This window comes from Trichosurus vulpecula, chromosome 5 (assembly GCF_011100635.1).
Source record: "Trichosurus vulpecula isolate mTriVul1 chromosome 5, mTriVul1.pri, whole genome shotgun sequence".
Taxonomy (NCBI): Eukaryota; Metazoa; Chordata; class Mammalia; order Diprotodontia; family Phalangeridae; genus Trichosurus; species Trichosurus vulpecula.
The window spans coordinates 29,778,857-30,067,214 of NC_050577.1; the positions used below are offsets into that span (position 1 = coordinate 29,778,857).

Below are 288,358 nucleotides of genomic sequence, written 5' to 3' on the forward strand. Positions count from 1 at the left end.
CTCAAGAAGCCCTGGTTTCCTTCAAGAAGAAGCCCAAATGCCACCTCCTACACCAAAGCTCTTTTGATCTTCTCCAGGTGTTAATGCTCTCTTCCTCCCTCAACTGCTTTAAATTCTTTTGCATATGAGAGCCAGTGGGGCATATAGGATGGAAGGTTGGGCTTGGAGTAAGGACCACATGGGTTTAGTCCTGCCTCTGACACATAGGAGCATGGGATTGTAGATTGGGAGCCAGAAGGGACCTCAGACACCATTTAGCCCAATCTCTTCATTGTACCAATGAGACAACTGAGGTCCAGAGAGGTTGTGACTTGCCTGAGGTCACACAGGCAATCATATTGGGAACCTAAATAGCCATTCTGCTGTACTACCAAACAAGGTGTATAATCATGGACAGGTCACTTCATCTTAGTGTCCCAGGCAACCCTCTAAGATGCCAAGTTATAGAGAAGGAGCCAGTCTGTCCTGGTGGAGGGAGTTTCCATATTGGGAGTTCTTTGCATGGATGAATTCACAAGTATGGACTGAACAAGATTCATATACATAGGCATATGTGTCTATATATGCATTTAACATATATGTATTATACACAAAACTTTTTAATTTCTTTTGTACATGCTGTGTCCTCCCAACAAATTGTAAGCCTTTAAGGTTAGGTATTGTTTTATCTTTGTACTACTAGTGACTAGCACATAGTAGGTGCTTAATAAACATTTGTGGAATTGAATTCATTTAAAAACTTGTAAATGTCATCAAATCCTCCATGGTGGAGGAAAGGTAAGAGGACACCTCATTCACATTCAAGAAAGAATAGAAAGTAGAGTTCTTGTCAATCAGCATACAAGCTGTGAATTCATTTATTCCATTCGTTAATTCATTTATTCTTTCATTCAATAAGCCATATGCCAGGCCCTGCACTAGGCTCTCAGGACAAAAAGATGAAAAGGAAATATTCTTTGCTTTCAAGGAATCGGTATTCCTTTGGGTGGCATGGGGATTTGGGTTGTAAGAGAAAGGCGGGGGGAGATGGGACAGACAAGAAGGGATGGGAAAAGGACAAAGGAGGTAAATGGAACAGGAAAGCAGTTGGAGCTTAAAAAGCAAAACACAGCAAAACAAAAAATGTCTAAAACAATAAAGATACGCTGTGTGGGAGAAGAAAAGAGAGGAGAAATAGCTGCTTTTGGATAAGAAAGAGGTACAGAGGCTATGAAATAAGGAAAGAGAGGGTGTTACTTCTTAGGTCATTGATCTAGAATCTGAGAGGCCATCTAGTCCACTGATGTCATGTTACAGATAGAGAAACTGAGGCCCAGGGAGGGTGAATGACTTGTGCAAAGTCACTCGGGTGGCAAGTATCAGAAATAGGATTCAAACCCAGGTACTCCTACTCCAGGGCCAGTTTCCTTGTTACCATAGCATGATGTTTTAGCTTCAAATAGGAGAGAGGATCTCTAATTTCCCCATCAGATTTAACTGGATTTTCCACTGGTTTTCATCATTTGAAAATGTGTCTATCACAGTATGCTACTGATCAAAAACTAGGAATATTAGTTTTCTACATTCTGTATAAATGAAGACCCTTATTCAAGGCAGGGGCTTTATAAAAACTAAACAAACATTAGAAGGAAGCAGAGGAGATTAGCGGAGGTTTTCAATAAAACAAGTGTTCAATAAATGTCACAGGAATGTCATGGCACACAGGCCATAGAGCTAGAAGGTATCCTGAAGGTCACTTAGCCTAACACTTTTATTTTACACATAGGGAAACTGAGGCCACAAGAGAAGAAATAATACTAATGGGTCACTTTTCTATAGTGCATTCAATTTTGCAAGTGCTTTATCTCATTTGAAATGACTTGCTGAGAGCCACACTGGTAGGAAGTACAGGAGCTGATAGTTGGATTTAGGATTGTCCCATCTAGATCCCAACCCCTTCCCACTGCTAATACTTGGTAAGCTGTGCACATCTTCAGTCTTGCATGTGTTGGTTCATTGCAAAATGCTGATTCTAACCAAGAATAAAAGAACTACTCTATGTTTAAAATGTAAATGTGATTTCGGCTCTCAAATAAACTGTTTTCTTTATACTAGAGGCAGAGGCATGACTAGGACTGGGTGACTGGGATTTGCCCAAGGCCACTGACATCTGGGTGTAGTTGGACTGTGTTCCTAATGCCTTGTGGTCTTTTCCACAAGGCTGCCATCCTTGGATTTTCATCACAGTTATGCTTCTCTCCTTCGCCCTATCTTGGAGGGAAGGAGTTCGGTTGGAAGAAGAAATAGGGTTGGGGAGATCCCTATCCCCTCCTCTCCCCAATTATTTTTCTCCAGGAGCTAGAATACCTTCATATGGCCTTGATCAGCAGAGTTATACTTCGGACAGATTCTATGGGAGTCAATAAAAGTGGGCCGTGAGGAAAAGGATAAGAGTTAACTTCTATTGACATCTACCTAAGTCATTCTATAAGGAAGCTTGCCTCAGTTCCTTCAAATGGAGAAAACCAAAACTGCTTGGGTACCCATCACTACATGGGTTGAGTGGGAAAATGATCTTTCTTCCTCCCTCCCTCCCTTCCTTTTCTCCCTCCCTTCTTCCTTCCCTTCCTCCTTTCCTTTTTTTGTGCCAGAATTCTCAAAGATACAGATGGGTTGATAGAAACCTTTAAAATACTTTCATAATAGAGGAAAGACCTAATTCTGTATTTTATATCTTCTCCCATTCTCCAGTTACCAAGTGCCCAGGTTATTTACTTCCTGGGGTCCTTGAATTCAGTGAAAAATGCCCAGAGTTTCTCTCATGCCTACAGCAGAGGAAGCTCTTAGGAAAGGTGGCCCCACACGGTGTCCATCCATTGGCTCACCCTGTCACTCTCTGTCAGTGGTGACTGCTGTCACTATTCTCCTTGCATTTAAGTTATAGGGTAGCCTGAAAACCAATGAATTTTCCTTCACCAGCTGCAAAACAACCTTCTAATGTCCCTTTCTTTTGATAGTGCCTATTAAATCCTTGAGTACTAAAAGAAATAACCTTGTCACTACAAATGCCTTAAAGGGATCTCTCTTCCACACTGCAGAGAAGCAATAGGATTTGTTGACTGAGAGGAAGAGCTTGGTGAGGCATCTAGAGATGGCATCAAAGGGTGCAGCTGTAAGTGGGCCCAAATTTCAACGATCTCTTCCTGCCATCTCCTCACCTTGGTCTGTCAGCAATCCCTTGAGACTGCCTCACATTAAATGATCAGAATGATCACTGGTGGACTCCGGGGTTAGGCTCAAAGGATTTCACCAAACACCAAGGTGTTTTGGAAAGATAATACATAGCTCAGTTTTACAGTGTGAGCTGAGGGAACACGGATTACCAAAAGCTATGCATCTTGGAATCTGGTTGTCTGGACAATAGCTAGCTGGCCCTGGATAACTCAGGTCTTTACTGTATCCAACCGTTAAAGCATACTGAATTTCACCTCCCCCAATAGAAAGCCTGGAACTTAACCTCAATGAATAAAAATAACCATAAATACATCAATAATAATGATCACTCATGTTTGTATAGTTCCTCAAGGGTTATAAAGCACTCCGTGTCACAAAGACCCTATAAGACGGGGAGCACAAGAACTATTCTTATCCTTGATTTATAGATGGGGACACAGACTCCGAGAGATAAACAGAGTTGCTTGTGGATCCCCAGAATGGCCAAGAAATGGGATCTTTGGTTAACTTGGGAGGTTTGTTAGCTAATACTGGATTGGGGGAGATGGACCAGAGATAGTCATGTTTCAAGGAACTCAAATAAAAGAAAGTGCACTTAACCTACATCAGACCGGGCATCTTGTATTCCTTCATGGCTTCTCCTTCTGAACATCAGTTTATCATGGCACCACGCTACTGGGACACAGGATCAAAGACTTCAAGCTGGAATGGACCTTCATCATCATCATCATCGTCATCGTCATCGTCATCATCGTCGTCATCATCATCACTAACATTTCCATGGCTCTTTACATACATTGTCTGGCTTGATTCTCACAACAACACAGTAGCATGGATTATTATCCCCATTTTATAGAGGTAGAAACAGAAGCTGAGGGAGGCTAACTGACTTGCCTAACACTTGTAGTCAGTGTCTGAGGGAGGATTTGAATCCAACACCTGGTCTGCCTTGTTGGTCATGGGATTATAGGATAATAGGTTTAATGCTGGAAGGGATAATAGAGGCTGTTAAGTCAAACCTTTCAATTTACAAAGGAGGAAACAGAAAAGGCACAGAAATGAGAAGTGACTGGCCTGAGGTTGCATAGCTAGTAAGTGAGGTGTGATTTGAACCCAAGTATTTGTGACTCTAAGTCCATCTAGTCTAAATTATTTTCCAGATGAGGAGCTGTGACCCAGGAAGGCTCAGAAAGTTGTCCAACATCACATGTCCGGTTAAGTGTCTGAGGTGGGTTTCCTGCTCTGGCCCTCTGACTCCAAGCCAGCATGCTTTTCACTTTACCATCTTGCCTCTCAGATTAGGGTAAATTGGTACTCACCCTGTGACCTCCCATGGAAACTGATTTTCAATTAAATCCCTAATGTTAGTTTATTCACTTTTTTCTCTCTCTCAAAAAAACTTGAGTGCAGAAAAAATGTGATTTATTTGAGGTTTGGGGCTATTTGGATTATAGGAAAATTGGAATGTACCATAAGGATAACTCAATTAGCAAAGAAGAATCAATTCAATAAACATTTATTGAGCACCTACTGTATATAGTGTTGATAAAGTATTGAACTTGGAATGAGAAAAACCTGGGTTCTAATCTTGCCTCAGATCTCACTAGCTGGGTGGCCCTAGGAAAGGCACTTAGCCCTGTTTGCCTCGGTTTGCTCATCTAAAATGAACTGGAGAAGGAAACGGGAAACCACTCCAGTATTTCTGTCAAGAAAACCCCAAATGAGGTCACAAAGATCAGACATAACTGAAATGATTCAACAACCACCACAAATGTCTTGGTAGAAGGAACTCTTGGCATAAAAAGCCCCTCCACTGACACAGACCAGTAACTTCAATAACTTATAATCTGGTTGATTGAGGCCCAGAGATGCTGACTCACTCACAGTCAAACAGGTAGTAGTGTCAGAGGCAGACATGCATCATGCTCACATGATTGCAAGTCCAGCTCTCTCTCTCCAACATGGCGGCCAATTCTCATGCACAGATGATCAGCCAGCCATTAAGCCCTCGTCCACTATGTGCCAGATGCTGTGGTAGACCATGGGATTACAAGACAAGAACCATACAGTCACTGCCCACGAGGAGCTTATAAGAAGAATTTCTGCAGCTTTATGGTTTTCAAAGCACTTCACTTAAATTTCTTCTAGACGATAACTCCATGAGGGACTTTTTTTGTCAGGGTAAGGGGCATGCTCTTCACTTTACAGATGAGGAAACTGGAGCTCACTGAAGTTGTCACTCGTTAAAACTTGGCTGAGCCTCATCCTGGTTTTCTGACTCCTTGTCCAGTCTTCCTTCTGCAAGATCTGATTCCCTTTCGTGAAATGTAGTCTTGGTTCCTAAGGCCCTAACTATTGTCATCTCTAAAGTGTTTTCTTAGTTTAGGACCCCAAAGCACAGACAAGACAACAACGTATTTCTTTTCCCTAATGGAACCCTTTCTTCACTTTCCAGACACCCAGAGCAGTCCACCAAGGACAGGCTCTGAACTCAGGAATCCCAGCACACTGAGCCTCAGTTTCTAGAAGGGAGGAAAAGAATACAATTCAGAACCACCCATCCAACCTCCTTGTTCCAAGGAACACCGACCACCGTGGAGCCCATGATGATCTCAAAACAGACGCTGTACAAATACAATAAACAAAATGGAAACTTCCCTGGGCTGGATGCCCAGGAAAACCAGCCACACATGAACACACACAACAGGGGGAAGAAGAAAGAAAGGAAAAAATAGGTTCCAAAAACAAACTGACGAGTGAAAAAAGCAAATGAAGAAGCTGGCTCCAAGACTGGCTGGCCCCAACAGGAAGGGCAGAGGGACACAGAGGTGGAAGGATTTCATCAGATTTCTTCCACCAAGGGGCTTCTACCCCCATTTCATATGGAAACCAATGAGAGAGACTGAGAACAAATTGCCTGCTTATTGTGGTGTGAGCAGGGAGATGGCTCCAGGCCCAGGGTCCTGTTATTAATTGTTTTAAGAAAATCATAAAAGTTCTAAAGTATTTTAAATCATTTGTATGTCAGGTTTACATTTAACAAATAAGCTTTTTTGGGGTAAAACATCCCCCTAGATAAGGTATGTTTCCAATTATCCATTAAATTCCAGAAATCTTTAATTAAGTGCCTACAGAGTGTTAGTTGCTGGGGAAGGATACAAACAAAGACTGAAAAAGAGTCCCTGCCCTGAAGCAGTTTGCATTTTATTGACAGAATGCAATAAGTACATAGATTAAGGAAAGGCAGTATCCTCCCAGTGGTGGGAGAACACTCAGACAGAATCTCTTCACCTTTTTGGTGATATGGATCCCTTGGCAGGTGAGTGCAGCCTATAGGACCCCTTCTTAGACCAACCTTTTTAAAATGTATAAAATAAAATACATTAGACTATAAAGGAGTCCAATCATGTTGAAATAGTTATCTTATTTTTTTTTTAAATCCATGGACACCAAGTTAAGAGGTCCTGATTTAAAGCAACCAAGTCACTGATAAAACTGTGGAGTACAGATCCCTAGGGTACTCCACTGGAGACCTCCACCCATGTTGACACTGACCCCTAAATGACTTTTCTTTGGCTTTGGCCATTTAGCCCATCTTGAATCCACCTAGAAGAATGATCACCTACCCCCACATCCTCTTTCCCCATGACAATAACTTAAGAGACTTTGTTCAACGCTTTGCGAAAATCTGGATAACATGGACCTAGCCTTCCCTGACTACCCAGTCGGGAGTGTGGTTGTGAGATGTACCCAAATCTGACCATTTTACAGCTGAGAAAACTGAAGCACAGAAAAGTTGTGATTTGTCCAAGGCCTCCTATACCTATTTCAACACAGTGAAATACACTTGAAACTTCACAAACTTCACTTTCCTTTAAAATGCCCAAATAGACATTGGCACTGGTAAGTAGGCTGAATCAAAGGATTCATCTCTGGAAGGACCTTCCAGATCATCTGGACCAAACAACCCCTTTATTTAGCAGATGAGGAAACAGGGCTCCAAGGAAGTAAAGTGATTTGTCCAGGGTCACATGTGTGGGAGGCAGCAAAGCCATGATCTTAACCCTAACCCCTCATCCAAGGTTCTTCCCCCTGTACCCTACCATCAGCAAGCATTTCATGAATGTTAAACTTTGCTGAAGGCATCATGATCCTCCCAGTCTCCCCAGGTTCACACACTCCGTGTCTCTTTTATACTCTCTATCCCATTAGTTACCAAGTCTTATCAATTATTCTTCCTTGGGTACATCTCTTAACTTCACATCGTTCTCTCCACTTAAACAGTCTTTACCTGATTTCAGACCCTCATCATTTCTAACCTGGAGGCAAGAGGTTCCTAAAGCTACCTTAATGTAGTCTCTCCCCTCGCCAATCTGCTCTCCACCTTTCCAAATGCCTTAAGCAGGCTCACAATGAACATCATTGCCATCCTCCTAATCGATATTCCTAAAATACAGAGCCGACCACGTCCCTCCCTCTAAGCCTTCAGCATCGTTGTATTCTGTATTGCCTCAAGGATAAAAGACAGACTCCTCAGTCTGTCATTTAAAGTCTTTCCAGTCTGGTTCCCACCAACCTTTCCAGTGGCATTTCATATTATGAACTCTTCCTTTTAGTCAAACTATCCTGCTAGCTGTGCCCCATATACAACAACTCATCTCCCAACTAGGTAACCTTGCCTTGGTGGTTTCCCACATCTGGAAGGTCCTCCTTCTTTACACCTGGGGCAAGGAATCTCTGGTTTCTTTCAAAGCACAGCTCAGGTAACGACCTCCAGCAAGGACCTTTTATGAGTCTCCACTTTTAGGGTGCTCTTCCCCTCCCCTTCCCCTTGGAAGTACTTGCTATTTGCTTATTTGTGGACATGCTGTATCCCATCCCCTCCTCCAGCAAAATGCCCAGTGTGTACTAGGGGTGTGATAAATAGCTGTCGAATTGAATTTAAAGCTCTATAGGAATCAGTGTTACTGTTTCTGTGATCTTCTTTCCTTCTCTCTCCAGGGTGACTAGCAGTGATCTGGGCACAGAGGGTACACAAAGAATGTTTGTTGACTAATCGGCCATTTTAGAGGGAGGGTCTTGATCAACCAGCTGGTCAATCAGTCACTCAGCTGACAACTAGCATTTATTAAGCGTGTACTATGTGCCAGACACTGTGCTGTGTTAAGTGCTGGGGTTACAAAGAAAGGCAAAAGCCAGTTAAGAAAATGCCCAGAGTCAGAAGATGCAGAATGGCTAGAGTGAGGAAGAGCAGGGCAGCCAGTGTCACTTGATTGCAGAGTACACTGGTTATGGGGAAAGGAGGGAAGGTATAAGAAGACTGGAAATGTAACATTTATAAAGTGCCTACTATGAGCTGGCCGGTCAGTCGTTTCAGTCCCGTCTGACTCTTTGTGATCCCATTTGGAGTTTTCTTGGCAAAGATACTGGAGTGGTTTGCCATCTCTTTCCCCAGCTTGTTTTACAGATGAGGAAACTGAGGCAAACAGGGTAAGGGACTTAACCAGGTCACACAGCTAGAAAGTGTCTGAGGCCAGTCAATAAACATTTACTAAGAACTTCTTGCTAGAAAATGAGAATGTAAAGATGACAAAATGCTGACACATGCTTCCATCAAATGGTCAGCAGCTAGGCATGACTATCATTTTAGCTACTGTAGCTATTTAAAGGGAAGAAGCTAAGATCATCTGGTCCAGAAACATGCTTGGCCAAGTAGGCACTTGCTAAGAGATGAGTGTCTACCATCAGACGTCAAAGGAAATAGCCAGAGTCCAAAATCCTTCTGCCTGATGCTTCAACCCCAGTGGCTCCAGGTGAGTGTTATGACTCTGCTCACAGAAGGTCAGGTCCTTACTGGCAGCTAAAAAACAACATAGATTGGGTCATTTTTCAGAATTCCAATAATCCCCTTCCTCCAAATCATAAACAAAACAGCATCCACTTTAGAGTGTTTCCAGGTCTTAGTAATTTAGCTAATAAAGAAATAAACTTGGCCAGAGCAGATGACCTAAACCCAATATAAAGCCTCACTGCTGTGATTGTTCAGACTTTGCAGTGGGAGGATCAGTTTCACCAGATGTCTGGGCTGAGACTTGCCGCCTCTTCCTCGTCTAGATAAAGCATCCGCTTTTATTTTCCACTTACAAGGTGTATAATGATTAAGGATTTCAGTTGCCAAAGGTGAAATGTGGTAGAAACTAGCTGCTGCCTTGGTTAGTGCATTTGTAATTGTCCTCTCTCTCTGAAGAATGGAGGAGTCAGGCACCGATAGTCACAGAAATGATACAAGGCCCATGATAGCAGGGCCCCTCCGAGGCTATGGAATGATGTGCAGCAGAAAGTGGAAATGTTTCCATTGGGGACAGAAGACCTCCCATCACTCAGAACCAGCCCCTGTGCAGCTGCTGGTGAACATGGAATCTACTACACAGACTAACCAGACTGGCACTGATCTTTGGGGAAATCCCACATTTATCTTCACCTACTGAGTCATGAGAGCGAAGAGTGCTGCCTAATGAGCACTTGGTCAGAATATTTCACAACGGGGGTATATTCTTGGTCTTGTCAATTCAGTAATTCATTTTCGACCTGGTGATAGGTGCTTAGGCTTCAAAGATAAAACCAGACTCAGTCCTTGCCCTTGAGGAGTTTATAGTCTAATGGGAGAATAGGACATGTACACAAAGCAACACATAAGGCAGCCAGGAGGTGCGATGGATGAAGTGTCGGACTTGGAGTCCAGTAATCCTGAGTTCAAATCTGGCCTCGGGCACTTATTAGCTGCATGAGCCTGGCAAGTCCTCTTGCCTTAACTTCTCTGTGCCTCAGTTTCTTCATCTGTCGAATGGAGATAGTAATAGCATTTACCTTCCAGTGTGATTGAGAGGCTAAAATGAGAATATTTGTAACGAGCTTTGAAGATCTTAAAGCACTAGATGCTAGCTATTATTGTTGTTGCTTTTTTTTGGGGGGGGGGTTGGCAGGGCAATTGGGGTTAAGTAACTTGCCCTAGGTCACATAGCTAGTACATGTGTCAAGTGTCTGAGGCTGGATTTGAACTCAGGTCCTCATGACTCCAGGGCTGGTGCTCTACTCACTGCACCCCCTAGCTGCCTTGTATTATTGTTGTTGTTAATGAAAGCTGAGCGTAATAAGGGAAAAGAACAGGTCTAGACAACATACTCTTAAAACTGAGGGACGAGGAGAATCATGTGCAGCTGGGGACTGGGCAAGAAGAGTGGTGGAGATAGAAGAATTAGAAATCCATTAGGAGAATACCGCAATAATCCGGGCAAGAAGTAATGAGCACTTCAACTGAGATGGTGACAATGTGAGTGTGTGAGTGTGAGTGTATGTGAGTGTGTGTGTGCGCGCGGGTGTGCGCAACAGGGGAGGGATAGTATGTGGAGCTGATATAAAATATTATCATGAATTCAGAATTCAAAGAATTCAGAAATAAGATATGATGCCTAAGGGAGAGCTAAGAATCACTCCGAGGGTTCAGACCTAAGCAAGAGAGGGGAAACTAGCACCATGGACAGAAAAATGGGAAGTCAGGAAGAGGGGCAGCTTTCTGAAGGATGATGATGAGTTGAGTCTTGGTCATACCAAGTTGGTTACCACCTCTGTTTTTGATATAGGAGAGTGGCCAATAGTGTCAGATGGGGCAGCAAGATCAAGGAGGAGAAGGATTAAGAAAAGGGCAATGGATTTGATGAGTGGCACTTTCAAGAAAGCAATTTCATTGGAGTAGAAGTAAGACCATAAGTAATTCAGGCATGAATGGGAGTAGTGAGAAAGGGGAAGCAGAGTGTAGACTACACATCCCAGGAGTTTGTCAATAAAGGTCCGTGAAGCAGATTGGGGCAGAAAGGAGATCTAAGCATATTTGTAAGCGTGAAGGAAAGAGTCAAGGTGGAAGGAAATTGAAGATGCAAGAGGGGAATAATTGATGGATGAAAGTCTGGAAGGAGGGGAAAGGATAGGATTGACCCTCCCCCCCACCCCATGAGGGGAATAGGCTTTGAAAGGAGGAGAGGGAGTTTATTTATGCTTCAAAATGAAAAAGTGGTGAGAATTTTCCAAGGCAAATTTCCAACAACAGTACCCTATATTCAAATACACTCAATTAAAAATAGATTTTGATCAGGAGGAGTCTTTATTGAGATTCATTGATGTTGGTTGGTAGACAGTAATGCACCAAGCCAAAATGAACATTCAAGACTTTCTTGGCTTCTCCCCACCTAAAATCAGTGTTGACCCAAAGTATTCTTCTGTTTTCTACTCTTTTGATGAGCTATTTCTTTCTCATGCCATGGGTCACTTTTCTTCCCCAAAGCCTATTTCTATAATATAACTGCTGAGTTGGCACTGGAAAATGGGATAATAATAGCATTTATTCTAGTCACCTGACTCTAGGTAATTATCTGGAAGTTAAGGTCAATGTCACCTTTAGGTCTAATTTAAAAAAAATGAAGAACATAGGATTATAAATTTGGAGTTGGAAAAAGCCCAAGGGAAAACCTAATCCAACCCCTTTATTTTCTACAGATAAGGAAACTGAGGCCCCAAAATGTTAATTGCCCAAAGTCAGAAGTTTTAAGGTGGCTTATACAAATTTAATTATAGCAGGGTCAAATCATAGTATATGAATAACAATAACTCATATTTCTATAGCACTTTCCTCATAACAAACCTGGTATTCTTACTGCCATTTTCAGATGGAGAGATAGATGTCAAGAAGTGACTTGCCCATAATTACATAGCTAGTAAGTGTCTTGGCAATGGAAGTAGGGACTTCAAATTCAGGGCTCCTGATTCCAAATCTAGCATTCTATTCACTATACTAACACTCAAAACATAACTGTTACTTATGCTACTTATAGCTGTAAGAAAGCCCAGGAAGAATGCCATGAGTTCTTACAACAGGTATAAACAATTTACAAGAGTTTCACAGCCCAATGGAAATCACTTAGAAACCTTGATTTTTAGAGACTTTAGTGAACACCTCATCTAACTTTGTGACTTTACAGAAGAAAAAGCTGAGATTTGGAACTGGTAGGTGACTCATCTAAGGTCACAAATGAGTTTCCAACAGCTCAGAGATCATGGCTCCATGTGCATTCAGCAGAGGAGCACAGAATGAAGGCCATCTGGATTGCATGTTGGACCCAAAACTGGGAAGACCTCCCTTCAATTCCAACCCCCACTGGAAAGAGCTGTGGACCCAGGTCTGGTTTTAAGCACCTACTGTGTGCCACACTGTGTTGCTGCTGAGGATTTCTAAAGTGAAACAATCTCCTAGGAGGTTACTTTCTGTTGGAGAAATCAACACATGCTAATGTGAGTATATGCAAACTGAATATCAGGTAACTTTGTGGGGAGACTGCAGGAATGACTTCAGACAGGAAATAACTGTTATAAGTCAGGGCAGAGGAGTCCATTATGCATAATGCTCAGAGAGCAAGGGATGTGAGAACACAGGCCCTCCTCAGACAAGATACAGAAGGACCCAGTGGGCAGGCTCAGTGGCCCATTAGATGAGCAGCAGAGGAACTTGGAGCTGCTCTGTGAACCAGAGATCAGGACTAGAGTCCTTGATAAAGCAGTGAGTGGGTACCCATCAGTGTGGTACTGTCATAAAGCAGTGATATAGGTCAACTTGTGGAAGGCTGAATCTTTTGTGACCTGCTGAGGTTCTTAAAGGGCCAATGATTCAGAACTCAGGAGCTAAGGTAGGGTTAAAACCCAAGCCTCCCCAGAAACCCAGAAAAAGTCAGGTTTGCCAATGAAATTTTGCTAAAAATGTCAAGGTTCAGGAAAAGGTGTGAGGTGTGTTGGGTTTTCTGAGAAATAAGGGTGTCTATTTCCCTTACTTGAATGCTGGGATGACTCCCTACTCTCAGCAGTATGGGCATGCCCTTCAGGAATGCAAATCTGAACTCCTCTATGCCTGGATGATCCTTTCCATAAACACCCCTCTGAGAAAATACCTGATGTTTTAGGGGACTTCCTTTGGTTCTCCTTATAACATAGAGTCCCAGGGGTGGGGAGCTTGCAGCTTCGAGGCAGGTGGCCTTCTAGGTCCTTGGGTGCCACCATTTGACTGAGTCCAAGTTTTACAGAATAAATCCTTTTATTAAGGGGATTTGTTCTGTGAAGTTTGGATTCAGTTTAAACCTTAGACATACCAAGCTAGAACCCTAGCAATACTATTTACTACTTAATAATAACCTTTGTCAAATCACTATTTCTCTGACCCTCAGTTTCCTCATTTGTAAAATGAAGTTGTACTAGATGACTCACTCATCTGACATCTATTGAAAACCTGCTATGTGCTGGGCACTGCGCTAAGGCCTGGATGACCTCGTCTGAGGTCCCTTCTTGTGCTAAATCTATGAGCCTGTATTTGAAATGAGCATGAAATGGAATGATTAATCACACCAAGCCCATCCGTCTTCCAGCTGACATAACTGTTGACTCTTCCACTCTGGGCCAAAACCACAGAGAAGGACCATTGAGGCAGGGCTGGCCAGATGCGAGGTGTTCTCTTTCTTGTCTTCTCAAGAACTTAATCTTAAGATGGCGGCTGGAAAGCAGGGACTAGTGTAAGCTCCCCACCGAGCCCCTCCAAAAACCTATAAAAAATGGCTCTGAATCAATTCTAGAACTGCAGAACCCAGAAAACAGCAGAGGGAAGCAGGGCTCCAGCCCAGGACAGCCTGGATGGTCTCTGGGTGAGGTCTATCCCGCATGGAGCTGGGAGCAGAGCAGAGCAGAGTGGAGCAGAGCCCAGTGTGGGCTGCACAGACCAACCAGACCAGGAGCCGGGTGGAGCGGGCCCTAGCACCCTGAATCAGTGAGCTGCAGCAGTTACCAGACTTCTCAACTGACAAACACCAAAGACAACAGAGAAGGTTAGTGGGAAAAGCTGCTGGGGACTAAGTTTATAAAGGAATTTGTGGTTCGGCCACCACCCCAGGGGCAGAGGAGGTGGGGCAGCTACAGAACTACAGCTGCAGTTGCTTCTGGCCCCAGGCCCACCTGGTGGGAGGAATTAAGTGGCAGATCAGAGCAGGAGTACAGAGCCTGCTGAAGATCTAAGTCTAGTCTGGGTTGGGGGTTCTTGGGGAAGGAGGAGTGCTGGTGTGGTAGAGCTCGTGCATCCCCCCAGGCTTGGAACATGGTTCTCTTAACTCTACAAGCAGTTATACCCCGCTGAAAAACTCAAGGGTCAAGTTAGTTGGCCGGGAATGTGGCCAGGCAGCAAAAATGCACCCAGATTCAGTCTCAGACTTTGGAATCTTTCTTTGGTGACAAAGAAGACCAAAACATACAGCAAGAAGAAGTCAACAAAGTGAAAGAGCCTACAACAAAAAGCCTCCAAGAAAAACATGAACTGCTCTCAGACCATGGAAGAGCTCAAAAAGGATTTGGAAGAGCAAGTTAGAGAAGTAGAGGAAAAATTGGGAAGAGAAATGAGAAGGATGCGAGAAAACCATAAAAAACAAGTCAATGACTTGCTAAAGGAAACCCAAAAAAATACTGAAAAATATGCTGAAGAAAACAACACCTTAAAAAATAGACTAACTCAAATGGCAAAAGAGCTCCAAAAAGCCAATGAGGAGAAGAATGCCTTGAAAGGCAGAATTAGCCAAATGGAAAAGGAGGTCCAAAAGACCACTGAACAAAATACTACCTTAAAAATTAGATTGGAGCAAGTGGAAGCTAGTGACTTGATGAGAAATCAAGATATTATAAAACAGAACCAAAGGAATGAAAAAATGGAAGACAATGTGAAATATCTCATTGGAAAAACCACTGACCTGGAAAATAGATCCAGGAGAGATCATTTAAAAATTATTGGACTACCTGAAATCCATGATCCAAAAAAGAGCCTAGATATCATCTTTCAAGAAATTATCAAGGAGAACTGCCCTGATATTCTAGAGCCACAGGGCAAAATAGAAATTGAAAGAATCCACAGATCGCCACCTCAAATAGATCCCAAAAAGAAAACTCTTAGGAATATTGTCGCCAAATTCCAGAGCTCCCAGATCAAGGAGAAAATACTGCAAGCAGCCAGAAAGAAACATTTTGAGTATTGTGGAAACATAATTAGAATAATCCAAGATCTGGCAGCTCCTACATTAAGAGATCGAAGGGTTGGAATACGATATTCCGGAGGTCAATGGGGCTAGGATTAAAACCAAGAATCACCTACTCAGCAAAACTGAGTATCATGCTCCAAGGCACAATATGGAGTTTCAATAAAATAGAGGACTTTCAAGCTTTCTCAGTGAAAAGACCAGAGTTGAATAGAAAATTTGACTTTCAAACACAAGAAATAAGAGAAGCATGAAAAGGTAATCAAGAAAAAGAAATTGCAAGGGACTTACTAAAGTTGAACTGTTTTGTTTACATTCCTACATGGAAAGACGATGGGTATGATTCATGAGACCTCAGTATTAGGGTAGCTGAAGGGAATATTCATATATACATATATATATATATATGTATATATATATATATGTGTGTGTGTGTGTGTGTGTGTGTGTGTGTGTTTATGTATATATATGTATATGTGAGTGTGTATGTATATATATATGTACATGTATATATACATAGAGAGAGAGAGAGAGAGAGGGCACAAGGTGAGTTGAAGATGAAGGGAAGATATCTAAAAGAAATAAAATCAAATTAAGGGATGAGAGAGGAATATATTGAGAGAGGGAGATAGGAAGAGATAGAATGGGGTAAATTATCTCGCATAAAAGTGGCACGAAAAAAGAGAAGGCAGGTGAGGGGGAATGAGTGAATCTTGCTCTCATCAAATTTGACCTGAGGAGGGAATACCATACATACTCATTTGGGTATCTTATACCACAGGAACAAAGGAGGAAGAAGATTTCAAAAAGGGGGGGATAATAGAAGGGAGGGAAGATGGGGGTGGAGGTAATAAAAAACAAACACTTTCGAAAGGGGACATGGCCAAGGGAGAAAATTGGATAAAGGGGGATAGGTTAGGAAGGAGCAAAATATAGTTAGTCTTTCACAACATGAGTATTGTGGAAGGGTTAGGAAGAGGGGAGAGAATTTGGAACTCAAAGTTTTAAAAACAGATGTTCAAAAACAAAAAAAAAATTTGCATGCAACCAGAAAATAAGATACACGGCAATGGGGTATAGAAATTTATCTTGTCCTACAAGAAAGGAAGGGAAAAGAGAATGGGAGGGGAGGGGGGTGACAGAAGGGAGGGCTGACTGGGGAACAGGGCAACTGGAATATACACCATCTTGGAGTGGGGGGGAAGGTAGAAATGGGAAGAAAATTTGTAATTCAAACTCTTGTGAAAATCAATGCTGAAAACTAAATAAAAAAAGAATAAGAAAAAGAAAAAGAAAAAAAGATAATAGTAGGCAGCTTACTATAGTTCATACATGTGCTGTCATGTAAAATATTTCCATACTAGTCACAGTTATGAAAGAAACAAATCAAAAGGAAAAAAAAATGCAAAAAAGGAATAAAATGAAAAAAAAGAAATTAATCTTAAACTCTCTAGTGTTTGTTTTTTAATGAGGGCTATTGAAAAGAGATGATGCATCACATTTAAAAATGACACGTTGGGCATAGACAACATAGGGCGGCCCATACAAATCCTGCTTTACGACTTGTGGATGCCAAGAGGCACCAAGCCCCTATTTGCCATCACACAATAGAGCCAGTGATTGCTAGGCTAAGAGGTTCACTTCTGTGTGAAGACGGGGAATGAGAATGAAGAAAAGACACTGATTTGCAAACAATCTCAAACAGTTGTGATTTCTGGCACAGACGGCAATTTTCTCCCATTGAAATAGTGGAGGACTGTTTGGGGTTTTTATAGATCAAATCCAATCCAGCAATCAATCATTTTATGCTTATTCTAGAAGTCAAGTGGTTTCCCACTTTGAGGAGCATAAAACACCACTGAGTCTGCACTGGTTCAAAAAGCTCAGCTAAAGGTCGGAAGGATTTAATTATCATGGAATGTTGTGTGTATGAAATGCTTTGTGAGCGTTAAAGTCCTATATGTGATTAGCTCTCTTTTCATCTAGCGCTTTCCCCATCGAAAAACTGCACCTCTTTGGTATGCTTTAAGACAGATAAAGGGCAGTTAGTGCTTTGGATAGAGAGCCAGGCCTGGAGTCAGAAAGACTCATCTCCCTCAGTTCAAATCCAGCCTCAGACACTTACTAGCTGGACAAGTCACTACACCCTGTTTGCCTCAGTTTCCTCATCTGTAAAATGAGATGGAGAAGGAAATGACAAACCACTCCAGTGTCTTTGCCAAGGAAACCCCAAATGGGGTCATGAAGAGTAGGACACGACTGAATAATAATTAATTCCTGAGAGGTTGTTTCAGACTGTCCATTTTACAGATGAGGAATTGGAGGCTCAGAGGTTTTGTGACTTGACCATACTCACACACAGCTACTACATGCTCAAATTTATACTTGGAATTTTATCAAGTTCTGTTCATTTGTCTTCTTGATTTCAGTCCCATCCTATAGACTTTTCTACTTGCGCGTTCAGAGGAGAACTGACACTTGCCTCAGAGATGAGCCACCTCCACACTTATCATCTACTCTACACACTCAGAAACACTCTCAAAGGCCATCGTCCCTTGGGGCCTCAGAACTTCCTAACATCTTCTTAATTAGCTAGCTGTGAATATTCAGATGGCTAAGAACCTAAGACCCCATTACCCCAAGACTGCAGCCTTATGTGACAGCCAGTCCAGCCCCTGGAGGGGAGAGGCTGAGAACAAAGCCCAAATTCTTCCTTCAGCATGTCTGTCACATTCAGCAATCTTGGGGCTTCTAATCCTCAAAGGGAGGCGTGTCTCAGTGAAGTATTCATGCAGGAATTCTTGAGATAATTCCCCAGCGCCTGCACTGAGCAATCCTAGACATGCCACGTCCTGTTTCATTTCTAAAGTGTCACCTGTGTTGGATTCCCTCTACGGCCTGATGGAGAAGAACAGGGAGTACAACCCAATTGCCCAGAACATGCTGGAAAGGTGAAGGGAGACACACTGTTTTTGATCAGATGCCCACTAGCAATTCAGCCAGCTGCGGCTAACCTGCTCTAAGATGTGTGCAATGTAAAATTAACCTCTCATCAGCCCCTGTCACAGTCACACACAGACAGGGTTTCTGTTAGAACACAGGGTTCAGTCTTTCATGCTCAGTCCTGGGAAATCCAATCCAACCCAACCCAACCCAACCTAATCCAATCAGTCCAATCCAAATCCAAGAAGCATTTAAGCGCTTACTAAGTTCAAGGTCCTGTGTCAGGAGCAAGAGTCCTGAGAGTAGAATCACCCTTCAAATTACCAGTCTCATTCCCAGCCCAGTACTCAGAGGAATCATCTCATTAAGCAGCTACCATGGTGAAGGGCCTAGCTATCCCCATGAACTGCCAACTAACTCCTTCATGGGACAGGCAACTCAGCCCTGATTGTTGTCGTTCATTCTTGAAGAAGACCAAAATCCTCAGGGCAGGCAATCCAGCCTAGCTGAAGCAGAAAGGCAGCCCCAGGGGGAGAGGGGAAGCAGCATGTGCTGGGCAAGTCAGCTCCCCTCCCCAACCACGACCACTGTTTCTCCTCAGATACTGAAGGACACAGCTCTGGACCCAACCTAAAAGCCTTAGGAATGGCAGTATTCCCCAAGCCACCAGACTTCATTCTAGCATAGCCTGCTACAGACCAGCCCTCCCAGGATAGGCAAGCCAGTCTAGGTGAAGCAGCAAGGCATTCCAAAGGAGATACAAGGCGGTATGTGCCCAGCAGGTCAAACCAACACCACCACCTTGACCACCATCTCCTCTCAGACTCTGATAGAGATAGCCCAGGACTCTGAACACCCAAGAGCTTTTGGAATAGCTATGCTTCCAGCCTGGCACCTGCTCCTGTAGTTACATCTACTGAAGACAGATCTACAAGCCACCCTCCCCCTTCCAAAAATAAGTTCTTACCACCAAATTCCTAGGCACTGTCAAAAGGCATGATTTTATCAGTGTAAATGAATTACAGAAGAGGCATCGACATCTGCATTCCTGCCGCAAGCTAAGGACCAAGAGATCTTTCTCTCCCATTGGAGAACCATCTTCATTTTCTATTTGTACAGTGCTTTGCCCTTAGTAAGCACTTAATGAATACTTCATTCATTCATATAAAGACAAAAAAGAAATAATCCCCGACTGCCATTGTTCTTCCAAAATGAGTGGGGCCTAAGTCAGGGACTTTGCCCCCTAAAATATGGCACCAGACCTGTATTAGGTCCCCCAGAGCGATGACCCCTCTGATTCTTTTAATCAAACCCCATTGTTGGTTAGAGGATTCTGAGAATGTCTTTGCAAAATAGTGTCAGAGACTAATACAGATGGACCTCTTTTTATATACATAATAGATATCAAATTGACATGAAGCCAAGCTGGGCTTTGAAAGCATGAAGAGATCTTTTCTTGAGGGAAACCCACGCTCAGTTTCATTCAACAACAAACATTTGTTAAGTGACTGCTTCCTATGAGTCTCTGCCTTAGACTTTGAAAAGGCTGTGTGGGAGAGTGGGTGAGATGTGGGGCTCGTTTTCAGCAAGGCCTGGGTTCCAGTCTTGTCCTAGTCCTTCCTAGCTGTGGGAGCAAGGATGAGTGATTCAAGCTATCAAGGCCCCATTTCTCCATTCTCCTGCTGTGCTCCAACTATGGGCCTTCTTGTGGAAGGCTGTCTAAATCCCTCACAGGCTTTCATGAGTGGGCTGTTGGTGGAGATGGAAACTGACCTGACCATTCTGAAAAACAACCTAAAATTATACTAGAAAGTCACTAAACTCTATAGAACTTTTAGTGTGGCGAGACCCTTGGGAAAAGAGACTGAATGAAAAAAGGCAAAGAGCAGCAATAAAAACACCTAAAGATTTAAAAAAGGATGCTCTGTCAGTGTTCTCAAGAAACATGAATTATCAGTAATCAGTCAGTAAACATCTACTGTGTGCCAGACACTGTACTAGGTGCTGGGGATAAATACAAAGAATGAGATGATCCCTCCTCTCAAGGAGCTTACAATGTATTATAATAATATTTTATAAAACACCTTACAAATGCTAATATCTGTATATATACATGTACACATAAATTATGTAGATATGTATATATATATCTATATTCATAGATATACAAACCTTAAATGTGTATCTGTATATCTATGCGCACATTAATGTAAATTATATATGCATTAATGTATATAGGCACATAATACATTCGCATATATACAAACCTCATGTATATTTATATATACATGTGTGTATATATGTGTATATACATGTTTATATGCACACAAATAAATATGTGCATATGGATTTATATATAGAATGATACACATTTATATATGTAAATATATATACACACTTAAGATTTACGTGTATGCATATGTCTGTGTACATATGGATGGATACACACACATATACGTATATACGCACACACATACATACCTTCATTTAAGTCTAAGACAAAATTTGTCCAACACTACTATTAACCCTTATGGGTAGGAATATGTGGCTACTTTCAACTAGGTCTCATCCCATTCTAGAATTATGTGAATCTATAGAAAGATGGCATCAAAAAACAAGCAATATAGTGGGAATGATCAAAAAATAAAGAGGGGGGAAATAAAAATAAAGCATGAATCAGTTCGTAGAAGTGGAGGCAACATTGGGTCACGTGGTCGCCAGTTTGATGACTTTCCCGATGGACACAGACTGTGAGGTAGAAGGAGGGCAGATGTCAGAGCCTGGGTCCATAAGGCAGCCCTGGGTAGCATGTACCGTTATCGTCCATCTGCTTCCCATTGCCCTCCACGCCAGTGAGTGAGTGCCCACCGTCTCTGGTGAGAGAGCTTATTAGTGGGGCTCACCCTGTTGATGTATGACACTAACATGTCATTAGGATGACAGGCCATGCTGATGATGCATTGGCACGCGGCGTAATGAGGGAGCTCCGGCTCACTTCCATCAGGCGCCCACAAAAGGCTGGCTTGGGCTACCGAGGAGCTCGTCCACCAGCACGTAGCCTTTAATTAAAGGATGGAACATATGCTAATTGCAATGTCGAGATGTGCTTTGGCATCGAGTTTTTGGCACCTACCAAAAGATGATTTATACCTCTGCACCAGAATCTTAGGGAAGGCAGCGCGGAGGTGGAGACTTAAGCCAAGAAACAACACAGTCCAGGCCTCACCCGCTCTCTAAGGTTTCACAAGTGTAACTTCCCTATAGATAACTGGACTCACACACCTTCAGGATGCTGTAGGTAGGGCTGGAGTACATGGATTTTCTTAATTTGCTTATCTTAGAAACCACACACATGTACATAGATACATTATGTATGTGTGGATGGACACCCACATGTACATACAAATAAGTGCATGTGTGTGTATATATGTTTGTATATTTTTTTTTCACTTATATTTTTAAATTTATTTAACATTTAGTTTTCAGCATTGATTTTCACAAGAGTTTGGATTACAAATTTTCTCCCCATTTCTACCCTTCCCCCCCACTCCAAAATGGCGTATATTCTGGTTGCCCTGTTCCCCAGTCAGCGTTCCCCTCTGTCACCCCACTCCCCTCCCATCCCCTTTTCCCTTCCTTTCTTGTAGGGCAAGATAAATTTTTACACCCCATTGCCTGTGTATCTTATTTTCTTGTTGCATGCAAAAAAATTTTGTTTGTTTTTGAACATCTGTTTTTAAAACTTTGAGTTCCAAATTCTCTCCCCTCTTCCCTTCCCACCCACCCTCCCTAAGAAGTCAAACAATTCAACATAGGCCACATGTGTATCATTATGTATAACCCTTCCACAATACTCATGTTGTGAAAGACTAACTATATTTTGCTCCTTCCCAACCCATCCCCCTTTATTGAATTTTCTCCCTTGACCCTGTCCCCTTTCAAAAGTGTTTGTTTTTGACTACCTCCACCCCCATCTTCCCTCCCCTCCATCATCTCCCCCCATTTTTTTTTATCTTCTTCTCTCTTCTTTCCTGTGGGGTAAGATTCCTAATTGGGTATGTATGGTATTCCCCCCTTAGGCCAAATCTGATGAGAGCAATGTTCACTCATTCCCCCCTCATCCGCCCTCTTCCCTCCTCCCACAGAACTGCTTCCTCTTGCCACCTTTATGGGAGATAATCCATCCCATTCTATCTCTCCTTATCTCCCTCTCTCAGTATGTTCCTCTCTCATCCCTTAATTTGATTTTATTTCTTTTAGATATCTTCCCTTCATCTTCAACTCACCCTGTGTCCGCTCTCTCCCTCCCTCCCTCTCTCTCTCTCTCTCTTTCTCTCTCTCTCTTTCTCTTTCTCTCTCTCTCTATATATATATATGTATATATATATATATACACACACATACAAACATACATAGATATATACATACATACACATTCACCCATATATATACATAAACATATATGTATGCATATTCCCTTCAGCTACCCAAATACTGAGGTCTCATGAATCATACACATCATCTTTCCATGTAGGAATGTCAACAAAACAGTTCACCTTTAGTAAGTCCCTTGCAATTTCTTTTTCTTGTTCTTTTTCTTGATTACCTTTTCATGCTTCTCTTGATTCTTGTGTTTGAAAGTCAAATTTTCTATTCAGTTCTGGTCTTTTCACTGAGAAAGCTTGAAAGTCCTCTATTTTATTGAAAATCCATATTTTGCCTTGGAGCATGATACTCAGTTTTGCTGGGTAGGTGATTCGAGGTTTTAATCCTAGCTCCATTGACCTCCGGAATATCATATTCCAAGCCCTTCGATCTCTTAATGTAGAGGCTGCCAGATCTTGGGTTATTCTGATTGGGTTTCCACAATACTCAAATTGTTTCTTTCTGGCTGCTTGCAATATTTTCTCCTTGATCTGGGAGCTCTGGAATTTGGCAACAATATTCCTGGGAGATTTCTTTTTGGGATCTATTTGAGGAGGTGATTGATGGATTCTTTCAATTTCTATTTTGCCCTGTGGCTCTAAAATATCAGGGCAGTTCTCCTTGATAATTTCTTGAAAGATGATATCTAGGCTCTTTTTTGATCATGGCTTTCAGGTAGTCCAATAATTTTTAAATGATCTCTCCTGGATCTATTTTCCAGGTCAGTGGTATTGCCTTCCATTTTTTCATTCCTTTGGTTCTGTTTTATAATATCTTGATTTCTCATCAAGTCACTAGCTTCCACTTGCTCCAATCTAATTTTTAAGGTAGTATTTTCTTCAGTGGTCTTTTGGACCTCCTTTTCCATTTGGCTAATTCTGCCTTTCAAGGCATTCTTCTCCTCATTGGCTTTTTGGAGCTCTTTTGCCATTTGAGTTAGTCTGTTTTTTAAGGTGTTGTTTTCTTCAGTGTATTTTTCGATATATTTTTGGGTCTCCTTTAGCATGTCATTGACTTGTTTTTCATGGTTTTCTCGCATCCTTCTCATTTCTCTTCCCAATTTTTCCTCTACTTCTCTAACTTGCTTTTCCAAATCCTTTTTGAGCTCTTCCATGGCCTGGGACCAGTTCATGTTTTTCTTGGAGGCTTTTAGTGTAGGCTCTTGCACTTTATTGACTTCTTTAGGCTGTATGTTTTGGTCTTCTTTGTCAGCAAAGAAGGAATGCAAAGTCTGAGACTGAATCTCGGTGCGTTTTCGCTGCCTGGCCATATTCCCAGCCAACTAACTTGACCTTTGAGTTTTTCAGTGGGGTATGACTGCTTGTAGACTAACGAGTTCTATGTTCCACGTTTGGGGGGGAGGTGCCAGCTCTGCCACACCAGCACTGCTCCTTCCCCCAGAACCCCCAACCCAGACTCGGCTTAGATCTTTAGCAGGCAGTGCACTCCTGCTCTGATCTGCCACTTAATTCCTCCCACCAGGTGGGCCTGGAGCCGGAAGTAACAACAGCTGTAGCTGCCCCACCTCCGCTGCCCCCGGGGCTGGAAGCCAAACCATGAACTCCTTCTACTCCAGCAGCTTTTCCCACTAACCTTCTCCGCAGTCTTTGGTGTTTGTGGGTTAAGGAGTCTGGTAACTGCCGCAGCTCACTGATTCAGGGCGCTAGGGCCCCCTCCGCCCAGCCTCTGGTCTGGATGGTCCACGCCGTTCAGGCTGGGCTCTGCTCCACTCCGTTCCCAGCTCCCAGCTCCGAGCTCCGTGTGGGATAGACCTCACCCAGAGACCATCCAGGCTGTCCTGGGCTGGAGCCCTGCTTCCCTCTGCTGTTTTGTGGGTTCTGCCGTTCTAGAATTGGTTCAGAGCCATTTTGTATAGGTTTTTGGAGGGACTCGGTACAGAGCTCACACTAGTTCCTGCTTACCAGCCTCCATCTTGGCTCTGCCCCATATGTTTGTATATTTAACGTGTGTCTGTATCCATCTATATCATCCATCTATTTATCTATCCATCCCCATATCGATCCAGCCATCTATCAATCATCTGTCTGTCCATCTATCCATCTGTCTGGTCTGTCTGTCTATCTGTCGGAGGCAAATGAGGTTAGGACTTGCCCAGGGTCACAGAGCTAGCAAATGTCTAAGGCTGGATTTGAACTCGAGTCCTCCTGACTCAAGGGCTGGCCCTATGTGCACTATGGCGCCCCCTAGCTGCCCCACACATAACATTTCTTAGCACCCACCGTGTGCCAGGCCCTGTGCCAGGCACTTTACAGATATTGTTTCATCTGATCCTCACCACCGCCCTGGGGGGTATTATCATTATCCCTGTTTGACTGATGAGGAAAGAGAAAGCAAACAGAGGTGAAGCAACTAGCCCAGGGTTGCACAGCAAGTAAGTGTGTCAGAGGCTGGATCTGAACTCAGGTCTTCCCAACTCCTGGCCCAGCCCTCTATCCACTGCACTACCTAGCTGGACACACTTACACGTAAGCACACATGCGTACATGGGCACATATGTATACACATGCTTATACGCATATTAAATGCTTGTCAACTTGACACGGAAGAAACTCCTAGTGGGGCAGCCAGGTGGCGCAGTGAGTAGAGCACCAGCCCTGGAGTCAGGAGGACCTGAGTTCAAATCCGGCCTCAGACACTTGACACACGTATTAGCTGTGTGACCTTGGGCAAGTCACTTAACCCCAATTACCCTGCCGGCCCCCTCAAAAAAAGTTTTAAAAAAGGAAGAAACTCCTAGTGATGAACCTCCCTTCCCCAAATCAAATTGCAGTTCCCCTTCAATTTAGTAGACAAGTCCTATGGAATAAAGAACAATATGTTTTGACACAATGCCTTAAAGCCGGCAAAGTGCTTCATATCAATTACTTGCGCTGATCCTCATGACCACTCTGTAAGGAAGGTGCTTCTATCTCCACTTTACAGATGGAGAAATTGAGGTGCTGACTGGTGAAATGACCAGCCCAGAGTCACACAGCAAGTGTCCAAGGCAGCATTTGAACTCATCTTTCTGACTCCAATTCCTGTTATAACTGGTTAAAAAGAAGGGAAAAAAAACCTAATGGATATCTTAGACTAATTAGAAGTCTGGGATGCTGTTAGAAAAAATAAGAACTTTCCAAGAAATCAAAACATCCTGAGTTCTAGGCTAGCTTATACAATGTTCAGAGATAGGGAAGAAGACATTAGCCTCAAATACATTCCTTGTTGATTAATAGAAACTCCCATTTAGAATGCCGAGTTCTTGGGAGCATGTTGAAGGGACATGTCGACACGCTAGAACTCATCCAGAGAAGGACAACTGGTTAGCCGTGGGTCTGGAAATGTCAGAAAAGGCAAGGCTGAAGAAACAGGTGGTATTCCTAGAGACAAGCAGGTTTATGGAGATGCACAGGAGCAGCCTCGTCACATCTGATGGGCTGTCACTGGGAATAAAGGGGAATCTATTCCATTTCTCCAGAGGGCAGGGCTAGGATAAATGGGCATAATTAGAAGGAGGCAAATTTTAGCTCAATACAGGGAAGAAGTTGGTAATAATGACAGCTCTCTGACAATTGAACAGACTTCCTCATCAAGCAGTAAGGGGCCCACCTCTGGGAAGGGTATAAATAGGGATTGTATGACAATATACTAGATCTGGAATTATAGAACTATAAGGCACCTAGGAGATCACTAGCTCCAGTCTCTGGTTAGATGAAGAAATGGGCCCAGAGAGGCAATGGGAATTTCTCAAGGTCACATAGTGTGAAAGCGGCCCTGGATAGAAAGCTGGCCTAGACTATCACCCAAGTCATCGACAGTGTCTCGCATTTTGGAGGAGCTTAATACACCTAGTATTCTTCCATGTTACTTCTCTAATGGTTTTTACACCTGAAACTTAGAAAAAAAGTATCAGCAACACCACGGCATTTTCTTTTCTTTTTTGGTTTCCTAGAAGAGCCGCATTGCTGTTTTGTTGAAAAAACACAAGAGAGAGAGAGAAAAAGAAGAAAATTGCCAATTAGTCGTTCTCTGCTGAACGGAGCACGAGGGGAGAAGGGGTTGTCAATGTGACAGGCTTGGTTAGAGTTATGAAGATGCAATTCAATTACAATATTTAATTGATCAGTGCGAGTTTTATGAAATAGTTTAAATGCTTGATTTTCTGTTGTTCAAGATTTTCTACAAAAGGGTTCTTCTGTTGTGGAAGACAATTCTTAGCCCTCTTCACTGATCATCTTTGGTAAAAAAATGCTTTCTAGTTCCTCAGGTCCTTAGCAACATTTCCTCATATTAAAACAGATTTCAAAATATTTTATAGGCTTCTTTTTACTGTTGTTTTTGCTGCAGGGCTAGTTTTCATCACCAGTGAACCAAAAATAATGTCCCACTGATACCTACTCCACTTTATTGTATAGGATTGTGTGTGTGTGTGTGTGAGAGAGAGAGAGAGAGAGAGAACACATGAGTGAGAACATTTATTAAACACTTACTATATGCTCCGCACTGTGCTAAATACAGTAGATACAAATCCAATATTAAGCAAGCGAGATAGTCCCTACTCTCAGAGAGCAGGAATCTCAGAAGACAGTATTTAAAGGGTAGCTAGGGGTGGGTGGGTTAGGCTATAGGAAATGGGGAAGGAGTTTGGAAAGAGAGCCAAGGTGCAAGTGGGAGGCGCTTGGCTGGGGTTCATCCTAAAAGGGTGGTCCTGGGGAGGGATTCACCAATTAGAAGAGGAGGAACTAAGGGCAGAGGGTTTTCTGGGGTGGCAATGCCATTACTGTGCATGAGAGTGACTGAGGAAGGAAATATAAAGTATTAGAAAGAATCATGATCCTGGAATCTTACAATGAAGGTTCAATTTCTGGCTGTGTTTCTCATTACATTTATGACTTGGAGCAAATCACTTCATCTCTACAGGCCTTGGTTCCCTCATTTGCAAAAGGAGGGGGTTGGTCCAGAGGATATCTAAAATCTCTTCCAACCTGTGACTTCCATTACTGAATGTGAGATCCTTGAAGCCAGGGGCTGGTTTTGTTTTTGTTTGTATTCCCCCCACTTGGCACCATGAAGGCACATAGTAAGGGTTTAATAAATGCCTGTGGGCTGACTGATTGGTAAATAGGCACAGGGTACAGGCATAGAATCGCAGGGTCTCAGTTTTGGGAAGGCTTTCAGAGGCCATCTACTTCAGTCCCTAGCTGACCAAGACTCGTCACTTTACAACATCCCTGATGAGTAGTCATCCAATTCAATTCAACTCACTAAGAATTTATTAAGCAGCTTCTTGGTGCCAGGAACTCATTCTAGATGAAATATGAAGTGGTTCCTGACCCCTAGGGGCACTCATTTTCCTAGGGGGATACAACATTTCCACTGATAGGCAAGTGTAAAGTTATGCCAAGAAACACAAAGTAATTTCATTAAGAAGTAAGCACTAACAATTGGGGAAGATAAAGAAATAAACTGGGAAGGAATCAGCCCCCAAGCTTTGGTTTGTAGTGAGCGAGAAATTCTCCCAGGAAGAAGCAAAGACCTAACTTGGCTACCTCATTCCACTTTGGAATAGCTCTAGTCATTAGTAATGTTTTCCTTCCCTCAAGGGTGTTTGTCTCTTTGTAAATTCCACCCTTTGCTCCTATTTCTGACCTCTTGGGTTAAGAAGGGTAAGGCAAATTCTTCTCTGATAAGAGCCTTTTAAATGTTTGAAGACTCCAGTCCTATGGTTCTAAGTCTATTATTATCCAGGCTAACACTTCCCAGTTTCTTCCATTGATTCTCACAGTGCAGGATCTCAAGGTCCTTCTCCATTCTGATTGCTCTCCCCTGGGTGATCTCTTCTTTGGGGACTCTCCAGCTTATCATGTCCTTTAGAAAATGTAGAGCTCATAAATGAACATAGAATTCCCAATGTGGCCCAAATGGAGCAGAGTAGAGAAAGAATATCCCTTCCCTATTTTCAAACATTATTCATCTTTATATCAGCCAAAGGTTTTTGATAAATATTTTAGATCTTTAGAGGCTTTGATAGAGATTCCAAATTATAACAAAAGTATCAAGGAAATACTGTCCAGAAAACAGAACTTCATTTAACAATGATAAAAGTGGGCTGTTAGCCAAGAGGGCTCTGGTCTTGATGTCAGAACAAAAATGGAAGAAGGGACAGAGGCTTTCTTCAGCTTTCTGTTCTTTAGAATCAACAAAGCTAGCTGTTGGGTTTAGACCCAGCAAGAGAACATCAAGGTTACTCATTCTGAGATTTGAGGAGCTGAAAATCGACTGGATCCAAGAACAAGTCAGAGTTATGAAATACTTAACCAATGCTCTCCTTCTCTGCCATTTCCCTCCTCACTCTACATTACCTACAAGTGAAAAGGGTTGGAACTTGCAAAGAATGCTCCTCTATTATAAAAAAAATGTATATTTACATCTGTTGTTCTTTGAGCAAGTTCCCCACAGCAGAGCAGGTGATGGGAAGTTTTACCTAAAAGAGAAGGTAAGCCCCTTTCCTCGAGGTCTTAGCATGCAGGCCATAGACCAATCCCAGAGAGCAGGTATAGGGTTCTGGCTCAGGAATCTGATAAAAATTTCGATGTCTAAAATTCAGACTGTCCAACCTTCTGCCATGCACTGGGCTCTAGGAGCTGAGAGTGTGGAGTTCATGGAGGAAGTTTACCATGACTGACTGGAGCTATTGGCCCAGAAGAGCAAATACTCCATTGGGTGATAATGATACATTCCTCTCACTCCCCTATTCCTCAGTGGGAGGAAAAAACTTACTTTACAGAGTGGAAATAAAGTGACAAGGAAGGAACATGGCCTTGGAGTCCCTGCTCTGTTACTTATTGGTTAGGAGTATAAATATGTGGCTGAATTTCTACGAGCCTCAGTTTCCTCATCGGTAAGGTCAGGATACTAATGCTTATAATGTTTATCTCACAAGTTGTTTTTGTTAGGAGGCAAGCTCTACATAATGGGGAATTGTTATAATTATGTATTATTTTGAACAATATTTGTATATTGTTAATATCAGAATGCCATGTAAACTTTCTTCTATCTGTGGGCTAATTTGAGCTGATCCACTTTCAAAACACTGTCTCTTGGAACTCAGTTAACAGTGGAAAGCTCCATTAAAATTAATTTATGTGTTAAAATGTTCACATAGGATGGTCACATGCTGACGTTGAGGAACAGTAGCCAGCTTGGGATCCCTGTGCTATCAAGGGTATGAGGCAGGTAAGTGACAAATTGACTTGAGTGTAAAACTTGGAGTCAAGACCCGAGTTCCTTACTAGCTTATATTAACTAGCTGCCTGAGCTTGGGCAAATCACTAAACCTCTCTGGGTCTCAGTTTCCTCATCTGTAAAATGAGGGAATTGGAATCAACAGTTTCTAAGGTTCCTTCTAGGGTTAAGTCTATGTGATCTTATGATCTCGAGCAGGGGTCATGACTGCTTTGGCAGTCTAGTGAAGCCTATTGGACCTAGTACAGAATAATGTTTTTAAGCATATAAAATAAGACATAGCATTATAAAGGAAATTAATTAGATGGAGGTAAAGATGATTTTTTTCCCATCCTACTTCACAGACCTCCTGAAATTTATCCATGGACCACCACATAAAGAACCCCTTGATCTAGAGAAAGGCCCTCAGTATGTTGAGTAGAGCCCCCATGAAGGGTTTACAGGAGGAGAATCAGGACAAGAGTCAAAGAGGATGAGACGCATGGATGGGTTATAATATGCCTCCTTGGAGATAGGAGCCATATCCATGTGATCACAGATTTATCCAAGTATCAATATGCCCATTTCATTAAGAAGCTTTCCAAACAGAAAAATGAAAGAAAATAGAAAAAAAAATATTTCATTCTGCATTGAGCTACATGTAAAGGAAGAAAAGAAAAAAACCAAGTCTAAGGACTATATTTCACTGCTGGGCCACACTATTTCTGAAAAGGTGCAGAGGATGTTCCCTAGAAGCTGGAGTAAAACCACCTAGATCAAAACCCATGAGTGTCTCCCTGACCTGGGAAGGAAGCCCTGGGTGCTCTAATTAGGATGACTCCTAAGGGCTTTTGAAGCTTTTTTGTGTTGTACTAAAAAGGCTACTAGGAAACACCAGTTAAATTTCCTCAAAAAACAAAAGAAATAAAAATAAATTTTGGTGAATGATAATAATGAAAACTTCCTAAGGGGGAAAAAGACACAAAATGTCTAGGCAGAGGATCCCAGGCTTCCATTTTTGGGCAATGGTGACTAGTAATGGGAGAGCAGAGCTGAAAAGTCCCTTTGTGTCCCTCAATCCCAACTTTTCTCAGACAATCTCCTTGGAGGCATTAGGATGAGGGTACAAATCCCAGGTCTATCACTTTATATATGTATGTTCCTTGGACCTTATTTTCCACATCCCTAAAAGGAAGGGGTTAAATTAGATAATTGCTGAAGTTCCTTTCATCTCTAAATCGATGAACCCAAGACCAACCACCACGATTATGTGTGCCCAGGACTCAGGGCGAATGTGATGAGAACTTCCATCTATTATCCTCTATCTTGTATGTACACGGTTATTTACTCATCATCTCCCTATCAGAGCACAAGCTTCTTAAGGGGAGGGGTTGTTTTTACCTTTTTATCTCCAGTACTCTGGGCAGTGCTTGGCACAGAGTGCTTAATATTTAAATACTCATTGACAGCCTGATTGAGTGATGGAGACTGGAGTCCAAAGTTCTGAGTTCCAAGATTCACAAGTGTCCTCTCTTATCTTGTGGGTCAGAACTGGCAGGGGAAAGAAGTCGGGAGAAACTAAGCTGCACTTATCACCATCTGTGCCTTGCCTGACTCTTCTATAAGCCTGATTTCAGCCAGAACGCAGTACACCCATCCATCAAAACATTATCATAAGATACATTCACTTAAATTCTCCAATCTCTTCACTCTGTCTTGCTGCAAGAGTGTCTAGTAAATACTACCCTAGGGACTTGGAAGAGTTAATGTACCTTCTTTAGGTGTAACACACTCCTAAGGGAGAAGAATTACTTTTAAAAATCTGACTTATTTTAAACTCAGATGCCAAGATCTTGGCACTCAGTGAAATGAGATTTCCCCCGCCTTTGTCAGGTTTTAAAAAAAAGGAGGCTGATATAATACTCTCTGAATTAATACTCTTCAGGGTTATTGCAGGTTTGTCCTGAGGATAAAATGAGATATCTGTAAAACACTTTGAAAACTTCAAAACGCTACAGAAATACTAATGTTATCGTCATTATTATTAAATGGAGTCTTCAGAAACCAAGCTTAGTTCTTTAGAACTGAGGGGTGAAGTATATTTCCCTGTCCTCTACCAGAGCCAGCACCTTTCCCTGAAATTCCCTTTCATTTTCACTGTAAAGATAGCGTATGTACATAATTATTTGTGCTCCGACTGTCTTAATCTGTGAGTTCCTTGAGGGCAGGGAGAACCTTTCTTTCTACCCCCTCGTGCCCAGCATAGTGCTTGGAACACATGAAGTGCTTAATAAAAGCTTGCTGCAGAAGATGATGATGAGAATTTTCAAGGTATCATACAATTCTATTCACCAACTCTTCTCTCCAGTTTCCATCACTCTTACTATTTAGTAATAGATCTTAGATCACAGATTTAGAGCAAGCTAGAAGAGACTTTAGTCACCTAGTTCAACATCCTCATTTTACAGATGAAGAAACTGAAGCTCAGAGAGGTGAGGTGGTTTGTCTAGGGTCAAACAGTTTATAAGTGTCAGATGTGGGATGTGAATCCAGGTCTTCCTGACTAAGTACTGAACACTATCCACTAAAGCATTCCACAACAGACTACTGAGGTCAAGAACAATGTCCAGAGACAGTGGTGCAGTGGCTTGCAAGTTGGGCCTTGGAGTTAAGAAAACAGGATTGAATTCTGCCTCTGACAATACTGCTGCCTGACTCTGGGCAAGTCACTTAACCCTGAGCTCCGTATTGCAGACAATACTATCTAAGGTATAGAGCAGGTAGTGATTTGCATCTGTAGATGGAATTTTCACACCAGAGAAGGCTCTGTGTCAATGATATCATAAGAATGGTCCAAAATGTGATAATTAAAACCATAACATTGAAAATTTATTTAAATTTTTTAAAAAAAAACCCTAGGCAGGCAGGGTGAGAATGTGAAGGGCCATGTTGTCCATTCCCCTGAATGTGGATAGGACTGCTTCACATGATTCTAGATGACATTAAGACTAGATGACCTTGAAGAAACCTTCCAGATCTGACATCTTGGGATTCTGCAAAGCCCCAGTCTCTTCTCTTAAGACTTAAGAACAAGACTTAATATCCTTTAACCTTTTCCTTCTGAATTTCGCAACATCTGGCTTGAATTCCTCCCATTATTAAATCCATTCTTTTTCGGTCTTATTTCATCCTCAGTGGTAATCAGAGACAATTGCTCTCTCAAACCTTCATCTCGCAAGCCTGTACCCTGTGTGCAATGTGGGCTAGTATTTACACAGCAAGCTCACTCACATTTCTGTTTTTATTTTTTCTCTGGTGTTTGCTTTCTTTTAACATTAGAATCCTCATTGAAATGGAGCTTGTGGTCTACAAAGAGATGAATTTTAGACATTGACCTCCTCTGTTATGTGCGAATCATTCACTCATTCATCTACATATTCACAAGCATTTATTAAGATTCCATTATGAATATATTCAATATTAATTATTAATAATAGTGAGTAACTAATCAATGATAGAATTTGTTATTAATCTATTATGTGCCAGAGACAAATACAAAATAGTCCCTGAAGGAACTTATGGTTTATTGGGGAGGGGGGAAGGTAGTGGATACAACATGTTAAGTAGACAAGTAAATGCATGTAGAGACCAAGTAGAGGTAGAAGGTGGCAAGTCTTGAAGGAAACTAGGAATTCATAGAATTATAGATTTAGAGCCATTGAATCCAACTGCCTCATTTTACAGATGAGGAAACTGAGTTAAGTGACATGAGCAAGTCCATATGCCTAGTAAGACTTAGACATAGGATTAGGACCCAGATCTTCCTCAATTTAAACCCAACACTCCTGTAGGAGGTACGGGAGACAGACTGCACAAAGCTATGGAGATAAGAGATGGAATGACGTGTACGGGCACCAGCAAATAGGCCAGTTTGTTTGGAATGGAGAGGGCATTGGAATAAACCTGTGGTTTCTTATGCGAATTTTGGCTAAGAGAGCATTGAGTTGCTGTTTCTATGTGCCCTGGTCCTTAGTCTTTCTTTCATGTGGTCTTGATCTGTTCTCAGGAAGGGCTGCCTGGAGAATCTCACCTCCCCTCTACAGTATACGTCAATCAACCTGTCAGAGATGACTAGGATGACTTGGTGCTCACTCTTCAGAAAGGTGGGAAAATAGGGGACTTCTGAAGTCTCTCTGAGCCCCCAAACTAGGGCTCTGCAGACTGGCTCCTGGTTAATGTAAACTAGCTGGCCTCCTGCCCTGCGAAATCAGCAAAAGATCCTGTAGGGGTGTGGATGTGTGTGTGTGTGGGGTGGGGTGGGTGTGGGTGTGTTCCTTCTATATTATAGTAATATACCTCTGGACACTCCAAGGAGCTGTGCTTTGATCAGTGAGGGGAACTTTTAGGATGGAGAGTCCATCCACAAGTACAAATTGGTGCTTCTCTATGACTTAGTAAATGAGACCCAGGAAGTGGCTTGAAGTCCAGCTATGGACCCCACAAGTACGTTTACATATATAAAGTGGAATGGAAAAAGAGGATTATACATGGAACCATTGACTCACCATTACACAGAGCTTGCTTTTTTGACCAATGGTCCAGCGCATCATTGTTTCTTTGCACGGCAGAAAGTCCGCTTTTGAAAGGATTTAAGTAGCTTAAAATGGTCCCACTTGTTAAGAGATCACTGAATACTTGCCTAAAAGCATCAGCTCTCACAAAGCTGGGTTTCTCATTTCCCACTGGTCTCCCAAGAAGCTCTTCTCCTCTATATGCAGAGATCCCTTTGACGTCCACCCAGAAAAGTGCTATGTGCAGATGGGTAAAGAGAGGATGGCAATAAAGACAGAAGATACCTTGCCAAGTCCTTGCTTTTCCACTTGCCTGCCTGGCTCTGGCCACAAATGCCTGATCTTCAAGCTCTCCCAGGGTTACTGCTTGGAGTCGGGCCTCAAAATCCCTCTTTGAAGGTCACTTTATTGCATCTGTAGAAAAGTACTGCTACTTGTTCGATCAATCAATCAAAAAGCATTTATTAAGTGTGTCCTGGGTGCTAGGACTATGCTAGGTGATAGAGCCATAAAAACAGTTCTTACCCTCAAAGAGCATGCCCTCTTTTAAGGCTATGAAGGTTTTGGATTTCTTCCTTTGCAAACATCCTGTTTATCTGCTTTTACCATTTATCAATTGGGAAATGGCTCTTATTCTTTTAAATATGTATCAATTCCTTATAGATGTAGGAAATGATACCTTTATCAAACATATTTTTTCCCACCCCAGTCAACTGTTTTCCTTGCAATTTTAGCTGTACTGGTTTTGGTTTTTGTAAAAACTTTTAAAATTTTACTTATCAGGCAGGGCCATCTAGCTGGAGGGCTAGGGCACCCTGAGGGGCGTGGGGCAACATGCGCCATATAAGTCCCACCACCATTAATACCTTGACCCTGACTCTGATGGAGATGGCCCAGGATCCTGAACCCAAGATCCCTGGGAATAGCAATGTTCCAGGCCAATGTCCACCTCCATTATCCTGGGAACACAACCCCTGCTTCTTTAGTACTCACCATCTTCAACACATGTTCTCATCACCCATCCTTGGCACTGTTAAATGGTTCAACATCAGAGACTGATGTGATTTTATCAGTGGAAATAACTTTAAAGAGGAGACATTAACCACTTGGCTGCTGTACCCTCCTGTTTTGCAGATGAAACCTTCCCTATGTGTAATCTCCCTCATTAGAATGGGAGCCCCTACTTTTCTGTTTGTATCCCCAGCACTTAGCACAGGGCTTCACACATAGTAGGCACTTAATAAAAGCTTCATTCACTCATTCATTCATTCATCAGCCTGACAACAAAGCAAGTAAATGAGGCATGACCTATTTATTCATGGTTGGCTTTTACAGATCATTGCTTCTCTTTCTAAATTCTCACAAAAAATATTTTAAATATTATGTTCTAGAAACAGTTGCTGCACAGACAACTTGTACACACACAAACTTTATTGAAGGTAATTTGGAGGGGAGGGCTCTTGTAGAAGGAGTAGGGGATCTGGAAAGGCTTTCTACAGGGTGTCCCTAAAGTCTGGACACACAGGCAAAAATGCATATTTTGAAATATTTGGAATATTAACAGACCTTAGTCCCCTTGACTTCTTTTTTCTGGGGTGTGTTAAAGGAGAAGGTGTACTCAATGAAAATCATAGTTGCAACACACTTGATTGAATGCATGAAGAGTGAACGCGCAAAAATTGACAGCAATGTGGAGTTATTGCATCAAGTTCACATGAATCTTGCAAAGCACATCAACCTTTGCATCACAAATGATGGAAATCATATTGGAGATGTTATTTTTTAATATTCCAATTAAATAAAATGTTGTTGAAAATTTCATTCTTTTCATTTCTTGAAAATATGCATTTTTGCCTATGTGTCCAGGTTTTAGGAACACTCTGTATAAAAGATAGTGCTTCAGCTGAGTATGGAAGGATGTGAGGGAGTCCAAGAGATGGAAGCGAAGAGAGAGAACATTCCAGGCATGGGAACAGCAAAGGAATGCAGCTGAGAGATCTGTCTTTGCATTGAGTTTTGATAAGTCCATCTTTGGGGTGTTAAATTATCACAATTACTTCTAGGCCTAGCAATAAAAAGTTTTACTCAGGGGGGTGGAGCCAAGATGGCAGCTGGAAAGCAGGGACTTGCATGAGCTCCCCACCACATCCCTCCAAAAACCTATAAAAAATGGCTCTGAACAAATTCTAGAACTGCAGAACCCACAAAATAGCAGAGGAAAGCAGGGATCCAGCCCAGGACAGCCTGGATGGTCACTGGATGAGGTCTATCGTGCACAGAGCTGGGAGCAGAGCAAAGCTCAGCATGGGAGGCAGCAGGACCAACCAGACAAGGAGCCGGGCAGGACAGGCCCTAGCACACTGAATCAGTGAGCTGTGGCAGTTACCAGACTTCTCAACCCACAAACACCAAAGGCAATAGAGAAGGTTAGTGGGAAAAGCCGTGGGGGACAGAGTTCGAGGTTCGGCCACCATCCCAGGGGCAGCAGGGGAGGTGCAGCTACAGAACTACAGCTGCAGTGACTTCTGGCCCCAGGCCCACGTGGTGGGAAGAATTAAGTGGCAGATCAGAGCAGGAGCGCAGAGCGTGCTTAAGATTTGTGTCAGGTCTGGGTTGGTGGTTCTTGAGGAAGGAGGAGTGCTGGTGTGGCAGAGCTGGCTGTATAGAAATAGCTCTGAAATCAACGGCGCATCCCCTCAAGCTTGGAACAAAGTACTCTTTGCTCTACAAGCAGTCATACCCCGACAAAAAACTCAAGGGTCAAGTAAGTTGGCTGGGAACATGGCCAGGCAGCAAAAACACACCCAGATTCAGTCTCAGACTTTGCATTCCTTCTTTGCTGACAAAGAAGACCAAAACATACGCCCTGAAGAAGTCAACAAAGTCCAAGAGTCTACACCAAAAGCCTCCAAGAAAAACATGAACTGGTCTCAGGCCATGGAAGAGCTCAAAAAGGAGTTGGAAAAGCAAGTTAGAGAGGTAGAGAAAAAATTGGGACGAGAAATGAGAATGATGCAAGAAAACCATGAAAAACAAGTCAATGACTTGCTAAAGGAGACCCAAAGAAATACTGAAAAAAAATATTGAAGAAAACAACACCTTAAAAATAGACTAATTCAAATGTCAAAAGAGCTCCAAAAAGCCACTGAGGAGAAGAATGCCTTGAAAGGCAGAATTAGCCAAATGGAAAAGGAGGTCCAAAAGACCACTGAAGAAAATACTACCTTAAAAATTAGACTGGAGCAAGTGGAAGCTAGTGACTTGATGAGAAATCAAGATATTATAAAACAGAACCAAAGGAATGAAAAAATGGAAGACAATGTGAAATATCTCATTGGAAAAACCACTGACCTAGAAAATAGATCCAGGAGAGATCATTTAAAAATTATTGGACTACCTGAAAGCCATGATCAAAAAAGAGCCTAGATATCATCTTTCAAGAAATTATCAAGGAGAACTGCCCTGATATTCTAGAGCCAGAGGGTAAAATAGAAATTGAAAGAATCCACCTATCGCCTCCTCAAATAGATCCCAAAAAGAAAACTCCTAGGAACATTGTCGCCAAATTCCAGAGTTCCCAGATCAAGGAGAAAATACTGCAAGCAGCCAGAAAGAAACAATTTGAATATTGTGGAAAAACAATCAGGATAACACAGGATCAGGCAGCTTCCACATTAAGGACTGAAGGGCTTGGAATATGATATTCCAGAGGTCAATGGAGCTAGGATTAAAACCAAGAATCACCTACCCAGCAAAACTGAGTATCATGCTCCAAGGCAAAATATGGATTTTCAATAAAGTAGAAGACTTTCAAGCTTTCTCAGTGAAAAGACCAGAGCTGAATAGAAAATTTGACTTTCAAACACAAGAATCAAGAGAAGCATGAAAAGCACAAAGACATTAGCAGCGGGCTGGTTTCCTGGAACTCACTACATTGCCACATGAGAACACTGGCTCTTCAGGACTGAAAGAAACTAGAGACTGATTTTTTTTTTCCTTTTTCAAATCTTCAACAAGGAGTAATGTGAAGAGCAGATTCAATGTACCTGGAAGGGGTACTTGTAAATAGTAAATTGTTTCTATATTAAACTGAAGAAATGGTATTAGGGAAATATTTGATAAAACTTTTTGCAATAAATAATGCATGAGATGAGGAGGAAAATGATGTGAAGTGCACACGCAAAAACTCACTTGAATTTTAAATCCGAAGAATAACTGACAAAACTTCTTTTGATTGTGAAATTCTTATCAGTCCATTTAGACATAAATCCCTGAAGATCAAGACATGGGATGATGGCAGGAACTGTTAGACTTTTGTTTTTCATTTTTGACCTTCTTTGATTTTGTTACATTTTATGTTTCTTCCAATGCTTATGTTAGTCAGTGCAGATATGAGCCTTCTAAAATTACTTGAAGCTGTAAGTCGGTACAGCCAAGACCAAGATTTCCTAGTAGAGAGATAATGAACAACTTTGCATCTCCTGGGAATTTTTTCCCCCTAAAGCAGGGACATAGAATTCTAAATAGAAAGGTTTGCTTGTTAAGAAATATTAAAATTTATTTATTTAAAAAAAAGTCTTACTCAAAGATTGCATAGGACACAGGATTTGCATCTGAAAGAGATTTTAGAGGTCATTTAGTCCAAAATTCTCATTTTACTGATGAGAAAACTGACTATCATAATGGAGAAGTCAAGTTGGCCAAAGTCACATGAGTATGAAAGGCAGGATTTCAATGTATATCTTCAGACTCCAAATGAAATGCTCTTGCTAGTACACCATCCTGCTTCTTGCACCCTGGAAGTGGTACTGTGGATTCTTGAAGGTTATGCCACTAGAACACAAGTCCTGGCAGAATCTACTAAGCTGGAAAGGCAATGTCTACTGTCCCCACGAGGGACTTCATTTCTATTTTCTGAAGACAACCTAGGTAAGTTTAGGGAGGATCATCATTAGGCTAGCCCAAAGGGCAGGAATCTTCCAGTCATAGTTCTTTATAAACACTACTTAAAATGTTGTAGATGGACTCCTGTGTGTCGTTGGATGGAGTACCCACACCAATGCCATGCTGTATCTTTGAAGCATTACAGTAAGTATTTTCTTAGCATGTATAGATTCCACAAATACATGAAGGAACAGTGATTTCACCAGCAGATGGGACTTCCATTTTGAGGGTTACCTCCTGTCAATGCAGATCATTTTTTTCATTTTAATGGAATCAGGTAACTTAACTAGGGCCAGGCAGCTAGTATATGGTGGATGTGGGGTTGAAAGCCAGGTTTCCTTGAACCTAAGCCAAGAATGCTATCTACTCTGCCATGATGACCTGTGTGTGTATATGTGTGTGTGTGTGTGTGTGTTGGTCTAGATATGTTATTTCTTCACTGTTGGAAACTCCCAGTTTGGAAATGCCCTTCATAGTTGCAAACCTACAACTGGTAATTTAACAGTCTTAGAATATTGCTGGACACTGAAATAGGACATGACTTGTCTAAGGTCACATAGCTAATGTGTACCAGTGGCAAGTCTTGAACTCATGCCTTTCCAACAAGGCCAGCCCTCTCTCCATTATATCACACTGCCTCTCAGGCCAGCTACTAAGACCTGCTGACCACAGGATAATAGGATCATGGATTTAGAGCTGGAGAGGAAGTTGGAGACCATCAAGTCCAATCCCCTCATCTTATAGCAAACAATAATAGCTATAATAATTAGCTAATAATAGCTAATCTAGTACTTACTATATGTCAGGCATCGTGCTAAGTGCTTTACAATTATTATTTCATTTGATCCTTACAACAACCCTGGGAGGGCTATTATTATCTCCACTTTACAGATGAGGAAACTGAGGCAAACAGAAGTCAAGTTGACTTGTCCAAGGTGATACAATTACTAAATGTCTGAGGCTGGATTTGAACTCAGTTCTTCTTAATTCTAGGTCCAGAACCCTATCTGCTACACCAGTCAGCTGCCCCTTATTGTGCGTGTGTGTGTGTGTGTGTGTGTGTGTGTGTGTGTGTGTGGAAACTTAGGTACATAGAATTTAAATGACTTGCTTTGAATCATACCACTAATGTCAGATGTGGGATTTGAACCCAGGACTTCCTGCCTTTAAGTACAGTGTCCTATCCCTTTGGCCAAGAGTTCCCAACTTCTTCTGGTCTTTGTACCCACTGGTTTTTGGTAAGCCTTCCTATTTCCCTTATTTATTATGAAGAGATGTGAATTCTAGAGTTTACCATGGACACTCACGTCAGAAATAAAGATACCTATTGAATATGAAAGGATATAAATCCCCGAGTTAACATCATATGTCCAGACAAAAAGAAAACATTCCAACAGGTAACACAATTATATACATGACATTCCCTGTCCCCTTAGTAGGTGCGCCCCAGGCTGGGAATCCCTGTGCTATCCCATGCTGCTGTTTGGCAGAAGACATCTTTCTGGCTCATCCTAAAAACCAGTTAGATGTGTGGGAACAATGAAAGATGCCAGTTGAAAAGAATTTGTAACGAGGCACACATTCCAAGGAAGATTTAGAAAACTGAAGGAAAATTTAATAGGAAAATTTCAGCTTTCTTGACCCCACCTCTAATCAGCATGCTTTCATTTTTAAAGCATATATACAAACCAGCAAATGCTAAAATCAACATCTATGAGGCTTTCTGCTCTTGGGCTTGCCAGAGCTCTGCCTCATACAGTAATTCCCAAAGGTCTGTACTTTATTTCTTGATTTTGAGCTTTACCTTTTCAAATCTCAGGTTTAAAATCTAGCAGTGCCAGAAAGTAGGTCAAAGCTAATAGCTCTTTCTATTACCAAGAAAAAAAAAGAAAGTAAAAAGGATGGGCTATCAGATTTATTGCTATAGTTCCCGTGATAGTTCACCCTGCCATTAAGATCTGTACCTACCACATCTGCACCGGGGCTCCATCCTAGGCTCCCAATACCCTAGCCTTCTCCTTGAAGCGTGGTCCTCAAGGGCATCCCTGCCTATCTCAGGACTTTCCCAAAGCCAGAGATAACTAGTTGGAGACCTGAAGTTCCCTTTGGGAGGATACCTGCTTCTCGCTCACAAGAGAGACATTTCTATTTCTATTCACACAGAATCCTTCTCCAAAACAAAACACAACAACCTGATTCAGTTTCAAGTCCTTGTTTATCTACCACTAATCAGTAGAGACCTCTCCTCTTTGAAGTCCTTCTCTAAGACTTCTCTGCGCACTGGAGGCAAGCTTGGCTTCTTGGAGGTTATGCAAATGAGGCTCAAATTCCTGCCAAGCTGCAAAGGTTCAGGGGCTGGGGCTGCTGGTAGACTGTGTTGGTAAGCAAAATGGGCTCCTTAGCACTTAGTTCAACAAGTGCCCTTGAAGAGTTTGGCTTTTGTTTGCTTTGAGTAATTCAGTGTATTTCATTGAGTCTTACTAAGTGCTAAGCCCCAGGCCCAAATCCCTATTAGGTGTAAAACCTATGTGGGTGTGGATTGGCAACTAAGGTGGGGCCCAAGGTGGGGCTAACTCCAGGGAGGGCCTAGTTTACATGTCTGGGACAGCAGAGGCTTTTAGACCACGTAGGTTTAAGTCACCTCTTTGTGATGATTCTAGGTCACGTGGGTGAGTCACACATGCGACTCACCCCTGACCCTGAAAAAGGTATAAAACCAGGGGTTGGCTGTCTTTTCTTTGGAGCTTTTTCCCACAGCAGTGGTGGTGCTCATGACTCTGGGCCAGCCCTTGTTCTGAGCTCCCAGGCTGAATCTAGATGTTGGTAACTATGAATCTGTATTTGGTCTGCCTGTTGATGTTTGTAATTTTCTCTGAAGTTCAGTGTGCTGGTCTCTTCCCCTGAACTAAGTGAATGATATTTGTATGCTGAATTAAAGTAAGCTTGTCAACCCCTTAACCTTGCTTTCCTTAGTTAAGCAGATCAAAAAGAACCTGTGATTTTGCAGCGTGCTGGCAGCTTTCTGGGTGCTGGCTGTTGGTGGATCTTACACCCCCACAGCAGCTGCTAGCCGGATTGTTGAAACAGCAACCTAAGGCACAGTCCAGTTTAGTTCTGAGAGGTTCATCAGCAATAAGGCAGATCTGGTTTCAAATCCAATCTGTGGTGATCTTGCCAGGTCACTTAACTCTCTCAGACTTAGTTTCTTCTTCTGTAAAATGGGGAAAATATTATGGTTGTCACAAGGATCAAATGAGATAATAAATAGAAAGCACTTGGCAGACCTTAAAGTGCTGTGTAAATGTTAGTTGTTATTATTAATATTATTATTAGTTGTAGGGTGACAGATTTTCCAGTCACAGAAGCTCTTGAAGACTAGTTACCAAATTTTATAGGGATTGTGATCTGCATTGGTGGATTATCGATACCTGAGGTATAGAAATTTTTACTCTTAAAATAACATGAAGGGAAAAAAAATCTAAGAGAATTAACTGCTCTGAAGCCACCAACGACCTTCTTTATCATGACTGGTTTTTGAGGAGGGTATTTTCCATTGCTAAAGAATTTTGACTCCAGGGAAATGGTTAAATTTTTTTGTCATGGACCCATAGTAGTCTGGGAAGAGGAAGCCCATGGACCCTCACTCAGAAGAACATCTTTAAATACAAAAAAGTAAATTATGCAAGATTAGAAATTAGATTGAAATACGGACATCAAAATATTCAAAATAAAGTTCATGGAGTTATGTTAACCCCCACTCCAAAGTATGTAGCCATTAATGTTAATGTCAAACAGGACCTTCTAACGCTTCTCTTTTCTTTTAGAAGTCCTTAGCTTTTTGAAAAACATCACTTTCAGAGACATTTCATTCTGGGTGGTAGTAAGATTGTGTGTGAGAGAGAGAACGGAAGGGAAATCATTTGTAAATGATGGATTGGCGGTGTTTACAGTTAGCTTTCTTATCTTTCCAAGTTTCAGGTTTGAACACAAGGAAGAAAGACCCGGCTGTATCCTCACAGCACTGATTACACTCCAGCCTGTTTGTGCAGCGGGCATCGGAGTGGGTGGGCAGGGTCTTATAGTCGCTAACAGCCCCATACTGTCAGTCTAGGTGAGAGAGAAGGGAGATGACAGGCAGTGAATCTGGGAGAGAGGAGAAAGTCCAGACTGGGTCACCGTTCCTTTACCTCAACTAGCCTTAATGAGTTGGTTACCCCCTTAACCTCTTTCCTCCATTGGTTTAGATATCTCCAGGTGCCTTGAGAATTGTTGACGCCAAGTTGAAAAACCAGTGAAGGAGAGACTTAGTTTAAAAAAAAACAAACCCCCATGTTCTTTTCAAAATGTATGAAAAAAATAAAAGATGGAGAAATATCTTAGGAAAAAAACATACCTGTAGTCTCAATTCCAATTTTAATTAATTTTAATTAATTCCTAGGAGATTCTATCCACCCACAGCAATGAAATGCTTTTTGAAAAACAATAGAAAATGGCAATAACTTCTGGAAGCTTAATTTTTTCCCTGAAAAAAGAATAGAAATAAATATATTCATCATATTCACAGCATCTAAGAGTTTCTGTGGGGAAATACATTTCCATTTTCTTTTCTTACTGAGCGGCACAATGTCTAGTTGACTGGATGCTTCTACACTAGCATACAGAGATGAGGAAAAACATTCGCTGTTATCTGTATTGAAGGCATCATGTCATCCAGTGTCTACAATTAATTTACTAGATGCAGTATTTGCATAGTTGTGTATAAAATTTGCTTCATTGAAGCCTCTATTCTTGGAATTCCTAGATTCCTTCAAGGTTTAGCTCAAGTACCATCTCTTACAAGAGGTCTTCCCTGATCACTCCAGTTGTTACTATTCATTCATTTATTTCTCTGCCAGTTATTTACCTGTATATATTTATCTATTCACTCATTTGTCTATCCATGCACCCACCCATCCATCCATAACACTTTAAGAGTTGTTTTTCATTACAGACACAGGTTACTCCTGCTTCCTCAGGGTCCCTTGCAACAAAGTAAAACAGTTAGGTAAAAGTAGTGATGCTGACTGAGCCTATCATTCTATCGAATTGTCTTCCCTCTGGATCCTGACTCTGCCAAATAACATGTTAGATCATGCTCCGAGCATCATAACTGCCACAAATTTTACAAGTAAACTTTCATTCAAGTGGAAGATAAAGATGTTTATCAGAAGAGGGCCAATCCACAGGGCACGCTATTAGAGACCTCCACGCTGCCATACTGGTGACCCATAAATAACTACTCTTTGAAAGGAAACAAGAATTACTTAATTACCTACTATGTGTCAGATAGCGGCTAGATGGCATAGTAGATAAGAGTGAGGAGGACCTGAGTTCAAATATGACCTCAGACACTAGTTGTGTGATCCTAGGCAAGTCACCTAACCCGGCTTACCTCAGTTTCCTCATCTGTATAATGAGCTGGAGAAAGAAGTGGTCAAACCACTCTAGTATCTCTGCCAAGAAAACCCCAAATGGGTCGTGGAGAGTTGGAAACAACTGAACAGCAACTGAATCAGGCACCCTGCTAAGCACCTTATAAAACATGATCTCATTCTATCCTGACCACAATCCTGGGAGGTGCGCGCTATTATTATCCGAGTTTTGTAGTTGATGAAACTGACCTAGATAGAGGTGTGGGAAGCCAGATCTGAACTTCAGTTTTCCTAACTCCAGGTGCAGCACTCTATCCACTATGACCTAGCACCCTCCTTCAGATTTAATCCTTCAACCAGCTCTGTATGCACCTGGTCTGCTCCTCTTTCTTCATATTGTCTGTGAGCACAGCAGGAAACACTGTGTCCAATGGTTTGCTAAAAATCTTCAGTCCAGTACGAGAAAAGTGCCGACGCAGAGAAAGTGCTTCATAAATGCTTGTTGAACTGACTGACCTAACTGGACTGAAAACAAAGGAAATAAGTTAGTTAAGTATTACTATTTTAAAAAAAAGCTATGCTGGCTTTTAGAAATTACCACTTCTTTTTCTAAATGCTCACAAAGAATTTCTCTAATAATAGGTTAAAAGATTTTTTTTACCAGAAATAAAAGTGAAGTTCACTGGCCTCTTCCTCTTTCTTTCTTTGTTTCTTCCTTTCTTTTCACTCTTCCTTCTTTCTCCCTCCCTCCCTCGCTTTCTTTCTTGTAAATCAATGTGACATTTGCCCTCCTTTTGTCCTACAGCACTTCTCCTGCTCATTGGATGACCTTTACAACAATATGGCAATCCCATCTACCAACTCTTTCAGTAGTCTAGGATATAGTTTGGACCAGGCTGAAAACTTGAACCCACTGCATGCAACAAGGTGCTCTCTTACTCTTCCCTTAATTATCCTCAGTTTCAACTCTTTGATTCCCAGTTTTATTTTATCCTTCCTGGTTCTAGTACCATTTTCCTTGGAAGAGAAACCAGAAGAATCAATTTATCACCCTCTTCCTCTAATTGTTGTCATTGCTATGAAAACAGAGCATAGGATTTAAGGGACTTCAGAATTCTATTGAAGTCAACAAACACTTGTTAAGTACCTACTAGACACAATTCCTTTTTTTTTGCTGTGAATGAATGAATTGACAAGCCTTCATTAAGCACCTGCTATGTTCCAGGCATATAGGAGATATAAATACACTAAATGAAAGACTGCCTATTCAAAAGAGAATAATTCCAAATAACTACAAGGTGGTCTAGGGAGGGAGGTCACTAGCAATTGGGGACCAAGAACAGTTTCACTGAGAAAATAGTACCCAGAGTTGTATCTTGGAGGAACAGAGTCAATAAAGCAAAAGTGAGGAAGGAGGGCATTTTAAGCTTTGGGGCAGGCCAATGCAAAGACATGGAAATGGAAGATGGGATGTCATATGTGAGAAACAAGGGGAAGCCTACCCCATCCTGATCCACCAATCAATCTGATATACAAGTGACCTACATGGGATTGCTGCTGCACTAAGTAAGATGGAGAGTTCATCCAAAAAATTCAACACAATAAACATTTATTGGATACATACTAAAAGCAACTCTCCTCTCTGGGCACTGACCTCTTCAAATGGCCACCAGGTGCCCTTGATTGCCAAGGATCTCCATAGACAACCCAACATAAACATACATAAACAATCCATATTCTCCATAGATACCCCAACATCATCAAGGTTCTCCAAAGACTCTCCACAGACTACTCAAGAACCGAAGCAGCAAGTCTTGCCAAGGCTGATACACAGAATCCACTCTGAGTTGGCTGGAGTCATGCCTGAGAACCTGAGAGAATAGATCCCTACCCTGGATCCAGATAATCCAGATGAATATTGGAGAGTGGAAGGGAGAGGGCTGTCTTAGAAGATTAGAGAATCTTCTAAATCCTGACAGAGAATGGACTCCATCCATACCAGTCCTGATCAGTAGTGACCTCTCAGGTTGGTGCAGTGGAAAGAGGGCTGGATTTAGTGTCAGAGGACTTGAGTTCAAATTCAATTCAAATTTGACATTGGCCAAACCATTTCACCTTCTGGATGCTTCAGTTTTCTTTTCTGTAAAGTAAACTGAGTGGGACAAGATGAGCTCGAAATTCCCTTCTAACTGTAAATCTATGATCCTATTGGGTCAGGTACTGTACTGGTTGCTGAGGGTCCAAAGGTAAAAAGGAAGAATTCTTTCCCCTTAAGAGCCTACATTTCACTGGAATAGAATCCATTATGCAGAGATGCCCACATCTAATACTGTTGTAATAAAAGGTAAGCGTCCAAGTCTGCTTACACCACACATCATATCTGTTGGGGATCCTCTAGTTCTCTTATTATCTGCTTTCAAATGGCATCCTGAGACGCTAAGGTGTTACTGCTAAAAACTCAACTCTGGGAAGAGCAGCCATCTGGGGAAAATATTGGAGAAGATTGTAAAGGGGCACAATGGGTCAATTAAGTAAGACGTTATCCACGATAAAATGTCTTGAATGAGACTGTTCAGTTCAGCTTTATTTAATCCTGGGATTTTGGGCTATGCAATGGGACTTTGATGTTCAAACCAAGCGTAGAAACATGGCAGATGAGAGACTGCTGGGAGCCTTTCTCGACCCAGCCTGACAGAGCAGATGTGGGACATGTGTGTGTTGTAACGACTGTTACTACCCTTGGTCTATGAGATAAAAGCAGGAGGGCAGTTGTTAGTGGTGTCTCATCATCGTCTGTCTTGGTGCAAGTTTTTGGCTATAATTCCGAAGACTCCACCCCTGTCAGATTTATGCTGGAGTGTGTGTGTGTGCATGTGCATGCGCGTGCGAGCATGTTATAGTGGAAAGACTTCAGATAAAGAATTAAGACGGGGTGTGCTGGTAAATGTTTAGCACCCAGCTTGGGGTGGGGGAGGGGAGGAGGATTAAAAAAACAGACTTTTAAGTCAGCACTATTAACATTTCCTCCATCACTTTAGTCCAGACAATCAGTAAAACAATAAACCAAGCCATGTTTCATGGTGTTCACCAATTTCCCAGGTGTAAATGCTCACACTGAAAATTTAACAACCAGCTCTCTGAACCCGGCTCCAGCTATTTAAGGGAATTATGTTCTAGACCTAGTTCTACCACTAACAAGCCATATGACCTTGAGAATGTCACTTAATCCCAGTGGGCCTCAGTTCCTCCTCTGTCCAATCAGAGAGTCTGCATATGGTCGCCTGACCCGGGGTCTCCGTTCCCTAAATAGGACAAGGTCAGGTAGCCTCTGTTCACTAAGGTGGACAAGGTGCCAAATAGAATCACAGAATTTGAGTTGGTCAAGACTTAAAGGCCATCTAGTCCGGAAAGGAGAATAAAGTGATATTCTTGTAAGAATAACAAGAATAACTCATTTTAAACGCCTACTATTAAGCTTATAATAGGCTTTCCTCACACCAAGTCCATGAACCAATAATTAATAATAACTTATGTAGCTCTTTAAATGAAATGTTGAAAACGCTTTGCATACATTATCTTATTTGAACCTCACAACAATCCTGTGATGTAAATGCTAAAGGTATTATCATCCCCATTCTACAGATTTGGAAACTGAGGCTCAGAGAGATCATATGACTTGCCCAGTGCCATACAGCTACTAAGTGTCAGGGGCAGGATCTGAGGCCAGGTCTCCCTGATTCCCAGTCCACTCACTCTATCTTGATTCACTACACCAGGCTGCCTAGCATGTTCTACCATTCCATTCAATGATCCCCTTTTTATCTATAGAGAGAGTTTATGGGATCCATCTCACTTGTTCATCCATAAGGCACATCTAGCTCTGGGCTGCAGGAAGGTCAAGCAGCCAGAAGCATCTAGGAAGCCACAGACCCGTGTTTATGAGAGGCTCAGGCCCCCACCCTCTTATGTATTCATGGCCCACTTGACCTGCCACAGAAGGAGAAAAGGTACAATTTACAGTTAACTCTAAGTTCCAGTTTTGTCTGAGAAAAGAAGGATTTGCATTTGCTTTTCAAATATTTGAGCCCCTCTGGAATGCTTCCATCCTGATGTGCGCTGCATGCAAACCTTTGCCAAGCGCAGAGCTCTCCTCCGTAAGAGCAAAGACCTTCGTATGAACTCCAGTAATGGAGAAAGAGTTAGGCACTCTGCGGGGGGAAACCACTGACTCTGTGTACAGGTCACCATCCCTTGCTGGTTAAGAGGGGATACAAATTCTGCATCTTGGGGGTTTGGCAGACAAAGGCTTGAGGGGCTCAGTGTGATCCTGTCACATTATGCAAGGAGAGAAATAAATTTCTTCTGTAAAACAAATGAGGAAGAGAACCAGAAAGTGCCAGTTCTGTGGGCTGAGTTAGAGTCACTGCTCTGCAGGGAAGTTCTCCCTCACATCTCAGGGAAAAGAAAACAATTAAAAAAAGAAAGGGGGACTTGAGCTTTGTTTAATAAAATTCAAAGGCGTTGATTTTCCTCCTGCTACTGGCTCCAGAGAATCCCTCTTCCAGCATTAGAGGATCCACCCGAGACTTGAAGAGACTCAAGTCCGACATCAAGTTCTAGGTTTCATAGAACAGAACTGGAGGAAAGTTCAGTGAAAATGTCAGCTTGGAACCAGTGAATTCTAGGTGGAGGCTGGATTGTATCTGACTTATGACTTGGTTGATAAATGCCAAGGAGATAAATGCCAGAAGCACAGAAGGGTTAAGTGACTCGTCCAAGGTCACACAGCTATTGTTGTGGTTGTTCATCCTTTGTTCTCAAAGAGGACCAATGACACCACAAGGGAGATGTCTTGACTTGCACATGAATTGGGTCTGAGTGAGGCAGAGCTGAGCAAAGTCATCAATCTCGTTCTCTCCTCCAGAGTCATCAAGCTATTAACGATCAAAGTCAGGCTATGAAACTGGGTCTTCCTGACTCCAAGTCCAGCACTTAAACTGCTATCCCAAGCTGCCTTTGTGATATAAGCTTAAAATACCAGCAATGCAAATAAAGCTAAGAACAAGAGGGAAACAATTGGGGGAAAAATCTTTGCAGCAAAGTTCCTCTGGAAAAGGTACCATTGCCAAGGTATGTAAGGAAATGATTCAAATTTATAAGAAAAAGAGCCATTCCCTAAATTGATAAGCAGTCTAAAGATATGACTAGATAGCTCTCAAGAGAAGAAACTTGGACTGAATATAGACATTTTTATGAAAGTTCCATATTGCTACTAATTGGAAAAATGCAAATTAAAGTCATTCTGGGGTTCCACATCAACATACCTGAGCGGCAGAGTTGACAAAAAATGAAAATGGTAAACGTTGGAGGGGCAGTGGGCAAAGAGGCACACTGATATGCTGTTGGTGGGCCTGTGAATGGGTATGACCTTCCTGGGTAGCAATTTGGAATTATACACAAAATGTTACTAAGGAGTATGGGTGGGTCCTTTGATCCAGCTATATCACTGCTAGGCCTTTAACCAAAAGAGATTAAGAGAAGAATCTTCAGGTACAAAAATATTTATGGCAGCTCTTTCGGTGGTGGTAACAACTGGAATTCCAATAATTGAGGGATGACTAAATAAGGTATAGTCTAAGAAAGTGATCTATTCTCTTGTTTGATAAGAAATAGATGATTTCAAAAAGACGTGGACAGACTTGGATGAACTGATGCAGAGTGAAGTGAGTAGAACCAGAACCAATAATACTAATAACATTAATATTATAAAAATGAACAATATTGAAGACTTTTATAAGTTCATGATAAATACATAGAACAAAATCAGGAGGACAATTGATACAGTAATGTAAAAATAACTTGGAATGCTGTGAGAACTGTGGTCAATACAGCGATTCCAGAGGACTGATAATGAAGCCTGCCGTCGGTTACAGACAGGTGATGGATTGAGGGTGCTTATTTTCACATACCCACACCCATACATGTACCCACACATAATCACACATCCATATGTACATGTGTGTATGTATGTATGCACACACACATACATATACACACATACACAATATACACACATACATGTGAACATACACAGTACACTCATTGAAGGAATTCCTTTTGCTTTATTATGCAGATTTATTATAAGAAATGTACATTTTTTTGAGTTTTCTTCTTTTCCCAATGGGTCAGGGATGGGAAGGAGAGAAAACAGTTTTCTTTTAATTGAAAAAAACAAAAGGGAAAGATGCTGCAGATATGAAATGTTACATGAACTTTCAGATATGGTCATTGTATAATTTTTACTTAATTGTTTTATTTTGGGGCAAGAGGCTTCCCACAAAATGGCACTAACCTGAAAATGTACGCAAGGTAAAAACAAAACACATGGATAAAACTAAGAGTGAAAAAGGCAATGAATATAAAATGACAGTAAGTGACCTGGCTATAGAACAAATGAAATAAGCCCAAAGAGAATGAGAAGATGAAAGATGAAAGTGCATCCATTTCCTTTGTGTTAAAAAATGAGACTTTTAGGCCTGGAGAGAAATCAGTCTAAGGGAAATTCTTCTCAACAATTCAAGAATTTGCTCTTGAAAAAAATCCAGTGACAAAGGATGGAACTGTGAGTCTTGACACAGAGAATAACCTCACGTTATGGATCTCCAAACGTTTCTTTGTAAAAAGAAGCCAGGGAGCAATGGGACAGTGGAGAAAGGGAAGGAATTAGTCCAAAAGGCTAAAGTCTGAATCCCAACTCAGACACCAGCTGTAGGACTCTGGGCAAGTTGTCTAAGCTTTTTCTGCTCCGTTTTCTAACCTCGCAAAATGAAATTCCTCTCCTCTCTTCTCTCCTCTCCCATTTCTCTCCTTTATTATGCATTAGTCACTTCAATGTAGGTAGTCATGATAAGTTCTATGATCATAGACTTAAACATTAAAGAGACTGTGGAGGCCATTGACTCCTACCCTCTCTTTTTACAGATGATGAAACTGAGGCCCAGACAGGAGAAATGACTTGCCCAGGGTCACACATTACACTAAGTATTTGAGGCAGGATTTGGGCTCCATTCTTCCTGATTCTGAGCCCAGCACTCGATCCCCCATATCATCAAGCTGTCTCAAATCTTACATTCACTGAGCTTAGAGAAATAGGGACTCCAGGGGATTGGGTGGGGCAGGGAGAAGAAAGATGACCACAGGAGATTTCCTCTGTTAAGGTACTGAATGAAAAGACATTTAGCGGGCCTGAGCTGCAATAGCATCCCCAGGCAATTGGCCCCATTATCCTCTCCTGAACGATGGGCAAAATCTCCAACTTAAAGCACCAGCAATTTATGAATTTTTACCTGAATGGTGAAATGTATGCTGAATGATTTAAGAGTCAACTGGAGGGAAGGGGATTTGCTCTACAGAAACAGCAATCCCACTTGGAAAAATACTAAAATGTCAGCTTGTGAAAGACACTGAGAATTGGAGGTTAAGCATGAGGCCCACGGAGTAAAAAGGCAGAAGGGAGGGGACAAGGGCAGGAGTCTTGTTCCCAAATATCTGAGCTGGTACATTTCCGTTGCCTGGGAATTTCAGTTAGGTTAGCTAATGATATGTTTGTACTGTCCAAACAACACAACTATTTGGGGAATTAGGTCCACTTTTCAAGCCCTCTGGGGGTCAAGTGGTAACTGTCCTAGAATTTGTTTGATCCTCATCCCCTTAAAGGGAAACCAACAGTCTGCTGCTTTTTCCATTAGTTGATGGAGTAGGCTGATAGGTTAGGCCAGGAAAGAATAATTTATAGATGAGCTGACCCCATAAATGTTTTTTTGGCAGTGCCTACGTGATTGCTGACATAACGTAATAATAATTGACATTTATATAGCATTTTTAAAGGTTTACAGGGTGTCTTACATACATTACTTCATTTAAGTATCACAACAATCCCATGGGGTAGAGATCATAGGCAGCTTTCTCTCTGCTTTATTGAAGAGGGAACTGAAATTCAGGGTGACTGGCACAGGGTCACATAGCTAATGAGTAACTGAGGTGGGAATAAAAAAACAGGCCTTTTCCTGACTCTGTTTATCATGCTTGAGTCAGCAAGGTAGAGGGCTAGACACGGAGCTTACAAAGACAGAAACCAAAACCAGGTCCTCCCTTCAAGAACCTTACATTCTACTGGACTCCACAAGTATCTTAATATTATACCCTGCGGCATCTCACTCCATTTATGATGGCATCAACAAAATACAGATATGTGAAAGGAAACCACACAGGTACTTATCTATACTTGTGACAATTAAAAGGATTAAAAAAACAACACTAGATACTCCCCACTGTTTTAGGAGTGTGATTTGGTATAGGACTTTTAAAAAGATATATAACCAAATAGTAAACAGAAGAATCCCCTCTTTACAAGTTCTTGGTGTATATGTGTATGTATGTATATAGTTTAGGTATATTTTTTGAGACACAAATAATTCAGAGACTAAAATTACAAAAAAAATGAACAAACATGAGCCAAAAATTTCAATGATCCAAAAAAAAGTCCAAGATGAATCTACTGTCAAGGAGATATAAGTTTCACAGCACTATTTTCAGTGAAAGTAGAATATTGATATTTGGGGATATATTTTGAGTACTATATTAAGTAATATATAGTATAATATTAATGTTATGCAATGTAACAAAATCATATTATATTATAATAATATATCATAATTATACATAAATTTATATAATATATATAATTTCATATGTAATGTTAATATAGCACTATATAAGTTTTTGCATATCAACATTTTTCTTTCAAATCTGTGGTTAAAGGTTAGATGTGTTCTCAAGTGAAATTTTCATTTAGGCTGAAGGCCAACTTCTCCCTGACAGGAGCACGTCTTCTATTTTATTGTGTAAGTCAAGGGGAAAGGATGATACCAAGAATCAAGAACTGAAATGGATGACAATGTCAATCCTGTAAAGGTCACACCTTTTCTAAAGTGTATTCAGAGCTCTCCGGATTTCCTCAGTTATTCAGTATGTGGTCCAGAAAGCGAGTCAAGATGGGCATGGGAATTGACGTAGGTTGAATTTAGCTCAGCCGGCATTCTAATAACATATTGTACCATTCAGAGGGCTTCGCTATCAGGGTGATGAGACTCTCTAACCTGACTCTTTCAGAGGGTTGGAGATTAAACAAGGATCTGGAGAGAGCATAAACTCACTGAGGGTGTGATTATTTCATTTTGCCTTTCTGTCTTCAGTTTCTAGTATAATATGTAGCTCACAGTGGATACTTGATAAATGCTCATGGAATGAATATTAAGATAACATAAGTACCCAAGTAGTCTTTTTTTTTTAAAGTTGGATAAAGTGTGTGTGTGTGTGTGTGTGTGTGTGTGTGTGTGTGTGTGTGTGTGAGAAGTGTGATTATTCCTGTGCCTGGGTTGCTGTAGACTAGGGATATATAGGTCATGGGAATTCAGCAGCTTTAGTAACTGGAAATCCATGGTGTTTGATGAAGAAGACAGGGACTGGGGGGAGAGAAGAAGGACCATTAGCCAGGCACTGAATCTATTGGGAAAGGATCATTAATAGTTTAAAATTGTACTAAGTATTTGGGGAATACTTTATAGAAGTAATTAATATTAGCTATTTCCATTATTATTTTAAAGTTAAATTAAATTTTTTTTCAGTTTACAAAAATCTACCCCCCCCCCCCCATCATCATTGAAAAAGAAAAATAAAGTGGCTGTCTGGCTTCCTCATGAGTCCTCTGGAATCAAGCGTAGTCATCGCACTGATCAGAGTTCTTAAGGCCTTCAAAGGCGTCTTTACCACTTTGTTGTGATTGTATTAATTGTTGTCCTACATCTGCTCTTTCCACCCTTCACCATTTTGTAGTATTTTGGTGTTTCTCAAAAACTATATCCTTTGTCATTTCTAATAGTACAAAGGAATTCTATGACCAACATTTCAAGCTCTCTGGCCCATACTTTGTAGGCTCTACTTTCCCTCCTTTCTCTCTTCACTGCAAGTATAGGACTCTTTCTACTGGAATACAATTAGGAGAGGAATTTTCTCTGTTGATCTATCTATATCAAGACAAACCAACAGATACACACATAATGTATTTATGTACATATACATACATGTACATAGATACACACGTGCACATGTGGATGTGTATACATGTATATATTTACAGGGCATCCCATACGTGTATGTGCATATATATATATATATATATATATATATATATACACTCACATATGTATATACACACACATATGGTATCCCCAAAGTCATATATTATATATATGCACACACATAGAGATAAATGAGTATCTATTAGAACAGAAAAACGTACTATAGATGAAGTCATTTTCTGTTGTGTAAAATTTGCTATTCTTTAAAAAAATATGATAAGTTCAACATACAACTTTCAATGCTGCCCTGTTGTGATTTTTTCTGGCTTTCCTTCTCTACTCTTATATTTATTTAAAAAATGCATCAGGGATATTCTCCCTTCCTTCTTTCTTTTCTTCTCTACTCCTAGCTCCCTCTCCTTCCCTCTCCTTCCCACCCCTTCCCAACTGAACATTTTAAAAAAAATAAACCCTTTTAACAAATAGGTACAGGTAAGCAAAGCTTACCCACAGTCAATATCCCATGAAAACGATTGTAAGCTGACTCGGATGACAAGGTTTATACTATATACCTAAATGAAGAAATGTTTAAACCTAAGTAATTAGGACAAATAATCCTTTAAAGATAATGAGGTGATTATTTTAACCATGTTAGAAGATTTAACAGTAGATATTCTTTGCAGAAGAATCTAAACATACTGTGTATATATCTATATATGTGTGTGTGTATGTGTGTGCACACACATACATATATATATATATACACACACGTACACACCCATATAAAATATAGATGATACACAAGTGTATATGCTCTTATATATCATCCTTTTTTCTTTTTTTCCATCTGTTCTCTTCCTTTCTTACCCTGAAAAGCAATAATCTGCATAATAGAAAGAAAATTAAAAAGGAAAGTGTTGAAATATTTCTCCATAAAATATATCCTAGCAGCTGCTCCCCAAAGTGCCTATTCCCCAGTAGCAGACTCAGGCATAGGGAAGAAACAATCAAACAGCAGGAGCTGAAACTTGACCATTTCAGCTCTTTCTTATGACAAATTTATCGCTGTGAATGAGATACTGACAAGCTATCGCATTTTGGTTAATTGAAACATATGAACCAATAACAAGCACAGGCGGGCTTAGTGGGAAGGAAGAACAGGACTTGGAGATGCCATTTTCTAGTTTGGGGGAGGGGATTTGATTCTGTGATGGACCAGTGGAATTCTCCCCTCCTCATCACTGCCCAAAGGAGAGGCTTATAGTGTATATTTATCAGTTACCTCAAAATTAATATGATTTACTATGTTTCAACAGCATTTGAGATATTTGGACACCCAGGGTTGGTTGTGAATTCAAAGAAATTGATTGATAGCTTCCACTCCCTAGGGAAATTAATTTCTCTTTTATTTGGTACCAACACATGGCTACCAATGAAAAGATTGGGCCTCCCTGTCTTTAAGTCCTGTGGTCTTGTTTATAGTAGTGTTGCCTAGCAGACATGAGAAAATAAACTACCATTTTAAAAAATTCAGCACATTGAACTCCCTTACACTTGTTACTTTATTATGGATTTCAGGGTTCTGTAAAATCTTCCAAATGAAAAAAAAAAGAAAACAAGAAAGAAATTAACAAAAGGGAATTTTAAAACTCACGGGGGTTGTAAACCAAAATGAAAAAAGAAAATATGGAATAATAATCTTGGATTCTTCATAGTACCACAGTTTTGTGGTTCTGATCTTGATAATCATGAACAAATGTTTAGTGATTAATTAACAACACCTTTGTGGGAAGAGGCTTAGCTCAAATCAATTAATGTTTGTTAAGCACCTACTGTGCTCCAGGCACTGGGGTTAAGAAGACAAAAGTGAAACAGAATCAGCCTTCAAGGTCTTACTGCTTTTTTTTTTTAATGTCATAAACTAGTGGCCTGATTTTAAAAACAATTGCTTGTTGCTTAGTCATTCTTCAGCCAACTCTTTGCGGCCCCTTTTGGGGTTCTCTTGGCAAAGATACTAGGGTGCTTTGCCATTTCCTTCTCCAGATCATTTTGCAGATGAGGAAACTGAGACAAGCAGGGTTAAGTGACTTGCCCAGGGTCACACAGCTAGCAAGTGTCAGAGGCTGGATTTGAACTCCAGGCTTGGTGCTCTATCCACTGCACCATTTAGATGCTGCCTTAATAAAATACAAAACAAACGCTTTAACATCTTTGTGTGCTCTTCGAATTTGTTTGTGGGGTATTTATTCTCAGCCCTTAAGGCTACATTCTAGTGTTCTGCCTTTGGCTATTTATTCCCATAAACTGGATTCATGTAGGTTTGGCCCAGAATCCAGACTGTAGTCAACTGTCAGATCCCTGAAGCTCACAAGGAAACACTGATAGTAAAGAGAGCTATTTTGGTGAGAGGCCTATCACTTTGCTCAGCTGCGTTATTCCCGGAGACATGCCTAGATAATCAAATCCACACATGAGTTTTAACCTGGGGTCCATGCACCTATTATCATTTTTAGTATTGTGATAACTGTATTTTAATATAATCTGTTTTCTTTGTAATTCCACGGATCTGAGTTTCTGCATTTAAAAATGCTGCTCTGAGAAGGGGTGAGGTGGGGGTTCATGACACCAAAAAAGGTTCAGAATTCTTGAATCATAGATGATAAGTCATTTAACTGTCTAAAGCTCTAGTCTTGTTAGCAAAGTAAATTCTGTCCCATGTAGGCAACAGCTCTGGTTACCATAACAAAACAACTCGAGTCTTTTGGGGCCATCACTCTTGGTCAAAAATATGATTTTAAAAGAGAGCCCAAAGCAGAGCAATAATTAGGATGTGAAAATGGGGCTTGGTACCAGAGCAGCCAGTTTAGGGGGATGCAAGAGCATGGCTTCTTCTTTCCCTTCAGCAGCCGAGAGACCCTGCGTGTCCCTCGGAAGGCTTCTTTACTTCCTCCAGTCTCCCTTCTTATTCTGGCCCCTAGAGTAAAAATTATTGTTAATTATGGCTCTGGTCCAGAGATTTTTTTTTTCCTTTTTGAAGGAAAAGGGGAAGAAAAGACAATTCTGTGGTTGGTATCTTATTTCTCAGACACAGGAGGGTGTGGTTCAGTAGAATCCCCATTTGGGCTAAGCAAAGCAGATCTCTCGTCAATTCTTAGAAGATAATCAATTTCCTCAGCCCAGGGAACTCACCTAGTAGAACTCCCTCCACCCACTTCTGACAGATAAATCCTAGGGTGTTGGTTAAGGCGGAGAAAGGTAAAATAATCTAGCCAAGGTTATCCCCCTAGTTTGTGTCAAGAGGTTCAATTAAATCCAGTCTTTCTGGATCACTTGGATCCATTACATCTCCCTCCCCTAAGGATGGGGGGTTCTTAATGATGTCTGAACTTAAAAAAATCACGATAACTGCATTTCAATATAATCATTTCACTTTTGCTTTTCTTTTATGCATTTAAAAACATTCTTCTGAAAAGGGGTACGTGGTTGCTGTTGTTCAGTGGTGTCCAACTCTTCCTGACCCCGTTTGGAGTTATCTTGGCAAAGATAGTGGAGTGGTTTGCCATTTCCTTCTCCAGCTCATTTTACAGATGAGGAAATTAAGGCAATCAGTCTTAAGTGACTTGCCCAGGGTCACACAACTAGTAAGTGTCTTCATAAGATTGCAAACTTGTCTAGGACACACAAGATTGTTAAGAACTTCTGTTCTAGGAGGAACCCTATCTCGCTCCCTCAGATCTAGAAATGGAGGATTACATATTCCACGTAAGCTTTCACAGTTTCCTTTCTGTTGGGCCATTTGACTTTGTGTACCTTCAAATCAATAGGTATGTATTGCCCATCGAAGTGAAATTAACGGGAATAGAACTCACCAACTGATGAAGTAATTAGATATGAAACGGTACCAGGGCAGCTAGGTGGCGCAGTGAGTAGAGCACCGGCCCTGGAGTAGGGAGGACCTGTGTTCAAATGTGACCTCAGACACTTAACATGCTTACTAGCTGTGTGACCTTGGGCAAGTCACTTAACCCCAGTTGCCCTGCCTTCCCCCCTCTCAAAAAAAAAAAAGAACTATGAAATGCTACCAATGGGAACCATGATAGACACAACAGAAGGATTTGATTCAATATTTAGGAAGCAGTTCATTGTATTGGAAAGAGTTTGGGGCTTGGAAGCAAGAGGGAGCTGGGCACCAATTCTGTCTCAGACACTCATCAATTTTGTAACCATGGGCTTCAACCTCTTGGAATTTCAGTTTATGAATCTGTGAAATGGGGATAAGAGATGTTTACTCAAAGGTCTGTGTTAAAGATTACCTGAGAGAATAACCATTTTGGCAACCTTAAAGCACTGTATGAAAATCAACTATTATTACAGAAAAACATTCCCCACCATTAAGGAATTAACATGTTAGATGGGAAAACAAGACCAGATCACCTAAAATGAGTAGCACACAAGTTCATTGAGTATGTGTGAGCTCTATGTATGTGACATGGACTCTAAGTGCTTTGTAAGAGAGAAAGAAGATTGGAAGGTTTCTCTTAACCACTTTCGGTCTCAGTTTCCTCATCTGTAAAACGGGGGAGCTGGACTAAATGACTTCCGAATTGGCCTCTCAGTCCTGAATGTCTAAAATCCTGTGAGGCGGGACTGAAGCTGAGTCTTAGAGGAAACAGTCTTCATAGAAGCCCTGGGGAGACGGGAGAGCATACAGATGAAGATGACTGAAATAAGCAAAGACAGGGAGGTAGAAATGAGAAACGTGTTTGATCGTAGTGAGGAGACCAAGATTCTGGGAGAGATCATCAAGGTGGGCCTTAGTTTAGTTTAGCTTTTTCCCCCCACAAATTCACAAAATGATTTTTTAACCTGACATTTTCTTAGAAGGACATCATTGATTATGGGTATTAAAAGAGAAATAAACCTCAGAGAAATACAGAGCCCGTGCAATAGATCTCCATCCCGCATTAAGCTCTGTGGTCAGGACAAAGAATCAAAGTACAGCGGTTAAAAAAAATCATTGAACAATGTGGGTATGAATTACATGCCTAATTTCTTTTTATAAATCAAACCTGGTTTTGAACACATTTTTACAAACAGCCTTCAGGCCTGCCTCTTATTTTAATGCCATTTATTCTTACTTGACCAAACTCACTAGGGTCTCTTTATAATTCCTGGCGAAGAAGAAAGCCAGCTCTCTTCCCTTTTTCTAACCTCTCTGGAGGTACATTTCTTCCATGTATGAAAAATACACTCACTGGATGGGAGTCACGGACTTCTGGGAGCACAACCTGGGGAACGCATGCTCTTTTCCGAGGTGGGCACATTGATGTCAATGAAATTCTGCCATATTATTCCCTTAATCTTCTGGTAGGCTTTTAGGGTGACTCCCCAGAGAAAATCGGACACCGCCATTTAATGAAATTAGCACCTCAGGCCTGAAGGGCCTTAGTTTTCTCATTTGTTAAATGAGGGGGCTGGATGGAGAGCAGGGCCTGGAGTCAGGAAGACTCATCTTCCTGAATTCAAATGGGGCCTCAGACACTTCGGAGCTGTGTGATCCTGGGCAAGTCACTTAACCCTGCTGATCTCAGTTTCCTCATCGGTAAAATGAGCTGGAGAAGGGAATGGCAAACCACTCCAGTATCTTTGGCAAGAAAACCCCAAACGAGGTCATGAAGAGTCAGTCACAACTTAGTAAGAACTGAACAACAACTGAAAGTTCTGTTCCAGATCTGAAGCCTATGATAACTGAAATACATACATACATATATATATGTATATGTATATATATATATATATATATATATATAATATGTATGTATGTGTGTGTATATATCTGTCTATCCATCTATCTATCTATCTATCTATCTATCTATATATGTATATATGTTGCAATAAGGCTCGCAATTCTCTCAGGGCTCTAGGTCACTCTCTGACACAAAATAAATGGTAGATCTACTTTGTAAATAAATTGTAAATCTACTTGGCAGAGGAAATGTCCTCAACTGAGAGTTCCTGTACCAATGGTCCAATCCCCAGCCCCATCCATAGTTATCGCACTTAACTCTCCAAGAAATTTTGGGATTTAGGCTCAATAGGCCAGATTGTCCTAATTTTACTAATGAGGAAGTTGAGGATCCAAGTAAGTGACTTGCCCTGGGTCAGTTTGCTAAATTAAGTAAGGTTGGGGTTGGGGAGGGGATCAATCAATCAGCTGGCATTTATTAAGCACTTGGAAGCACAAAGCTAAATTCCTAGAATACCAAGAAAAACAAAACATATAACGTTGCTTGTAATCAATACATTTACATATTAATGGGGGAAAGAGGGGGTTTCCAGGCCAAGTCTTCCAGAGACATGAAATCCACTGCTCAGTCTACATTGCAGCAGCCTCTCAGAAGGGGCAGGTGAGATAAAGTCTCCTCCATGTTATTTTTTAAAAAGTCATTCGCTTTGAAATCTGTAAATTAGACAAAATTAAGGGGAAAAAACCCAAAACCTCCATCAATCAGTCAGTCTCCATGGAGGTTGTGACTTCTCTAAGGTCATACAGATAGTAAGTGGAAGAGATGGGATTGGAATCCAGGTCCTCACCCCAAATCCAGTCCTCTTTCCACTATAACCCCATGGCTAAGTGCCAAGTCAAGGCAATAAGCATTTATTAAGCACTTGTGGTTTGCCAGATATTATGCTAAAGTCCAGGGATACAACAAATAACCATCCCTAACCTCAAGGAACTTGCATGCTAATGTTACATCTGTTGCCAGAAACTGTGGAACCACAGAAAAGAATAGGGGAGAGAGGGAGAGAGAGAGAGAGAGAGAGAGAGAGAGAGAGAGAGAGAGAGAGAGAGAGAGAGAGAGAGAGAGAGAGAAGAAAGAGAAGAGATAAAAGAAAAGAGAATGTAGCTGCTCTAGAGCTTGGGAACAGGTACCACCATCTCATCTGGGGGACCCACACTCCCCAAGGTAAGAACATCTCCCATGGAGGAGTAGCTCTATATTAGCAACTGAAAACTCCAGCAAAAATAAAGAAGAAATAGCTTTCTGTGCTAGTCATCAAACCCTAGGCTCTCTAGGCCTCATGAGGCACTCGCTTGGGCTATCACCCATGGGAGGAAGAATGCCCCATTGCCATTTGGCAATTATTCTTATGAACCATGTGCTAAGCCTTGTTTCTTTGATCCTGAAGGAGTATGGGTGTAGCTAGCCCCTTTGAAATTCAGCACCCAAATCAAAACCCCAGGGGTATAGCCCTAGTTACAGCTCTGAGTTGGACCGGCCAATGAAGATAAAACACTGATGTCCAAGCTTTCGTCACATCACACATTGGTTACAACGATGTCCTAGCTGTTCTTTCAGCCTCAAGCTTCTCTCTCCTTCGCACTCAAAGCTGTCCTCTGTGGTGACTCCAGACCAATCTTCCTAATGTCTTTGGACATTCCTAATGTTAGCTGCCTCTTGTTCAGGACAATGTAGAAGTGAATTGGGACTCACTTGGCAATTTCCATAAAGAAGGTTGGAGATAGGGGTGGGGTAGGGAGAACTCTCTCCCCCATCCCTAGCTCCAAATGTCATCACTACCTACTCCAGCTCACAGAACAAATGGCATCCCACCTTGTCCCCAAAGTGTCCCTAAGTTTACTGGTCCTTCCTTGCTCTGACCCCAGGCTCCACCCTTGGCTCTCCTGACTTCCTTACTCCTACTTGGCAATGGTGCATTGGTGGCCCTTTTACTTCCTCTTGGATTCTGCTAAAAACCTCATTGGTGCAATGGGCCGCCTCCCCAGGGGCCAACTCACTTCAGCTCGTTTCCTGGCGTAGAGAAATGAGCTTAGTTAAATTTAGAGTCCAAAGGCCTGCTTCCATATAGCAATTCATCACTCATTACCTGAGTGACTCAGCATTTAACTTCTCTGGGCCTGTTTCCTCATCCCTAAAATAATCCTACCAGCTCTAAATTTCTTCTTATGTTAAAGATAGGGAATTTCAGCTGATCGATCAATCAATATATATTGAAAACATGATATTTGAGGCACTAGGAGTACAAGAAGAGAAAAAAAAGCAATTGTCTCTGACCTCAAGGAGCTTATAGTTTAATTGAGGAGATGACATGAACACACATGAGAATATGCATAATTCATACAAACTAAAAAACAATGTAGTATAGGGAAGGGGAAAGGGAATAAGCATTTAGAGAGCATCCACTATGTGCCAAGCACTGTGCAAAAGTTCTTTACAAATATGGTGGTCTCATTTGATCCTTTTAACTTGGGAGGTGCTGGTTAGTAGATGGTGAGCTAGCTAGAAGGAGGAGAAAAGGCTGAAATCACCTATCTGGACCGCCTGGCTTTACCTCTCTCCACCCCCCAAAATAAAATTCCCTGGGGAAGCAAGTTTCCTTCTAGGACAAGAATTCTTAGCCTTTTTTTGAGTAATGGACCCATCTGGTAGTCTGGCTTAGCCTCCGGAGGAACCTCTCAGAATAATACATTTAAATGTATAAAATGAAATGCATAGGTTGAGAAAGGAAGCCAAGTCTAATGAAATGCAGTTATCAAAATGTATATTAAAAAAATCCATTCCTGCACCCCAAGTTAAGGAGCTCGTTTGTCCATTAATGCTGAGAAGGCAGATGGGTGTGTCTACAGGGGCTCATGAATGGCAGAGTTAACTAGCTTGGGCTGCCTGGATGAGACTGGCCCTGTAGGGATGGAGCCTGGGGCAGCAGTTTCTGACTGGCCAGCCACCTGATGCCCACACTGAGGCTAAGGAGAGATTTATTTACCCTTTGGGTCTAACGAACATAAATAATGCTGGAAATTTTCTGTATTTCTTTTCAGAGGCTTTATCCAGGCAAGTATATCGCCCCTATACTACTGATGCTGTCTACTTAGAAATACCCCCATATAAAGGTTTTGAACTAAAATTTGCATTCTCTTAAAATGTTTTTATTTCTGTCTTATGTTCGTGCATCACTCTCATTACTAAATATAATTTTCCCCTTCCCTGGCCCTACCCAGTCATTCCTTATAATAAAGGACAAAAGAGAGAAATTGAGGGAAGCATTTCAGCAAAAGCAACCAATAGTATACACAATGTTGCACACCCATAATCCCACACCTCTGCAAAGAACGGTGGCAGGTGCATTTCCCCACTCCTATAGGGGGCCAAGGTGGGTCATTTTAACTACACTGCATTTATTCCATTTGGACTTTTGGCGTTCTTTCCATCCACCTTGTGATCATCCTATGTGGCACTTTCCCGGTTAGGCTGTGTTAAGACTTCCCATGTTCCCCTGTATTCTTCACAGTCATTATTTCTTATAGTACAGTAATATGGAACATGAATACTAGTATATTTTGTTGGTAAATGCACAGACAAGAGAACGTGTCTAAAGGTGTATTTGCTGGCAAAAGAGCTGGCTGGTTCTGTGTAGCAAGTCAATATTCATTTTCTCTCCTTAGGAGACTCTGTGGGTATAGATGTGGGTGAATTTTTCTCTTGCCTATAAAATATTAAAAGAAATTTACATATAGGCACAACTCATAGGCCTCATCCACTGTTTATACAATCAGACAGAACCCAGGGGGTTTTCATGCAAGGCTTAAGTCTTTCTTCAATTCTTGCTACTGTTTAGTAAAATAAAAAACACTTTAGTCTTCAGTGAGCCATAGAAACATAATGGGTTTGAGTTCTAATTTTTTCTTACAATGTGCTTAGCCCAACTTGGGTGGTACAAGATGACCTGACAAAATGATCCATTGAAAAGCTCCATCTGTCTGGAAAGAAGGTGTGTGTGTGTGTGTGTGTGTGTGTACACATTTGTGTGTATGGAGGGAGTTGTTCTTATACAAGTCACCCCACAGTCAAATTTTTGCCCTGACTGCTCTCGGGGGGAACACATTCATCCAAGGGCATGATCTTGTTGAAGGAACATTGTGTCCAGAGCCCCAGGTGACATTTAAAGGAAAAGTATGAAGTCTGTACATAACCCTGAAATACCTGAATTTCCTAAATGGCTTTTTTCCAGTCAGACCTTGTCATTTTAATCTCTCAAGGAAACCTGGAGCCTGTCATACGAAGTTTATAAACTGTGCCACTGAGCCTCCAACAACCGTTTTTTGTTTGTTTGATTGGTTTTTTTAGGTGATAGGCTTCCAATTTGGTATTCTGTTCTCAAGTCTGGATTTGGAGGGAGGGGGATGTCAGGGAAAGAAAGGAAAGAAAGGAAGTCTGCACCAAGTCAGGGAAGCCAGTCAACTCACTTTGGGGAATTCACTGTGCCTGGATTTATCACAAGTTTTTTGAACCAGATGATTTTTTTTTGAGGGCACATCTGGCAACATCATAAAAACCCCTGGCCCCCAGCTATTATAGAGGAGGTATTTTTGTAAATCATTTATGAATATTACTGATGTAAGCTCATTCCAGGCAGCCAGAAAAAGGAAATGAGGGGGACAAAGAAGAGGATGGGGGGGGGCTCTCATTTGTGAGAGGTCTCTCAGAAAGGGCTGCTGTTTGTCTTCGAAATGAGAAAACTATTTTTAAAAAGTTCATAGGTGGAAATTAAATTAAGCACAACTCAAGGAATCAGCCCAACTGTGGCTTTTTATTCACCTTTTTCAGAAAACAAAATCTTTAGCTGAGAAGCCGAGGTTCTCTAGGAAAATGTGTGACACCTGCTGACCTCAACTATCTTGGCAGCCAGAAGGCTCCTGCTGGGCTCCAAGGGGTGAGCCACAACGAGATGGGTAAATATTTCACTTTGCCCCCGCTTGAAATTCAAAATTTTTCCTTGTTTTGTTAAACTAGGCCATTCCTACTGCACATGTCAGCACCAAAGTGACCAAAAGAATAGCTAATGCTGGGGAAGATTTTCTCATCCAGGGACACCGAGCAAGCTTTTTGAGGGTTTTTTTGGGGAAACGGAGTAGGATGGGTGACAAAGACATCAATGCACTCACTCCTCCTTGCATTTAAAAAAAGTGTTACCAAATCCTTTTTTTTACATTACAGAATTTTCCTGATATCCTCTTCCCCCTCTCTACCCCCTTGCCTTGAATCTTCAGTTTGTCGAACATTTGTTGAGTGCCTACTATGTGCCAGGCACGATGGGGTTGTGTATTCTATGACTCTTTCAGTTAATTGTTAAATGGTAAACATGTGCCCCACTTATGAATCTTGCTTGAGAAATCCCACCTCCTTCCTGCTAGCACCATTACTGAAGATGCTCTGGAGTCCTGTATAAATGACTCATAAAGATTTTGCATAGATGGGTGATTAGAGACACAGGCCAGTAGCTACCACAGTTCTGTAGATCAAGTTTGGATATTAATAAGACCATACAATTTTTCTCCTGGTTTTGGTGTGTTGTGTTATATGTTCCTCAATACCCCAACAATTGGAGTACCTTCAGCTTGGATATCCTCTTCACACGCTTGTTCATTTATTTATTTTTTAGTTTACAACACTCAGTTCCACACTCGTTTGTTTATTATGAAAACAACAACACACACTTGATTTAATCCTTTTACAAGGATACCTGTTTCATCCATCCATTACTCAAAATCATTCAGATTTCCTTGAAGTATACAACAATGTAAACAGCCTTGATCAAGTACTTTGATAATAAATTTCAAGTGAGACCCAGAACAAGGAGATGTACATGCTCCCCAAACGCATTCACCATTGTGTTGGGGAAGATCCAGCACAGAGACCAGATGGTTTAAGGATTCTCTGTGGATAATGAAGTCTTCCACTTGGACGACATTGTGGTGAATGCATTGTAAACCCAGGACATTGCAAAGCCTACTGGATAAGATGTGTATTGGCTATAAGGAGTTTGGTCTGTCCACCCACACAGGAGAGACCAAATGGATGAAGAAAACCTAATGGCCAGATTTCAATATGTACTTGGATGGGCACCCTATTGAGCTTTCTGAGTGATGACAATGGAGGCAAGGTCTGAGAAGGCAGTGAGGAGCAAGGAGTGTGCTTTTTTTTTCCTTTCCCAAGGTGCCATGTGACATAAGTGTAAGTGTATGTGGATCTGAGGAAGGTGGCCAACAACATGGTGTCTTCTATGTGACTTTGGGCAGGTTGGCTGACCTCCTGAAGTTTCAGATGTCTCATCTATATAATGAGAGGGTAGGACTATGTAGCCTCTGAGGTCCTTTCCTGCTCTAAATCATCGTCCTCTGATTCTTTATTGAGCAAATCTTTGCTGAGAATAATTTGGTTAGGTGAATATACATTCTCTTTTGAAAGACTTCCAAGGGTGGTATAATTTTAAATTCTGGATTTCCAAGCAATTATTACAGAAAGGGCTCCCTTGATCCTTTGCCTTCATTGGCTATAAAATTAATTGATGTCCATGGGTGATAGGAGTCATTTCCATTTGCTTCAATTCTATGTAGTCTAATCGGGCGATAAACTCCTTCTGTCTCAGAGGTCTTTTTCCGTCGTATAGAAACTCTTCCTCCTCCTGCACAGACGTGTATGAGCTCTGATGAGCAGGTATATTTTGAAAGTTCAGCAGCTTTGGGGTCAACCCAGGAAAGTCAAAGTCACTTCTGCCTGTTTTGTTGACTTGTCGAGATGCTATTCTGTCATCAAAATCTCTTCTACCCAGTTGAAACTCATTTTGCTCTTTTCAGTTCTCAAGGTAGGGTAACAAGCGTTAGTGAAATTTGTCACCCCTTGGACTCTTCTTCCCCAGACTAACTAAACCTAGGTCCTTTAACCTTCCTCAGAGGGTCGAATTCCCTCCTCAGTCCTTACCTGCTTTGAGCCCACCCTCTGTTCCCTCTCCCTTCCTCTCTGCATTTCAGCATCCTAAATCAGGCACCCAATTATGGGCCTGAATGGTGCCACCTCCAAGGGAAGGCCAGTGATGCTAGCCATAACTAGCAGGACCATTCAGGAGGCAGTGTGGTCATGGAGTGGCTAGAGAGTCCGCTTTGGGGCCAGGAAGATTTGGGTGTGAATCTTACCTCTGCCACAGTCTGGCTGTGTGAGCCCAGCCAGTCGCCTAACCTCTCACTTGTCCAAGGCAATACCCTTATATTGTAGGCTGTAATACTTATCTGCTTATCTGCCCTGGCAGAGAGAGTTTCCTCGGGAGTCCCAAACACCAATGAAATCCTCAGTCTGAACAGAACAATAGAACCAGGAATTCAGAGTTGGAAAGCCCTTCCAGCCCCCTCATTTTACAGAGTCTGAGAGAAATGAAATCACGTGCCTAATACCACACAGGTAGTAAGTGCCAGGGTCCTCTGATTCCAAGTCCAGTACTCCTTCCACTGTACCATGCGGCTTTGCAAATGCTACACAGACACAACAACACTGAAAGGTAAGCCCTGCTGTCTCCATTTTACACATAAGGAAAGTGAGACTGAAAAGTACTAAGGCTTACACAGCTAGTAAATCTCTGAGGTGAGATTCAAACCTAGATTTAACATTGAATTCCTACATGCTGTTAAGCCATCCCGAGAGCCTTGCAAATGGTGTTCCTGAAAACAGTTTCGTTTAGAAAAAAAATATTCATTTTTCTTCCAATTTTTTTTGCATTAGTCCTACTATGTGCACTTGCTACTTTTCCAAGGTGATATAGTAGAAAAAGTGATGAATCTGGGTTTACTGGCTTACTACCGTACGATATTGGACAAAGCCTTTAACCTCTTTGGGCCTCGATTTCTTCCTCTGTAAAATGAGGAGTTGGCCTGACTGGCCACTAAGGTCCTTTCTGCATCTAAATCTTATGGTCTATAAGCTATGACCGTAGAAACTAGCCATATTTTCTTTTGTTGTTTCTTGGTTCTCTGATATCAGAGAGAGAATTGTCTGTCAAAATGCTCTCAGCACTCTACTGGGTTGGCGGTCCCACCAACGTGGATATTCTTTCCTGTAATGCAGGTTGTAGCCCTTCTAGGCCTACCAATCCTGTACCACTCTTGTCTATGTTCTCCCTTAAATTGTCCTCTGGAGGGTCCTCCCAATGAGCTATAGACCTACCCTGCTTTCCTCTAACATTGCCAGGAGCCCAGTGGAGTGTTCTGGCCCAAGGATCTGCCTAAACATGCTTGGAACCTAATGAAAACCAGATGAAAAAGGAAAACAAATTTCTAGTGGGCCTGATTCCTTTTAAAGTGCTTTTGACCTTTCTCTCCTCCCATTAAACATTCCCAGACCACTTCGACAAACATGGACCCTCATCATCATCTGAACTCACAACCTAGAATGACTCCCCTCACAGCTAATCGGGCACTCTCATATATGGAGGACAGCCAGGTGGTGCAGCGGATGGAGCACTGGGCCTGGAGTCAGGAAGATCTGAGTTTAAATCCAGCCTCGGACTAGCAGTGTGGCCTTGGGCAAGTCACCTCACCCTGTTTGCCTCAGCTCCTCATCTGTAAAATGAGCCGAAAAAGGAAATGGCCAACCACTCTAGTATCTTTGTCAAGAAAACCCCAGATGGGGTCATGAAGAGTCAGACATGACTGAAATGACTGAACAAATGGACTCATCTATCGGGTTCATTTTTTTCTTGTTACTATTTAAACTTTTCACGTTTGTATCTTGTCTTCCCAATTAAGAATATAAGCTTCTTGAGGGCAAGGATTAGATCTTATACTTCTTTGTATGCCCATGACACCTAACCCAATATCTTACCCTTAATTGGTGGTCCATCATTATCAATTGTCGTTGCCTTCTGATAGGTCTTGGGTACACAGGCCCACTCTTCTTGTTTGTGGTCATATCTCAGACCTTGAGTTATTTTACAGATTCACGGTCAGCTTGTGGTTCACTCTGATCCTCCCCTGCACTGGGTTCTATACTTTTTATTGTACAAGGTAGGAACGGATGGCATTTGTCCTGGGAATGTCAACACTATAGTTGGTCTGGTGAAAGAATCTCTATTTTTCTGGCCTATTTACTGAATTTTCAATAAAAAAAATAAAGCCATGAAGAAAGTGAAGAGGCTTATTATACATCCTTGATTCTAGAGAGGGGGGCAAGTACCACAGCTCTTAGCAGCTACTGCAGATGAGAAAGGATGGGCATGGCAAGGCAGCCCCAAAGCCTTGATCAGGCACCTGGCAAGCAGATATTGCTATTACAAAGCAGCATTTCATGAAACAAGGGTAGGTGTGGATACGATACGTAATTAAATTCAACCTGAACTACTCCAACTCCTAGCTAACAAACTGGGATGCTGAGTGTCCTTTCCATACCTCTCCCTTGTTATGGCCCTTCTCTCCTTTTAGCAGATCCGCGCTCCAAGCATTTGGAGTTCACTCTTGCTCCCCTTTGGTACCCTGAGCACCCTGAGTCAGTATCCCATCAAATCTTCCCCTCCTCCCCATCCCCTGGGGTACACCACGGCTCTTGACTCCTTACCCCCTTTTTACTCTCTGATTACAATGACCAAATTGGCTTGGGAGAAGAGAAGAGAAAACGAACCTTTTTCTCTTTGCAGAAGAGAGGAGGGACTATGGGCATGGAATATTATATATGTGACCTGATGAATCCATTGGTTTGGCTGAATTGCTGTGTTTTACAGAGGAAGACTTACTGGTTAGAGGGGTGGGGAGGAGCACATTGAGAAATGAATGTAACATAGAAATGAATGTAATATAGAAGTGAAAATGTAGAAACAAATGTAAGCCCAAACCCGGAGCAAACAGATTCTTTTCTCCCTTCCTTTCCCATAAGGCTCTGTTTTCAGAGGATAGCTTTTCTAATACACTGATTCATACCATGGCATCATAGTATGACACAGGAGTAAACAATGTCATGAAGATACAGACCTGGCTCCACAGTCTTAAAGTGCTAGGTTCAAATTCTAGTTTTCACATGTGCTGGATGTGTGACCTGGGCAAATCACTTAACCTCTCATTGCTCTAGGCCACAGGGGTGAAACTCTGCCAGAACCAAATTAAAATGTAATTGAGAAATGTTTAACAATTTTTTTAAAAAAAAATACAATACAATGTAGATAATGTTAATTGGTGGTTTTCTAGGTCAGTGAGCCACCTGAAGACTCTAGGCAGCTTTCTAAAGGTAAAAGTTGCAGAGAAGGTATTCTGAGCTACATTGACAGAGGGAGTTCTCCTCAATAAAATCAACTTGACAATGGTATTAATTCCTTAATTAATGGTGTTAATTAATGGGCAGATGCTATATCTTTTCTCTGTAGCATGTTTACATTTCAAAAGGAGGACCAATATGGTAGCAGTCCAATAATACATTTGCATAGCAAAAATGGTACCTCAGGGTTTCATGATCCACTTCCACACTCTCCACTCTTGCCTATGTGACAAGCCACTCAGGCTTTGCTGTGGCCCAAAGCCTGCTAGGGATTTCACAATAATTTCAGAAAAAATTGGAACTTTTCTTCCCATTTCTTCTTAAAGATGCATCAAATTACACCTCTTGAAGAGGTAGAGACTGTGTGTTTATCTGTAGGTGAGTAATGTAAGTAGTTGAGAAAACTTGAGGAAAAATCCAACCACTGGGAAAATTTCTTCTTCATATTTCATGTAAAGGACCCAGAAGGGTGTGTGGAGAGGACTCCTGGGCAATGTGAACACTGGGATAAAGGAGTGAATGAACATCACTTGAAAAAGGGTGGAATTCACCATGCAAAATATTACAAATCATATTGTAACATGCTAAAAATAATACAGAATGAACCACATTATCATTCCACCACAGACAGATGTTTGTACAGATGTTCTATTTCTAAACACTGCCATAATGAAGTAATTTTCCCTTTTTCATTTTTAGGGGAAAAATTCATTTGTGAAAGAAAATTCCTACTATCTATATCAAAATATCTGCCAGTTAAAGGAACATGTGAAAACTGTTCAAAATAGTTCTAGAATCTTTTTCTTCTCCTGTATCTGAATTCTTTTTAAAATTATACCTAATCTCAAAGATTCAATTATTACTTTTTAAAGAAAATGAAAAACATATTTTATATTCTCTCAGAAATTAAGCTGAGCCTGCATAACTACATATTTCTGTTTTAGATTAATTGGGGGGGCGGTTTGAAATGTTTTCCTTTCCTTCCACATATGGGTCTATGGGGAAGTGAAACAGACTAGACAAGGCAGGTTGGGGACCTGAATCATAGGCGTCAGGGAGTTCTTTGTCTGGGAAAATGCTTTCAAACTTGGCAAAGACATTGTTAGTCAAGGTGTGAACATTACCATTTCCAACTGTTTTCAGTCTTATCTCATCCTATATCTTGCATCAAAACTGGGTATCTGCCATGACACTGTCTCCAAGTTCCTGCTGTTGTGACTCCACCCACTGTTCCATAAGTCTAGAATACCTTCCCTCATCCTCTTCATTATCAATTGCTTTCCTATGTAATCTTTAAACCCTAACTCAAATGTCCCCTTTCCTATGGATCTTCCCCCGATCCATACTCCTATACCCTAAGTCAGTAATGTCTTTTTGTCCCACTGGCTTCACAAAGCAATTTATTTTACTTAATTTCCTTATTTCATATTATTTTACATTCTATACAACTGAGAGGTGAATGAATAGTAGAGATGAGCAGGCTGCACAAGGGTTTATGCAGATGTAGTGATGTGAAAGATGTTATCAGAGTATCCAGGGACTGGAAAAAAGGTGGTCCAGTCACGTGAGGAAACAAGGGATGGCCTATGGGAAAAAGGGAAAGGAATAAATATTGAGAGCCTGCTAGGCACTGTGCTAACTGCTTTGCAAATATTATTTGATTCTCACAACAACCCTGAGAAATAGGTGCTATTATTATCCCCATTTTACAATTAAGGAAACTGAGGCAGACAGAGGTTCAGTAACTTGCCCAGAGTCACCCAACTGCTAAGTATCTGAGGTCCCCTTTGAACTTAGGTCTTTTTGACACCAGGACAAGCGATCTACTGCACCATCTAGCTGCCTTTCATGGATAATACATGTGCATTACGTAATGCCATGGGAACTAGAGGAGGACCATTACCACGTTGAGTAGACCGCTTGTGCGGAATTTATAGGAGGACATGTATGTATAGGCACCAATGGCTCTGCCACCATATTGCTTCAGGCATTCCTTTCAGTGATGCAGATCGTAGCCAATCCATGTGTCTCCATCATGATTGTCTCTGGTCCATTTCTTCTTGAAAGTTTGCTATAAGAGGTCCACCCAATGTCCTCCTAGAGGCCTTCTTCACTTTCTTCCAACATTGTGAGGATGCCAGTGAAGCAGTCTGGCCAACCACCTGCCATCTCTCACCCTTGCTATAGGACCAACCCATCTCTCCTCTTGCATTACAATTCACTGGAGCCATCTGTCCTTCACTCATTAATTATAAGTTACACCTGCTCTTACTCACTATGTGTCTTCCCGTTGGCCTCTGTGTGACGCTCATATTTAATTCTGCAGAGGTAAGGACAATTAGATTTAACTGCCAGACAACAGCTCTGGTACATAAAATGTGTGTATTACAAAGATGGAACTTTGTTTTCATGGATTAACTCGAGTCCAGAGTTTACTCTGTGTTAGGCACTGTGCTAAAAATTAGGAATTCAAATAAAAGCAGATAGAAAGACTGTCTCTCAAGGTACCTAAGAGTCTTCAAAACTCTTACAGTCAAATGGAGGAAAATAACACATACAAGATGGTGGTGGTGGTAAGAAGGTGCCTGTCAGGAAGCTTGGGACCAGTAAAAGTGCTTCAGCCCCAACAGCAGTTAAGGGAAGTCATGGTTTGTTTTGCTTGCTTTCTATACGGGCGACCCCCAAATCTCTACCCTGGCTTCATTTCTCTCCTGAACTCCAGTTGAACCTGCACAACTGCCTGCTGGCTATCTCACTAATTCCATATTATCTCCTCCAACTCAGGAGGTCCAAATAGGCTCTCCTTAACTCTACCTCCCCACCTTTACACTTTCTTAATTCTGTTGAGAGTCCCACTGCCCTTCCAGGAGCCATGACTTACGACTTTGGCCTTGATTCCCTTCACTGCTCTTGTATCCAATCAGGGGCTGTGCCTTATCAATCCTACCTCGTACTTCTTCCCTCTTCTCCATTCCCACGGTCCTATTTCATATCTTCATCCCCTCAAGTCTGGACCATTACAAGGGCCTCTTACTTAATTACTTTGCTTCTAATCACTTCCCTCTTTAAATTGTTCTACACATATTTGCCAAAATAATCTCTGTAAGATGTAGGTTTAACCACATCACCCTCCTGCTCAAAAAATGTCAGTAGCCTCCACCTCTCTGAAAATAAAATTCCTTAAAGCTCTTCAGTTTGCCCCTTCCCTCCCCAAGTTTCTAGACATCTCATATTTCTTCCTTTCATATCCGCTGCGTTCTACCTAAGCCTCTTCAAATTTGGCCTTTCATCTCATCTATGTGGCTTTGTTTAGTCTGTCTGCTGTGCCCAAATTGGTGTGCCCTTCTCATCTTGGCTTCTTGTTGCTGTTGTTCAGTCATTTTCTATTCATTTCTAACTCTTCATGACTCCATTTGTGGTTTTCTTGGCAAAGATACTGGTTTGCCATTTCCTTCTCCAGATCATTTTACAGATGAGGAAACTGAGGCAAACAGGGTTAAGTGATTTGCCCAGGGTCATACAGCTAGTAAGTGTCTGAGGCTGGATTTGGGCTCAGGAAGATGAGTCTTCCTGACTCCAGGCCCTGGTGCTGTATCCACTATGCCACCTAACTGGCCCAAATTAATTAAAAAAAGAAGGTATAAATTGGTTTGTTAATCTCCCTCTGCACTCTCAGACGTGAGGGCTTCTCAGCCCAGCCCTTGACTCTCTCCTATCTCCCCAGGAAGCAGACTCCTAGGGTCCCAGGGTGCTCCAATAGAAAAGCTGTTAGGTCTACCTCAACAAGTATACGTCCTTTCCTTCGTCTTCCATTCTTTCCCCCAAGAATTCATCCATTAGAATTAAGTTCATTTGAAGATGAGGATGTAAACAAGAGTTGCCCCTGGAAATCAAGGTCACATGCCTTCACTGATTTCTTTGCTGGCTGGCATCCTTGAGTTTTGTTTTGAGGAAGATGAAATGGAGGAAAATCTTGTAATTATCTCCCAAAGGTCAGGGCACGAATTGTGGATTCTGTGAATATGATGTGTGCCTGCATGTTGAGAAAGTTTCCAGCAAGCTGATGGAAAATTCTGCCTCACCCAACACATACTTGTAGATGGTGGTTCCAAAGCAAAAAGTCAACTGGAGTTAACTAAAAACCAAGGGGAAAGGAAAGAAGGAAGAAAACAAGCTTTATAAAGACCCTACTATGTGCTAGGTACTAAGCCAAGTGCTTTACAAATCTTTCTCATCTGGTCCTCACAACAACCTTAGGAGGTAGGTGCTGCTATTATCCCAATTTCACAGTTGACATAGCTGAGAAACATAGAGATTAAGTGACTTGCCCAGGGTCACAGAGCTAGTAAGTGTCTGAGGCCAGATTTGAACTCAGGTCTTCCTGACTCCAGGACCAGGGCTCTTTCTAGTTAGTAAGTTATATATGGATTGCAATGTAGGTTTGAGAACAGGTTTCCCATATTAACAAAACCACATATCTTTGACATACTGAGTGACATCACTGGCAGTAAACCTACTTTTATTTATGTGAGAAAATGGATGCCAAAGAGTGTTGTACTTTAGACTGAGGCTTGGTTATAGGAGCAATCACACTCTCTCCCAAAGAAGATGGTCCTTTGGGATGGTTAGCCTGAAGGAGATTCCTTGGATGCAAACAGCAGGGCAGTTCAATACAGAATTACACAGAGCTGACTGTCCTTACTGGAGGGTGCTTCTAGGAAAGGGATTCTATTCAGTTGCTAAAAAGACAAGATTAAACCTTCTCAGTGTTACACAATAAAGACTAAAAAAGACATGGAGGGAGCTCTGGGCAGGACTGGACTCTTTCCATATGTCACCCACACCATCGCATCCCAAACATTATCTAACACCAACTTTTTTTAAAATTAAAAAAAGAATCGTGTAGGAGTGAGAAAGTTTTGTGAATTGTCCATCACAAGAACTTTGTGGAAATAATCCTAAGACTGAAATCTACTTGCAATGGTAGCACAGGGTCTGAAGATTCAGGGTGCTAGGTAAGAACCTTAAAGGGTGGCTAGGAAGCCCCCTGCCCTTCTTTCCCTTCCGTAGACCTCACTGCCTTTGGACAAGCTGCTGCTCCCTGCCCAACCCTATGCCTGGAATGATCATGTGCTCCTCTGTCTCTTGGAAACAGCCCAATGGTTGTACACTAGCCTTGGAATCAGGATGATTTGGGTTCAGTTCTTGCCTCATATATTAGTTGTTTGACTCTAGGTAATTAACTTGATATTTCTTAGCCTCCATTTCCTAATTTGTAAAACAGGGAAAATGAAGTTCACACCACATTGGGTTGTTATGAAGATCAAAAGAGATGATTTATGCGAAGGGATTTGCCATCATTAAAAAATTACAGAAATGTAAAATAGCATCATCGTTTTTATCATCTCATTCTTCCCATCTTTTAAAATAGTTTCGATTAGAAATGAAGCGAGGACAAGTCAACACTCTGATATCATCCCCTGATATTTAATGCTTTGCAGACAATTGTGTAGCTGGCAGATAAAAGTAAGTGCTTTAATGAGAATATCGTCAGGTAGTCACTAAACATTTATGAAGTTCCTACTATGTGCCAAGCACTGTGTTAAGCCCCAGTGATACAAAGAAAGTCTTGCTGAAAGCATTCTCTATGCAACTCCAGGAGAACAGCGATGACATATCCCTCATCCTGGATCTATATGATTTTAATTTCTTCTTCTAGATCTCTATATTTTGAGAACTTTTTGTTCCATGAAGCATGGAGATTGAGCATGAACATGGTTAAGATGCTGTCCTTAAATTTTTTGTGGGTCAGTGTTGGTTATGGGAAACAGATGTTTTGAGTTCCACTGTGGGTTATTTGTTGAATCCTGAAGTATAATTCTGGGTTTTATATTCATAGCATGGCTTACCTCAGTTTACAAAGGAAAGTGAGTTTCTGACATTTAATTCCTGCCATCTGATTTCATCTTTCTAGCTATCTAATAGATGCTCAATTTTTGTATCTTGTAGTTTTTCCTATTTCATTTCATAATCTGGGCTGATCAATCAGATCATGAGCTTTCTTTAATTTCTGGAGGCAATGACCTGATGGTGGAGCACTCTCACAAATCCCTCTACTTCTATAAACAAATCTTCACAATTTATTAATTTATTTGATGCATCAATATCCGCATAGTTTTGGTTGAATTCATGTTGTTACCCACTGTGACCCTTTTGATTCCACTCTTGAATCTTAGTGACTTCATAGCCTTTGTGTGGAGGTAAATCACTTCTTCTTCTGTTGTACGTGTATCCACCAATGGATTCAACAAATCCAGTGATGTATAGCTATTGTTGGCCTCTCTCATTGCTTTTGGAAGTGAGGTATGTTTGTTCCAAAAGTATTTCTGTAAATTTTAACCTGTTTATTATTTACTAAAAGAACACTTATCTTCATTCTCCTCTTTGGCAAGGAAGTCTTATGGTTTTCTATAACTTTCTTGGGGTAGTAAGCCCTGCTGTATTCCATTAACATTGTGCGGCTTTTTATACCGATCATTTCTTGTTCCATTGCTGCCCATTTTACTGTGCCAAAAGTTTATTTCAAGATTGTTACTCTTACTGTTCTAAATGCAGGTAGAAGCATATTATTTTTTTTTCTTTGTGTTTCTTTTGTCCATATCTTATAACACGGCTGATATGGAAACATGTTTTGCATGATGGCAGATGTATAATCTATATCAAATTGCTTACTATCACAGGATAGGGGAGGGGAGGGAGAAGGGGAGAAAATTTGGAATTCAAAATTTTAAACAAAGGAATGTTAAAAATCGTCTTTCCTTGTAATTGGAAAAAAAAATAAAATATTTAAAAAGACCGGTGGTGTTAAAAAGTGTTAATTCCTCTAAATGTGTTCTTCTCATTGATGTTTGATTTCACAATGCCAATCAGACTCTTAACACACTGAACTTCAACTTCCCCATGGTAGCTTAATGATTACTGTGTCAATGCTCAGTCCTCATTCTTCCTTGGCGTATGTAAAGATTATACACTTAAGTTCAAATTATATTTTTATGTCATTGGAGAAAGTCTCCAGAAGATTGAGGAGTTGTTTGATGTGCCTTTGTTTGGAGCCATGTAAGTTGATGTTATTCATGGACTGCCATGATGACCTCTGGATGACCTTTGGACAAGGCCAACTTGCCATCCACTAACTCCCATTTCTTCTGCAAAGAAATACATACATTCATATACATACATGAGGGAGTGTAGCAGAGTAGGCAGAGAACTGGCACATAGTAAGGAGGACATGGGTCTAATTCCTGTTTCTGTCACTTGCAAGTAATGTGATCTTGGACAAAAGTTCTTTAAACTCTTAGTGACACAGATAACTCTCTAAGATTATAACTTGTGAGAAGGTACAGACCCACTTTGCTAGAAGAGTCCTTTACTGGGAGCACTCTCTGTAGTGGTCTAGTCCAATATGTGTATATGCACATACACACATGCACATATGTTGTATATGAATATATGTGATACATACATGAATATATGTTGTTTATGTATAGCATGTGTGTCCAAGTTTGTATATACACATATACTATAATGATATACACATACATGTACCCACAAATGTGTGTATAAACAAAGGAAATGGGTCTATATGAGACAGTGGTGATGACAGTGTAGTCAGAGGAGTTGTCGGTTGATTACTCAGGGAGAGGCCAATGAGAATTGTGATCTAGAAGGCTAGACAAGGCTAGACAAACAAATTCTGGGTCAAGATAATAAAGAATAACAATATGAAAATTTCAAATCAGAGCTGGACTTCTCTTGGCATATGGGGTGAGTAAGTTACTTCTGATCAGGGATTCTCAGCTCTTTCTGTGGCACAGAACCCTTTGGAAGTGTCTGGTGAAAGCAATGGTTTAGTTTCAGAATGTTGCTTTTAAATCCATAAAATCAATTAGATAGTCTTACAAAGGAAGCCAATTATATTGAAATAAAGGTATTCTTAACAAAAAGTTCGCAGACAGTAGGTTGAGTCAATTTCTAGAGAATTATACTCATTCCAATTACAAGACCCGGGGTTGAAGCCTGCAGATTTTTGGAAGCAAAGACTCCTCAGGCCAAGTTGACCCAGATATTACACAGGATCAGTTGTGTGCAGGGACTAGAAAACAAAGGAGATCTGGCCATCCGAGGATAAGACCAAAGGGAAAACGAGGTAGGGAAAGAAATTATTAGCATTTTTTTTACTTATGGACATTGGGGATCAGGGGTGTGGGCCTACAGCTGGAAGGAACTAGAAATATTTGCTATGAAGGAAGAAAGATATTTTCTTCAATCTTTATCCAGCAGCTCAAGCCAAAGGAAAGGACTGAGGAGGTACAGGAAAGTCTCTGAGAGGACAAAATCATGAGGCGGCATCCTACAATTCCTTGCCAGAGTTTTCTACGGAGAGATCTCCCTCCAGGGGTGGTAACAACTCTATGTAAAATGAATGAAGGAGGGCTCATGCAATCTGCTCCAGAGATGGTCATGTATTGAGGAGCTGCTCCAAACACTGAAGATAAATGAAAACAAATCGCTTACTTCTGGGCTTGCTCAGCCAGTGGCAGGATCCTAGGAATAACCTAGCAGGGTGAGTGTGTGTGTGTGTGTGTGTGTGTGTGTGTGTGTGTGTGTGTGTGTTTCTAGTAGGTAAATATTAAACAAGAAAAGAGTAGGGCCAAGCACAGAATTGTGAGAATCTGCCCAATGGCCCTTATGAAGTCCGTATCTACACAGAGTGTTAGCTCCGGAAATGATACTTGTTACCCACATATGTCTTTAATTCCTCATGGTCATGGTGGCTCCTGGTCTGGGATCAGAAGATTCTAGAATTAGAAATGGGAGGCATCTTAGGGCCCACAACCCCATTCATTTTAGAGCTCATAGGAACATGGGTCTAGAGCTGGGAGGGACCATGTAGAACAAATACTTCACTTTACAGATGAGGAACCGAGGCTCCGAAAGGTTAAATGATCTTCTGGTGGCAGAGCTGGTGCTCTGACTCCATGTCCAGCACTCTTTCCACCACACCTACCAAGGAGTGGAGGAGGGAGGTGGGAGAAGCAAGCCTTTGTTAAGTGCTCACTATGTGCCAAGCACTGTGCTAAGTTCTTTACAATTATTCTTTCATTTGATTCTCACAACAACCCTAGGAGGTAGGTGCTATTAATATTTTACAGTTGAGAAGACTAAAGCAAATGGAGGTTAAGTGACTTGCCCAGGGTCATGGAGCTAGTCCACATCTGAGACTGGATTTGAACTCAGGTCTGACTCCAGGCCCAGAGCTCTATCCACCGAGCCACCTAGCTGCCTCTGTAATGGGTGAGAGCCATCTTCAGTCATCCTGAGCAGTATCTTGTCACTGGACTCAGACAGATCTGGAGAAGGCTGGTGACTTTGCACAGCCCTCCCTCACTTAAATCCAATTCACTTGCATGTCATGGCATCACCTCCTGGTCATCATGGTCCTCTTGGAGAATGAAGGACCACCACCACCACCACCACCACCACCACCACCAACAACAACAACAACAATCTGTAATGGGCAGAAACTTCAGTGATAAGCAGAGGGAGTGAGTTACAGGACAATAACCAATAGTCTCCCTACCCCAAATGCTTTTTTATAGTGAAAGTTTCCAATGAGACTTGTCCAAGCTCAAGTGATTACTTTTCCACAGCCTGTCATCCCCTCCTCCCTACCATTTGCAGACCGTCACTGAATACTGCTAACTCCACTTCCACACCTCTCTCTCAATGGCCCCCTTCACTCCACTAACTTCAGGCCCTCAGCACCTCTTGCTTAGACTGTGACAAGAACCTCCTAATATAATTAACTTCCAGGCTTCCAGTCTCCCCCTTCCCCTCTCTATCTTTCACATGGCTGTCAAAGTGATTCTCCTACAGCACAAGACTGACCATGGCCCAGCCCTACTCAAGAGCCTTATGTACATTCCTATAACCCCCTGTCCATCTCTCAACAGAAGAAACAGGAACATTGGGTGGCACTTGAAGAAGGGAAATTGAGCCAAATCTAAGGAAAACCTTACTAATTAATGTATCTCTCCAAAGGTAAGGTGGTTGGTTCTGGATGTCTTCAGGCATAAGGGGCATAAACACTCCACAAGTATGTCGTTGAAGACTAGGTGGCCTCCGAGGTCCAGTCCATCTCTATGAATCTGTAAAGCCACCATTTTCTAAAGGGATTCCAGGAAAGGGAATCCACTCACTAACTCTCATTCCTTCTCTCTTTGGTTACATGTATAAGCATTCAAACTCCCTTTCAACAGAAAATCATCTTGAGGAGTGAGTCACATGTAAAGCCTCCATCACATTAAAAATTTAAAGACTTTTCCTTTCCAGGAGCAGGATTCCTGAGTCGATTCTTACCTTTTGGAAATGTACTTAACTTGATAAAATTGAACAATAATCTTTTTGTTTCTAATTCACAGTCACATCATCTCGATCCCACGAGTGTCAGCCCAACGCTACTTAGAATGTACAACTCTCCATTAAAAGTATTCTAAAGACTACAGATTACACTCAACTAGAGTCTGGGGAAATTATAGGGACATTAAGATGAGGACATAAAGGTTCCTTTAGATTTGGGTAAGAGAAGCATTGGAGCAATAAATGTCATTCACCATCTCCAGATAGGCCTCTTACACAACCCAGATGTGACTTTAGACATAGTCAAGACCACCTTGCATCCATTCCAAAATGAGCTAATATTTCAAACCATTTTAAAAGTGGGCTGTATTTTGTTAAACAAACATTCAGATATTTCTAGTGGAATGAAATGGGAAAGTGCTGGATGGGGAGACAGAAGGAGAAGGTTAGAATTCAGCTCAGTTAACTGTTGCCTATTTGCCTGGGGGCAAATCTCTTCACTTTCTTGAGCCTGAATTTCTTTGTCTTTAAAACTAGGGAGTGAAATTAAATGACTTTTCAGTTTTGTCCCCTCGTGTTATCCGAGACAGGATGAAAGAGGCAAATAGTTACCATGAAATCAATTCTGCTCATTCCCCAAAGGAATTTTCTCCAATTTCCTTTTCCTCATTTTCATTTGGAAAATAATGGAGCCAAGGCTAGAGAGGAAACATGGGTTAGTGGGTAGAGGGCCAGCTTCTGAGTCAGAAAGGCTTTGACTTAAATGGCACCTCTGAGACATGCCAGCTCTGAGATCCTGATCGAGCCACGTTGTTTCCTTGGGACCCCAGCAATATTCTAAGGTGCCATTCTAATCTGCATTGATAGAGTGTTCCTTCAGTGGGCATTTCTCTCCTTGGTGAAATTACAATTTCAGAACCAAAAGCTAGTATTCATTGAATGCCAACCTTATACCAGATATTTCAAAGCTTGGCATGGCAGAAGTCTCTGCTCACAGGATGACACAGAGAAGAAGACAAAAACACAGACCGAGGGTTGGTCTGTGGGGTATTCCTGGATGGATTGGTGCTATCTGAGGTGCTATCAGAAGTGATTCAGGGCAGGGCCTTTCTCCCCTGGTTCAGTCTGTGGTCCTTAATTCCCTGGCAAAGAATCCCAATCTAACAGCACATCCTCATTTAGATGAGTTGGGTAATGAGTCTCTACTCAGTTTAAGAAGGTTGGACCAAATGACTTTCCCAGTATTTTTTATCTTTAGGTCTATGAGCTTATGAAACTATGGCCAATCACTGAACTATGGTAAGAAAAGGATTAGACATGGGGATAATTTTATGTCCTGCCACATGTAACTCTGAAGCTTAACAAAGTCTCCAGGATGCTGTATTTTTTTAAAGTGAATACTTTATCTGGTGACTTTGATAGGATGAGGGCACTTTCTGGATATTAAACAAGACAGAAAAAAAAACCAATCCTTATTTTGATAGGCTAGAATTCAACCAAGAGTACTTGGAAAGAGACCTCAAAGCCAAAAATGCTTAATCATATTTTCCACTTTATGAAAACCTATAAAAAGCACATGTGGTAGAATGATACAGAAACATTAGCACTGGGAGACATGCAGAGAGAGGCAGATCCATGGACACAACTTTTGCAAAGAGCATGGAACATAAAACATCGAGTGTTCCCTTGTCCATTCTAGCACTAACTCTCCCCATTGGAATTTGTAATCCATTGGAATGAAGCATACCTCTCTCACCAGGACGAGGCTGGCCAGAACTCCAAAAAGGGCTTCCAGCTTGACAGGTCTAGGCCATACTTCCCATAATGATGTAGAAGAGGAGAGGGGGCCGTAATCTCAAAAATGGTCAACTTAGTAAATGCGCTATAATTTTAAAGTTGTATCTTAGCCATGAAAAATAGATGAAAGAGTGTACTTCTTTCCTTTTGTCAGAAAGGTGGGATACAATGGATGTGGGATGTTCCATAAAATTGAGACATGGTTGTGTTGGTTTGACTTTTCTTTGGGGTGGGAGGAGATGAAGAGATGGGTGTGATGTAAATACAAAATATAAATGAAAGCACTCATTACCTCTATGGCAGCCCATAATACAAAAATTTTTTTTCTTTACATTAAGCCTAAATTTGTTTCATTAAAACTTCTGTGTTCTCTCCCCAGCTCTTCCCTATGAGGCCAGAGGAAACATGGCTAATCCCTCTTACATAAAACAGACTTTCAGATACTCCAAGACAGCTACCATGCCCCCACCCTTCTTGGCCAAACCTTATTAGCCCTTTCAGCTGATCCTTGTATCACACGAACATGAGAGCCTTCATTATTCTGAGCAATAAATAGAATGCTAGATCTGGCCCAGAGAACGGACATTTTGTGCATACTTGTTCTGTGTGCTTATACTTATATGTGCCCAGTGTGTCTTACCCAATAGAATGCAGGTCTCCTAAGGGGAGGATTATCTCTTTTCTGTCTTTGCATTCTCAGTACACAGCACAGTAACCATTATGCAGTAGTAGGAGAAGAAAAAGAAGAGGATGAGGAGGAGTGGTAGGGGTGGTAGTAGTAATAAATAAGAATAATAAATTATTTTTTAAAAATAACAACTAACATTTGTACAGGGCTTTAAAGTTCACAAAGCATTTTACAAAGGTAATCTCCTTTGACCCTGAGGTGCTATAATCATCCTCATTTTACAGATGAGCAAACTGAGGCTCAGAGAGATTAAGTGACTTGCCCAGGACCACATAGCTAGTAAGTGTCTGAGGCTGGATTCAAACTCAGGTCTTCCTGACTCCAAGTCCAAACAATGCTCTATCCACTGAGCCACTCGGTGCTATATAGTAGACACTTAAACGCCAAATGATTTGTTGGTTATGACTAAGAAATTGTGGAATATGAGCAGGTTTGGGCTATGTAGAGAAATAAGATACTATGCCCATTGGCCTGTGGGGCAGTCATTACTTGTTTTTTGTTTTTATTCTTTTTATCTTTCCCATGGGCTGGAGCCGCAAGGACCTTTCACCCACAGCTATGTTGCCCTCTGGCCCCAGAATTGGTCTGTGTAGTTATGTTCTAAACTGGGGCTGCCCAAAATGCAGCCTGTGGGCCGCATGTGTTTCAAAGTGCGATTATGAAGTCGGGCTACCGCAGAGCTCTCATTAAAATGGCAAATCAAAATATATTGTCTACTGTTTCAATAAAAACCTAAGGTTGGACAGCCCTGTTGGCTTAGACATCAAGAAAGGCATCCCAAGGATCAGGCTAATTGATTGACTGGCAAATACTTACAAATGGGGGAAGCCTAGTCTGGTAAAAGTACTTCAGGAAATTCCCTGGTGAAATATCCTTGTAAAGCAATAGATGCCTGAAGTGCATGCTCTCATGTCTGTACCCTTCTTGATGACCTTCCTTCTGATTCAAGTGCAGCAGACTTTCTCAGGCAAGCATGGCTTTTATTAGGTGCTATTACTACAGAATTCCCTGGCTTCTGTTATAACACCCGTCTCAGAACTCTGGAAATCCTTGGCAACTTCATTTTCTGCCAAAGATTCCCTACTTGTACCATTCATATCCGTGTCCTTTCATGGGAATCTTTAATGAACTGAAGACCGCGAAAGAGATCTTCCTTCCTCACCAGCAAATGGGCAGCTGCCAGGTTATACTGGGGTATGTATGATGTCTAGTGGAGTGACTGTGATCTTTCTAAAGTTACAGAACAAAGAGCAACAAGACCTTGGCAAAACAATGAAACAGTTGGAGTCCCTAGCCTTGTGCTACACTCTTGTTCTCCATCTGTACTGCTCACTAATCCTCCACTTCAAGGTCCACCCAGGATGCCTTGGTGTGTCCTCAGGATCTGATATCAGCTGTTTACAATCCAATGTGAACCTGAGGGGATGTGGGTATTGTCCCAGGGCTACTACTCACATTTGTAGCCTCAAGTCTGATTGTGAAATGAAAATGTTTGTTCCCTGCTAAAGGAATTTCAGAATTCCATGTATCAGCAAGGAGGAGGGAGACACATTATCTTCACCAGCACTTGACCTTGAAATCACACTACTCAGGGGCCCCAGTCCCAACCTAAAACCATCCTCTACTTTCCCCCTTAACTGCTGCTCTTTGCATTGCTGCATCGATTAATGTTCCTTTTAAAAGTGGTAGCCAGATCTGCAAGCTGTTTGCTTGTAAAAACTTCAAAAGCCCAAACTTTACGGTTACTCATTTGTTAGCAGTGCTTGGTGGACTTTAAAGGGGAAAGGGTGAGAGCTCGCTAGCCTGCAAATGGAAAAGGAGACAAGCACATTGGAAGGGGGGGATTGAGTGGGGCTACCTTTGACCAACTCTTCCTGACCGCCCTATCTTGGGAACATCAGTCTTCTGCTGATGCTCTTTGGTTATGAATCATGGAATTTTACCAACTCCAAAGATCTGAAGGTGAAAATCACCCAAAAGGCCATGGAGGGGTGCATGGTGGGTATAAGGAGGCCGAAACACATTACAAACAGGGAATTATGTAGAGGAAAGGAAGTAAAGAACGTCATTAGAAAAATGTAGGAATAAAAAAGAAAATAGGTTGTGCGTGCTACAACAGTGGTGGATAACGAATGGATAGACCAAAGGCTCCATGGAGATTCTCATTGAGATGCATCCTGAAGATGTGATATGGAAGGCCCCCAACATTGGTTGGGCAATCCCTCCCCCATCCTCAATTTGAACTTATGGGAAGACATGGAAAAGGGTCTGTGGATGGGCAGGTATGGATGGCTTACAATATGTATTGCTAGAAGGATCACCTACATCTTGCACATCTTGGAGGCCACAGATCTCAATGGAGTATTAGAGTATTAATATTGGATGTAATACACAGTTTCATTATTATACTGATAAAATGCAGTTTTAAACACACACACACACACACATGCACGTTATCTATTAGTATGTGAAACCTGCAGTCAATGGATTTAGGAGGAATGACTTGGCTTCATTTCCAAGCCATCTGAACTTGAGATTCGAGTGATAGGATTATCATTTTGGGGGTTCGTTTTGTTTACCTGGTGAAGCCAAGATGAACCCCAAGGAATTCTTTCTTCTGCAACCAAGGGCCAGAGCTTCAGAAAGAATAATCATGTTGTCATAGCTCATATTTATGGTGCTCTTTGTTCTGTGACTTTAGGGGCTTTGTAAAGTATAAAGAAGGTAGGATAATATAACTATTTTGACATTAACGGATAAAGAAAATGAGGTTCAGAGAAGTTAAGGAGGGATGCTTATGGTCCAACAAAGTATCCTTGGGGGGATGTGGGTCAAGAGCTGAAAGAACATGGTGGGGGGAGGGGATGGCTGGCCCCTCTCCTGGAGAAATCTGACATGTGTGGCTGCTGGTGGTCATGTTCATGCCTCACAGAAATAAAGGCGTGCAGGCACCAAGAAGCACCACTCCAATCCCCAAACCATGGAGTGTGACTTAGGGATCCCAGGAAGAGGTGGGATCAAGAAAGGGCATCGAGTCAGGAAGACCTGAGTTCCTTTCACATTCCTCCAAAACACATTTATATCAAGTTGAAAATAATTACTAGTGACACCTTTGCAAAATGTCATGGAAAATCATAGAATTTTAGATCTAGATGGGATCTTCAAGATCGTTTATTCCACGTCCCTTATTTTAGACAGGAAGAAACTGAGCAGGTGGAAGGTGAGCTCACTTGAACCCAAAATATTACAAGAAAACACTAATCCAAAGTCAGCATAAGCCTTATCCCTGTTGGGCTCTTCTGTTAGTTTTCCTTTGCAACCACATATGAACAAGAGAGAGCTACATGCCTATACAGTGAATTTGTTCAATGAGTGTCTGAATCCAGTCTTAGACAGAGAACATATTTGGCGAACAGCATAAGCCTTGTTGGGATATAATCTGCATTACTGGGAAGACTACTTCCTTTGGTCAGTGCTTTATCTTTGTAATTCTTCACACCTAGAATTTTAAAGGTGACACCCAATGGATTCATGAAGTAGGCTTGGGTGTGTAGGGGAAATGGTTAATAATGAGAGAGAGAATGAGAGAGTGAGAGAGAGAGAGAGATGGAGAGAGAGAGGGAGGGAGGGAGGGGGAGAAATAGAGATGAATATAATAAATTGACTCAGGAAGTCAAAATGTTTATAGCCAAGAGACAGGAAATGATTATCAGAGACTACAGATTCAACATCCAGGATTATACATTGGGATTTTCAAAGCACGTATCCCTGGAAGAATTCTTATGCGATTTACTACATGGCTAATGTTCTAAAACTATTTCATCCCATACCTACAGATGACCCTTAGCTGCTATGCTTCATTACAAAGTGCCAAATTTCCAAAGCAGAAAACAAAAAATACTTGCTGATGGTTCAAGTAATTGGCAGTTATAAAGTTTTAGCTAGCAACAAAACACTGACATGGAAAGTTGAAATTTGAATGTGACAGAAATAATATCGGCACATTCCAAAGGCAGAGCAAATACCGACCGTCCCATCAAGTTGATCCAAGATGAAAAGAAAAAAAGAAGAAAGAAAATAGAACGACCATATGGCATCTCTGGTTTCACTTACTTGCAGGGGATGGGGTGCTGCACCCACTGGTGGGAGGATGGCCATGGAGTCCATGAAGAGAAGGGAGGGAAAGGCCACCAATGACTGGAGGGAAGAGTAACGGATATGGGGCGGCTGGGTAGTGATTCATATGTCCATTCACTGTTGGGACCGGACATGTGTGGCTGCTGGTGGTCATGTTCATGTCTCACAGAAACAAAGGGGTGCAGGCACCGAGGGGCATCACTCCGGTCCGCAAACCAAGGTGTGTGACTTGGGGATCCCAGGAAGAGGTGGGACAAAGGAAGGGTAGGAAAGCTGTGGCTCTGGGTGAGGAGCAAATGAAGCCAGTGTTTGTCAGATGATACTGATTATCAGGGCTGTTGCTGCGCCTGTTTCATTTTGCAGTGCCGATCACAAGGAGGAGGAAGACATCTCTTTTTCTCAGCTGTTCTCTCTCTTTTTCTCTGGGGTGCCAGTTCAGTCCCAATGCAAAGCTGAGAAGAAGTAGTCACTTCATAGGCTTGCACCACTACACTCTGTAAAGAGAAAAAAAAAGAGAGAACCCTGATACATCAAAGTAAGGAACTAGTTATCATTTCATTAAAAAAGGGTAATATGGAAGACTTCTCCAATGAGATGAATGAATCTACTGCCTAACAATTTCTCCTTTTAAAACAGTCACAACTAGGGTGGGACCACTGGGGGTTTGCCTCTGGGTAGGTAATTTAGAGGATGCCACTGTATGCATCTTGGATGTCCTCTCCTGCTTTGCTCCACCCCACAAATAGGCAAATACTGTTCGTCTCTTCCTCACCCTGCTGGGGGATGCTGCTTCCGCCTTACTGCTTGCCTCCATTCCAGGCAGCAGAGGTTTACTGCCTCCCTTGCCACCAGCCCTGTCTATTAGTGTCTTTGTTCTACTGCCTAGCTTCCTATTTCCTACTCTCCCCTCCAATATTTCCCTCCCTATTTCTACTTCCATCAATGGGAGCCCTGCCCAACCTCTTACTACAATTGTTGACCATCAGAATTAGCTAAGTTCAGAAAATCTGGATAGTACTCTTCTTTGTCTTGGAGACTATACCCATCCTTGGTGGCCTCTCCCAGCAATGGCCTCCGCAGAGGCAAACTCCCATTGTGGCCAAGGCTCAAGGTCTCTTGGATCCTTGACCTGAACACGGTCCTTACAGTGTCTGATACACAGTAAGTACTCAGTAAAATTTTTGTTGATAGATTGTTAGCTACAGATCTGGGAATGAAAAAGAAAGGTTAGATCCAAAAACTGCTACAGAGGAAAATTTAGAAGACTTGGTAAGCTAAATATGAGAGTGGATAGAACTGGGCTTGGAGACAGGAAGACCTGAGTTCAGATTTGGCCTTCCTAGGTGTGTGATCCTGGGAAAGTCATTTAACCTCTGTCTGCTTCAGTTTCCTGAACTGTAAAATGGGGATGATAATAGCACCGACCTCCCAGGGTTGGTATTAGTATCAGATAACACAATATTTTTATAGAGCTTAACATAGCTCCTGGAATAGTAGTTGCTTAATAAATGCTTGCTCCTTCCCTCTTTCCTTCCTTCCTTCCATCCTTCCTTCTTTCCTTCCTTCCTTCCCTCCCTCCCTCGTTCCCTCCTTCCTTCCATCCCTTTATCTCTCTCTTTTTTCCTTCCTTTCTCTTTCTCCCTTCCTTCCTCTTTCTTTCTCCCTTTCTCCCTCCCTTCCTTTTTCTCTCTCACTCCCCCTTTCTCTCTCCCTTCATTCCTTCCTTCCTTCTAGTGAAGGATGTCATTTCCACGTTCTCCAGATCACTGAGTGCCCCAAGCAATTATTTATTGAATACCATGTATTTCAGTACTGAGTCATGTTGAACACACAGTGCAGAACCCCATAACTTGCCAAATTTGAACACCTGTCCTCATTGAGATGGCATTTCCCTCACTGCTCGGAGCAACATTAAGGCTAGAGACAGCAAACAGCTCTTCTGTGTGGTGTCAGTTTCTCCAAGAGTCTGGTTGCTCTTAGAAAGAACCATCCATTGCCAGGTTTGGCTTATCATCAATCTACCCACCAAAATGCATTTCTTAAGCACTCATCACAGACATACGCCCCAAATGTTGGCTAAGACAAGGCTCCACTTTCTGTTAGAAATTCTAAAATGTGTTTTCTTTGATGAAAAGAACATAAATGTATTGGATTTCTACTTTAGTTTAAGACGTAAACTGTTTCAGGGTTTACTGTCAGGAGACGTGTTCCCATTGGATGCCCTAATGGTTTTGCTTCTTGTTTTGTTTTTTTCTCACAGAGTATAGAAAACTGGCTTGACAAATAAACAATTATATTTAGCATTTGCTGCATTGCCACCTAACATGATTTTTAAAAACATGTACAATGTATGGCATGGTTAACCATAGTTCCTTCTATCTTTTTCTTAGGACATCCCTATCTCCATTTACTAGTGGAACTGACATTTTATGACATTCCAGCAAACCTGCCCTCCTAAAAGATGAATTCTTTCATTTTAAAAATTGTTGAGTTCTTTTCTTTAGGTTGGGATGAATACTCTGAGGAATTCTTCATTTTTTTCTGCTTTTAAATACTGAAGAGTTTAGGAATCTTGTCTGACTGGTTGAAAGGTTTAGGTTTTTGAGGAAGATATTAAAGTGGCCAGGTATGCAGGTAAAAAAAAATCGAAGTATGGGAGTGCTCGGTTGAAAATCTTAAGTCTAACCTTTTGGTCTGTGTCCACACATACAATTAACTGATGTGCAGCAAAAGTCCTCTGGAATCTTGAAATTAGGTGGGTCACAGCATTAGCCAATAGTAATACTCATGCAGCCACATGGATGAGGCATAATAGTAGGAAAAAGTATAAAGCAAGACAGGGAGATGCTATTCTTGCCACTAGTTCATTAGCACCTGACTAGTTGGTCATAGAGCCTTGTGGACCAGGAAAGTCATTAGAAGTAGTCTTTGAGTTCAAAGTTATACTGTTTTCTGTCATGGTCAGATCATATTTGATATGTTGCATTTAATGCTAGACACCTCATTTTAGGACAGACATAGAAAAGTGGGTGTAACCACAATGCTGCTTGCTGCTGCTGTGGCTGTGTAAGACCAATAACACCAGTACACAGAAGGGCTACCAGCACAGGTTCTTTGATCTGCTTTCCTAAGGAAAGCAACTTTAAGGGGTTTGCAATCTTAGTTTAATCAAACATACATATATCATCCACTCAGTTTAGGGGAAAAAGCCAGCACTCTGAACTTCAGAGCAAATACAAACAGAAGTTACAAACAGAGACAATATGAACAGATCAACAGACAATCTTTCTGACCAAATCACAATACATAATTACCAGAGAAGCAGCAACATTTGGGGTTTTCAGTGGGGGCGGGGTTCTTCAATCAGTTACCCAGAGTCTCATCACCAACACTCTTTCAATGGGTGTGCCCACAAAGGCAAAAGGCCAACCTCAGAACTCTTATACCCTGTTCAGGGCCTTGAGGGCTCAGAGCCTACTTAGCAAAAAGGTATGGGGCTTGAGGCCTCACATCTAGTTAGTGAAAGGGTGTGGGCCTGCCTCTAATCAGGCCTCCCTTTGTTGGCACCACCCGAGGCCTATTCAATGGGCAGGGAAAGATTTTTCACTTACAGATTGGCCTTACAGTGGGAGATACCAGTAACATAGGAATCCTCAAGGTGTTGTTGTTCGGTTGTCTGATTCTTTGTGACCCCCTTTGTGGGATTTTCTTGGCAAAGATACTGAAGTAGTTTGCCATTTCCTTCTCCAGCTTGACAGGTGAGGGAACTGAGGCAAACAGGGTCAAGTGACTTGCCCAGGATCACACAGCTAGTTACTGTCTGAGCTGGATTTGATCTCAGGTGTTTGTGGCTCCAGGCTTGGTGCTCCACCTACTGTGCCACCTAGCTGCCCTAAGATTGTTACTAAATAATAATAATTCTTTTATTATCATGTCTTTCTTTTATCAATAGACACTAATATAGTACTATAATGACTATCACCTAGGGGTCCGTGAATCACTTTGATAAGATAAAATGGTCCTCCTACTCAATTTTACCACATCACCATTCACCTAGAGAGAGGCACATCTCCCTTCAAGCAAAGAAGACAGCAGAAATCCATTTTGACCATGAAACTAAGGTAGGAAGGCATTATTCTTTACTAAAAGATTCTCAATAGGATCCCTTTAAAGCAGAAATTAAAGGAGGGTTTGATTTATAGACATTTGATTTATCCACAACTTTTCAGGGACACATTTATGTATAGAATAAGAATCCACTTACATATATGAGAATACAGAACAAAGTCATCAATAGATGTTTATTGCACATAGTTTTAACTATGAGGCTTTTACTGTGTATGTGTGCATGTATGATTTAGAAAAGAGAAACAAAGGAGCTACAAGGACAGTCACCTCCTTTTCACTTTAGAGAAAGCTTTAATAAAGGAATGGAAATTGTAGGGAAATCTGAAGTCAAAAAAGGGAGGGCAAGGAGAAGAAAAATATACCTGATAAAAAAGGCATCTTGAGAAAAGGTCCAGAGACGTGGGTGGGAAGGAATTCCTAAAGGGTACATCTTGGTGTTTTGGATGGTGTAGAATTTTTTTTGGGGGGGGGCTGAAATTTTGGGGAGGGGGAGTATAGGTTTGTGATTTTATCATGGTAATGAACACCCAGTGTGGAAATTCTCTCTACTGTTGCTGACTGGCATAGGTCCCAAAGGTCTGAGTGACTTTGTAGCTACAAAGTATCAGAGTAAAGATTTGAATCCATCTCTTCACTCAAAGTCCAGCATTCTATCGCCTTTTTCTCATGACTCATTTTAGATCATTTAATAAAGAAGCTTTTTCTTTCTTTCTTTCTTTTTTTTTTTGGGGGGGGGGAAGGCAGGGCAATTGGGGTTAACTGACTTGCCCAAGGTCATGCAGCTAGTAAATGTGTCAAGTGTCTGAGACCAGATTGGAACTCAGGTCCTCCTGACTTCAGGGCCAGTGCTCTACTCACTGCGCCACCTAGCTGCCCTGATAAAGAAGCTTAAACTAGAAAAAATATTTGGAGTTGAAGGGAGATCAGAATGTGAATGAAGGACTGTTTGTTAAGAGGATTTTTTTAACAGTGGGAAAACAACTAAAATTATAGAAAGAGAAAGTGATTGGCAGCATCATTTCGGTTTGGCAAAATCTGAATTTTGATGAATCTTTTATCTCACTGATGTGGGTACTCCTTCTAATAGTGCGGATCAGAAGTGCCAAATTCCAGACTGAGCTGGACTGAAATGTCACTGTGAAACGTTTAACAAAATATATAATATTTTTTCTATTTCATACTACATAAAATTTTATATATTTTATTGTATTTCAATACAACATAGATAATATTAATCTGTGGTTTTCTAAGTCAATATGAAGTCAACAGGCATCCATTCTATTTGAATTTGACACTACTGGTATACTGCCAATGCATTCTGGGCAATTCTTATCCATTTCTTCCCATAAATTCTTTATAGGAAATCTGTTCAACATCCTTAGGGATTTCCTCTTGATATTCCAGCATTGTGCAGATTCTAATGAAGCATCCAGGTTGTCCATTGGTTATCCTTTGCTCTTGGTACATATCCAGCATTTATCTCCTTTCCTCAATTATCGATCTTATCATTCAGTTCCTCAGACACAGTTCCATGACTTGCAACCATACAATTTCATCAGAAGAACACTGGTGGTCAAAAGATGGACCTTTGTTTTGGAGATGTTATTGAAAAGAACTTGTAAATTTCTGAAAAGGCAATGAATGAATTGAGCAAGAAACCCACATTGCATAGAGGTGGCTGGATGGGATGTGATCTTCCTGTCCAGTTCTGGGCCCAGTTTATCACCCTTTGGTAGTGGCTGATCAAGCTTTCTACACTGAGGAAATAGCTCTCAAAGTAAGTTCTCCATCCAAGTAGATATCTATTGTAATTTGTTGATTACTGTACATCCATTAAACACCTAATTTGCTAAGATCCCATTCCAGGTGCTGGTGATACAAAGATGAAATGAGATCCTGGTAATCAGAATAGGAGGTAATCACCTAGATAACTCTAGTGTGGGTTATACTGTAATAAGTGAAAAAGGAGAGGCCTCAAGAAAGTGCTATGTATGAGACCCTTGAGGAAGGAGAGCTCACCTCCATTCTCAGGGATCAGGGAAGAATTCATGGAAGAGGTAGTTCTTGGAAGGAGTTTTGAAGTTAGAGAAAGATGTCGAGTGGACAGGGAAAAAGTGAGGGAGAAAGGCCAGAAAAGAGAAAGCTACTGTGGTCCAGGGAGGAGGGGAGTGACAAGGATGTCTAGAGCCCCCCTTGTCCCCCTTTCCTCCTGTCAATGTCTTTATAAGAGAAGAGGAAAAATGGGGAAGGACTGTGAGTGGTATTGGGTTTGTGATGACCAGCTAAACTTTTCCTTCATCCCCTCACTGGGCTAGAGAAAGTAGGAGCAGGGGAGAGAGGATAAAATCACCAACTCTGATTTTACCCAGTGTTTCTGGAATTGGTAAAATGTCCCAGTTCTCACATTTCATGGAACCCACTGGATACAGACCGTTGTATCCATAAGTAGACAACATGGTTACTTATCATAACTTTATAGTCTAATGGAAGGGAAACATAAGACAAATCCCCATATACTAAATTCAGCAAGATATATATGCATAGATTTCTATATAGGTCTATTTTTGAACTTCATACTTTATTCTAAAATGTGATTTTTCACTGAGGTGGGAAACTCTTCAACTGAACCGCAACTAATGGTGTTAGACAATTTCCTTAAGCAATGACAGATTAAATGGGTGGCCCAGAGACACACAGCCAGTATATGTCAGCAGCAAGATTTGAACCTAAGTCTTCCTGACGCTGTGGCAGACTATGTCTCGGATGCCACGTGTCCACATTGTCTCTTTTTGTCTGTTTACCTGTCTGTCTGTCTCCCACTGTCTCTCAAAAGGCAGATAAAAGTGAAATAATTAGTAATTCGAGAAAGAAAGACTGGACAGGGGTAATTGGAATGCCTGGCTATTCAAATGTCTTGAACACAAGAATGTGGTTAGAAGATTAACAAGCCTAGAGAATACAGTTTATATTCTCTACAGGATTGAGAGCTCTGAGGGACAGATGCTTAACATGGAAAAGAGAAGGCTCAGAAGACAGATGGTATCTGCCTTCACAAACTTAAAGGATTACTGTGAAGAAAAGGAATTCGACTTTTCCTCCTTGACTGCAGAGGGCAGAACTAGAAGCACAGGGTCATGGTGACAAAGAGGCAAATTGAGGCTTGACATCAGAAAAAAACTTCCTAACTTGATTAATAAAAGGAACAGTCTACCTCAGGAGGAAGCAGGTTCTCCATCGTCAGAAGTCTTTAAGCAAGAACTGAATGGTGACTTGCTAGTTTTGTTCTAGAGGGAATATTTTTTTAGGTATCGATTGGTGTAGATGGCTTCTGAGGGACCTCACAACCCAGGCATTCTGTGGCTCTGCAACCCATTATTTTGTGGATAAGAAAATTGAGGCCCAGAAAGGAAAAGTAACTAGCCCTGTGATCACACACATCAGAAGTAGATGAGTCAAGATTTAAGTTTTGACGTCCTATGTTTTATTCACTATAACCATCTATAGGGTTGAGTTATATCCATATACAAATGGTAGCAGGTTTGAGGTGTAAGGCCTTGTTAATCATATACCCAGAATTTCTCATGTCTATGCCTCCTGGGAAGATTCTGCTTAATAACCTGTGTCCTTTTATTATCTACTTGGGTCAATATTGACCAGCTAGATTGTCCTCTTCTATTACAGGAGATGAGAGGTCTAGATGGTACCCATTTCCTAGGAAAAGCAGGAACATGACAACCCCATACAATTATAATTTTCTACAGATATGAGTCTTACTTAGGTGACTCATTCAGTGGTGTAATGGTGGAGATGACCTTGGATTCCTGTAGATTATTCCTGAAGAATATGTGCTTTGGTAGGTTCTTTCAAGCTGGAACAACTTTGAGTATAGTCCTGGTGACAGATTAAGTCTAACAAGGACTTACCTAGCCATGTACAAAGAGGCTCACTACCAGTAGGTCATGCACTGGGTGATGATGCTTTGGCTATGGCCATCCATGAGTGAGAAAGGAAGTTCTAACCTCTATGGCCTATGGAACACTTGTGCCTTTGGAGAAAGAGTCAAAGAGATTCCAAGTGGTGAGTAAAGAGGGGATGGTCCTAAGTAAAGCGGTCACACTTTGGAAATAACAATCGGCAATGCTTTACATTAGTACAGTTGATTGTTCTTCCTTTCTCTTCTGTTCTTTAAAAATCATTCAAGGTCACTTACTTTTCCATGGCCTGAAGGACAGTTGTGAAAGCCACCAGAGTCTGAGTACGTATGAGTCAGTTATTTAATTAGAAAAGAGATACCAGTAAAGAAAAGAGGGAAAAAATGTTTTGTGTGCATGTGTCCACACGAGTGTCTGGGTCTGGAACAAAAAGAGTAAAGTGACTCATTCTCCTTTTCTTCAAGATTTCCACCACTCACTTTAATTAGCCTGTATACAGACACTTTGGGAGGAGAAGCGAGGAGGAAGCAAGCTTGCCTGCTCTAATGGGTATTTTTCCTTTATAGAAAAGAGAAAATAGTGACTTTTGTAATAAAAAGGAGTTATTTTTCAATCCAGTGTCTTCCACCTTGGTCTATTTTTCACACTAGTGCCAGAACCATTTTCCTAATGCACTGGCCTAATTATGCCATTTGCTTCATCAGAAACCACCAGGGGCTCCTAATGACATGCATAATTATTTTGGCATTCAAGGCCTACTGTGATCTAGCACCAACTTTCCTTTCTAGCCATATTATGCAGCTTTCTCCTTCATACACTCTATGTCTCAGTCTCGGGAACTAGGTGTTTTCTAATCTTATCCTGCTTTCTCCCACTTTTGTGTATTTGTACATATGTTGCCTACCATCTCTAAACTGACTCCAGGGAAAAGTTTCTTTTTTTTCCCTAGGCACATATTATGCACCACCTCCTCCATGAGGCCTGATTCCTCCTCACCTCCAAAACCTCTAATGTTTATCTTCCAGAGCTTTCCTGTGCATTTCCTCTCACTATAACATATGTAATATTTTACTTGTTCACATCTCATTCCCTATTCTTGATTATCTATTACATTCCCACCACCCGCATCCCTTTAAATCATCTGAGGGCTCATTTGAACTCCCAACTTCCCATACTTATAACAGATGCCCATCTCATATGTCAGTGCAAGCTACTGCTCATCTGATGGATGGGAGCTCCTCCAACTTTTCTTCCCCACTCCTTAAAAGTTACTCTTTTCTTCTCTCTGGGAATAAGAGACATCCCCACTCTTCCCTAAGGATAATCCAATTTCATGCTCGATCACATCCCCTCCTGCCTCCTCTAGGGCTTTGCATCACAATTCGTTCAGTTACATACACCTCATATCCTAGGCTACCTTGTGTTCTCAGTCCCACCTATCATCTCAAGATGAGGGGGATAGGGAGGGAGAGGGAGAAGTTGAGGATACTACCTATGAGAATGAGAACCTGAGAGATTCAAAGACTGTTGATGTTTTTGGAAGAAATAGGGAAATTCAGAATTGAGGGACAGATAACAAATTCTGTTTCAGACATGTTCAGTTTGAGACACTCACAGGGAATTCAATTGGAAACGTCCAACAGTCAGTTGATGACATAGGACTAGAGTTCAGGAGAGATGTTAGGACTGGATATAAATGCATCATGGGCATGGAACCTGAGCTCCCTTCTCTCTGGCTCTCACCCAACTGCACTCATGCTGGTAGGTCGGAAGGTCACTAGAGATGGGTGGTTACCACTACAATTCACTACATTAGGATTCTACAGGTAACTCTGGTAGGGGCAATATACTTCTACTACTGTGCATGGGAACTCCTGAGCCCCCACTGATGTGCTTCCCATTTAACAAATTAAGCTAGGTGAACGTCATTAATTCTTAATCAGAAACATTTACTAAATATAAGCCAGAGTGATAATCATATGACATTTTACCCACAAACTAATGATGTACTCTACAGCTAATGAACACAGAATTCATCAGAATAGTGAAGGCTCAAACCTATGGAACCAGAACAAAGAAACACATTCATAAGGATATGTGTGCCTGGGAATAGTATAAACAACAATTCACTATTAGGTGGTGCTGTTTTCTCTCCTGGCTGCTATGAGGGGTTTCCACCTCTCAGACAGTAATTGACAATGCAAGGGTCTTTTCAGAGACCTGATAGGATGTCTCTCTTGAGATTAAGTCCCAGGTCTTCTATCTTCAGTTCAGCTTGGCTCAAGCTTTTCTGAGTCCTCCTGGTCCCAAACAGGGCCTTGTTTTCAGTAAGATGACACGTCTATCCTACAGGAAACAAAATCTACATTTTTGCCATCTACACCATAACAAGGCAATACGTCTGTTTCAAGTCACCAAACAGTTGTAGGAATCATCATTCCCCAACTTAATACTTTCAAAGTCCTCAGGTCAGACATATGTAAATTAGATGCTGGGAAACAGGACACTTTGACCAGCTCTACTCTAAATGCCTTTCCTCCATACGGCTACGTTTTGGTTAGCGTTTCTCCCATAATGGTTCCTCTTTTTGCCCCCTTTCCATTAGCCAAACTGTCCACATTAGACAGTGATACCCTCTTACTTGTAGGTACAGCTAGATAGCACAAGGGATTGGGTGCTGGCCTTGGAGTCTAAATTCAAATACAGTCTCAGAGTGGTTGTGTAAACTTCTAGAAGTGTCAGTGTTCTCATCTGTGAAAGGAGAAGGTTGGACCCGATGGCTGAAAAGGTGCCTTCCGATTCTAAATACATGCTCCTATAAAATCTAAACTCATCTCCATAGAGCTATTAATTAAACGCATCGCAGCACTTATTGACAGGCTAACTGTGTAGCCTTTCTCTTGGATCAGAGTTTAGTGCACAGTGAGCTCCCCAGCTCCTCACTCTACCTCTCCTATGCACATTTCACCAATCCTCTTCTCCAATTTTTTCTACTCATACCTTGCAAGCTTTTTTTTTTGAGCCAACTTGTCTCCAGTCTGGGCACTGAACTCCTCTCATACATAACTGCCTCACATGCATATTCTTTTCTTCTCTAACTCACACACCAACTCAGTCATTCTTATCCCAAATATTGATCCATTGCATTCCTTCATCATTCCTGGGTAGGTTTCTATCAGCTCGAAAGCTATTTTCTGAATTCTTAAATAGGTTCAGGGAACCCTTGGTAGATGACCCCTTCCTCTCCCCTGCCCCCGCCACCACAGCCTAGGATCCTCCTCCTCACTCTCAACCTCTGAACCCCTGATTCAGTAGTTATCTCCTCTGTTTCATGAATTTTCATCTGCCTACAAACATGCTAAGATGTCCCTAGTCCTAAAAGAAACTTACCCCCTTGGCCCTTCTACCTGACCAACATCCCATGTAATTTTAACATGAGTGTAGTTGGCATAATAAATAGACGAAGAATTGAAATGATTAAACTGAATGGACTTAAGGATTTGAAGCATGGTACCTACCCCATAAGAGATAGAATGGCTTAGTGGATAGAGATTTGGCCTTGAAGCCAGAAAGACCTGGGTTCAAGTCCTTCCTCTGACATAAACTGTGTGTCCTTGGGCAAGGCATTGGACCACTCTTCCTGTTTAAAATTAGTCCCATTACTGTGACTAGGCTTTATTTTTTAAGTTTTTATATGTACCTTTAAAAGTTCAAAAGGGATCTATGGGACTTCCCGGTGGAGCTTGGTCAGAGAGGTAAGGCAGAAAGAGAGACTCCATTGAAATCTAAATCTACCAGAGTTTCAGATGATGATAGAAATAAACACAGACTTTCTTTTTTTGAGGGACCATTCTCAATTAAGCTTTGAAAACTTCTCAAACACACCTTTTTTCATTCTTTTATTCTATGCTATTAAAAATCTCTTACCTGCTCCTAGTCAATTTTTTTTAGGTCAAACCATCTTTATGCCCATCTTAATTAAGGGTGTTTCCTACAAAAAATGACAAGCACCATAAAATGACAAGTATATCACATTTGCTGAGTTCTGACAGAATGGTTGGTATCATCCCTAGCAAACACTGGGTGCCTGATTTTAGTTTCCTGACTCTGTGGCTTATATGGAGAGACCTGCCTCATCCTTAACTATTTTATCACATTAGCAATCTGTAGGAGACAGCATCTTTTCAACCCTGTTCTAGTTAAGACTCTGCCAGACTCTCTATTGCTTAAACTATATTTCCAGGAGCAAAAAATTCAGCCTAAAAATTCCTCTGGGGCAAAACATAACCTCGGGCCCATTAGGCTAAGAGGGTCTCAGAATCTGGCTGAAACATTTTTGAATCTGTTGTAGGGATTTGGGAGCATCTCCTGTTGGGCTGCAGGGAATCCTCCTCCCGTCACTTGGTTTCCTTTTTGTGGACCAGTACCTTACCAAAAATAATAATAAAACTCCAAAGTCCATTTGTTTCCTGATTAGAATGAGGCTTAGGGCAATTTGAGACCCTCAAAATGAAAGGCTATTAATGGCCAGCAAGCCCTCACCGCGGATGGGAACGAATGGCCATGTTTTCATGACATTTTACTGTCTCCACCCTGAAACAGATGGGATTCCAGAGCTAACAGGCCTCTGTTGAGACGGATGAGATTTCAAAGCTATTAGCACACTGGCACAGAAATAAGCAGGACTCAGGAGCAGAAGCGGTCTTATAGAAACAAAGGAGATTACCTAGATATTCTGTCCCCGCATGCCCATTAACATGGAGCTGCTCATTAGCAACTTCATTCTTTCCTGGGAAGGCTACATTACATATCAGGTGGCATTTGTTTTCTTGAAGATTTCATCAGTTATTAAATATAGTTTGTTTTAATGTGGATGGTTTATTTGCTAATATCATGCTCACAAGTTGTAAAAATCAACCAAAGGTGTGCTAGACTCAGCTCGAACAGGGGCTGATTGTTAAATTTTTAGAGTGAACATTTGCATGTCAGAAACAGGCAAATCAAGGCTTTAACTCATTTTTTTTTATTTCTAGAACTAAGAAAGTGATGGAGAAAATGTTAATGCAAAAGTGTCAGGAGGTTGTTGTTGTTTGGGGAGCCAGTTGTTAAACATTTCCCAACATGCTAATGGAAACCAGCTCAATTCAGTCAAATGTAGGGAGACAGCTGGTACCCTGGAAAGAGGGCAGGATTTAGAGTTGAGGGACCGGTTTCTAATTCCAACAGCACAGTTGTTTGCATGTTACCTCCCTCATTTCAAAGGAAGATCCTTGAGGACAGGGGCAGCATTTTTACCTTTCTTTTTATTCCCAGCGATTGAACATAGGTGTTTGAATGTTGTATCCCCCATCAAACCGTGAGTTCCTCAACCTCAGTAACGGTTTTTGTCTTTCTTTATATCTCCATCTCTTAGGACAGTGTCTGGCATATAGTGGGTGCTTAACAAATGCTTGTTGACGGCTGACTGACTGGACCACTCTGATTCATCTTCCATGTGTGTCCTGGGAACATTTATAAGCCCTCTGCACCTCAGTTTCTCATTTATAAAATAATAGACTGAATGGTCCCTCCCAAATCAAGATCTGTGATTCAGTTCAAAAGGCATTTATTAAGTGTCTCATATATGCAAGGCACTGTGTAGGTGTCAGGGATATAAAAAACAAAAACAAAACAATAAGTTAAAGGAAAGCAGCCCAAAGGTGCCATTTGAAGAGCCAACAAGCATGAGAAAAGCTAATTTAGCAAAACCAAAATGTGTCCAATGTTCCTGTTTGGAAGACTCACAAGACCAAACAAAAATTGAAGGGAAAAGCTTTTATGTTAAAGAAAAAAGGGAGGCCCAAGGAAGCCTTCAGGCTCTCTTTCCTCTAGGAAGAGATCAGCACCAGTTGTGCACAGGTGGATTGGTGTGGCCTCCATACTGCTGTGCACATCTGGCAGACAGGTGAATGACTCTGGATTCTTAGGCTTGCTATTGGGAGATGTGTTGAGAGCTCAGTAGCTGTTTCTGAGAGTGAGGAAGAGGAATCTTCACCGCTGCTGATGAGTCTGAACCAAAGCACTTTCCCCAATAGGATCCCCACTTAATCTACCTATTTCCTTAGCTAGTCGTTTTAGACAACAGACAAGTATTAGTTAGAATAATATGGCTATGAGAGAGGTAGAATTTAATCCTGGAAGCTTTAAAACAGATGTTTTTGTAAGTGAATAGTTGTTTCAGGGTAAATGGACCAAAAGAGCATGACAAAAGACAAAATGTGCCTGGCATTTTTCTGGGTCAAGAATATGTCTACAAATAAAGTTGGATGCTCCTCTTGGAGATCCTAGAGCTTCCAGTGCTCACTCCCTCCAGGGCTCAGGCAAATGAACCACTCCACCTATCTGGGTCTCTGTTCCTTATCTGTGAAGTGAAGGAGGTTGGACAGGAGAACCTGAGAGAGTCCCTGCCAGCCCTAGATCCAGGGTCCTCTGAAAATTGGTAAGAGATATTTTTGATTTTTGAATCTACAGTCTGAATCTTCAGACATACCCTCCGTATGAGGACAAAAGCCCTCTACACCAATTAATCCATGCTCCTTTTTTTTGAGTTGATTTCCTACCATGTAAGTTCATTTCAGTTCAACTCATTAATTAGGCACCTGTTATATACAGACCATCACTGGACCAGATGGTAGACACATAAAAACAGTCCCTTACATTCTTAACTTACATTCTATTTGGGGGGCGGGGCAGCAGGAGATGGCACATCTATCCAGATAGGTAAACACAGGATAATTTCAGGAGGGAGAGGACAGGAGCAGTGAGGGAGCAGGAAAGCCTTTCTATAGTTGGTGCTATTGGAGCTGAGCCTTGAAGGATGCAATAGTAATGATAATAACGGCTAGCATTCAGAGAGCACTTTAAGGTTTACAAAACACTTCATATAGTACTACTAATAATTAGTGCAAATTTATAAATCATTTTAAGGTTTGGCAAACCACTGCGCATCTGTCAGCTCATTTGATCCTTACCGCAAACCTGCGAGGTAAGGGGGATTTTTAGCCTCCCCGTTTTACCGATGATGGCGACTGAGCCCGAGAGACACGGCCAGGGTCAAGACTCCTCGTAAGCGTCTGAGGCATCTTAAGCCATCAAGTCCAACACCCCACCCCCACTTTTACATATGAGGAAACTGAGGCTTGCCCAGAGTCACATGAAAATAAGCAAATGAAGCAAGATTTGAACCGGGGTATTCCTGATGTCAAGTTCAAGACATAATCCTCCCCGTGCGCTACCGCCATTGTATACTGCTGAGCAGCACAGTTGCTCTGGATAATTTTTTTTATTCATTCCCTTGATGGTCTAAAATTAAATCATTTTTTCTAGAAAGAAGAAGAGTCTGCATTGCAACGTGAAGGTGACCCTGGATTCTCAAGACTGTGCCTGTGGAATACAGATTCTGAAAAGAATGATTGAGCTAGAAAGGCTTGGAGGGTGAGCACAGCAAAGGACTGGGGACTCATTTGGGATAAATCTAGTTAAGTTCAGGACCCTAATGTTGGGAAAGATTGAAGGCAAAAGGAGAAGGGGATGGATAGAAGGGACTGGATGGCAGATGGTGAGATGGATAGAGAGTGTCATGGAAGCAACGCACATGAGCTTGGACAGACTTGGGAGATGGTGGAGGACAGAAGGGCAGGCCTGGTGTTCTATGGTCCATGGGGTCACAAAGAGTCAGACATGACTGAATAACATCTGGTTAAGGTCAGAGAGGCTCCTTTCTAGGTAGGCGTCAGAGTGATCCAATTTACAATTTTTTGGCTACAATATCTCTTGCAGTCCATCTATTAAATCCAAGGGGCGGGGGAGGGTCATATCACTGTCAAAACCCCTATTCTTGATGTATCAAAATCCCAGATTTTATAGGTGGGGATCCTGAGTCTTGGAGAGGGAAAGCTGCCCATTCAAAGTCACACATGTAGCATGTGATGGGACTGAAATTTGAACCTAAGTTCTCTGACCACAAAATCAAAGCTTTTCCCCACTATACATTCCTCTCTCCCTGACTGGGCCTCAGGCCTAGTTTGGTCCATCCTGATTCCCCTAATACCTTGATCTAACTCCTTCCTACAAGTTCTTCATGTAAACACAGCTGGTCTCTCTGCATCTGAGAGTGGGACCATACATTGCCTCCTGCATTAAAGAGTAATTATCTGGGAATGACATAGGATACTATTTGGTGTGTATTAATTATCTCCATTTCCCTTCCGTATGTTGAGCAAAAACATCAGCATTATCTCAGCACAAACATTTACGGCTGGCTACATTTTCACCTGATGGGCCCACACAGCTCAGAGCCAACATAAGACATGGCGAACTCATGAGGAGAATAGAAAAGACTACTGAATCCACCGGGAGGGCTTGAAAGCCTTGTGGAGATGCTTGAAGCCACAACAGCAAGGACTTTTTCAAGGCTGTCAAAGGCAGCTGACATCCGTACCGCATTCCAGTTCTTAATCTGGTGATTTCTTTTCTCCCTCTAATACCACGACCATAGAGCCAGCGAAGTCACGTTTTGACCTTTCCACACTAATTCGAGTAATTATTGCCTTCATGATCTCTTGTCTTCTTAATCAGCCGCAGAACTACTTAAGAAACTGGGTTTGAATGGCAGACACTGGTAACCACATGAGGAAGTTAACATTACGCAGGACAGCGGCATCTTTGCCAAGAAAACCCCAAATGGGTCAGGAAGAGTCGAACATGACAGAAAAATGACTTAATAACAACAAACACAGCAAGAGCAAAGTTTTCAGCTATTTTTTAGTTATGGAATCAGAGGCTCACCCAATTCAAAGTGACCTAGGAGGGTATCTACTCCAACCCATGCCCAAATAAGAATCCCACATAAAAACATATGCAACAAGTAACCACATAGTTTTTGCCTGAAGGCCTCCAATTGGGACAGATCCACTCTCTCCTTAGGCAGACCTTTTCAATTTGGAGTAACTCTAACTGTAAGGAAGTTTGTCCTTATAGTAAATTTATCTGCCTCTCTGAGACCTCTACTTATTGTTCTAGGTTCTATCCTCTGGAGTCAAATAGAGCAAGTCTAACCTTCCACAGACCAGCCCTGCAAATACTGAGGACTACCATAATCTTTTTCCTTTCCCATACCTCCCCAAGTTTTCTTTTCTTCAGATTAAACATCTCCATTTCCTTCAGTTGATCTTCATATTTCATGATTTTAAGGCTCTTTTCATTATCGTCGTTAATCTTCCCTGGATGTTTGCCAATGTCATTCCCAAAACTGAACCCAAACTCCAGAAGTGTCCTAACCTTGGCAGTGTGCAGCAGCACCATCTAGGTCACGGACTTAATTCAACTATTCATGTTGTCTAAGATTACATTTGCTTAGTTGGTTGCTAATATTGCAATTTTGATTAATCTAGAATTTTTAGTCTAATAAAACACCCAGATCATCTCCCTATAAACTGATACTTGGCTGTACCTGCATATGTCACACTTGGGAAATTTATTTTTTGACCCTAAGTGTGGGACATATTTAGCTCTATAAACAATATTCTTATTAGAACCAACCTATCATGGTATCCTGTCAAGATCTTCCTGGACCTTACATCTGTCATTTAATATATATTTGCTTTCTTCTCAGCTCTGTGTTAGTTGTAAAATTGATATGCATGTAATTTATGACTTTGAGTTATTAATAAAAGATATTAAAATAGTATAGGGACAGAGACCGATTCCCTGAGGCACTCAACTAGAGATTTCTTTCCAAACTGGCATTGAGACACTAGTCTTTATAAAAAAAATGTTTGATATCTTTTTATATCCCCTATATTTTCCATTCTATCCCTCTTCTCAGCCATTATAATAAAGACTAAAAGAGAGGAGGGGAAAAGTCAGCAAAACAATCCATACATCAATGAAGTTAGACACATACTATGTTCCCCACCGATAGTCCCCCACCTTGGCAAAACAGCTAGAGTCAAGCTCAGTCACTATAATTTCACAACATCCAGTATCAGCAGTTTTGTTGGTGTTGTTCTGTCCACATTGTTGGAGTCATGTTGGACACTGTTTTCTTGGTTCTATTTTATTTTGCATCAGTTCATATCTTTCTTGCTACTCTGAATTCATTATATTAATTGTTTCTTGTTGCTGCTGTTTAGTCATTTCAGTCATGTCTGACTCTTCATGACCCCATTTGGGGTTTTCTTGGTGCATATACTGGAATAGTTTGCCATTTCCTTCTCCAGTTCATTTTACGATGAGGAAACTAAGGTAAACAGTGTTAAGTGACTTCATGCTGCCTGTAAGTGTCCAAGGCTGGATTTGAACTAAGGTCTTCCTGATTCCAGGCTCAGCAATCTATCCACCACACCACAAAGGTGCTCTGTACCACCTAGAACTGTCTCTTACAGCACAATAAAACTACATTACATCTATCTACCACAATTTTTAAAGCCATTCTCCAATTGACGGGTATCTTCTTTGATCAATTTTTTGGCTCCACAAAATGTGTGATTATAGATATTTTGTGTTTATGGACATTTTCTTTTCATTTTTGATCTCTCTAGCAGTAGAAGTCTAGGTCAAAGGGTATGGACATTCTAATCACTTTCTTCACATTCTGAATTCTCTTCTGAACGGCTTTCTAGAATTCATGGCTCCACCAACACTGAATTAAAGTTCCCATCCTCCCACAATATTTCCAATGCTGACCACTTTTGTCCTTTGTCATTTTTGCCACTCAATTTTGAATGCACCTGAATATACTATCACCTAGAACACATCTGTTCCTGTTGTATATAAAAATAGGCGAAGTACATTAAAGGCATTTGCTTATTTACTTGCCTAGTTGTTTAAAAAAGTGAGGCTAGCTTGGAATGACTTGTTCTTTCCTTATTCCTCAATCTATCCTTTTTATTTTTCAACTTTTTTTGTTTTTCTCATTTTAAAAATGTTAACAAGCATGCATTTATTTTCTCATCCCACCTCTCCACTGGGAGGAAAAAGAAAAAGAAAACCCTTGTAAGAAATATGTGTAGTCAAGCAAAACAAATTCCCATATTGGCCACGTCCAAAAATAACTGCCTCATTCTGCATATTTAGTTCATCACCTCTGTGGCAGGAGGAAGAAGTGATGTAGGGTGACGTGAACAGAATCAGGAGAACAATGTACAACAACAACGTTAAAAACCAGACAATTGAAAGACCTGAAAGACTTGATCAATGCAGTAATGCTGGTTCTTTGGGAGTATTGCTTTTCCTGGCTATTTACAAATTTCTAGAATTTGGCAGTTAAACTAGTTTCCAATCTCCATTCCCTTCTTGTTTTGAAAATAAGGAAAACACTTGGTCCTCTCCGGTCCTAAAACACTCATCTCATTTCTATGAATGTTGAAAAATTATTGACAATGGCTTGAGAATGAAATACACCAATTATTCCTATACTCTGAGATGGGATCGATATATACTTATAGGTTACCTCTTTTTGTCTTTTTGATGGAAAATCTGAATCAAAGGTTATTTCCTGTATCTATGAAATGTTTTGCCTACATCTATGAATGTTGTTTAGTTTTATCCAACTCTCTGTCACCCTATTTGGGGTTCTCCTGGCAGACATACTGGAGTGGTTTGCTATTTACTTCTCCAACTCATTTTACAGATGAGGAAACTGAGGCAAACAGGGTGAAGTGATTTGCCCAGAGTGACATAGTTAGTAAATGTCTGTGGCCAGATTTGAACTCAGGTAGAGGAATCTTTCTGACTCCAGGTCTGGCACTTTATCCTTTGTATCACCTAGCTGCTGCACTTCTATGAATAATTCTCATAAACCACACTAGCAATCAATATGCCAATTCTCTTCTCTGTGTATGCCTTGCATTTTCCATTTGTTCCTGTTACTTTATCTGTATCTCTTTGTTTCCTCTGCCTTTTGAATTCCTTCAAGGAATAAATCATATACTACCTTTTCTATCAAACCTCTCTGGATTCCTTCAGCCAAAATCTCTCTCACCACTCACACAAACAAAATCAATACAACTACAATATGAAGATAATTTGGGGAGAAAAATTTTGCATTAAGTATCTTCAATAAGAGTTTAAAACCCAATAAATAAATGCATATAAATATATGCATATGGAATTAAGAGAAATATAAGACCAAGAGGCATTTCTTAATAAGAAAGTAGTCAAAAGATATGAACACAATTCTCCATAAAAGAATTATAGGCTATTAGCAATCGTAATGAAGATTTTTTCCCCCAAATCACTAAATAATGAAAGAACTAAAAATTGAAGCAATCCTGAGTTTTTATCTCCTAGCCAGGAAATTTGCAAAGATGACCAAAAATGGGAATAGTCAATGTTGGAAGGCTGGTCGAAAGACAGTTACACTGATGGGTCCATAAGTTGGTCCAACCTTCCTGGAAAGCAATTGAGAACTATCCTTATATCACCATCCCCAATGGCTATTTCCTACCTCCAGGAACTGTTAACCTTCTTGAAATTACTTTGTATGTACTTTGCACGAATTTACTTCTCAGGTAACATGGTATGTTCCCTTTGCAGAAGGTGAGCCCCCTTAGGGCAGGGATGTTGACTTTGTATCCCCAGTACTTAATGTATTGAGGTGCTTAGTAAATGTTTGTAGAATCTAATCAAAGAATACCAAGTTTATATTAACCCAGTCTCTAGAGAAGAGATTCTTAATTTTTTGTGTGTCACTGACCCCTTTACTCAGTATGGTGAAACCTATGTGCCGCTTCTCAGAATCATATTTTTAAATGCACAAAAATAAAACACACAAGATTACGAAGGAAATTTTTTAGTGTTGAAATAATTAAAGACAATAAATTCACAGACCCCAGGTTGAGTCCCTCTGCTTGCTCTGGATTGAAGGCCAATGGCTGGAATATAATGAGAAATTGGGAACTCCGGAATTCTATTTCTTAGACACTTATTAGTGGTACAGTCTTGGAAAGTCACAATCTCTCTGGGCCTAACCTCAACTGCAAAATTAGGGGATTAGACTCAATGGCTTCCAGGGCCCTTTCTAGGCCTAAATCTATCATCCCTTTTATGTTCTTCTGTGACAGTTTCCCCTGGAGCCACCAGATATCTTGCTGTTTTGTCAGTCCACAAACTTTATTACATGGGCACTGTGTTTAGTACTGGGAAGTCAAAGAAAGATAAAAGTAGTTCCTATTCTAAAGGGGAGCTAGGTAATATAGTTGATAGAGTACCACCTGGAGGCAGGAAGACTCATCTTCCTACTTTCAAATCTGGCCTCAGACACTTACTAGCTGTGTGACCCTGGGCACACCACGAAACCCTGTTTGCCTCAGTTTCCTCATCTGTAAAATGAGCTGGAGAAGGAAATGACAAACCACTCCAGTATCTTTGCCAAGAAAACTCCAAACGGGGCAATAAGGAGTCAGACATGCCTGAACAGCATCATCATTCATATGAGGTAGAAAACATGTAACTACCTTACATACAAGATATTTACAGAGTACATAGAAAGTAATCTCAAAGCAGAAGGCACTAGCAGTTGGGTGTTGAGGGTGGGAGGGTTAATATCAGGAAAGACCTCCTGCAGAAGGCCAGATTCAAGCCGAGTCCTGAAAAAGTCCAGGGAAGTCAGGAGGTGGAGATGAGGGAGTAATGCGCTCCAGGAGGGGGGCACAGCCTGGGCAAGAGTATGGACATGGGAGATAGAGCATCCTGTTCGAGGAAGTGCAATCGTCTCACTAGAAGGAAGAGTGTGAAGAAGGAAGTAAAGCGTAAGGGGCTAAGTGGAAGAAGAATTTAAACGCCAAACAGAATTTTATATTTGATCCTGGAAGCAATAGAAAGCTACTGGAGTCAATTGAGTACTAGGGTGATAAGGTCAGACCTTTGCTTTAGAGAGTCACTTTGGCAGCTGGATGGAGGATGAATTGGGGTGAAGAGAAACCTGGAAGATCAGGGGATTACATCCTGCATGGGGTGGTTGGTGACTGTGTGAGTGGAGATCTACATGAGAGCTCTTGTGATAGTAGATATGACAAGATTTGGCAACAGATTGGATATGTGGAGAGAAGATTTGAGGATGACATTGAGGTTGCAAGGTTGGGTTACTGGGAATATGGTTGTGTGTGTTACACTAATAGGGAAATTGTGAAGAGGGGAGGGATTTGGGGGAGAGACAATGAGTTCTGCTTTAGACACATTGAGTTTTATATGCTTGAAGGACTGCCAATTTGAGATGCCTATAAACAGCCAACAGGACTGGACCTCAGAATAGAGAGATTACAGATAGACGTGTAGATCTGGGAATCATTTATTTAGAAACGACAATTGAACTCATAGATGAAATCACCAAGTGAGACAGAATGGAGTAAAAAAAGAAGAAGGCCCTGACAGAGTACTGGGAGACATGAAACGTTAATGGGCATGACATGAAGGAAGAACCAGCCAAGGATACCAAGAAGGAGTCGAACAGAAAAACCAGGAAAATGGTGTCACTAAAAGGCCAGAAGAGAGAGAACGTCCAAGTGGAAAATGTGATCCATGGTAATATAGAAGCACAGCTAATGGGGATGGTAGGGTCCAGTTGAGGTTTTTTAAGGATGAGGGAGACTTGGGCACATTTGTAGGCATTGGATATGATGCCAGTGGAAAACTCCTGTCTCCAAAGTCATGTTTATTCCTAAGGGGCTTTGGATTTTCTCAGGAAGTTCCATTCAACTATTAGCTCCTCCCACCCTTGCTTATAGCTTCTGAAATCTGATGGGTTCATGGGTCAATGTGTTAAAGCCCTAAGCATCAATTTAAATTGTTTTACTATACATATACAAAAACTCTGCTGCCAAGATATGGTTTCTCTGCTGCATGTGTGGGTTTAGACATGGAAGTCACTCATATCCTTTAACATATGGAGCAGCGGTGATAGCGTAAGAAGTGGCTTTCCTGAGTTCTGTTGTACAGAATGAAATGTTTACTTTTACTGGGGGTAGTGTTTACATCGACTTAATAAACGGTATTGTATGGCATCCGTCTGCTAGTTCCTGCATTCATGAAAAGAAAGTCAAAATCACATATCTGTAGTTGTCTCAATGGTATTTCAAAACAAAACTACTTTGGACACGTACAGAGCACAAGGGACCGATTAATCACCTCCATTAATTATGTCATACATTGAATCAATTTCAAAACGAACAAACCATTTAAAGTTCTTCAAAATTTGGCTCCAACCTATCTTTCCAGACTGACTCCTCTTCATAGATGCTCCGTTTTGGGCAGAGTGGTTAGTTAGCCAACACTCTTGGCTTTGAAGATTGCTGCTCCTCATTCACAGCATTCCATCCCGCACCTTTGCACATGTTGGCCCCCAACCTAGAATGGCCTTCTTCCTTCTCCCAACGGCTGCTTCCTGAAATCCCTGGCTTCCTTTAGGTTCACCTGAAATGCCACCTCCTTCAAGAAGCCTTCTGTATTTACCTCAGCGATTAGTGCTCTTTCCCCCTCCACCCTCCCAATTATTCTATATATATTTAGCATTTTCTTATCTCTATACATTAGCATTTTCCTTCTCCCAGCCCTCAAAAGAACACAAGCTCTCTGAGACAGGAATCTCTGCGTGTGTTAGTCTTCGTATCCACGGCCTTTAACACAAAGCTGATGTTTAATAAAGTCCTGTTGATTTGGATTAGATTGATCAATCTGGACTAGGTAAAATGGCTGGTGATGCAGCAGTTAAAGCACAAGACTCAGAGTCAGTGTTATGGAACTAGTTATGTGACTCTGGGCAAGTCACTTAACCTCTATTTGCCTAGGTTTCCTCAACTGGAAAATTGGGATAATAATAGCCGTGAGGATCAAGTGAGATAATATTTGGAAAAAGCCCTTAACACAATACCTGGCACATAGTAGGCACTATATACATGCTAATTAATTCCTACTTCTCCTCCCTCTTCATTGAGATTTCTCAAGACTACAAGATGGTAGGACTGTAGGAACATAGATTTAGGCCTTGAGGAGAACATGGAAACCATCTAGCCCAATTCTGGTTTGACAGATAGGGAAACCAAAGAAGTGACTTGCCTAAGGTCACATAAAAGAGAAGAGCTGACATTCAAACCATATAGACCTGAAATTCAGCACTCATTTAAAGTCAAAGTCAGAGAGGGGAAAAACAAAAAAAAAAAAAACCCAAGTCTCCAGCTATCTAGATACCTAGCGAGTATTTAAAGTATGTCACTTTCTAAACCCCAATGAGGGATATAATTTCTGGTATCCTGGCTTATGGTATCACATGGGGAAGCCATGAATAATTCAGAGCCTTTTGCCAAGACTCTAGTGTAAATCAGTCAAATATAGCAACATGATCTTCATGCTGAATTTATAACGACTTAAAAAATTTAGACGGAACTTTTTTTTAAGGGGGGGGGAGGTGGGAGGAGGAATGTTTCATTTTCCACAGATCAAGTTGCCAGTGAGTTGTTTGCATTTCCTATTTTCTTACCTATGCAAAGAGATAAAGCCATAAACCAGTATGGTAGCAACAGAGAGAAAAAAACCAACTCAAAACTTCACAGTGTTATGTTTTCTTTATTAACATACTGATGTGAAACTAAACAGAGAAAGCAATCTAATAACAAACATTCCTTTGAGAAATGTTCAGGGAGCAGAAGGACATCCACTTATTGTTCACCACATCCGATTGGTCCATATATGGCAATAAAGGTACAATAGAAGGAAACAGGAAACAGACTGGCACATCGGCAGTATCTTATTAGCAGCTAATGGATATCTGAGAGGAACACGCATCTGATTCTGAATAGTCTGTACCAATCTCCTAAGCAATTACTCTTAATTAGTGGATTCTGTTTATAGATTCAACTTAGTGTACCCTTATGTATCAAAGAGATGAAGGCATCTGGAGTGAGGGAAGTGGTTCTTTTAAAGAAAAAGTGGCATATTGGGTGGGGTTGGGGGGGCAAAGAAGACTTGATTTCCTTCTCCATGACCATCCCCCTCCCCTCCATGACATCAATATGCTTTCTGTTTCACCAAGAGAAAATGGGTAGAGATATTTTCCAAAGAAGGATAATGATGAAGGTGTTGGTGGAGCTCGTCCCAGCAAAAGAGAGAGGCAGTCAGATAGATGGAGCAAGTGGTGGCACAGGACAGAGATTCTTCCCTTGAATTATCGTTTAACCCTAAATGTTTCCGGCAGAAGCCCAAAGCTAAATACAGTACTTTGATTCAGGAAAACAGCACCTGCATTCAGCGCCTGCCAAGTGGAAAGGCAAAGGGTGAGATATACTCTGTGACCAGATGCACCACCATGAAAGAGAGAGAATCCTAAGTGTGATGGCCAGGCCAGTTTAGTCAAAGCAGCTTGGGAGAACCCCACGCCCACAGAGTTAGTCATCCAGGGCTGGGGCTAGCATGGGGTATCCCCCAAAGACCAACCCCACAAGCAGACCTTTTAAAAGAAGGGAATTCATCCTGTCTGGTAGGCATGCTCACTTCTACCTGTTTAAGACAAAGAGCTTTTCTGCTTAAGAAAGCAATTCTTTTTCCTTCAGTTGTTTTTCTATTTTTCTCATTTGCAGATGTTTCTAATGCCTTCACAGCAGCCACACCTCTTCGCCTAAAAGCCAGAATATTTTATCATTGAGCTTATGCAATTCTTTTCAGAAAAGACTGATGACAAAGAAGAGGAAGATAATGCTAACAGCTTGGGTTAGAATCCCAGTAAAATGAAGGAGTTAGACTGTATGGCCTCTCCCTTCCCTTCCAAACTGAAATCTGTGATCTAAGATAGTGTCTACGTGATCTTGGACAAGCTACACAATCTCTCAATACCCCAGGCAACTGGAAGTTGTGAAGCAGGTGCTCAACTACATTGATAGAAGGAGCTTCTTCACTGGCAGTCCCTATATCGAAGAAATAACAGATCTGATCCTCTTCCTTGCCCTCCATTGCCCACCCTTCTTCCCTACCCAAGCTGACATCTACATAGCATTCTAGGTCTGCAAAGTACTTTATGACCATTCTCTGAGTAGGACCCCACCATGCCTTATCACAGTATATACTATTAGGTATTATTAGCCTCATTTTCCAGATGAGGCTCAGAGAAGTTAAGGGAATCTCCAGTGATCGTGGGGCCACTATTAGCACCATGGGATTCAAAGGCAAATAAAAGATTTGATCCACGATTCCATGTTGCATCTCTAGGATAATGAGAAGGTCACGAGCTACAATATTTGTAAACTCTATATTGATTCTCAACTACTTGCTTTCTCTGAACATGAGCTTTTTGATGGTAGCAAGATAAAGCTTTTCCCAAGGTGGTTTTATGAGACCCACTTAAAAAAATTAAAAATGTTGAAGGATCAGGTAAAACAACTCTGGTTAATGTGGCATTTATAAGAGATTAACAGGGCAATTATATTGCACCAGTAGGTCTGAATGTACAGAATTTTATTTTAGCCTCCATAGCAACCCATCCCTCCCAAGTCCAAAATCGCTCTTTCTGAGCTCAAATATCTGCAGATCCAAAGGAGCTCGCTGGCCTGGGCTTTCCCTGAACTGTGCTCTCTCTAGAGCAGGCTGAGAGCTGCCAACCCCTTTCTTGAATGCAGACAGTGATGAAACTCCTAGAGTGGGTGCTGGAATGTGGCAGCTGCGGAGAGCCTGGGTCTTCCCTAGGGAGCTTCTTTCTTCCTGAAACAACACAGCCTTAGCCTGGTGATGGTGATGGTGATGGTGGTGGTGGTGGTGGTGGAGTGTGTGAGTGTGTGTGTGTGCGTGTATGCATGCGTTCAAGGGCATGTGTGCATGTTTATATGTGTTTAGAGGCATCAACCTTAGAGTGGGACTGGTTTTTCTTGGCTTGGTGTACTGTGCAGTAAATTTTTTAAAGGACGAATTTGGAACTCGTTGCGGCCTTCTTCAGTAAGCTCCAGTGCTCATAAATAGGGGCAAAATGTTTACAATTTCATTACTGTGGAGAGCTAGACCAAATACCAACACTATGTCAGCTGATCTGTGCACTATTCCATAAGACAAGGCTGAATCATGTGCCAAAGGGACACAAATGTAAATGTCATCTAGCCTTGTAGGCACCCCTTTGGCAGTCTGGTGAAACATATGGACCTCTTCTCAGAATAAATTAAACAATTCATAATTGAAGGAAATGCTAAATTTCTGTTAGAAGTTAGCGAAGATAAAGATTTTTTCCCCATCCTGTTTCAAGAAGCCTCTAAAATCTATCTGTATACAGGGTCCATGAACCTAGAACAAAGGTGCTTAATAAATGCTTGTCGACAGATTATCAGTATACACCTTAAGTGGAAATTGTGAGACAATGTGAGGCTTAGACATCCTGTTGCTAGATCCCCATTGCCCTGTCTTGGACACCCTGTTGTAAGATCCCCATTGCCCTGCCTTAGTTGTGTTTCTGAGTGGGGTTGCAACGGAAATATGATGGTATAATTGACTTAGAGTTTGAAGCAGCATTACTGAGAGAGACAGTAGCAACATCATTTATGCTTCCGCTCCTCAATGACAACTCATTTCATATCATATCTACACAAAATCTCTTGACTACTCAGATCAATTGTTTAGCTGTGGTAGGACTGTGGGATATGTAACTAATGCGTCATGCATTAGTAGAGAACATATATTAGTCATTTATCAGATTAGCAGGTGGCCTCCTAACATTGAGAGTCAAGTATTTAGAGAGTGAGATTCGGGACAGGAGAGTTTCAATAAATAAAGAGGGAAAAGAAAGGAACAGAGCTTTGGAGAGTGTGTCAAAAGGGGGACAATGCATCATATAAATACAAATTTTACCCAATCATTTTGCTTGGGGCTGGCTCTATCTTCACCCTTCTAGCAGGAATTTTTAGAAATGCATCTTCAGAGATTAGCATATATTTGACATTCTTTTATTTTCTAAAGAGCCAGTGAATAGTCAAGAAAATCAGTGGTCTCTGAAAAATCTTAAAATAGAATTGGAATCGAATTGTATTTTCTCTTGTTTCCTGTGCCCACTGGAATAAGAGAGAGGAAATTTATTAAACTTTTTTTTGAGACTTGGAAGCAGCTGAATAGCGATGTATGCAATTACTTTTCCTTTTTGGAATAAAATCAGATTGTCTGGATCTGTGTGACAGGAACAGAAGGCAATGATTCCACTGATGTGAGAACTCTAGGTGTGGGATCTCCCTCTACTGATACGTATTGATAAAGTCTATAATTTAGAGTCTCAGCGATTTGACTAGGATGCTCAGAGGCTAAGCGATTCACTCAAATCTAGCCAGCCTGTGTTAGATGCAGGACTTTCTGAGTCCAAGGCTGGTCCTCTATCCACTACTCCATGAGGCTTGGAAATTGATCACTTCCAATATGACCCAACAGAACAATCTGTAGGGCTTTTACAAAATGGCTCGAGGCTCTTTATTGGTACATGACACTGGGATGTCTTCTTGGCTGCTTTAGGCTTCCTATCCTTAATCTGTTTAATGAGATGTGCAGCATATATTCCTGGTTTTCCACTGGGCCAGCATGACAGGCCGTTAGCTGTTAAAGATTATGACCATTATTTGGGAAGCTCTGTTTGCTGGGGATACTTGTCAAAGGAACAATAAGACAGCTGTAATGGGAGAGCATAACACCATTAAGTCAGGAAGAACAAAAACCAGGTGGTACAGCTTGGAAGACCAAAATAGCAGTTTTATAGTCAATATTTTGCTTTACAGGGAGCCAATAAAGACATTGAAAATGCAAATAATATGCTGAGATAACCCAGCACAAGGAGTGTTTCTCCCACCTTGTGAATCATCTGCCACTGACAAAAGCCTTTTCAGGCTAGGGCACAAAGACAAAGTTGGAATAACCATGAAATGTACAGACATCCTCAGCCTTCTCCTATCCACTGATGTTCAAATGCTCAGTGCCATTGACATTGGCCAAAATCACCAAAGCAAAAGGATTTTCTAATTTGATCTGCCCAGAGTCTAGCATCTGGAACCTATGTTATCTATGCTAGCCATCTTTTCCTCATTCCTTTTGTGGCTAATCTCCTGTCCCCTCTACAATAAGATTGGAGGAACCAAGGAATACTGGGAAATGGAGAGGATGAAGTACAAGACTGAAATCCAAAATAGTGGGGGGTGAGGGTGGGAGGTAGGAGACAAGCAGTAATTGTTGTTCAGTCATTTCTGTTGTGTCTGACTCTCCATGACCCCATTTTGGGGTTTTCTTGGCAAAGCTACCGGAGTGGTTTGCCATTTCCTTCTCCAGCTCATGCAGACAGGGTTAAGTGACTTGCCAAGGGGCACATAGCTAGTAAGTGTTTGAGGCAAGATTTGAACTCGGGTCTTTCTGACTCCAGACTTAGCACTTTATCTACCATGCCATCTAGCTGATGAATAATCTACTTTGATCTCTAAATTTGGGCTCCTGAAGGATAGTCTTTCTATAATGTTGGGTGGCAATGACTCAGTCCTAAATTCCATCATAAACAAGTCTGTTTGCATGAAGAAATCCACATGACTTAGAAATTTATTTGGTGCCCATTTTTCAACAAATTGTGTTGGATTATTTCATGTGGCCATTGTCCCTGTGGGAGGGCCTTTTGATTCCACTCATGGATCTTAGCCATCTCATGGGCTCCTCTCATATGGTGGTTCAGACCCTCATCACTTCATGCTTGGGCTATTTCTGGGGTTGGTCTTGGTCTCAGGTCTATTCTCCACCATAGTCCATCTTCCATTCAGTTGCCAAAGGGATCTTCCTAAAGCACAGCTTCCTATCACAAGCTAGATCCAGACCGGAAGATTTCTGGAAAAATGAGGGGGTTTCTGAATCTCCATTCTAGAGGTTCTATTCGATAACCATGTCCTGGAGAGACCCCATAGGATAATCTATTATTTTATGAACTTGGAACTCTCCAAATGATAATCTCAGAGGTTGAGTATGTAGAATACAGAGACCTCAGATGCCCCATGTGAACCAGTGGCAAGTGACCTCATGCTGTCTAGGTCTATCATCCCCAGTTCATCCCCAGGAGTGCTGAAATAGCAGCTTAGGTAAACTATGTGTAGTGCATTCTTGGTCTAGAGATAGAGATTGGACTCATGTTTTCATTGGCGAGGAAACTCTCTCCATTAATGTAGGTTGGCATCTTCTCTGTTAACTTAGTGTTAAGACAGTTGCCCAGAGAATTAAGGTGACTTGTCCATGGTCACACTATGACTATGTAACAGAAGTAAGAACTGAACCCAGGCCTTGCTGGCTTCAAGGCCAGCTCTCTATCTACTATGCCATGCTGTTTTTCCATACTCTCAGTCTAATGGTTAAAACAAAATAAAATAAACCCTAAATGGCACAGCTTGGCCAACTCACTCAGGAGAAATGGGAGAAAAAAAGGAAATTCTAGTTTGGGATTTACACAGGAAATCCAGCTCTCACAGGGTCTCAGCCACATGCCTTCACTCCTTGTCATTTGCCATCAAGGAAGCTTAGCGGCTGCTTCTTTCAATTTAGCTCAATGCATTCCCAGCTGCTCACTAAATTATAACCTTTGATAGACTGCTAGGAGGGCTGTGAGTGTATGTAGAAAAGAGAGATTCCCTGGCTCAGGACAATGAGCACTCTGTAGTATTAGTATTAGTATAGTAGGACGAACAAACATGCATTCATTCTGCAGACTCTTTCCTCTTCTGTGTAAATTTCCATGAACCAGAAACTCCCATTCCTATCTCATCCCTTTTCCCCAGAAAATTTATCTTTTCCCAGTTTACTTGTTGTTGGTCTAAAGATCCATGTCACTCACTTTAAACACACTTTAAAAACACTCACACGCGCGCGCACACACACACACACACACAAAACTGTCTCTCTGACCTAGAACATAGTTATCTATGGGATGGGGCTCACCCATTAAATTATAGGCCATGTCTCAAGCAGAATGAGTCAACAAGGACTTCTCTTGTTTTCTGTACTGGGGCTATTAACATTCTTCCATGTGCCATCCTTGCCTCTCCACATGCACGCACAGATGAAGCAGAGACTTGCCATGGATTGACAGCTTCCTCACTGATTATTATCCCCTGTGACTAGTCCCTCTGGGCTTTCTGGGGGCTATCATTTCCTTCTAGTAGTGGTGAAAACAGCACATATTAGCCAAAGGTTGGAATAGGAGCCAGGCTTGCCAGGCCAGCGATGGCCATTTCCCCCATGCTGGCGTATCCTCTAGATGGAGCTGGAGAACTGAGGCACCTGAGATGGCAGCACACCAATGTTTCACAGTCTAAGGGAGCTGTGTATCTTGCATCTCACTCCCCAATCTTTTCCTCTTGTGAGAGTGAACTGATATTACAAACACAAAACTCTACAGAATTCCTGGTACCATTAAGCCCATAGTCTGAGCAGAGTAGGATAAGTAAATGCTGCAGGGCTATTTTGATAGATATGACCGTATGAAACAATCTCAAGGACATAGACATTACAGGGTTCTGAGACCTACAGAACACACTTCCCAAGGGCCCATCTGTTTCACGGATTGGTCGATCACCCATCTGCCCCCTTCTTGGAATGGCCTCTTTCTTGTGTTCGAGCCCCTCTTTAGTCCAGAGAAACCTCATCACCCCAAAGCACATTATGCTTGATGTAATGCTGAATCTACCTTAAGTCTGAGAGTCTATATTCTTTTAACTTAATTCAACCCAACAATTCAATTCAAAGCCATTTATTAAGTATGTGCCATGATGGGTTGCATCTGGCTTCTTTCAAGACTCAGCTCAAATTCCCCCTTCCTCAGGTCTTTCCTGGTCCTCATCCTCATCCTGCACTTTCTGCTCCAACCTTCTTCTTCCAGATCACCTTCCTCTTATATATTATAGCCCAGGTATTTGAATGTTGTCTCCCGCATTAGAATGTAAGTTCCTCGAGGTTGCGGACTGTATTTTGCCTTTCTTTGTATACCCAGGACTTAGCACAGTACCTGGCACATAGTAGGTGCCCAATAAGTGCTTACTGACTAATTAAAAAAAGTGAAACAGTCCCTGGCCTTGAAGACTTACCTTCTCCTGGGAGATTGAGGAGGGTGGAAATGAGGAACAGATGGACTTCATTGTAACCTGGAAAGACTTATATGAACTGATGCTGAGTGAGGGGAGCAGAAGCAGGAGAACATTATACATGATTACAGACACACAGGATTTGCGTTGACTAACTTTGATAGACTTGGCTTTTCTCAGCAATACAAGGTTCAGAGACAGCTCCAAAAGACTCATGATGCACATCCAGAAAAAGAATTATGGAGTCTGAATACAGATTGAGGCAAACTATTTGCTCTCTCTTTTTTCCTTCATTTTTGTTTTGTTTCTTCTTTCTCATGGTTCATTCCATTGGTTATAACTCTCCTTTACAACTTGACTTTGTGAAAATAAGTTTAATGGGAAGGTGTATGTAGAACCTATATTAGATTACATGCCTACATGCTGTCTTGGTGTGGGGGGAAGGGGAGAAGAAGGGGGAGAAAATTTAGAACTCAAAAACTTGTGGAACTGAGTGTTATAAACTAAAAATGAAAACAATTAAAAAATAAAATTTTAAGTTCCCTATCCTTTCTCCAGATACGGAGGGGGCAAAAATATGATATTAATTATACATGTGAAATCATTCAAAACATATTTCCATATTAGCCATATTGCAAAAAAATGAAAGTTAGAAAATTATTCTTCAGTTTACACTCAGAGTTCCTCAGTTCTCCCTCTGGAGGTAGATAACATTATTTCATCATGAATCCACTGGAATTGTCTTGAATCACTGAATTGATCAGAGTAGCCAAGTCTTTCACAATTTCAAAAAATTTCACAAACAACATTGCTGTTACTGTGCATGATCATCTCCTGGTTCCTCTCATTTTACTTTGCATCAGTTCATATAGGTCTTGCCTTGGTTATTTTTTTCTGAAATCACTTCCTTCATCATTTCTTATAGCACAATAGTTATTCCATCACACTCATATGCCACAACTTATTCAGAGCCATTTTTTATCAGTGTTTGGAGGGTCCTGAGGGAGAGCCCTAGGCAAGTCCCTGCTTTCCAGCTGCCATCTTGGCTCCGCCCTGCTACTGAGCATATGCCATGACTTGTTCAGTCATTCCCCAGTTCATGGGCATCCCCTCCATTTCTGATACTTGGCCACCACAAAAGAAGCTGCCATAAATATTTTTGTACATATAGTTCCTTTTCCTTTGCTCTTTTTGGGATACAGGACTAGTGGTGGTATTGCTGGATTAAAGGGCATGCACAGTTTTATAGCCTTTTGGGCATAATTCCATATCTTTGAAGGAACTTACATTCTAATGGGGAAGAAGGACAAAACATATAAGGAAGCTGAAAAATGGAGTGGTGGGAAGAGGAGAACGCGGTGGAGAAAGGAGTCACTAGAGTCAGGAGCGGAGTTTGGAGAGGAATAAATGAATGAACAGAGCTAGTATGGGCTAGCCTTCCTTAAAATGGAGGCTCCAGGAAGAATGGGCCTCCAAGTATAGGGGAGGGATCCTCCAGGGTGAGAATACTGCTGGGACGTGATAGAAAGAGATATCCAGAGAGAGCTCAGAGCACTGAGATGTTAGATGATTTGTCCAGTATTTGTCAAAGGTGGGATAGGAGCCCAAGTCTTCTTTAATTTCAGGAAGGTCCTCTGTCCACTGCACCATACTGTCTCTCTTCTAGATTTAGTCACTTTAAAGACCGAATGGCCTGGGACCACATTCATGGCTCTTGCATATTCACGTTATTATAACAATAATAGTTAACACTTATGTAGTGTCTTAAACCCTGCAAAGTGCTTTACATATATTGTTTCCTCTGGTCCTCATAACAATCCTGGGAAGTACACACCATTATTATCCCCATTTTGCAGACTAGGAAACTGATGCTGAGAAAGTTAACGTGGCATGTCCAGGAACTAGAGATGCTATAGACCTATGCATATTCGACTGACCCTTTATATGAACTTGTCTTGCTTCCTGAACTGGACAAATGCCAAAGAAAAGTCCCTAGTTGCCTCTAGACTCCAGCCAGAGCTTTAACTCTGAATGCTATCTTCCATCACTGGCCAGGCTCCTTACTGAAGGTATCACAGCTTTGGGGAAGATGGATAGCTGTCATGAGAAGCAGACCCTATGCCAACTCAAATGCCACTGAGCTTGGGAATTGAGAGGCCAAAGGTGGTGACGAGGAAGTATACATATTAACTAAGTGGTAAATGTGGATTCTTTCTTTGGCTCCAGCTTAGACATGACTCAAAGTGCAACTCAGACATAACTAGTATGGGGCCAACATGGAGTTAGTCAATGACCATTTATTAAGTGCCTACTATGTGGCAGGTACTGTGCTAAGGGCTGGGGATGAAAAAAAATTTTCTGTACTCTAGGAGCTCACATTTTAATTGGGGAGACAACCTGTAAATCATGTGTTTTTAGTCATTATCCATCATGTTTGACTTTTCATGACCCCATTTGGGGTTTTCTTGGCAAAGCCAATGGAATGGTTTTCCATTTCCCTCTCCAGCTCATTTTATAGAAGAGGAAACTGGAGCAAACAGTGATAAGTGACTTGCCCAGGGTCACTCCAACTCAGTTCTTCCTGACTCCAGGCCCTATGCTTTATCTACTATGCCACTGAGCTACTGCAAATAATTAGGTCCATACAAAATATAGACAGGCTGGAACAGAAGTCATCTCAGTAGGAAGCCAGTAATAGTAGGAGGGACTAGAAAAGAATCTTTGCAGAAGATTTGTGGGCTTCTAGCTGAATGTTGAAAGGAGTCAGTGAAGCCAGGTGGTAGAGATGAAGAGGAAGAGTGTTCCAGCCAAACGGGGCAGCCAGAGAGATGGGAGATGGAGCATTATGTGAGGGGAACAGCAAGGTACGTGTAGCTGGATTTCCAAGAATGTGAAAGAACAAAATGTAAAAAGACTGGATAGGCAGGAAGGGGCCAGGTTGTAAAGGGCCTTAAAAGACAAACAGGGAATTTTATATTTGATTCTGGAGGTCATAGGGAATCATTGGAATTTATCGAAAAACGGGAAGGGGGTGGCGTGTGACAGGGACAGACTTTCCTTTAGTGAATCTCACTCTGGCAGTTGAGAGAAGGATGGACTGGAGTGAAGCTTCTTGCCTGGGAGGGGGCTTCTGCTCAGTCACCACCACCATTCCTGCGCCTTGCCCTTTTAATGGCCACCACAAAGCAGCTTCTTTCTTCCCCTCCTCTGCCATATGGACTCTTGTCTATGCCCAAAGTGGACAAGAAATAGACCCTCCCATGGCTTAGCTACTCTCAGCCAGCTATCTACATGGCTGTCCCCACCCCTACTCACTACTAGCACTTTGCTAGCTGAGGCAGACTAGCACACCCTGATTTATGAAAATGTGTGTTTTTTTTTAAATCAGATAAAGCGGGGATAATTATTTTCTTTATAAAAGAATCCTCTGCTAGGTGACGGGAGGTATGGCATCCATCCATCAATCAACCAACAAGTATCTATTAATCCTCTGCTTTTTGTCAGGCACTGTGCTAGGTGCTGGGGATCCAAAGACAAAAAGTTAAACAGTCTCTGTCCCTGAGCTATTTATATTCTTTTGGGGAAAACAACCTGCACAAATATCAGTAATTATGTATGTATATGTATAGTAAAGGCAAGGTGATTTCGAGGAGAGTCAGCTAAGTGGTTTGGCAGACAGAGTGCTGGATCTGGAGCCTGGAAGACCTGAGTTCAAATCTGACCTCAGACACTAATTATGTAATTCTGCACAAGTCACTTAACCTCTGCCTACCTCGATTTCTTTATCTGTAAAATGGGGATAATAATACCACTTACCTCCCAGCACTGCTGTGAGGATCAAAAGAGAGGATAATTTAAAGTGCTTAGCAAACCTTAAGGCACTATATAAATGTGAATTCTCTTCCTCCACTCTCTCCCTCCTCCTCCTCCTTCCCCTCATAATTATTATAGCACTTGACCTGGATGAGCTTCATCAAACCAGTATATTCTGATATATTAAAATCTAGAACGAGGGAAAAAAATCAACTGCCTGTTATTACAGGCAATTCCAACCACCAAAAAAGGAAAGAAAAGAAAATAGATTAAGTATGGGGTAAAGAGTCAATGCAAAATAGTGGATAAAAAATGAACCTCAGAGAATGGAAGACCTGATTTCAAGTCTTGTCTGACACAAATTGGCTCTAGAACATTGGGAAAAGTCACTTGACTACCACAGCCAACCGGGGTAGATAGTAGCTGTTGAGCTGTACTGAAAGAGGGAATTTCCTCACTGGGAGGTCCATACACCAATGAAACAACAGGTGTGGCAAACATGCATGTGCACAAGCACACACACAATTAAGAATTGGTTGTAATAAAAATGCATAGGATGACATGGACAAGAGTTGTAGCCCTGTGTTGGCAACCAAAAATGGGCTCCTTAGCACTTAGTCAACAAGTGGCCTTGACTAGTTTGGCTTTTTCCCCTGAACTGAATGCTGTTTGTATGTTGGACTGGAGTAAGCTTGTCGCCCCTTCACCTTGCTTCCCTTGCTTAAGCAGATTGAAAGAACCTGTGCTTTCCCCGGCGTACCTTACACCCCCGCAGAAGCTGGATGGTTAAAAGCAGCTCCCGTTGGAGCCAGAGGCTGCTACAGCTACAGCCACAGCCACAGCTACAGCCACAGCCGCAGCTACAGCTACAGCCACAGCCGCAGCCGCAGCCACAGCCGAAGCAGGAGCTGCCAGTAGCAGAGCTGACCTACGGGAGGAAGCTGAACAAAGACTTCAGGCCAGTGGGTAATCTTTTTACCATAGAGGGGGAAGCATGATTTTGCTTTACGCAATCATGCTTCTCTGTAGCCTCCTGGTTACTCTTTCAAGGCGTACTTATTGGGCTTGGAAGCTTTTGATCAATATATCAAAATGGGGTTGCTGAGCCCACGGGGCAGGCATGGATGGATTGTGATCTACATCGACGGATCATAAATTAGAAGTAGACCTTGGAGGCCATTGAGTCTCTAACCCCCTTATTTTGCAGCTGAGGCTTTTGAGGGACAAAAGGATAAAGTAACTTGTCTAAGGTCATACAGCTAGCAGGTGTTTGAGGTAGGTTTCAAACCCAGGACTTTTTGACTTCAAGACCAGCACTGCCTCTACATGGTTGGGGGAGTAGGCCTCCAGACTGTTAAGATCACTGATCTAGCCAAGATCAGAGTTGAAGAAGCCATCGCAGAATCTCTGGCTGCCACAAGGCTTCCAGTTTCTACCTCTCCCACTCCTTCCCATGCCCAGCATCCTTATTCAAAAATCAAGCCTTGAACAAGTCAATCAGGAGAGTGACTCATGTTGCTAAATAGAGCCCTGGCTTATTTCTAAGGTTTAAATGAAAACAGTGTGAAGTAAACATGTGTTAAATATTAGCGAGTTTTTTGTGTTATTGGGAACATGTTGGCACAACACAGACAATCAAGACTGGAGGAGTAGCAATTTACAAACCAACGTGTAAATTGCAGCTTCTGGCAGGGGTTTATCTTCTCCACTTTCCTCCTCCTTTTTTTCTTACTATTATAGCACTGTCTGAAAAAGGCTTGTCCCACAGCCTTGAGGAAGAAAGGAACAATGTACTTTGAGCGATTTCTTCCCTCTTCCATCTTCTTTCATCTGCACAATTCTGTAATCTGAGTATCCCTTAAAAATCTCCAAATCCCCATTCTGACTCTGGGGGCTCTACCAGATGTTCAGGAATCCCTTAAAGAAAAGACTTCTTGCTCCCCAAAGACAGGAATTCCTAGTAAAGCCAAGGTTTATCATGTGAAGTCAAAGCAAATCCTCCATGACCATGTTCTGCTTAAGACTTTTATCTTCAGGTGTCCAGCTATGCCTTCCTTGGATGAGACACTACATTCAGTTGGAGGTGAAAGGGAGTCTCTGAGTCCCATGGCTTTGCTTTCTGGAGACAATGGCTCTTTTCAGAAAGCATGGCTCTGCATTTCTACCCATCAGAAGCCTCCTTTAGCCTCCATTGGCCACTGCCTTTAGCTCCTACATCATGGTTCTGCTTAGTCAAGGTGGAAAGCCTGGGATGGCCCAGGGATGAGAAGGCATTGCACTGTGGCCAGGTACCAGGGAAGCAAGATGCATTGTTTCCTGAGGATACCGTTTATTGTTGCAGGTTTATACGAATGGAGGAAAACAACCTGCAGCAAGAGGCACAGCCAGACCTGGCACCACATCTACACCATTTCATCAATTTCAACAAGAAATAGTTTAAAATTTATAACAATTTAAATGAATAATAATGGACATTCACACGGTGCTTTAAGGTTTGCTAAGTGCTTTACATTTGTCTCATTTGATTCTCAAAATAATCCTTTACTATAGGCAGGGATAGAGAATAAACTTGTGATTTCATTGATTCAGGGAACTTCTAGGCTAGAAAAGTCCCTCTATTAGAATAGGTTACCACCCTCTCTATAACTTACAGTCTTAGGAAGTTGTCTAGAACAGAGGTTTCAAATACCACACAATGTCAAAAATAAGGGTGTCACAACATCCCTGAGTGTGGCCTGAAGCAGATTAAAATGCAATTGGGAAATATGTAACAAATAATAAAAATATAATCCAACATAGAGAATATTATTATTATGTGGTTTTCTAAGTCAACATCCAGGGGAAGCTAGGTGGTGAAGCGGATAAGGTGCTAAGCTTGGAGTCAGGAAGACCTGAGCTCAAATCCAGCCTGATACAATTACTAGCTCTGTGACCCTGGGTAAGTCACTTAACCCTGTTTGTCTCAGGTTCCTCATTTGTCAAGTGAGCTGGAGAAGGAAATAGCAAACTACTCAACTATTTTTGCAAAGAAAACCTGAAATGGGGTCACGAAAAATTAGACATGACTGAAATGAGTCAACGACAACAAATTCAACATACAGCCACAGAGATCATTATCTATGGTTTAGTGGAACCTGTTTCTACTTGAGTTTGATACCACTGCCCTAGAACACTAAGTGACTTGCTCAGGGTTACACCTCCCAAGTGTCAAAGGCAAATTCTTTACAGTTTCTGTAACAGTTCTTGATCTACTATTCCATGCTGAGAGCTAAGTCCTACAGATATTATCATTCCCAATCAATAGAAGAAGAAATTGAAGCTCAGAGATGTTAAGTGATTTGCGTATGGTCACACAGTGTTGGAGGTGGGATTCAAACCCAAGTGTCTCCTCACTCCAAAGTCAATGCTCTTTTCACTCTACCATGTTGCCTTTCAATGTGAAACAAAATAGGTTCTTCCTTTCTTGAAACCAAAACTTTCTTTCCTTTTCCTAAATAGACCTTGCTCCCATTGGGTCCTTTGGCTATTCAATACCCTCATACTTAGCTAATCAATTTGGCCAGGTTTCTCAGTTTTCCTCCTTCCTATTAAGTTTCTAGGCTTTTGAAACTAAAGGAGACTCCATCATCTGTCTACTGAGAGTCGTTTCACCACAGAAGCAGAAAAAAATGTCTGTAACCTTCTTGAAAGAAAAGAGAAATTAACTCAAGAAGCTCCCATTTGATAGCATTTAGTATTGCATAAATTATTTTTGTACAAAGTTCCCAAAGATTGTTTGTATTGAATTTATCAAATAGTTACTATGAGGACAACAAGCACAGAAACTGGTAGAAGTAAGTCACATCAAAGAAAGTTGGGCAGGATCAATCCTACAGGGGCAATTTAAAAGAGCCTGCCTGGGACCAATATTTCTTTTCTGAGAGTGAGTTTATCTTGAAACAGTCTCATTATCTCTCTACCAAACTAAAAAGTTAAACTTGTTCCATTGTGTGCTTTCAAGTCACAGAGCCTTCAATGGCTCCTCCATTATTGATAGGTTTAAATCCGAAATCCTTACCTTGGCATTCAAGGTCTTCCACAATCTACCCCTGAAACGACTCAATTTTCTCTCTCATTATTCTTCCATAAAAACCTTCTTGTCAAGCCAGATTGGAATCTTCATTGCACTCTGAACACATAATTTGTATTCCAAATTATTTACCTTTACTCACGCTCTGTCTGCCCTTCTGTGAACTTAACTCATTCTTAATGTTTCACGATAAATTCCCTCTGTTTCTAACGCCTCCTGGGACAACACGAGCCTGAAGCACAGTCATCTTGTCTTACTATGAGCTTATAATCTTCATTGTCTCTGTTGTTTGTTACATGTGACAAATCTATCAATGTCTTAGGATTCTAAGCACACAGGTTGAGAACCGAAAGGGACCTTGGACATAATTTTGTGCCGTTATCCTATACGGTTAAAGTTAATATTATCATTCTACTTTTCATATGTAATGTTTTGTATAGATGACTTTTCTCTTGAAATCCAAACCTTCTTTCCTTTCCCTAAGTAGACCCTGCTCCCACTGGTTACTTGGGCCATTTAATACCTTCACCCTTAGCTAGTCAATTTGGCCGTGTTACTCAGGTCTCTTCCTATTAAGTTGCCAGGTTTTTGCAGTTGAAAGAGAGTCCATCATCTCTCTAAGAGCAATTCACTACAAAGACTGAAAAAATATAATTATAATCCTCTTGCCAACTGGTACCTTCTACTTCCACTGATGCTATCTAGTATAGTATTATTCAAAAGCAATTCAATTAGACAAATATTAACTAACTACTGCATGTAAAGAGAAGACCCTATCCTAGATACAGGAGAAACAAAGACAAAAACAGAAAGAAAAAGTCCCTTTCCCCAGGGAACTTACAATATACTTTGGGGGAAGGAAGATACATGTTAAAATATAAGATATTTGCAAATTAAGTACAAATCGTTTGTATTTACACCATGGGGAACTTGATAAAACATTTGATGTTGGGGCGGAGGTACTAAAATACAAATATATGAATGAAATTATCCTTGCCTTCAACAAGCTTACATTTTATTGGGGGAAACATATATATTTAAACTGTATACAGAAGAAAAACAAGGCAATTTCAGTGGGGAAGCACCAGTAGTTGTGGGAGAGGATAAGGAAAAGTCACATGAAGGAGGTAAATTGGAAACATCAATGCCTATTGTAAATTAAAGCATAAGGTACTGGCCCTAATTTTTTAAAAAAATCAATAAAAGTCATACCAAGGTATAAATTCATTTTAAATTTCATAAAGAGTTCTAGAGAGAATGCTAGCTCAGTTCCTGAATGAAGTTATTGCAAAAGCATCTTATCCTCTGATTTCCTTCAAAGACTAGCATGTTACTTGGTATAAAATTAAGGCTTAATAAAAAATGTTTCTTGCATTTTCTTGAATCAAACATGTTGCACTTATGCAGTATACCTGCCAAAGAATGAATCTCTACCTCTTGGGGGCATGAGGGGTGGAGAATGGCCTTTCAAAGATCACAAGAAAAAGATCTGATTCAAGCTGTGGTCCAAAGGAGTTAACAGGATGTCATATCCCATCAAGGCAAATTCATGGGTTAGAGGAAAACAAAGGAACGTGAAGAATGGTCTAAAGCCAAGGAAGTCAACATGGAGTCAGAGAGGATATCCCTAATGGGAAGCAGTGACAGGATGGTTTCTATCACCCAATCACTCCTCCTAAGACAGTATTCTTTCATGGCAGAATTGTACTAGACAGTGTACCTCATTCCCTTACTTCATCAGAACTCCTCCCTCTCCATGCAGTATCTCTACCTGGAATTTGAAGCTGTAGTTTGGAGGGGACAACAATGTGTGAGGAGTCCTACTCATTCTACACTATGCACCTTGCACCCTTATTCTCATGTCCTCTCTTTATACCCATATCTCTGCTGGTCAACTAGCTAAAAATGGGACAATCACAACATTAGAGAATTCAAGAGTATCAGAGTTGGAGGGGACCAGAGAGTCCAGGTCATAGTTGACTAGAACTACTCTACAACAGAATGCAATGCAAGCTCATTGAATACAGGAACTATTTTGGATGCGGTGTTGTATCCCCAACAACTCATAGTGATTGGCATAGAGCAGGCACTTAACAAATATTCATTGGATTGGATTGAATAGACAGTATCACCAACAAATGGTCATCTAGCCTTCCCTAGGAGAGCTCCAGTGATGGATAAGCCACTGTCTCCCAGAATAATTCACTGGACTTTTGTGTAGCATTCATCATTGGGACGATTCTGCTTACATCAAGTCCAAGGCTTCTTGTCTATGACTTCTAACTCTGCTTCTAGTTCTGCTCTCTGGAACTAACCAGAACAAGTTGGATTCTTCTTCTGTGGGACATCCCTTCAAATACTTGAAGACAGGTATCACGTCCCCTCTAAGTCTTTTCATGTCTTGGCAAAACATCCACAGATTCCATCGATCCCTGTACGGCACAGACTTTGTACCCCTTGCCATCTGCTTGTCAATGTGCTTCTTAAAATGTAATTTCCAGAACTGAAAACAGTAATCCAGGTGTGGCTTGAACAGGACAAGGCACAGGGGGTCTGGAGCATATATTGTTCTCAACATTATGCCTTTTTAAACATGGTCTAAAATTGCATCAACATTAGTGATCACCATGATGAAGTGCTGATTTGCAGTAGACACAAACATTCCGATTTTTTTCCACACAAATTGCAGGTGATCCATGACACAAAAAGGGTTAAAAATCCCTTCTTTAGTACCAACACCTTCATTTTACAGATGAGGAAACTGAGGCCCAGAGAGGGCCTTGCTCAAGGTAACATATGTAGTTGGTGACACAGCCAGGATTTGAACTTGGGTTCTCTGAAAAAAAAATGTTCTTTCCACTTGGAAAAGGCTTGGAGGGGGGTGCAAATTGGGGCAGCCTGGCCTAATTCCTCCTTCTCTCCTAAGTCTTTGTTTTTTCCTCCCTCCCACAATGGCTCCTCATGTCATCGATGCAAGCCTTGTTATAAGGTGTGCCTCCTTGATCTTGGCAATGGCAAAAGGCTTTCTCAGCAACACAATTTGTTTCCCTTCAATTTCAAGGAAAAATAAGAGCTGATGCTTTTGGCTGAAGCTCTCAAATCAAAATTGCAAAAGCCATTTGGGCCTCCTCTCTGCTGCAACCAGCCAGCTTGGCAAGTGACTCCACCCAGTGCCCCCCTTAAAATAATTCCTCTAGTGAACCAGATCCATCAACGCCTTTTGATTCCTGAAATCTAAAACCATCCCAAATATATTTTTTAGCAGATGAGAAGCTTTGCAAAATTATGGCATGCCAGACGGGTTTAGACAATTCATCTGGTATGTTGAAGCTAATTAGACATGCAACATAAACACGGCCACGATAAAAATGTACAGCGAAAGCATTGCACAAACAAGACGACTGTAAGGCCCTTCAGCTGACAAAAATGTTTAAAAAGAAATAAGACGACGCCAAGATTTTTCTTCTAAAGCTCAATTTTTTTAAAGGAAAGTGTGATATCTCTAGAGTGAGCCAAGTTACCCGAAGGCTTGCTGTTAAATAGTGAATAACCCAAGTCAAACAAGGGACGATTGGGAGCTTGAGGGGGAAGATGGTTGGCTCTGCCTGTGTCTTGTTTCACTTGGCTGGAAGACTGTTAACCTTTCTTGAAACTTGGCTTTTTCTGGCTTTTGTCTCACCTTGCATAACTATTTGGCTTGCAGATTTCTATACAAGCCTCTGGTTCCTGAGTGGCTTTCTCTTCACTGTTATGATGAGCAAAGGCACTTGGAGAAACCAATGTTTGAAAATAATGACTACTAATACCTTTCTCCAGTGTGACTGACATCTGCTAAGCTCCCCTTACAGATGATCCAAGAGTAGAATCGTGATTAGACAACCTTTACTATTTATTAATCAGTCCATCAATTTATTCATCCATCCACCCATCCATCCACCCACCCATCCACCCATCCATCCATCCATCCACCCACCCACCTACCCATCCACCCACCCACCCATCCATCCATCCATCCACCCACCCATCCATCCATCCATCCATCCATCCATCCATCCATCCATCCATCCATGCATCCCTCAGCTTGGTCCTCAGAAGATCTGTGTCCCAACTCTAACACTTACTAATTGAGTTCTCATCTATAATTGGAAATAATAATACTTGCTCTACCCTCTTCATAAGTTGTAGCACGGAAAGTGATTTGTGGACATGGAAGTGTTATGATCCTTTAACAATCAATCCATTGATTGATGAACAAATATGCATTTAGAGACTACTAACGCATGAGATAGGCACTGTGCTGTCCTAGGGATACAAAACCAAAAGAAAACAATTCTTGACCTTGAATAGCTTACATTCATATAAAGAAGATGACACGTACCTATATGTATACAGAGTAAAAAACAACCCCCAGAGTTGTGATTAAAATCATCGGTGAAGGAGATCCCAGAGAACTTCCTTTATTAATATAGATCTACACCTTCTCCCCAACTCTGTGCAGTGCTTTGCACATAGTAAGCTCTTATTAAAAGCTTTTTAGTGAAATATTCACTCAAGTTTTAGAGATTTTCCTGTGTGTAGGGACAGGTTACATGACTTGTCTAAGGTCACACAGCCAGTATATGTCCAAGGCAGGATTTGAACATAATCTTCCTGACTCCAAGGCTAGCTCTCTATCTGCTGTATCATGCTGCCTTTCATACAGAATTTATACAGAATACATGAAAAATAAATATGAGGACATTTGAGGAGAGGGAAAGAAGGAGCTATAGAAAGTGAATCCTTATTCTTGAATGGCTTCAGGTCCTCCTTGAAAAGTATCCAGCTTGCATGCCATTGGATTAGACTTCAAGAACCTGGGATTACCTCCATGTCAGGATGATGTCTGTATGCCTGCTGTCCAAGGACCAGCCTAGCTAAGGTTGGAGATTCTTATTACCAGGTTGGCCACAGGTAAAAGATTTTTTTCACCTAAGGCGACTCACAAAGACTGCCTGCTGATCAAGTGAGATACCATTTGTAAAGCATTTAGCACAGAGCTTGTCATAGACACATAAATTGCTTGTTCCCTCCCCTTCTCCCATCTACTGAGGCCCAGTAGGGTTATGAACAGCTTTAATGGGAAGATCCATGCTGGTGAAACAATGGCGTATGCAAACAAAAGTATGAAGCAAACCTTTTAGCATAAGGGACAACACAAACTTCAACGAGAGCTTATGATCTAGTTGGGAAGAAAAGAAGACACTTCTCCACATGAGTATAATACAAGACAGTGTCATAAGTGTCATATGAATGATCTGGCCAGTAAGCACTCTAGAACATCAAAGGGTGGAGAGGCATCTAGTTGGGCTTATCACAGAAAGCTTCAGGAAGGATGAAGTTTTCAGCAGAGTCTTGAAGGATGGGTAGGATTTCTGTAGCTGGTGACAGTCAATAGGGTATTCCAAACATCAAAGATGGCATGACCTGAGTCTCATGATGCCAGATTGCTAGGTAGAATTCCCAGTGGATAGGACTGTATACTGTGTCTTTCCTCTGTAGGAAGCAACAAAATGCCAATATCACCCCCATAGGCCCCTGACCAAACTCCTGTTTGTCTTTGGTGGGCATCTAATCTTAAATGAAATAAAGGAGTAAGCTTTCTCTGTGGTTTCTTCCCATTGCTTTCCATGCCAATAGAGTCATGTATAGGTCTGGGGAGATACTGCTTCTAGCCGAGTAGAGGCTTCTAATGGCCACTCTAGGGTACACTTGCAAATCCTAAGAATTTATTTGTAGTCACTGACCAAAGAGCTAAGGCTGTACAAATGAGGCTACAAAAATACCACACGGGGTGGACATAATTATTAAGTGACGATCCATAGCTCTCTCTGTCTCTGTTTCTATCTCTGTCTCTCTCCTCCCCCCTTTCCTTCTTTCCCTCCTTCCTCCTTCCCTTCCCAAGCTTCCTTCCTTCCTTCTTTCCTCCCTCTTCTTCCCCTCTTCTCTCCCTCTCCCTTCCTCCCTCCCACCCTCCTTCAATTTTTTAAAGGAAAGTGTGATATCTCTAGAGTGAGCCAAGTTACCCGAAGGCTTGCTGTTAAATAGTGAATAAAACAATCCCTCCTCCCTCCCTCCCTTCCTTCCTTCCTTCCCAGGATAGCACTATGCACTAGATGGACACTAATCTAGTACTCCAAATGTTGGCAAATGGAAACAATAAGTTCAGGACATCTGGGCACAACCAGAACAGAAAAGTGAAGGCCTGGCACAAACGTCCATCATGATCCACCTCCTTATGTGCATTTGTTCATGCAGGCTTGCTTAAATACTTCCTTCCCTTCCTTTCATTTGCTATGCGATAATAAAGAGATCTACAGTAGCATCTCCCGCTTCGTGAAATCTTTTTAGCTGTTACTGGCCTACAACTGGGAAAAATGGGGTGGGGGGAGGCGATATAAAAGTCAAGAACACATTTAAACACAAAGGCCTGAAGGCTTCCATGTACTCTAAGCGACTCTGAGGCTTAGTTATCTCAACAAAAGTTGAGCCTAAAAATTCTGATTCTAAATGAACCCATTATATATTTATGCTCCAGACTTTGTTTAAAAGCAAATGGAAGCCCAGGGAACTCAAAACCTCCCAGAAAGGAGAAACAATATCATTAATGTCATAAAAATATATTGAGGGTGACAAAGAAAAATAGATTTTCGGGGGCATGAAAAACTCCAAAGTGTGACTCACAGAGCCAACAGCTTTTATGTGGAGACAAAACATCCTGAGACCACTCTTTGGCTTGGGAGATGGCCTTCTACTTCATGAGGCTGCTAGCAATGAGGCTGGAATGCAATGGACGAGCCAGGAACTTGCCAGAGTGATACCATACTAAAATTCCAAAGCAATCAATAACCGCTTATTGAGTATCTATTACATGCCAGGATTGGGCAACAAAGAAAAGAAAGCATTATAGAAATGAACACAACAAAGGATGGGATTGATGCAAATTGTTGACAAAAACAAATAATTTGCAAAAAATTCGCTAGTATGATATTTAATGGCATGGCTAGAAAACCATGTTCATGGCTTCCATCTCCATGTGGGCTGGCCCGCTTAGCCTGCTCCAGGGCCACAGCCCGCCTTACTTGCCCAGGCCAGCTCTCTCATCAATCTGTGTTCTTTGCCATAAGCTATGTAGAGAGAGGAACATGTGTGGATCAGTCCATATTCATCAGCATTGCAAGAAAATGAGTGAACAAACAACAGCAAAGACCATTTTCAAGTATGGGTCTTAAGGTGGGTCAGTAGCATCACCTGGGTTAGGATGATAGAACATAGGGTGAGGATTTTATTTAGAATGTTGTGAGTTCTTCAAATTTTCCTAATTTGAAATTTCCTACTTTTTCAAATTTTCCTCAACTCAGTTGGAATTTCTGGTTTGGGGGTGGTGGGGGAGGACCCTTAAAGAGGTTGGTATGGCTTAGCAGAGCATGATGCAATGTTTCTATACAAAGGAGGCGGAGAATTAGGTTATTGGTAATCTATGAAGTTGTGTACAGTTATTGCCCAAGACTGTCTTATCTAGGACACATGGAGGCTCTTAATCCTCTTCCCACAGTACCAGAATTGTCAGGCTGAAGAATGGGAACATCTCAGCCCAAGGGGGATGGATGGCTGTCCTTGAGGAAGATAGGGGAAGCACAGCAAAATAGAAAGAACAATGTACTTGAAATCAATGGAGTCAGGTTCAATCTCACCTTAGCCATTTACTGCCTGTGGGACCTTTCCCAAGTCATTTCTCCTCCCTGGCCTCAGTTTCCTCACTTATAAAAAATGGATTGGGGGATGATCTAGATGATTATTAGTTTTCTAGTGGTCATTGGTCCTCATAACTGAGGTCCATTTCAACTCTGAATCTATGAATCTCAGAGACTTTTAGTTACAATCCTCCATGAACTTAATAACTGACATTAATGAAACATTTTAAGGTTTGCAAAGTGCTCTGCAAACATTGCCTCACTTGAGCCTCAAAACAACCCTGTATAGTTGGTACTTCAGGTATTATTACCCAATTTTTAACAGTTAAAGAAACAGAGGTATGGAGATCACACAGCGATAGTCAAGACTTGAACCCATGCCTCTCTGCACTCAGGCTAGTTCTCTTTCCACTGTAACTCACTGCCTCAAGGAGGTAACTGGTGAGTGAAATCAATCAATGAACAGAGATTAATTGAGCTCCTCCTATATTCCAGAAACTGTACTAAGTGCTAGGGATACATTCGCAGAGAATGAAGCAATTTATGATTCTGCAGATCCCACAAAGATAAGAACAAGACATTAGAGAAATTGTCCCACTCCAAGGGTCAATAGCCTGAACTAGAAACCAAGAATTGACTGATGTTCCTTTGGGTTGCAAAGAGCATCCCTTTTTAGGAGATGATGGTGTATATATCTCATCCTCGACAAATACTGCAGAGTTGGAAGGCAAATTCAAGGTCATCAACCCATACCTGAACAAGAATCCATTTCTGACACACTTAATGAGTGGTCATCCAAGCTTAGCTTGAAGATCCCACTGGTGGTGGGTGACCCACTACACTCCAAAGATTCCATCATTCCATTGTTGGTGAGCTGTAACTGGCAGGTACTTTTTTTCTTACAGAGCCAAAATCTACCATTTTGTACCTCCCGTTTATTTCCTCTCACTAGTTCCACCCTCTGGGACCAAGTAGAAAAAAGTCTAATCTCTCTTCTAGGTGACAACCCTTCTAATCTCTGAAGACAACAATTAAGTTCTGTCTAGGTCGTATCTTTTCTAGCCTAAAAATCGCCAACTCTTTTGACCAACGCCCACATGACACTATCTCCAGCATTCTCTCTATTCCAAAGAGACTGTATTGAGAAAGAAAAAAGCACAGATATAGCATGTTAGCAGCCTCGAAAGAGGGAGATTTTCCTCTCTTCTTGACACAAAAAGCCAATGCTACTATAAGCTTGGCGCAATCACTCTTATTTTTTCTGAGTTGTTTCCTTTTGTGTTGGCCATAGCTTTGCCGTCTCTTTCATAATTGCACACAGGAGGGGAGAAATCTGCACAAATCTGGTTAGCCAGCTTCAAGGTCTCCCGGTCAGGAATATGGCTCTCCAGTAATATTTTAAAGGAAACATTACTTTCTTCAATTATAAATAGAGGTCACAGCAATTTCTGCCCAGACCCCTAAATGTTTTATGATGTTTTTAATGAAAAAAAGGCAAAGGAGCCAGATCTCCTATATATCACAGGCACCATTGCAGCAAAAAAATTATAATAAAATCTATGTACTCTACTTCATTTTCAACTGGCAATGAATCTATTGAAAATGTAGCCATTTATTATGTGGCTCATTTCTTACATGAGTTCAGGGAAACCTTTATGGGAAGGGCATCTGCCCAGAAGGTGGACGGTTACTACTGATAAGAACAGAGCCTTGCAGCCTTGTATCACCAATGCCTAGCACAGCACCTCACATGTAGCAGACATCTGATAAATGCTTGTGGAATTGATTTGATATGTCAAAAAGTTCTTTCCCTCTCTTCCTTCTTCTCTCCCTTTCTCTTTCTTCCTTCCTTTACATTTTTGGTGGACCAGGGTATTATAGATGATCAGACTTCACGGGATTGGTTTTGACAAGGGGCATTTGCCAAATTTTGGTTAGATTCAAAATTCATTTCGAGAGCGTTTCTTGGGCACACAGAAATTTCGAAGCCTGGAATCTTACAGTTAGAAGGAACACCACACTCAACAAGGCATCTCCATGACACTACGCCAGCTAAGTGAGCATTCAGTCTCTGCTTCAAGGGGAGGGTGATGTGCTCTCTTTTGAGGCTTCCCATTTCACTTTGGGGTAACACTAATTGTTAGGAAGCTTCCTTAACATTTCCTAAAATTGCCTTCACAACATCTGCCCACTTCTCCTTATTCTGAGGCATAAGGCCAGACAGAACAAGTCGAACCCTTCTTTTACAGGCTATCCTTTCAAATAATTGAAGGCAGTTAGCAAGTTCCCCAGAGTCTTCTGCAGGCTAAACACTTAAGTTCCTGCAGATGATTTTCATGTCATGAGCCTAAGATACATAATTGTTTCTTTAAAAAAGGGAGCTTGGAACTATTACGAGCTGATTACTGAGATTTACCAGAGTTGGAACTTCCCAAATTGTAGAAGTGATGTACCCTTCAAACAATCTTTACTACATGGCCCTACATGTACTACACGTACCCTACATGCTACTCTCTTTAGAGAGCCCCTCTTATCATGTCTTTTCTTGTTTCCTTCCATCTCATGCCTGACTTGGGCCCCAATTTTTCCCTTGTCCTCTGCTTACTTTCCTAAAAGTTTATCTTCTTTTTTTGTTGTTGTTGGGTTATTCCATTTTTATCTTCCTTTAAATTTTGTTCATCTGCCTATTCATCTAGAAATACTATTTATCCACAAATAAATATGCCTTTACTTGCTTTTTGGCTCTAAATCTAGCTCACCATAATCATTCAATGACGAGGGGAAATTACTAATGTCTTACTGCTTCATTTTGCTTCTGGTTTCTGAATATTCTACCATATTTGGGACCCAGTAATAAACCAGATGATCTCATAGGGCCATGGATTTTCATCATTAGTTTTCTAATGCTTCTAAGTTTAATATGCAAATTATGAGTTATAACTTCCCATTGAGACCCACTCCTTTTCAAATTGAAATGAACCAAAATGAATTATAAATTTTATAAAGGCAAAGGGAACAGTGCCTGATAACCAATCAGTCCAAAAACCTAGGTGTTACTAGTTTGACTACCAAAAAGGAACAAGTCAAATAACTCTCTCTCTCTCTCTCTCTCTCTCTCTCTTTCTCTTTCTCACTCTCTCTCTCCTACACACCTTCAAAGAGTCTCTGTTGATTAAAGAAGAGAACAAAAATTTCCTAACCTAGCATTTAAAGGCCTCTACAGTTTGGTTCCTATTGACCTTTCCAGACGTATTTCATGTTACTCCCTTTCACACACACTACTTTGCAGCCAAAGTGGTCTACGAGCTGTTCCCTGAACTCTTACCTACATCCTACCTCATGCCTTTGCATAGGATGTCCTCCATACCTCGATTGCCTTCTCCCCTCCACCACTTGGAATCCTTAGCTACCTATAAGGCTAACATCAGGTACTACATATCTATATGAATGATAAAAATACAATAAGCATTTATTAAATGCTTACTATGTGCCAGGGACACAAAACAATCTAGAAATAGATATAGATAAATACGGATAAAGATCTATAGATAGATAAAGATATTATCTCCATTCTATAGGTGTCTTTTCCTGTCTGGAATGTACTCCCTTCCCAGCTTGACCCCTTAGAATCCCCCAAAGCAAACCTCAACTTCCCACTTTTATTATATGAGGCATTTTTTCAACTCCTACACACACACACACACACACACACACACACACACACACCCCAACATACACATGGATAGGTACTCAGCCTGTGATTTTATTGGTATAGGAAAATCTCAGATGAGGAAATTACCTCTACTAATATAGGTCCACACCTTCTCTGCCATTTGTAATCTTACAGAGTTGCCCAGAATGTTGGGAGGTTAAATGATTTATCCAAGGTCATCTACCCAGTGTGTGTCAGAGGTGAAGACTTGAACCCAGATCTTTTTGGCTTCCAGATTAGCCGGGTATTCACTATATTATGAAGCTTCTCACTTTTCATATATGTGGCATTTACTTTTGTTGTGTCATCTGGGAGAATGGAAGGCCCTTGAGGGCAGGGCTTATTTTTGTTGCTGGTTTTGTCTTGGTATCCCCAGCACCTAATTCAGTATATTATACATAGTAAATTGTTAACTAATGTTTGTTGAATTGAATTAAATGAAATTGAGAAAAAAAGTTATTTTCACTTCATTCATTCAAGTCCTAAGTAGGTATGGATGATGTGAAAGGTACTGTCACAAACCCTTTGCATGCATATAGAGGGAGAGAGAGATACAAAGCTGAACAGGACACGAGGTTCCTGATTTCAAGGAGATTACACTTTAGATGTGGGGCTTACAATCTTCATCATAATTCTCCTTGGCAGAAGCAAGATCACACTTTGGAAGGAAACCCAATCTAAAGGCTCATGAAAAGGAAAGCAAAATCTCTTACTTTCTGTGTCCCCACCTGAGCAGCAAATCTGATTAGTGTGACAGTATTTGTTCCTTTTCAAGACCCTGCTGATTTCTTCTATCTTTGACTCTGGCCATCTTGCAAATTCAATTTCTGATGTTATGTTTTGCTATTTTTCCATGTAACAAAATTAAACAGAAATATCTGCCATGTCTAAATATAAGTCAAAAACAGAACCCCGTTCCTCTCCTTTCACCCTGGGATTTCTGAGGCTAGAATTAGACAACGCCCCATTGCTAGGGCTCTGAGCTTGGGTCTTATCTCTGGTGCTGGTTGCAAAAGTGACCCACCAGTGAGCAGCAATGGGGCTCAGATCTAAATAAACCCACAAGTTTGGTTCTGAGATTTCACAGCTTGGAAATGTGGGGTGGCAGAGTAGAATCTGCTCCATTGGCTGGCACTTCTCAATAGGAGAATTTTACTCAAGGAAAATTAAAACAAAGTTACTCAACTCATCTTCAATATGATTTAGCAATAGCTCCCCCTTAATGGGAGAAACTTAGACTTTTGTTACAAGAGACCTGTCCTACACATTTTTGTGCTGAAAACACTTTCTCTTCCTGTTTCAGACAAACTGTACTATACTGGACCAGTTCTCTTACCAGTTACTGGTTAATTGATGTTTCTCACGAGCAAGGATCTGTGTAACCATGTGTGATGTCTGGCCTCCTTTTTCAGCTATCCATAAATATTTTATGGATATGATGCAGTTAGATATAATGGCTTGGGAATAGTTTGTGTGTTGCATGTGATAAAATGAAGCCATGGAGTGGCTTGGAAAAAAGTTAGTCAGGTTTTAAAGACTATGCAGCCAATTAAAAGTGGCTACTGTCACTTGTGCAGTAGGGGACACAGAGAGCCTCCATGTTAGGCAACATGGACACGCTCCAAAAGGTATTTCCATGTTAAGTTATCTGGGCATTCCCAGAAAAGCCTGGTTACTTGTATATTATGATTTAATGTATATTATATATGATATATGAAAAAATATATATATGTGTGTTATATTTATGATATATAACATTATTTATTTAAAAATCCACTGTTTGAGGCAATCTATTTGTACCAATATTCTGTTTTCAGGAACTTACACATTTTCAAAATAATCATCTTTTCAGGATGAAAAAAAGAATAAAAGAAAAACATTGGTCAGTCAATCTTTAAGGTTTAAACTTCTTAGGCAGCTAGGTGGTACAATAGAAGGAGTGCTAGAATAAGGAAGATCTGAGTTTTAATCCAGATACTGGAGAACCAAAAGTCAGTCTGAGAAATTAAACTTAGGGGGATTTTACTCATGGTGGTACTCAGGATGTGGGCTCTGGCAATGCCCCTAGTCAATCTGCATGCCTGGCATTCTGTGGTCTGCATATGCCAGCCCTATCAGTCAAGGCCTCTGCAATCTTTAGATGCTGCTGGAGAGTGGCCCCACACCCGAAACACAGTTTCCTCCTTATAATTTTTCCATTCTCAAATGAAAAAGATGCAGAATTTACCACAAGGACTTGGGCCCTACCTTAGTTCAGCCCTCCATCTTTAATTGTCATTCCCATTTCAGTAATCAGGACATTGACAACCAAATTCCCTTCCTGTGATTAATTTCTTAAGTTCCTGAAAAGTGCCACCCAGAGTGAAAGATGGATTTAAGTAAGGGGGCTGTATTGAAGTCTTTAAGGCTGCGTAAATGCCTTAAGCCTGGCCTTCCTGGATTCTCTTCTTGGATCACTTTCTCTGGATTATCCTGGCCAGACTGGGACTGGTCAGTTTCCCACCAGATTCTTTTTCAGAACAGAATTCCCAGCCGGCTTTGGCCTCTTACAAAGCCCTTGCCATTACTTGAGTGACTTTTAAGAGGTTCCAAGAGGAAAAGGAGAAGGAAATGACTTCCAAGGAATTGAAAGAGAGGCTTCCCATGTCTCCTTGCAGCCATAGTTCCTGTTACACTGCCTATTTATCTGAACAATAATCGTAGCTCACTGTTATACAGCTCTTTAAAGTTTACAAACTGTTCCTCTTTCGACGCTTCAATGAGGTGTGAGGTATTAGTTGAGGTATTAGTATTATACTGCCATTTTATAAATGAGGAACTGAGGCACCAAGCACCATAGGATTGTAGACCTAGCACTGGAAGGGCCCTGAGAAGCCATTTAGTCTAACCCCCAGTCGAGGACGGTGTGGCCCAAAGTATTGATGTGACTTGCCTAAGGTCACACAGCTTGCCTTCGTTAGAGGCAGGACTGGAGGATAGGTCTTCCTGACTCCATAGCCAGTAGTCTTTCTACTGTACCATGACTAAACTAATTAATATTTGAATTGGGATTGGAACCCAGTTCTCTTGCCTCCAGAGTTTTTGTCTACACCAAACAGTTCTTTCATCACTGGGCCAGCTACCCTGGACTTTCCCACATCAATCAACACATATTAGGCACCTACTATATGCCAGGCACAACGCTAAGCACTGGGGGTACAAAAACAGGCAAAAGACAGTCCTTGCCCTTAAGGAACTTGCAAGTCTAAACCACCTATACCACCAATACTCGCAGACTAATTCCTGCTTGGGCCAGAAGTACATAAGGGGTTCCCAGAGGCATTCAAACTTCTTATCACCACCAGGCTTCACATCATTGATAACAGATGTCTGGATTTCATTGGTTCCACTTCCTAGATTCTAAACTCTCGGCCCATCCCTGACTTTTGATGACAGAGATCCTATTAAGGATCTTTCCATATTTCCAACCCTTTGCCTATTCCCAACATCTAGATTATTATGGAATTTTACTCCTCGGTCTTTGTTATAACCAATTGTCTACTTCACAACCTGGTTGGTTCTGACATCCAATAGCTTTGTGCTTCTTAATCCTTGGTTGAATCTTCTATTGCTACACTCTTCTGACCTCAATGCCTACCTGGTCATCTCTGTAGCTAATTCCCTGGCATAACCGTCTTAAATGTCCTTTATTTCCTTTAAAAAAATATTATGAACTAGAAAAATACCAGTAAACATTAATTTTCCATACACAAAAGCCAGAAAGTGAGGGTTGTATCTGGAATCATGACTACATTGCATACACGTTAAATTTAACACGGATATACCAGCACTGCCCAACTTGTCTATGTCCTCCTCTGAATTTCTCTCTGGCCTCTTCTGTGTATTAAAAAAAATGTTTCATTGACTCTCTTTTTTTTCCTCTGTCCAATTCCACTCCTTCTCTTTTTGCAACACTGTCACTACTCCCACTTTCTCCTACCTCCAACCCACAATTGCAAGCCTTCCTTTGTAACGAAAGTCTAGTCGAGCAAAATAAATCAGTACGGAAATGGTCATGTTTGAAAATGTATACATCACTTTGCATCCGCAGGCCATCATCATCTCTCCACAAAGAAGTAGGAGGCACACTTCCCCCTTATTGGGTCTGACAGGCCACAGCATTGAAGAGGGGTCAAAAGTCTTTCAAAGTTATTTTTCTCTTGTCCTCATTGTAGAAATAGTTCTGGCTCTGCTTACTTCACTCAGCATCAGTTGACATGAATCTTCCTAGATTTCTTTGACTGGATCCCTTTTTTAAGCTTCAGCTTCTTCACCTTAAACACCTCCAAGTATTCTTGAGTATAAAGGAGCTTCACGCTAAAGACTATTACCTTTCATAAGATGATATATGGGATAGTGAAAAAAAAAGGTTGATTTCAAAAGTGTAAAATGGGTTAAAGGCCATAGAGTTGGATAAATAATTGTAGCTTGTACTGTAGGCATATATTAGCACCTAGTAGAATATATACATTGCAAATTTATGCCTTTCTAGTAGTGTATTCTCTGGGAACACCAGCTTAATTTATAAAGAAAATTTGGTTGCTTGCTGTTAAAAAAAGGTCATTGAAAATTGACAAAGTTTCCGGTAAAATAGCCCCTCTGTTCAAAACCCAGCACTTATTTCGAAGCACCAAGTTTTTGGCTCAGACATGTAAACAATCAGAACATTCCCAGCCTTCCTTTAGCTGCTTTGGGCTCCCAGCCCTGCTCTAGTAGTGACCATAGTGAGGAAGAAGCAGACCAGCTAGGAGAGGGCCTGAAGACATCACCAGGAGAACCCTTATCCAGCTGGGGCCTTTGCTGTGGAGCAGGAGGAGAAAGAGAGAAATGGCCAAGGTGACCCTCAGTACCACTGACTTTGGCTAGGAGGTGAAGGTTGGGCCAATTGGGGCACAGGCAGAGTCAGCTGCCTCGGCCCCCTACTGAAAAGTAATGAAGATCATGGCAGTTCTTCTGTTTTGTTTTGGGTTTTTTTATGAACATGTTTTTAATCTCAAGGACTATGCTTGTTAATTTAGCAGGGCTATGAGTGAATACGATTTATACATATACTTCAAAGTACAACCCCACCCTGGGTAAACCAATAGGCTCCTTCAAACATAGAACACAAGAATGGTCATCATTCCTGCTCAGAAGTAAGAGGAGATGCAAGAGGTAAGAGGGTGGCAGTGGCACAAAATCCTTGGTTCCAGTTCTGTCTCTGATACGTATTGGCTGTTTCATCATGGTCAAGTCTCACAGTTCTTTAAAACTCTGATCAATGCCATGATAAACCACCAGCCTAGAATGCTAAAGATGAAACACGGTACTACTTTTCTTCCTGGCAGAAAGGTGATGGACTAGATTTTGGGGCATGATCAATGTGGAAATTGGTTTTGTTGGACCATGCATGCTTATGATGAGAGTTTTCTTTTTCTTTTTTTTTTTTTTTCACCGAGGGTAGTAGGCAGAATAGATTAAAATATATGCATGTGTGTATGTGTATGAAATTTAGTAAACTTATTTCTATGAACAATTTTATTGAAGACTTTAATCATCTTTGAACACAAAAGAAAGCACTGATGTACAGTGACTCTCAGTGGGGCTTTCCCTTGGCTTATCACAAAGGCACAGTCCTTTCTCTTTTTGATCTAGATTTTCCTTTTCCTATTTGTACATAATTTTAAAATCAGCCTAGCCTTGTAATTTAGACAGAATATTCTTTTGCTTGTGAGATTCAACTTTGTTGTCAATTAGAATTAGTGATTACTTTCACCTATTTTAGTATGAGTTTGCAGTGAGGTTTTGAGGCCAGAATTATAAGTCACATGTTTTAGAATTTGTTTGTACATTGTGTGCATTTAATGGACAGAATTAAATACACCAAATAAGATCCTGAAAATTTGGGATATTTCCCTCCTCCCCCAAATTTCCCTGAGATACCATGATATCTTCCACTAGCAGTTAAGGTGGTGAAGAGAGCAGAGTATATATGATGGATTGTGCTAGTGAGGTAGAGGAAAAAACTAGCTTACTTGAAAATTAATGAAAAGTATATCTTTGAGTCAAGAGAGGCAGAAAAGGACATCAAGAGAATGACTAAAACAAAAAGGTCTTATTTTAAATATATCCATAACAAACACAAAATAAAGCCCACAGAGATTTATGAGTCTGAGGCTAGTATCTGGTTGTCACTGTAATTTAAAGAACTTCTAAAAGAAGCTACTAACAGGTACTGCCATGTCTCTACTCTGCTGCTTCCTCTGTATAGACAACTACATTATTTCCATAAAAATTTTAATTTTTTTAAATTTAAATTTAATTGCAATTCTTGCTGTGTTCAGACTTTCATCCAAGATGTTACTAAGATCATGATTAGGAATGATCTTTGGGAGTTAGCGTGTTACTATCTAGTAGCAACACAATGGCACTAAGCAATTCAAAGATATACATTGGTGTTCGGAGATTAAGGATCCAAATCTTTGAGTGTTTAAGGGAAATTATAGCAAAGACTTTATATTCTTTATCCTTCTTTTCTCTGACTGGACTTAATTCAAGGAGAAAGATTCACCAGCCCTGCCTAGCTCACAGTCCATTTCTTGAGTTGAGAAGCTTCGTTGTAAGACTTGAAATGTAATGGTTTGGAAAGTTTCCTTAGCTTCTCCTGGGCTTGAAGCCCACAACTTTGTAGGGAATTGAGGGCCATTCATGGCAGGTGAATCAAGTTTGGGCGATATGGTGGATTAGTACTAACATGTGAAGACTGGATTGAGACTTACTGGCCTTGGATATGGCATCTGATAATGCAATCCTTGTTCTGAATCTGTAAGATTTTTGTTTTTCTGGAACAACATTCTGGCTTCATTTGTAATGTGATGCTTTTCCCTGATGCTGCATGTCACCTCCTTGCAAGCCTGAAAATCCTGCAGTACAAGCTGAGAACTTTTTGTTATGTTGCTGTTGTCATACTTTGTCCATCATGCCCACCCCTTACCCCCACCCCTTGTCAGAAATGAGAGGAGGGAGTTTTAGAAGACTAGTGGAGCTGGGTTGGACAAGAACATTGCTAAGGTCTCTTTCTTTTTTTCAGCTTTTTTTTTGCAGGGGGGAAGGCAGGGCAATTGGGGTTAAGTGATTTGCCCAAGGTCACACAGCTAGTAAGTGTGTCAAGTGTCTGAGGCTGGATTTTAACTCAGGTCCTCCTGACTCCAGGGCCCGTACTCTATTCACTGCACCACCTAGCTGCCCCACTAAGGTCTCTTTCAGCTCCAAATCTATGGTAAGAATCAGGAGCTGACCATAACAAGGTGCTGGAGAATTATGCAGCTGCACTACCTGGTTGGTTGAGATGCATGGAGAAATGATACCTCAGTCTTCTTAGTTGAAGTTGTGCCTACAGGAGAAACTCCAAATTTTATTAATGATAATTTCCTCCTCCCCCATCCCCAATACCTTAAACTCTAAGCCAATACATTTCAACAGCATGTTTACTGAGGAGTTAGGAAAGATCTGCATTGGGGATAACTAAATTGAAAAGGGTCAAAATGAAAAAAAAATTTTCCAGAAATTTATATCCATATAGAATATACAGTATCTAGAGGTAAATTTTTTCTAAATCACTCTCCCCTGCCCTCAAAATGGGACCAAAATGTGTCCAACTCCATGAGAAAATTTCCAGAAAGAATGCAGAAAATAAGCTAATTTCTAATTTAAACAATTGGGACCAGACTCAGCACAGATCATACCGATAAAAAGATGAGGATGGAGAGGAAGGCAAAAATATCAAGGAAATTATTAGTGAGAAATTAGAAGAAGGGGGATAGAGAAAGATCCAAACATAAATAAACGGAGTGACAGATCACTTTGTAATTCAATTTCTTTGGATATAAATGCCAAAGACAGGGCAGAACCCACCTAACGACCCACTAGTTATCTCTATTTGCTAAATATTGACTCGCCAAGGAAATGGGATAAACACATATTTGCAAGACAAATACTTTTTGTTTTAATTAAAAAAACACTTCTGTCTAAAGAGATTTAGTTATTCTCAGAGGAAAATAATATAGATTTTTATTTTCTGTATAATTTTCAACACTATTAGATTAATATGACTCTGAATCAAAATATTCTTAACAGATGTAGTAGATAAATTACTGGACTTGGAGTCATGAAGGCTGCAGTTCAAATTCTGCTGATGAGCTTCTCTATTCTGACTCTGTTTCCTCATCTGTAAAATTCTTGTAGTATAGATCTATAGTACAGGTAATATTCAAATAAGATAATGTCTATAAAATGCTTTGCAGACTTGAAGTGTAATTTATTTCTTTTTTTAGGGGGGAAGGCAGGGCAATTGGGGTTAAGTGACTTGCCCAAGGTCACACAGCTAGTAAATGTGTCAAGTGTGTGAGGCTGGATTTAAACTCGGTTCCTCCTGACTCCAAGGCTGGTGCTCTATTCACTGCACCACCTAGCTGCCCCTGAAGTGTAATTTAAATGTCAGCTAATGTTTTTCATTAAAAACTTAGAAAATGCAGACTTTTACAAAAAAATCTTAGTGCTAACCAAATTTTTTACTGAGACTCTAAGCAGGTGCCATAAGATGTTAAGCAAGAAAAATTTAGTCAGTGTTTTTTTTTCAATAAACACCTGAAGCAAAACTAAGAAAGTAGAACCAAGAGAATAATAGATACAGTAATTACATTAAGGAAAAAATGGCCTATGATTTCATCTGTAAATAGAACTTGTTAGAAGACAGATTCTACCAGTGTAGATTGATACCTGCTTGATAACAAATCAAACAAGATAATATTTGAAAAGTACTTAGCATAGTGCCTAGTACATAGTAGGTGCTTCATAAATGCTTGTTCCCTTCCCCTCAGAGAGTTATCTAGGGTGCTGGGATATTAAGTGACTTGCCCAGGGTCATAGAGCCAGTAAGTGTCAGGGGTGGGACTCCAACCCATGTCTTCCTTCTATACCACAGTGCCTGGCTAACAATGCCAATGCTGTAAACAAAACCAGCACCAAAATACATCTCTGTGGAGCCATGTTCCTTACCTTGCCTTTCCAAAGATCACTCCTAGCCCCATGTTAAGCTTATTTCAGGGCTACTGGGAAAAGGCTGTCCAAAGATCAAGGAAAGTTGCTGCTGTAGTCACCAAGTAGTCCCAGGTTTTTATCCTGATTCTGCCATAGGCTTGTTGAGTAGGAAAAAATAATTTAATTTGTCAGCCTCTCTCTTTCATTCACTGACATCTTCTGCCTTTCTTTAAGCCTTATATTCTTTATTTATTATAGAAGAAGGAGGTTGGGCTCAATGATGTTTAACTCCCCTTCCATTTTTATTATTCTATGAGTTTGGTGTCCACATTGGAGGGCGCAGGGATAATGAGGGGCTGATGGTGCATTGAGGACCAATTCACAAAGAGGGATTGGGATTTCAGAAACCCATAAAATGATGCAAGAGAGACTATTAGGCAGACTGGTGGGGGGGAGGGTAGGGGATGGGAGGGCATTCCTAAGCTGGTGGCAATACGGACTGGACTAGAACCAACTGTTTCCTTTGTGATTTAAACAAATATGTATTGCCAGGCTTGATGTGTGACCCTGGGCAATTCACAGTCTATTTCCTCAACTGTAAAAGAGAAGTAATTAAGGCACCTCTCTCACATTCATTCAGTCAACAAGGACTTATTAAGTAGCTACTATGTGTCAGGGGGCATCTAGGTGGTGCAGTGGACAGCACCAGGCCTGAAGTCAGGAAGATCTGAGTTCAAATCTGGTCTCAGACATTACAAGCTGTGTGACCCTGGGCAAGTCACTTCACCCTGTTTGCCTCAGTTTCCTCATCTGTAAAATGAGCTGGAGAAGGAAATGGCAAACCGCTGTAGTATCTTTGCAAAGAAAACTCCAAATGGGTCCCAAAAAGTTAGACGCAACTGAACAGCTATGTGCCAGGCACTGTGATCACATTGGGGATACAGGCAAAGGCAAAAACCAGTCCCTACACTCAAGGAGCTCACAGCCTAATAGGGCAGACAACACGAAAATAACTGTACAAACAAGATACATCTGGGATAAATTAGGAATAGCTGGGGAAAGGCACTACCCCGAAGGAGGGCTGGGAAACATTTCTTTACAGCAGGGTTGTTGTGAGAATCAAGCGAGATGATGTGTCAAGTGCTTTGAAAAACCTTAAAGTAGCACTATAAATAGGAGCTATTATTATCCTTATTATAGAGATTAGCAACATGAATTGGGTTGAGATTAGCAGCCGCTCACATCCAGCCCCTTCTCTCTACCCACACAGCTTTCACCTCACTTGGGCCCTCCTTCATCTTTTGATGGCTGGAACCGTGTGATGGGGTCCTAACTGATCTCCCTTCTAGCAGGAACTTCTCCAGTCCACCCTCCCCAGAGCTGCCAATTGGATGGTCCATATTCATAAAACACAGATCTGAGCATGACTGTTCAAAATATTTCGGCGGTGCCTACTCACCTTTAGAGAACACAATAAATCCCCAGCCAGATGTCTAAAGTCCTCCATGGTTTGGCTATCACCTAACCTTCCAATCTAATTTCATGTTGTGTCCACCAGCAGAATGTAAGGTTCTTGAAGGCAGGGCTGGTTTGATTTTTTTTCCTTTGTAGCTAGTTACCCCTTCTACATCACAGCTTTCCCACTGTGGTTTCAATGTGTTGCAGGTTGGCATTAGAAATTAAATGGGAATTTTTGAGGAGTTTTGTAGAAGCTGCAGATGACATTTGGAGGCCGGCAGACTACACAGAGCATATGACCAAATATTTAACCCAAATTTTACAATAAGGTAAACACCCCATAAAAGAAAAAGAAAGTATTCAGACTTCTTCTATGGTACAAAGGGAGGGCCAAAATTTTTAGTGGATTTTCTAGAGTATGGGGCGCTGTACCCTCTAACCCTCTTGATGTGGAATGGATAGCTGTAGCACAGTTCTTTGTATTCAATTATTATTAATTCATTCAAAAAGCATATATAGTAAGTACTTATTAGGTATCTATGCTAATTACAAAAAATATTCCTTATGCACAGGCAGCTTATGTTCTACTGGGGATAAACAGCATTCACACAGGTGATTCAAAGGGCATACAAAGTAAAATAATTTTGGGGGGGTGATGGTGGTGAGAGAGAAGGAAAAAAACTGGAAGTTCAGGATGGGTCTTGAGTAGAAGGTGGCCCCTGAGTCAAAACTTTAGGGGAGCTAGAAATTCTAAGGGGCAGTAGTGAAAAGGAAAGGAATTCCATGCATGAAGAGCTTTTAATAAAGGCCCAGAGGTAGCTCATGGAATATTGACCAGCAGGAACTGAAAACGGGACAGTGAGGCTGGGACATGGAATATGTAAGGGGGAATTTATGTGAAAATAATGTGGAAAGATAAATTGGAGTCAGATTTTACAGGACTTGAGAGGTCAGAAGAATTTGCATTTTATCCCAGAGACAACAGGAATAACTGAAGATTCTTGAAGGGGAAATGATATGGTTGGATCTGTCCTTGAAACTCTCATGTTTGTGGCTGTGTGATTAGAGGAATTGGAGATGAGAAAAATAAGAGGCAGAGAAACCACTTAGAAGTATGTGTGGTGACAACGTGACTGGGAATAAAGGGCCAGAGTTGAGACACATTGTGGAAATTAAATGAACAATATTTAACAACTGTTTATATGATGAGGTGATGAGCAAAGTAAAAAGTCAAGGATCACTATACAAGCCTGGGTATACAAAGTAGGAACTTAATAAACATGGAACGGAAATGAGTCAAGAGTTATTACAGTTGTTGATGCAATAAATGGTTTCATTACAAATGATGTTAGATAAAAGGATGCCATAAAAACAGTTAGTGTTAGACAAAGGGTGTCATAAATGACACTTGGAAGAACTGTATTTCTACAATGCTAAATGGGGGCTTAGTGATCGATTGTGGACTTAGTGATGCTATTTTGAAATGACCTCATTGGGATAAAGGGCATGACCATTTAAAGGGCTCATGGTCATTAATTTCTCAAATGTTTAGTCCAAACTCACAGATTTGCATTCTACCATCACACCAACAAATCCCCGTCCTAATCCACCAGAACCTTTATTAAAATATGGGTTGAATCAATTAAATTAGGGTTAGGCTTGCTGGATGGCTTGCATGTGGATGGATAAAATAATATAGATCTTATAGATTCTAGACTTCTTTGCTTTCCCAACCAAATGAAAACAATTCTACTAAGTTCTAAGAAGGACTTGAGAAGATGGATAATGATTCTCAGTACTCCAAATGTTCTCTTTTTCCATTTCTCAGCTCTTCTGACAAATCCCTCGTGGTTCATGTATGCTATCCATATATGTGTATAAAAGCACATTCTACTTATGTAAAAAGCTGACTTAAATATAAATCTTTATGTGCCTTCTAGATAAAGCAGCCCATTGTTTCCCGAAGAAATAAGAAATAGATATTCTGATACCTGGGGCAATGCTCAAATGATTCAGTTCAGTTGGATAATTAAGAACAGATTCTTACAGCTGATGCTTGATCGGCTTACACTAAGCCATAAGATTCAAAATATTCCCACTATGCTGGATTTTCAAGTGTAAATTTTAAAATGGATATTGCCACATATACCAACGAGAACTGGAGTGTAGGAGAAAGAATGAGTTTAAATTGGCGGTGGGGGAGGGAATCAACTAATTGTAAAATACCTTTAGGTTAATGGTTAGTTGCATTGTTACATAACCTTCCAGTCTCGGAGTCTGGAAAACCCAGGTTCAAGTCCAGCCTTGGGTACATACTAGTGGTGTTTGACTATGTAAAAGTATTCTAAGCTCTCAGTGCCACCGACAACTCTCAAAGACTCTAAGTTAAAGATGAATTATTGATCTGCATTGCTGGAGGGAGTTGCCACTAGGAATTACACACAACAACGAAATCATAGGTTTGGTACAACCTCCCCTGAAATTTTAGATGGCCTGTGATATCATCAATGCATCTGTTCCTTCCATCAACGGAGATCACCCCTCCCCCTCCTCCAGTTGAAAAAGTAAAACTTCTGTCTGCTTATTTCTGAACTGGGAATGCTTTTTCCCTAGTTTTGTTATTTAATTCACTTTTTTATATCCCTTTTGGGGATTTTCTTTGCAGTAGGTCAGGGCTTCTCTTGCCCTGCATAGTATTCAGCTTCATTTGCATGTAGCTAGTTTCTACTCATGGGTCTTAAACACACACATATCCATCCATCCGTGTGTGTATGTGTGTGTGTGTGTATGTGTGTGTGTGTGTGTGTATGTTAGTAGGCACAGACATAACTCAACAGACATTTGCTATTGACTATTCACATCTCTATTAAGGGGATCTTCCTAAAAGTATAGTCAACATGTAAATGTGATAGAAATACCAATACAACATGATGGCATATCACATCAGCGCAGCATAAATGAGACCTTCATATAACAATTATTCTTTACTAGATCTTTGATGGGAAAAAATCCTACTTGTAATTCTCACCTCTCAAAAGCAAAATGAATATTTTCTATACTAAAGCTCCTTCTTGACACAGAAAGGAAGTGGAGAATTAGACCAATATTTAGACATTTGGGAGAAGGCATTTTTTGGCCAACCTATCCAAGGAATTGTAGTCAATGTGGTATTTGGCATTGAATGTTCTAGTTAATTATTAGTCTATCTTTCCATTTGCAGTCAAAGTCTTTGCAAAAATTTGAAGCTCAGTCAACTCTGATGTGTACAGTTGGGAAAACCCAATGCATCTTCATAGCTACCCTTCTTTGTAAATGTATATTCGAGATATCCAGTAGTCAGCAAGAAGAGCTGGGGCACTAAATTAATGGGGCAAACTAGCCTCCATGTCCTGCCTACTTTTCTACTGTTTCTCAAGCATAACTGCAAAAATTGGTCATATGCTGAGGCAGAAGGATGGTGCAAACACTAAGAGAATATTGGTCAAATGGTTGGCCATTGTTTGGGCTGTTTTCTTGTAAATGCACCTCACTTTGCTGGAGCTTACTCAACTGGCAACATTACTGACCTGGAACATAGTTGAGAACCTGAGAGAAAACCAAAATGGTCTCTGGATCACAGAGATGGATGCCTCAATGTCCACGCATGTGGCATTTGCACTCCACTTTTAGAAGTGGTCCAACTCCCTCATTTTATAGATGAAGAAAGTGAAGCTTTGAGGGAGTAAGTGAATGGCTTAAGTGCTCTTTCCGTTATACTGTTATTTTGTTTGACACCTGTGGGTGTTCATAATGAAGCAAATGAGTCAACCAGAAGTCCAGTCCTGTTTAGCCAACAGAGTTTAAAAAGGCAAAGAAATTACTGCATTCCATACGTTCCAAGGAGGTCAAAGACAGAAGCCACATTTCCACCTAAATGTTCAAATAAACATTTTTTGCGATAGCAAAAATCAACCATCACCACCACCCTGAAAACAAAGTACATGCCATTGATTAGAAAAGTGTTACATAAGTTTTGTTTTATGAGTGTAATGGGATCTTATTGCATTCAGAAAAGTATAGCAAGACTTTATGAACTGATGCAGAGTTCATAGCCCTCTTTGCTTCTCTGTTTCTCTCTCCCTACCCCCTTTTCTGTCTTTGTCTCTTTGTCTCTGTCTGTTTCATTTTCTCTCTGATATTAACATATGTGCATACACATTTTTTGGTTTTGCTTATTTCACTCTGCATCAGTTAACATAAATTCTCCCATGTTCCTTGGAATTCCTTATATGTATCATTTCTTATAGAGATAGCAATATGGACTTAGAGAAGGAAGCTCTGAGTTTGAAAACTGACTCAGGCACTTATCAGCTGAAAGACTTTGGGCAAGTCACAGAACCTTTCTCAGACTTAATTTTCTCATCTGTACTTTATTTCACAGAGTTGTGAGGATTAAATGAGATATCTGTATAGAGCTTTGCAAGCCTTAAAACTCTATAGAAATGTTAACTATTATCATAACCATAATATTATTGTTATTGTTGTGACCAGACCATATTTATTTATACTGCAATATGCTCATGGCATTAATACATGTTTATATATAATTTATATAATTTTGTTTTATATATTTGTATTATTCTGTTTTATGTTTGTATTTTGCACATTTATGATTTATATTATATTGATAATTTGTTGGTATGGCCAGATTTTTATATATATGTATATATGTATATTCATATACCATAATTTTTGGTCTATTTTCTGAACAACTATCATTGACATTTTTCCCCAGTTCTTTAATCCACAAAGAGAACTATTATGAATATTTGGGTATCTATCATATCTTTGATTCTGTCTTTAACTTCCTTGTAGCATATATTGCTAAGTGGGATTGTTGGTTTAAAGGTTATGGACAATTTAGTCACTTTCCTTGCATGATATCAAACTAAAATCCTTAATGGCTGGCCTATCAGAACTCTATCCACAGTGCATCACCGTGCCTAGCTTTTCATTGCTCCTTCAACATCAATTGTTTTCATCTTTAATGAATGCCAATTTGCATGATGAGAGGGGAAACTTTAGAGTTGTTTCAATTTGTCCTTTTTTTCTTATTACTATTAGTGATTCAGAGTACATTTCCATGTGGTCATTTATAATTTGCAAGCATTCTTTTGAAATCTGTTCATATCCTTTGCTCTTTATTGAGGCATGGCTATGGTGGTTACATATTTGTGCCAATACTCTGTATATTTTGGAAATCAACCTTTTGTTTTAGTGTGTTGTTGTTCAGTCATGTCAAACTCTTCATGACCCCATTTGGGGTCTTCTGGGCAAAGACACTAGAGTGGTTTGCCATTTCCTTCTTCAGTTTTATGCAGGCAGGGGTTAAGTGACTTGCCCAGGGTCACACAACTAGTAAATTTCTGAGGTCAAATTTGAACTCTGGTGTTTCTGACTCTAGGCCTGGTGCTCTATCCACTGAGCCACCTAGCTGTTTAGTGTAGCAGTTTTCAAAGTATGGTCTGGGGACCCCTGAGAGGTTTCAGGGTGTATGTAAAGCCAAAACAATTTTCATAATAATATTTAGACATTTAAATTTCTAACATCGTAAATATTGATAGATATAACCCACATAAACATAAGCTATTTGGTGGGGGGGGGTCCTCAATAATTTTATAGGGCAAAAGAGGTTCTGAGACCAATAGTGAGAACCATTATTAGTGGTATTTGATGCAAATATTTTCTCACACTCTAACATTTACCTTCTGATTCTGTTTTCCTTTATTTTATTCAAGAAAAAGCTTTTTAACTGTATATGTCAAAATTTTTTGTTTTAATTTTTATATTATTTTCTATGCTTTGGTTAAGAACTTTCCTCCTAGTCAAAACTGATAAAGTGCCCAATCTTATTCGCTTCTAATTGTTTTAATGGTGTATCCTTTTGTTGTTGTCATCCATCCTTCATTCTCAAAGAGGACCAATGACATCATGAGGGCGATATCTTGACTTGGACGTGAATTAGATTGGAAAGAGGCAGAGCTCTGCCAAGTCATCTGGCTCACTCTCTCCTACAGAGTCATCAAAGTCCAGTGGCAAGACAAAGGTCAAGATGGCTGTCTCACCCACCTCATCCTTGGCCACTGACAGTCCTCCTCTTGAGTCCTTTTATAGGCTGTGTATCTATTTTGAGCTTATATGGTATAAGATGCTGATCTAAAACTAATTTCCACTCAACTGTTTTTTAGCTTTCCCAACAACTTTTTTTAAAATGAGAGCCATTAAAAGGAGTCACACTTACATGTTAAAATTATAGTGTATCAGTTATAATGATTGATCTCAATTCCAGAGAAAAGATGATGAAATAAACTTCTCCCCTTTTGGTAGAGGAAATTTTTGTTCTCAAGTTTAGCGGACCCTGGGCTACTGTTTTGTACTATTTCTGTTTCTTATACCACATCAGTGAATTCATAAGGGAGAGGAATCCTCTAAATATTATGAATATGGGAAAGGCTTCAGTTGGAGCTTATACCTTGCTCAACATCAGAGAATAATACTGGAGAGAAACCCTATGGATGTGATGAATACGGGAAAGGCTTCAGCCAATGCTCACATTACACTCAATATAATAAAATTCATACTGGGGAGAAGTCCAATGAAAGCAATGAGTGTGGGAAGTGCTACATTCAGACCTCTGAGCTTATTCAATATCAAGTAATTCATACTTTTACAGAGAGATAAGCCCTGTAAACATAATAAATACGGAAAAGTTTTCCATCAGAGACCAAACCTTATTCAACCTCGTAGGAGTCACATTGGAAAGAGACTTTCTGAATACACTGAATATGGAAAAGCTTTATTCAGAGGTCACAACTTACTAAACATCAAAGAATTCATATGAGGTAGTCCATAGCATTTAAAAAACAGTTATTGATATGAATGTGGAAAATACTTCATTCACATCTCATAGATCCGAGAATTCATAGCAGATAAAGAAATCTCTTGAAAGGAATGAATAAGGGTAAATGTAGAGATTAACTTAGACTTTATTTACTTTTCACAAGATAGACTCAACCAATGATTATGCTGATTGTGGGGAAAGCTTTCAAAGGGCCTTGTGAATATGTACTTGATTCAAAGATTCCTAAAAACGTTACTTATATCTTAGAATTTGTTAGCCTATCCCTACTACACTGTTAAAACCTTACATAACTTGTGATATGATGAGATGTTTTTATTCCTTGTGAAGATGGTTAGATTCTTCCTACAGCATCTATTTTAAGGAAAGCACCCAGGCCAGCCAAATTTTCCTCTCTGGGATCCACTGTTGACCTTTGCTACCATCCTCCCACTCCTTGAGGATTGTACTCTCCCCCCACTTTCCACACCTTTTATGTGTTGCTTTCCTTTATTAGAACATAAGCTTCTTGAGGGCTGGGACTGACTTTCTTTTTGTTTGTATTTGCATTCCCTGCACTGAGAGAAACCTGAAAGTATCTGGCACACAGTAAGTGCTTAATAAATGCTTATTCACTTGACTACTTGATTTATCTAATCTATTCCACTGATTTAGTTTAAAAAAAACAACTCCCAAATATTTATGATGACTACTGCTTTGTAAAAAAAAATTAACTTTTAGGGAATTCTCTGATAATGCTATACATGAGGGATTACCATATGCTCATTTTTCTAAGCTTTCTATCATCATTCTGGAAGCTCCAAAGTATTGGTCACATATAGAGCCTAGAAGGATGTAGGTTTTACATAAAATTCAGGGCTTATTGGTGATATCTTCATTTCAAATCTCATCCTCTTTGCTGAACAAAAACAAGTCTTTTGTACCCTGTGGGAATGTGGCCGCAGTTCCCAGGCCTCCATTCCTAGGTCGCTGCCAGCACTTCAATGCTACATCTATATTTCACCTCCCAATTGCTGACTTCGATCATTCTGGGACACATGAAGCAAACACCTCGGTGGACTTGATAACTGCATTGTGTTGCTTGTCATGCTGGGGTTAGTAATAGCCAGACTATCAAATATTACTGTGCAATAAAGCTGGTGGTTTGCATTTAGATTACATTTGATTTCTTCATGTGGAAAAGACATACACTAATTTTCTTCTTATGGTGATATTGATAATACATAGAAAAAGTGACAGCCTGGCCAATGATGGTGACCCTATAAAACAGGGATGGGCTTGCTTTCTGGACATAATTCAGATCCCTCTTGAATGTGCTTTTATGAAGGGAGGGGGTGAGAAGAAAAAGGAGATTGATCAACACAAGAATGCAACAGGAAATAGGAAGAGAAACCAAGCCATAGTGGCAGCAGAGAGATTCACCTGGGCACTGATAGGAGCTTCTGCCTCTGCCCACATGCAGTGAAACCCCAAAACAACCAATTCTATTATTCACAAAAAGGAAAAAGGGGGCACGGGATAGACACATGTCTATTATAGTAGAAGAGGCACAGCCTTAGCTGGCAAAAACCTAGGCCTGGTGCCCTGTAGGGGACCGTGAGCCCCATTTCCGTTCAGCTCTGCACGTGGAAGCACTAAACAGCTGTCACTGCTTTTTATACCCGTTATGAATTTTTAAAAAGTGCCTACCAAAGCACTTGTTTTACTGGCTTTTTACTGTGTCTTTTTTACAGTAGGTCTCAGAGAAGCCTGAATGCACATCCAAAACTCTTATTAGGCAAGGGGAAAAAAGGCGCACAGAGTCCATATTCTTTACGAGGCTAGGATATTATGGAGGGTGCAAATCGTGGGTACCAACAATGATGGCAAAACCCTGTCTTCCAAAGTGATAATGAAAAGAGAAAATTATATAATCAGAAAACAATCCCTTAGCTTGAGGTAAAAATGATTGGCATGGAGTATGATGTACATATACATTTTTCAAAGAATCCCAAGGCCAGATGGGGACTACTGCTTTTAGCTGACCTTCCATTGACAGTATGGTAGAGCGGATAGAGTGAGAACTTGGAACCAGAGGATGTGAGTTGAAATCTTGATTCTGCCCCACTGGCTACATATGTGTCCTTGGGCAAATCATGTGAACTTTCTGGGTCTCTGCTCCCTCATCTGTGAAATGGGCGGGGGGTGAAATGCATTCTAAGGTTCCTTCCAGCTCATGATCTGTGTTGGTCCTAGGAAGGCAGTATGAGAGAGTTACAACAACGGTAGGCTCTGGAAGTCAGGAAACCTGACTTTCAATTTTAATTTTGCCCTTGGACCAATCATTTTATCTACATGAGACTTTAGCTCCACATCTGCAAGATGAGGGAGCTGGAGTAGATAATTTCCAAGGTCTTTTTCAGCTCTAACAAGCTATACTGAAACCTAACCAGAAAAAAAAATATTTTCCTCAGAGGAATGTATTTTTACATAGAGAAATAAATGGTGATCTTCAAGGATTTGTCATGGGAAAGAAAGCCCCAGAAGAATAAGAAAGGCAATTTGCTTGGCCACAGAAGGCACATCTGTGGGCACTGCGTGGCAGTTGACAGGAGATAGACATTATCTCAGAGAATAGTTGGGAAAAAAAAAAACTTTCAAGGTTGTTCCAAAGTGGAATGAGCTGTCTCCAAAGGTAGTGGATTGCCTTTTACTGTTGTTTTGTCACTTTTAGTCATATCTGACTCTTTGTGACCCCATCTGGGGTCTTCTTGGCAGGAATACTGGACTGGTTCATCATTTCCTTCTCCAGCTCACTTTACAGATGAGGAAACTGAGGCCAATATAGTTAAGTGACTTGCCCAGGGTCACACAGCTAGTGTCTGAGGCCATATTTGTAATGAAAACAAGTCATCATGACTTCAGGCCTGGTGTTTTGTCCACTGCACCACCTCACTGCCCCATACCTCTCACTACAGGTCTTCAGGTTTTCAAGTGAAGTCCAGATGACTACTCGTCAGGCACATTGGGGCATGGGGGAGTGAGGACTCATGGTCAGATAAATGTTAGACAAGGTGGTTTCTGTGACGTAGGGATTTTTTTTCTTTTTCTTCCTTCTAGGGAAGTCATCCCCCAATTTCTGCTGGTAACCCAGCTTTGGTATTTGATGACTAATAATTTATAAGAAAATCCTGGGATAAGTTGAAAAATAAAATTGATTGTACGTGGTACAGTTGAAAGGGCACAGATTCTGGAGTCCAAGGATTTAAGTTCAAACTCTGCCTTTGATATTTACAATTTGTGTGACATTGAGCAAATAACTTAATTTTGCTGGGCCTCAGTTTCCTGACCTGCCAAATAAAGGGGTAGTACTACTGTACAGATTGCCTCTGAGGTTCCTTCTCAAGAAAAAGATGGTCTTCCCTGCTTTCATGAATAACTCAACCAATGGGCACCAAAGGAACTCAGTAGCTTTATTTATGGGGCTGCTTTAAGCCATCTATAATTATAAACAGGAAGGACTGTGGTTCAATAAAACTGGAATTGAGAGAATGAGTTAAACTGCGCCCTCTCCTATTTATAGCTCTGCACTTCTGACTATATTATTCTTTGAATTGCTGTCCAAAATATTTACTTACTCCCACAAAGCTAATAGATCTCACTGCTATACTTCATGACCAATAGCTAAGGGATCTGTGGGTTAGAGCAATCCAAATGTGCACAGGCCCAAAAATAAAATGGAGCAGGGTGAAAACAAATGAGCATCACCTCCACCTCTGTCTTTTTGTCACTGATAAGTTCATAGAAGTCTCTGCCGATGCCACCTTCACAACATGCCAGATTCCAACTCCCTGCTTTTCACCCATTTCTGTCCCCTACCTGAGACATCCTATTTCCTCTGCTAATTTAATTCCAATGGATCTTAACGCTCTGAGCAAAACTTCCTTCCTATAGGAACCCTTCAATTAATTCCTGGCTCCCTCACTATTTTTGTCTATTATTGATTCTGTATCTCTCCCCTTGCCCCTTCCAAGACTCATCTATTTAGTTTGAAAAATATCATTTTACATAAGTAACATGTTACTTGTTACATTTTTCAAATTCCCCTCAACCTCTCCCTCAGTTTGATGAATTTATGATTCCAGTAACCTGGGTATTTCTTCCCTTGGGGCTGATTTCAAGGCCTTCACCCCCTCTTGCTCTGCATGATTCTCATCCCTAGGTTTCCACAAATCCTCCAGAGGATCTCCCCAATTCATAAGATCCCTCCCTTTGAGTTGTGTATCATTTCATGGCTTCCCTTGCAACATTGAGGCTGGCTACTTGATGTTCTTCCTTTTTGCTTTGTGACCTGCCTACCTCCTCTTCTAGGCATACATGTCTTTCTTCACAGTTGGATCATTATATTAGGAAGGCAGAATTTATGATTTCAAAGAGAATCTCATATGTGCCTAAAAGGTCCGGAACCGCAGGATATAAGGAATTCTCTAGGCAGAAGAACTAGGCAGGAGAACTAAAGCATGTATTTACACTCCACAATAACAAGCCCACAAACCAGCGTCCCCATTTTGATATTTTCATCAAAAGCTTCCAGGCCCAATAAGTCCGCCTTACAAGGGTAACCATAACCAGGAGGCCACAGAGAAGCGAGATGGTATAAGGCAAAATCGTATACATGCTTCCCCTCTACGGTAAGAAGATTACCCACTAGCCTCTAGTCAGCTCTGCTACCGGCAGCTCAGCTTCGGCTGTAGGTGTCTCTGGCTCCAACCGGAAAAGGAAAGGAGGATCTTCAAGCTGTCCTCTCCCCTCTTATAGAGTTTTTGACATCATCTAGCGCCGCCTGAACGACCAGGGCCGATTGGTTCTTGACGTGGCCCTTCCCCCTAGCGTAGACCACGTTAACACACTTCCCCTCAGCCAGCCCCACGACTCATCACACAGGAAGCTCTGGTCCTGCCCCGGAAGAGCAAGCCCCAGCGTCCAGGGAAGCTCAATGAGGCAAGCTGAGTCATTCAAAGAAAACAAAGTCCATTCTGGCTACAATCATGTACTTCCTTAGGGCCAAAGACCATTTCCCAATTCCTTTGTAATCCCTAGTTACACTTATTCTAACACTGAGCTTGGTTTATGGCAACCCACTGTTTGGATGCCTAGTAATGGAACCTACTAAGGTTTTGCTAGTATCTCAGAGCCTCAAAGCCAACTGTGACAGCACATTAAGTCTGTCCAGACCCAAAAAGACCTGTACAACCACCTGCAGAAGTGGCCAGCAACTTTGGCCTGAGGTTTTCCACTGACCATTTCCTTGAGGTCATCTATTTTATTTTCGCACAGCCAAAATTCCAAAGAAGTCTTTCCCTACCTAAATCTCAAATTTGCCTCTTGGCAGCTTTCACTGGCTGCTTCCAATGCTGACTTATGGGGTCAAGCAGAATGAGCCTAATCCCTCTTCCAAGGGATAGCCTTTCAAACACTTGAGAAAAGCTACCACGATCTCTCATGTCTTCTCCTCTAAATATTTGGAACAGGAAAACATAAACTTGTTGAGGGCATGGTCATTTTTGCCTCCATTGCTAAATTCCAGAAGAAATAGGGTGACAGAATGGAGACAGGACCAGCCTTCTCAGTTTGAATCCTCACTCTGCCACATTCTGCCATGGATAAGTAACATCATCTCCTTAATGCCTCCAGACACCCAGACATTCCTCTAAGACAAGTTGCCAATTGTCTTTTTCTTTTTTTTTTGAATTATAAGTTTATTTTTTATTTTTAGTTTACAACACTCAGTTCCACAAGTTTTGGGGTTCCAAATTTTCTTTCCCTCCCTCCACTCCCCCCTTCCCCCAAGACAGCATGTAATCCAATGTAGGTTCTACATATACCTTCACATTGAACTTTTTACATAATAGACCAGTTCTAAAGAAGAATTATAGCCAATGGAATGAATCATGAGAAAGGAGAAATGAAACCAAAAAAAGAAGGAAAAAAAGAGAGCAAATAGTTTGCCTCAATCTGCATTCAGACACTGTAATTCTTTCTCTGGATGTGCGTAGCTTTTTCCATCATGAGTCTTTGAACCTTGCATTGATGAGAGGAGCCAAGTCTATCAAAGTTAGTCCTTACAGAGACCTTGTGTCTGTTGTAATCCTGTAAAATAACCTCCTGGTTCTGCTCCCCTTGCTCACCATCAGTTCACATATGTCTTTCCAGGTTATAATGAAATTCTGCTCCTAATTTCTTTTTTTTGTTGTTTATTTTTTAAATAGCATTTTATTTTTTCCAACTACGTGTAAAAACATTTTTACATTCATTTTTTTAAAAAAAATAATTGAGTTCCAAATTCTCTCCCTCCTTCCCTGGCTGCTCCTCAAGCAGTTTGATATAGGATATACATGTGCTGTTGTGCAAAATGTTTCCACATTCGTCATGTTGTCATTTAGATTATTGCTGTACCTTTCAAACTGGACTTCCTGCTTCTAGTCTTTCCTATTCCAATCCGTCTAATAATGGTAAGGATGATAAGAGCTAACATTTGTGTAGGGCTTACTATGTACCAGGCACTGTGCTCAGCACTTCATAATTATTTTCTCAGTTGATCATTATGACAACCCTCATAACTAAAAGTAGGTATTCTCATTACCCCTGTTTTCCAGTTGAGGAAACTGAGGCAGACAGAGGTTAAGTGACTTTCCCAGGGTCACACAGTTAGGAAGTGTCTGAAGCCTGATTTGAATTCAAATCTTTCTGACTCCAGGCCCAGTTCTTTTTTTTATTTAATTTATTTAATATATTTAGTTTTCAGCATTGATTTTCACAAGAGTTTGAATTACAAATTTTCTCCCCATTTCGACCCTCCCGCCCACTCCAAGATAGCGTATATTCTGGTTGCGCCATTCCCCAATCAGCCCTCCCATCTGTCACCCCACTCCCCTCCCATCCCCCTTTCCCTTCTTCTCTTGTAGGGCAAGATAAATTTCTATGCCCCATTGCCTGTGTATCTTATTTCCTAGTTGCATGCAAAAACTTTTTTCTTTGTCGTTGTTTTTGAACATCTGTTTTTAAAACTTTGAGTTCCAAATTCTCTCCCCTCTTCCCTCCCCGCCCACCCTCCCTAAGAAGGCAAGCAATTCAACATAGGCCACATGTGTATCATTATGTAAAATCCTTCCACTATACTCACATTGTGAAAGATTAACTATGTTTTGCTCTTTCCTAACCTATCACCCTTTATTGAATTTTCTCCCTTGACCCTGTCCCTTTTTGAAAGTGTTTGTTTTTGATTACCTCTTCCCCCCATCTGCCCTCTCTTCTATCGTCCCCCCCTTTTTAGCTTCTTCCTCCTTCTTTCCTGTGGGGTAAGATACCCAATTGAGTGTGTATGGTATTCCCTCCACAGGTCAAATCTGATGAGAGCAAGATTTACTCATTTCTCCTCACCTGCCCCCTCTTCCCTTCCTAGAGAACCACTTTTTCTTGCCACTTTTATGTGAGATAATTTACCCCATTCTATCTCTCCCTTTCTCCCTCTCTCAATATATTCCTCTTTTATCCCTTAAATTGAGTTTATTTTTTTAGATATCGTCCCTTCATATTCAACTCACCCTGTGCCCTCTGTGTGTGTGTGTGTATATAAATACATACACACACACACATATATATATACACACACCTACATATACATACATAGACACACACATGTATATATATGTATACACACACATATACATATATATATATATGCATATTCCTTTCAGCTACTATGATATTGAGGTCTCATGAATCATACACATCATCTTTCCATGTAGGAATGTAAACAAAACAGTTCAGCTTTAGTATGTCCCTTATGATTTCTCTTTCTTGTTTACCTTTTCATGTTTCTCTTAATTCTTGTGTTTGAAAGTCAAATTTTCTATTCAGCTCTGGTCTTTTCACTGAGAAAGCTTGAAAGTCCTCTATTTTATTGAAAATCCATATTTTGCCTTGGAGCATGATATTCAGTTTTGCTGGGTAGGTGATTCTTGGTTTTAATCCTAGCTCCATTGACCTCCGGAATATTGTATTCCAAGCCCGTCAGTCCCTTAATGTGGAAGCTGCCAGATCCTGTGTTATCCTGATTATTTTTCCACAATACTCAAATTGTTTCTTTCTGGCTGCTTGCAGTATTTTCTCCTTGACCTGGGCGCTCTGGAATTTGGCGACAATGTTCCTAGGAGTTTCCTTTTTGGGATCTATTTGAAGAGGCAATCGGTGGATTCTTTCAATTTCTATTTTATCCTCTGGTTCTAGAATATCAGGGCAGTTCTCCTTGATAATTTCTTGAAAGACGATATCTAGGCTCTTTTTTTGATCATGGCTTTCAGGTAGTCCAATAATTTTTAAATTATCTCTCCTGGATCTATTTTCTAGGTCAGTGGATTTTCCAATGATATATTTCACATTGTCTTCCACTTTTTCATTCCTTTGGTTCTGTTTTATAATATCTTGATTTTTCATAAAGTCACTAGCTTCCACTTGCTCCAATCTCATTTTTAAAGTAGTATTTTCTTCAGTGGTCTTTTGAACCTCCTTTTCCATTTGGCTAATTCTGCCTTTCAAGGCATTCTTCTCCTCACTGGCTTTTTGGAGCTCTTTTGCCATTTGAGCTTGAAAGTCCTCTATTTTATTGAAAATCCATATTTTGCCTTGGAGCATGATATTCAGTTTTGCTGGGTAGGTGATTCTTGGTTTTAATCCTAGCTCCATTGACCTCCGGAATATTGTATTCCAAGCCCGTCGGTCCCTTAATGTGGAAGCTGCCAGATCCTGTGTTATCCTGATTATTTTTCCACAATTGGGGCTACCATAGGCATCTTGAAAATGCTTTGGAATGGCTTCACCAAATAGAATAAAACATCGAGCTAACTTTTCTGAAAAATTATAACCAAATCAGTCCCAAAGATGGACTAAAAGTAACATGTAGGCAACTCGGTTCCAAGGAAGGTCATTTTAGTCTATTTTTTAAAGTGTTGTTTTCTTCAGTGTTTTTTTAAGTATTTTTTTGGGTCTCCTTTAGCAAGTCATTGACTTGTTTTTCATGGTTTTCTTGCATCATTCTCATTTCTTGTCCCAATTTTTCCTCTACTTCTCTAACTTGCTTTTCCAAATCCTTTTTGAGCTGTTCCATGGCCTGAGACCAGTTCTTGTTTTTCTTGGAGGCTTTTGGTGTAGGCTCTTTGACTTTGTTGACTTCTTCTGGCTGTATGTTTTGGTCTTCTTTGTCACCAAAGAAAGATTCCAAAGTCTGAGACTGAATCTGAGTGCGTTTTTGCTGCCTGGCCATGTTCCCAGCCAACTTACTTGACCCTTGAGTTTTTCGTTGGGGTATGACTGCTTGTAAAGCAAAGAGTACTTTGTTCCAAGCTTGAGGGAATGCGCTGTTGATTTCAGAGCTATTTCTATACAGCCAGCTCTGCCACACCAGCACTCCTCCTTCCTCAAGAACCACCAACCAAGACCTGACACAAATCTTAAGCAGGCTCTGCACTCCTGCTCTGATCCGCCACTTAATTCCTCCCACCAGGTGGGCCTGGGGCCGGAAGTTACTGCAGCTGTAGTTCTGTAGCTGCACCTCCCCCGCTGCCCCTGGGGCAGTGGCCAAACTGCGAACTCTGTCCCCTGCAGCTTTTCCCACAAACCTTCTCTGTTGTCTTTTGTGTTTGTGGGTTGAGAAGTCTGGTAACTGCAACACCTCACTGATTCAGGGTGCTAGGGCCTGTTCCAGCCTGCTGCTGGTCTGGTTGGTCCTGCCACCACCCACGCTGAGCTCTGTTCCCCTCAGCTCCGTACACGTGATAGACCTCATCCAGCGAACATCCAGGCTGTCCTGGGCTAGATCCCTGCTTCTTTCTGCTCTTTTGTGGGTTCTGCAGTTCTAGAATTTTTTCAGAGCCATTTTTTATAGTTTTTTGGAGGGACCTGGCAGGGAGCTCACACAAGTCCCTGCTTTTCAGCCGCCATCTTGGCTCCTCCCCCGGAACCAGGCCTCTGCTCCTACTTTCTTATAGCACAACAGTATTCTATTACATTCGTATACCACAACTTGTTTGGCTATTCCCCAATCGATGGGAATCCCCTTGATTTCCAATTCTTTACCACCACGAAAAGAGCTGCTATAAATATTTTTGTACATACTGGTCCACTTCCCACTTGTGTGAACTCTTTGGGATACAGCCCTAGAAGTGGTATTGCTGAGTCAAAGGGTATGTACATTTTATAGCCCTTTGGGCATAGTTCCAAATTGCTCTCCGGAATGGCTGGATCAGCTCACAACTCTACCAAAAACGTAACAACGTTTCAATTTTCTCACATCCTCTCCAACATTTATCATTTTCCTGTTTTGCCATGCTAGTCAATCTGACAGGAGAGATGTGGGTACCTAAGAGTTGTTTTGATTTGCATTTCTCTAATCAATAGTGATTTAGAGCTTTTTTCATGACTATAGATATCTTTAATTTCTTCCTTTGAAAACTGCCTGTTCATATCCTTTGACCATTTCTCAGTTGGGGAATGACATGGATGCCGATAAATTTGGTTCAGTTCCTTGTATATTTTAGGTATGAGGCCTTTATCAGAGACACTCCAATCCTATTTTTTAGTAGAGCTCCCAGCACAGATCTAGACCCCAATCCTTCCCCACCATCACCACCAACCAAAAAATAAATTGTTGCATTCAGTTGCTCTCTAAGGGATATTTATCAAAATGAAATTAATTGCACTAAAATGACCTTCCTTGGAACCGAGTTGCCTACATGTTACTTTTAGTCCATCTTTGGGACTGATTTGGTTATAATTTTTCAGAAAAGTTAGCTCGATGTTTTATTCTATTTGGTGAAGCCATTCCAAAGCATTTTCAAGATGCCTATGGTAGCCCCAATTGACTAATCATGGTACAGTGGAAAGAACCTTGACATTGGAGTTAGAGCACCTGACCCTTAACATTTGTGTCAGCTCAGGCAGGAGATTTATCTTCTCCCGGCATCTGTTATAAAATGAGAGGAATGGACTAAATGTCTTCAGAGGTCCCTCCCAACTCTGCATCTATGATCTCAAAACAGCTGCAAGTGAGATGTGAATTTCTGAAGTTTTGCCAAAAGCTCTCGCCAATGGACAGAGGGTGAAAATGGAGGTCACAAAGCAATGGTTGACTGAGAACCCAGGCAAGGAGGTGTGGGATGTTATAGCATGCCTTGTGAATGAGAAAATCATAGCTCATGAAGCTGGGAGGGATCTGAGGAATCTTCTGGTCTGACTTGCTCATTTTACAAATCAGAAACAGAGACCCAGGGGATCAAGTCTCTTGCCCAAATTACTTGCACAGCTGATTAGTGGAAAACTAGAGTCTGGGCAACATGGTCTTCAGGATCTCTTTCATGTCTAAGAATATCAATCTTTGAGCTGAGATAGGAAGCCTGTTCTCCTTGCTCCTTCTCTTGCTCTCCATGCCTCAATTCTGCCCTTCCCCCACCTCCCCATCAATCTATCCTCCAACAGCTGCCAAAGTTTCCTTAAGCACAGGTATGACCATGTCAATAAACCCCAGTGGTTTCCTATTGTATATTAGAGAACAGAAACTTGTCAGTTTAGCATCTAAAGTCCTTAATGACTAGCTCTCTACCCACCTTTCTAGCCTCATTATGCATATTTCCCATTCTGCATTTTATCACACTGGTGTTCTCTCTGTTCCTCATACACAGCACTCCAACTTCCATCTCTTTATCCTTGCACTGGCTGCCTCCATGCCTGAATTGCACTTGCTCTTCAATTCTGACTCCTAGAATTTCCTTCAAATTTTAGCTCAAGCACCATCTTCTGTATGGAACTTCTGATACTCCCAGTTAGTCCCCTCCCTCCCTCACCTACCTTGCACTTATACTTGTTATCTCCCTGGTTGGAATGCATGCTCTTTGAGAATTTCTTTGTATGTGCACCCCCAGAACTAGCACAGTGCTTGTAACATAGTAGGTGTTATTAACGTACCTATTTTATGGGCGAGGAAACTGGGGCTGAGAGACATCAGATGACTTGCCTAGGGTCTCAACAGGTTATAAGAAACTTAAGCAGCATTTGAATTCAAGTCTTCTTGATTCCAAGCACAGTACTACTCAATCTATAGCTGCAGGAAGGAGGCTTTGATTGCTTCTTGTAGACCAATTGAATTAAGTCAATTATTGCTATTTACAAATTATTTTCAATAATTTGCAATTATTGTTATTTACAACAGCTTACAAATGTTATTTATCTCCCTTCTGCCAGGCACTTCAAGGGTTAGGAATAACTCTGGCAATCATATAACTTAAATCTACAGAATTTATTGGAAATATATATGTGTATATATATACACATATCTATATCTATATATAATTCAATATAAATATTCATGGGATCTACACATACAGAATACTTAAATTCCCTGATGACTCAAAGTCAAATTTGGGATGTGTGACACATCAGTTAGAATTCTTTCCACATAGCCCATCCAACTTTAAATAATTGAAACAGATCAGAATCCAGACTATTGACCAAGTTTCCCAAGGGGATTCTAGAGTGGCAGTACTAATGGAGGTTTGCATGGATGGCTTTTTTTCCCCAGGATGAGCAATGCCATTTTCATAGGTGAGAGGAAAAACACAGTTAGAAGGATGTCGCCCCTTTCTCAAGCCTACAATAGACTAAGTACTTCTGAAGCCTTGGGAGTCTTTGCTGCCACCGTTCTCTGACACTTGAGGAGAACTGCCCTAGATTGGCTCTCTGTGCCTGTTTTCTGATTCCCTACTTTATCTTTCAGTACTCATTTGGTCCTTTCTGAATGATCGCTCTTTTCTCTCCCAACATATTGTTATCTTCTAGAACATAGGGCATCAGCTATTAATCCATTTGCCATCATACTCCTCAAGGAATTTTCAAGAAGCCAGAGTTGATTCTTTTAGTTTTCCAAAGCCTGCTTTTCCAACAGATCTTTCTTTGCCACACAAATCAGTACCTTGTTTTTCCTGGGACATTTCATTTTCTCAAATCGGCAAATCAATGAGTATTTTATTAAGTGCCTACTATGTACCAGGAACTGTATTAAACTCTGGGGATAAAAAGAAAGCTAAAACCAGTTCCCGCCCTCAAGGAGCTCACAATCTAATATACTACGTACAAACAAGATACAGAGTGAACTGGAAATAACCGATAGAGAGAAGGCACTAAGACTGAAGAGATTCTGTTTCCTCCCTTTCCTCCTCTTCTTATATCTTTTTTCTTCCTCTCTGCTCCTCTTCTTTTCCCTTTTCTTTTCATAATCTCAGAATTTTAGAGTTGGAAGGGATCTCAGCATTTCTCCAGTCCATCTATCAAAGAATAACAGTGTCCTCTATAAAATACCTGGCCATTGGTTATCCAGCCTTTGCTTAAAGACCTCCAGTGAGGAGGAAGCACCCTCCTCCTCAATCAGCCCCTTCCTCTTTAGAATAATGCTCAATGTAGATTCGTTCTTTGCATCCAACCTCAATCTGCCTCTTTGCTACTCTTATCTATTGTTCTGGAATCTGTCTTTTGAGTCCAGAAAGAACAGGTCTGACACCTCTGCCAAACACCTTTCCACTCCCCACCATGTACCTATGTCATCTCCTCTCTCAGCTAGCTTTTTGTAAGTATTTCAACAGACCCTCACATGGCATGAACTTGAAGCCCTGCAGAATCCAAGTTTTCTATATTTGGATTCTCTCTAATTTATCAAGGTCTTCCCTAAAGTGTGATGCCCAAAACTAAACCCAATAGTCCAGAAGGCTTTTGACCAGGACAGAGTACACTTCGATGACTGTCTGTGTTGGCAACCAAAAAATGGGCTCCTTAGCACTTAGTCAACAAGTGCCCTTGACTAGTTTGGCTTTTTCCCCTGAACTGAATGCTGTTTGTATGTTGGACTGGAGTAAGCTTGTCGGCCCCTTCACCTTGCTTCCTTTGCTTAAGCTGATGGAAAGAACCTGTGCTTTCCCTGGTGTATCTTACACCCCCCGCAGAAGCCGGATGGTTAAAAACAGCTTCTGTTGGAGCCAGAAGCTGCTATAGCTACAGCCACAGCTGAAGTTGAAGCAGGAGCTGCCGGTAGCAGAGCTGACCTACGGAAGGAAGCTGAACAAGGACTTGAGGCCAGTGGGTAATCTTTTTACCATAGAGGGGGAAGCATGATTTTGTTTTACACCATCATGCTTCTCTGTAGCCTCCTGGTTACTCTTGTAAGGCATACTTATTGGGCCTGGAAGCTTTTGATCAATATGTCAAAATGGGGTTGCTGGTTCATGGGTTGGTTACTGTGGAGTCTAAATATATGCTTTGATTCTTCTGCCTCCTACTTTGAGAGTTTCTTATATCCGGTGGTTCCGAACCTTTCAGACATATATATGATCCTCTTTGAGATTATAAACTCTGCCCTCCTAATACACTGTCTTCTTATTCCGGGATGCCAGGCTTCTCGATTTGTTCTCTGCTGCTATACAACAATGCTGATTCACACCGAACACAGGTATTTTTCAATCGGGCTATCTAGCCATGCTTTCATCATTATGTACTTGTGAAGCCGATTTCTTGAACCCAAGTAACAATCATTCTGATTATATTTCATTTTACTAGATACAATGCAATGACCTACCCCATTGGGATCTTTTGGGATCTTTCATCAAGGACTTTGTGTTGGCTATCCTTCTCAGTTTTGTTATATCTGTGAAGCAGATAAGCACTTCATGCATTCACCCAATAACTAATGAAGATATTTATAAATAGCACAGGATCAAGCATAGACTCCTTGGTGCAGCTACATACCACAGTGTATAGAATGCTGGGCATAGGGTCAGGAAGACCTGAGTTCACATTCAGCTTCAGATGCTTCCTAGCCATGGCATTGCCATCATTTAACTTGTTTGCTACAGTGTCCTCAGCTGTCAGATGAGGATAATAACAGTATCTACTTCCCAGGGTTGGGAGGATCCAATGAGATATTTGCAAAGCACCTAGCACACAATCGGTGCTTAATAAATGCTCATTTCCTCTCTTGCTTCCCATTCTAATACAGACTTCCTTCCATGATGAAATCAAATCCAGTGCTCGAACCTGCCATTCAACCAGTTCTGAATCCATCTGATTATATCTCTATTCACCCGTATGGCTCTGCTTTTTCTATCAGATCTTTTTTCTTCTATTTTATTAATTGTAGGTTTCCATATATTGCTGCCTCACTTTAGAGAATCATAGAGGTTTAGAGCTGGGAGGTAGCCTAAAGATATTCCTTCTAAGTTCTTCTTTTTGCAGAGGAAGATCCCAAGGCCCAAAGAGGTTAAACGATGTATGGAACTCACAAGTCATGGAACTTGTGCCAATGCTGAAACTAATGCCCAGGTCTCCTGGTTTAAAGTTTTCTGTTTCATAGGAAGTTTGGAAATGATCTCTGTGCACCTTTTTACAAAATTGGAATGATAGGAAGTGGGTCAGGAAATAAGTAATCAAAAGGAGAAAGGAATCTTTGATCAAATGTGAAGTACTATGGCAGAGCTTCAGCTCAGGGTGAGCTGAAGGTACAGCTCATGAACCCCAGAGAAGAGAAGAAAGCATAAAGGCAGGCACAGCGGCTCCCTTCCAGCTGTCCTCAGATCTCGATGGTGACTACCAAGGCCTGGCATTTAGATCAGGATGTCCTGTTCCAGGTTAAGAGGTAGGGGGCTTGCCATATGGAAACCCTTACCTTTCTCTATCCCAGGGGAGACATTAAATGTGACCCCTCTTAGAAGCATAGTAGGAAGAATTCAGGAAAATATGAGAAGACCTAGATGAACTGACACAGAAAGTAGACATAGGAGAACAATATTTACAACGTTTACAATGCAAATTGATTTAAAAAAACACCAAAAGATCATCAAATACCAATTAACTGCAATGATCAATCTTGGGTCTGGAGGACTGATGAAGAAAGAGATGTTCCTCCTCATGATAGAGAGGTGTTTGTGTGTGTGTGTGTGTGTGTGTGTGTGTGTGTGTGTGTATGGCAGTGTAGGGAGGGACAGAGAATGACAATTGGAACTGACGCCATCAGACAGAGGTGGCTCTGTTAGCTTTACTGAACTCTTTTCTTTGTTACAACCATAAGTTCCAGATGAATAGCCTATCAGTAATTGGTAAGACTGAGAGTTGAAAAAAATATCAATTTTTTGAAGTGGTAGCACATTACACTAATCCTGAGCTTGAATTAGAGTCTCCCTAATTTAAGCTGGTACTTAAGTGCTTCTATATTTAGGGTTGATGCCACCCGATCATGAGGCTATGGTAAGGAGAATAGAAATTAACTCAGATTTCATTAGTTAACAAAGACTTCCAATTGCTGTTGGTCTAAGAGAGTCTCTCGTAGGACTAAAATGAGAAAGAGATTAGCATTTCCCCATGTTCATTCACTTAGGGATTTGAGACAAAGGGATGTTGGTCCTATAAGGACAATCTATCTGGCTACAATTTGATATTTCAAAACAAATCAGCTGGACAAGAAAGAAGCAAGGGGTGTGTGTCTGTCGTAAGAAGTGAAGCCATCTTTGGGTCCCAATCTTTTCTTGATTCTAGAATATACACCAATCTAAGGATATGGTCAGCTCTTCAGCCACATCTCAGGGGTTATGATCTCATTACCACAAAATGAGATATTTGTAAAGTGCTTTGTAAACCTTAAAGCACCATACGATGTTATTAGTATTGTCATCATCATTATGGTCATCGTCATGGGGCCCTCGATGCTCCTGGTGCTGGCATCATTTTGTATATAGGCAAGATATGAGCCACTCAGCCCATTTTGCAAATACACCAATCCAACAAACCCTGTAGAGCTTTGTGCAGTGGATAAATTGCTGGATTTGGAGTTAGAAAGACCTGCGTTCAAATCTTGCTAACACAACTCGTATGATCATATACAATTCACTTTACCTTGGACCTGGAGGACTGAAGATGAAACAAACCACTGTCCGTCCTTTTAATAGAGAGGTATATGAGTGTGGGAGCAGGGATTAGACGGAGGCATTTTGTCAGCTTTATGGAACTATTTTCTTTGTTACAACAGAAGGTTGCTCTACCTTGGAGCCTCAGTTTCCCCATTTTAAAGGGGGAGAATAACATCAATCATCCTTCCATAGTTGTCCCAAGATCTCACAAATCTAGAGTTGGAAGGAGGCTTAGCAGCTCTCTAGTCTAATTTTGTCATTTTATGGGTAAAGAAGTTGAAGCCCAGAGAGGTTTTAAGGGCTTTGTCAGAAGTCTCACTGTGAGAAGTAACCAGCTGAGCCAGGACCTGAGCTCCCGTCCTCTGTCTCCAAATCTAGGGCCCTCTCTGCTGTACCATCTCTCAGAGGACATAATGTGGGTGAAGCACTTTGTAAACCTCGAAGCAGTAATTTTTTTTATTATATGACTATCACAATTGTAGCAAAATAAGACCTCAATATATGCACCCCAAAGATGGTTCAAGTCCTTTATTCCTTGTGGTTGTGTCTTACAAATTCACCTGATTGGTGATGCGGCCATGTGAGGCAGAGCTAAATCTGCCTAGCCAGCATTGGACCCTCCTTCCCTCCCCAATGAACCTTCTTCGCCTGGCCCCACACCTGCCCTGAATCTCAAAAATGTCACTGTTATTCCAGGTGTTTTAGGGGATGGGTTAGATCCACCTCCGGACTGTCACTCGAAGGGGCCATCAGGCATCTCTCTTGGGTGCATCAGGACCAGAAGGGTGACATTAGCAGCCTTTGTTCTCACAGAAACTCCTAAGAAATGTCTCTTTTAGCACTTCCATCAGTTAATTAAGCATGACCTCCAATGACCATGAAGGCAATAAGAGGTGCACGTGGTTTCAGCTCCTGCTACGGTGACATGAGCCAGCAGCATGGCAATATGGGAATGACCTTTAGAAAAACATCTAGCTTAGTAAGTCTCCCCAGCTGCCATGAAACTAAAGCCTGTATGGGACACTTGGATTAATTTCTTGCCTCTCTAGATTAACCACATAAGAACTCCCTGTTAAGTGCCAAGTGGACTCTTTGAAGGGATATCAGGTGACGGCATCTCAATCTTGGCATAATGGAGGGGGTATTTTTGGTCACCCATCTCATCTCACTCTGCCTTTGCCATCTGGGCATGTGGGATTCTCTGGTGTCCAGTGACCTTAGTCTCTCTCCTTCCCAGCCCCTCCTTGCATGGTGCCAAAGACGTTTTATTTTATTTCTGTAACAGAAACTTTTATGCCCTCCCATAAAATCATTCACAAATGATAACAAATCAGCAGTTGTGATGCTGTAGTTATAAATGAGACCATAGAATAGAGTGAAAAGATCACTGAGTATGGAGTCAGAGGAGGTAGGTTCAAATCCTGATTTTGCTTCTTAATACCCATGAGACTTTGGGGAATTTGACCTGCCATGGTCTGTTTGGGTGGAAAGAGGTTTTGTTAACAGCCTCTGAAGCTCTCTTGAAACTTCTCTACAGAAAATAAATACAATTACTCCTGAGGGCTACAGTGGAGCCATGAGGACAGAAAGACTGATTGAAAATGAGAGCCTAGTGATGCCTACTGAGAATGGTGGGTGGTAATAACACCCCTCCTAATAACCAAGCATTTATGTAGCACTTTAAGGTTTACAAGAAGCTTTACAAATATCTTTTTTTTCCTCACAACAACGTTGGGAGAAGGGCTTAGATGTTACTATTATCTCCATTTTACAGATGAGGAAACTGAGGTAGACAAGTCAGTCAATAGACATTTATTAAGCACCTACTACATGCCAGGTACTTTGTTAAATGCTGGAGATTCAAACAAAGAAAGGTAAAATACAGTCACTACACTCTTGAGGAGCTCACAATCTAATAGGGGAGACAACATGCAAATAATTATGTACAAACAAGCTATATGTTGGAGAAATGAGAAACAGTCAGCAGAGAAGGAAGGAACTAGAGTTACATGACTTTCCCTAGGTCACTCAGCTATGACATTTTGAAGGCAGGATTGGAACTCAGGTTTTCCTGATTCTGGGTCCAGCACTCTAGCCATTGAGCCACCCAGTAGTCTCTAGCTACTTAGAAGCAGGCAGCATTGTAAAGATGTAGGGCCATGGAGGAGAACATTAATGCCAGAGAAGGTGGGCCCTTCTCTAGGTACTACCTGGGGTCCGGGGCAGAGGTTTGCTCACTGGGTGATGTGAAGCCTACCAGTTTCCTTTGACTTGCAAATAAAATTGTTCATGGTTTAAAAAAAAAAAAGGAATTTCCTCCCCTCCCCTCCCCCATTTAGGAGCAGGTTTTATTGGATTATGGGACAACAGAACATGGAAGGGACCTAAAGCTAATTTTAAAACTAGAAGTGGACTTCCATCCCACAGGACCCGAAATCTGGAGCAGGGCATCACCTTAGAAACCATCTATTCCAACTCCCTTTTTCCATTTTGCAAAGAGGGTATTTGAGAGCCTGATTTTCCCAAGGACACACAGGTAGTAATAGAATCAGGATTCGAATCCAGGTCCTCTGTCTCCAAATCCAGCACTTACTGGTCCATTATACTAGGTTACCCTTGCATAAGTTACCAAAGTATTAAAATATGGGCACCAGAAGCAGAAATGATTGTGAGTTCCTGTGAGCTCCTCACAGGAGAGGATGGCCTTCTGCCTTTCAGGGCATCCCAGGTGCTTAGCTTAGTGGCTGGCACACAGTAGGCACCTAATACATGTTTATTGATTGACCAAGAAATGAAAGGCTTGAAAGGACATGTTTATTGCCATCAATTCTCACCTAGATCCCTTGCCTCCTAATTCAGCACTCTCTCTCCTTCTCTGGAGCTCAGTATAGCAGACGGGGCCATGCATATTCTGGTTTCTAATCAAAGTTTTTCTTTTTCTTTTTTTAAATCATGAAACTACTAATGAGAAACTTTAGAGGAAAATTGACAGTAATGAAAAACTTTAATACTGCAATAATGTCTAAGAAGAAGTAATTTGATTTAATGACACACTCATCTTAATCGTGGTATTCTTCAGATGAACTTTTTTCCCCAGAATGCCTTCATTCTCAGGAAGATAAAAATGAAATGCTTCACCAGAAATGTTCACATTATATCACATGAGGATTATACCCTTGACAATTTCCACTTTCCGTTCTCCTCTGTCCACTGAACACAGAGGAATAAGAAACATATTCTACATTTGCAACATTTCATCAATTGCACGGTACAAGCCTCCATCCCAGCATGGAGAGCAAGGCAATATGGGATCATGTACAAAGATGCTGCCATATTCTCTGGAATAGGTGGCTACCATCCTCTTTCCTTTTATTCCTCTTTTCCCTCTCATCTTCCCCTGACCTCATTCATTCATTCAACACCTACTATGTGCCAGGCATTGAGCTGGGTGCCAGGAAATACAAAGATGAAAGAATGAGTCTCCATCCTCAAGGAGTTTGCATATTACTCAGGGGAACTAACAGGTATACAGATGAGCAAATACAAAATGCATACAGACAGCAAATAGGCACTCATTTTTAGCAGGTTGGAGAGGGCGCTAGCAACTGAGGTGGGCAAGGGGATGGGAGAAAGGAAAGATGGCCCCCCCTAAGTTTAGTCCTTGAAGAAAGTGAGGGATTCCAAGAGGGGCAGCTCCACCATCCCCTTTGTATTGTTCCTCAGGTGCTTTTGACAGCTAGGCAGAGCCAAACCTGACAACAGTAAGACTTAAAAGCTTTTAAAAATGATTGACCATGAAATCTGTTTCTCTTTTTAAAAATATTTTCCAATTACATGTACAAATTTTCAACATTCATTTTTTTAGATTATGAATTCAAAATTCTCTCCTTCCTTCCCTCCCCTTTCCCTTCCCTGAGAAAACAAGCAATTTGATATAGATTATACATGCACAGTCATGAAAAATATAGTTCCATATCTGTGATGTTAAATCTATGTCTTTCAATCTTTAGTAAAAAGCCTAGTGATATTAAGTATGATTATGATTTCAGCTGGATAAAGAACAGGAGGGTGAGAAGCATGCCTTGTTTCTAATAAGCTCAGTCATTTCCAAATACCCTTCCCCTTTTAAGGACCTTGGATGCACTCAGTACTGTATCATGTACTATGAAGGCTACAGAAGAAGGGTGACCCATGGGCATCAGCCATAAAGAGCTTATGATCTCTTATAAGAGATGGGACTAATGCATTCAAGACAATATCAGACTATTTGGGTTCATCCTACAAGTAAGGCTTATGTGATGGATCCAGAGCCAAAGGGTGTGGATGGATGGGGGTTGAGGGAGACTTAAACCTTTGTACTTTGCTGAGAACTAGCAAGACAGAGCCCATATGAAAATAAGAATGTAAGTTCATGACCCTGAAGGAGCTTATATCCTACTGGATTGTAATGCAGGGTGTCCCAAAAGTCCAAAGCTGCCCCAAGACTTCTGGGACACCCTATGTAATATATGACAGTCTGGTGCTAAATTACATGTTGTGGTATGGCATAGAAGAATTAGCTGAAGGAATTGGGGAGGGCTACGTTAGAGAGGGAAGGCCTGGTGTTGGGGGACAGGGTGAAGAAAAAAGGAAGAGGGACATGATGGCTGCCTTTGAGGGCCTGAAGGACTGTCTCATGGAAGGATTGGGTTAATTCTATTTGTCCTCAAAAATTAGAATGAGGAGTGATAGGGGGCTGAGTTTGGCTTGATATAAATAAAAACTTTCTACACAATTAGAGCTATCCAAATGGATAATGGACTCCCTTGGGATCTAGAGGATTCTCTGTCATTGCAAGCCTTGACGCAAAGACTAGAATACCATTAGTCAGGCGCACTATAGTAGGGCTTCCTTTTGAGTATGAGTTGGGACTAGATGGTTGCTGAAATCCCATCCAACTAGGCAGCTGGGCAGGACAATGGCTAGAGTGTTGGATTGCAAGTCGAAAAAACCCTGAATTCAAATCTGGCCTCAACACTATCTGTGTGACCCTGGACACGTCACTTAACCTCTCAGTCTCAGTTTCCTCAGCTCTAAAATGGGGATAATAATAGCACTTACTTCATGAGGACCAAATGAGATAACACGTGAGGCTCTTTTCAAACCTTCCAGTGCCATAGAAAAGCTTCTGCTCCTGCCCCTCCTTCACCTCCTCCTCCCCTTCCATTTCTCCAGCTTTGGGATCAGAGGGCCTCCAAGTGCCCTTCCAGCTTGAAATCTCTGATTTATTGGCACTAATAACCCTAGCAGCTCATATGCCTGAAGCCCTTTAGGATTTGCCAAGGGTTTTACTCGCATTCTCTCGCTTATTCTTCTCATTTTCGAGACGAGGAAACTCAAAGTTGCACAGCCAGAAAATGCCTGACGCAAGATTCAAATTCAGATCTTATGGTCTCCACGTCCAGCACTCTTTTCTCTACGTCTGCTAAGCTTCCTACCAAAGGGGGATGCTATAAAGACGAAATGAGATCATGTGTGCGGTCTGCCAATTGCAAAGAGCCATGCGGGTGTGAGTTATTATAGTAATAATGACAATAATAATGATTATTATTACCAAAACCCAAGGTTTCTGGGGGTATTTGAGGAGCTTCTTGCTCATTCATCCCTAGCTATTCGGGAGACTTATGTCTACCTTGTGGTCGTGAGCACCTTGGGTCCCTCCATCAATTCCTACGTGAGGCTGAAAACTTTGGTCGCAGAGTTGAGAGGCTTTGGAATAAAATATAGTTTTTAGAATACCATTATGATTTCCTAGCTAGCAAAGTAGTCACTAGTCTATTTAACTTAACGGCTGAGAAGCTTATTCCTTTTTGAAGACGTTACATCTACAAATAGAAGATATTTCCTCAGGAACATCAGTTGACAGGTGCTTAAAATGCAGTATTCCACCCCCTGATTAATCATTCTGAAATACAAGGAGATTCAATAAGTTAGAACACACCTACCCAGCCCAAGGAAGAGTTGAGAAGCTGTCCTCTCCCCAACCTCAGCAGTTATTCTTCACCTGCCCCCCCAACGCACAACTATATATTTCTCTCTCTCTCTCTCTCTCTCTCTCTCTCTCTCTCTCTCTCTCTCTCTCTCTCTCTCTCTCTCTCTCTCCCTCCCTCCCTCTCTCCCTCCCTCCCTCTTTCTCAGAATCAGATTCCAAGCCCCAGGACAAGTCAAATGATTATCCAGTCATTGCCAAATTATGATCTAACTAAAAATAATAAATCATTAGATAAATAAAAGCCGAATATTTGGCATGTATCAGGCACTATACAAATTATGAATGATGATTGTTGCTGAAACAGCTGGGTTTTGGAATGAGTACATTAAGTACAGATGATGTTTTCTCCAAGTCTTTCCACAATTTATCCAGAGAGATCTATAATTTTCCCTTTTGGTGGGGGGAGGGGGAGACCTGGACTTGAGATTCTATCAGTGTTAGGTTTCACTGATGCAAATCAGCAACTCCTGTGTAATTTATAATCTTAGGGAATTGTCTGGGGCAACAAAAGGCCAAGTAACCCACCCACAGGCACAGCTCAGAGCCAGTATGTGGCAGGACTAGGACTCAAACCAAGAGCTTCTTGACTCCAAGGCTAGCCCCTCTATTCCCTATGCCATGTTAGCTCTCTCATCCTCCTTCCATGGAGCCTCTTCCCCTTCTTGGAGTTCTCACAAGTCCACCGTGTGAACATCTGCCCCTATTAATGAAATTAGAAATTCCCTAGATGCCCAATACATCCTTTCCAGGGGCGTGGGGGTTTAAAGGGACAAGAGCATGGGCACTGACTAAGGGTGAGAGATGACAGTGAATGGCATGAGTAAACCCTTGAAAAACTGAATGAATGAGGACCCGTAAACCTGGAGGAACATGCATCCAAAGGGCAGTAAGGAAATTGACTACTTTTCTGAGATGCTTCTATTCATTACATTTAAAAAACTAATTGAGGTACCATGGAACTGAAGCCAACGAAACAACCAAGTGGAGAGTGGGAGGGGAAACTCCCTCATCAGGTTGCTGTATTTCTGTTTCCTGTGTGGGTGTTCTCCCCCTCCCTAGCCTGCAAACCTTTTCTGAAGGTCAGTCTGTCAATTGCTTTCCACTCTTCAGAACCAGGGAAGAACAAAGAATTCTCTCCAAAGCAAAGGAACATAATTACTTATTACCAAGGTGAAGTCAATAGATACCTCTAGGATTTGTGGTCTTGAGCTTAGGAGACAACTCTTGGACAATTACTTGAGACTCGGAGAGGTTATTTGACTTGCCCAAGGTCACCCAGTTAAAAAGTATCAGAATCAGGATTCAAATCCAAGTACAGGATCACTCTATTCACTATATTATGTACAAATATATTTCATCTTATCTCTAAGCTGTACCTCCTGTTTGCTTTTTGAAAGATGGCTTTCGGTATATGTTTATGGTGTGGTTTCTTCTCTTCCACCTTCAGGTAGATGCCCAAGTCTCCCCCTGACGTTTATTCAAGCATATGACAGCCCACTCAGTCAGGGAATTCATCCTTAAATTCAACCTTAATATGGTGTATTGCCATTTCAGTTTCCTCTAGTTCTGTCCTCGGTGAAAATAGAGCTCAGCTGCCCCAGCCCCACAGAATAATCCTCAGAGCAGGACGGTGGTGGGTTAGGAAAGACATTGGGACAAGGAAGCCAGAAGAGCCGGCTGAAGCTGGGCATGTTACCTGACATCTGCAAGGCTCAGGACACTCTTAAAGACCCTATGGCCCAGACGAGGCTGATGTGATCTGCTTAGAGGAGAGATCTTCCTCTCTGGGCATTTGGTGTTTACCCCACTGTATCACAAGCTCAGATTGAAAAACAGAAATACCCAATCCTTCCCATTTTTGAAGTACTTAAACAGTCATAAGTAGCCTTTCTTTGCAGCAGAGAAAGCAGAAGCTCATCTAAGATAAGGGAATTTCCCTGGGTCTCATAGCTACCAAGTGTCTGGACCAGGATTCAAGGCTGAGTCTCTCCTAAATCCAAATCCAGCCCACCATGACTTCTTACCCTTTTTGTGTCATGGATTCCTTTGGCGGTTAGTCTGGTGAAGCCAAAGAATCCCTTCCTTCTCAGAAGGATGTTTGTAAATGTGTAAAATAAAATACATAGGATTACAATAGAAACTAATTACATTGAAATACAGCTCTCAAAATACTGCTTTTAAAAGTTCTCAGATCCCCAAGCTCAGATGGATTCCTGTCCTTACATTGACACAAACTCTAGGGCACATTGACTTCCGAGGGACAGTTCCTAGGACAAGCTCTCGCATATTTCAGTCACATAAAGTCCATGCCTTCTATTTGCTGCTCCTTCACCTCTATCTTGCCTCCCCAATTAGATTGTAAGCTCCTTGAATAATGTGGACAGAGGAGAACCAGTGGAGGTAGATGAATATGCATCAAACGGCATTAGGGATATTAACTAATATATTGAGTTACTTAAAATTATCACATTTTAAAAAGTAATTGAGATACCAGGAAATTGGCCGTACCCTTTCTGTGCCCTCCACATGCCTAATGCAGTTCTGGACAGCATGGTAAGCTGGAAATAATACCGCATTTGCTAGCAAACTCACAGAATTTCAGACTTAGGAAGGATCTCAGGGGCCATCTATTCCAACGTATATATGTAGAAGAGTTACCCCTTTAACACCCCCAGGGTCATCCAGCCCTCCAGGGAGGGACTCCCACCACCTATGGAGAAGGACAGCTTGAATAGGTTTGTCCTTGGGTTGGGTTGCTCTTCACAACTTTCATTCACTGCTCCTATTTCTGCTCCCTTGGTCCAAGCGAAACCAAATGGTAGCCCTTAAAATCCTTGAGGATGGCAATCATGTCTAGAGAAAAAATTCTCAGTTGCTTCAATAAGTCCTCAGACCGAAATCCTTCCCCAAACTAGTGCACTCCTGTGGATGCTTTCCAGTTTGGCCATGCGTAGTCTCCCTAAAATATAGTACCCAGTACTAAAGAGATGCACAGCTTAAGCTAGGGTACAGTGGAACTCTTACCTGCCTACTCATTGTTTGTCTATTTTATACTTAGGGCTTAAGTTCTCCTGCCTTCCCAGGTCTAATTTCCAGTAAGCAGAAACACGCTTTTGGGGATAGGCAAACCAGCCTAGCCAAAGCAACTATCCCATTAGACAGTGACTTACTTGAGATGAGTGACAATTTTTCTCTTTCTTTGTATCCCCAGGACTTAGCACATAGTAGTCACTTAATAAATTCTTATTGACTGGATCCTAAGAGAGAGAGAGAGAGAGAGAGAGAGAGAGAGGGGCAGGGTGGCATATACCAGACAAGTCAAACTACCTCCATAACCTCTCCTCCTATCTCAGTGGGAATAGCCCAGGACCCTGAACCCAAGAGCCTTGGAAATAGCACTGCTCATCCCCTCCATCCCTACCCTCTCAGGCTACCAGCCCTTTACCCCAGGCTGGGCCTTGCAGACATCAATGAGAAATGGAGAAAGGGCCCAAATGTCTTGTTAGCAACCAAGACCAAATGCTGACCAACTGGCAGAGAGACCCAAGAGCCCCAGAGGTGCAAGCACCCTCATGGTTACTGGTTCTGCTTCCAGCCCAACCCCCACAGCCATCAGTCCAGGAAGCAATCTCCACGGAGATGCAGCTTGGCAACACCTATTGAAGATGCAGAATAGAAGGTTCTCACCACCAAAGTAACCTGGCATTTTCACATGGTTTAACATCAAAATGAATATTATTTTATCAGTGGAAATGACTTTAAATAATATACATTGCCATTATCTTTTACTGCTGCACTCTAAGGGCCACAGGACTTTTCCTTGTGACTTGCAGCTAAAACATTCAGTATTTATTATCTTCCCTTTAAGAATATGGGCCCCTTTAAAGTAAGGGTTATCTCATTTTTCTATTTGTATCTCCGATGTTGAGTGCATAGTGTTCTACACACATAAGTGCTTAATAAATGGGTTTTTTTCATTCACTTGTTCACCTGGGATTTTATCCCCAGAAACATCATTGGTTTCAAATTATGATCTTCCTACAGGAGACAGAAGGAGTAAGAAGACAAAATGAAAGGCAAATTGATAGAAATAATTCCCGAAAGGAAGCAGAGAAGGACTTTTAATCCATATTCTAGCATGATTTCCATTCTGCCTTCCTCTGGCCAATCCCACCTCATGCTTCAGCTTTTTGACTGTGACTCTAACTAGGACAAAGTGACTAAAGCTTTGACTCAGGCACCTAAACTTGGACAGCACTTTCAGTCTTTTGACAATATGGAGGTAACTGGACTTCCCTCCCCCAGCTCTAGCAGAAACTTGGTGACCCAGAATCTCCGTCACTTATCTGGAGTCTAGGGCACTTTTATGCCACTTTCCCCAAATATAAAAATGCATAGTTGCTCTTTTCTTGTATAGCTCCTCCCTGACTGGCCTCTTGAAGGGAGATGGGACATCAACATAGAACCACTGAATGATATGGCTGGAAGAGACATTAGAAATCTCAGGATTTTAGATTGAGAGCTGAAAAATACGTTGATGCTCATCTAACCCACTCAGTTTGCAGATGAGATAAAGATGCCCAGAGCAGAGAAAAGAGGATTCCAACTCTGGTTCTCCAACTCTTGATCTGGCTTTTTACCTACTCCACATGATGGATCATATGTATGTAGCAAATGTTCCTAAAACCATTAAAAGGCCCCTGACAGTTGTTAATTAATGTAAAACTTAGTGTTTCCAATGAATTCTTTTATGAGGCAAAGAACCTCTTTAATAGATATTATCATGCCCATTCAGTGACTTCTAACAGTGGGCATTTACTTATGTCCACTTTTGTAGAAGTAGGGGCAAATCTTGCCTTGCAGCATCTTAGGGCATGTGTGTGTCTTTAGCACCTTTCAAATCTGATTCTCAGAGGGTAGGTATAGAAGGCTGATTTCAGCTTCCTCTGCTCAAGTGCTCCAGAGGATTCTATCAACTATGGATCATGGGATCAAAACTTTAGAGCAAGAAGGGGTCTTCATGTTCATTTAGTGCAACCCTCTCATTTTATAGATGAGAAAAGAGGCTCAAGGTCATAGCAGTGCTGAGGGACAGAACCTAGGTCTTCTGACACCTGCTCCTCCATTCGTAACAGGGCGACACAGGGGTTTTGAGAATGAAGTGATTTTGGATGTGAAAGATGAATTTAGGGGGATAAGCAAAGGAAATGTGCACGTTAAGATGGCTTGGGTGGGGGAATATATAACAAATATGTTTTTCATAATGAAAGCCCTTGACTATATTTATGTGCTATTAAATACGTAGTTATATTTTAAGCTTCAATAATAGAGAAGGCTTCCAGACAGTTGAGCTCTTTCTGCTTCCTCTGAAATCCTATGTATTCTGATTCATCTGGAGGAAGCCTCAAGGGTAGGGCTAATAACATTTGCAACTACCAGACAGACTTTCCTATCAGGGAACTGAACAACAATTTCTAGGAATTCTAGGCTGTTTTTACAAAATATGTTTTGCAGGATAAAGAATCAGTCTAGACTATTCCTAAAGCAAGGCATTTATAACCTTTCTTTGTATCATGGACTCCTTTGAAAGCATAGGGATTGGGTTAGAATCCCCTTTAAGAATAATATTTTAAATGTATAAAATAAAATACATTAGATTACAAAGGAAACCAATTATATTGCAATCTACTTATCAAAATATACTTTTTTAAAAAATTTGTGGACTCTAGATTAAGAACTCCTGTTTTAGAGTTTCTCTCTACTTAGGTCTAAAACACAGTTCTAGAGAATTCCCTCTTCATGGTTAGAATAGTACCCAGGTTACCAACTTTCTATATCATAGTGAGGGCGCCATGTTGTTTGATGTCTTTATATCTCTGGATGACTTTGTACTTGGTTCTAACCATAGCACAGCCATACTGGCATCATAAAGTAGCACTTTGGCATCAGGTTTTCCTTTACGGCCACTTTTTTACAGTTGTAACTCAAGTATAAGGGATGATTGGTCGCATGCGTTGGTTTTCCTGACCTCTTCTACCCTTGTGAGAATTTTTTTCTGGTCTTGACTATCCCCAACAATAAATAAATATTCTTACTTTTCTAAAAAGGAGTAGAATCAGTGGGATGGAAGTATCATTGACTGACCTAGGACTAGTTTTATAGTAGATACCACAGTGACTGTCATAAATAGAAACATGACCAGTTGGAGAATAAGCCTGCACTAAGATTGCTAACTGGCTGCTATTTGACCCGCTAGGCTTAGAGCTTAGCATGGAAGTCACCAGTGTCTCACTGAAGTGCCATGTTAAGGCCTTTTTAACTGGTCTTTTTCTTTTTAAAAGTTTGGAACCTCAAGGCTGTACTAAGTACAATTCAGAGCAAGGCACATCTACTCTGTTAGTGGAGTCTAAAGATGATTCCAGTTCGATCAGTGCTGAGGAAATGCTGAGCTGCTGCTTCTACCAGAAGAACTTGAACCGAAGAGGAGGAAAATCAGAAGGTAAATGACCTTTCCCAAATTTGAAACATCATCAACTTTGGACCTAAATATCGAGAATGAGAAATGCCATGAGAGATGTGTTTATCCTGTTTAGATTCAATTGTAGCCAATGCTTTCCTATCCTAAGTCAATCCTGTGGATGAAGCTAGGTGCCAAGCGGGTCATACTTGCTCTTTCAGAGGATCCTGCCCTATAGAATACACAAGGAAATTCAAGCCATTTCATTCAAAAAACATTTTATTAGGCACCAACCATGTGTTGGTTTCCTCCCCCCATTTATTTTGGTGTATATATTTATACACACATATGTATTTAGATATCATGTGCATATTTGTGCTGTACACATATATACACACATACATACATTGCAATGCAGTGATTACCTTCAAATCACATGAGATGCTTCTTGCCCTACCCTGCCCCACACTCCTCTGGGATACAGGGGCAAGACTGCTAGATTTGGAGGCAGACTTTCTCCCCTCCCCCTCCTACTTGCACTCTACCTCCCCTCATTCTCCCCCTTCCACTTCCCCTTCCCCTTCCCCCTGTCTTTGGCACTTTCTTGTGGCACCTTGGGCAAATCGCTTAATCCTTTTGGCTACTATCACTTCAACTGTATTTTAACAAGATGCCCATTGTATTAATACACATACCCGTATCTATATCTATATTTATCTATCTCTACCTATACACACGCGCACAAACACACACGCACACACATCTGTTGGACTACACACATCTGTTGGACTGTAACCTCACTAAGAGCAGGAACGGCTTCATTTTGGGGGTTTGCTTTTGTGGCTCCAGAGTCTAGCACAAAGTTGGTACTTAATAAATGCTTTCTAATGGATTGATTAGCAGGCCCTTAATAATACTTGTTGAGTTGAATGTATAAGGCCCTCGGCCCTAGGCAATGGAGTGATAGAGATGACACAAGCTCTTACAGGCTTTATAATCTGATGGTGAAATGGCGAAGGCCAGGTCACACCTAATGATGATAGAAGGCACAGCATAAGGCACAAGACACAAAGGAGAAGTCTAGGCCACATGCTATGACAAACTTAACAAGGTGGTGATGATCCCTTTCAGCTGGTGCAAGGTATCATGAAGGAGATGGCATTTGAGATGGACCTTGAAGGAAGGAGCAGAGATGGAGGTAGGGAGGGCGAATCCATCTTTGGCATGGGAAGCACCACAAATAAAGTCACAGAAACATAAGAGGGCATGGGAAGAACTGAAGGACCGCAGATTTAGAGATGGAAGGGACATTAGAAGCTATTTAATCTATTTAATCTATTTAATTCATCATTGTCCAGTTAAAGAAAAGAAGGCCAGAAGGTTAAGCAATTTGTTCAATATCACAAAAAAGTGAAATCCCAAATCATAGATTCAGAGTCTGAAAGACACTTAGAGGCCACCTAATCTTAATTTTCTGTTGAAATGATTGTGGCCAAAGGGGTTAAGTGATTTGCTCAAGGTCTTAGAGAAAGTACCAGAGACTGGGATTGAACTCAGGTCTTCTGCCCCAAATCCAGCAATCTTACCTCTGTAACCACCCAGGGCAGCAGGGCAGGGAGCATCTCAAGTGCTTTGAAGGTCACCACTGCATTCCACTCTGTCTTATCCAAGCTCAGGACCTGCAAGAGCTCACCTGCTCCCAAGGAGAGGGAAGCCCATAGAGGGAGAGAAGCCCAAAATTGAGAACATTCTCCTGAGAGTCTCAAGTTAGAATGAATGGTGCTAAACCTCCAAGCTCCTTTGTGAAGTTCTCATGGAGCTGTGGATATAGTGAAGTATTTCAAGTCAGAGGACTTGTGTTCAAACTCCAGCTCTGGCCCTTAATACATGAATAACTTTAGACAACACACTATACCTGTAGGAGCCTCAGTTTCTCCACCCATGGATTAGGTGGCCTCTGAGATTGGTCTAAATCCTAAAATAAACTTTTGATGAGAAATAGCAGATGTGAAGTGGGAGTCCCCCTTCTACACAAAAAAGTGTGTTGTGACCTAGGGTATACTTTGAAAAACCAGCAAGCCTGCAATTTAAGTCCAGACATCTTTTTTCCGAGTGTCTGACTCTCTCTGGGTATGGGGTAGGGGCTGTGATAAAAAGGTAAAAAGTGGAAGAATGACTGGTCTTCCAGATGCACTGGGAAAAGGCAGTATTAGAAACAGTTGTCAAAATAGAAAACTGATGAACTCTATTCTTCAATTCATTTCTCCCCAACTCCTGGATGTAAAGCCTGCCCACAAATCAGTGGGAACTGGGAACTTTATATGGAGAAGGATCCCTCCCTTTATTTTCTGAAGCCTTGAGCAAAAAACTCATTAAGTGGAAACGGAAGCATTTCTAGTGTTTCCTTTGCCCTCCTGGACTCAGTATAACTCAAGCATGACAACATGGGAGGTTTGCTCCTTCTCCCATCAGTTAACAGGATGGGGGAGTACTTCGTGGATTTTTCTAAGCCACCAACAGGTAGGCTTTTTAGGGCCCTTCTTCTAAGTGCCTACTCAGCAGCTTCCTGAAACTCTATTTAAGGACAACAGCAACAACACAAGCTCCCTTGCCTGCTTCTCCCCTTCAATCCCTGAAACTTGCAACATAAGCTCCGGCAAGGCACGACACAGCCATTCAATTATCCAAAATACCAGAAGTCCATAAAAGAACATTTTGTTACAATTGCTTTTTTTAATTTGTGTGAAACAGCACGCTTTAGCACATCAGCTCTCCCAACCCCCGTGCCTCCTGCTCACCAGATCCCAAGCAGGAATCTCCCAGTGTTATCTTTGGATGGAACTCAGTTCCCAGATATCTATTTTATCAATGTTGCGATCATTCATGGAAAAGCCAGACCAAGCCTACATATACATAATTCTGTGAAGCCACCACGGAAAGTGCAGGAAACAGACACAATTATGCCTCTTGCACAAGTCCCAAAGGCAAAAATGAAGGACCGAATTCACTGCCGTGGCAGAGATGAGTATCCAGATGTTCAATATTCCATTTTCCCAAGACTTCCCTGTTCATCCCGAAGGGTTTTTAAAGTGACAAATGCCTGTCTGTGACTGCCCCCCCTCCCTCAGAGATATCACAGCCAGCTAAAGCTGCATGAATTGCTTTGTACAACCGCACAGAATAAGTGGAGAAACAAACCGAACTCAGCCCAAATTGTGAGATCTATAAAATTTACATTTACCCCCACAGGAAGCAGATGGTGAGTTTTATCGAAGGCATAAAACGATATAGGGCAGAATGCTTCCCAGTTTAAGTTTTGGAGGCAGGTTTCTTCCTAAGGGAAAATAGAAGCAAAACCAAAAATATATACAACCACCACACTCTCTTTGTCCCTTCTCTTTCGGGGAAAGACTCACCTGGCTTTACAAAGAGGGCAGGAGCTCAGCAATCCATTATAATAAGAAAATCCTAAAATCCTCTGGCCCCAGAATGCCCACCTTTGCCATCAGTAGACATTGTGCTCTCAGGCAAGATGGGAAGCTGCTACACAGTATGTTTGACTCTGTACATCCTACAAAAATACATCTCATTCACTTGTGTGGATCTCTTTATTGCTGTTGACATGGACTGGCCCAAGGGACTGCCTTGTTGTACCATAAAGATCCTTAAATAGGCACCACTGATGAAACACTTAATCCAAGCCCCAGGATCAAATGGCTGCTCTTGCCCGTGACACTGATCGAAAAATCTATTCTCCAATTAAATAAATGCATGCAAAGCTAGGACTGTTTATTATGTCTTTTAACATAGTTCAGCTGCTCTGGAATGCATCCAAGTGGCTTCATATTTTATTAAAAAAAACAGAGTCCAAGTCATTCCACTTTTCCTCTCATGGCTTATTTCAAACATCTCTTTGGAAGAAAACTCTCCCTTTCACCTATAAGACATATGTAGTGTATGTTTGGACAAGGGAAGCATGTGTCACACCCAAAGAGCCATTACTCAGCTTGGTGTACACATGGCCTCTCTGGCTATGCTCTGCTTAGGGTAAGAGGTCAGAATTTATTTGGAAGACATTTTTATCTAGTGGTAGAATAGACACTTGGTCATGTTCTAATTCAGCACAGTTGGGCAAGGAAGTGTGAAGCAGCACATTATTGCCAACAGCTAAGTATAGCTAACATTTCTATAGCACTTACTATGTGCCAGGCACTATATCAAGCTCTCTACAATTATGATCTTGTTAGATCCTCACAATAATTTTGAGGGATAGGTGCTATTTTTAACCCCATTTTACAGATAAGGAAACTGAGGCAAATGGATGTTAAGTGACTTGCCCAGGGTCACACAGCTAGCAAGTGTCTGAGGCTGGATTTGAACTCAGGTCTCCCTGAGTTCAGGACTGGCACTCTATCTGCTGTGCCATCCCAGGACACCAACCCACCCCCCCAAAAAAAGTAGAGTAATTTTTTATGACAGAAGATGATAGAATGATAGTAGATCACAAGAAATTCAAATTCATGTACCCTTGTACTATGGGACTGCATTATTGCCTTCCGAAACCGGGGCTAAAGGGTTCATTTTTAGAGTAGAAAAGGACCTTTGATGCCATACTGTACGGTTCAACCCTCTCATTTTCCTGACGAGGAAATTGAGGCACAGACAGGGGAATGACCTAGCCAAGGACACAATGCAGTAAGTGGGAAAGCCCCAGCCTCTGTTCCCCCAGCTCCAACGGCAGTGGTCATTCTCCAACATGCAGCCTTTATGGCTGAAACAACTTTCAAGTTGACATGAAAAGGCTGCCTGAGCCAGCTGGTGCTTTCAAAGGAAGCATTTGTGAAACCCAAATTAAATCATGAATCAAAATGCTAAAAGTGGCTAGAACAAAGAACTAAAGTGGAGAAGGTAGAAGGATCCAATGGAAATACATTTCCCCAAAAGAGCTGAAAAGCCCTCGTGGGTATTCCTCCCACCATCCTGGGGGACTTTATTCTGAGCAAGCTTCTCTTGGCTCTCCGGGTATCAAGGCACATGTGAAATCCTCAGATCATCTAGTCTAGTTTGCTTCTCACCTCAGTTTAATGGCTTTTTAATGCTTAAAACTCTTCCCACGGCTGGGTCCATTTGTGCTTTCATGCAGATTAACTATGGATTTTAATTACTGTTTTCTGTCATGTAGTTAACTAATATTTTTCTGATCACTCACATCAGGAGAGCTAGACTGAAGTGATGCCCTGCATCAGGTCAATTGAAAAGGATTGTTTCTGGAGATCAATGAATTCTGCTGCCATTAAGACAGGAGCCTGAGTGCTAATGGACCAGCATTGAAGAAATATCTTTCTCCTTATTTCAAAGAATCTTGAAATAACCTAGAGAACAATCTCCAAAAGACTCCATTTCCATCTGGATTTCAGCATCATTCAGAGGGAAATTATTTATCAATTTGGGACCTGTATAAATGAAGAAAATTAGCCCAAGTCAGTCCTGGCTGCTCTTCCAAAGTGCTCTTCTCTGTTATGGGATGTCAGGGAAAATAAAACAACGCGATGTATGACTTTTGCTTAGCACAGTGCCTGACACACAGTAGGTGCATAATGAATGTTTACTGACTGACCCAACTTTAAAGAATGATTAGGCTGAGAGGTTCCCAAACAAAATGAATTAGGCTCTTTTTGCCTCCACTTAATTTAATTTTGCAGGGTTGGTTAGGAAATACAGTGACTGTGCTCATGTATAATTTCATCCTATTTTTTCTTTCTATCCTTGGGAGTTATACATTTGGGAAATATTTAGATCCATTCAAATTTAGGCCTCTTGAGAGCAGGGACAGTTTTTTTAAACCTCCTTTTGTATCCCCAGTGCTTAGCACAGTGCCTGGCACGTAGTAAGTAATTAAAAATGCGATTGAGATCATCAGTACTTGTAAATCCTATTTGACTGACCTCTTCAGGCTTTTCATTTCTCTCTGCCCAGCCCAAATTTCCAGTCACCAAAATACCTTGTATAAGAAATTCCCTTAGATTTTGGGTTTTATCATGTAAGGAACTCCTGGCATAGAAATTCACTCTTTTTTTGTAGAAGACCTGTGACATGTCTGCAGCTAATGGCCTAAGAGAGCTGCCTGGGGAACTTAGTGGATTTGCCCACCCAATCAAATTGTGTCTGAAATGAGACTTGGATACCAGTCATCCTGACACAGTACACCATCTGTCTGCCCCATCTCATGAATGAGTCAACCAATGGAAGGCTGAGAAACCTAAATGAGAAAGGGTGGATTTGAATTCTGAACTTTGTGCCTTCCAAAGCCCTTCTCCTCTATTCTCTGTGGCACATTCCCTCTCAAGTCTCTCTAAGATTTGAATTTAATTACTTGATGCTCTAGTTTGGAAATATCTGTTCTGTTGCAAATAGAGACTTTTGGAGCAGGTGACATTTAGGTCCCCTATGAAAGTCTGTGGCCGACAAGCTCATTTTTATGAAGAAAAATGAGAATGGATGAAAAATAGATATAAGAGGCTAATATGTTCCCAGTATATATTGTGGGAAAAGTCAGGCTGCTTGGCTCCAAGATCTTAAAAATCCCAAAAGCAAAGGCCTTCTGATTTCTGTCATGAATTCACTACCAATCTTTGCAACTGAAAGAATCAGTGAGTTCCAACATTCTCAGTTGAATTATTGAACTCAAGGACGAGAGGCCTCACAGAGTGGATGGAGAGGCGGCCTGGGGGTCGGGCAGACCTGGGTTTGAGTCCTGACACTAGCACACACTGACTGTGTGACCCTGGGAAAGTCACTTAACATCTCTTTGGTTGTAAGTGTTAGCAAATACATAGATCAGCATGTGCTCAGGAAGCCCCTCACCAGGAGTTTCCTAAACATTAAAGTCACAAGTCTACTCAAAAGTAAAACTTAAGGATTTTCTTTTTTAAAGAACAGCATCAAGACAGGTAAGGTAAGTTACACGATGATGAAATCGGCCAATTTTTAAAACAAGTTTTTTCATCCTTTTAAAAATAAGAGATGCGAATGGAGATCTCAACTGCTTCTGGGAGTTTTGCCCCATAATAAGCCTAAGTGCTTGTGTGGAAGATAGCTTTTTGAGTCACCCAGATAGCCAGCTCTCTGAATGTTTCTTTCGGCTCTTCTTTGTAAATGCTGCACAATGAATACATCGGCTCTAAGATCCATTCTTTAGAGGAGCCATTTGGAGGTGGGCCCACTTTTGTTTGCCTGACTTTCACAAACATGCTTGAAGCTAGTAAGGGTCTCTTCACCATGATTAATGGCCTCCCATTGGGTATATGGAAAACTTCCCAGCCCCGTTCCCTAGAGAATGCTGCATGTCATGGATTTCTAGGCAAAGCTAGATTAAAAGAGGAGCTAGAGCTATAGTCCACCTACCCCACAGCCATCCATTATATACAGTTATAAATCAAAGTTTTCAGCCAGAACAAAGACCAATGGGCCAAACAAACAAGGGCATCCATGGCAAATTGTTTGGAGGCCTAAGAAAACTCTTGACAGGAGACAATGGAGTTGGCAAAGTCGCTGTCGATACTGCTCCAAAGTCCAGCTGATTTATGAAGAGTTAGGCAGGGTGTATCAAATGCCTCAAGGATTAATTTAGAAAGCAGCAAATGGAAAATGTGAATGACTTAATGTAAGAAAGAAATGAAGCTATCACAGAAAATATCAAATTAAGTCCAATAACAACATACCCATCCATATATATTTTATTTCCACTCTGAGCTGCTGGTCATGAAAATTCTATTTCATTCAAGACTAACACAAGCATGGCTTATTTTCACTTCATTTGCTGATGAGATCATGGTCTTTCTTCCCACCCTTCTTGTGAGCTCTCATTTGGGGCTCCTAACTACCCATCCATCTTTTTTCTATACCAGGGATCATTTCATTTTATTTGTTTCAGATGCTGCTTACACATCCTCACATTTAAAAAAAAACCAACAACAATATTTTAAGCAGAAAAATAGAGGAAAATGTTGACTTTAGCTAAGATAAATGGAAAGAACATGGAGGGCAATACAGGCAGCAGAAGGCATGAAGTTAAATAACTGATGTTGTAGTTTAACAGCAAGAACTAATACTTTTAAAGACCTTACTCCCATGGAGCCTAAAACAACAACATCATCATCATCATCATCATCTTCTCAAATATTTATATTTCCAAAGAAGACTTGAAAGCCAATATTGTCATAGAAGACAACAGGAAGTAGATGCATGACTAGGGGAGGTAGGCTGATTGTAATGCAAGAGAGTGGGACAAAAAGAGCAAGAACAGTCCTAGAGTTATCTAGGAAAGGTAAAATGAATGAGAAGATGGCACGCAGGGCATTAGGAAGATTAGAGGATTTATGCAAGGGCATAGTTAAGACTTGCCCAATATGAAAAGGCATGGAGGGGTTATCACCATAGATCCATTTGAGCAAGTAAACCATATCTGATGATTGGAGGAGAAGATATTTTTTGTTATCATATTATGACAAAGAGTGATAAGAGGCAAGGCCATACCACAACTCTAGAAATGCTGAGTTACAACCTCCTGCCTTGCTGCCTCCTTCTCCTGAGGCTGGCATGAGAATCAGATGAGATTGTACATACGTAACCTTCAACAAATCAATTCAACAAACTCAGTTCAATTTGACCATCACTTAGGAAGCCTTTCTTATGGACAAAGCCCTGTCTGGCCTCGATTTCCTCAGTATAAAATATAAAGGGACCGTACTAGGTGATATCTGAGAAGCTTTCTGGTTTAATTCCCATGGTTCTATTTTGAATAGGAAGCAGGCATATCTGTTTATCTGTCAATTTGGAGAGATGTCTCAGATCTCTTCCCATCTTTGGCAGGGCTGGAGAAGTACTATAGTATGGGGAGGTGTGTGAGTTGATACACTGACTCATGGGATGATAGCTTCATAGACCTGGATGACTCCATGGAGGCCATCTGTGCACAAAAGAAAGAGAAAGGTTTCTGACTTGTAGAAAATTAGAGTTGGAAGGTGAACAACTCAGTGGTACCGTGGATAGAGTGCTGGGCCTGAAGTCAGAAAGACTCATCTTCCTGAGTTTAAATCTGGCCTCAGACACTTACTAGCTGTGTGACCCTGTGCAAGTCACTTAACCCTATTTGCCTCAGTTTCCTCATCTGCAAAAGGAAGTGGATGATCAAGTGGCAAACCACTCCAGTATCTCTGCCAAGAAAACCCCAGATGGGTCATGTAGAGTCAGACATTACTGAATAACAACATACATACGTACACAACAACAACAAGAGTTGGAAGGCAGTGACCATCCAGTCCAATGCTTACACCAAAGTATTCCCTGCTGTAACACACCCAACAATTGATCCTCCGGCATCTTCTTGAAGACCTCCAAGGAAGAGGGTAAATATACTAGCTATAAAAACTCTCACAATGAGATACAGAATTTCCTAAGATGTTAAAATATCTTCCAAATTAGGAGTATCAGTGGATTTTGAACCCATTCCTTAAAACATAAAAGCACATCATCCAATTAATTCGCAAGAACAACTGATTGACATCAAAGTAGATAACAGCTCATTAGCCAAATTCCACCAGAAGAATGTTGAGTCCTTGGTGGGTGGGATTGACAAATGAGTATTGTGATTTAATAAGCACAGCCAATGATACACATCGTATACTGAGATCGATGGATCTTTCTAAGCTATGTACATCTTTTGAACTCAGCATCCCAAGTATCATGGCGTAAAATCAAGATTTCCCAAAATGATGATGCTTATTCAAAAACACTAAAGTTTTGTTATGAATGATTTTAAGGAGAGCATAAAGCTTTTTCAGTCATTAATATATACAATATTTTCAAAATATCATTACATCACTCTTTTAATTTCTACTTCTTGTCATTTTCTGTACAATATCAGTCCATTAGTAAATGTAGATAATTAATAAACAAGCAAATTGCTCAAAAGTTTTCTTTACTGATATGTGTGAGCAATTAAAATAAATTCAGAGACTCCTGTACGAGGTCTGGGATTACAATGACATCTAGAGAAATAACGTATGCCAACGTGGAGTTTTCATTCTGCTAGGAAGGTACAACACATATACAGGAAATTCAATATAAAGTACAGATGAAATTGTCATAGTCTGGAAAAACCCCTGCTTTGTTTTGTTTTTTTAGTCTAGCCTGCCCAACTACCTGGCCCTCCCTCCATTCTGCTCCAATCCCTCTCAGGAATCCCATGGATCCCATCATTTTGCTGGTCAGTGCCCTGCCTGTGACCTCAGGTATAGAGCACCAAGTAGGATCCCCGCCAGTATAAAAGGGCTGGAGCAGCCCCAGTGCCTGCCTGCATTGCCCTGAAATAGTGACCCAGGATTCTTGGGCACTCCTGGACTCCCAGCCCAAAGACCATTGTGCAAAGATTTCCTGGCAACATCCTCTGCTGGCTCCTCTCTCCTGCCCTTCTTAGTGGCAGCATGGGGTTGTAGAGAGGGCACTAAACCAGGCAATAGAAGGACCTACGTTGTAATCCTGCCTAAGAAAGTTACTGGCTCGACAACTCACGGTAAGTCACTCCACCTCTGTGTGGCTCAGTTTCCTCGTCTGTAAAATGAGAGCTAGATTCCATGGTCTCCAGGATCCTTCCAGCTTTAAATCTCTGATCTTGTAAATGGCTTCCTAGTCTCACTTTGGAACTGTTATTCCCAGCCTCAGAGTGAGAGAAGTCCTTTGGCTTACTCTAGTTTCGGGGTGTCTGCCCAGGGCAGATTGTGAGGAGGATCAGAGGCTGCCCCAGTGTCTTGGTCTCGCTGGGCTCCCTTAGGACCTCTCCTTTATTTTTGCTTCCTCCTATTTCCTTGGGTGCCTCCAGGTCCTTCCTTTGAGGGCTTTCTTTCAAGCCCTGATGATAGTAACAGCTGGCATGAATATAGCAACACAACCCTGGGAGGTGGCTGTTATCATGTACTCATTTTAAAGATAAGAAAACTGACTTCCCCAGGAATACACAGCTGATAAATGTCTTGAGGCAGGATTCAAACTCGGGTCTTATTGACTCTATGGCTGCCCTAAATGAAGGGTCTTATTTCTCTCAGCACTGACTGACTTGCCTGATTATCCTGTAATGGCCATTTAGTCCTAGGAACATACTCTGACAAAAGTAATACGAGTGTTATTATCCGTATTTCAGAGATTTCAAATCTGAGGTTCAAATGGGAGGAAAGGTTAAATTCACATCCCTGGAAAGTGTCAGAACCAGGATTCAAAAGCCCAGGGCTACTCCTGATTCCCAATCCAGTACTCTATGCCCCAGGGTTTTGTTTTATTTTTTAAAAAAGATGTTTTTATAAAAACAAATGAAAAGAAGAACTCTAGTAACCTCCGAATAAGTGGATTACTTATTTTTAAGATTCCCCATTCTGATGCAGTCACTTCATTTCTTTAATTACACCCTCTCTAAAAGCTCTGTGAATTTTGATTGACAACACAATCCCGTATCCTACCTTCCAGTGGCAAACCTCTAGTCATCCTGTCTGGGTGCTCATTTTCCCATTCTGCTCTTAGAATGATCCATACCTTTAGCAATCTCCTAGCCAAGCCCACTGTAGGCATTTACAATATAACCTGATATTTAAAGGGAGATGTACAGCGGCTTTCCAGTTTGTCATGATACTAGCATAAAATTTTATTGCAATATTCACTTTAGAGAGTGTGAGGGAAGCTTATGTTTATTGGGTTAAGCTGATTTATGCTGAAGCATTGGACTAGGGAGGTTTCTTTCTCTAAAAAAATATCGTAATAATGAGTTGACTTTTGAAATCTATACAAAAATTCAGCCAAGAAGAAACAGGCACATTAAAGAATGGAATAAAGCACAGTGACCTGGAAAAAGATGTTTGCAAAAATCTCAATAGTGCAACAAATGGCGGGGGGGGGGGGGGGGGGGGGGAGGAGAGGGAAATGCCTGAATAACACCATCAGGGCCCCTAAATAATACCTGAATGCCCTTACTCAAATGACATAAGAATCAAATGAGATAACAAAAGAATGACCCTGCAAATCTCATGGAAATGCCAGTCATGATTATTATTATTATTAATCAAATCACCACATATTTACTTATCTATGTAGCCCCATCTTGCCTAGTAGACAGTCCATCAGCAAGCATTTAAGAAGCACCTACTAAGTGTCACACACTGGGCTAAGAGCTGGGGAGACCCCTTCAAAGGACAAAAACATGGTCGCTACCTTCACGGAGCTCACACTCTTATAAAGAAGGCAAGCTACAAAGAAGCATGAACATATGTAGTATAGAAATGAATTTGTGGTTGTTCAGCTGTTTGGTGGCATCCGACTCTTCACGACCCCATGAACCACAGCACACCAGGCTTTCCTACCCTCCACTATGTTATTTCCATGACTCACTACATCTATCTCATCTTCTGCTGTCCCCTTTCCCTTCTGCCTTCAACCTTTCCCAAAATCACAGTCTTCTCCAATGAGTCTTGTCTTTTCATTGTGTGGCTCTCAAAAAATGGAATTGCCAACAATTATTAAAAATTCCACACGATTAATTTGGACTTTGAGGAACGCCTAAAGGGAGCCAAAAATGCCATTTGAGTATTATATTTAGCATGTTTAATATGTGTTTTGTATGACTAATATTGATCAAGTGGCTTTGAAAGGGATTGATACTAAGCAGTCAATAAAATCTTAGAATTCAAGTCACTTATCTAGGTGGTGGCTGAAAGAGTTGACTGTACTTCACCACTGATAGCATAACCATTACTTAAGGGAGAAATCACAGTGAGGTCTGGGATGGCAGCTGTCATACTCTACTCCCTCTTTGACTAGTCCCACACCTAGTGATGTTGAACAAGATGTCATCAATTTCTCAATGCTCATTAGGTGAATCTTTATGCAATGAAACAGCATCATATCGGGCAGATAGGTGGCACAGTGGATAGAGCACCATCCCTGGGCTCAAACCCAGCCTCAGACACTAAATTGCTGTGTGATCCTGGACAAGTTACTTAACCTCTGTTTGTCTCAATTTCTTCATCTGTAAAGTGGGCATACTAATAGTCCCCATCTCCCGAGATTGTGGTGAAGATGAAATGATTTAATAATTAAAAATGCTTAACAGTTTCTGGCATATAGTAAGTTCTACATAAATGCTAGCTATTATCGTGGTTTACTATGAAGCAATACATTTGACTCAGGTTAATACCCAGAGAATGTATATAATCCCATTATGGGCCCAGGTCTCAACTAATGGCTATCAAAATGGAGCCCATTACTAAGATGTTTTCCCCTGTTGACATTCCAGTTCTCAAATTAGTTCATTGTTTTCTTAATTGATTGCCTCAGTATTCAGGCAGAACTGAGAGGGCATCAAAATGGTACTTGATGTGTCTGACAAAGTGATAAATTGTGTTTGTATTTCCTTCTTGGTTACTAAGACTAATTGTCGGTTTTTGAATAGACTTTCAGTATACCCAAATCCCCTAGTTTAGACAGTCAAATAAACAAGCCAGTAGGCAGAGAAGAAAGGCATGACTCCCTAATTTTTTGATTATATGGACATTGGCCAGGTGGTGGACTTGGGCCTTGCACATACCAATTCTGAGTTCAAGATTTTATTTTGCCTCCCAAAGAATAGCAAGATCTAATTTTGCAAAGATTAAAATAATCATTGGCTGTTTTCCTAGCTTATTTCATCTAAAAATCTAATAGAAGAGAACTATTCCCTCCATAAATGGTTCTCTAGTAAAATATTTTCTTAGCTGGAATACAGTTAATAGCAGAGAGAAATTGTGGGCAATTTTTTCCCTATCTACTTTAATAAGTAAACAGCCAAGTAGGGATGTGCAAGGTATTGGTTCAGGCATGCCCCAGGCCCACGAGCCATCTTCCAGCTCTTTGCCACTTCTCAACTGACAGCTAAATTACCTCATGAAGAAGGCTCCTGTAGGCTGCAACTAACAGCTCACCACGCAAACTAGTAAGTGAGGGAGAACATGGATAAACAGAAATTGAAAGGTTAATTTTCATTAGCTGAGCAAGATGGGGCAGGGCGACTGAAGCCTAATCTTCATGGGAATGCAAAATTTGCAGATGAGAGGAGAGAAGGAAAAGAAAACACATATGAATTGAGCTTTAATCTCTTGGTCAAGTGGCAATCGTATGTTCAGATCTAGGAAGAATAAGAATCCTAAGTTCATATTCGTTCTGGCAGGCCTGCCATGTCCACATACCACACATTTCAAGTCTGAATCATTTTCAACCCATCCGTGTAATACATTCTCAACAATTATACACACAAGTGGTTGGGTTTCCAAAGCACCAGATATTTGTTTGTCACAAAAGTGAACATAACAAGAGTCTTTCAAATCAGAAATTAAATCATAGAGTCACAGATTTAGAGCTGAAAAATACAACCTAGAGGTAATCTAGTCCAACCCCTTCATTTTTACAAATGAGGCCAAGAGAAACAAAGTGATTTTCCCAAGATTGCACAGGTCATGAGTGGCAGAGCCAAGTGAACTAAAAACATTTTGACTGTATCATGCTGCTTCCCCTTTTCTCTGAATATGGTCCCTGTCCCACTGGGCCACCCGAGGTATTCACTTTATGTCATTTAAATTCAATTTGTTGTTGTTTAGTCATTTTTCAGTCATGTCTGACTCTCAGTGACCCCATTTGGGGTTTCCTTGGCAAAGATACTGGAGTGGTTTGTCATTCCCTTCTCCAGATCATTTTACAGATGAGGAAAGGGGGATTGAGTGACTTGCCCAGGGTCACACAGCTAGTAAATGTCTGAGGCCAGATTTGAACTTGGGGAAGATGAATCTTCCTGACTCCAGGCTTAGCACTGTATCTATTGTACCACCTAGCTGCCCATTATATTCAGTATTATTCAACATATGTTTTCAAAGTGTCTTTACCATGCAAGGCATTGGTCTACATATTGGGGATAAAAAAACAAAACAATCCCTGCCTTCAAGAAGCCTATATTCTATTAATAGGCTACAGCATGTTTATAGATAATTAAAGACAAAATCCCTATACAGAAAATACAAAAAACCCCTTTTTTAGAGGGACATAACAGTAACACTTTGAAGGATCAGCAAAGACTTCCTGAAGAAGGGGGTACCAGAGCTGACCTTCAAAGGAAATAAGGGATTCTAAGAGGCTGAGATGAAGACAAGAATGTCCTTCAGGCCTTCAGGACAGTCAGAAATGAAACATTTGGCATGGCAAATAGGCCACAAAGACTGAAACGAAGAGTGCATCAAGGGGTATTGTTAAAGATGATCCAAGATAGAAAAGGGAGGTGGAAGCCAGAGGGCTTTAAATGTTAGTCTAAAAAAACTCCAATTCATGCTCAGGCCAAAGAATTCTCAAATGGAGACCCTCTTATTAAGAGATGAACTTTTTTTTTTAAGAACTTGAGTTAGTAAGAAAATAGGATCCGCAGAAAGTCAATGAGAATTGTTGGTTGCAAACCAAGTGCTATGATAATCGACTGCACATAATTAGGACATGCCCATAATCCTAGGACTTAAGGCCAAGAAGGCACCTTAGGAGCCATATCTTCTAGTCCAGTCTAGTCCAGTGCATTTCTGCTCTCCATTGGACTGAGCTCTGCTTCTGAATAGCCTGCTCAAGTCAGATCTAGTCATCTTGTTCCAACAGAGACCACTCCCTATTTGTCATCCCCCTACTTTAGCCTCTGGGTCTTTAGTGACACCATCCTCCAGAGGAGGAAGAGAACTCTTTCGTTTGGGGGTAAAGTTGGAGCAGGGACTGATGTACTGCACATAGAAGGTGTTTATAAATATTTTATAAATACATAAAGAATATACACAAAAAAAATGAATCTACCCTAAAGAACCCTCATCCCCCTGTTATAAAAGCTGACAAATGCTGTTCTGTCTCCAGCCATGAGCTAGGTTTGAATCCCATCTGTGCCATGACTTTGTTACCTAAGGCAAATCATTTTCTTCTCTGGGCCCCGGTTTCTTCATCTGTAAAGTAAGAGAGCTGGCCTAGATGGCCCCTGACGTGCTTTCTCACTCTGTGGACAAGTCATTCCATATCCCAGAGACTCAGTTTTCTCACTTGTAAAATGAAGAAATTGGACTTGAGAGTATCTAAGATCTCTCCCAAGTTGAGGACAATGATTCCAGGACCCTAAGAATTCCAATGGAATTGAGCCTCCTCAGTCTTAAGTATAACAGCAGGCACTTATGGATCATCCCATCCAGTAAGGCTGACTTTGTCTATATGTACCATACCCCAATGTGATCTCTTCAAAAGTTCATGTACTTCTTCACAAGGTTCATGGATTTCCTTCACAAGCTCATGTGCCAAACTTGTTCTGCCTTTTACAATAGGTTTGTTAAATTCCGTTGAAGGGACAGTGGGGCAGGAGACAAACCTCTGAAGGCTATTCAGAAGGCATATGGGTACTGACCCTTTAAGCAGGAAGGCCAACACCAGCGCCCTTCCAGCTGGGATGCTCCTTCCACACTTTTTCCAAAGGAGGGCGCCTGGAGGGCAAAGCTGAGATAAGTTTTTTCCCCCACACACATCCCACTTATGCTCTTCAAATAGCTCACTTAATTGACAGCATCTTTTCCCTTGAAAATTAACAAATCAAAAATCCTCCAAGGCGTTGTCAGAAGCCGACGACATCTCAGCATCCCGAGGAGGTTTCGTTACCGCCATGTCACCTTTTACCTGCTTCGTGCTTGTTCCTGTCTGTGACATCCAGCCCGAAAGATGAGTTCTTTACAATACAATCTCAAAAACTGGGCTCCTGATAGCATTGGGTCAGATTGCCTTCTCCCTGGATCCAGCACGAGCTTGCACGGCTGTTAAGGTCACAGGAAGGATAAAATGATCTTTTCCAAACTGGAGCGTCTGTCTTCTCATTCTTCTTCATGGTAGAGGTTAACCTTCCATTATTCTTCATAACTCCTCCCTGACCAATTCTAGTGTCATCAAAAAGGATGTGACCTGTTGGTGTGTATAGGAAATGGAAGGCCTGAGGTTACGAAGGAGAGACTTCCTGTTTACACTGTCTTTTTTAATCAAGCCAGTGTCCAAGGCCGAGAAGTCACACATATGTGGGCACATGCGAACATATGAATGCACACTGCCACACGCAAACCAGGTAGATTCAGGAAAGGCTATTAGATAAGAAAGCATTTATTTTGAGAAAGAGGAGAAGAACATCTCCTGACCAGATTGGGTGGCTTGGTTAGATAAGGCCCCCAATCCATTCATGGAGGTCAATGTCACACACTTCCCATTTTGAAGCTGAAAATTTATGTTAGGAATATGGCTAGCTGAAGACCATTAACAAGTCTGATGATTATTGTGACTGATCTAGTGTTTGGGGTTAGATCAGCTGGTTACTTGTCTCAACCCTCTAACTTCCTTTCTGCCCACAGAGTCCTAGATTACAAATGGCAGCTATCTGGGCTAAAAATCCTGTAATGCATCAACATTTTAAAAGACTAGGGCCAGCTTGGCAGCCTCATGTAAAGATTATAGATCTAGCCCACGGGGGCCTTTGATGACAATTTGGTGAAACCTATGAACACCCTTCTCAGAAGAATGTTTTTAAAAGCCAAAAACAAAATGTAGAGGATTACCAAAGAAGCGAATTGCTTTCAGAGATATCAAAATTTTTTTTCAAAGTTTGCAGACAGATGGTGGGGTGGAGCCAAGATGGCAGAGTCCAGGCTGAACTTTCCCTACATTCCTCCCCAAACAATTTTAAAATAATGCCTCAAATTGAATTCTGGAGTAGTGGAACCAACAAAAGGTCAGGGTGAGACATTTTTTTTCCAGCCCATTGAGGCGAGACCAGCAACAGGCCTTTGCAGAAGGCTGCAACAGAAGACACAGAAGCAGCAGCTTCAGGAGCTTTCAGTCTAGAGATGGCAGCAGGTCAGATAATTTGCCAGAAAGAGATTACATGGGGCCCTTTGCTGGCCCTGGGTGCAGGATCCTGTTGCATTGCCTATACATAGCTCCTGGTCACAATTCTAAAGCAAGTACGAGTATTAGCACTTGTGGCTACAGAAGAGCAGGGGCCTTAGTCACAGTTCCAGGGCCAAGAGGAGCAATAGCACATAGGTCTGCAGGGGAGTAAGGGCCCTGGTCATATTCTGGGGTGGAGAAGAATGCTTATGGTCACTAACGAGGGAGCAGGGGGCATGGCCTCAGTTCAAAGGCACAAAGAAGCACTAGTGCTTCTGACTTCAGGACAGCTGGGGACCTGGTCACAGTTCTAAGGCCAAAAGCAGTTGGCACTTGCAACTGCAGGGGAGCAGGGTCCCTTCCTTGGTAAAGATAAGAGCACAGTCCAAAAGAGTAATGACTTCACCTGTCCTTAGATCTTGCTACCCTGGAAAGCACTGGAAAGCTACAGATCCTCAGCATTAGCTTTGAAAACAGGAGCATAAAAAACAAAGCTTGGGGCAGTACCCCCTCCATCTTGGGAAAAGGGACAAACTTTAACATAAAGTTAAAAATTAAGAAATAAGCTCCAAAAATGAGCAAACAATGAAAAAAGAATCTGACCATAAATCTTCTATGGTGACAGGTAAGATTCAAGACACAAACTCAGAAGACATCAATGTCAAAATAGCTACAAGCAAAACCTCAAAGAAAAAATGTGAATTGAACATAATCCCAACAAGAATTTCTGGAAGGGCTCAAAAAGGATTTTAAAAATCAAATAAGAGAAGTAGAGGAAAAGTTGGCAAAAGAAATAAGTGATTCAAGAAAACTATGAAAAAAAGAATGAACAGCTTGGTAAAAAGAGGTACAAAAATAACAAAGAAAATAACACCTTAAAAAAAACAGAATTGGCCAAATGGTATAAGAGGCACAAAAATTCACTAAAGAAAAGTATTCCTTAAAACGTTGACTTGGACAAATGGGAGGAAAGGCATAAAAGCTAACTGAAGAAAATAATTCCTTAAAATTTAGAATTGCGCAATTAGAAGCTAATGACTCTATAAGATGTCAAGAAACAATCAAACAAGGTTAACAAAATGAAAAAAAAATTTTTGACATATCTTATTTGAGAAACAACTGACCTGAAAAATAGTTCAAGGAGAGAGAATTTAAGGATTATTGGACTCTCAAAAAAAAAAGGCTAGACATCACATTTCAAGAAATAATCAAGGAAAATTGCCCTGATATCCTAGAACTAGAAGCCAAAATAGAAAGTGGAAGAATCTATTAATAATCTCCTTAGAGAGATCCCATAATAAAAACTCGCAGGAATATTGTAGTCAAATTCCAGAGCAACCTAGTTAAGGAGAAAATATCGTGAGCTGCTAGAAAGAAACAATTCAAATATCAGGGAGCCATAGTCAGGATAACGTAAGACATGGCAGCTTCCACATTAAAGGAGAGAGGATTTGGAATATGGTATTCCAAAAGGCGAAGAAGCTAAGATTACAACCCAGAATAACCTATCCAGCAAACTTGAGTATTAATCCTTCAGATGAAAAAGAAATAGATATTTACTGAAAGAATACTTTCAAGAATTACTGATAAAAAGACCAGAGAGTAATAGCAAATTCTATTTTCAAATACAAAACTGAAGAGAAGCATAAAAAGGTAACCATGAAAGAGAAATCATAAGGGATTCAATAAGATTAAACTGTTTATATTCCTATAGGGGAAGAAGATACTTTAACTTTCAATAACTTTCTCATTATTGGAGCAATTAGAAAGAGAATCAATAGACAGAGGGCATAGGTGTGAGTTGACTATGATGATAAAAAATTACCAAAAAACCAAGGGATGTATTGGGAGAAGGAGGAAGAGAGAGAAAGAAAGGGAAAATTATCTCACATAAAAGAGGTGTGGAAGGAAGAGCTTTCACAGTGGAGGAGAAATGGGGGGTGGGGGTGGTATGCAATGCTTGAACCTCACTCTCATCTGAATTAGTGTATTAGCAATTTTGATTTGAAGATCTTTCTCACCCATTAATAGGTCATGTGACCTGCTTACATCACAGGAAGCATAAGTTACATGGTGGGAGGAGCTTCCTGACAGGAAAAGGAAGTTATGACACAGAAAAATGCTGAGAGAGAGAGAGAGAGAGAGAGAGAGAGAGAGAGGGGTTATGGCTCCTGGCAGCTGCTAATGGCTGCTCTCATGACTGTTAGAACTGAACAGGCTGACTTATCTGTACTGTGAGTTGTTTTGGGGAAGACCCTAGTAGGGGGTTGGAGAGGTTTTGGGGATGGTCAGCCTCCATGTTGTGATATTTTGTACTGAATGCTTTGGGTTCCTTGCTGTTATGATGAAGTGGACTGACTGGCTGTGGGAGCTGAGCATTTGGTTATAGGATATGGTTCTCTGAATAAATGCTTTACTTCTTCTACCTTTCATGTGGAGAGTCTCATATACTTTGCGATACAGAACTACATAGGCATTTTGACAATTATCATCTATGTTGTAATTATTGCATTAATGTTTCAATTGGTTCAAAGAGGGAATAATATATACACTTGGTTGGGCATAAAAATCTGTCTTACTTAACAAGGAAGTAGGAGGAGAAGGGGATAAGAGAAAGTGGGGAGGGCACTGATAGAAGGGAAAGTGCATTAAAGGAGGCAGAAATCAGAAGCAAAACGGACTTCTGAGCAGGGACAGGGTAAAAAGAGAGAGATGGGAAAGGATAAACAGAAAAAAATAGGATGGAGAGAAATACATGGTGAGTAATCATAACTATGAATGTGAATGAGAAGAACTCACCCATAAAATGGAGGCAGATAGCAGAGTGGAGCAAAAAACAGAGTCCTACAATATGTTGTATACAAGAAATACACTTGAAATGGAGACATACACACAGAGTAAAAATAAGAGCTTGTAGCAGAGTCTATTATGCTTCAGTTGAGGTAAAAAATAAAAAGGCAGGGGTACCAATCATTATCTCAGACAAGGCAAAAGCAAAAATAGAACTCATTAAAAGAGCTAAGCAAGGAAATGACATTTTGCTAAAAAGTTACCATAGACAATGAAGTAATAGTAATATTCAACACCTATGCAACAAATAGCATCCAAATTCTTAAATGAAAAGTTTAATGAATTATAGGAGAAAATAGATAGTAAAACTATGCTAGTGGGGTGGGACCTCAACCCTCCCCTCTCAGAACTAAATAAATCTAACCACAAAATAAATAAGAAGTAAAGGAGATTAATAGAATTTTAGAAAAAATAGATATGATAGATCTCTGGAGAGAATGGAATGCAAATCAAAAGAAGCATATCTTTTTCTGGGCCATATATGATATTTCACAAAAACTGACCATGTATTAGGGCACAAAAACCTCATAAAGACATGCAGAAAAAAAGAAATATTAAAAAGCTCACCTTTTAGAGCATAATGCCATGAAATTACATTCAATAAAAGGCTTTGGAAGCAGAGATTAAAAATTACTTAGAAACTAAATCCAATCCCAAAGAATTGGTGGGCCAAAGAATAAATTATACAAATGACAAATAATTTAATTAAAGAGAATGACAACAATGAGACAACATACCAAAATTTGTGGGATGAATCCAAAGCAGTGCTTAGGAGAGAAAATTTATATCTCTAAATGCTTATGACAATGAATTTTTTTTTAAAAAAAGAGCAAATGCAAATCAAAAAAAAAACTAGAAAAAGAACAAATTAAAAATCCACACTTAAACACCAAATTAGAAATCTTAAAAATCAAAGGAGAGATTAATAAAATTTAAATTTAAAAAATTGTAAGAATAAATAAAGCTAGGATCTGGTTTTATGAAAAAAACCTAATAAAACAGATTAACAATTGGTAAATTAGATTTTTTTAAAAAAAAAAAGAAAGAAGAAAAACAAATTACCAGTGTCAAAAATTAAAAGGGTCAATGTATCACTAAGAAAGTTGAAATTAAAGCAATTAAAAATAGATATTTTACCTAATTATAGGCTAATAAATCTGACAATCTAAGTCAAATGGATGAATATTTACAAAAAACCCAGATTAGCAGAAGGGGAAATACAATACTTAAATAACATTATCTTAGAAAAATAATTTGAAAAAGTTATAAATGAGCTCCCTAAGAAAAATTCCCAGGACGAGATGGATTCACAAGTGAATTCTGCCAAACATTAAAAAAATTAATTCCAATACTATATAAACTATTTGGAAAAATAGGCAAAGAAAGAGTTATATGAAGTACACAAATATGATGCTGATATCTAAACCAGAAAGAACAAAAACAGAGAAAGAAAATTATGGACCAATTTCCCTAATGAATATTGATGCCAAAATTTTAAACAAAATACTAGCAAAGAGATTACAACAATATATCACAAAGATCATACACTATGACCAGGTGGGATTTCCACCAGCTATGCAGGACTGTTTTAGTATTTGGAAAACTCTTTGCATTACTGACCATATCCACAACAGAAATCATGTGATTATCTTAGATGCAGAAAAAGCTTTCAACAAAAATACAACATTCCTCTTAAAATGCTAAATGGTATCTAACTAAAACCATCAGCAAGCATTATCTGTAATGGGGATAAGCTAGAAGTCCTTCCAATAAGATCAGGGATGAAGCGAGGATGCCCATTATCACCACTATTGTTCAATATTGTACTAGAAATGATAGTTTAAGCAATAAGACAAGAAAAAGTTAAGGAGTTAGAATTAACAGTGAGGAAAGAAAACAATCACTCTTTGCAGATTACATGATGGTATACTCACCCCTAGAGAATTCAATAAAAAGAGTTGAAGCAATTAATAACTTTAGCAAAAGTGCAGGATATTAAATGACCCCACATAAATCATCAGCATTTCAATGTATTATCAACAAAGTCCAGTAGGAAGAAATAGAAAGAAAAAATTCACTTAAAATTACTGCAGACAATATAAAATACTTGAGATACTACCTGCGGAGATAAGCCCAGGAACTATATGACTACAAAATACCTTTCATACAAATAAAGCTAGATCTAAAAAATTGGAGAAATATTAATTGTGCATGGATAGACTAAGCCAATATAATAAAAATGACCATTCTACCTAAATTAATGTAATTATTCAGTGCCATACCAATCACACCACCAAAATTATTTTATAGAGATAGAAAAAATAATAACAAAATTCATCTGGAAGAATAAAAGGTCGAGAATAACAAGGGAATCAATGAGAAAAAAGGGAAAGAAGGTGGCCTAGTCATATCAGATCTCAAACTGTATTACAAAGCAGTACTCATCAAAATAATCAGATACTGTTTAAAAAACAGTGGTTTATCAGTGGACTAGATTAAGTATACAATATACAGTGGTAAATGACCATTGTAATCTAGCATTTTGGATCAAGAACTCAGTATTTGGCAAAAATTACTGGGAAAATTGGAAAAAAAGTTTGGCAGAAACTTGGAATAGACTAATATCTCACACTATATACCAAGATAAGGTAAAAATGAGTGCATGGTTTAGACATAAAGTGATATCATAAGCAAATTGGTGGCGGGGGGGGGGATGGAGTAGTTAACCTGTCAAATCTATGGATAAGGGGAGAAGTTATACAAACGAGAGATAGAGAAGATCACAGGAAGTAAAATGGATAATTTTGATTAGAATAAATAGAAAACGTTTTGCACAAACAAATCCAATGCTGCCAAAATTAGAAGTAAAGCAAGAAACTGGGGGAAAATTTTTTACAGCAAGTTTCTCTGGTAAGTGACTCATTTCTTAAATATATAGAGGACTCAATCAAATTTATAACAATGTAGGTTATTCCCCTATTGACAATGTCAGTTATATGAAATATGCTCTAAATTGCTATTGATTAGAGAAATGCAATTTAAAACAATTCTGAAGAATTCTGAATTCTGACCCAACACCTGTCAGACAAGATAATGTGACAGAAAAGAAAAAAATGAAAAATTCTGGAAGAGATTGTGGGGAAAATTGGAACATTGATGCACTGTTGATAAAGTTATGAACTGATTTAACCGTTCTGGAGAGCAGTTTGGAACTATGCCCAAAGGGCTATAAATCTGCACTTACCGTTTGACCCAGCAATACCACTATTTGGTCTGTATCCTGAAGGGATCAAAGGAAAAGGACCTATATACACAAAAATTATTTTTAGCATCTCTTTTTATGGTGGCATAGATTTTGAAATTGAGGAGAATTCCCATCAGTTGGGGAATAGCTGAATAAGTTGTGGTATATGACTGTGCTATAAGAAATTGTGCTATAAGAAATGATGAGTAGGATGGTTTCAGAAAAACCTGGGAAGACTTACATTAACTGATGCAGAGGGAAGTGAGTAGAACCAGTGGAACACTATGCAGTAATAGCAATATTATGTGATGATCAAATCTGAAGGACTTAGCCATTCTGATCAATACAATGATCCAAGATAATTCTGAAGGAATTATGATGAAAAATGCTATCCACCTCCAGAGAGAGAAATGGAGTCTGAGTGCAGATTGAAGCATAATTTTTTTCACTTTATTTTTTTCTTTGCTTTTTTTTTTGTAACATGGCTAGTATGGAAATGTGTTTTGCATGATTTCTCACATATGATTGACATCACATTTCTTGCCTTCTCAATGGATGAGGGAGGGGTGGGAGGGACTGAGAGATTTTGGAACTCAAAATTTCAGAAAGATGAATGTGGAAAATAAATAATTTTTTAAAGCAATTTTAAAACAAGTTCATGGACAACAGGTTAAAAATTACTGAATTCTAGAGAAATGCCATATTGTAGTAAATAGAATTAGAAAAACTGGGTTTAAAAACCACCTTGGACACAAGTTGTGTCTAAATATTGAAATCTAAAATATTGAAATTAAAATTTTAATGTCTGTAATAATAATAATATGGTGGTTAGCATTTATATAGCATTTTAAGGTTTGTAAGACCCTTTAACAAATATCACATCAGCTTATTCTCACAATAACTTTATAAGTAGATGCTATTAGTATCACAATTTTTAAAGAGAAGGAAAAAGAGGCAGACAGAGGTGAAGTGAATTGTCCAAGGTCACACAGCTAGAAAGTAGCTGAGGCTGGATGTGAACCCAGATCTTGCTGTAACTCCTACCTGATGGGGCTGTGAGGCTCATGGGACTGTTGATGACATTATATGCTTCAAAGTGCTCTGTAAGCATCAGTTAATAGTGTTATTTGGATCAGGAGGACCTTAGAGATGATCTCTTGCAACTGATTCACTTCTCGGATGAAAAAATACAGTTGAAGGGCTTTTTTCAAGGTCACGAAGTAATATTGTTAGATTATACATTGGTCATACTTTAACTCTCTCCCTGTCACCAGAAAATTAAAATGAAAGTAAGTCCTAATCGCCTGATCCTTTACAATACAATTTATAATATAGGCAATGTCTTCATTTTCATTTATTCTATGTGTCTAATTCAACCAGTTTGGGTATTTAGCACTAAGAAGGTAAGTTCCTTCATTCACCTCATCAAGGTGTTAGGGTGGGCTCCATTAACTCAGCCACCATGCGCTCTCCTGCCACAGCTGAGCATTTGTCTAAGAAATGGTATTTCTGAAGAGTCATAATACCCTCAGTTGTCCCTGGCATAATGATTGGCCATCCATCTGCCTTGCCCTCTCCACCCCCTTATCCAAATATTTCAGATGTTCCTGAAATATGTCAAATAAAACATTATGACACCATAGAGAGAGGCAGCCTCAGGGGATGGGATTTATAGCATCATGGTACAATACCAATGAGATTTACAATAGCTTAACCTTTTAGATCAAGGCAGGTAGGAAAAGAGACATCAGAACACTTTAGACCAAGACGGTAAACTTTATACTTCCAGAAGTGTCCAAGATGGTTTTTTTTTAGTGCCTGAAGAACACTACGAAAATCATTTCCTGTTTATAGTATATATGGTAAAATATGTGCCAGCTGATGCAAAAGGAAAAATAAAAGGTCAAATGGCTGCGGAAGGCCTTAGAAAAGGTTGACTTTTTGCATTTCTACAGAATCGAGTAATAAATGGGGAAGGGCATGAAAATGAAATTTTTCTCTGACTTCTACCTAGAGTAAATAAATCAATAGATTTTATTATTATTACTGGTGTGCTTATTTCTATGATCATTTTACAGCTGACTCCCTTGATTAGCCAGGATCTGATTTTATAAGCATTCAAGCTATTTCATGCTAAAGATGAAAATCCTTTAAGAACAAAAATTAATTTAAAAAATATAGCCACAAGTAGGAAAATTTGTCTGGCAACTGATATCTCTTTGGTGCTATTTTCTAAAAGCCATGATTAGTATGTGTAGTGTGTGTGTATGTGTGTATGTGTTTAAAGAAGATTTAGTTTTCCTGCCCTGAACTGGGCTTAGGGTAATTGTGTATCTGCTTGAGTGCTGAATGCCATCTATTGCCTTCTTTATAAAGTTTATGACCCTCCTGCTCCTTTAAAGGTCTCAGGTGGCTGATTGATGGGCTCGTTGCTGATACTAACCATGAAGAATGGCTTATCTGAGAGATGGGCCTCTGTCTCCCTTGAGGATTACAGGAGTTAAAAGCATCCCTCTGTTATAGACAGTTCTTCTTCCCTGAATCAGATCCATCAGTCAGCCTGGGGAGCTCTTGGTGCTAGGATACTGACTGCTTTGGATGCCTGCGAGTTGAAACTGTGCTCATGTCAGATGTCGGCCTCAATTCTCATGTGGCTAAAGGGAGGGAGAAGAAAGAAATTCTCACAGTAGAAGGCACAGGAAGAGAGAGTCAGGATTCCTCGGTGCCACTTCTGCTAGTTTCCCCTTTGGGGGCCCTTAAGTAGGAACAGATGCAAATATCATCATGGAGTCTCAGGTCAATTTGAACTAACAGGCCTGGCATGTTGGTACCTGCCTATAGTCCCTGGTACTATGGGAGACTGGTGGATTGCTTGAGTTCAGGAGTTCTGAGCTGCAATAAGGCTGACTAACACTGATTGAATGTCTTCATTTTATATATCATAAATATGATGAGCCTTCTGGTGCAGAGGGCCACTAGGCTACTTAAGGAGTGGCAAACTAGCTTAGGCTGAAAAACAGAGTAATGTGAAGCCTACGAGTGGCCAACAGATTTCCTGAATGGGTGAGATAAGGAGACCCAGTCTCAAAAAGAAACAAAAACCACAAACATTTATTAAGCACCTACTATCTACAATGTGCTGGACCATCTGTTACATCCCAAGCGCATGAAGACAGAAATAAAAATCAGTTTCTTTCTTTAAGGAACTTACATTCTTTGGGGTGGGGGGGAATGGGGAAGGAAGAGATAAGGAAAGGAGGTGGCAAATGAGATGAGATTTGAATATAGAGATTTGACTGAATGAACAAAGGAATGAAAAGGTACTCATTAAGCATGGACTATATGCTAAGTGCTAGGGGAAACTGAGGCAGCCCTTGTTCTCAGAGTGTGTATGGGATAATGAGAGAAACATTACAGAGAGCAGGATTCAGCAGTGGGGCAGATGGAAAATCTGGGAAATCCCAAGGCTACAATGGTAAATAAATGGCAGGGTCCAAGGGAGTCTCAGAGGTGGAGGTAATGAAGGAGGGCATTCTAGGCATACAAAGGCATATGGTGAAGATGGAAAATTATGTAAGAGGAACGACAATTAGGACAGGTTGGTTGGACCAGTTTATGAAAGTGAACCATGTGAAATAAATATGGAAAGGTAAGCCTGGGCCAGATTGTGAAGGGCTTTAAAGGCCAAGTTGAGGAGACTGGATTGATTTCACATCCTCTTATTTCTTATTTGCTGAAATTTGTTTCCTTTTTCTCCTGCTTTTAATCCTGTTGAATAACATCTTTGTTTCCGTGTTCTACTCACATGTTGCGTTCTCTTCGGCTGACCCTTTCTGATCAGCGCTTCTGTGCAATCCCTTTAAATATCTTTCATAGAGAAACTTTCATCCAGCAAATGAGGCTCTCCTGATTTCTTGGGATTGCTCAGGGTGCTTGTGAGTGTGGAGGAAAAAACTTTTGATCTTTTGTGAAAGTCTGTAGAGAAAAGCTTGCAAAATTGGACAATTATGACTCTATTACACAGGAGAAGACTCTCCTTCTTGAGGAAGGGAGGTATGGCAAGAGTCCCATTTCTGAGATTTGGGTATTTCAAATCAAATAGGAAAACAGGAAGCATCATTTCTGAAGAAATTTTGTGTACACTTGGACATATGACCCTCCCCTCCTGCCCAAGAACTGTTGCCGGTTGAATCAAAGGGAGGAAGATGGGTATAATAATAGCCATAGAGCTGAGTTTGGAGACAAAGGACCAGGGTTCAAATCTCAGCCCTGTCACTTACTACCAGCATGACCCTGGAAAAGTCTCTTCTCCTCTCTTGGCCTTAATTTCCTGGTCTGGAAAACAAATTAGCCTTAAGAGTCTTTCAGCTACAAGATCCTATGATTTAAATCATTGAACCTCTCTGGGTCTCAGTTTTCTTATCTGCAAAATGAGGTCTTTGAAGAAGATGACCTCTGAGGTCTCCAACTGCAACTCCATTCCTCAAAATTCACCTACTTCATGAAAATATCTTTAGTATCTTAGGATTTGTAAAGCACTTTACAAATATCACCTCACTGGACCCTTAGAGCAATCCTGGGAAGAACGTGCTTCTATTATCCCCATCTTACAGATGTGAAAACTGAGACTGAAAGGGGGTAAGGGGCATGCTCAGGTAAGTATCTGTAGTGAGTTTCCAACTCACGTCTCCCTGGCTCCAAGTCCAATACTCAAACCACTATGCTGCCTCTCTCATGGGAAGAGAAAATTGCTTTTGGGGCTGACAAACTTAAGAAGGTGGGCCAGGCAGAATTTACCAGGTATGTACATCTTTTAAAAAAGCAACTCTAACATAAATAAACTTCAGTATGGCCTAGTTACACCATCAACTTTTCCATTAAAAAGCCAATTATACCTTGAGCAAAGTTGGCTCCTTTAATAAATATTTATAGAATTGAATACTAATGTACAATGGCACACCAAAGAATCTATTAAACAAAATCCTTCCTCAAACTTAGTTAATGCAAACTAAAAGTCAAATAATGCAAAAGAGTCTTTATACTTCAGGTCTTTTGTCTCTTCCAAGCTCTACTTCAATCCTATAGGTAAGGAAATTTTCACAAAAAGCAAGGCATCATGGGGAAGGGAAAAACCTGACTCTATCCTCCCCATGATTCAATGCTCTTGAACTTCACTAATTAGGAGCCTGGAGACCTGGGTTCTATTCCAGAATGGATAGGGGCCACGCTACTTAAATGCTACATCTCACATCCCTAATCTACGGAATTGATGGTCATCGCTGTCACTCTGTGTAGTCGCGAGGAGAGACGTAAGAAAGATCATCTCTTACTCATAGCCACATCTCACAGCACTTGAAACTAGGTCTCCCTGGCTTCAGCACCAGTTCTCTGTCCATCTTGCCACAACACTTCTTTGTTAAATATAGTAACACAAAAGAGATACACCTGAGTACAAAAAAAAATCAGACTGATGAGTAGAGGTTGGGAGAAGTCATGTATGGATAGTAGCTGTTCATAAAAATTTGGGGTTTTTTAGTGCACATGAGTCATTAGGGTGATGGAGCAGCACCAAAGCCCATGTATCTTGCACTTCATTAAGAAGGGCAGAACATCAAGGAGTAGGGAGGTGAGAGCCTCACTGTGTCTCTGCCCTTATCAGGCCTCATATGGAGTGCTGTGTTCTGTTCTGGGCACTCTAGTTTAAGAAGGGGATCAATAGGCCAGAGAGTATCCATAAAAGGGCAACTAGGATGGTGAATGACATTGAAGCCATAACCCATGGGAACTGATTAAAGGAGCTGGGCACGTTTAACCTGGAAAAGGGAAGACTTGGGAAGGGGCGGGGAGTGTGGCAGTTTCCTCCAAATATCTGAAGGGCTGTCATGTGAAGCAAGACAGATTTGTTCTGTTTAGCCCTGGAAGACAGAGCCAGTGGCAATGCTTGGAAGATGCAGAAAAGACAGATTTAGGCTTGATGTTAGGGAAAACATCCTCACAATGAAAGCTGTCCCAAGTGGAGCAGGCTGCCTCTAGGAGTCCTGGGGTCTCTCTTTTTGAAGGGCCTCAAGCAGAGGTCTCATGACCATTCCTAGGGGCTGCTGTACAGTGAACTCCTTTCACGTATGGTTTTGATTTGATGGGAGAGGAGGCTTTTCAAGGTACATGGTCCCTTCCAAGGTACTGAGGTCCCGTCCAACTCTCCAGTTCTCTGACTCTGATAACTAGTTTATAGACACTAAAAAGGAAATGAATCTTGACAGGAGAAGAATAGCCCAGCAGTTGGAGTTCCTGAAGCCAGAAGTTGCAGGTTTTCAAATTCAGGCCTTTCCAGAACAGCCCATGTGACATTTCAGGAAAGCTTTTAGTAAGCAAACAGATTCCTTCCCAAATGGCCTCTTCTATTTAAGTGGGTTTGAGCTAAGGGTTTGGGTAAAGAAGGATCATTTACTCATCTGCTTTCTCTCCCAGCTCCATTTTAAAGTTTTAAAAGGAGAAAAGTATTTAAGGTTGACAGATCTGAAAGTAGAGTATTCTACCCCAATTGTGACCCCTCCATAATATTTACCATTGCCTGAGCCAAAACATTAGGCCCTGGGTTTCTGGTCAACTAATTCAAACAGTCAAAACAAACAAGTCTTCATATAAATGCAAGGGAATATCACTTTGCCTTTGATAAAATAATCCTGTAATTTATCCAATTTGTTTATTTTCAGAGGGGCCTGGAGGAACAAAGGGAAAGTCTGCCTTTGGCACAAAAAAGAGACCTGAGCCTCCCCAGCTAGCAATGGAACAAGAGGCCTTTCCTTCATGCAAAAGTAAATCCTTTCAGTTCAGACTCCTTCTCATATCCTTACTTGAGTTAAAGCCAAAAGGGGTTTAATGTGTCTGTTAATGGAGATTAAGCCACAGAGCAGCTGCCACTTTCTTTTTTTAAGGCAGTGTAACTGCCTGGCTGGCTGGTTTCCTTATAGAACATTCCATGTCCTAACTCCCTGCTGAATTCCATACCTGGAGCTGTCTCCTTTCTTACCTTCACCTCTCTCTTGGAGGCTCAGATCAACTACCACCTTCTACCTGTAGCCTTTCCTGTGTATCCTCACCCTTCCACTGCTAGTAAGTTCTCCTTACTCATCCTCCTTGAGGATGTACACATGAGACACCAATAATCAATCAACAATCATTTCTTAGATGCTAATTATATGCCAGACAAGTATTCAGCTCTGAGGATTTAAGGAAAAGGAATGCATGCTTTTCAGGGTAAGAATTCTTCCTCCCTTCCCTTTCTCCATTCTTTCTTTCCCCCTTTCCTTTTTGCCTTTGCACCCCTATACAGTGCCTGGCTTATTTATGAGGTGGGTCAGGAGCTGTGATAGAAAGAACTCCCAGTAAGGAAAGTCACTCTACCAATAAATATATTCAATTGTCTTGCAACTCAAATGGTGTGACCTTAGTGATCTGAAATTTATCCAGAGGGTTACATTAGGAGCTCTATCCACATGGGAGGCAAAGATGTTACCTGTGCTGAGAGTCCTGGGGAAGCAAAGAAAGAAGGCAGTGAGGGGATGAGAAAGAAAAAAGGGGAAGTAGATGTATTGCAAAGCCCAGGTAAGACATCTGGAGACGCCATTACCAGGGATCGTGTATTTGTTGCTAAGCTAAATGTTCAGTGGACAATGATTTCTCATGGCAAAGAATACCTATGTTGTGTGAGAGAGAAAATGTCTGGGAACCATTGGCAGAGAGTTTCCTGGATCTCTGGTGGCATGAGGGACTTGCTGAAGATCACACGATCAGCATGGGTCAGAGGCAACATTTGGACTCAGGATTCCTGACTCTGAGGCTAGCTCTCTGTACCCAATGCCAAGGCATCTCAGCCAGTGTATAGTGGGTATTTAATACATTTTTGTTAAACTGAATTTCAAAAGAACTTTTAAGCTTACAGAGAATCCCAGAGGTTGAAGGAAAAAGTCTCCATTTGAAGGCATCATGAAGTAACAGATTACTCCTCCTTTGGGATTTGAGGAAGTAAGGCTCAGTCTGACTTTGGAACTCAGGCCAGTCTTCCACCCCAGCTGTCCCTCAGTCACAGCCTTCATTTAGTATTTGTTCTCTGTTTTTGTTAGACATTGACTGCAATTAGTCTGGTTACCTTCTCCTGACTGCCCAGCCCGCAGAGTACAAAACTGAACTCATCTTCAAAGGGAGCGTCTTCTGGCCACCACCGCTGGGAGGAGGACAAGCCACTCCACTCCAAATCTTGGTTGTGTTTTTTGGATGAAAATGTCCCATTCATGCTCTCAATGCTGCTTGGGCTGGTGGAGGAGACACTCAGTATCTCTAGAGAATATTCTAAGTTGTTACATTATAAGCCTGCTTAAAATAATTATGTAGCACTTTACTCAGTGTAAGGCCATTCATCTCCATCAGGCTAGTGGATAGTTGACACTCTCTGCCAGCTCACTATTTCTAGGAAAACTCAATTCAATCAGCATTTATTAAGTACCTATCATATGCCAGTGCATGGGGGAGGGAGGAGAGCTTTGGTGAGTCCTTCTTGCTGCTTTACAACTAGTTTGGCATCCTTTCTTGGGTGTCAAAACATCATCTAGGATTTCTGCTTAATTGTCTTCACTACAGAAAAAAACCCAACATATTTACCCAATGTGGTACTAACTCCTTTACCGCCAATAGTTCAGCTAAATGTGAACACTATATTGGACACAAATCAGCCATCAGTCCCTGCTGCTAGAGGGGAAACAGAAGTGGGGTTTTTCTTCTCATCATTTGTCGTTCAAATGTCAATATTCTGAGCAACTTCCTGCTTTCGCCAAGGTCGCTTGGGACAAAAATGATTGGAGGGCCATGGAAGTAGGTTGTGTAGGTGCAATCACACTGGAGAAGGTACTATCTGGCCTCTTAATGGGGGTGGTGGTGGTGGCCCAGGGGCAATTGTAGTGTATGTTGGTATGAGGAGAGGATCTACTGGGGATGTAGCCCCTGCAGGGAAAAAATAAGGACCCCTGGGTGTCAGTGTCCTGGGGCAAAATGCCATTTTTCCCATGCTAGTTGTGCCCTGGGGACTATGATATAGGATATTTAAATTCAGGAGTCCATACTGACTCTACATCCACAGCCCTGTCTCCTTTAGGTGAGAGTGAAATAGCCTGTGAACAATTTTTTGAGATTATGTATATATAAATACATGCAAGCACATGCACGTATGTGTACACCCTCTACATACACACACACACACCTGGAATGCCCTTTCTCTTCCACTCTGCCTCTTGAAATCTCTGGTTTCCTTCAACACTGAGCTCAAACACCACCTTTCACAAGAGGACTTTCCTGTCTCTCCCCCAACTCGCCAGTCATCTCCTGACAAATACTGATGCCTTTCCTGTCAAGGTTACCTTATATCTAATTTTATTTATTTCCTATCTACATAGCTAGGTATCTAGAAGTGTATACATCATCTTCCCTATTCAAATCTAAGTTCTTAAGGATTGTTACTTTTGGTTTTGTATCTCCAGCGCTTAACACAGGGATTGGTACATAGTGGTGTTGTGCAGTTGTTTCAGTCATGTCCGACTCTCTGTGACCCCATTTTGGCAAAGATACTAGAGCGTTTTGCTTTTTCCTTCTCCAGCTCACTTTACAGATGAGGAAACTAAGGCCAACAGAGTTGGATGACTTGCCCAGGGTCACACAGCTAGTAAATGTCTGAAGCCAGATTTGAACTGACTCCAGGTCTGGTCTCTTTCTGCTGTACTACCTAGCTGCCTGAGGGCCTACAGAGCTTGTTGATTGACTGAACCCAATGAGGCCTGGTTTAACTGGTTCCCATCTCATGAAGCCTTCCACGGTACTCAATTCCTTCTCAATTTCTGATGACTCCCTGTCCAACCTCTTTGTATGTATTTGGGCAGCTAATGGTACAATGGATGGAGCACTGAACTTAGAGTCAGGAAGACCCGAGTTCAAATCTAGCCTCAGACAGTTACTTGGCTATGTGACAAGTCACTTGACCTCAGTTTCCCTCAGTTTCCCCATCTGCAAATGGGCATAATGATAGCACCTACCTCCCAGGTTTGTCATAAGAGTGAATGGAGATAATATTTGTAATGCTTTGCAAATCTTAAAATCCTATATAAATACCATTTAATAACTAATAGAAATGTTATAATAATGACAATCCTTTATTAGAATATTTATTAAAATTAAAATTTAATATTAAATTTAAATACTATCATATAAGATAATAATAATTTTTACATTTTCACTTGTATTATAGCTATTTATATATATCATTCTGCTCTAAGACTGTAAACTCCTAGAGGGCAAGTGCTATCCCACTGTTCATCCTCGTATCCCCCAGGACTGACCAGGAAGAAGCGTGTAGGTTAGGTTGCCTTAGGAGAATTTTATGATGCTATCAACGAACCTGAAACAACAACCTTTCTTTTGGCCACCCATCATTTCCTGGGGATGACTGACAACTAACAAACCAAGGAAGAACATGGACTTTAAAGAATCAAGATTGAAAGTGATGCAAAGGGGAAGGCATATTTATGTAGTAGATGCAAATAGTCTTCAGCATATCAGAAATTATGATTTACATTGCAAGAAATCACTTAAAAGGAATCATTGAGGAAATCGGCAAAGGAAGTGAGTCCCTTGTGTGGTAAGGAGAGACGGTCAGCCTGAGTGCTATATTGGTGTTTGTGTAATGGATGGATAAAGCATTTATTAAGACCTTATGTGCAGGCACTGTACTCAGCACCAGTGATATAAATAAAGGCAAGCAGGTCCCTACCTGCAAGGAGCTGCCATTCTAATGGAGAAAGACAACACACATAGGGGTGCTCAGAAGGCCAGGGGGTGGGGGAGGAAGAATACTCAGTCAGAGGCAACAGAACAGGCAAGAAAGAGGTGGAGGCTGGAGAGAGTGTGGTGAAGCACGACTGGGGTCCTTCCTAAAATGGTGGTCCTGGGGAGGGAGTCACTAATGAGGAATAAGGGCTTCAAGGTGCAGGTTTCTCTGGGTAATGACTGAGCAGGTGAGGAATGCTCAAAAGCCTCCAGGCTAGATTCTCTGCAAAAGGATTTGTGGGGTGGAAATGATAACAATCACCCAGGAGGCATTGGTGGTTGCAATCCACACCGCTGGAGGGATTTTCCACAGTGGTGAGACCAAAGACCCATGGGAACATTGAAGTATGCCTAGGGCTTAGCTCAACACCTTCAACAAAGCTGGCAACTAATAAACATTCCTGAAATGAATTGGGTGCGTATTAATGGGGTCTTAGAACAATCTTGTGTAGAAGCGACCATAAGGGTGGCAGTGTACTGAGGCTCCAGGGATTAACTAAAACCAAACTCTAGTCTAACTAATTCCCCATCGAAGCAGCCTCTATGGCTCTGGAATCTGTTATGCTTGTAGATAATAGCTCCTGCCAATGGGATGGAACCTTAACCCTGAGCTAAGCTAGTTAACACCCAGAACATCTCCGCATTTGCTGATGGTTCCCCATACCTCCCAGAACAAATATGTAGAGTTTTGGACTTAGAATCAAGAAGATTCAAGTTCAAATCCTATCTCATATATTTATCAGCTGTGGGACCCTGGGCAAGTCACTTAACCTCTATCAGATGAGTTTCTTTATCTGTAAAATGGGATAATAATAGCACCTATCTTACAAACTTTATGAGGCTCAAATGTGATAACATGTAAAGTGCTTTGCACATCTTAAAGTGGTCTCTGTGTCTCTCCACCTAATTGCTAACTATGATAACAATAATTATTATTGTCAGATTCATCTTTTCTTTTAAATTTTTTTTTCAGATTCATCTTTTCCCAGTAATGATAAGTTATGGGACTGCTACAGCTCAAGCTCTTCCTCTTCAGTTGTCTCACTTATAAAACTTGAATAAATATGTGAATAAAAATGGGTTTTGAGGAAGCATGCCATTTTTAGGAGTTGATTTCCTGGACAGGCACAGATATTGAAACTGTGTATCATGGGGACGTTTTTAGGGTAGCGACTGTAAGCATACAATAGACCCCACAGAGGAAAAAGAGAATGCTCAGTTACTATTATTACTCCTTTGCACCACAGCAAACAATATGAGATGATATTTCACCAGAAATAGAGGGGAAATGGAGATCGGTCGCTGTTGTGTTACTTGATTTTGGAGATGGTAATCTCATAATGGACTCTCAAATTCCAGCTCTCATATACTAAATGAATGTCTGCTTGCCTTAATCTTGGTTATGATTCTATCGCTAAGCAATCACTAAAATTAACCTCAGCAATAGTTGGCAGGGGCCGCCTTTGCCCCAGCAACAAGCACAGGACCTTCTACGCAATAAAATCAAGATGGGCGCCTGGAATGCAGAAATGACCGACTGGGGAGGGCAGTGGAATCATAACATCTTTGGGTCAGCTCAAGCTCAGTCGGGCTAAGGAAGAGAAGGGACCTTGGTTTGAGTCAGCCATGGACTTTAACCTAGCTGTGGGGCAGGAGGTGCATGGCAAGGTGGGCCAAAGATGTGGACCTGGACTCAAGAGATATGGTTTCTAATCCCGATCCTGACTCACATTAGTTGTGTGACTATGGCTCTGAGGCTCAATTTTTTCATTTATAAAGGGGGTAATAAAACTTGCACTAAAAAAGTTAGTTTTGTAAAGTTAAAGCACTCTGCAAATGGGAACTTCAATGAAGTCACTCCTTCCCTGGTCCTCAACTTCCTCATCTGTAAAATGGGGCCGTTGCACTCCATTGTCCCATCCAGTTCTCACACCTTGGGTATGTAGGCCATGCTTAATAAATGCTAATTGACAAATTGATTGTGTTTGTTGATCAGTATCTCATGACTATCAATTTCAGTCATTTTTTTTCAGTTGTGTCTGACTCTTCATGACCCCATATGTTTTATTTTTGGCAAAGCTACTGGAATGGTTTGCCATTTCCTTCTCCAACTCATTTTACAGATGAGGAAACTGAGGCAAATAGGGTTAAGCCACTTGCCCAGAGTAACAGAGCTAGTAAGTATTTGAGACTGGATTTAAACTCACAAACATGAGTCTTCCTGATTCCTGGTGCAGCACTCTAGCCACTGCATCACCCAGCTGCTGATATGACCATCAGAGAGCGTATCACATACCCATATCCCAATCTTCAGATTAATAACAAAAGCTGCCATTTGTGAGGCAAAGTCCTTTCCCTACATTATCTGTCTAATCATCACAAACAGCCTTGGCTCAATGAGCTTAATTGTCTTGCCTAAGATCACATAACTAATAAGTGCGGAGGCTGGATCTGAACCCAGGCCCTGACTTGAGATTCATCCTGGTCACTATACCACACTTTGAAAGGCAGCGACTGCTCCCTGTGATACACCCACACCTATGAGAAAAGATCTTAACTTGGCTAAGTTGCTTGGCACAGCAAAAATGATTTTTTGCTGCATTTCACAGCTGGGAATCCAGGTGAGAACCAGCAGCTCCCCACACTGGGTGGATGCAATGGTCTGAAAGGGTGGTACAAGGCTATCAGATTTTTTAAATTGGACGTATTTCACGTGTTCATCTTTGCCACATCTCAGCCACAGATATTTACCTCTTCACCAATATTTGTGAGCCCTAAAACCTCTGAACCACTCCCTCCCCCATAAGGCATAGGGGCAAGTATGGAACTCATGATTTCATAGGTATGAAGAACTTCCAGATAAGGAAACTCTCTACCAATGCAAGTTGGCAACTTTCTTTGCAGCGTCTGGTCTTCAAGAGTTGTATAGAACACTGAAAGGTTAAATGACTTGCCCAGGGTCACATGGCCAGTATGTATCTGATATGTGAGTTGAGCACAGGTCTTTTTGCCTTTAAGCCTGGCTTTCTATCTACTACCGCATGCTGTCTCTCAAGCTCCCAAATAAAATATGCTTTTTGGGGGAGGGTGAATTTTCTGGGAGAACTCTAAAAGAGGGAAATAGCAATCCATTAGCATTTACTGTGATTTTAATGAAAAAGAATTGTTTTATTTCACTGGGCAATTTGCATGTGGATGGAAAGAAGGTGGCCATGTACAGATCTGCATGAAACATTCAAATATCTAACCACACCATGCATAGAAAAATACCAAGTTCCCAAGTCATAAAAGAAATATTACATTCCAGATGAATTAGCAAAAGCAGGAACAAATGGGAAGGGTTGTTGTAATATAACCGGCTGAACTTACCCAATAGGTTCACTTGGAGATTAAGTAAAAATAAGATTTTAATATGATAGATTTCTTGTTCGACTACATTGCATTAATTCCATATACTTTCCTCCTGTAGTTAGTACGCTTCCCTTTGCTCTTCCTTGTATATACTTATCTTCCCAATAAAAAAGAATGACTAATGAAGGAAATGGTGGGTAAATGCAATTGTGTTTCCATTGTAATTAGATTTCCCCTCTCAAAAGCCTTCCATCTTCTCAAATCACAACAGATTAAATTCTAGGGCCGCTCCTGCTGCCAAACCGCCATGCAATTCAGGCCATTTCATTCTGGGGAAGAGGAAGAGCTGCTGTCCTACAGCCTTCTTGATAGGGCCCAAGGTTTTCTACCTCTAAATAAGGAAGATACAAATGCTTAAGATAATATATGTAAGTGTATGTGGAATATTAACCAAGTGTAACAGATGCCCAGCCCAAGCTCTACACACTCTATTGGTGCTATTCATGGCACAAACCTTTCGTTTCAAAGAGAGAATATTTTACAAAGGTGGCCAAGGCTTCATGACTAAAATGGTCCCTGTACAAGTTCCATCTTCACCTAAAGACAATGACCAAATGGCGCTGGTAGATTCAGGGAGCTGGGTGGCAGTAGAAGCTATTCAACTACAAGGAGCAGAGAGGGAGTATCTTTTCCACTTTGTACTAGGTTCTATTTTGACTTGAGCATGGACAGGAATCTCAGGTGGGCAGGCTAGATGTTATTTAGAACTGGGATCCAAAGCAGTAGAGAATCTATCCATGAGATAGTATGGTACAGTGGGAAGAGAACTGGATTTGGAGTCAGCAGAACTGAGTTAAAATACAGCCTCTGATATTTATTACCTTATGGCCTTGGGCAACACTTTATGTTTCTGGAAATGTTTTCTATAAAATGGTGAGGTTGAGGTGTGGTAGACAAGACAACCTCTAACATCTATGTCAACTCTAAATCTATTTCCCCATGAAACCACACCCAGACGGGCCAAAAAGGTAGGGGTTATTAAGAGTTAATTGCTCCCAGTGGCAATTGGACATTTGTCCCTTGACTTAATTTAATAACCTGCACTTGAATTCACTTTTTGGTGGCTAGAGGGAAAGTGCTCCTTTGGTGAGCCAGCATTATGAGTTTCCCTGGCCGACTTTAAAGACCTAGGTCAAGTGTAAAATTGTCAAAACATCTCTGTAGGCATAAAGGCAGGCAAATGCATCAGTAAAGTAATATAATCCAAATGACCATTCAATTTTATGGCTAAAAAAAATTCCATCATAAAGTAGTTGATTCAATGAAAAGACATGAGCTGACGAATACACATATATAGTTTTAGTGGTTCCTAATGAAATGATATGGATAGAATCAATCGGTCAATAGACATTTACAAAGTGCCTACTATATGCCAGGCACTATGCTAAGCACTGGAGATACAAAAAGGGTCAAAAGACAGCCCCTGCCCTCAAGAAGCTTACAGTCTAATGGGGGAGGGGAACAGCATGCAAATAAATATATAGAAAACTATATACAGGATAAATAAGAGATGATTAATAGATGGGAGGCATTAGAACTGAAAGGTTGGCAAAGGCTTCCTGTACAAGAACTAGATATAATGGAAGCTATCTGAAGAGAAGGACAGTTTTGTATTTGTCTCTGTATTGCCTGAACTTAGCATAAGTGCTTAATAAATGCATTTTGAATGGATGAATGGATGAATGAATGAACATGTGCAAAAAGGAAATCCTATTATCTCTAACCACTCACAACTGATCAATTTAAAGAAAAACAAGACACGCCATGACCCTCATTAAATGTTTGAAGCTGGACAACATCCTTTATCTCTTTAGATCTCAGTTTCCTCATTTGAAAAAAGAAGAATGCATGGGATTGAATGAGCTGCTCTCCAAGGTCCCTATTAAGCTCTGATACTGTACAATACTTGGTCATTGGAATGCGGCAAGAATTCATCGTGATTCAGTCCCTGAGAGATACTTTCAATGGACCCTGCCATCTTAAATCTTTCACTCAACATTTCTATAAGTTATGTTCCTCCCAGAAAATCATTCTAACAATTCCATTGGCTGCTGGCTCTCACAGTCATTTCAAGAAGATGGTTTTCAAGAACTCTAGGACTCTTTTCTCATTTACAAGATTCAACCTAAAGTATAATTTTATCCAAATCAAACTCTGCCATTCAGGAATAAGACATTACTCATCATTTTTTACTATGGCTTTAACTTTCATTGCTGAGCTATATTTTCCCTCCTTCCTGGGTCTATCATCAGCATTTTATTTGAGCCAGCTCAGTTCAACTCTTTAGCAAACATTTGTAACAAACTTTAGTAAGAATGGGTGATACAAAACATGTTGCCCATTGCTCCATCTCGCCAGGGTCACACTTCTCCCCAAAATATATACAAAGCTCATAGGAAAGTGGGCATACACTTAGAAAGCACGTGTGGCAAAGGGATGATTCACAGCTCTTGGTGTTAGCCCTTGTGCTCCTCCATGGTGACCCTATGAAGTTCCCCTTAGGTCTGGTGAAACTTTCTTCTGGGATCCTTATACTACCCTTCCTTAGTCTGTGTAGTTTATCAGTGGGTCCCAATAAAGACACTGTAATAAGTCACTGTGGTTCCAGAGACATTGCTAGGGAACCAATGGAAAGTCCAAAAGACTTCAGACATTTTGACACTCACAAGGCCAATGTTTGTTGAAAGGTGAGGAAGAAGAGAAGGAAGAAGCTTGCTTCTCCTCCTCCTCCTCTTCCTCCCAACTCCCTCTCAAGACTTTGACTGAAGCTGCTCACATCACCTGGCTGCCCACATATTGGAATACTGATTCTAAGATAACTTTTTATTTTTAAAAAATAAGCTGTATAGGGTATGTCTAACTTTTCAACCAATATTAATGCCCTTCCTATGTACTGTCATTTAATTTCATCCAATGGCTGAAAGAATGTTGCTGCTTCTAAATAGAATAAGGATTTTTATGTCTAAGTTAATGCCTTTGACTTACTGATTTAAAAGAAGTGTTATAACCTGACAGAGGTATCAGGGTGCAGTACCTTGTTAGTTTCATTAAGTGGGAGGGGCTTATTGACTGATTAAATAAGTCCCTCCCCTCTACCACCATCCCCCCTTATATTTCCTTAGCAAGAAAGGAACAAAATGCGTTTCAGTCCTCTTAAGGCAACATAAAATGCCTCTTCAGTATCTAAATGAGAAGGATCAAAATGTAAGAAGTGAATTTCCGGACTTTATGGCCAGAGCTAGACAGCTTGAATTACTCATATAATTCAGGTCAAATCACCTTTGATCCGAATTATCCAGATGATAGAGGCAATTGGTTCTATAAAAGTTGGCAGCTTTTTATGTTGAGCCAACCATGAATTAGGAATTCTGAACAATAGAGGGGGAAAGAGACAATATAAACTTCTAAAAACAGGTTTGAAATGTTTGCTTCTCTGGCTTCAATCATCACAGCTATTGACTGAGGGAGTTATCTTCAAATCTGTATGTTTTTCTTTTCATTCTTTGAGGACTGGTGAATTGCCCTGTAAGGTATGTGAGATAAAATCAGGGGTTGGGAAAGCCTTCTCTGTCTTCATAGCTGTAGGCCAGCCCTATCAAACTATGGTGGAGTGAAGGGCTATGCAATTATTCGGATAATTTAGTTCAGAATGGATGCTCAATCTGGATAATTTAGGAAAATGAAGCTATTGCTATATGACATGTTATTTTTAACAGGTAATCTTCAGATATTAAATCTGAGCAAGAAGCTGCAACCAAAATGACATCAGAATTTCCTGGGATTAATGACTAGGAAGTTACTCTCTTAGTCAGGTTAAGTGGATGGCTGCCCTTAATGACTGAATTGGGCAGTGAAGACAGACAAACCAAGTAACCAAAGTTAAAATTGTCAATACAATGACACCTGGCATGGAGCCTACCTTTGCAGAATCCAGAAAGTGCTTACTAAGCAGATTAGTTGTGGAAAAAAACATTTCTTTTAGAAAGAATGATTAAATTAAGAAAGTAAATTTTTAAAGCAATTGACAAGCTAAATCCATCATTCTTATGTTCCTATCTTTTCAACTTGAGTGGTCTAGTGATGCTACAGGACTGTGAATTCAATACTATTGAACTCAACAAGCAACCATATGCTCAGATACACAATTCCTATGCTCTGTTGTTGTTTAGTTGTGTCTGACTCTTCAAGAACTCTTGTAGGATTTGTTTTTTGGCAGAGGTACTGGAGTGGCTTGCCATTTACTTTCCTGGCTCATTTTACAGATGAGGAAACTCAGGCAAACAGAGGTAAGTGACTTCCCCAGGGTCACACAGATAGTAAGTTGAGTGAAAAGATGGAGAAGGAGAGGGAGATGGAAGTGGGGAGGGGTAGGAGTGGGAGAGGAGTAGGGAAAGGAGGGAAGGGGAAAGGGAGGGCTAACAACTGGTTGAACCAGGAAGGGTACCAAAGCCCATGCTTCCTAAAGAATCAAATTTTCAGGTGCCCGAAAGGGGAATGAAGTATCACATGGGGCTAAAATATGCTGCATCATGTCACCATTGATGAAATTATATTATCAAAGACACATAAGTTGTAAAAGGAAATGGGCAGATCATGTACGGAGAGTAAGATAACAGATGGACAGCCCATGTTCTGCACTGGCATCCATTTAATGTCAAGAGATGTAAAGCCTGATGTCCAGTAGGTTAGATTGATGAAGCTGCAGAATATTTTACAGGAAGATAATTTATGGTCAAGAATTTCACAGGAGGAGAAGTATGGGAGCCCCATAAGCCACACCATTCAAGGCTATATCCATATTGATTAGGTGACAGACCCATTGAAGTACTGAACTACATCTTCAAAAGTTCTTTCATTAATAACCTCACTAATTCAGATTGGTTTTCCTGCCAGGGAGTTTCTATCTGTTCAAATTCCATCAAGTATCTCAAGGTCCTTTACAAATACTATCTCTTTTATGAAGTCCATCCTATTTCTCTGCCATCATAATATCTGGATTCTAATCCTGACACTGCCACTAATTAACCTCCAGCTTTGAAACATTAAAAGAAAGTTATCAGTCGAAAGTGAGGAAAAGGCAATATGGAACAAGGGAAGTTCTGTTCTACCCCACCCCCAAATTTTCCTCTGAGCAAAAGGACTGATTATTGGTCCCACCATGCAAAATCCAGAGAGTTTCCAAACCAAATTAAAATGTAATTAGGAAATATTTTAATAAAACAAAGCAAAATACAATATAACAAAAATAATGTTAATTTGTGGTTTTCTAAGTCAATACATGGCCCTTACAGATCTATTTCTATTTGAGTCTGTCACTACTAGTCTAGACCTATACAGAGACCAAAAGGAAGAGGTCATTTTCTTGATGGAATTTTGAAGTGAAAGTGAAGGGGAGAAGAGTTGGGTAATTTTCCAGCAAGCTGAATCAATGAAAATAGTCAATCTAGAGAAATTGTGGCCATTTCTTTCTGCTTATGCTTATTTATGAGAGTTCCCACATACAAGAGATTGTGGATGGTAAATGGATAGAGTGCTGGACCTGGAGTCAGGAAGAGCTGAGTTCAAAACCCGCTGCAGATGATTATTACTTGTGTGACTCTGAGGCAATCCCTTGAACTCTCAGCCTTGGTTTCTTCATGTGTAAAATGGTGATAATAATAGCATCTATCTCCCAGGAGATAAAAGGAGATATTTGTAAATGGCTTTGTGCTATTTAAAGTGCTAAATAATTGCCAGCTATCTTATTCGTACATATGCGCATACATGTGTATTATACAACATAAAGGCTTCCAAGTGCACTAAGACTTTTGGGACACCTTGTATTATACATATATGTGTGCTACATATACACACATGTGTAAAAAGATGCAGAAACATTCAACATTGTAAGTAACAAAAATTAGGTATAATGCTATCACCAAACTCCAATTTCTCAAATACAATTTCAAGTGAAAGTTACTAAGATACAGCAAACCCCTTAAGGATGAAGTATCTTATTTTAACTTATAATGAGTATGCTAGCATGTTTATTGCAAATGATTCTTAAAATGTTTATTTACCACTGTTTTATAGCTGCAAACAGAATCTACATCTTTATGGGAAGGTCTGGTCTCCAGTTATGACATCTGCTCCTCACGTTGAGTTGAGTGCATCCGTGGGAGGATTTTCCTGACAGGCACACTTGTAATCCTTAAATGTAGCCAGGGGACCATTTAGAATCATCCCATAAGCTGCAGGGTTTAAAGGTAGCACTTTAAAATAATGGGCCAGATCATTAATGACAAATCACAGAGGAAATCTGAGAGAGAAGTGCCCAAAGCACCCTCCTCCTACACTCATTCTGAAGGGGGTCATCATGGCACACCCTAAGCACTTGACAATAAATATACCATGCATTAGGGAGATAACTCATTTTCAAGTTGTTTAATTTAATTATTCTGCATGTGGGCAATGTGTGAAGGCTAGAACTTACTATGAGTTTGTGCATATTACTGGTCATTACCAATACCAGAATTTGCCTTGGTATTTGGAAAGGGGCAGGGAGAAAAGCAATTTTACTCAAAATGCAAACTAGAACCATTCCCCTAAATGTTGATCATAAATTTCTTGAAATAATGACCTCTATCATCTCCCACGAGGTATGTACACATGTTAAAACAAGTTGGCAGGTGCTGGACCTCCCAAGAAATAGATTCCAAAAGGACTTGTCACTTCTAAGAGCTGCTGTCATGCCAATGAACAAACCCAGTTTTCATATGGGTGGCAGATTGCAGTACAACCTGGGGACCCTCTTCTTTCCTAAAATGCAGTTCCTCCTCCTCAAATCTGGTTCTTATTCACTCCCAAAATCATAAATATTTTGATGCTTCTTATCCTTGGTTAGCAACATGCTATAAACTACTCACATACCGCATGTGCTTCTGCTTTGACCTTAAGACAACCTTCATTTCAATTTTGTTAGAGAGTATGGTTTTCTATGTCTCACAGAGGAGCCACAACGGATAGAGTGCTGGACCTGGAATTAGGAAGACCTGAATTCAAATCTAGCTTCTGACACTTAATGGTTCTGTGGCCCTGGGTGAAGCACTTAAGCTCTCTCCGCCTCAGTTTCCTCATCTGTAGAAAGGGAATAATCATAATAGCACTTACTTCCCGGGGATCTTATGAGGATCAAATAAGATGATATTTACAAAGTGTCTTGCCAAAATTCAAGTGCTGTATGAATGCTAGCTATTTTTATTACAGAATCACTAGAAGATATTGTTATAATGATGGACATATTGGATGACACCCTGGGGTAATATCCCCTTTTAACAGATGAGGAAACTGAGGCAGGTAGCACTTAAGTGATTCACTAAGTGTCTGAGGCTAGATTTGAATGTAGGTAAAGGTGACTGGGAAAGAAATTGGGTTGATCATGAGGTGAGAATGAGTGATAGCTGACCAACAGCAGGCATATCTCAGTGATATCTAGGCAACATCAAGAGGTCTAGAGGAAGGCCCCCAGCAGGTTGGGTGGACCCTCTGTGGAGGATTTAGGAGAAGACATGGATAAGAGTCCTCGTAGATGAGTTGTGACCTGACCTGTTGGAGGGTGTATCCACCTCTGCAACATCACACAGTTATGGCCATTCTGATGCATCAGCCCCAATCCATACAACTTGTTCTTGGTGCTAAGCTCCTCCTGAGGCTGCTTGGTTAACTTGGCCCAATATTCAGCAAATGCCCTGCTCCTTCTCATATAATTTGTCATAACTCAGTGAAGAGTCCTGTTAAAATGCAAATAAATCCTTAATGTTTTCCTAACTTCCTTCCGAGACTCAGAGACTGCTGTCTTCCTCTTCCACGGTGCATCTTCTCTTGCTGTTCTCATAAAGTGACAGCCTGACCCTGTTCAACAGGCAAAAGCCATTAACCATGAAAATCTCTGATTCAGCACATCTTCCATGATGGGTGAGAGGATTATGAGCTGCCCATGTGACCCAGAGGACCAGCAGGATTCCCACGAAACAGATAGGTCCAAGATTGGTACCATGTGGGGCTGAAGATATGTATAGTCATTGTCTTATAACTTAAGAGCTCCTCAGGTCATTCAATGCATAAATCAGTTACCCAAGGATACTTGCTGCAGAGAGCAAAGACATGAATCAAATGCTTCCAAGAAATTCAGTAACAGGTGCACTTGGACAATGGTGAATATTAAATTATTTCCAAATTGCAGATCTTGTCAATAAGAGGTAAGATATCCCAGAGGGTCAGCTCGATTTTCTTCTTCCTTTTCTCCCCCTTTGCTGTGGTCAGATTATCTGAAAACCCTGAATTGTCAATATCAACCTCTTTATTTATTTTTAATTTGGAGCATTATTTAAGAAAATGATGCTGCTGTTTGCTAAATGCAAGAATTGATTTCTGGCAAAAATGAAATAAAGGAAGGCTGATAATCTGAGAGTTTAAGTACCAAGAATCGTTGCCCCAACTTTTAGTAAATGAAGTATTTAAAGGCTGAGATCACGGTTCATTTTAATTCTATGGTAATTCGATACAGGCACTCACAATTATTTCATTTTCAATATTACTGCTCGTGTCCCTCCATAAATGATCATGCATAGAGAGGAGAAGCTAATTTTATACATTTTCCATAATCAAGATTATTTTAAACAACTATCTTAATAACTCTCTCAATCTATCACCAGTTCTAATGCTAGGAAAAGGCCCCAGTTTGTTTTTTTATACACCCAGAAGAAGCCAACCTTTGGTCAATTTGAAAAGTGGATTCAAAGGTTTTGTTCCTGCACACTCCCTCCACCTTCCTCCCTTTTTTTGCTCTCCTTCCAGGATCTGTCTTTCCCCCCTTCTCTGTTCCTTCTCAGGCCTCTCCTGCTACCAAGTCATACCCCATCGATGAAGAAAATATTATGATAAACTCATTCCCACAAGGAGTTTGCCATGATGGAGGAATCTTTGAATTGTGAAAAAAAAATGGAATGGAAAAATGGCTTCCCTCCTCACATTTGTCCGCCCTATTGTACGGCAAGGCGTCAGCCTCAATGGCTCACAACTGTTCAATTCACATATTCAATCAGTTGGCCACTCTTATTTATATTTCTACGTCTCTCCTCTACAGCCCCCTTTTCTCAATTCAAACAGTGACCATCTCAGTCCATCTCACTTCACTACCACTCATGTGAGTCACTGCAGAGGCTCCTCAAAGGTCTCCCTACCTTGAGTCTCTCCTCAGCTAGAGGGGTCCAGCATGGGCCTGGAGTCAGGAAGCCCCAAGTTCAAATCCAGCCTCAAACACTTACTAGTTGTGTGACCTGGGTGAGCCATTTTACCCCTGTTTGCCTCACGTGCAGCATCTGTAAAATGGGGTCAATAAGCGCACTTACCTCCCAGAATGAAGATCAGATGAGATCATTGTAGAGTGCTTAGCACTGTGCTTGGCACACAGCAAGCTATCACTATTGTCCTAAAGTACGGGTTTGTTCCTACCACCTCCTTACTCAATGAACATCCATGACTCCCTATTCCCTTTATAATCAAAGATGACCTTCCAAATAGGACACGTTTAAAGTCCTTTATAATCCGTAGTCTTATTATACACTGTTCACCTTCACGTACTATGATCCAGTCATACTACTCAGCTTGGGCTTCCTCCCCCATGACCCCTCTAGCTCTTTCTCTGGCCCCTCAAATCCATCTCTTGGAATCCCTGGCTTCCTTTTAGACTCACTTCAGGCGCCATTTTCTTTGGCCTTCTCAGCGGCCGGTGCCTTCTTGCCCAATGCAACCTTGCATGTGCTCTACATCTGTCTTGTGGATGTCTGTGGAGATGCATGCTTTCTTCCCATTACAACATAAGCTGGTGGAAGGCAGGGACTATTTCTCCTTTGTCTTTGTATTCCCACCACTCAGCACAGTGCCTGGGATAAGCAAATGCTTGATGATGTATCAATTTCCCACCATTTGACATCTGCCTTACTAGCTTAGCTCCAAGACAGAGGACACAGGTTCACTCCCTCCTCTCATGCTAACTGCCGGTGTGACCTTGGGTAGGTCACTTAACATTTCCAGGGCCCCTTATGGCCGCCAGTACTACCTTTCCTTTTGTATGAGGACAGAGAAGTTAAGAGACTGGCCCAAGGTCATACAGCTAATAAGTGGCCGAGCCAGAAGTTGAAACCAGGTCTTCTGGCTCAAACTACAGTACATTTTCCACTTTTCCATGCAGATACCTATTATTATCCCCATTCCACAGACGAGGAAATCAAGAGTTCAGGAGAATAGATGCCGAGGCAGCAAGTGACCAGCAGCAGGTCCTGGGGCATCACTATCCAGCTGTTAATGGCGCCAGCATCCTGTCAGTCTCCCATACTCACAACCTCAGAATTGTCTCTGTCTCTTCCCACTCTTTAAGGCCAGGTATATAAGCAGCCACTTAGGCCTGGTGACTTTACTTCCTTGAGATCTTTCGCTCTTGCGCTCTCCTTCCCATTATCACTGCCTCTGCCCTAGTTTAGACCTCATTACCCCTCTCCTGGATTATTCCAACAGCCTTTTAATTGATCTCCTCTAGTCTAACCACATACGCATCACTGCCCTATGCAATCTGGCTCCAACAGAGTGGATGCCCCCTTCTAATGTACGTGTGGGGCTTTTGTTTATTCTTTTTAGGACTGAGAGATGTCTGTGTAGGACCTTAGTATAAATAACAAATGAAGCAGAGTGCCCAACAACTGGTGAAAGCAATAATTCTTTATTTGATGTGTTTAAAGTCACACGGGCGTAGTGGGCAACCTGAGATACTCAGGGGTATGAGGAGGGAGCAAAGGAAGAGGAACCAAAGGTAGGCTCAGATCAGAGTCACTGGAAAGAAAAGATAAAAGCAAATTTCTGGAAGGGCAAGATAGATCAGCAGTAACTAGGGGTGGGGGTGGGGGACTGGAAGGTGTGTCTGGATGTGGGTGAGATGATCTTTTGCCCACAGCAAAAGGAGGAAGGAGATAGACAGTCCAATGAAAGGAGACCTTCCTGCTTGAGTGTCCTGCTTATGCAAGGCTCTCACCAATCATTCCAGTTCACACTATAGGCTATTAATGATTTGAAAAGGGGCCAGAAGCTTTATAGGGAAGCACAAGATCAAACTCAAGAAACCTGATTGGTGGTCCATCTGATGTCACAGGCAAGAATCATCAGTTAGAAAGGATTTATGGGACATGGAGTTTTCTAGGCAAATATGAGGTAGATGGCAGAAAAAATGTGTTATTAGGGGGCACCAGGCTGGAGATCAAAAACATCTTAGTCAGAGGAAGGGGAGAGAAGGGAAGAAAAAGGGGAAAGGGATGTAGAAGAAAAAAAGAAGGGAAGGAAGGAAGGAGCAAGGGAAGAAGGAAGGAAGGGACCAATTAAGCGGTTACTATGTGCCTGGGAACATATACAGAGTGGTGTTCCAAAAATCTTAGTGCAGTTTGAACCTAAGATAAATGTGTTAGAGAGCCATATGTAAAAAGTGAAATAGCCCCTCTCCTCAAGGAATTCATACTTTAATAGAAGGAGACTATACATATATGGTAGGTGAGTGATAGCCAGGGAAGGGAGTTTTGGCCTCTGGAGTCTCAGGGATATTGAGTTGATCCACAGGACAGTCAATGGACCTCTACCTCATCAGAAGCAATGGTTATATTGATTTGATTACTGTGCCTAGAAAAAGTGAAATCTGGGCATTAGCTGGCAGCAAAAAGGTTTTGCATACGACAAAAGGTAGATGACAACATGCCCTGTGAGGATGAGTTGTGAGGCCTGGTCTGAGGATCTCCCCTGGGGCTGGCTGGATAAGCAGGAAGAAGAGCTTGGTCAGAAAACCAGAGGCTTTATGGACTATGGTAATGAACGAAGGGAAAGAACCCTGAATGTGGAGTCAGATAATTTGGGTTTGAATTCTGGTTTTCCTACCTACAACCTATATAATGTTGGTAAACACCATAAATGTAGCCTCTTCAGGACCTGGTTTCCTCATCTGTAAAATAAAGTATTGCACTAGATGACCTCTAAGGTGCAAATCTAAATCTAAGACTCTTCCACATGTCTGTGTCCTTCTGGCTCCCAGGCCTTTGTCCATGCTGTGTCTTCTCTCTAAAGCGTCCCCCTCTCTGTTTCTGCCTTTCGGCCCAGATTAAATGCCATTTCCATGAAATCTTCCTCAGTGCCTCGAGCTGGGTGGAATCTGTTCTCTGCCTATGCCTACGTTTGTATAGCACCGTGCATTCTTTTTACATTATCCTATGCTTATCTCTTATCATACTTTCATAGATGGACAAAGCTAAAGTAATAATAGCTCATATTTAGAAAGTGTTTTAGAGTTTGCAAATTGCTTTACACAAATGATCTCACCACAAGCCTGTAAGGTTGCTGCCCTTATTATGCCCATTTTAGAGATGTGGTGACGGATGCTCAAAAAGCTGAGTGACTTGACCAAGATCCTACAACCATTAAGAGTTTGAGGCAAACCTCGAGCTTCCAAGCGCCAAGTCTCTCCCACTACCCACTAGGAAACCCTGCCTCTTCCTGCCAGACAAAATCTTAGCGTTCAAGTCCTACCCCATCACTTTACAAAAGGGGAAACTGAGGCCCATGGTTGTGAACAGACTTTTCCAATGCCATGGAAGTACAAACTTCAGTACTTGGGTGAAGCTCTGGATTTGGAGTCAGAGTATCTGCATCAGTGCAGTCTCTGCCACCTATTCCCTTTGTGACCTTGGTCAAGTCACTTCTCTTGGCCTCAGCTGCCCCTTCTGTTAAGTGAAAGGGTCAAAGTAGAATGGCTTCTGGTGTCCGTTCCAGTTCAAAGTCCCTGATCCAATGGCCCGCTGTACCATGCTGTCTCTGTACCATCCCAACCTTTCCAAACTCGCTATCACTTGTAGGACTCAAGCTTGATTTTAGTTTCCCCTCCATTCCTCCCCCACTCCCCCATAGACTCAGAGGGCCGCTGGAGAGCCTGTCTGTGCCCCTGATAGCACTGATCACCATATCAGGAATGTTTCCTGTTGTTGCTGTTCGGTCATTTTTCAGCCACATACGTCACTCCATTTGGGGTTTTCTTGGCAAAGATACTGGAGCAGTTTGCCATGAAGAAACTGAGGCAACCAGGGTTAAGTGACTTGCCCACAGTCACAGAACTAGTGTTTGATTTGAACTCGGCTCCTCCTGACTCCAGGTCAGCATTCTGTCCAGCTGCTCACTAGGAATGTTACCTTGTTTTACAAACCTCATCCATTAGCAGTATGCCTGACACATAAGTGACACTTAATAAATGCTGCTGATTGAGGTCTTCTGTGTGCTGGGCATTGTGCTGGCTGTTGGGGATAGACACACACACATACATACACACATATGTGTGTATACACACATATATATCTCTGCATATACACATGCACATACATATAGACACATATATGCATACACACATGTACACATATACATACGTGTGTATATATACATACACACATATGAATGAAACAGTTCCTGGCCTCATGTGGTTTTATAATGTAGGCGAGGGGAGAAAATAGGTACACAGATAAGTTTATACAAAATATCAGGGACTGGACATGGGATTTTATTGGTGTAGGGTTCTCCCAATACAGACTACCATCAATATAGGTCAGCACCTCCTCTCCAACTTACAGTCATAGAAAGTTGCTTAGCAATTCTTTGAGAGATTGTGACTTTCACAACAGGGTCACACAGTTGGTAAGTGTTGGAGGCAGAATTTGAACCCAGATCTTCTTGACTCTGTAGTCAACTCTCTATCCATTATGCTATATTTCCTTTACCACCCTCCATTTGTCCATCTGTCTATCCATTATAACGTATATACAAAGTAAATACAATGGGAAGGGAGCTTGAAACTGGCAAGGAGCTGGGTAGGCTTCCTGTAGGAGATGATACTTAAGCTGAGCCTTGAAGGAAAGCCAAGAATCCAGGGAGGTGAACAGGGAGCGTAGTTCAGGTATAGATGGCGACTTTGTAAAGCCATGGACTCAGAGGGAAACTGTGAGTAAGTCATTTTACCTGGAATTCAGAGTGAATGAAGGGGAGTGAATGAAGTGAGACTAGAGAAGGAAGCTGGAGGAAGACCATGAAAGGCTTTAAATACCAAATAGAAGAGATAGACTTTAATCTTAGAGGCAATAAGGAACCATGGAAACTTCTCGAGTAGTGACACAGTCAGGTCTATATTTGTTATAGTAATTCATCAGCTGTGCGGAAGAGGATCAGAGCAGACCTGGAAGAGAGAGACATTGGACGCACGAAACCAATTAAGAAGTTATTCAAATACTTTTGGTAAAAGACGTTAAGGACCTAAATTAAGATGGTAGCTGAGTGGGTTGGAAGAAGGCAATAGATAGAAAATGTTCTGGATATAGAAGGAACAACACATGGCAATCAATTGGACATTGGGGATGAGGGAGAGGAAAGTGTTGAGAACGAATCTGAGCCATTGCTAACCTGGGTAACTGGAAGGATGGAGAACTGTTGGTAGAAACAGGGAATTTAAAAAGAGAAGGGAGTTGGGAGAGGGGAGTGAAGATGAAGTTATGTTTTAGACATGCAGATACTGAGGTGCCTATGGGCTGATCAGATGGAAATACTCACTCAGCGGTTCTTGAAGTGAGACTGGAGCTCAGGAAAGAGATTAGGACCAGATACACAGATCTGGGAAATAAGTCCCTAGGCCTTTATTAAGAACTTGTGTTCCTGGCACTGTTATCAGTGCTGATGATACAAAAAAAAGACAAAAGCAGTTTTGCTCTCAAGGATCTCACAATCCACTCACCTGTAGAAAATATTAACCAAACTGATTAACTGAACAGCCATCTGAGGAGATCGCTGAGAAAGAGGGTATGAAGAGAAAAAGGAAATGGGCCCAAGTTAGAGCTTTGGACAATGCCCACACTTAGGTTATGGGAGAAAGAGGATGGTCCAACAAGGCATACTGAGAATTCTGGAGGGAACCCCTTTACTCATGGCCTCACAACTACAGTGGATCCTTAAAGCTAAGCTTGGGAATGCACTTGCATCCCATGCAAGAATGGAGTTAGCCTCTGCTCAGGTTTGGGACTTCAAAATTTTTAGGGCTGCTAAGATACAATAGTCTCTATTCCCCAGAAAACTGGGCCATTCAGGAGAAACCAGAAAGTGGGGATGATAAACAAACTTCCTTCTAATAAGCTTATTAGCCTCAAATGCGGGGGCGCTGCCCATATCTACCTTATCATTATTTAATGTTGGTCCTCTGCTTAGCCCTTCAAATATATCTTTTCAATAGCCAATTACTCTTCATACTGAACTCTATTTTCTCCCACGATCATGAATCAGTTCCAGACATGCAGTTATATTTCCAGCGAGGTCCATGGCAGAGCAGATACATAGCTCCGATTAACAATAACGCTTGTCCTCTCGGGTTGGTAATGAAAAACACACTATCTTCTGTCTGCTAATATTCCTCTCCGTCCTGCTTCTCCTGTGTGTTTACAAAGCCTTGAGAAGATCATGTACTTGAACTCTTAGGCTAGTTGTGAGATTTAGGCACAATCCACTCTTGGAATGTTTTCTCTAAAAATTTTACTAAGTTCCTTCTCTTCTCTAAGTGGTAAAGACCAGAACCCAGTATTAGTGTATATACCCCCAGGTCAACACCTGTCTTCCCACTCCCAAGCCTGCCCCTTCCCCCTCCCTGCTCACTTACAATGCTCTTATTCTCTCTTCCCCACTAAGTCTCTAGGACCTCCCCCACCCCCATCTGGGTCTCCTACTCCTTAGTCTAATTCTCCTTTCTCTCAGCACCTGTTCTTTAGCCACAATTAATCTTCTTTTCATTTTATTCCTTGCCATTTCATTTGTACAGTGCCCCAGTGGAAGCCCAGCTCTGTCAAAACCATCCCTTCTTGAAGAAACCAAGTGTGTTTCTGAAAATACACCACTCCTGAAAGATGATTAAGTTTACCTCAAAGGTTTTTCTCTTGCTTCCTTGAACTTGAGTAATTTACCTTTCTTGGGGGTTTTAAGCATTAAATAAGAGACCCTTTTTTCGTAACATCCCAGATTATAAGGTTATGAAACATGTGCCATGAATCCAAAAGAGACTTAACATTCCAGGAGTACATCTGATCTGCGCCAGGCAATCCTTTCCCAAGTCCCAGCTGTGGAAGCAACTATTCTGATAAGCTCCTATCTCATATCCTGGAGGAGGGCGGGGGTAGGGGATGAAGTGGTGATGCTCTGGGCCAATAGAAGAATACCTGAAGAGTGAATGAAAGCCACAGGGAAAAGGCCAGGACCTACCAACAGCTTAGAGCTGAAAACCCCAAAGTCTCAGAGCTGGATTCAATATGCCTGGTTCTCAGGGGTGAATTACAAATGTGTTGGTTTGGCCACATGCACACATGTCTATATGGACCTAAATGTTACTCAGTATGCATATCTTGGCTTTGACCATCAGCCCCAGAGAACAGCCCCCAAACAGTTGTTATTTATTATACACAAGGAAAATCTTCAGTAAGCCGAGTAGAGCTGTATCCACAGCAAGCATATGGATCTAAAAGCAAAGAAAGGGTCTAAGGAATTTTACAGTCCCAAACTGACACATTCTAACCAGGGCAACACTGAATTCCCCAGAACTTCAAATCTGAATTCTTGGCGTGTGGCTCTTGAAACAGAGCAGCCTGAATGGAGTGGGGAAGATAACTTGTGGAATATCTCTGGAGATAAAGGATGCCCTTAGGGACTGCCTTGGAGCTTCTTGGTATCAAATCCTGAAGCCAGGCTCTGCCACTTACTATCTGAATGACCTTGGGTAATTCACTTACACTCTAGGTTTTAGTTCTCTTCATAGGTAAGGATGAGGGGACTGGACTCGAAAGTCTGTTCAAGCTTGAAATATATAATGATAATAATACTGTCATTCTACTAAGTACTAAGGTTTATGTGTGTGAGAGAGATATTAGACATGACATGCACACACACAAAGAAATATACATATGTATGTATAGATATACAATTGTCAAATGGCTTCGAGGCCTCCTCTAGCCACTAGACCCTGCTGCTGGCCACACAATCCTCCCTCTCTTCCTTTACCTTCCTTTACTGTCATTCAGGTGAGCCTGGAGGTGAATATAAATTAGTCATTGAGATGCCCTCAAATATGGCCTCAGCCAGTGTTAAATGTAGTATTTTTCACTGCTTCCACTTGCCCTGAGACTGTCTCCACAGAAAGCCTGATCTCTCTCCTTCATTTGAACCAACAGAATCATTTGGTTCCACGACTCTGTTATTTCCTTATTAGCAGACTGGGAGTGGGGGGGAGGGGAGCAGATTGCAACTCATGACTCCACTTTATCTCTACCTGCTCTCCATAAAGGCAGCCTGGACACAAAGCACTCCTGGTCCTTTACCTGCCCAGCTTACACAACAACAGGTATGTCCTTGGCTGGGAATCTTCTTCCCCTAGGCCTTTACACAAACAATTTCTAAATAATCCTCCACCGTCTTTTGGTGTGTATCACACACTTAACCTCATTACATAAGGACCTGATGGACTGGAATGTTTGCCAAAGGGCCTCTTAGGAGAAAAATCTAAAGCTTTATGTGTGTGCGTGTTTGTATATGAAAATATAGATGCATATATGGAAACATATTACACATACACACACACACATATAATTGTCCAGTTGACTGATATAAGTTCCTGTTTGCCATTTTAATCTTTCATGACACAAAATAGTTCTATTATTTTATTAATTTTTTTGGATAGAAATAATTCCTACACCATTTACACTAAATAATATACCACATTTGAGTTAGATCAGGGCTGTCCAACCTTAGGTTTTTATTGAAACTATAGACAATATATTTTGATTTGCCATTTTAGTGAGAGCTCTGCAGTAGCTTGACTTCCTTTACTAAAGCATTTATGTAAATTGCCCATGGGCTGCATTTTGGACAGCCCTGAGTTAGATAATCTTTGAGTTCTTTGACATTTGGGGCAAATTTAAAAATAATATTATAATTTACTTGCCAATTGGATCAGTTATCAGTTAACATGGTACTAGGAAAGAGAGCTGGACAAAGAGTTGGGAGACTCACATTCATATCTAAGCTCTGCTGCTAACTACATGACTTGGGGAAAGTCTTTCACTCGACTGGAAGTCAGCTGCCTCACCTATAAAGTGAAGGGTTGGTCTAGAGAACTGTAGGATCCTTCCAACTCTTATCATATAAATCAACCTTATGAAGAAGTTTGGTCTGACATGGCCAAGATGCCGCCATCTTGAGAAGGTGTGAATGGGAGCCATCTAGGAGTGGGGCAAAAGAAGGAGCCCAAGTCTCACCCTGGGCTCTGGCAAATGCACAGTGGTCAAAACCATGAGAAAGAGAAGGCTTCTCAGCCTGCTCCAGGACTAAGAGCCAGGGTTAAACGTGGGAAAACTTAAACACTGTTGGATGTGGACTCAGAGGACCCAATCTGAACCTTGACTCTGCAATTTAATAGATCTGTAACCTTGGACAACTAATCTTGGTGAATGTCAGTTTTCTCCTCTTTGAAATGGGGTGGGGGGAGACTAGATTATATGATGTCTTAATTCTCCTTCAGCTCTAAACCTTTGTTCTAATCCTTGCCTGTAGGGTTGAATCATAGGCCCCAAGGCAGATGTCCAAGGGATTCCCTTTTGCCTCTAAACACAAATGTAAGTTCCTCCATTTGGCACTTAACATCCTTCACATCGTGGTCCCAACCTACCGTTCACACTTAATTAGAGATTACACCTAAGTGGCACACTTCACAGTCAGGTCAAACCCCTTTGTAACTGTTCTCAATACTCCATTTCCTGTCTCCAGAACTTTGCACCGACTGTCTCCTGTGCCTGGAATGCAGTCCCTTGTCACTTCTGCCTCTCAGAACCTCCAGTCTTCAAACCTCAGCTCAAGTGCCACTTTGGACACAAAGCCTTTCATAGGCTACCCAGGGACTAGTGCCTAGCTTTGCAAAACCACCTCCATGTCTACCATGAGGGCAGGAACTGTTTCACTTTAGTCTTAATTATCCTCCAAGCCTTGCCTGTCCCATTGGTTGTCGGTCATTTTTCAGTCGTGTCTGACTCTTTTTGATCCCATCTGGGGTTTTCTCAGCAAATACCAGATACCCGAGAGATTTTCCGGATGAGGAAACTGAGACAAGCAGGGTTAAGTGACTTGCCCAGGGTCATAGAGCTAGGAAGTATCTGAGGCTGGATTTGAACTCATCACCTAGCTGCCCAATAGCCTGCCCCACAGCAGGTGCTTAAAATTGTTGATTTATTGCCTATCTCTTTCTCTGCACACTTCTGGGAAATGTTGAGGGAAAAGAAGTCATTTGCCTCTGATGGCTATTTCTCAGCTACAGGATTTCTTGAGGAGGTGCTCTCTCAGAGAGTTATTCTTTCCCTGCTTATCCATCCTTTGCTTCACCCTCCACCCTGAGCCCTGCACACCATCAATGGTTTCCCTCCATATGTGGATGAAAGCCCAGTCACACAGACAACAAGTCGGATAAAAGGAGAGATGTGATGACTTACAAAGAAGCCATTCTGGCCGCCGTGATCGCCAATAGAGGAAAATGCATATTTATTCAAGATATTGAACAGCTGTGTCTAATCAATAGCAAACCTGATCCAGCACATTTCCAACGTGTAATAAAATCCTAAATCATGTTGGTAATTCATCTGTAGAGAGGAATGCCCCATGGAGTATACATACATTATAAAATTTCAAGAAAAAGGAGAAATTAAATGTTATTTTAGAACTAATCAAACTATTGAATCCAAAGGATTCCTACAGTTTCATGAGTTCTGTTGAACCTAATAACATATTTGTAATTTACTGAAGCAATAATTCATTCAAATGAATAATAATATATTCTGTTCTATTTGTTGGTGTTGGAGAAATGCGGAAAAAAATCCTGACAAATGAATCAGTTCAATTTAAGAAGTATTTATCAAGGTTTTCTGTTCTGAGCAAAAACTCTGAGGGTCTTCCCCTCCCAGATTGATATTTTTGTGATGGTAACTTGGGCCATCTTGTGTCTCAATTCTTATTTAGGCCTTAGTCATGGAATGGATGTTGCCTCAGACAAACTGAGACCTGAGGAAGACCTTAATTTAGAAAGTCCAAGATCACCCCCTGAATCCCAGACCATAGCCAGTTGTCTTGACCTTTGTCTTGCCACTAGACTCCAATGACTCTGGAGGAGACAGGGAGGCAGATGACTTTGAACAGCTCTACCTCACTCAGCTCCTATTCATACACAAATCAAGACATTGGTCCTTTTAATAATGAAGGACAAGTAACAATCGAGCATCCACGGTATGCCAGATACCAAAGATACAAAAAATAATATCAAACAGACTTTTCCACAGATATCACTGCCAATATGGACTGCCAACAATGTGGCTCCTCTTGGAATTTTTGTTGATTCATATCAAAGACCCCCAATTTTTAACATTCTAAGACAGATTTGGAGAGAAGGATAGGAATAGAGCCTACAATGTCAAGCCAGGAGCCCCCAACATCAAGGAGGAGCAGCAGGATTAATAATTTCATGGAATCTCAGAGTTCGAAGGACCCTCGGAGGCCATGTTGTCTAACCTATCCACTTGAAAAAGACTCTACTCCACAATCTCATTAGCCAGAAGTCATCCAGCCTTTGCTTTTAGATCTTCATGGGGTGGGGGGTGGGGGTGGTAGAGGGATGAAACTTATCCACCCAAGGCAGCTCATTCCACTTTCATACAGGTTTGATTATTATACAGTTTGTCCTAAATCTGGCTTTCTGTAACTCAAACTCATTGCTCCTAGGCTCACCCTCTGAGGCCAAGGAGAATAGGTTGACTCCTTTTCCCATACAACAACCCTTCAAATACTTGAAGACAGTTATCAAGTTCCCTCTCAGTCCCCTCTCCTGAAGACTACATAACTTTACTTCCTTCAACTCATCCTTGTTCTGCAGGATCTAAAGCTTCTTTACCTCCTTGGCTGTCTTCTTCTGTGCAGTCCCCATATTACTAATATTCTCCCTAAAATCATTCTGCGATATCAATTTTTTCATTGGCACTGTGGTCAGTAATGTTGGTCAGTAATGTTTCTGGGGTCTGAGCTCCCTGACTGCCCACCCCTGTTGTTTCAGCAGGGACTCTATGACATGGGTCAGACCTAAGTGATTCTCCCAGATATGCAGAGATGCAAAGGGAACGCCTAGGCTGCTCAATCCAAAATCCCCTTTACTTTGAGCTGTCTGAGCCAGAGAAGGCCGAGGGAGTCATCTTGTACTCTGCTTATTTGCTAACAGAAAGTTCAATTCATCAAACAGTTCTAACTAGTTACAATCCTTCACCAAACAGGCTTAGCTTGTGATGATTCATTTTAATTTACTTTAAAGGATTTCATTGGGCTGAAACTTTAATTAAAAAAACAAACGGGAAAGGCTATGAGGTCTGTAGAGCATCAATTACCCAGTCTTGATATCCAGCCCGGGAAGTACCCTTAACACATGTGGGTCCTGTTAAAAATCACTGAGAAATGTTTCTGAACAATGTCACCCACACCTTCTCCCCCTCCTCCAATGAGATACAGGATAAATTAACCTTCATTCTCACAAATGGTCCTAAAATAATTACAATTTTGTTATGCCCTTCTATCCATAGTCTGCCCTACGCCTTCCATTTTTCTTCCTAACTCGCCAGGTTGTTATGAGGAAAAATGATTTGTAAACTTTAAAGCACTATATAAATGTGAACAATAGTAGCCATTGTTATTTACTTCATTCTCATCCTTTGTCATCATTCTTTTTTACTACCACGATTATTACATGCATCTTGTGACTGGCATGCACAGCTATGATATAATACCTTTCCTCACCTTCATTTCTTACCCTTTATTTAAAAAAATACATTAATGCCTTTTGCCTAAATACAATAAACTCCCATACAAATGTCCTTATGAAGTCCATTCCCTGAGGAACAGGTTCCAGTGATGAACTCACAGAATCTCAGAGTTGGAAGGAAGCTCAGTTGGCCTCCATCTACTCCAACCCACACAGGAACAACAACTCTCACTACAGTGTTCTTGAGAAGTTATCATCCAGCCTTTGCTTGAAGACTTTCCTTGGTGGTGGTGGGAAGATATTTACAAAAACATTCATTATTCACAATAACAATTCCCCATGGGAGGGTCTAATGAGTAATACTGATATAAAGCTACTTGTTGCCATTGGAAATGCTCTCTTTAACAGACAGAAGACTTTACTGTTAACACTTTACTATTAATGTGAGTGTTAACACTCATTCTTCTTCACCTTCTTCCCTAGCTCTTAGCTCCTCAGTCAGCAGGAGTTCAAGTTTCTGAGAAAAGACTCTTTTTTTGAATACATTAACATGGCATGTGTTAGATATTTTATAATACTTTTCCATTGTCTTGAATTCTTTTTACAAATAGTGAAAGAGGGGCTTGTGCTTTTTAAAAGTATTATTATTTTTTAAAATTCATTAAATTTTACATTACTTCTGACCCTGATCTGTTTTCAAGCCTCAGCAATGTGTTTGGCAGACTGCCTGCCATATTTATTACCATTTATAAATGGGTCGCTTGTGGAGGAATGCAAATTTTATGGAGTTGGTGTATAAATGAACCTGTTATGAGATGACCAGATACACATTTTCTGTGACTGATAAATAATTATATCATAGTGGTACAGCTTGTGAATTCAATGTTAAAGAAAAAAAGAAAAAAAAATGTACTCCAGTCATCTTTAAGAGTATATTTGTCAGAACATTCTTTCAGCAAATGAAGACTATTAAGAGGAAAAAAGAAGCCAGTCTGAGGAAATTGGGTGAGAATTGTCCATGCTTACAACAGGCACTTCTCCATCTATCCATCCCAGCCCTGCCTCCAAACACCCAAAAACTTACTCAGGAGCCATGGCTGTGTCTACAAGGGCAAAGGAAAGTGAGAAATAACATGAGGATTTACTGGCATCAGGATTATAGTCCTGCTTAAGCTATCAAGCACTTATCATTTGTTATTACTCCCTTGTTTGTTCATTCTGCACCAGTTAAACTGACCTACCAGCTAACTTTCACATAGGACATTGCATCTTTTTGTTTCTGCAACTTTCTGCGGCTGTATCCCAAACCTACAATGTGCTCCCCAATACTGCCCTTTAAAATCCATAGCTTACTTACCTGCTTGAACTTCATTTCAAGTGCCATCTCCTTGATGTGGTTTTTCCTGATCCTCCCATTTATTAGTAAATGAATGAATTGTATAAAATCTTTGACAAAATACAATGTTATTTTTCTTGATACAAACACTAAAAAGCATAAAAATAAATGGATCTTACATTAATAGAGTAAACAGTATCTACCTAATACCAAGAGTCAAAATTGGATAAAATGGGAAGAAAAACAAAACAAAATGAAAATTTAGAAGCCTTTTCAATATGATCAGGCATAAAGCAAGGATGTCTATTATCCTATTATTATTTCAGACAGTGCTAGAAATGCTAGCTACGGCAATAAAACCCTCTTCTCTGCCAAAAAGAAAAAGAAGAAACAGGAGGAGGAGCAGTGGCAACAGCAGGAAGAGGAGGTGGAAGAAGAGGAGGTGCAGGTGGAGGAGATAGGAGGAAGAGGAGGAGAAGAAATAAGAATAGACAAAGAGGAAACAAAATGACCACTTTTTGTGCAAACACCATGATGGCTTCCATAAAGAATCATTGAAATTAATTAAAATAAAAACTTCAGAAAAGTAGCAGAATATAAACTGAATCCATACAAATCATCAGCCTTTCTGTAAATCACTAAGAAAACCAAACAGGAAGAGATAGGAAGTGAAAATCCATTAAAATAACTAGAGAATTATAAAATACAGGGTGTTCCCAAAGTCTAGACACATAGGCAATGAACAGCAATGTGGAGTTATTGCATTGAGTTCACATGAATCTTGCAAAGCACATCAACCTTTGCATCACAAATGATGGAAATCATATTGAAGATGTTATTTGTTAATATTCCAATTAAATAAAAATTTCATTCATTTCATTTCTTGAAAATGTGCATTTTTGCCTGTGTGTCCAGTCTTTAGAAACACCCTATATTTAGGACTCCACTTGCCAAAACATAAAACTACATGAATATAACCACAGGATTTTACAGAAAACAAAGACAAATCTAAATAAGTGGAGTGATGTTAATCCCAGAAGATTGTACTATGACAACATAAATAAAATTATCATGTTACTTAAATCAATTTGATTATTAGGTGCCATACCTATTGACCTGCCAATGGATTGCAACAGAGAACTTTACGAAACAATTCATGAAATTCATCCAGAGAAACAAAAAATCAGAATTTTCAAAGGAGATAATTGGGGGGGGGGGGGGGGTAGAAGTGAGAAGGAAGGGGCCCAACCAGCTCTACATCTCAAGCTCTGCTACAAAACAGTAAGCATCAAAACAGTTAGTACTGGCTAAAAAAGAAAAGTTGAACAGCGTGACTCATTGAGCAAACACCACATAGAGTAAAACGAATGTAGTAATATACCATTCAACAAACTCAAGTACTGCAACTAACAGGATAAGGGCTCACTATCAGACAAAAACAGTTGAGAATACAGGAAAGTAGCCTGGCAGAAACTAAGTTTTGGCTAAAATCTCATACCATATCCCACAACAAGCACCAAATGAATACATGACTATATGTAAAATAGATAAATTAGAAGCTCCAGAAAGAAAATATTTTGCAACTATGGATAGAGAAAGAGTTCAACATGAATCAAGAGATGGAAAGGATAGCAGACGGGAAAACTTTGCTCATACAAAATTGGAAAGGTTTTGCACAAACAAAATCAATGCAGTCAAAACAAGAAGAGAGCCAATAATGGGAAAATTATGTAGCAATCTTCCGCTGTAGAGATCTGATATCCAACGTATGCAGAGCATTCGTGGTACTCTGCATATCTTGGATATCAGATCTTTATTGAAGAAACTTGCTACGTAATTTTCCCCAGTTAATTGTTTCTCTTCTAATTTTCAAGCTACGAAGTTTGAAACTGCACTAAGACTTTTGGGAGACCCTACGTATGATGGTCTGATTCATATAATAGCTAACATTTACATAGCACTAAGGTTTGCAAAGCACTTTACATATATTGTCTTGTTTAATTTCTCACAATAACTCTTTTAAGGTGGGTATTATGAACAACTCCATTTTACACATAAAAAAGCAAAGATTGAAAAAGATTAAATGAATTACCCAGGTTGCAAAAATAGTAATTGTCTAAGGGAAGATTTGAACTATGGTCTTCCTGACTCTGAATCCAGTTCATTAAGCACTGTGCCACTTAGCTCCCTAAAATATGCAGTATATATTATAAACACACACTCACAAACGACAGTCATTTTTCAATAGATGAATACTCAAAGGATAGCAACGATGGTTAAAATAACATGTCCAAGCTATCAATAGACACAAGAAAGATGCTCTAAATCACTGATAATTAGAGAAATGTACATTAAAACATCTTCAAGGTTCCACCTCATATCTCATAGCAGTAACCCTGTCTTACAAAGTCAGGCTGCTGGCCACCAGAAGGAATGTGTCATGTGTCACCTGGAGATGAAATGCCTTACCTCCATTATGGACACAGCACTTTCTCTGTGGATCACTAGAATCAATTCTGTGGACAAAGGGCAGCCGGTTGTAAATCACTGACTTTATATTACAGCTGCTTGCCATGTTTGACTCATTCTGTGGGGCCTCAGAGGGCAAAACCAGGAGCAGTGAATGGGTGGAAGCTGCTGAGAGGTAAATTTAGACTTAATATCAGGGAAAACATTACAACAATTGTTCAGTTGTTTCCAGTCATGTTGGACTCTTCGTGACCCCATTTGGGGTTTTCTTGGCAAAGATGAGGTGGTTTGCCACTTACATCTTCGGATCATTTTACAGATAAAGAAACTGAGGCAAAAAGGGTTGAACGCCCAGCATCACAGAGCTAGTAAGTGTATGAGGCCAGATTTGAACTACGGTCTTCTGGCCTCCAAACAGAGCTTTATTCGTTGTGCTAACAATTAGAGCTGTCCAAAAGTGTTAGGGTGATTTCCCTCCAGACAAGGCCTTTGAGCAGAAGGTAGATGACCACTTGTCAGGGATTTCATAGGGGACGTTCCTGTTTGGACTAGAGAGCTGCTGAGGTGCTTTCCATTCTCAAATGATAAGGGTCTGTTATCTAAAAAAGGTCAAGGGGGGATCTGAATAATTACCTAGCAAGTTCCTCACTGTCAAATAGACCCACTGCATAATTCAGCCCCTAGAGAGCTCTCCTTTCTTCCACATTTTGTCTCTGCGGTGCCTGGAAGTAAGGCTGACCCCCTTCAGCTTGTCACTCCATCAATAGCTACATTTCAGCTTAGGAAACTCAAGTTGGCTCCCTCTTTCCCATGGCTGCCTCTGGTATGACCAGCAGGGATCACCTTCAGAACAAGAATGGAATGTCAAAATCAAGTCTCATTTCTCCAGTTATGTCTCTTTCCCTTATTTTTCAACCTAAGTTGAGTTCTTTTGCATAGGAAGTGAGAAGGCTTCCTATAGGTCTCCAATTATATCCACATAATCACTTCTTCAGCCATTGAACTATGGCATCCTCTAAAACCAATACAAATAAAGGCCATGCCCCATATTTTTTTTTAAATAGAGTCCTCTATAAGGGCTTTTTTAAAAAATCCAACCATGTGTCCTGAGAGACAAGTGACAGCAATATATGACAGTTCCAGAGCCTGAGGCAATTCAGAAGAGTGAACAAGGACAACTAGCCTCTGCAGTCCCTCAAGGTTTTCTTCTGCATTAAACATGAAGCAGATTATGTGGTAGAAAGAGGATGCATTGGAAATGCAATCACTATAATTATAACTGACATACATAGCACATTAAGGTTTGCAAAGCATTTACATAATCTCCTTTGATCTTTCCAACAACCCTCCGAGGTAGATACTACATGTACTATTATTCTTCAATTTAAAGATTAGGAAACTGAGATAAAGAGATGTTAATTGACTATTACACAGCTAATAGGCAAGGAAGGTAGGATCTGAACACAGTTCTTCCTGACACCAAGCCCAGGGCACCGTCCACAGTACCACACTGCCTCTCCCTAGCCCAGACAGCAATAAAGTACTACACCCCTTAAAATGCAAAAATAGCAGTAGTGTGTGTGTGTGGTTTTTCTTTCTTGGGTCAGACTATGATTTTCTAATCAGGTGGCAATCTTGTCTTTGAATCTCTTCCCACTGCCACAGCGGAGTTGGTTGATGGCCACTTCCATCATCCCCTCCCCGCCCCTCACCCCCCCACAAACACACACTGGTTTTGTTTGCTTTTACTTAATCAACCACAGAATCACATGAAATATGAGAAACAATTATGATATCCACGTCTGATCCTGCATGGCCCATGATGTCAAGCCTATATAGACTCAGGGACATATGGGGGATCCAGTGGGGAGAATACCAGGGCACCATCTATAATTATATCATTACTCAGATTAAATCCCAGACCATTTGTATACTGGTCTATTCTTCAAATCAGAATTATAAAGACAAAAATCCTAAATAGAAAATGTTTCCTCCTGTGATCTTGGAGATAGTCACTTTTTACCTTTATTTAAAGTAATAGAGAACACATTTATCTTTCTTTTCTTTTGTTTCTTTGTTTCTTTTTTTTTCTATTTCTAAATCATACCCAAAGGTTGGCCATAAGGCACTAGTGAGTGGTTAATAAATCTCAAGTAATGCCTTGATCGCTCATTCTGCTCTTTTCTATTGTTTTTTAAAGCACAAGAGCTGTCTCATTATGTTAAGAAAACCAGGACATTTTCTGCACTTAAATGCCAAGCAAGCGAAGAAATCCCAGGGAAGCTAATAATGAAACCAAGCTGGTTTTCGGCAGCAGGCCTATGTGCACTAAATTGGGACTTTTATGGGATCTTTAGGGCAATTTGCAACTTTCTTGGCACCACTTCATCACCCTCCTACCATAAGAGAAGAGAAAGGACTGACTGGTAGGAACTACCAAGTCTCCATGGCAGCACATGGCAATGTGGGGGGAGGGGTGTGTGGAGAGTTCGGTTTCATAATGGGTTGTTCACATTCACATCAAAGTCAGAGAAATGCAGAAGTGATGCTGGTTTCCCCAGGGCAGTCCAGGGTTCTGACCAGGATGGCATGGGTATTTTTTTTTTAATTTAAGGGGGTTCAAACAAAAGTGTTTCCTTTGCTTTCTTTTCCCTCTTTTCGATTCTTCAAGAATTCCACCGGATAGTAATGCTCTCTGACCTCCCTTCCCCTAGTGACTTTGGCATATTTTCTTTGTAACTTATTGATTTGTAGGTATGTTATTTCCCACCTTGCACCTAAGCTCCCTTCGGACAGAAACCTTTCCTTTTTTTTGCATCTCTAGCTCCTAACACAGCACCTGGCCTACAAGAGACCCAGAGGGAAGATTTGCTGAGTTCAAGTGACTACTGGATTCGTTGGTGTGGATGTTACTTGTTCAAGGAAAACTGCAAGTCCAGACCTTATCACTCAGATTTCAATCAAGCATCAAGAATCTCTTGGGTGTACCCACTATATGCCAGGCACCAGGGATCAAAAGAAAGGAAATGTGCCTCTGACACATGCTGGTTTAGTCACCTTGGGCAAGTCGCTCAATGTCTCAATGTCTCTTAAGGCTCTATGTTGCATGATAGCACATGTATAAACTATTTCAAACTACTTACCATTTGCAGAAGAGGGGAGGGAGAAAATTTTGGAACTCAAAATCTTGTAAAAACGGATACTAAAAATTGTCTTGATATGTAATTGTGGGAAAAAATAAAATACTATTTAAAGAAAAAAACTGTATGTTGCAGAGGCACATAAAGACATTGGTGAAATTTCTCACCCTACAGCAAGAAAATCACTGGCCCAGGTCCTATTCTGATCCAAAATGTCTGTGTGTGTGTGTGTACATGCGCACATATGTATGTATGTGCACATGTATATGAGTGTGTATGTATGTGTGTGTGTGTAAAGGGAACCAAAATGTTATAATTTTAATGTATGTATATTGGTAGGTGTATACACACAACACCTATGTGAAGGCTATCTTCAACATTTTCTGTTAACTTCTGCATGCTCCTTTTTCAGAAGTCACCCATTCTTTAACAATCAGTGCCTTCACCCTCGTTCTCAGCCTAATTTCCATAGGTCAGTGCCCCATAATTGCAGGCTCCCTTGAGCCTCCCTCTCTTCCAAAATCACAGAGTTGGAAAAGACCTTGGAGGCTTTTAGTCCAAACTGTACTTGAAACAGGAATCTCCTCTCTAAGCCTCCCAAAAAGTGGCTGCGGAGTTTCTGTGGACCTTCGGTAAGGGGGATATATTACTTTTGAAGGCAGCCCCTTCTCCTTTGGTGTGGTTCAAGTTGTTGAGTAGTTTTATTTAACTTGTCATGTCCTGACTAAGCCTTTGTACTGGAGATCCTTGGGCCTGGAATGCTTTCTCCCCGTTCACTCTCACCTCTTGGTTCAGCAGGAGGCCTTTCCAAGTTACACTGCCCCATCCCCTACTGCAAGTACTTTCCTTCTGAGATTGCCTTCCACTAGTATTCTCATTCATATTCTCTCTCTCTCTCTCTCTCTCTCTCTCTCTCTCTCTCTCTCTCTCTCTTTCTGTGTGTGTCTGTCTGTCTGTCTCTGTCTCTCCTCTCTCTGTCTCTTTCTCTGTGTGTACCTCTCTCTTCTTTCTCTCTCGTATATATATATATACACACATATATATATATGTATATATAGAGAGAGATACACATACATATATATACACACAAATACATATACAAACACCTGTGTCTCTGTGTGTATAGTATACATAACATTTTGCATGTAGTTTCCCCCATCTGAAGGTGAGTTTCTTAAGGATAGGACACTCATATTTTCTTTATAGTCCCTGCACTTAGCACCATGGCTATCATACTAATAAGTGCCCAAGAAATGTCTATTGACTGACTGAATGACTGAGAAACCTAAACTCGCCACTTTTCAAATTCCTTCCACTACTTCTCCTGCCTCTGTCTTCTGGGGCCAAGAACAAGTGTAATCCCTCTTCTCTGGCCAGCCCTTTGAAGCTGCTGTGTCTCCCCCTGCCCTCCCCCAAGGTCCTTCAGCTGATCCTCATGTGGCATGAACACCAGGCCCTTTCGCACCCTGGGTATCTCCCTTGGGATACTCTCTAGCATATCAGCCTCCCCCTACAATGAGACCCCCTGCACTGAACATAGTCTTCCCAATGTGTTCACCTAGACTTTCCATCTGTTCTCATCTCAACTTCCCTGCCCTGGCTTCCAGCCCCTTGGAGCCCCATTCTGTGTTAGAATAAGCTGCTATGCAGATCTGGTGTTAATGTGATTAAAGCCTGTTAATGGGTTACAGAGATTTGCCTTTTAACAGGGGCCTTCTGGGAATAGAATGGACAACTCTGAATGAGATAGGAACCAAAGTCCGATGGGTGGCAAGGCTGTTTTTGTTTTTGCTTTTAGATCTCTTGGCGCCACTTTCACAGCCACTGGGTAGGAAGGCTTTGAAAAAAACCTTTCGTTTTGAGCTTTCTCAGGCTTCTAGAGTCAGATCCCTGGTTGCCCTCGCTGCTTAACTAAGTTACGGGTATTTAGCTCTCTCTTAGTCTTTGCTCATCAGTCAGTCCATCTACCTCTCTGAAGATGAGTTGGTTCATGACTTCTCCCGAGTGATAACAGCTTCCTGTGGCAGGCACTTTATCTCTCGAGTGCTGAGAATGAAATGGTCCAGTGAAAGTTGCTTTAGTGTTCCGTACTTCTGGCAAAACAAACCCTCTCCCAATTTGCCTGGAGTTTGACTTTACTATGATGAGGTGGGAAGGGAGGGAGAGAAGGAATAGAGGAAGAAGGGGAGGGAGTGGGAAAGGGAGAGGAAAAGGGAGAAGGGGAAGAGGAAAGAGAAGACAAATAGACAGACAGAAAGAGAGAAAGAAAGCATGCAGGCAGAGAGGGAAGGAGGGAGGGAGAGAAAGAAAGAAAATGAGAGAAAGGAAGGAAGAGAAAGAAGGAAAGAAAGAAGAAGAGAAAAGGGGGAGGGAAGGAAGGAAGGAAGGAAGGAAGAAAGTAAGAGAGAAAGAAAGAGAGAAAGAAAGGAAGAAAAAAGAAAGAAAAAGAAAGAAAAGAGAGAAAAGAAAAAGGAAGGAAGGAAGAGACCTAAAGCTGGTGAAATTCCTTTAAGTGAGCTTTAATCTATTTGGAATGTCATAAATGGCTTCCAGATGTTCTCTGCACAGAAGTCAATCCCAGCTCTAGCCCGATCCTCTGCAGTCCAAACAAGGTGGCGCCCACTCTTATGTCCTGCTGAAGCTATACATGTCAGTTTGGTTGAAGTCAGAAAGGTGTCTGAGAGTTTAGGCGAGTTGGTTTTCTGGCTGGTTTGGAGAGGGCAGAGGGGAAGCTTTTTGTCAAACCATCCTGGGAACACACCTGACCCCTCGCACCCAGAGCCTTGAAGGGGCCTCAGGTTAGACAGCAACGTTTCATTTTTCAGTTTGCCAAAGATAGGTCTTGGGCAGGAGGCCAGGAAACCCCAAGGTGTCTGGCACAGCTCCAGCCCCTTCCCCTTTCCTGGTCAGAGCACAGAGACAGCCTCCCAAGGATGAAGGGCAGTACGGCCTGTCTCTTCAGGGGAATCACAGTCTGGGGCCTCTGTTTGGGCATTGCCCTGTATGGAACCAGGGCTTGGAATTTTTTTCACCTGGGGCACAAATAATTGGGGGGAGGGAGGAGGAGACAAAGGGGACAATCTGACTGTAAATACAGTTGTGTCATCTAAAGATTAGTCAGTCAATGCGCAATTATTAAGCACTTATTAGTATGTACCAGGCACTGTGCTAAGCTCGAGGAAACAAAGAAAGGCAAAACCAGTCTCTGGTCCCAAGGAGCTCACTTTCTAATGAGGCAGGTGGGTGGCATGGTGGATAGAGCACTGGACTTTGAGGCAGGAAGACCTGAGTTCAGATCCTACCTACAAGCTATATGACCCTGAGCAAATTCCTTACTTTATCTCAGTTTCAGTAACATGGGGATAATAGCAGCTACCATGAATAAAAGTTAAACTATATTAACCAAGAAAAAGCTCTAACATTTGTAAATATTCAACTTCTATCTTTGGGTCCCACTTGTCTGTCTCCCATGGTCTTTGTGAGAAGATCCCTCTCTAAAGACATCCGTCAAGCATTGTTGCTTGCACCAGCCACCCTCAGTCATCCCTTTGAGGTGGTGATAAGTAGGCACTATGAACCCTTATTCATTGAGAGTGAAACTATAACCCCCGGTTAAGCAACTTAACATAAGTCAAGTAATGAAAGAAGCAAGTCCTAGGAGTCAGCAGGTCTTGTGGCTCCTAGAAGAATGGTCTTTCCACAAAATCAGCATTTCTTAGAGTAATGGCCCATAATCCCTGTGGGGCTACAGGCTGCTCTCCTCATTTCAATGTCTATAATATGGAAAGGGCGCTCTATTTTTTGTTATGAATTAAAAATTTGGGACTATGTGTGTATACACATACAGAATACATACATATACACATATATAAATATGTACTCCCCCATATATGTATGTATGTATATATATGTGTGTGTGTGTGTATATACATATGTGTGTGTGTTTGTGTATGTAAAACATTCCAATAACACACAAAGGTCAACCAGTGCAGAGGCTGAGAGAGATGGAGGGAAGGTGTGGGGGAGGACATATCGAGTATTTTAGGCACCTCTTTGTGAGCCCATTTGGGGTTTTCCTGGGAAAGATACTGGAGTGGTTTGCCATTTCCTCTTCCAAATCATTTTACAATGAGGAAACTGAAGCAAACAGGGTTAAGTGACCTGCCCGGGGTCACACAGCTAGTAAGTATCTGAGGCCAGACGAACAGGAGATGAGTCTTCCTGACCCCAGGACCAGCACTTAATCCACTGCACCAGCTAGCTGCCCAAATAATTAAATAAATCAGCTCTTACATATTCAATACACAGACATTTACTATGGACCCTTTATGTGCAAAGCAGTGGGCCACATAGATGCATAACAAAAGACACCCAATGATGCTGTCCATAGTTGATGGGGTCTTTGCCCTGCTCCTTAGAAGCTGCACATTCCCTTTACCTGTAAGGATTAGGTACATTGTTTCTAGAGGCTGGCCATGCTATCCATTTATTTATTTTTGACTGCTGCTCCCAACTATCTCTTAGGCGGCTCTGCCTTTCATAATCCAGGACTTTTATCAAGATTCAGTTCAAACACCACCATCTGCAGGCTGCCTTTCTTAATTCTCCCAAGCCTTCTCCCCCTCTTTGTATCTACTTTCGGGTATCTAGTATGTACCAATTAAAGTACCTATCATCTCTCCATCAGAATTTATGCACCCTGAGGGCAGGGACTGTTTTCCCCTTTCTTTGTTTCTCTACCACTCAGGACCGTGCCTGGCACATAGCAAGTTCTTAAGGAGTACGTGATGGGGAAAGGAAAGGGAACAAGCACATATATTACCTACTATGTGCTAGATCCTATGCTAAGCACTTTTATAAATATTATCTCATTTGACAGGTTGGTTGGTTGGTTGGTTGGTTGGTTGTCATCACACATTGAATTGTCAGAATCAGGAGAATGTTCGTGAACATTTCTAGTTCTATCACTCTTGGAATAAAGGACTTAGTGTCACTGACCCTATGACTTTGTCCTAAAGTTTTCATCTGCCTGAGTAGCTATGCACAGGCAAACTTGCCAGGGTTGTTTGAGGATCAAATGACATGCCATATGTAAAACACACCGCAAACCTTAAAGAGCTATACTAATAATAATTAATAAGAATGATGATACTCCTAGTAATTTTTTTTCTTTTTTTTTTTTTGCTTTTTGGCAGGGCAATCGGGGTTAAGTGACTTGCCCAAGGTCACACAGCTAGCACATGTGTCAAGTGTCTGAGGCCGGATTTGAACTCAGGTCCTCCTGACTCCAGGGCCGGTGCTCTACTCACTGCGCCACCTAGCTGCCCAAAGGAATTGATTTTGTTTGCTTGTTTGTTTTTTTGGAGGGGGTAAGGGTGGGCAATTGGGGTTAAGTGACTTGCCCAAGGTCACACAGCTAGTAAGTATGTTAAGTGTCTGAGGTCGGATTTGAACTCAGGTCCTTCTGACACCAGGGCCAGTTGCTCTACTCACTGTGCCACTTAGCTTCCCCATACTCCTAGTAATTTTTAAAAATAATTATTAGCAATCAAGTCTTAGAACTACCTGATCCAAAAACCATTTCTTTTGGCTACTCTCTAGTGGCTAATGTCTTTGTCTAGATTACAATCTACTCACAAAACCAATTGACAAGGACGTCTCAGCCCCTAGTGCTACTAACTTTAGAAACCAAATGAGGGCCCTCTGTGTTTTATGTGCCATTTCAACTAATAACTGAAACTGCTTTGAAACTGTGGCTGAAGCTAATTTGTGCTTCCCAAAGGGACATTGGCTTTTATTTTCCTTATTCTACCATTCTTATAACTGGAACTGCTTTGAAACTGTGGCTGAAGTTAATTTGGGCATTCCAAAGAGACGCTGGCTTTTATTGTCCTTATTCTATCATTCTTAGATTCATTCTAAGGTGGGTTAAGAGCTAGAAGGGATCTTAGAGAGAGACCTAAAACAAGGAAAGAGTACATATCTTGAGTACTTTGGGTTAATGAGGTTCATTAAGTCTGCTTACTGATTGTTGCTTTCATAACCATAGATAACATTCTGATGTTTTACAACAGGAAGACTAATTAGGAAATTTGTGAATTATGGTTCTGTTTATATTTCCATTGGAAAGTATAATTACTGGTTAACTGAAGTGAGCTAATTACTATACCCCGGTTACAGATAATGGTTAATGGCCTTGAAGTAAAATCTCTTACAAAAACCAAATGATTATTACTGACAATAATCCACAATAGCATTAAGGAGTTTAATGAATAAATTTTCTAATTGTTCTTTCTTGATACAAATGGCACCACAATTAGTGTTTTCTTTAGTGCTAACATTTTTAATTCCTAAAATAGTAAAAATTAGGGATATGTGTACAAAGGTACAGACTTACCTAAAAACATGTTTCATCATGTCTTCACTGGGGCTAGAAAGTAATGAGGACACTTTTCACATATAGCTTATTCAAATGAACTTCACACTTTACAGTGATAATACATATGATATCCTTTCCTCATGACTATCTCAACTACCATCTCTTATTAAGACAAGAGAATCAGTGAGAGTCAGCTTGGCTAAATGGGGTGGATGAGGAATTGGATAGTAAATATGGGTTTCCTTTCATGTAAAAGGCACTAGCTGCAACCACCTAAGGCAACCTCAAAATTTCTTCATGCTAACAATGGTCCCAGTGCACTGTTCATCCGATGCTATCAGACTGCATGATGACAACAGCTTACAGGCAACCATTTCTCCATAAGCTTTCTATCACTTCAGTTAGCCAATCAACAAGCATTTATTAAGTGCCTGCTATGTGTCAGGCACTGTGCAAAGCATTGGGCATACAAATGTAAGCAAAAAGAAAGATAATCCCTGCCCTAGGGAGCTTACATTTTAATGGAGAAGACAAGGTGGGAAAGTGGACACAAAGGGACCAAGAACCAGGGAATGGAAGAGAAGGTCCAGAGTGCCTGAGGGCAGCCTACATAGGAACAAGGCATGACGGGGTACCCTCCTGAAATGAAGGCTCTGGGATAAGCAGTCCAATCATAGGGAGAAGGCACAGGGTACTTTCAATATGTGAATTACAGGGTAGGATGGGCTTCCATGCTGAAGAGACTTCTGGGGCATGAAAGAAGAATAAGATCTTCATTCTGAAAATTTGAAGTTATTCTTGATTCCTTAACTTCCTTTTCCCCAATACATTCAATTCCCAAGTTGTATGATTTTCTTGAAAAAGTATCTCTAAGATTTATCTCTTCCTTTTCATTTCATCTGCCAGTGTCCTAATCCAGATGTTCATTGCTTCTGATTTAAATTTTGAGAACAGCCTCCAAGCGGTCTTCTCGATTCCCCACCTTCTGTCTCATCTCTCCTTTCTGATTGCTTCATTTGCATACCATCATCTAGCTATCATTTCCCAAGTGTGATTCATGTTAATAACCACAATCATAACATTCCACCAAAGGAGACTGAGCGCCTTGACCTCCAAAGTCCTTTCTAACTTTAAATCTGTGATCTTCTTTCATCACGGGGTAGACATGACCCTAGAACCTTGAAGGGTATGCCAGTGGAACATAAGCCCTGGCAGGTTCTACCGAGCTGGCAAGAGTCCAGTCAAGAGGCTGGAAATCAATTTTATGTCTATTCACCCAGGGACAGTCTATCCAAGCCCACAGAGGTACATCACCAAAGGTCTGGCAATCAGGAGAATAATTTTGCTCTGCATGCAGCAACCGCCTAAGAAACATTCCAGGTCTACACTGACAGAGAACATTCCAGAATGGATAAAATATTGAAGTGCCACTCCATTCATGGAAATAGCTCCTGATTTTAGAACACGTCAGGGCCAGATACAAGACATGACCCTATTAGGCTTTGCTCAAGAAGCCTCAGTGGCTCCCTACTGACTGTAAGGATAAAAAGCAAACTCTGGCATTTATAGCCCTTTACAATCTAGCTCCCCAATCTATCTTTCCAGGCTAATTAGACATTATATCTCCTCATGTGCTTTACATTCCAGTAAAACTGACTTGTTTGCTCTTCCCTGTATATGACATTCCATTTCCTATCTCCTTTGTAGAGATTTTATAAGTTGACCTCCCCCTACCTTCTACCCATGCCAGGAATTCTCTCCCTCCTTACCTCTTGGAATGCTTTCCCTCCTTTCTGACGGTTCTTGGTACCCTCCCAATCCTAGTAGAATGTGCTTCCCCATTCCCAGTAGAACACAAGCTTCTTGAGGGCTAGGGCTGCGTTGCTTTTGCCATCGAATCCTGAGTATGTGGCATATAGTAAGAACTGGCTTTCAAGGCCAAAGCAGAGTGTGGACTTTGGTGCAGAAACAGAGTTGGCTAGTTTAATAGAATCCACCTATCTTAAATTTGATATCTATTATCCCAAACTACAACATTAAAAGTTATGAGAGTGAAACACGAGCCTGTTAACTCAACCATTTGAAACTAGGGTTCCCTGTGGGACTCAATAGCCTCTTTTGCATGGAGATGTATCACTTTTACTTCATCCCCCCAAAGGACCCACCTATAATGAGCTGCTTCCTACAGGAGGAGAAGCAGTTTCTGGCTTGGAGCGTTCATAAGGAACTTTGGCACAAAACACTAAACCAAATTTAGTAGGTGGGTTTATTTTAATAATGAAAACAAACAAAGCTAGGCACCAATTGCTTAGATTTCTGCAGACTACGTACAGCTATTTAAAGAAAAAAGAGTGGTCTGATGGTAAAGAATGGCATGTTTGAGGAAACCTTATAAAAATTCCATGAGCCGATGAAGACCAGTTTTACAGAGATGGGCTTAAATGTGCAAAATCTCTGTTTTTCTTTTAAACGACCTTTTTGAGTGTGCAGCAAGGAGGCACCATGCTGCGAAACAGTCAAAACACATCACATTTGCTGAAGCTTAACTACTGAGCTGAAAAATACTGTCCCTTTGGAGTTGACCATATTTCTAATATATTTCAGAGGCCTGTTCTTCGAAGGCAAATGCATTGAGAAATGGGTTACGAGTAATTGCCTACATTGGTCATAACAAGAAGAAGGGGCGGGAGGTAGGGGGTAAGGGCTTTTTGATACAACTTCTTCCACGGACCTACTGACTGTTGAGAGATCAGGACTTTGCCCTAATTGTGTCTACTGAGGTGTTTCTATCTTATTTCACTAATACATAGAGGGTTTAACAATTATCCTTAAAAGAAAGAAATATTTAAGAAAGAGAATAGACTGATAGCAAAAGAAAAAAAAGAGAGTTGAATGATATCATAGAATCTCAGAGTTTGATGGGATCTTGGTCATCACCTTGTTCACTATAGTTTCAATTATATATCCATCTCACTGGTTTAGGATACATAGTTCCTCAACCCGACTTTACACAGCTTAAAATTGCCAGCTTCTCTCCATTGATCCAACTCTACAAAGTAAGTTTTACCCTTCTTCTTCCACGTAAGAGTCCTTCAAATATGTGAAGACCGTGTTCATGGCCTCCCTAACATCTTTTCTCCACTGGGCTAAAAATGCCCAGTTCTCCAAACAATCCCCAATATGGTGGTTCCAAGTCCTTTTACCATCCTGGGTTACCCTCCTCTGAATTCTCTTTAGCTTGTCATTGCCCCATATTAAAACTGAGTGGCCAGGACTGGACACCGTTCCATACGTAGTCTGTTCAGTGGGACCATCAATTCCCTCCCTCTGAACAGGCTACTTCTGTCACTTGTGGTCAATTAGCCTCTCTACGTCTGTTTCTTCATTGGCAAAAACGATGGGATTGAGCCAAGTGACCTCTGAGAGTCTTAGCAGCTCTAAAACGGTATGATTCTACTAATGGAGAGGAGGGAGGGGGTGCTTTCCACTGAACACTGGGCCTGGAGTTGATAAGACCTGAGTTCAAGTCCAGCCTCAGACACATATTAGCTGTGTAACCCTGGGCAAGTCACTTGACCTCTGTTTGCCTCAGTTTTTCATCTGTAAGACGAGGGAAATAATAATACCTTACTCATAGGGCTGTTACGAGGATCAAATGAGAAAATAACCATAAAGAACTTAGCAGGTATCTGACACATAGTAGGCACTATATAAATGTTAGGTATGATTATTATTGTTAACCAAGGACTAAATCTGAATTAGAAGAGATCACAGAAAGGGGGCACAGCACAGTAGATAGAATGCTGGATTTGGAATTAGAAAAATCAAGATTGAATCTATCTCTTACTAGCTATATCTTACTAATACCAACTGTGTGACTCAATCTCTGGGGCTCTAGTTTCTTCCAATGAAAAATGGGGTTAATATTGTGTCATCTCCTAACTTATATAGATCAAATGAGAAAATGTTAATAAAATGTTTTAGGAATCTTCAAAGGCTAAGCACAGCGTGTTAGTTAAATATATTCCCTCATATGTAGGGGACGTGGGGTGAGGTAAAGAAGATGGACAAAGGATATTAAATATGGATTGTAATGACCCTAGCTTTAAACCAGAAAGGCACAAGCTTCTGGCCCTGTCCGTGGGGTTAATAAGGTGGAATGTAGGCAATACCTCCTGGACAAAAAATTCCTCACTTTCACACTCCCCTTCATCCACAGTGGCCATGATGGAAATCGACCCAAAAAAAAAGCTATTTATGGAAAAACTCTCTGATCTCTCCAACAATCATTACTTAGTTTTCAAAGAGGAATAGACTGCATTTTGTGTCTAATTTGGAGATGCTCTTTCACAGAAAATATCATGACAATTGTTCTGTTTCCAAAGGAAAACATGAAATGTGGGAGGCTTCTCAATAACACTGACATGTTTTTAAAACTCTTTTATGTCAATATCACACCTGGCTTTGTATTATTATCTTAGAGGGCTTTAAGATTTTCAAGGCACTTTACATACATTATTTCATTGGAGCCTCACAACAACCCTGTGAAATAGGTACTAGGAATGTTATTCCTCCCATTTTAGAGATGATGAAATGGAGGCTTAGAAAGGTTAAGTTACTTGCTTAGAGTAATAACACAGCAAAGAAGCCCGTGAGACAAGATTTAAACTCGGGTCTGATTCCAAGCCAAGCTCATTTGCCTCTATTCTGGGTTATCTCTCACCCTTGTGGTGGTGACCTAGGGACCAAGATCTCAGCTTCCATCTTTATTTGGGGGGGGAGAGAAGCAGGTCTAGTTTTGCCTTTCATTCAGAAAGAGTCAAGATCTACCTTGAAGGGTCTCCCACTGACAGTTTCTATCATTGCCAGAAGTACATACTCTACTGTGTTAGATCAATGAAAGAGGGTTCATAAACACATATCGAGCTATTGGCCCAGCTACATACTGAAGTTTTCATTGCCAATAAAGAGGCAAGGAAGATTATCAACATAGCAGTGTCAGTAAATTAAGAAAAACAAAGAAGGCAATCATATTAGCTCCACTGATCAATTACTCAATCTTGATCTCAAATGCTCAGAAATTATGAAATGGGTTCATTGATGAGCCAGTCAAATGATTAGGATGGTGTTTGTACTTTTCTCAAGTTATCCCTTGTGGCTAACAACCACAGCACGAATCCAGATGCATCTCGGGTCTTCATCAGAGTTACTTAACTCCAGATTGGAGGTGATAACAAGCATACCTAACCCTGGGGTTGCCTTGGTGGCCACGGTAAATACCTCCTACCTACAGAAGCATTGGGCATTCTGAGCACAATTTCACTAGGTCCATCTGGAATAGAGGTATGACTTTTGGGGTGGGATGGTGAGGATGTGACTCCTAGATCACAAAATTGGGTAGAGCGTTGCCATAATTTGTAATTTTGGCAAATCATGCAAAATTAAGGGGCAAGGAGTAAGAAATGTACATAGGAAGGCAGAGCTAATCTTGTCCTCAAACCGGCTTTGCAATTGATGATGTGAAAAATGACACAATAAACATTTAAGACAAATTCAGTTGAGTGGGAAGGGGTGATAGCTATTAGAATGACTTCTGCATTGCTGGAAGACAGGTATTATATTTTTATGTCCTCTAAATTCTGATATTAGGGGATAAAGTCCCCACTTTCCCACCCTAGTAACTTCTCTGGAATCATGGAAAATTACAACAGATCCATTGTTCAATGAGAAATGACTGTAGAAGTTGCAAAGGGTGTATTCTCCTTAATTGCCCAATTGACCTCTAAGGTTCCTTTTAGCGCTAAATCTAGGATTCAATGATCTAAAACTGTTATTTAGACTCCAGAAAATGCCAAAATCCAACATCCTCAAATGTTCCTAGAGAACTCTGGGTACTGCCTTTGGCCCCATCACCCCCTATCTTTGCATATGCATTGTGCCTCTCCCTGCCCAGCTCCTACCAGAATGTAACCTCCCAAGGGCAGGGATGGGTCAGTTTCTGAAATCAATGTCCCTGTCACTTAGTTCAGTGCCTTACACATAGCTTCATCTTTAGTGAATTGAACTGAGCTAGAGTTTACTGGACCTGGCAGCAGACCTAAGTGATTGAGCTGCAACAGTGAGATAGCCTAAGTCTGTCTTCTTTCCCTGTATCATTGCTGAGCCATAGAAAATATTTGCCATCAACTGGAACACTTCATGGAACCATAGCATCGAAAAGGATGTCTGAGTCCAAGGTCATTTAATCCAACTCCTAGCTGATGCATGAGTCTCTTCCATGACATCCCTGAAAAGTGGTAATTAGCCTGTGCTTGACTGTTCCAGCTGTGGTATTTACTACTCACTAGTGGAGAACTCACCACTCCATGACTTCATCAGGCAATCTAGTCCATTTTTGGCTAATCCTAATTGCTGGGAAATTCTCCCATATTTTATCGAACTGAAATTTGCCCCACTGTAATTAACAACATCTGTCCTAATTCTTCCCTCTGGAACCAGCTGAAGAAATAGAATCCTTCTTTCACAAGGCACCCTTTTAAATATCTGAAGATAATTACGTATAGTTCCCCTTTAGGTCATCTTCTCAAGGCAAAATATTCTCATTCCCTTCAACCCATCCTCATATGATAGGGTTTCAAACCCCTTACTTACCATCCTCCTACATATCAAACAGCATAGATTTAAAAGTGACAGGAATTTTAGAAGTGAACTAACCCAACCCATTCTTGTTATAGAGGCCCAGAAAAGGTTCAGCAGTGTGCCCAAGGTCACACAGGTGGTAAGTTGGGATTCCAATTCAGCTCATCTGACTCTAAATCTCTTTCCCCTCCCCCCTCACTATACCACACTGCCTTCTCTGGACAGTACGATTAACTAATAAGTATAATTAATCAAGATAAAGAACATATTATGAGGCAGTCATGGTGCCTAAAAATACAAAAATGAGACCATCTCTGCCCTCAAGAAGCTTATAGTCTAATAGGTGGGAATAACATCAGTAGAGGAGTATAGCCAGGGAAGAGTCAAAAGAATCATAAATGGAGCAACTTGGCAGTAGACTGTCATGCTCTTCCTAGTAGCAATGACAACATTGAATATTGTTTCCAAAGCAAGAGTAAGAGGTAGGAGGGAAGGATGGAAGCTCTGCCCCCCGGGCAGATGACAAGATGCCATGTCTTGTGGAGTAGGGTATAAAACATTGCCTGAGGCTTACTAGATCTAGTGGGCTGAGGTACTCTTTCACTCACCCACCAATCAGGAGTGCTCAACCTCAGGGCAGAGTCCCACTGCTCAGTAGATTCATACCCAAGCTCAACAATAAACCTCAGAGGTATCCTGATCATGGCAAAGCACAGTGCAATAATTATTTCACCTGCTCTTGACACTATACTTCCTTCAATATATGTAAGTAAAGCTCCTTCTACCCCCAGGAAAGAAGTTTTATATTTGTAGCTCTACCCTAAGGGACTCTTGCTGCTGAAGACTGATTTGGGCTTCTTGGTATCCAGGTCACACTGTTGACTTAAAATGAATTTGGAATCAAATAGAACACTAAAATATTTCATGGGATGAATCGCCTCTAACTCTATTTCCCTCATCCTCTGTGTAGCTGATTTCATCAAACTAAGAGCCATGAACAAAGCAGCAACATAGGCTATGGGGAGATCAAAAGAGTACAAACTCATAGAAATAAGATGGACCTATCAGGCCTTTTCATAAGGTCATTGGACTTACCCAGAAATTCTCACTACATCAGTGTAGATGGTCCTTCCACAACCAACAAATTATCTGTGTCACTCTTCTCTATAAACATCAATGGTTCCTTATTCCTTCTAAGATCCCATATAATCTTCTATGTTTAGTTTTTAAATCTCTTCACAACTCAAGCCCAACCTACTTTTTCCCACTTTATTTTGCATTACTCCCCTTCCTACACTTTTATAATCCAGGTAAGTTGTCTCTTTTTTTGCTATTTCTCAGAGATAACCCTTCTATACCCTACTGGGTCCCCAGGCCTTTGCACAACTGTCTACCTCACCTCTGCCTGCTAGAGTCCTCTCTAGTGGATTCCTTCTACATAGATAATAAATGGGAGAGCTGGGATTTGAACCCAGCTCATCTGCCTCTAAGTCTAGCATTCTTGGCACTGTACTACACTACTTTCCCTGGACCTTAGCTCAAGTGACACTTTTGACATGAATTATTTCCTGAATCTTCTGCCTCTTCCAACTCCCTCTAAAATCCATCCCATATTTATTTTTTCATATATGTTATACATACTTATTTAGGCACAGTATGTTTCCTTTGAGAGAATTTAGGGGAAGGGATTGCTTTATTTTTGTCTTTGTGCCTCCAGTACTCAGCATAGCTCCTGGCACACTCGCATTAATAAATGCTTATTGCTTAAATGAGGAGATTGTATACGGGATTCTCAATTAGATAAGATTTAGACAAGAGGGCCCCTCCCCCCCATCTAACTCTGAGATTCAGTGAAAATCTGCCTTGTTTTATCTTCCGCACATTGTTCTTAAAATTCTGTCTGGGGGGACCAAAAAAAAGTCTTGTCCCTCTTCTCAGTGACTGTCTTTCACTTCCTTGAAAACAGCTTTTGTGTTTCCTCTCAGTCTTCTCTTGTCCAGTCTCGATTTCCCCCATTCTTTAATCCCTCCTCATATGACACACTGGCGTCCCTCTGCTGGATAACCGTGAACTTGCAAAGGTCATTCGATTCTAACCATAGTGTTCCCAATTTGATCTGGCTAGACCAGAGTCCAACAGGATTCCCCTCTAGGTCTTATTTAGAGCAAGCTAAGGTCACATCACTGACAGGTTGGTCTTTCCCTTTATCAGCAGGGGTGGTTCCAAATGGTAGTAAGCTTTGATAGAATAAAGAACTAGGATTCCCAGACAGTCTACCAAGCCACATTGCTTTCTCGATGGCTGCCTTCCATGAGAAAAATCTAAAAGAATTCTTCTTTTATGCCTGGGACTTCCTACCCTCCCTGTGCTTTAGCAGAGGGAATGGTAATGATCACATTCTCTGCCTGTCTCTTACAGGAGTTATCAACCGAGCTCATTGTCTGTGTGAGGCTTTCAGTGTCTCAGATAAAAGACGATGTAATCCACATTCACTTGGTACAATGTATAAATGCAAATTATTAATAGCTTTGTGTGACTGGAGGCTAAAAAAAGACTCTAATTTAGAAAGGTATAATCCAACAAGGGGAAAAAGGGGAATTTACTTTATGGCCCACTCTACAGAAACCTGCAAGTTAGCTAGGGCTCATGCTAATCCTCTCCAATTATGTGGTTTATCTCCTATTCTGCTCCACTGACCAGACTAGGATCTAAAAGTTAAAAAAAAAAAAGACTTCCCTCTCCCATCATTCTTGCTCTTGACTCTTTTCTTGAATTTCTATTATTCTCTAAAGGAGTCTATGATTCAATATAAGGGAATTTCTTTCTTTTTTAAGTAGCAATCATATTCAACTTTTGGTATAAAATCCCTCTTTGCTTAGTGCAGTCCAATGACCTTGGTAAGGTGTTCAAATGAGGTATAGCATGGGAACCCAGTGGCTGCAATAAGAAAGCAATTTCCCAAGAGACAGCTCTATGTTCAAGTCATTTAACTTTAAAACTAGTTCAATATTTGAACAAGATATGTTTTTATTTCTACTCAAAGTTTAAATGTGCCTCTCTTTGAAATCAATCCTAAATCTCTGCCAGTTAAATTCTAAGTCTTTTTTTAATGGATCTACAGCCTACACTCTTGGGCTATCATGGTAAAGGAGGGAGAAAAGTCATGCGAACAAAGCATTTTAACAAGGAGTGGCCTCCGTGCCAGGGAATGCAGGAATCACTCATCACTTGGTCCATTAAGGAGGTTTTCTATTTTGAGATCTTTATAAAAAGCCATCTGACCTAGATTTTGCCAAAGATGAAATGCAAAAGATGACCCAGTGGCTTCACATCGTATTAGCATTTTAAATGAGTATGGTTTGATTAAATGCTCTTGGCTTCTGCCTATAGGAGTCAAATGTTCACTGTCTCTTTTCTAAGGATAGGGAGGGCTTTTAAGAGGAAGAAAAAAGACCAGAGGCATCCAGGATGTAGAGTGGGGTGGTCAAAGCAAGACACTGGCCAGTGGCCCCATGCTAATAACATATTGTGGAGACAATAGAACCTTTCATGGTATCTCAAACTCACAGAATTTCAGAATTGCAAAGAATTCCAGTTGTCTTTCTAGGCCAGCCTATCCCTGGAAATAAAAATGCCTTCTAACAGGTGGCCATCTAGGTGGACTCAAGGTCCTTAGGCAGAACCCATTACTCATCTAAGTAATCCATTGCACTTTGGGGCAGCTATGGTAGTTAGGAAGCTGTTAGTTTCATCAAGTTTAAATGTGCTCCTTTGCAGCTTTCCCCCACTTTTTTTTTCTAGTTCAGCCCTCTAGGGCAGAGACAGAGGAGTCTAACCCCCCCTTTTTATGTGATAACCATTCAAATATCTGAAGGCAACCATCTCACACTGCCCCTCCCCCACAACCTCTACCATATACTTTTCCTTCTCTGATCCTCCTGAGAAAGGAACTCCAAACCCTTCACTATCTTGGCTGCTTTCCTCTGGATGTTCTCCAGCTTATCAACAGTCTTCTTAAATGGTGTGACCCTGAGCTGATGACCATCCCACAGATGGGATCTGACCCAGGAATTAGAATTCAAGCACTTCCACCACTCTGGAGGCTTCCTTTCTTCATCCAGTCAAAGGCCATTTTTATCTCTCTTGGCTGGCATATTACACTGCTGACTCATGTTGATTTTGCCATCCACCAAAATCTCTACCCAGCTCACTAGGTGACAATCCTTGCAACCCATGTAGTATGGTCATTCAAAGGTAGAAATGTTTACAGTGATAGCCCATGTCAAGAATGAACATTGGCTAGAGAGTAAGGGTTAAAGTACTTCGGGTTAAGGATAAAGGTTAAGGTTCAAGACACTTAGGGCATGGTTCCTGACTCTTCAAATTTCAGGATCCTGTTTTCACAATTAACCTCCTCCTCTATGAAAGTAATTGATTTTGTCTTCATGGATTGATAAAACATTAGATGACAAAAAAGTTCTATGGGTTCTACAATGCTTTCAAATGATTTGTGTTTTATTCATCATGACTACATCTCTATAGATTTGAAAAATAATAATCCCTAAAGGTTGGAAATATTTATTCAGTCTATTTAAGGTGTGTTTTCTCCTTCATTATGTCAAATTACTCTGCACATTTTGCTAGAGCTAAATACAAACCAAAAAGATGAGGCTTGCTACTCATATGGATTTGAAGACCCCTCATCAATAACTCTGTGGCACACAGGGATCCTCAGCTCCCACAGTGATAACCACTGTCTTAGAAGAAAAAGGAAATCTGAGCAGCCTTGGCCTCTCAACCTGTACGAGTCAGTGAAACAAGTGGGCATCCAATTCCTGAGGACACAGAGGGAAAAATATAAAAATCAGACTTTCCTTTTTGATAATGATAATTTACATTTTAATAACTCAGCAAGGATTCTGAGACACTCCACTCACAATAAGCCTATCAGGTAGCAAGTGCAATGGTCATTGTTCCTCTTTTCTAGATAAGGAGAGAAGTAAAATGGCACCAGGGCTTGGCATCAGGAAGAACTGGGTTCAAATACTGTCTTCGATACTCACTGGAAGTGTAATCCTGGGCAAGTCACTTAACATCTCTAAACATCAGTTTTCCTCATCTGTAAAATGGGCATAAGAATACTATTTGAACCTCATAGACTTAATAGATTTCTTTTGTCTCACCCTGACTCATCTGCTGGCTTCTCTTCCTCCTATACTGCTGCAGCTAGCATTTACCCAAAGTCTAAAGACAGCTGAAGGAGTGATAGGAACATGGGAAATGTACATATTGAAAGAGATTGAGGAGATGAACTGATCAAAGAACCTTAAGGGGAAAATATGTGTATATGTATGTACACGTACACACACACACACACACACACACACACACCCCTCCAAAAGCCTTAGGACACTGTGCTATGTGCCAGGGACTCCAAGACAAAATGAAAGTCTGTCTTTAAGGCACTTTTGATTTCCCAAGGGAGAGTAGACAGGGATGCAACATTGAAACAGACACTTAAGCACAATATAATTTGAGGAAAGGGTGGGTTCTAACAACTGGAGAGAACAGGAAAGATTTTCCCAAGGCAAAGACAGCTGAGATGAGCCTTGAAGGAAGCTAGGGGTTTGAAGAGGCAGAGGGAAGGAAAGATTGCATTCCAGGTATGCATGACAAGCTATGCAAAGGTGTAGGGCATGGGGAACAGCAGCAAGCAGAATGCCTTGGCCAAACTGGAGAGGACATAAAGGCAAAAAATGTCAATTAGGTCTGGAAAGGGAGGCTACAGCCAGTGAAGGCTTTCAATACCACGATCCACAGTTCCCCTTTACCCCACCCTCCCTTTTTTAATCTTAGAGGCAATAGGGAGCCTCTGATGATTCTTGAGTGCATGAATAGTATGGTCAGATTTGTGCTCTTATGGGGATGATGATGGACACTGTGTGGAAGACAGAGTGAAGAGAGCAAATCCTGAAGGCAAGGAGTCCAGTTATCTCTGTGAGAGGTGATGAGGGCCTGGACCAGGGTTGTAGCTGATGAATAGATATGGGAAATGATATAGAGGTAGAACTGACAAGATTTTGAAAATGATTAGGTATGGGGAGTGAGAGTGAAAATCGCCTCCTAAGAACCAGTCAGGCTGGGGCAGTGGGGATGAGAAGTAGGATTGCCTGGTGATGGGACCTGGGGTCACTCATTCCATAGAGAAGTAGTTGCGATGTGTTCTAATGCGAAGAGAGGCAAAGGACAGCCCCTGTCTTCAAGGAGTCCATAGTCTAATGGAAGAAACAACATGGAAAGAGTTATGCAAAAACAAGCTACCGACGAGATATATTTGAAATAGTCTCTGAGGGAAGGCCCTAGAATTAAGGGGAACCAGGAAAGGCTTTTCATGGAAGATGAGACTTTAGCTGGGTTTCAGAAGAAGCCAGGTAAACCTGGAGATGAAGCATAAATGAGAATGGAGAGCATTCCAGGGAGGGGGGCCCGCCACTGAAAATGCCCAGTCAGGAGATGGAGTGTCTTATTTGAGGAACAAGGAGTTCAGGACCACAAGGTATACGAGGGCGAGTAAAGAATAAGGAGTTTGGAAAGGTAGGAAGGGGGCAGATTGTGAAGGACTTTGAAGCCAAAAAGAAGACTATGTTTGATGCCAGGGTGATGAAGAGCTACTGGAGTTTATTGAGTAGGGGATGACATGGTCAGACCTGTGTTTTAGGAAGACCATTTTGGCAGCTGGGTGAAGGATGACAAGGAGTAGGGATCACTTTGAGTCAGAGAGATTAGCCAGAATGCCATTGTCATAGTCTAGAGGTGAAGTGATGAGGGCCCTGCTCCAGGATGTTGGTAATGTCATAGCAGAGAAGATGGAGCATACAAATAATGTTACAAAGGTAAACACTGACAGGATTTGGCAACATATTGGAAATGGGAAGTCAAAGATAGTGAGAAGCCAAGGATGACTCCCAGGATTCCAGCCTGTTTGATGGGGAGATGGTAATACCCTTGTCAGTGATAGGGAAGTTCAGAAGGGAGAGGCTGGAAAGAAAGATAATGAATTTGGTTTTGGACATGTTGAGTTTGACATGTCTTTGGGGCATCCAGTTCAAGATGGCCAGTAAGCAATTGTAGATGTGAGACTAGTGGTCAGCAGAGAGGTTAAGGCTAGATAAGTAGATGTGACAATCATCTGCATAGAGATGGTAATTGAATCCAAGGGAGTTGGATGAGATTACCAAGTGAAATAGCATAAAGGAAGAAGTGGGCACAGAACAGAGCCCTGGGGAATACCCCTTGTTAGTGTCCATGATCTGGACAAAGATCCAGCAAAGCAGACAAAGAAGAAATGGTCAGGCATGTAGGAGGAGAACCAGAATAGTGTCATGAAAACCTAGAGAGAAGAGAGTACCAAGGAGAAGTGGGTGAATGACAGCGTTAACAGCTGCAAGAGTGTTCAAGAAGGATGGAGATTGAGAAAAGGCCATTGCACCTGAAAAGAGACCATTGGTAACTCTGAAAGAGTAGTTGAATGATGATGTTGGGAGTCAAATTGCAGGGAGTTTAGAAGAGAATGAGAGAAGTGGAAAAATCAGTTGTAAATAGCCTTTTAGAGGAAATTAGCCTTGAAAAGGAGGCGAGAAATAGGACGACAGTGACTGGGGATGTGTCTATCAAATGAGAGGTTTTGAAGGATGGGGGAGATCTATTCTCAAAGAAGACCAATGATATCACGAGGGTGATGTCTCCACTTGTGCAAGAACTGTGTTTGAGCGAGGCAGAGCTGCACAAAGTAATCAGCCTCACTCTCTCCTCCTGAGTCATTGGAGTCCAATGGCAAGACAAAGGTCAAGATGACTAATGATGGCCCAGGATGCAGTGGGTGACCTTGGTCTATTTCAGATGTATTTATGGGCCGTAGGGAAACAGGGAAAAGATTAATGAGACACTGAGGATGATAGAGGGATAGAGAATATGGGATGGAAAGGGGCAAGAGTATTTCTAGAAGCGTTTGCCTTGGCAAGGAAAAGTGAGACAGGAGGGGGAAATAGTAGGGAAAGATATCTGAGTGATGTGAGATGAGGAAGAGAAGCGACAGCTTACAACAAATGGCCACCATTTTGTTTTCAGTGAAACATGAGTCAAGATTCTCATGTAAAGGAGTGGAGGAAAGGGGAGCTATGGGAGTTTTGAGGAGGGGTGAAAAGTTTCAGAAGAGCCTCTGTAGTGAATTGATTAGGGAAGAGTACAAGGATTGCCTGAAGGATGAGCTTTGACTTCTGTGGTAACAGCTAAGGGTAAACTTCAGGTATATACTAGAGTCAATTTAATTCAACAAGTGTTTGTGTATTGCCATTAAAAGCATAATGCTAGGGGCTGAGGGTACAAAAGAAAGAAAAAGACAACAACAAGCAGAGACCCTGCTCTCAAGGAGCTTATATTCTACTGGTGGGGGTAAAAGGAGAATATGACAAGTACATAGACAAACAAACATAATGCATGTCAAGATGGAGACAATACTAATAATTAGGCGTGACCTCACAAGGGAGAAAGTCCCAAAATTGAACTAAACCTTGAGTCCCAGGTGAAATGACAAGTGATCATGTTGTACAAAGATTCTGAACCATTTTTAGTACCTGCTCAGAAGAATCTAGGGTATGATTAGACCTTTTAAATCCAAATGGAGGCACCAACCTCTCCATGCTGAGAAAAAGAAATAAATGCAAATAACTGAAAAAAGGCATTTCCTAAGTGCTTACTATGTGCCAAGCACTGCGCTAAGTGTTGGGTATACAAATACAAAATCCAAGACTGTTCCTGTCCTCAAGAAGCTTGTGTTCTAATTGGGAACAATAACACATATAAGAGAAGCGGTGGCCAGGGAGGATGTTAAGTGGAACCATAAAGAAGGAGATTAAAACATCCTACCACGTTGCTGTTTCCACCCTGGGCTCTTACAGTTGCCAAGTTCACCAATATCAAGCACTGTTTTTTTAAATTTTTTTTTAAAAGCAAGTGTTTACCAAACCATTTTTGATTGATTGATTCCAAGTAGGAACAAGATAGAGTAAGGCATTTCCCATTTTATTTAGGAGAAGGCAGAGGAAGGTTACCTATGTAAGTTGGAGGATCTTTTTGGAGATTGGAGAAAACAATGGGGCTGCATAAGTGAGATTCTCCAGGACCCTAATAATTTAAAATGTACTAAAACTCTACCCTCAAAAAGGAAAAAAAAATCAAAATCTGGCTGGCCTAAGGAAACCTTCATGACATTCTAGGTTAGTGAGAGCAATCAGGAAAAGGCAATAACTTGGCATTTTGGGTTGGCAGAAGGTGAGGGGGCTTACTTAAACTGGACGACCTGATTTTTATAAAATGAGAAACTGCTTTGACGTCAACACTGTCCCTGAACTGAACTGTTTTTAGGTTCACTTTGGGTTCAGTTAAACTGTCCCTTCCTTCCTGCCTCCCCTCGCCACTGTTTCCCCTAACCCTGACCGCATTGTTCCTCCAATCTGACCCATTTCAGACTGACCAAGGAACCTTACAATCCCCCCCCCACCCCATTCTGTGCTTCCTAACCAAGGTTTCCCCTGAAGTCCAATCATGGGATCTGGGAGATGGGAATTGATGGAGAAATGACAGAATTTCTGAGGAGGACAATGGAGGAGACGGTGGCACTCAAATTCAGCCATCTGGTGGTGATAACACCGAACCAAAGGCTATAAGAATGGGGGGAGGGTCCCCCACAAGTGTGGCTCTGAGACCGTCTAGGTCTTTTCTCTATATTGCCCTCAATTCCACAACTGTTTGGTATAACTGGTGCCTACTGGGCCTATTTAGAACTTTAATTTCTATCTGCCCTCCTCCCCAATTATTAGCAGGCCTGGAAACAACACATTGGGCAGAGAGCTGGATGTAGATTCAGGAAGACCTAAGATCAAAGTTAGTCTCAGACACTTAACTACCTGTGTGACTCTGAGCAAGGCACTTAAGCTCTGTGTGCCTCAGTTTTTTCATCTGTCTAATGGGGGTAATGATAGCGCCTACCCTCCAGGGTTGTTAGTAAAAAAGAGAGATAATTGAAAAGTATTGTACAAACCTTAAAGTGTTTTATAAATGAAAACAGCATCATCATCATCATCATCATTATGATTATTATTAAATCAACCTTGTGAGGTTCAGTCGTATTTTTTCAAGCTGTCTGCTTGTTTCTTCCTGCCCATAGATTTTACTTAGTTTTATCTACTGCAGGAGGAAATGCTAGTCTTCTCAGAAAGATCTGACTTTGTCCAACTAACATCTTCCATAACCACAGAATTTAGGATTCAACTTCGGGGTTTCCACTGACTACTACAGATGGGCACCATTTTGAGTAATGCTGACCTAGGAAAACAGAGTCTCAGAGAACAAATATACTCCCGGGTGGCAGGCGGTTCATATTTCACAAGTATTCCCTGCAGGGTACTTGAAATAGGGAGCCGCTCGAGTGCATCATTTGTCTGTGCATCACTCACTCTCCAACTGATGGATTACAGAGAGAAGAAAAGCTTTAAGCTAAAAGTCATCGGAGTCAGCTGCCAATGGAACATAATCAGAAATGATAAGGCTGTTCTGAAACACTCATATAAATCAAAGGGAAAGATGATTTAACTCACACCCAAGTTAAGGAGGGGCACATGTGAGGTGCCCCATTAAACCAGCACCCCTCACACTCCCTCTCACATCTCCTTCTCTTTGCTCAGTCTGATTCCTTTCTGGGCTGTCCTCTTGAGTCTTGGAACTTTCTTTTCATGGTTTAGTCATTTTCATTCATGTCCAGTTCTTTCTGACCCCATTGGCAAACAGGGTGAAGTGATTTGCCCAGGGTCATACAGCCAGCAAGTGTCTGAGGGTGGATTTGAACTCAGAAAGGTGAGTCTTCCTGACTTCAGGCCCAGCGTGTTATCCACTGCAGCGCCACCTAGCTTCCTAGACTTTTTCTACCATACTCTAGAAACTTCTTCATCCTGGCAGTTTACTCTACCCCTTGAATTCTCATATTGGAAGTGCCTCTCTCTTAGCTTGGCTCTCTACTCCTAGAGCCTTAGATGCCCCAGTGTCCCATATCTTCCTTCCTCCCCAGCTTTGGGTACCTTCATTCCTTCCTTCTCCTGCTTTTCAGCTCCCTTTTTATTTCCTCATTAGAATATAAGCTCCCTGAGGGCAGGGCTTGTCTTTCTGTCGGCTTGTAATTGTATTCCCAGTGCTTGGCACAGTACTCAACACATAGTAAGTGCTTAATAATTACTTCTTCATTTATTCATTTATGTTATTTTCTTTCTAACATAATAATATTATTCTTATTAACATAATATTTTATAGCTTCAGCACTGCACTGATGAGTGAGATACAGGTCCACTCTGGACCTATGACCCTTTTTTTTTTTCCTGAAAACAGTTCTGAAGCTTCTGTTTACCTGAAAGAATGATCCAGACATTATTAATTCAGAATGGCATTGCATTATCAGGCTGCTTTGCTTTATCTTTTTTTTCTAACCTCATTAGAAGACTGGTTTAAACTTGGCTTCCTGATAGATTCCTTTATGAAAAAGACTAGAGTCTAGTGGGATTATTTTAAAATCCCCATTCTAGCTTTTCAGTTTCTTTATGGGAACAAATTGCCATCAGTTTAGCTTAAGATATATGTGGTCTGGTTACCTTTTATTAAACTCCCACCAGTCTTCAAGAATGGAATGTCCAAGAAATGCCTGTGTAGTATTGTGAATAATTTATTGACCACAGGTTTCACCGCGAGTATTAAGCTATAAATTATCCAGCTTATTTATTAAGCAAAACTTGCTTTTCAACCAATGAGAAAACTCTAGTTCCCAAGACAGGGCTATATTAAGAATCAGTTCAATCACTCAAGTAAGCAAGCATTTATTAATTGCCTACTACTGCCAGGTACCATAGTAGGTGCTGGGAAAACCATGGAAAAAGTGAAACTGTCCCTGCTCTCAAGAGTGGATGAGACGTTAGAAAGTATTTAGTGCAAACCCCTCATTTTACAGCAGGGGAAACTGATACAGTTATTCCTTCCACATTTTGGTGGTTAGGGGCATGGTGCCCCCTCGATCTGGAAAAATCTGCGTAAAATTATTTGGCCCTCCCCAGAGAAGAAGTCTGAATTATTATGCTATTAAAAGATAAAATATGTCGACGTTGTACAGTACTATACATATACTTTGTGCATTTCTGAGTTCTTAAACTTTTTCTGAGCCATCTGCTGGTCTTTGGGTGTTGTCTGTGGCTTCAGCAAAACTCCCCCAAAATTCCCATTTGATTTCTTATGCCCACTCGCAATATATTGAAACTGATGGAGAAAGTTGTGAACAGTACTAACTATATATTTGAGCATGGTTCTGAAGGGATAATGGTAGCATGATTCTCCTGAGGTGATGGAGGTAATAAGTGGCAGAAACTGAATTTGAACCCAGGTCTTTTGACATGAAATCCAGCATTCTCTCTATTATAATCAATTTATCTTCCCAAACTTCCCAAACTTCCCAAAGATGTATATAATAAGAAGGAGAAAAACAAAGCTCTTCCAACCAGTTACATTTTGGAGGGATGATGGAAAACAGAATCATTAATCAGCCTTTCTCTGGCTTGATCTCAGCCAGCTTGAGCCCAAACCTTATTTAACAACTAAATCCAAGAAGGGAACCCAGGGATGGTGGGCAATAGAAGTGCACTGACCTTTCCACTTAGCAGAGGCTGATGGCAACGTCAGTGTAAGAAGGGGGATCGTTTTAAGGGGGAAGGGATGAGGAGGGGAAGAGAAAGCCAGACTAATTTTGACCTTGGTGTGTACAAGGATGAGAACACAGCAGACTTTTTTTTCCCTTTGTGCAAATGATAACATTAAATGGAATGTCTTGCCTTTCCTGGGGGCAGGACTGCCTCTTATTTTATCACTGTTAGAGAATTATTGTACTTTAGAAATGTCAACTAGGAGGTATCTGGTGGGTGGGAGAGTTCTGTTTGTGTAAAAGGTTTTTCAAAGGTTTCCCATTTCTCTTTATCAGGGCTAGTGAGGGGACTTTTTGACCTACTTAAGTTGATTAATATGGCCCTCCTTCACCTCATTCCTTCTCCGCCCTCACTTGTCCATATTAGATAGTCCATTAAATGACATCATTACAGAGTACTTAGCAAGTTTCTGAAAACATCCAAGTACTCCCAAAGCACTGGCTGGTCCCTTGGGTTGAAGTCTGGGTGGCATTCTACTTGTTTCCATGCCTAAGTGTGGACATTTTGGTGCCATCTGCTTTCAAGTGAGTAACTGGATCAATAGAGTCAGAGTGTCTCATTTTACAAAACAAAACATTCATCTCTCTAAACATTGGCAATTAACCAGCTGATATTTGTAAAAAGCTCCCATCCTTAGCGGGACTCTTGTACAGGCTACCGCAAACTTTACACCCAGGAGACAAAAGAAATAGAATGGTGGCTAGTCTATTGTATTAAGCAAAATTATGCTTCTGGCTTTTCTTACATAGGACATTCTTTTCAAAGTCAAGCAAAGGATACAACCCAGGGACACAAGAACAGAAAAAGAAAACAGATTTATGCGCACATACTACAGGAGTCTTCTTCCTCCTTAGCACGTATATGTGTATATATGTGCCTGCCCAACACAGCCTATGCAAACACATACATTTGCACATGTACAGACACATGTTTTTCTTCCAGGCTGTATATGGACTTGAAATAAAGTGAATCTAAGGGGTGGTGTGTGTGTGTGTGTGTGTATGTGTGTGTAAGATGGGGGTGGGAAAAAAAACAGAAATAAAACCAAAGCCAATTTGTTAAAAAATCAATCCTCAAAGGTCAAGAGAATCCTCAAATCTTCCACAGGAAGAAAGCAAGACTAGACAAAAGCCAGGAGGAAACCTTCCCGATAATGTTCCTACCATGCGATTTTCTAAAGCTTAAGTCCAACCATGTCACATGCCTCTTTTGCATTTAATAAATTCTAGTGGCTCCCTATTTCCTCCAGGATCAAATTTAAGGCCCTCTGTTTGACATTTTAAGGCCTCTTCCTAATTTCTAGTCTTCTTATACATCCATCACGCCCACACATTCTTCAAAAGTCATATTGGTCCACCTGCTATTCCTCATACAATATCCCCATCTGCTTGTCTCCAGTCAGTCAATCAATTGGCCCTTGTACCTGCAATATCCTCCCTCTTCACCTCTAGCTCTTAGAATATTTGGCTTTCTTTAAAACTTGGCTCAAACACCACCTCCTGCATGAAGCCTTTCCAATCACCCGCTCCCATCTATGTGGTCGGTACCTAACATTTTATCGTTCGATGGGATATGATCCTATTATGATATGTCTCCCACATTTGAAGGTAAGCTTCTTGAAGGCAGGGATAATTTTTGCTCTTTCTATTTCTATTACACAATACAGTGGCTGGCACATAGTAGATGCTTCATAAAATCTTATTGAAAGAGTGGTTGGTTGATGGGTGTGGGGGCGGCATTTTAATGAAACAGGTTTCTTTTCCCCGCAATGGGGGATGGGAACATACAGAGAACATACCTAACATGACATCATCCATATGGAAGATGCTGGAAATCTGCTTCCTGGAAACTGGACCATGTGTAGACATTCTGCATTAGTCTACCACATGGTAGGAAGCGGCCTTTTTCCATTGTCTGCATAGCTGGAACAGCTGATATCTTTAAAATCTTCCAGACACAACAGCAGGGAGGGTTTTTTGTTTTGTTTTTGCTACATTTAGGTCTGAAGGAGAAGTATGTGTTCACTTTTCTCCATGTGATAAAGGAGAAGGGCCTGATGACCATTTCCTTCTTCCTCTACCCTCTTGGTCCCAATCTTCCACATGGATAGGAGTCTCTCATCTGGCTGGGGAGCATCAGCCATGCAAATCTGGGAAGCTAGAAATTGAGGTTGGATGTTGTAGCCAGACCAGCAATGATGTTCTGATGAGGCCAGGTTCCAGACTCCAGATTAGCCAAAGGCAGCACAGCTAGCTTTCAGTGGTAATAATGACATGCAGGAACTAAATCTAAAGCCTAATGCTGACCCCTTCCCAGAGACTAAGATGGTACATGGAGGTGAATTATGACCTCCTAGTTTTGGGGGAGGGGTGGTATTCTTTCTACATTTTGACATAAATATTGTTTTGTAAAAGCTAATTTGAAATTAAGTAGCTAAATGGAAATGGACCTTTAAAATGGGAGCTTAAAATGAGCCAGTGTCATAGGAGAGATATTCTTACCCCTGGAGTACTGCAAAATCAAGAGCAGAGTAAAATGTAATAGGCATGGCCTGAGAGAGGTGGGGGCAGAGCAACTATGGTACATCTCCAAATGGGTAAAAATGGTTTGTTCAACTACTAAGTGACACAAAATCGATTTAATGTGTTGGTGTTGATGTTCAGTCATATCTGACTCTTTATGACCCCATTTAGGCTTTTCTTGGCAAAGGTAGTAGAGTGGTTTGCCATTTCTTTCTTCACCTCATTTTACAGATGAGGAAACTGAGGCAGAGTTAAGTGACTTGCCCAGGGTCACACAGCTAGTATGTGTCCAAGGCCAGATTTGAATTTAGAAAGGTGAGTCTTCCTGACTCCAGGCCCAGCACTCTATCTACTATGCCATCTTTGGGTGGGGTCTCTTGCCATTGCTAAGTTTTTAATAGTTCTTTTGTATATAATTCCAGAATGGGGGGGAGGCTAAAGATATTAAATACCCCCAAACTATATGATATAAGTGGTCCTAGAGCCAAAGCTATAGGCTGGAAGTAAGGGAAGGTCCTCAAGCTGAAATTTCATTGTTCCTTATGGCAAAACAAACAGACACTACTTAACCTTTTTAAAGCCAGCTATTAGAGTGAATGCTGAATATTTTAAATGTGAGCCCAGGTACAGTTTGTGTTTACACACTCTAAGCTGTGATGTCTAGTGGATATTACTCTTTTAAATAATTCAATTGAGGTTTTCGCAAGCGACAAATAAATCTGGCATTTTAATGTGATCTCTTCTAAAGAAGAACAATCTGTCCAGACCAGAGGGCCATGATCTTGGTATGGATCAGTGAGAAAAACACCAAAATTAGAGTCAGAAGATAGGTCTGAACCTTGGCTGTCATTTCAAATCAAACGTACATTTAAGTGTTCTCTCTCTAGGATTCTGTGGTAGGCAATGGGGAGACACCAATATGCCAATGGCTATGTGGAATCATTGGTACAGGGACATGTACTCCTCAAGTACGTAGGTGATGACCTACATGACCCATCCCAGCCCATCCAGTACAACTTGCCACAGGAGGTCTACCCTATGGAGCTTTACCTCCAGAAGAAATCAGCACTGCCAACACAAAGACAAATAATCCTGGCCTTAAAGGGGCTCATCTTCAGTTACACAACTACCAAGTAAATGTCCAAAGTCCCAAAGGCATTTCAGGAGGAGCAAGAACCGAAAAGTAGAAGGAGATTAAAAAAAAAAGTCTTATGACTTGGGACAAACCAACTTACCTCTCAGATCTTCAGGTTCCTCCTAAAACTATGATAATGATGATGATAATATGTTAATGTTGCTGGGTTTTTTTTGTTCATAACAACAACCATAATGATGACCAGCATTGATATAGGCCTTATGTAGGGCAGCTTGGTGGTGCAGTGGGTAGAGCACTGTGGAGCCAGGAAAGCCTGATTTCAAATCCAGCCTCAGATACTTCCTAGCTGTGTGACCCTGGGCAAGTCACTTCATCCTGTCTGCCTCAGCTTGTCCATCTGTAAAATGAGCTGGAGAAGGAAATGGCAAATCCCTCCAGGATCTTCACCAAGAAAACCCCAAATGGCGTCATCAAGAGTCAGACATGACTGGAAATGACTCAACAACAACAAATGAGATTTTGAATGCCTTTTTACTTATACTCATCTGAGGTATCTCATAACAGCCCCGTGAAGTGAGTGCCATTATCATCCCCATTTGAGAGATGAAGAAACTGAGGCTAAGAAAGAGTAAATGAATTGCCTAGTAGTGCCTGAGGTAGGATTTGAACTCAGGTATTCTTCGCTCCATGCCCAAAGCTCTATACCATAAGGAAATGAGAGCTAGACTCTATGGCCTGTAAAATACCTTCTGACTCCAAGCCCGGGATTCAATAATTTCAGAGAAATCTGCCAACTATATCAGGAGACTTCCATTACAGGGGGATGTGGTCTTTAGGCAAGAGTCAGAATCCTTAAGGGGGAAGAAGAGGGGGAGAAAGACTGAGGCAAAGCATGGATTGCTAAGTAAATATATGCACCCACACCCTATTGGCGATCTACAAACTGAAAAAAAGGAAATTTGTGCACTAAAATACGCACTAAAATGAGAAAACATTCATAAATTTCAGAGGGCAACCCTTGCACTTTAAAAATTGAGACAGTGAGGTACATAGAGGCTAAATGACTTGCCCAGGAGGGCGGCAGGATTTGAAGTTGGTTCCTTAGACTCCAGAGCTGGCGTTCTTTCTACAGTACCACGCTGTTTCTTATCTTCCTCCTTTCTTTCCTTTCTCCCAAATGATTTAGCTGAAAATAGTCATGTATTTTGGTGGCAAAGTAGTAGGAGATGGCAATGCAAAGCATTCTCTAAGGGAAAGAAACTAGCCATTTTTTTCTTTAAAAAAATGAAATTGATTTCTCCTATTTAAGTTCTAACAATGTCATGTCCCAGAGCCTGCCATTTTTCTCCTGCCATTTGGTCTTCCAGGAGGTGATAAGGGAAATAACTTGTTTACTGGCCCGTTTCTTCCTGTGGCCCAATTTTTCTCAATTTTCCAGTTTGTCTTTCTTTGGGGTTTTCTTTTCATTGCTTATTTCCTCTCCTTGTTCACTGTCCTCCTTTTCCGGTGACAATTTCATCCTATTGATCCTTTCGTGTTCTTTGGCCATGTGGGGGCCCTCACCTTAAAGGAATTTAATAAAAATGAAAGAAACAAAGCAGACGGATGTCATTGGATAGACAGATGACACCAACAAAGCAAAATATCTGACTGCTAAAGGCTGGTGAATTTTGGTGTCCAAGGCCTACTAAGAGGAATAACTTGAATGATGGGGGTTCAAGTCCTGACCCTAATGTTTATTACCTGTGTGACCTTGGACACATCCTTAGATTCTATGGCTTCCTCTGAAAAAATGTGCAGGTTGCATTAGATGGCCCTTGAGGTCCTTCCAGATGTAAATCTCTGGTATCCTAGGCCTGCTCTGCATTTCATGCCAAGGACGAGGAAGAACAACTTCCCTGTCTCTATTTGCATGAGTGACATCATGAAGGGTTGAGAAGGGGAAAGGGAAGGTCTTTGGGGTCTCCAGGAACTCTGTACCATGTCTCCTGAAGGGCTGACAGATTTTAGAAATGAGAGAATCAACCAAAGTTGGATCAGGAAATCCCATGCCGTGTTGACAGGGCCACTCTTGGCTCCTCCAGCCAAGCCACGGAGCTGAGCCCCACTGGGAACTCCAACTGCCAAGGTCTGCTTTTCCTTTAATGCTGCAGAGGGCCAGGAGTTCACCGCACAGCTATGGGGTGCTAGCATGGGAGGGTTGCCCTGTGAATTACCACACTGGTTTCCAGTGGAGTTTGCAGGACTGCACGGTTTCTGGGAAATAACATCTGTTATTTGATCCATAAAGCACACATGTGGCTGCGATCTCCCAGAAATTAACTACAAATTGTTTTTATTCTCCTGTTTAATGATCTTTATGAATCAATTAGAACAAAAAAATAGTGCAATGCAAGAAGCATCCGGAGAAGACAAATTAAATTTCAGAGACACAACATTAACTACTATTAATATTTCTTTAAATAAAACCACTGAGCCCATTTGGACATTAATCCCAGGGTAATCAACAGCTCCAGCCAAAGCAAATTTTTTTGGTAAAAAGTAAAGCACTGGAAAGAAATAGGTTTTGTGAATATGTGTGTATATGTGTGTGATGACAGGACAGATAGATTTATTAGGTGTTTGTTTATTAAGTGTTTGTGTTGTATTACTGGGGGATACAAATACAGTGTATAAAATACTTATTTGATTACAAGACTGGCCTTACCCTCAAGGAGGCTACATTCCAGTGAGGAAAGACAAAATATCAAAAGAACTGGAAAGTTAGAGGGGAAGTAGGTACAGGGGCAGTCTCATGGGGCAGAAGTTGCTTGTGAGGATATAGAGTCCAGACAGTGAACTTTTATGGTATTAAAGTGGGCATCGGTGGGGTGCATCGGGACATGGGGATCCTGGCCAAGGACTTACCAATCAGGAGAGCGGGATCATAGAACTAATGCTGGAAAGGGTCTCAGAGGTCATATAGTCTAAACCCATCATCCTGAAGATAAGGAAACTTAGGCAGAGATTGAATAGCTTGCCTAAGGTCACCCAGGCAGATGGGTAGGAGACCTGTGATTCAAACCCAGGTCCCCTGATTCAGAATCCAGCCCTGATAACATGATCTTGTGCTGCACCTATTCCTATCATACCTTGGTCTTCTCTATTCAATATTTATCTTCATTATTCATAGGGTTGTGTTTGAAGTTGGGAAGTAGGTGGGTGATCAAGAAGCTAGCCAACTCTTATTCAGGAATGAGACCTAACCAAGTGTAGGATTGGAATTCCAACTGCGTTGAGGCTACTTACCGCAAACGAATTTGCACTATATAATTTTAAAGCTCTGTTTTGCACTCCTGTTATAGCTGCTATCTGAACTGATAAACTATATAGATAGTGCCAAGGACCAGAATGATGAGTAGAGATTTCAGCTCCCTGGGCCTTCTTCTCACCACTCTAGGGGTTCATTTTCATGGTTCCCAGAATTATAGTCAACTATTCTGTGATGGGGGGTGTTCATATTTAATCCCATAAATATTTTATTGTACATTTAATATTAATATTGATCAGAGCTAAGCTTTTCCTTTTAGATTATTTCTCCTTCTCTTCTTTCTTTTTTATCTTTTCACTTTCTTTTGTTCTTCCTGTTAGCATTTTGCCAGGACTGCAGCAGGAGGCTCCTCTGAGCCGAGACTCGTGGCTGCCACTGCAACCCTGGACACAAAGCTTGGTGCTGTGACATATCTATTTAATTAACTCAGCTGGTGTAGGCACTGAGGATGGGAGTTGCCCTGGAAAAGGCACGGCCTGTGAGATGGGAAAAAATGGACAGAGTCTCTGGCCAAAAGAAGTCTAATTCTTTATATTTTTAAAAGAAAAAAACTGTATTCCTTCCCTTTTGCCCAGCAAAACTGTTGGTCCTCAGAGAATGCTATAGCTCTCTTGAGTCAAATGACTTTCTTTGAAATTTTTCAAAGCAAAACCTGTACGGTAAAAATGTCTGTAGTCAACTATTCATTAACCAACCTATTACATTAAAGAATAGTTTCCTTCAGGTTTAGCAGAAACATGAACTGTCTGCCTCTATCCTTCCTTTCTTCCTATATTCTTTCCCTCTCTTCTTTTCTTCTGTTCTTGGAGGGTGGTCTGGACCTGTGATTTCATTAATGTGGCGAATTCTAACAAGCACAGATGCTCCGTTTTATGATATAGTTAAGCAACTAATCTTGGACCAGAGATTCATAACCTATGAAGTCTATGAATTTGTATTTTTAATACAACTATTTATTTCTCTATACATTTCCTATTTTTTTCTTTCACCACGACATCCTGGTAGATCAGAACTAGGGTGGTAGCTGTGTGACAAAGAGGAAGAGTCAGCCTCAGAGAACCAAAGACCAGAGAACAAGTTCTGCTTTGGATAGGTGATCTTGGGAAGTCACCTCATCTGCCTGTCCCATTTCCTTAATTGCCAAATGAGGGGAGCAGCCACACTGGCTCAGGAGAACCCTCTTAACGCTAGGATGATCCTATGCATCATTTTTGGGATATATTTCATGGAACAATTGGCAGCACCTGGTGACTCACTGGATGTTGAGGAAGGCTAAGAGAGGAAGTTAAAAATAGTAAAGTGATATATAGTCTATATCAGATAGCTTACCATCTCAGGAAAGGGGAAGGGAAGGGAGACGGGGATAGAATTTGGAACTCAAAACTTAAAAAAAGTTAAAAATTGTTTTTACATGTAATTGGAGAAAATAAAGTATTAAAAATTAAAATAAAATAGATCACAAACAAAAAAGAAACATAGGTAAGGACCATAAATCACTTAAAACCTTACAATAGGTATCCTAACATGAGGGAAAAAATTATGATGTGAGTAAAATTCTAAAATTTTATAGTCCTTGAAACACAGAATTTTAGAGATAGAATTTAGAGATGCTTAACCAGGACAAGCTATTCATCTAGAGGTGAGGAAACCAAGGAGGCTCAAAGTGGGGGGCTGGGGGGTGGGGAGCTGACTGGCTCAAGGCCCCCAGTGGGTTAGTGGCAGAGCCGGGACCTGACGGAGGTCGTGGCTTGTTACTTCATTTGTGGTACAACCAGACTTTATGAATGTACAGCTAAGACCTGATTCATGTGAATAAAGATCCCAGCGAAGCCGTCACATGTATTCAAAATGGTACCATTTGAAGTTATAATTATGTAAAATATGGTAATTGGTTCCAACCCAATGGAAATATGCAGTGCAAATTCAA

General features: G+C 41.1%; 1 pseudogene; it reads right to left on the reverse strand.

Moving 5' to 3' along the window:
* Positions 1-20,969: 20,969 nt before the first annotated feature.
* LOC118850835 lies at positions 20,970-146,564 on the reverse strand (annotated as a pseudogene).
* Positions 146,565-288,358: the final 141,794 nt, after the last annotated feature.